The sequence below is a fragment of the Oncorhynchus masou genome, chromosome 33 (genome assembly GCF_036934945.1).
Source record: "Oncorhynchus masou masou isolate Uvic2021 chromosome 33, UVic_Omas_1.1, whole genome shotgun sequence".
NCBI lineage: Eukaryota > Metazoa > Chordata > Actinopteri > Salmoniformes > Salmonidae > Oncorhynchus > Oncorhynchus masou.
The window spans coordinates 24,901,162-25,189,519 of NC_088244.1; the positions used below are offsets into that span (position 1 = coordinate 24,901,162).

Here is a 288,358-nt window from a genome sequence, read left to right on the forward strand (position 1 = left end):
CGGGGCGAACGCCTTAGGCTTAGATTTAACATAAGCACATGTACTGAATTTACCCCTAGCCCTGAGAACTGGACATTCCTTTTTCCAATGACCTGAACCTTGACAGTAGTAACACTCTTGACCAAAGTCAGCTTTACCACGGGAGTCAGGCTCAACCCTAGTTGAATGAAACTCTGCCCATGAACCAAAGTATCTCGGTGAGCGAGCCCCAAATCTCTCAGAACGCCCCACTCACTCCGAATACGGGGCTCTGCAAAGACACTTTTGTGAGTCAAAATATACTCGTCCACCAAAACCGCAGCTTCAGTGACAGTCTTTACTTTTCGTTCGTAAATGTACGTGGCTATACGATCAGGGATTGTGTCCTTAAATTGCTCTAATCAGATCACACAGCCCTTGGAAAGTCAAAACTGCAGAGGCAGTTTCTCTGGCAAACTCAACATGTGTTTCTCATCCCTTAAGTTCTAAATCGTTGGCGGTAAGCCTCAGGAACCAGTTCTAAATCGTTGGCGTTAAGCCTCAGGAACCAGTTCTAAATCGTTGGCGTTAAGCCTCAGGAACCAGTTCTAAATCGTTGGCGGTAAGCCCCAGGAACCAGTTCTAAATCGTTGGCGGTAAGCCCCAGGAACCAGTTCTAAATCGTTGGCGGTAAGCCCCAGGAACCAGTTCTAAATCGTTGGCGGTAAGCCTCAGGAACCAGTTCTAAATCGTTGGCGGTAAGCCTCAGGAACCAGTTCTAAATCATTGGCGGTAAGCCCCAGGAACCAGTTCTAAATCGTTGGCGGTAAGCCTCAGGAACAAATAACTAACACTGTCGGCTACACTAAGAGCTGAATATGCTTCCTGCGCTTTACCAGTCAGCACACACTGCAACATTAAAGTGTGTTCAGAATCAGGCCAAGTCCTAGCGTCAGCAACACGCTCAAACAACGAAAAGAATGTCTCAGGGTCCTTTTCATTAAATTTAGGCAACAACCGTAAGTTCCCAACAATATCAAATGTGTCCGGGGCACGACCCCTAGGTACATCTGGGTCACCTTCCCAGAGCAAACTCTCCTCTGAGAGCTTTCCTTCCCTAACTAGCTCTAACCGCTCTTGTTGCAGCTCGATTTTAACATGCTCCAAATCCGGTTTGAATTCCAATTCCTTTTCATACTTTAGCCAATCATGCTCTAGCTATAACAGAAGCAGTTCTTTCTGCTGTTCAAAAAGACTACTAGGACTAACCGATGGAGTGGCCACCTTCAACAGCTGTTCTTTAGTACATAATTCTAACAGTTCATCTGATGGAAAGCGAATGAACTCATCTAGGTAAGATGAAAACAAGAAAACAATATATAATCTCTTCCCCTCTGCTGAGCACACCAGACTACAACCAGAGAAATGACAATCACACTGGGCACCACAGAAGAGAGATGAGATATATATGGAGCTTCCCCAAAACCTACAGTAACTCAACCCTAGTCTTTGTGTGGATAATTACTCACTGTAGCTTGCTGGCAAGGAAATAAACCACCAGCACGCTGGCAGATTCCCCCAAGCCACAGATGTGCCCCCGAGACAACTGCTCAGTCCACAGACACCACACAAAAACAACAAAATAACCATGCCCAATGTATTCCAAAGTGAAACATGTCACTAAGCCTAATATGGAACCCAGACCGGCTACACGCGTGCGCCATCGTGCGCTATCGTGCATAAATGTATTTGTCCCCCCACACCCAACACGATCACGACACAGGTTAAAATATCAAAACAAACTCTGAACCAATGACATTAATTTGGGGACAGGTCAAAAAGCATTAAACATGAATGGCAATTTAGCTAGTTAGCTTGCTAGCTAATTTGCCCTATTTAGCTAGCTTGCTGTTGCTAGCTAATTTGTCCTGGAATATAAACATTGAGTTGTTATTTTACCTGAAATGCACAAGGTCTTCTACTCTGAAAATTAATCCACACATAAAATGGCCAACCGAATGGTTTCTAGTCATCTCTCCTCCCAGGCTTTTTCATCTTTGAACTTATATGGTGATTGGCATCTAAACTTTCATAGTATTACCATGACAACCGGCAAAACAGTTTGTCTTCCTATCACCCACGTGGGTATAACCAATGAGGAGATGGCACGTGGGTACCTGCTTCTATAAACCAATGAGGAGATGGGAGAGGCAGGACTTGCAGCGCGATCTGCGTCAGAAATAGAAAGAATTCTATTTTAGCCCTTGGCAACGCAGACGCTCGTTGGCACGCTCGAGCAGTGTGGGTGCAAATAATTGAATAACAGATTTCTACATTTATTTTGCAACGCACGAGACGTGTCCGGTCTGGTCAGCATGTAACAGAGGGAAAAATGCTATAGCTCCGCGTCGCTAGTGTCAATACCCTACCCAAATCTCCCACTAAGGTACACAACCGATTGTACTCACCTCCTCGGACCCATGTCCCAACAGCGAGTAGAGCAAGAGTCTCCAGCCTGGGCAGGGGCCTAGAAACTAACCAATGTACTCTCTCCAATGCAACACACAACCAACTATCCACCGCAGTGGCAAGTATACCAAACAAACAAAGGCAACCAGTACTGGGCACCAAACATTACAACTCAAAAAAGCTGTAACAAAAGATGCAAACAAAGCACCTACCGAGTTTAAAATTAACTCCACGTCCTCCCAAACATAACACACATACTAGTAAGCCAAATGACACTAGTATTAATCCTTTATAATGCAACAAAGTGCTATACACCACAATGTTTAGGAAGCAACCTTATGTTCCCAGATGAACCCCCACTTGTCACGAACCGGCTCGAAGCCCGTAACAAAAAGGAAACGACGTGGAGATAAGGTAAAGTAAACTAAATACAATTAGAAATGGTGTGTGTCATCAGTAGTGTAAGTGAGTGGTTGCGTGGATAAATGTGATAATGAGGGGTGTTGAAAGGTGCCAACGCAAACAAACAAAAACACAAAAAATACCACAACCAAAATCTATCAGTGTCTGCATAGAGAGTGTCTTCCCAATGAATGGGGAAGAGGTGCATTTATCCTGGGACACACCCGAGCCCAGGTGTCCCATTTCGCTGACGACCCTCCCGGCTCCGCCCACCGACATCCTATTAAGGAAAACAAGAGCAAAGAAAAATTATTCGGCAGACAGTTTGGGAGGGTCGTCACAATATTGACGCCACATACACACACTTATGCACTCTCCACATACGCTGATGCTACTCTGTTTATTATCTATCCTGATTACCTAGCCACTTTTACCTCTACCTACATGTACATATTACCTATTACCTCAACTACCTCGTACCCCTGCACATTGACTCCACACAGGTAGTCCTTCTTTTAAGCCTCATTGTTGTAATCTATTGTGTTACTATTTTTATTTGCTAATGTTCTTACTTTTTAACTCATTGTTGGTTAAGGACTTGTAAGTTAGCATTTCACGGGAAAGTCTGCACCTGTTGTATTCGCTGCATGTGACAAATACTATTTGATTTTATTTGACACACTAATGCGTAATAATTTTGCTTGTAGTTTGCACTTTTGGGACTATTTCATTGGTTCCATTGTACTGGGAAAACAAAATTAAGCACAGCTCAAGTATTTGAAGGTATTCGCCATACCCGGTAGCTGTGTTCTGTGCTGCTGTAACAGTGTTGTGGTGTCCAGTTGTGTGAGGCTGCTTGTAACAGTGTTGTTGTGGTGTCCCCAGAGGGAGCTGATTGACATGGAGCCCTGGGAGCATCCTCGGGAGGAGTTTAAACTGCAAAGGAAGCTGGGGGAGGGCCACTTTGGAGAGGTGTGGGAGGCCCTGTGGATCAACCAGAAAAAGAAGGTGGCCATCAAGATGCTCAAACAAGGTAAGCATGCTAGCTCTCGCTGCTATCATATTAATACATGATTCAGCACACAACAAGCAGAATTTTGGCAAGTATTTGATGAGTGACTATTGATGAGGGAATTATTTTCAAAGACATGCAGATGGGCAAGTACAGCAATGGCAAAACGTTATAAAAAGCAGGAACACATGCATGCACAAAACACACAATTACATACTCTCTAACTTTGAGTCAGTCCATTTGGGTCAGGGCTCTCACATTGTTCATAAAGAGATTATAATACTACATAGGGTCAGTCCTAAGCTCCTTATCACCTGGACAGCACTGACCTCAGCTCTCTCCCCCCCCCCCCCCCCTGCAGAGGACACTAAGCAGGATGAGTTTGTGAAGGAGGTGCAGGCACTTAAGAACCTCCACCATCCCAAGCTGATCCAGCTGCTGGCCCTGTGTTCCAGGGGAGAGCCCGTGTACATTGTCACTGAGCTCATGACCAAGGGCAATCTCAAGTCCTACCTGGGCAGTGAGTCAGTCACACCCTCCCCTCTGTACCCCAGTCTTTACATTGCATTCAGTGTGTGTGTTCATAGATGATTATGCTTCACCAATAACATAAGTATTCAAAAACCTCTAGTGGTCATTGGGTGCTTGCCTGAAAAATGATGTATTAGCAGGAATCATATATGGCTTGCATATTAAATAACTCCAACTCAGTTCACCTGACAAAGATCTGTTTGAGATTTAAATGTTTTTAACTAATAAACATATATGTTAAAGCAATTGAGTAACTATGCAGACCTTATCATGCTTGACAGATCCTAACCTGTGCACTCACTATGCTGTTCTCAGCGACGGAGGGTCATGTGCTGTCCTCTGCCCACCTCATCTACATGGGCAGCCAGGTGGGTGAGGGCATGGCCTACCTGGAGGACCGACACATTGTGCATAGGGACCTGGCGGCCAGGAACATCCTGGTGGGAGATGACCTGGTCTGTAAGGTGGCTGACTTTGGACTGGCACGGATCATTAAGGTAAGGATAGAATGGATGTGACATGAATGTGAAATGTATGGAGAAATGAAGAGGGAGAACCTATAGGTTAACTAAAGCTTTAGAAAAATATGCTGTATGATGGACTTACTTATCCTGGTCAAGGCGAAATTGTTCACTCTCAGATAAAGCAAGGATTCTTGCTTAAAAAGCAAAAAAACTAATTGGGACATTTCCATAGGAATAAGAAAATATTCTTAGTAAACACAAATGGTTGGATATGTCCCCTCTCTCGCTCTCTCTCTCTGTGTGTGTGTGTGTGTGTGTGTGTGTGTGTGTGTGTGTGTGTGTGTGTGTGTGTGTGTGTGTGTGTGTGTGTGTGTGTGTGTGTGTGTGTGTGTGTGTGTGTGTGTGTGTGTGTTTGTGTGTGTGTGTGTGTGTGTAGGACAGTGTGTACACAGCCAGCAGAAGCACTAAGATCCCAGTGAGATGGACTGCCCCTGAGGCTGCTCTCTACCAGCGTTTCTCTGTCAAGTCTGACGTCTGGTCCTTCGGTGTGCTGCTCTATGAGATGATGTCACGAGGAAAGATGCCATACGATGGTGTGTGTGTCAAAAGTTTTCAAGACAATATTCTTATTTTTACCATTATACAACATGTATCATGAGAAAAAGTCAACCCTCATTACAGTTAATCTATTAACTCTATCTGTAAAAATTATTTTGAATATTTCTCTCTGACTGATAATATTTATCCCTCTGAATAATATTTATTCTTCTCCCTCTTTCTCTCTCTAAATCTCTCTCTCTTTTGCTCTCGATCTCACACAAACACATACACAGGAAAGAGCAATAAGGAGGTGCTGGAGCTCCTGTCGACAGGCTACAGGTTGTCCTGTCCAAGTAGGTGTCCCCCCAACATCTATCGCGTTATGGTGGAGTGCTGGAACCCAGAGGCCTCCAAGCGGCCCTCCTTCCATGCCCTGCACAGCCATCTAGACACCATGTACTCCCGCATCTACTTCAAGACCATCGAGGTCTAATCTGGAGGAGGAGTAGGAGGCCAAGGGGTGACTGCACTGACATAGACACTCAGACCAATGCAAAGCAGAGGGACTGGACTGCAAGACATTATCTAACATGGTGATCCTTTTTTTAACACCTTTTAGTCTGTTTTTAGCCAGTTGTCTTGGTTTTGTAATTGATGTTTTTATTTAAGGTTATGTGCAATAAATAGTCCTTCCTGGGGAAAGGGAGGAAGGAGATAAGGAAAGGAGGGCAAGAAAAGTGGAGCCACTGTTACAGCCCACCAAGGCCCTATGCTACAGTTTGCCCCACTGCGCACAGGCTAAAGGGCCAGTCATACAGAAAGTGCCTATATGTTTACACACTACAAAGACTTATCTCATAGAGACAGCTCATACAGTCCACAGTGATGAAGGACATGGCCATTGAGACTGGAGTGTGAGCCATAAAGGACATCTTTTGGAATTTCTACCAATGGAAGATTTTCTTTTGAACTGATGCAATTTTGAACAGTCAGTGCATGATATTGAGGAGATATACTAATACCGTTTGGGATATATGAGCCATATCATAAACTTCCTTTATTCTACTTTGATTAAGTCTCTTCCATATCTTGACTATGCCATTGGATATTTAACAACCAAAATGATGATAATAAAATATTTTCTAGATAACAGTCCTGTTACATTGTGTGTGTGTGTGTGTGTGTGTGTATGTTAGGAAGAACATACAATTATAGTGCTTCATTTGTGTACAAAAAACGTAACCACCAAATTTCTTTAAATCCTCCCTAAAATAATGGGAAAGCCACATCAACCTCTGGTGCTTCAATCTTAGTTCATTTATAGCTGGCCGTACCGCGGCGCTGTCCACTGGCTAGGTGCTGAAATCGCAGTTAACTTTCATGACCGCCAAACGCAGTGCAGTCCATTGTGCCGAATTCAATTTCGTCCGCAGTTAGTCTTTCAGCGATATTTGGTGAATCTGGGAAAAAGGGGAACATCTTTTCAATTAAATTCATATTACCACAATTGGATTTGTGTGTTTGAATCAAATAGAAGTAGTGATATGACACGAAAAACGTAGGCCTAGTCTACAGCAGTATGCATTGGCAGCTGGAGTAAAATACATTTTGACTTCTGTTATTGTTTCTTGTTATTATTATGGCCAGTAGGCCTACAGCATTAGCTCGGCAAATCTCCCCAGATGGGTATACAATGCATTCGGAAAGTATTCAAACCCTTTTACTTTTCCCACATTTTGTTACATTACAGCCTTTTTCTAAAATGGATTAAATATTTTTTTCCCCTCATCAATCCATTTAAGAATGATGGAGGCCACTGTGTTATTTGGGACCTTCAATGCTGCATAAATGTTTTGGTACCCTTCCCCAGATGTGTGCCTCGACAAGATCCTGTTTCGGCGCTCTACGGACAATTCCTTCGACCTCATGGCTTGGTTTTTCCTCTGACATGCACTGTCAACTGTGGGACCTTATATAGACACCTGTGTGCCTTTCCAAATCATGTCCAATCAATTAAATTTACCACAGGTGGACTCCAATCAAGTTGTAGAAACATCTCAAGGATGATCAATGGAAGCAGGATGCACCTGAGTTAAATGTCGAGTCTCATAGCAAAGGGTCTGAATACTTATGTAAATAAGGTACTTCTGTTTTTTTATATACATTTGGAAAAATGTTAACCTGTTTCGCTTTGTCATTATGGGGCATTGTGGGTAGATTGATGAGGAACATGTTTTTATTTAAACAATTTTAGAATAAGGCTGTAACGTAACAACATGTGGAAAAGGGGAAGGGGTCTGAATACTTTCCCAATGCGCTGTGCATACATACATACATACATACATACATACATACATTACATTACATTACATTACATTACATTACATAGCAGGATAAATGAGTTGACCAGATAACTTTGATAAACAATCAGAAATAACTATTGATTTTATGGTTCGTTAGGATTTTATGGTTCGTTATCTAAAGTTAGATAAGCTTGGATGGGCATGTTCTAAACATATCTTTCTAAAAAATAAACACACATTTATTTCAGAATATTAAGGCAAGTAAGCTGACGGGCGGGTGGGGCGTAGCATTGTAGGGGGTTTTCATTTGGCTGTAACATAATACCAGTAATAGGGACAGAGCCTTGATTTCAGGCGTATTCGGCAGCTCACTGGGACGACTCTATCAAACGGATGGGCGTCGCAGGAGAAATGAATGAAGGCGAATGACTTTGCAAAAACTAGTTAACATATCAGCAGCAATACAGAGAAGGTGCGCGTTCAGAAGGTGCGCAGGCTACATAGCCTGGGGATAAATAGCGTCCTTAACTGTTTTGCGTGGAGATGCATTCGCCGTCAACAAGAGCATCATGAAGAAGGTGACATACGACGTTAACCTTTATGTCGAGTTTACATTCCTACACTGTCCAAGATGACACAATGACATGGCGTTCACAGCAATGGTTGCGAGATTTGTAGTCGCATAAGCTCATTTCAAAGAATCACATCATCGCCGACCGCATTGTGGAGGGCTGGCCTATTTTTACGGCAGGGCGCGGGTGAAAAATACAGTAGGCCTAGTAGTAGCAGGCTAATTGAAGTTGACCAGTTAAGCCCATCGGAATACCGTGGCGATTTTTTATTTAATGTATTGCCCATTTAACGCAAACGAAATGATGAATTCGATTGCTCTTGCTGAGGGTTCGCAATCTCCGGGTGCCGCTGGGGTTCCCGTTGGAACGCCAGCGTCCGGTACTAGTGCTAGGGTGTCTAGTGCTCTACGGAACGATTTGGGTTCCAATATTCATGCCTTGAAAACACTTAACCTGCGATTTCGATGTTTCCTAGCTAAAGTTCATGAATTGGAGCGTAGAAACACGTTGTTAGAAAATCAACTACAGCAAGCATTAGAGCAATCCAGCTACAGAGCCTACTTTAGCCGTGAACAAACAACCCAAACGGGCTCTTTGGACCTGTCTCTGGCTGGGTACCAGCCACGGGTAAGCCCACCAGGTACGATATGGAACTTTACCCACACGAGGTTTGGGGACCGACTCGAGACTAGGCTCCACAGCCCCGGGGTGTCATGGATGCAGGCGGATGGTGTTGATGTTGGAGTTCAAGTCGATACCGTCACCCCTGAACTGCGAGCCCTGTACAATGTGTTGGCTAAAATCAAGAGAGACAGAGACGAATACAGAAAAAAGTAAGTGATGTCACTTTCAATTAACACTTTACATTTTTAAGTTGTCAAGCAAACTTATGCAAAGATACAATCAATCAAGTCATTCAGAACAAGGCATCTCACAATCTTATCCAAGTGTCTGACAAGTGTTGTTTGTTGAACTCGTTGACCTTGTTGAACTTGGTGAGAAGTTGTTGATAGGTTGTTGACAAGTTCTTGGTTGCATTATATTAACATACAAATTCCAGAAACATTGTTCAGAAGTTGCAGCCCCTTGATCTAATGCTTAAGGTGTTGGGCTGATGGTCGCAGGGACCCAGGTTCAAGTTCTGGTTGAGCTACCCTTTGAATTCGCTACACTGGTGTCAGAAGTGAGATGGCACTGTCAGGAATCCAATGTAAGTGTGTCTCATTGTTATGGGTTCAAGGGATTTGTGAGAGTGAAGTGCAGGATGTTCTTTGCTTTCTGAAATAAGGCCGGTTGTTACCTTACAACACCTAGTGATCTTGTCAAGAGGTTGAAGACCCTTCCAGCCCACTCCAGCTGTAACTTTTGTAACTTGAGTGTTTCTACACTCAGTTTTGAACAGTAATGACTAGTGCCTCTAAGGGTTGAATCTGTCATTTCTTACCCACGCCATTACATCACAATGTACTAGAACAGTGTTTCCCAAACTTTTTATAGTCCCGTACCACTTCAAACATTTAACCTCCAGCTGGTTTACCCCCTCTAGCACCAGGGTCAGTGCACTCTCAAATGTTGTTTTTTGCCATCATTGTAAGCCTGCCACACACACACACTATACGATACATTAATTAAACATAAGAATGAGTGTGAGTTTGTCACAACCTGGCTCGTGGGAAGTGACAAAGAGCTCTTATAGGACCAGAGCACCGAGAAATAGGCACATGGTTGCAAAGGGCATCAGTGTCTTAACAGCACGATTTGCCAAGCGGGATACTCTGAGCGCAGCCCAATCCAGAAATCTGGCAGTAGCTTCTGATTAAATTCACTTTTCACAGAACCGCTTGTTGCAATTTCGATGAGGTTCTCTTGTTCAGATATCGATAAGTGGACGAGGCCGTGCATGAAAGGGATAATGAATCCAGTTGTTTGTGTCATCCGTTTTGGCAAAGTACCTGTGTAATTGCACACCCAACTCACTGAGGTGCTTCGCTATATAACATTTGACATTGTCCGTAAGCTTGAGTTCCTTTGCACACAAAAAATCTTGCAATGATGGAAAGACCTGTGTGTTGTCCTTGTTAATGCAGACATAGAAGAGCTCCAACTTCTTAATCATAGCCTCAATTTTGTCCTGCATATTGAATATAGTTGCGGAGAGTCCCTGTAATCCTAGATTAAGATCATTCAGGCGAGAAAAAACATCACCCTGATAGGCCAGTGGTGTGAGAAACTCGTCATCATGCAAGTGGTCAGACACGTTAAAATGATGGTCAGTAAAAGAACTTTAAGCTCGTCTCTCAATTTAAAAAAATCCTGTCAATTCTTTGCCCCTTGATAACCAGCGCACGTCCGTATGTTGTGAAAGCGTTACATGGTCGCTGCCCATATCATTGCAAAGTACAGAAAATAAACGAGAGTTCAGGGGCCTTCCTTTAACAAAGTTAACCATTTTCACTGTAGTGTCCAAAACATCTTTCAAGCTGTCAGGCATTCCCTTGGCAGCAAGAGCCTCTCGGTGGATGCTGCAGTGTACCCAAGTGGCATCGGGAGCAACTGCTTGCACGCGCGTTACCACTCCACTATGTCTCCCTGTCATGGCTTTTGCGCCATCAGTACAGATACCAACGCATCTTGACCACCAAAGTCCATTTGATGTCACAAAGCTGTCCAGCACTTAAAAAAAATATCCTCTCCTGTTGTCCTGGTTTCCAGTGGTTTGCAGAAGAGAATGTCTTCCTTAATTGACAACCATAAATGTAACGGACATATACCAGGAGCTGTGCCAGGCCCGCCATGTCTGTTGACTCATCCAGCTGTAATGCATAGAATTCACTGGCTTGTATGCAAAGCAGTAATTCTTTCAAAACATCTCCTGCCATGTCACCGATGCGGCTTGAAACAGTGTTGTTTGATGAAGTCATTGTCTGTATAGTTTTGTTTTTGCCTTTTCCCCCAGCATTGTCCCAGTCATATCCGCGGCAGCAGGAAGAATTAAATCCTCCACAATAGTATGGGGCTTGCCTGTCCTAGCCACTTGGTAGATCACCATATAAGACACTTCTGGCCCCTTGTTTCATCCAGTTGTGATAGTACTTTTGCACTGTGGTTGAGGAAAGGCACGACTCCCAATACAAGTGAACCCCAAATCAATGTAGTTGTCATCATATTTGCGCCTCTTCGATGGTCCAACGTCCCTGTCTGTTGTTCAGTGCTTTCCCTTGTATGGGGTAAGTAGCTCTTCGGCTGCATCAGATTTACAACTGTCAGTGTCCATGCTAGCTGGGCTAATAACAAATGTAGAATTACTGATTCTAGCATTGAATGTGCTCGTGGAAGCAGAACAACTTGTGTCGTCGACAGGTGCAGGTGTAGTACTGCTGGTCGTAGTAGTACTACCAGTAGAGCTGGTATGTGTCTCTATGGATGCGGGCCTTACTTTTTAAAAACTATTTATCAATTTTTGAGCAAACGGAATGAGCAGCAGCTACGTTTGGCTACATACGAACTTGGTGGAATTCCTGCGAGAGAGTAACGGTTAATGTAATTGGATGTTAATTATTTGACTGGGCTACCTGTATTTTAAATTATTTCACTGAACACTAGATGGTTTCATTTTATTTTCAAATTGACTCAAATGCTCCGAATACAACAGGTGTAGGTAGACCTTACAGTGAAATGCTTACTTACAGGCTCTAACCAATAGTGCAAAAAATATATTAGGTGAACAATAGGTAGGTAAAGAAATAAAACAACAGTAAATAGACAGGCTATATACAGTAGCGAGGCTATAAAAGTAGCGAGGCTACATACAGATACCGGTTAGTCAGGCTGATTGAGGTAGTATGTACATGTAGATATGGTTACTATGCATATATGTGACGATGCATATATGATGAAAAGAGTAGCAGTAGCGTAAAAGAGGGGTTGGCAGGTGGCAATGCAGATATTTATTTTATTTTACCTTTATTTAACTAGGCAAGTCAGTTAAGAACAAATTCTTATTTTCAATGACTGCCTAGGAACAGTGGGTTAACTGCCTGTTCAGGGGCAGAACGACAGATTTGTACCTTGGGATTTGAACTTGCAACCTTTTGGTTGCTAGTCCACCGCTCTAACCACAAGGCTACCCTGCCGCACGGTTAGCCAATGTACGGGAGCACTGGTTGGTCGGCCCAATTGAGGTAGTATGTACATGAATGTATAGTTAAATTGACTATGCATATAAGATAAACAGAGTGGAGCAGCAGCGTAAAAGAGGGGTTGGGGGGCACACAATGCAAATAGTCCAGGTAGCCATTTGATGACCTGTTCAGGAGTCTTATGGCTTGGGGGTAAAAAACTGTTGAGAAGCCTTTTTGTCCGAGACTTGGCACTCTGGTACCGCTTGCCATGCGGTAGTAGTGAGAACAGTCTATGACTGGGGTGGCTGGGCTCTTTGACAATTTTTAGGGCCTTCCTCTGACATCGCCTGGTGTAGAGGTCCTGGATGGCAGGCAGCTTAGCCCCAGTGATGTACCGGGCCGTACACACTACCCTCTGTAGTGCCTCGTGGTCAGAGGCCGAGCAATTGCCGTAAGTTGGGCGCCCGTAAAACTGCTGTCATTTATTTTGCCGCCATTTTGACAGTGAAACGAGGCTAATGTGCAAGTGTCTGCTCAAACGGTCATAAACAGACTCCATGAGTGTGGTATGAGAGCCCGACGTCCACAAGTGGGGGTTGTGCTTACAGCCCAACACCGTGCAGGACGTTTGGCATTTGCCAGAGAACACCAAGATTGGCAAATTCGCCACTGGCGCCCTGTGCTCTTCACAGATGGAAGCAGGTTCACACTGAGCACATGACAGACGTGACAGAGTCTGGAGACGCCGTGGAGAAAGTTCTGCCATGGAAGTTCTGAGTTATGAAGGACACCTGTATCTTTGTAGTGACTGGGTGTATTAATACACCATCCAAAGTGTAGTTAATAACTTCACCATGATCAAAGGAATATTCAATGTCTGCTTTATTATTTCTACCCATCTACCAATAGGTGCCCTTCTTTGCGAGGCCTTGGAAAGGCCTCCCTGGTCTTTGTGGTTGAATCTGTATTTGAAGTTTACTGCTCGACTGATGGACCTTACAGATAATTGTGTGGGGTACAGAGATGAGAGAGTCATTAAAAAATCATCTTAAACACTATTATTGCACACAGTGTCCGTGCAACTTATTATGTGACTTGTTAAGCACATTTGTACTCCTGAACTTATTTAGGCTTAAATAACAAAGGGATTGAATACATATTGACTGAAGACATTTCAGCTTTTCATTATTTTATTAATTTGTACAAATTTCTAAAAACATAATCCCTCTTTGACATTATGTGGTATTGTGTGTAGGCCTGTGACACCAAATCTCAATCCATTTGAAATATAACACAACTTAATGTGTTAAAAGTCAAGGGGTGTGAATACTTTCTGAAGGAACCGTAAGTCTATGGCACTTTTAAATATTGGTGTAGTACAAAAAGTATAAATGCTCAACAACCAAAAAATGATCATGCAATCTAAGTTGGGGCAGTCCACACATTTGGAAGTTGGTTTTGTGTTAATAGCTTAGCTCGTTTAAGCACTAGAGTGTGCGGAAGGAATCTAATAATAATATTAGTATGTCAGAAATCTAGAGTTGCCTCCCGAGTGGCGCAGCGGTCTAAGGCACTGCAGTGCTTGAGGCGTCACTACAGATCCAGGTTTGATCCTGGGATCAATAAGGCAACGCACAATTGGTCCAGCGTCGTCCGGGTTAGGGGAAGGTTTGTCCGGCTGGTATTGTCCTTGTCTCATCGGGTAATAGAGTTGTGCATTAATTGCATGCACACCTAATTAAGCAAGTATGTATTATGATAAGGTACTTACTGTTGCATGAACACACTTACAAAGTTATTATAATCGGTAAGGAAACAAACAATTGCAATGTTCGCCAGTGGGAAATGTGCTGCTGCACTCAACAAGTTTAGTCAGATTCTGACCGTAGAATATGCAACCCAATGGAGGCCAGAGTAGGACCATTGCAGGAGTATCCCATCTGTCTCTGTTGGGCCCTGTCGTTCTCCAGTGGAATGCATTGTCAGGGTTATTTATCTCTGGGTTGGAATTCCCGTGCCAATGTAATGCACATGTTTATATTTCAAATAATATCTATTTATTAAAGTATTAGAGAGACACAGACACACTGAGGTGGATTAACCACGTTGAATTGAATATAATTTATTTGGGTAAAAACATTGAGACCTACAACAAGATGTACATTGTATTCCCAGAGGACTGCACTTAAAAGTATTAAATGAAAAATTTGTTTGCAAATTGGTCCTCGACAGTAAAAACTTAAGATATTATGACAGAGGGGCCTCTTATTTTCCTTCTGTGCTTCTGACAATTCAAACCTAATTTACCAATGAGTGTTCATGGTCGATTTCTCTCAAAGCGCCCGTCAATAAGAGTAACCAGGATAAAGGTCCAATTCATAAACCTGGATTGTGGAATACTAGCTATTATACAATACATGGGCATTCATCAATCTAATTTCTGACATAACTGTATGGCCTATCAAACCATTGTCATATGATGTGCCAAACTGAACATGATTTCTAAATGGCACATTTATTAATTTATTAACTAGGGCTTCATTCGCATTTGATTGCTTGAAGTTTTGGGGCCACATGTACTTCAGAGTTATGGTGTGTTCCACTCGTTAGGCTTTAACAAAGGCCATTGTTTCAACAACCAGAGAAGGCTGTGTTTTAAAAAGAAAGAACACTGAAATAATGAGCTGACCTGGATTACAAAGTGTTGTTATGACTGCTACAAATATTAGGTTTGTATGGTCAGCAACTTATTATTTGAAAAAGAGGGCATTGGAGTAGAATTGGTAGCCTGTGACCAGTGAATTTCAGGTTCAAAGTTCAACTTTTTTTTTTTACACTTGATGTTGTACCCTTGAATTTAAAAAAATGTATGAAGCTTGTTGATATTCATCAGGATTCAAATGGCCTCAACACTTTTTCAAGCAACTGAATTGGAATGTTTCCCTCTGTGTTTCACCCCATTTCACTCTGTTTAAAAATGTATCCCTAATGAACGAGACCCTGATCAGAGACTACATAGGGACCTCTGACCTGGTTACTATAACACCCCATACAAACTATCTGATGACTGCTTCCTCGGAATTAATCCCATATTTCTCCAAAAAGGTGTAGCCTATATTTTATTGGTTGAAATGATCAATTAGCAGATGGAAATATTACAGATTGTGGCTTTAAGAGTCACCACCACCTTCACCATTCTAACCAACCAATGTCCCATCCTTATCCATGGATGGTGGTATTAGGGATGGGTGTGTTGTTGTTTTGCCACTGTCAGGGGAGTCTAGCCAGCACTGCATCCTGGCACAAGGACCTGCCTCCTAATGGGATTGTTGTCTGCCTGTGTAACCACCCCCCTCTGCTCCCTGCCCCAAGCCGTTCAGCAGAGAGAGAGATGGAGAGTGCACTTCTTAATTCAACCCCTATCCTATTTTGGTGTCTTTGTGAGTCACCAAGTACATTAAAAGGAGAAAAGAATATCTGTCCGTAATATTCTATCAGTCGAATGCTTTATATCACGTTCCATCTACTTTGATAATGAATGTTTCTGATTGTCATATCAGCTTAACTTGTGCTGAAGCTTGTACCTTTTTTGAACTCCAGTGTTGACCAAGCAAGCTGACATACTAAGGAAGAGTGAGTGGATGGGTGGCAGTAAAACAATACGGCTCTTAGTTATAAGGAGCTGCTTTTTCTAGACAATGACATCCCCTTTCATTGCTCCAGTTCGTCAAGCCTTCCTGTCTTTTTTTATACCTTTGAAAATCAGTAGCCTGGAGCAGAACATTGTTTTAACTGACCACTCAAAATCTGCTGGCAGAAGAGGAACTATTAACTTAATTTTGTGTTAATAGTAACACTTTATTTGAAGGTGGTTTATGAAACTGTACCATTGAAGTCAAAAAGCCTTTGCTAAATTAGCATGGTGGAACTGTATAGCTCAGTTGGTAGAGCATAGCGCTTGCAACGCCAGGATTGTGGGTTAAATACCCTCATGGGCCACCCATATAAAAATGTATGAATGTGTGATATTAAGTCGTTTTGGGGAAAAATGTCTGCTAAATGGCATGTATAAGTAAGCAATTCCAGGTTGACAAGTTAGAAACAGCCTTGGTGCTTTTGGATTAGATAGATCCTCTATATTTAGCCCCAAGGTTTTTCAATTTTGGTCAGAAGCCTCGGGAAGCGAAGAGTAAGACGATACAGGGGTGAATCTCAGTCACAGTCTGACTATATACGTATTAACAGAGTAAACAGCTATCTAACTATGGCTCTGCTCTCCAGAAGGACAAGTCATTATTAAACTGATAAAGGTCTGTGTATATTATCTGATATATAATTATTTCTTGGCCGTAGATTAAACCAAACTGATGTGTAAATGAGAAAGAGAGAGAGATAATCTGAAGTCCATTTTAGACTGTAACAACACACTGATGTAATTGAATCAATAGGTGATTCTTGGCTATTCTTGTGTCATTAGCATATGTGGCAGTGGCAACCCCTCTCCTGATGCTTCAAAGTATTGTTCGGCCATTGAGTCAATAGTGTTGTCCGTGAGATTGTGCTCTTTTTTCCTTGTTGTTGCAGGAATTTAATTCCTCTGTTTTAATACCCAATTAAAATTAAACACTCTGTCAATTCATAAGAATTTGTATGACCCTTATTTTCTAGAAATGGACAGAGCCCGGTCTTAAAGTCAAATAGCAGCCTTTATTCATGAGAGTACTGAACACGATACAGTTTACCACAGGTTATAAACTGAAAATGACGTCATTAGTTCCAGTACCAACCCGTCTCTTCTCCCACCCTGGTACAAAGGCAGTATCTCAAGCCTTCCCACATCGTCTCCCTACCAATTTAATATCATTTATGAGCCAAGGTCTTCTTGTGTAGATAAGCATTCTAGCCAGTCTGAAGATATAGTTCATTCATTCCTACCAAGGAACAGACCGTCATTGTTCTAATTCTTGATTATATTTACACACATTATATTCAGTACTGGGATTAAGAAAGAAAATTCATACATATACAGTAACATAATAGTATTCTGATTAGTCAGTCCTGATTGAAATGTATACATAATTAGTCATTATTGATAAAAATTCCCTTAACACTTGTCCACTTTGTCGCATTCGTCGAAAGAGAGCCACTGTTCTCTATTTGTCTGAGTATCCAAGGATGAATGTCTAGCAAGTGACATTTATGAGGGCATTATGTTGAAACATTCAAATAAAATGTTTAAGAACATTGAATCAAACGTTGGCATTGGGTAACTGTGCAAGTACAGTTCAACTAACCACACCTTTTCACTTTTATTCTCCCAATCGCTGTAAGTAATCTGTGCCCACAGGATGGTAAATGGTTATAGCATATAGAACAGTCCAATGATATTTGCTTAGTGACCCTAAAGGCTTTTATATCTCCCTCTCTAAGTCTAATTAAGCTGCTGTTATCACTGTCCATACAGGGCTTAGACTGATATAAAAGCATACACTACCATTCAAAAGTTTGGGGTCACTTAGAAAGAAAAATACCTTTTTTGTCCATTAAAATAACATCAAATTGATCAGAAATACAGTGTAGACATTGTTCATGTTGTAAAAGACTATTGAAGCTGGAAACAGCTAAAAATGTTTTATGGAATATCTACGTAGGCCCATTATCAGCAACCATCACTCCTGTGTTCCAATGGCACGTTGTGTTAGCTAATCCAAGTTTATTGTTTTAAAAGTCTGATCATTAGAAAACCCTTTTTCAATTATGTTAGCAGTTGTGTTAATTAAAGAAGAAATAAAACTGGCCTTTAGACTAGTTGAGTATCTGGAGCATCAGCATTTGTGGGTTCGATTACAGACTTAAAAATGGCCAGAAACAAAGCACTTTCTTCTGAAACTCATCAGTCTATTCTTGTCAATGCCATGCAAGAAATAGCTAAGAAACTGAAGATCTTGTACAACGCTGTGTACTACTCCCTTCACAGAACAGCACAAACTGTCTCTAAACAGAATAGAAAGAGGAGTGGGAGGCCCCGGTGCACAACTGAGCAAGTGTACAAGTACATTATTGTGTCTAGTTTGAGAAACAGACGCCTCACAAGTCTTCAACTGGCAGTTTCATTAAAAAGTACCCGCAAAACGCCAGTCTCAACGTCAACAGTGAAGAGGCGACTCCAGGATGCTGGCCTTCTAGGCAGAGTTCCTCTGTCCAGCATCTGTGTTCTTTTGCCCATTTTTTTTTTTATTGGCCAGTCTGAGATTAGGCTTTTTCTTTGCAACTCTGCCTGTGTGTTTTTAGTTTTACTATCTTTGTGAGGACTTCTGGTATTTTGCTGGTCCCCACAAGGAAAAAAGGCTATTTTAGGGTAGAGTTATTGTTACAATTAGGGTTAAGGTTAGAATTGGGGGTAGGGAAAAATGATTTTGAATGGGAATAAATTGTTTGGTCCCTACAAGGATAGTAAAGAAACATGTGTGCCTGTGTGTGATGTGTTCCAGATGGGAGGAGGAGCTGTCTAAGCGCCAGCAGATGGAGGCCATGGTGGAGACACTTCAGAAGGTGAGAGCTCATCTCTGCCATCTTAAATCATCATACCCAAACCACACTCCCTCTTCTAGCTCACTGCATCCCAGTACTGTGTCTTTTCTCCTGAAGTATCTAGGCGTGGGCTGGACTAAAGGGAGTTTCCAACATATTTCTTATACCAGTCATTTCCTTTCAAATCCGAAGTTCAAAAGGCATTGTCCATAAAGGGACAATCCATGAAAGGAAGTGAAAAAGTGCACTCCGGGAAAAAATACAGATTCTTGGGATGCAGGCTCAGCCTCTGTGTTAAAGGTCTTCACAGGTCCAACTGAAGCCAAATACCCAGGTTCAAAATTCTAACTTTCCCTCAGGCCCGGGTTGGGTCCAGTTTGATTGTCATCGGGTCTTGGATCTATGTAACTATAGACCCGAGTGGACCCGACCACGGCTCTGCATAGAATATAGCATATTTATTTTACGCTAATAAGGGATTTATTTCTTTATAGAAGGCCTAGACAAAATATAAAGACCTTTTCGTTAACCAGAAGAGCAACTTTGATAATATATTTGTTTTAAATGTCACTCAGGTCTAAATTTGGTCTGGTCTAGATAGGTCTATGTCTGATTGTTCTTGGGTCCATTCGTGTCCTGGTCCCTCTTTTTTTTATGATAGGGTCTGTTCAGGTCTGGGTCTGATTGTCCTCCAACTTTTTGGACCCGATGCAGGAACAGCTCTCCTCTGTGTCATGTTTGTGGGTGTTTTGCATAACTGCCAGTAAGTTACCTATTCAGGAATTGTGTTAACTTGTTATCTTCGGATGCCTCTGACATATGTATCCCGTGTGGCTCAGTTGGTAGAGCAGGGTGCTTGCAACGCCAGGTTTGTGGGTTTGATTCCCACGGGGGACTCGTATGGAGGAAATGTATCCACTCACTACTGTAAGTTGCTCTGGATAAGAGTGCCTGCTAAATCACTAAAATGTGTACTGTGTGTCTGAATGTTGTTTTACAAAAACAGAATGGGAAAGTTCATGATAGAAAATAGATATAGGTTGTGTTCAGATGCTTTAGTCCCGCTGTGTACATGTTAGTCAGTGGGAACCAATGCTGGGTGTGTTACTGTGTCTTATAACCCCTAAAGACTGAAACACGTTACTCGTATAACAAATTTAAAAAGCCAATAGCACTGACTCACACTGACTAGCTATGTTTCAACTGTTTCCCGCTAGCAGAATTCCAGATGAATTTTATTGGAGCTCTTGGCCCAAAACCCAATCCACTTTGACATTGTTTCTGTGATGCATCAAAATAGTGGATTGTAGAATAATAAAATGACTTTTCAACATGTTATGCAGACTTTTTCTTGAGAAAGGGACACTGTTGCAATAGGAATTTAATTGTAATGTTTTCAAGATGTTTTAAGACACATTTTCAAAATGAAAACAAGGGATAAACATGGAATGAACTCATTCAGGGGTTTAGAATTAGTGCATGGTTATTCATAAACGTGTAAGAGTTTATTGTGCTTCTACATCTGCATTGCTTGCTGTTTTCGGCTGGGTTTCTGTATAGATCTTTGTGACATCTGCTGATGTAAAAAGGGCCTCATAAATACATTTGATTCGATATTGAGCCGTGGTGTGTCAGTAGATTAGATGTAGAGTGTGATGTGGCTGTGTGTTCCATCTCCAGAGTGCCCAGGAGTCTGAGGTGGTTCAGGGGGAGCTCACTGACAAGGTGGAGAGACTCAAGACAGAGCTAGGGGTCTTCAAGAGCCTCATGACCGATAATGTAAGTAATGATGCTGAGGCTTTATTTTACCGTCCCTTATTCTCCTATATTCACAGAAATGGCATGGTAAAATGGTAAGTACAAAGTAATCACTTAATAGTGTGTGTGCTTCATTTAAACTAGAAACACCCAACCAACTTTAAATTGTGCGGACTGGTTGAACTTGCTGTAAGTTGCTTTAATAAAACTTTTTGACACTGTTTATATATATTTTTTCATTACACTCATTTATTACCACTCAACCAATGTATATTTTATTTCATCCATCCCCCCATCTGATGCATGTGTCCACTCTCAGCTGTATAGCCTGGCAGTCAGAATGCTCACAACACATTTTATCATACATCACATAGACACTCTCCCTTGAACACTGAGGCCAAGAAATTCCTTTGTAAATGGTGGGAGCTAAGTTAGTTGCACAGAAAGGCAGACAGATGGACGGTTGGACCAACGGACAGATGGAGAAACAGACACCGAGCGAGAGAATGACAAACATGCCAACAGACAGGCCGACAGACAGGTTGAGTATCAGTGAGATGAGAAACCCTTATGGCTCACCCAACACAGCCTCCTCATTCTTTGAGGCCCTGTTGTTTTGGCCAGCTTTCTAATGAACGCTCCACACACTCTGTCTGTGGTCTGGAGTAGTTACACTCACAGACTAGCCAAAACCTGCCCAGACTGCTGTTTCACACACAATGACTCTTGGCCCTTCCCAGTGACTTCTTAACCCTTTTAAGTTAATTTATTTATTGTCAAACAATGACACCTTTTAAGTGCCTTTTCAGTTAGTTTATTTCTTTAAAAGTGCAAGTCATGGCCTGTTGCCTTGTAAAACGATACTCTCTGATACTGACAGTATTAAGCAAATGTAAGAATTGACACAGCTCATGGATATTATCTGACTGACAATAAACCAACTCCATCCTTTAGGAAATGTCAGAATTGGACACTGCGATCCAGGAGAAGGCCATGAAGGTGGACATGGACATCTGCAGACGCATTGACATCACGGCCAAACTATGTGATGTGGCCCATCAACGCAACTCCGAAGACATGAGCAAGATGTTCAACATGAGTCCCCACATGAGCCCCTCCAGAGCAACCCCAGAGAGCAAGGTAAATAGATACAGCACCAGTCAAAAGTTTGGACACACCTTCTCATTCAAAGGTTTTTCTTTATTTTTACTATGTTCTGCGTTGTATAATAATAGGGAAGACATCAAAACTATGAAATAACACATACGGAATCATTTTGTAACCACAAAAATGTTTATATATTATATTTGAGATTCTTCAAAATAGCCACACTTTGCCTTGATGAAAGCTTTGTACACTCTTGGCATTTTCTCAACCAGATTCACCTGGAATACTTTTCCAACAGTCTTGAAGGAGTTTTCATATATGCTGAGCACTTGTTGGCTGCTTTTCCTTCACTCTGCGGTCCAACTCATCTCAAACCATCTCAATTGGGTTGAGGTCGGGTGATTGTGGAGGCCAGTTCATCTGACACAGCACTCCATCACTGTCCTTATTGGTCAAATAGCCCTTAAACAGCCTGGAGGTGTGTTGGGTCATTGTCCTGTTGAAAAACAAATGATAGCCCCACTAAGCGCAAACCAGATGGGATGGCGTGTTGCTGCAGAATGCTGTTGTAGACATGCTGGTTAAGTGTGCCTTGAATTCTAAATAAATCACAGACAGTGTCGCCAGCAAAGCACCCCCACACCATCACACCTCCTCCTTTATGCTTTACGGTGGGAACCACACATGCGGAGATCATCCGTTCACCTACTTTGTGTCTCACAAAGACACGGCGGTTGGACATTTTTCCCCATTTTCTATCCAGTTTGCTTGATTTTTATAATCTATTACACTGGATCTTTCTTGAATAAATTCCTCCATTTCTTTTTGTTTTTTCTCTAACGTATTCTGTGCCTCAATGGTACAATTGTTATTTCTATCTGTACTGTTAGTCATTACATTTCGTTTGTTAATATGGACTCTTTTGCTCTAAATTACAGATGAGTACTGAATTGCATGGCCTCTAAAAAGGCACATTTTAAAAGTGTCCCATACAATAAGGGGATCTGCTGTACCTATGTTGGAAAAAGTCAGTTATAAATCCTTCTGTCCTAGTTATAAACAAGTTATCATCCAGTAGGCTTTGATGAAATTTCCAATATAATAATATATATATATATGCCAATTATGTGATGATTTGACTGTATTCTGTCCCCTATCAACACTTTTGGTGCCAGAGAGAATGTTATAAGAAAATAATCAAGGCGACAAGCTTGATTAAGCCTCCGCCATGTATATCTCACTAGGTCAGGATATTTAATCCTCCATATATCCACTAATTCCAATATATCCATGACATTTATGATTTCCTTAAGTACCTGAGGTTGATAGTTTGTAGTGTGATTTCCTTTATGGTCCATAGAGGTATTTAAAACCGTATTAAAATCTCCCACTATAATAATAGAGTCTAGTGTTGCTTGTAGAGTTGATAAATTCTTATATTTTCAAAGAAGCTTGGATCATCATTATTTGGACTGTATAGGTTAATAAGTCATATCTGTTTATTGTCCAATAACATATTTAATATAATCTATCTACCTTGATGATATGTTTGGACAATTTGCACATATGGATCTAAATTATTGTTAATATCATCACCCCGTTTTAATTTTTTGCCCATGAGAGAAATATATTTCACTCCCCCAGTAGTTTTTCCACAAAACTTCATCTAAAATTGTTGAATGAGTTTCCTGTAAACAATAGATATTATATTCCTTCTCTTTAATCAGGTAAATACTGATCGTCTTTTCTTATTATCTGCTAAGCCATTACAATTATAACTGGCTATACTTATTTCACCACTTACCACAATGATTCAATTCTGTTCATCAAAATATATGTTTGTAAACGTACCATTAAAAAGTAACATGATGATTGAGTGTCTATTTAGCTATACCATGGTATTTGCATTGCTACTAAGTAAACCTCCAATTTACACCCGCTAAAAGCCCTCCACCCAGGGAAATCTTTTACCGAACAGGGCAATCATCTGTATTCCACCCCTACTTTGTCACAACACAACTGATTGGCTCAAACACATTAAGGAAAGAAATTCCACAAATGAACTTTTAACAAGCCACAGCTGTTAATGGAAATGCATTCCAGGCGACTACCTCATGAAGCTGGTTGAGAGAATACCAAGAGTGTGCAAAGCTGTCATCAAGGCAAAGGGTGGCTATAAAATATTTTGATTTGTCTAACACTTTTTTCGTTACTACAGGATTCCATGTGTTATTTCATAGTGTTGATGTCTACAATGTAGAAAATAGTAAAAATAAAGAAAAACCCTTGAATGAGTAGGTGCATCCAAACTTTTGACTGGTACTGTATGTTTGCTTATGTATGGTAGTGACAAACACCAGTATATTGGGCCATTCCATATGAAGGAATAAAGATGTCCATGAATTTCTATATTTTACATACACACACACTCTCACTCCCCTTCACACATGTGTAGTAGGTTGACTAGTGTGTGGTGTGTTTCCCACAGGGGGCTGGTGCTGCGTCGTGCAGGAAGAAAGAGCGTAAGGCTGTGTGTGAGGAGAGAAGTCCTGAGATGGAAGCTGAGTCTGGTGGGGGAGAGGAGGATGAAGCGGAGCACGTCGTAGGGTCACTCAACATCACAGACGAGATGAAACGCATGCTCAACCAGTTGTGAGTGGCCCAACCTTTGACCTGTGTTATGTAACTTCATGTTTTGCCTAAATTGCTAATGAGTGCTGGATCTTTGCCGTTGATGTGCTTTGTTACTGTGTCATGTTTTCATCTGTCTGTCAGTCACTGTCTGTCTGTTTGTTTTCTTTCTCTTCCCTGTCCTCATCATTTTGCAACCCTTTTCAAATGTGCATGCCTTTCGGTTTGGTTTCCCCCTTCCCTTTTTGTCTTCTCTCTTTTCTCCCCTCCCTTTCCACCTTCATGTCTCCTCTCTTTTTCTCTGTCCCTCCCTCTCCCCACTTCTCCATCCCTCTCTTGTATGCAGAACTTGCATAGATGATAATTCCTTTGTCACCAGGAGGGAGACGTTTGACTTTGATGACGACTGTGACAGCCTGGCTTGGGAGGAGAATGGGGAGACACTGCTCCTCTGGGAGGACTTCGCCAACTACAACACCCCCTGTGCTGCAGCCAGCTCTACTGCAGGGGCCTGTGCTGCAGCAGAAGGACAAGGGGAAGGCCCTGGGCAGGTTAGTGCTGCCCCCTACTGTTCATCCAAAAGCATTGTCTGGGAACTTCAACAAAATAGAAAGTCAGTTGTCTCTGTTGATGATTTAATCACCTCATGCCCTAGTGCTGTAAGGCCTTTATTCTGACTGGCCTCAGAGAATGTAAAGGAAATATATGTCAATACAACTGTGTAATTATTTATTTTATTGTTTATTGTCTAATTGTGTGCTGTTTAATTGTGTGTTCGACCAATGTTATTTACCTTATCTATCCATCTACATTCTATAACTGTGCAAAAGTTAACTGTACAAAATTGCTTATTGTAGATAGAGCAAGTCTCCAAGCTGCAAAAAAGATGGCGCCGTACTGGATGGCCGCTGTTTTGCAAGCTCCGACCCAACTTTGCTATTTTATTTTTGCATTGTTGTGTTTTGAGTTTGCAAGAAAGGCATTTCACTGTTCTTGTGCACGTGACATTAAAACTTGCAAAGTAAAGTCTACTACTGTATTTTCAATGTTGCTACAGTACACATCGTTTAAATGGGTCTGTTGTGGATTGATAGGCCTCTCAAGATGGCAGTCTGGGCAGCCTGATCGACGAGACTGAGATGCTTTTCCAGAACCGAGAGAAGGAGTACCAGGAGACCATGGGGCAGATAGAGGTGGGAGATCAAGAGAACAGAGGTCATAGTTAATGTTGTGTGACTCACTCTTCTGTGTGTTAGTCATTCATTGTTATTAATATTTGGCTACAGTCCATATTTACCTCCCAACCTGTTTCTCCTTTCGATCCCCTCTGACTCACCCTCTCACATCTCCTCCCACTCTTTTGCTCTGACTCTTACACCATTCACCTCCTTCTCTCTTTCACTCCTCTCCCACCACTCTGATTCTCCCTCTCCCCCCCAGTATGAGTTGGCTACAGCTAAGAGTGATATGAACCGTCACCTACAGGAGTACATGGAGATGTGTTCTATGAAGAGAGGACTGGATGTGCAGATGGAGACCTGCAGAAGACTCATTAAGGGTTCAGGGGGCAACGACAGGTCAGACACGCCTCTTTCTCAACACATGATGAGAAACAATGTCATTTCAATGCAATGGGGCATTTTTCCATTTGATGCCGAAACGTCAACATTAATCAGTCTCCATTTTATTTGTTTTTTTTTTACCATCAGACTTTGTTAGTTGTTTCTCCTCACGTTATTAAGCACTCGTCTAGTCAAGTAATTCTGGACATGCTCTGTCAATACAGTAGGCCTAATTATAGAGGATATGACTGACATCTTCCTTATTTCCTCCCTCTGATATAGGAAGTCTCCATCATTCAGCTCGGTGGCGAGCAGTGACTCAGGGAACAGTGATGAGATCCAGGAGGAGCTGGAGAAGGACGGAGAGGCAGTAGGAGGGGTCAGCTGATAACTGAACCCTGACCCTTGACCCTCCGGCCCCTCCCTCCACCACCTGATCCTGCAGAGATGATGGAGGAAATGCTGTGATCCTCCTCTCCTTCAGCAGGTTTCCAATTGATCTAGGAGGAGTCCTGTGGACTCAATGTAAACTATTGGTGCTTCACCGTTTATTACCCATACAGGGATGAACTTATATTCCTCAACAAGGTGCAGTGTTGGTTCTTCCTCACTGCTTCTCACTATCCTATCACTGACTAAAGTACTCACCCCCACTCAACACATATGCCATATGCCACACACACTCAACTTACTGTACACCTATGGTCATTTAACTGTGTATTCACCCCAGTATTCATCCTAACCATGTTAAGATTCAGACATCCGGACATATTCAGCCATTAGGGGGTCTATCAAAGTGGTCCATATGATATATTTCAGAGTAAGTGTTGGCAGGGAAATTGCATTTGATGTACTAAAGAGGTCAGTCTTCACACACTGAAGTCAGATTTGGATGCACTCTGAGATTGCCTTACTGTAGATGTCATTGCTTATACACATACAAAGAAGGCCCGGAGTGCCTTTGCAGGTACTGTAAAGTCAGTAAATGTGTCCCAGTTCCCCCATATCTGGACACAGCCATCACATGAGGGGTAAAACTGAGTTGAAGTACTGTACTATGCAATAAGCAAGCCTTATTTTTCTGGAATAACCTTCATTACTTTGCTGGCCATTTTATGATTTGTCTATTAATCTGACAGCCTAGAGGACTTGGGGCCAGATATATGAAGCATTTGCATTAATGCAAATTTACACCTATCATTTTCAGAAGGCAATCAAAAGAAATCAGACCTAAATACAAAGCTAAAAGCTAAACCACAACACTGTCTTAATTTACTTTTCTGTTTATTCTCTTGTTCTTTCTCTTAATGTCTCTTTACCTTTTAAAAAGAAAATCTCTCTAAAACGAACAGTTCCAACTGTACATCTTGCCTCAACATGGTGTCACTCAGTATTTTCAGAGGGTAAATATGAACAAACATGGTCATTTAAATGATACCCATGTGCCTACTGATACACGAGCCTGGTCCCCGATCTGTTTGTGCTCTTTAGCCAACTCCAATGGTTGGTTTGGCATGATAACAACCATAGGAGTTGGCAGAACAGCTCAAACAGATCTGGGACCAGGCTACTGATATGTACGCTGGACTCAGAATTAATATGAATTGCCTTATTACGTTTGTTCTATTTTTGTTAAATGCTACTTTAGCATGAACCTTTAATTTATGATAAACACAGCCTGTTATGGATGTTTGTTTAGATTTCATCGTATGTATGCTCTCCAAAAAAATGTAAAAGAGCAATTTTGAATCATAAAAAAGGATCATCCCATTTTAATAGTTGATGATTTTTGACATTCGTAATTGAATATCTGTTAGTTTATTTGGGAACAATCATGGCTGGCAGGGATTTGCTGGCTGCAAGTTTCGTATTTGTATTTTATGTGCAAAATGCAGCTGAATTCTGATGCTTGCAAATGTACTGTATGACTGAACCATATATTGAATACAATTTGATTCAATAAAAAGATTGCTCTTTATTTTAACATGTTCTGTCTTGGGGCAGATAGCAAATTGACAGCCAATTGTGTAAGATTTAAATTTGTGCTAGATTACAAATATAATGAATCTGAATTACTATAATGTTGCAACACATTTCAGACAGTTGTAGCGGTCTTTATATGTACCACAAGAGAATCAAGAAATGAAGAGCGACACCACGGCTGTCTTTTTGGCTTTTATGTTGATCTGCAATAATATAGTGAAAAGACAGGAAAGGAACACATCAGTCTCCAATACACCATCTGACAGGGTGTTCTTTCTCTCACTGTTTTCTCAGACTCACACAATCACATGCATACATAAAGCCATAATGTATGTATAAAATAATAACCAGTCATTAATAAAAAATCATGGATAATCTTAATTCTTAGACAATAGAACCATACCTGCAATAGTATTGTAAAAAGACAGGACAGCAACACATCAGCCTCCAATGCACCATCTGACAAGTTGTTCTATAAAGGAACATGAAGAAAGGTCAAACACAGCCTGTCTAACACCCCCAAAACATTGCTAGGTGCTTTCAGTGTTGACAGTACCAAAATACAACAACTCATGTACAAAAACACCAACACAAACAAGCTACAACGTGAAATCGCCTCTATCCCATTCAGACCTTAGAGGGCCAAAACTCCATCTCCCATAATAAAACGCAAGCACCAGTCGGCTGCTTAGCGGTTCGTCTGCATCACAAAGAACAACACTTTTTAGCACTCTGTAAACTATATTAATAACAAAACTGTCAAAGTTACATATTTCAATAGTCTCACACTCCCTTATAACAATATATACAGCATTAACCTTGATGTTTTATTTCACGTTATGGACTTCTATAAAGGAGTGATCTGAAACACATACCTTTGTGTTTTCTCGGACTGAGGAGAACGGGAGCTACGGGTAGTACTGTGTTAGTAGGTGACGCAAGCACCCAGATGAAATAAAAATACATTTAATGAAACAAAACCCAAATATGTTATCATTCTGCTACTCTCGCTGCATACCGAACATCAACAGGCAGCACCAGTAGCGCAACAATTAAAAATAGACACCAAAGTAAAGTTCCTGGCGATCATAGCAATCTGACTCCCCCTTCTGTCTGAACTTGGAATATTCCTGTTCGCGGGCTTGGGCCAATGACCCCGAACCAGGTTGTTCTGTTCTGCGTTGTGTATTATTCTAATAATTTTAAATTTGATGGAATAACCTTTTTAACTCTCCTACACAGTTACATTCACCACTGTGTGAAATTAGATAAGATATGAGATATAAAATATATATAGTAAAGACCAAAGCTATAATGAAATACTGTAAATGCGATATTTAATGAGTGTATAATTAGACTTCCTCTACAGGGTCTTGCCGAAGGACTTTGAAACAGTTGATTGTTGAAAACATCCTCACCAACAGGGAGTGCTTATGTGGTTTCTCCTGTGGTTGAGAGGTGGAGGGAAGATCCTAGTGGAGACTTGGCAGTTTCTGCTGCCATGTTGGGTGTTAGAGACAGGAGAGATGCTTGACATTAGCATGATTTTGTGTCCATCAAACAGTGTCCATCAAGCATTGGTAGTGGAATTATACAAAAGCCTAATAGGCTTGTGTATTAACATTTTTAACTGTTTACACTATTTATTTCAAATTGATCCAAGAACAGAGGGAACTCCAGAGTGGTGCAGCGGTCTAAGGCACTGCATCTCAGTGCACTACAGTCCCTGGTTCATCTGGCCGTGATTGGGAGTCCCATAGTGCGGCACACAATTGGCCCAGCGTCGTCCGGGCTTGGCCATCATTGTAAATAAGAATTTGTTTTTAACTGAGTGGCCAAATTAAATTATTTAAAAAAATGTATGGACTTAAATATGCAATAGTCATCCTCGTGGGGAATCTTAGCCTGATCCTGTGCTGCCTCTGAGGCCTGGCTGTTCTGGTTGCTCTTCTTGGACCACGAATTGTTACCACAAAAAGTACAATGTTAATTGCTAATATTGTTAGTACATTTCTGAAATATTTCTACACTTCACATTTCTACACTTCTATAGGTTTAGGCTACTACATGATACTCAAATTTGACCTATACCCATCATGAGGTTGCTACAACCTGGCCTGTGAATGAACATTTACAACGTAGGTGCACACAAGTCAAGAGAGAAATTTGAGGTGGCAAACAGTGACACATGGACAGACAGTGACACATTCAATACCGCCTTGCACACTGCCTGCATCTAACTGATCTAGGGTGTAATCATTAGTCCAACAGTTGCAAACGAGAGTTTCTATTGGACAAATACAGGTATGTTTATCCCTGTTTCGTTCTGTTTAAGACCACTGCGTTGCAGTGTATTTGGTTTGCATGAAGGAAATTGCACCAAGTTACTTCTGGTGGCCTGGATCGGAGGGAAGCATTGAGGAGAATGTGAAAATATGTTTCTCATGTCAGAAGGTTCGAAACGTACCTCAACTTCCACCTCTTCATCCATGGGTTGGCCAGAGGAGGCATGGCAGTACATACACGTCAACTTCGCAGGTCCAATCGAAGACAGAATGTTTCTCGTGGTCTTGGATGCTCATAGCAAGTGGCCAGAGTTAGCCATCATGAGGTCTACAACTGCTGAGAAGACCATCGAGAAGCTTGGAGAAGTGTTTAGTTGGTTCAGATCGCCACTCCAACTCGTTAGCAACAACGGACCGCAGCTAGTGCCCCAAGAAATGGTTCATACAGGTGAATGGTGTATCACCCATCTACCAACAGGGTGGCAGAATGGTTGGTATAGACCATGAAACATCTCATAGTCAAGCGACACTGCACCATGCTTGAACAGCTTCCTGCGCTACAGGAACACCCCTCACACAACCACCAAATCTTCGCCTGCATTGCTACTCATGAACACATTTACATTTACATTTAAGTCGTTTAGCAGACGCTCTTATCCAGAGCGACTTACAAATTGGTGAATTCACCTTCTGACATCCAGTGGAACAGCCACTTTACAATAGTGCATCTAAATCATTAAGGGGGGTGGTGAGAAGGATTACTTATCCTATCCTAGGTATTCCTTGAAGAGGTGGGGTTTCAGGTGTCTCCGGAAGGTGGTGATTGACTCCGCTGTCCTGGCGTCGTGAGGGAGTTTGTTCCACCATTGGGGGGCCAGAGCAGCGAACAGTTTTGACTGGGCTGAGCGGGAACTGTACTTCCTCAATGGTAGGGAGGCGAGCAGGCCAGAGGTGGATGAACGCAGTGCCCTTGCTTGGGTGTAGGGCCTGATCAGAGCCTGGAGGTACTGCGGTGCCGTTCCCCTCACAGCTCCGTAGGCAAGCACCATGGTCTTGTAGCGGATGCGAGCTTCAACTGGAAGCCAGTGGAGAGAGCGGAGGAGCGGGGTGACGTGAGAGAACTTGGGAAGGTTGAACACCAGACGGGCTGCGGCGTTCTGGATGAGTTGTAGGGGTTTAATGGCACAGGCAGGGAGCCCAGCCAACAGCGAGTTGCAGTAATCCAGACGGGAGATGACAAGTGCCTGGATTAGGACCTGCGCCGCTTCCTGTGTGAGGCAGGGTCGTACTCTGCGGATGTTGTAGAGCATGAACCTACAGGAACGGGCCACCGCCATGATGTTGGTTGAGAACGACAGGGTGTTGTCCAGGATCACGCCAAGGTTCTTAGCGCTCTGGGAGGAGGACACAATGGAGTTGTCAACCGTGATGGCGAGATCATGGAACGGGCAGTCCTTCCCCGGGAGGAAGAGCAGCTCCGTCTTGCCGAGGTTCAGCTTGAGGTGGTGATCCGTCATCCACACTGATATGTCTGCCAGACATGCAGAGATGCGATTCGCCACCTGGTCATCAGAAGGGGGAAAGGAGAAGATTAATTGTGTGTCGTCTGCATAGCAATGATAGGAGAGACCATGTGAGGTTATGACAGAGCCAAGTGACTTGGTGTATAGCGAGAATAGGAGAGGGCCTAGAACAGAGCCCTGGGGGACACCAGTGGTGAGAGCGCGTGGCGAGGAGACAGATTCTCGCCACGCCACCTGGTAGGAGCGACCTGTCAGGTAGGACGCAATCCAAGCGTGGGCCGCGCCGGAGATGCCCAACTCGGAGAGGGTGGAGAGGAGGATCTGATGGTTCACAGTATCGAAGGCAGCCGATAGGTCTAGAAGGATGAGAGCAGAGGAGAGAGAGTTAGCTTTAGCAGTGCGGAGCGCCTCCGTGATACAGAGAAGAGCAGTCTCAGTTGAATGACTAGTCTTGAAACCTGACTGATTTGGATCAAGAAGGTCATTCTGAGAGAGATAGCGGGAGAGCTGAAGAGAGAACTATGCACAAGCTTCGACCTACTCAAACCTACGAATGCAGAGGAGACAGTGCGACGTCAACAAGAATGTCAAGTCAAATGTCATGAACTGAGCGCAAAGGACAGAAATCTGAATCCGGGAGAAACTGTCTTAGCAAGGAATTACCTCAAAGGACCAAAGTGGGTTCCTGCCACAGTCATTGCTCAGACTGGACCTGTGTCCTACATTGTCCAGACTGCAGAGGATGTCATCTGGAAAAGGCACACAGATTAGTTACTGTTGAGTAAAGCAACACCGACAGAACAAGTCGTGAGTTGTCCAGAATTTTTACTGGGTGACACCCTGACCCAGCAGTCATCACCTAGGGGCTCACAGTCACGTTCTCGGGACACTGACTCATCCGCACAAGTGTGCGATGAGACTGACACAGGCTACTCACATGCCTACACCTGTGTCAACAATACAGTCCAAATATGTTGTTGACCCAGATGACACTGGGCCAATTGTTGCCGCCCTATGGGACTCTCAATCACGGCTAGGTGGTGATACAGTCTGGAATCAAGCCAGGGTCTGTAATGACACCTCTAGCACTGAGGTGCAGTGCCTTAGACCGCTTGCCACTAGGGAGCCCTAATTGCTTATGTTGAATTCTTCACGATGGGCTGATCCTTCTTGATGACCCGGTTGGACATGACTCCAACAGGGTCACCAACAGGGATCAGCCAATGAAGTTGGAACTCCCACCCAGTTGACTACATTAAAATGGTGGAAGCCCTCAATGGCGCTGCCCATGCTAATACAGTCTTTCAGCCACTAGAGCCTCTTTCATTCTCTGTTTAAAGCAGAGCATAATGGGACATGTGTATGGATATTTTGGATAGCTGGTTTCAAATCAGAGGCTTATACCGATGTAGGATCCCAATTTGTTGCTGAATGTTCCTGCACAGCAGGGAATGAAAATGTGTACTGTATTTTATTTTTAAAAGGCTTCTAAAGTTTGTGATTTCCACTTTCAAATTTCAGACTTGATTTGTGCTAACAAAAAATGTACCAACCCCTATTAAAATGGCAATCAATTATAATCCACATAATAATTCACATTTCCTGTTGCTGCAGGATTATTTTGCTGCTGTGAGACACTGGTAAAAATTAAGACCCTACACCTGAAGTTTCTAACAATACAAATAATTGTAAAATAACAAGAAGAAGAAATATATATATGTATACAGTGCCTTGCGAAAGTATTCAGCCCCCTTGAACTTTGCGACCTTTTGCCACATTTCAGGCTTCAAACATAAAGATATAAAACTGTATTTTTTTGTGAAGAATCAACAACAAGTGGGACACAATCATGAAGTGGAACAACATTTATTGGATATTTATAACTTTTTTAACAAATCAAAAACTGAAAAATTGGGCGTGCAAAATTATTCAGCCCCTTTACTTTCAGTGCAGCAAACTCTCTCCAGAAGTTCAGTGAGGATCTCTGAATGATCCAATGTTGACCTAAATGACTAATGATGATAAATACAATCCACCTGTGTGTAATCAAGTCTCCGTATAAATGCACCTGCACTGTGATAGTCTCAGAGGTCCGTTAAAAGCGCAGAGAGCATCATGAAGAACAAGGAACACACCAGGCAGGTCCGAGATACTGTTGTGAAGAAGTTTAAAGCCGGATTTGGATACAAAAAGATTTCCCAAGCTTTAAACATCCCAAGGAGCACTGTGCAAGCGATAATATTGAAATGGAAGGAGTATCAGACCACTGCAAATCTACCAAGACCTGGCCGTCCTTCTAAACTTTCAGCTCATACAAGGAGAAGACTGATCAGAGATGCAGCCAAGAGGCCCATGATCATGGCAAGAAGAAAGCCATTTCTTAAAGATATCCATAAAAAGTGTCATTTAAAGTTTGTCACAAGCCACCTGGAAGACACACCAAACATGTGGAAGAAGGTGCTCTGGTCAGATGAAACCAAAATTGAACTTTTTGGCAACAATGCAAAACGTTATGTTTGGCGTAAAAGCAACACAGCTCATGACCCTGAACACACCATACCCACTGTCAAACATGGTGGTGGCAGCATCATGGTTTGGGCCTGCTTTTCTTCAGCAGGGACAGGGAAGATGGTTAAAATTGATGGGAAGATGGATGGAGCCAAATACAGGACGATTCTGGAAGAAAACCTGATGGAGTCTGCAAAAGACCTGAGACTGGGACGGAGATTTGTCTTCCAACAAGACAATGATCCAAAACATAAAGCAAAATCTACAATGGAATGGTTCAAAAATAAACATATCCAGGTGTTAGAATGGCCAAGTCAAAGTCCAGACCTGAATCCAATCGAGAATCTGTGGAAAGAACTGAAAACTGCTGTTCACAAATGCTCTCCATCCAACCTCACAGAGCTCGAACTGTTTTGCAAGGAGGAATGGGAAAAAATTTCAGTCTCTCGATGTGCAAAACTGATAGAGACATACCCCAAGCGACTTACAGCTGTAATCGCAGCAAAAGGTGGCGCTACAAAGTATTAAATTAAGGGGGCTGAATAATTTTGCACGCCCAATTTTTCAGTTTTTGATTTGTTAAAAAAGTTTGAAATATCCAATAAATGTCGTTCCACTTCATGATTGTGTCCCACTTGGTGTTGATTCTTCACAAAAAATACAGTTTTATATCTTTATGTTTGAAGCCTGAAATGTGACAAAAGGTCACAAAGTTCAAGGGGGCCGAATACTTTCGCAAGGCACTGTATGTTCAATTGAAGTCAAAAGTTTAGATACGCCTTAGCCAAATACATTTAAACTCAGTTTTTCACAATTCCTGACAATTCCTAGTAAACATTTTCAGTCTTAGGTCAGTTAGGATCACCACTTTATTTTAAAATTGTGAAATGTCAGAATAATAGTAGAGAGAATGATTTATTTCAGCTCTTATTTATTTCATTACATTCCCCGTGGGTCAGAAGTTTACATACACTCAATTAGTATTTGGTAGCATTGCCTTTACATTGTTTAACTTGGGTCAAACGTTTTGGGTAGCCTTCCACAAGCTTCCCACAATAAGTTGGGTGAATTTTGGCCCATTCCTCCAGACAGAGCTGGTGTAACTGAGTCAGGTTTGTAGGACTCCTTGCTCACACATGCTTTTTCAGTTCTGCCCACAAATTGACTATAGGATTGAGGTCAGGGCTTTGTGATGGCCACTCCAATACCTTGACTTTGTTGTCCTTAAGCCATTTTGCCTCAACTTTGGAAGTATGCTTGGGGTCATTGTCCATTTGGAAGACCTATTTGCAACCAAGCTTTAACTTCCTGACTGATGTCTTGAGATGTTGCTTCAATATAGCCACATAATTTTCTGTCCTCATGATGCCATCTATTTTGTGAAGTGCACCAGTCCCTCCTGCAGCAAAGCACCGCCACAACATGATGCTGCCACCCCCGTGCTTCAGGGTTGGAATGGTGTTCTTCGGCTTGCAAGCCTCCCCCTTTTTCCTCCAAACATAACGATGGTCATTATGGCCAAACAGTTCTACTTTTTGACCAGAGGACATTTCTCCAAAATGTACGATCTTCGTCCCCATGTGCAGTTGCAAATCATAGTCTGGCTTTTTTATGGCGGTTTTGGAGCAGTGACTTCTTCCTTGCTGAGCGGCCTTTCAAGTTATGACGATATAGGACTCGTTTTACTGTGGATATAGATACTTTTGTACATGTTTCCTCCAGCATCTTCACAAGGTCCTTTGCTGTTGTTCTGGGATTGATTTGTACTTCTCAGCACCAAAGTACGCTCATCTCTAGGAGACCGAACTCCTTCCTGAGCGGTGTGGCGACTGCGTGGTCCTATGGTGTTTATACTTGCGTATTGTTGTTTGTACAGATGAACGTGCTACCTTCAGGCGATTGGAAATTGCTCCCAAGGATGAACCAGACTTGTGGATGTCTATAATTTATTTTCTGAGGTCTTGGCTGATTTCTTTTGATTTTCCCATGATGTCAAGCAAAGAGGCACTGAGTTTGAAGGTAGGCCTTGAAATACATCCACAGGTACACCTGCAATGGACTCAAATGATGTCAATTAGTCTATCAGAAGCTTCTAAAGCCAGGACATCATTTTCTGGAATAATCCAAGCTGTTTAAAGGCACAGTCAACTTAGTGTATGTAAATGTCTGATCCACTGGAATTGTGATACAGTGAATTATAAGTGTTTGTAAACAATTGTTGGAAAAATTACTTGTGTCATGCACAAAGTAGATGTCCTAACCGACTTGCCAAAACTATAGTTTGTTAACAAGAAATTTGTGGAGTGGTTGAAAAACAAGTTTTAATGACTCCAACGTAAGTGTATGTAAACTTCCGACTTCAACCGTGTATATATATATATATATACATATTTCACTTATAATTCACAAATATATATATATATATATATATATATATATATATATATATATATCAAAAGTTTGGGCACAACTACAGTCAAAAGTTTGGGCACACCTACCCATTCAAGGGTTTTTTTCTTTATTTGTACTATTTTCCACATTGTAGAATAGTAGTGAAGACGTCAAAATGATGAAATAACACATATGGAGTCATGCAGTAAACAAAAAAGTGTTAAACAAATGAAAATATATTTTATATTTGAGATTCTTCAAAGTAGGCACCCTTTGCCTTGATGACAGCTTTGCACACTCTTGGCATTCTCTCAACCAGCTTCATGAGGTACTTTGTTTATGTGTAATTTTGTGGGGGTTTTTTTTGTCGCACTGCTTTGCTTTGTCTTGGCCTGGTCGCAGTTGTAAATCAGAACTGGTTCTCAACTTGCCTACCTGGTTAGATAAAGGTGAAATAAAAATGTTTAAAAAATATCACCTGGAATGCATTTCAATTGGTGTGCCTTTAAAATGTTAATTTGTGGATTTTCTTTCCTTCTTAATGTGTTTGACCCAATCAATGTTATGACAGGGTAGGGGTGGTATACAGAAGATAGCCCTATTTGGTCAAATTCCCTATTATGGCAAGAACAGCTCAAATAGGCAAAGAGAAACGACAGACCATCATTACTTTAAGACATGAAGGTCAGTCAATGGTGAAAATTTCAAGAAATTTGAACGTTTCTTCAAGTGCCGTCGCAAAAACCATCAAGTGCTATGATGAAACTGGCTCTCATGAGGACCGCCACAGGAAAGGAACATCCAGTTACCTCTGCTGCAGAGGATAAGTTCATTAGATTTAACTGCACCTCAGATTGAAGCCCAAATAAATGCTTCACAGAGTTCAAGTAACATACACATCTCAACATCAGTTGTTCAGAAGAGACTGTGTGAATCAGGCCTTCATCATCAAATTGCTGCCAAGAAACCACTACTTAAGGACACCAATAAGAAGAAGAGACTTGCTTGGGCCAAGAAATATGAGCAATGGACATTAGACCAGTGAAAATCTGTCCTTTGGTCTGATGAGTCCAAATTTGAGATTTTTGGTTCTAACCGCCGTGTCTTTATGAGACACAGAGTAGGTGAACAGATGATCTCTGCATGTGTGGTTCCCACCGTAAAGCATGGAGGAGGAGGTATGATGGTGTGGGGGTGCTTTGCTGGTGACACTGTCATTGATTTATTTAGAATTCAAGGCACACTTAACCAGCATGGCTACAACAGCATTTTGCAGCAACACGCCATCCCATCTGGTTTGGGACTATTAGTGGGACTATCATTTGTTTATTCAACAGGATAATGACTCAAAACACACCTCCAGGCTGTGTAAGGGCTATTTGACCAAGGAGAGTGATGGAGTGCAGCATCAGAATCACCCAACCTTTACCCAATTGAGATGGTTTGGGATGAGTTGGACCGCAGAGTGAAGGAAAAGCAGCCAACAAGTGCTCAGCATATGCGGGAACTCCTTCAAGACAGTTGGAAAAACATTCCTTATGAAGCTGGTTGAGAGAATGCCAAGAGTGTGCAAAGCAGTTTCTCTAGAGATAAATCACATCCATCCTTAACTTGGAGATGTAGTGTGGTGTTGTAGTTTCCAACAGTCCAATATGCTACATAGTTCAGTGCATAAAAAGTGTTAATTAACTACAATGACCATATGACCATTTCATTGCGCATCTACTTGTCCCCTTGTTTCTTTTATGCCTGCTATTGAAGAAGTAGAAGAATGCGCGATCATGAGGTATAGAGAACAGCTGTTGCTTTGGGAGGTACTGTATCTCTACCTGAAAATACATGAGCTAAGTGATTGATAGTTGGTATTCAGCAGTCATAAATGTATGCCTTCTTTACAAAATAGTGATTTTGTCAGACAGCATATGCAACAGCTCTACAGAGATGAGATGATGACAAATGTAATTTACACAACATCTAACATATTTTATTAAAGTAAAGACATTTGAATAAATTATGGTAAATTAAGTGATGAGCAGTCACTACTATCATGGGACTTGTATTAATTGTTTATTCTGTATTGTTACAGTGTTCAACCCAAATAATGGAAACCGAAATCAAAAACCATGAGGTTTTTTTTTTTATCGAACCCAAACCGAACCAACTTCAAAAAGCAAAGGTGCAACTTTCACTGGGGGCAGGAGTGTTTTTTAGGACCATGCAGACGCCTCTGAACAGTCGGGATGGCTGTGTGGAGTGTTTATCTGACCGGATAAAAATAATAATACAAAAAAATATTATGTCCCCCCATTTCTAAAACCAATGTTGCGCCCCTATAAAATAGCTCTAATTTCTCAGCACTAAAAACCACAGATGCATTCTTTGCCCCTCCCGTGGCTAGAAACCTACATCTAGGCAAATGTCCTCAGTGCAACTATGTTGATGGACATGGAAATACTTTATTTTGCCAAGGTTGTACAATGTTTTTACTTTACATGGCATTTGCATTTGTAATAATGAGGTTAACTAAATGTCTATTATTGCTGTCAAAACAAAGGGAAACTGTGGTCTTCTTTTGAGTTTGCAGATCCTGCAGTATGTGAGTATGAGGCAAATAGGCTGTCAGTGGTTAAAGGTGTGTTTACACATGGGGCACAATCTGGGCCTCAAATGTCACTGTGGTTTTGGTAATGGATAGAGAATGGAAATTCAGCCAACAGTGTAAGCAGCAATAACAACTTCGGGAAGGTTTCTATATCGACTGTCCACCACTCATGGAAAATGGAGCAGAAGATATGTTGGAAAGATTTTAGTACCCTGATGTGCTCTTGTTAGAAAATGTGTTTTCCCCTTAACATATTCTAATCAGTATTCCCCTTCGCCCCTCCCTCAAAAATCAAGACAAAACAGATAAGATAGAAAACAATTAACCAGCTGTGATTTACATTGCTTTGACTGAAAGGTTAGCCACAATCTGACATTTGCACAGATTTTAAGTGTGTGGTGTCTCTCTTAAAGTAAAAAATGAAAATAAAATAATAATAATAAAATAAAAAGTAACACAAGAAAGTTACATAACAATAACAAGGCTATATACAGGTGCTACCGGTACCAAGTCAATGTGCAGGGGTTCAGGTTAGTCGAGGTAGTTTGTAAAGTAACTGTGCATAGATAATAAACAGCAAGTAGCAGGGGGGATCAATGTAAGTAGTCTGGTTGGTCATTTGATTAATTGTTCAGCAGTCTTATGGCTTGGGGGTAAAATCTGTTTGGGAGCCTTTTGGTCCTAGACTCGGCACTCCGGTACCACTTTCCTTGCGGTAGGGAACAGTAGTGACTTGGGTGACTTTTTGGGGCCTTCCTAGTATATAGGTCCGCCTAGTATATACGTCCTGGATGGCAGGAAGCTTGGCCCCAGTGATGTACTGGGCCATATGCACTACCCTCTGTAGCGCCTTACAGTCAGATCCAGACCAGTTGCCATACCAAGCAGTGATGCAATCGGTAAGGATGCTCTCGATGGTGCAGCTGTAGAGCTTTTTGAGGATCTGGGAACCCATGACAAATCTTTCCAATCTCCTGAGGGGGGAAAGGTGTTGTTATGCCCTCTTCACAACTGTCTTGGTGTGTTTGGACCATGATAGTTTGTAGGTGATGTGGACACCAAGGAACTTGAAATTCTCGACCCGCTCCACTTCAGCCCGTCGATGTTAATGGGGGCCTGTACGGCCCTCCTTTTCCTGTAGTACATGATAAGCTCCTTTGTGTTGCTCACATTGAGGGAGAGGTTGTTGTCCTGGCACCACACTGCCAGGTCTCTGACCTCCTCCTTATAGGCTGTCTCATCGTCATGATCAGGCCTACCAGTGATCTCACAAAAGAGTGATCAAAATAAGATTCTACTCCTGTACATTCATGCAGTTCATTTCAATATAAAGCTAACTCTACTGTAGGAAAAACCAATCTCAAAATGCAAATGTTCCTTACTTCATCACTGGGAAATATGCAAAACCATCCACATTCCCCTCCCTCTCTCCCTCCATTCCACCTTCTTTCCACTCCACCCATCCATCCATTCTAATATAAAAATAGGTAGAATGCCCATATTTCCAGTTCAGGGCTGTGGTTTGTTGAGGTTGAGGTATGGATGTGTGTGGTGGTGTGTGTGGTGGTGTGTGTGTCGTCCTGGGCTGGTTGGTACTGATCCTGACTGGCCACCAGCTGACTGAGGGAACCGGTCTACAGCTTCCAGGGGACTACTCCATCTCTGGTCTCTTTCCCCTACACAAGTTGGCCCCCTCCAGCTCCAACCTACCAGACCTGGGAGCCTGTAAAGAGTAAGTACAATAGCAAAGATCTCACAAGAGGACATATTTTGTTAATCTATTTCCCTGGCATTTTAGTTAATTTTAGAGAATCAGGGAGTTATTGGGACTTGAGTCAAACACTTTCTTTATATTATAGATTTATTTTGATTCTGCTTGCAATCAATTCTCTCCTGTTCAGAGGCAAATTTAATAAACATGGCTATCATTTGATACAAGCCATGAGATTCGCTTTGGAGGAGATCAACAACGGTTCCAAAAACCAGCATCTTCTCCCAGGGGTATCACTGGGTTACCAGGCGTATGACACCTGCAGTCAACCAGCCAGTGTGCTGGCCACTCTGGCCATGCTGGCCCAACAGTACCAGAGAACTTTAGGGAACAACACAGGTGGTGACCAGAGGGCAGTGGCAGTGATCGGGCCTGATAGTAGCAGTTACACCTTCACCCCTGCTGCAGTGCTGGGCTCTTATCTAGTGCCACAGGTACAGTGTATGGTCACCAGTAATACTAATGCTAATATCTATTCTCTCTAGACTAAGTATGGAATACAGTTGTGACCATTTGTTTTAGTCTTCTTTTGCTCTTTCTTTTGATCTTACTTGTTTTTTCAAACCTATTTATATATGTAAATATTTATTCTATTCTATTCATATTTATCCTATACTTTATACTTTGTCCTCCTCCTCTTCTTCCTCCTCTTATTTATCCTCCCCCTCCTCCTCCCCATCCTCCTCCTCCCTCTCCTCTTCCTCCTCCTCCTCTTATCTGTGATATTTTTCCTAGATCTCCTATGAAGCCTCTAATGAGATGCTGAGTAACAAGCTCCTCTACCCAGCCTTCTTCCGCACCATCCCCAGTGACAAGAACCAGGTGGACGCCATGGTCCAGCTGCTGGTGCGTTTTAACTGGACCTGGATCGTTCTACTGGGCAGCGATGACTCCTACGGCCTCCAGGGCATAGAGAGTCTCTCCCTTCAGGCTGCTCACTTTGACATCTGCATCGCCTACCAAGGGGTCATCCCCGAACTCACCTCCGCCAACAACCAGACCATGAGGAACATAGTCAATAACATTTTGAAGACCAAGGTCAACACTATTGTTGTGTTCTCCAGTAAGACCAAAGTCAGTCAGTTCTTCCCGTTTGTCATAGAGCAGGGTGTAACTGGTAAGGTGTGGATAGGGACAGAGGACTGGTCAGTCACCACTCTCGTGTCGGGAATACCAGGTATTCACACCATTGGGACTGTACTAGGCATCTCCATCAAATACACAGCAATAACTGGGTTTGAGGAGTTCGAAAGCCATGCTGTTCCAAAGTTACTTAGTGGCACCTCCAATGGCAAGATGGACCTCAGTGTGGAATGTTTGCAAAATACGGACCTCTCCAGCATGGCAGCAGAAAATTTCTCTTTGGGGGTCTATGACATCAAATCCTCTTATAATGTTTACAAGGCTGTATATGCTGTGGCACATGCACTGCATCAAGCACTTGGTTGTGGCTTGGATAAATGCCAAAAGTCTGAAGTGCTACCTTGGCAGGTTAGTGTTTTCAAGATGGTGGTACTGTAGTCAAAAAGCCTGCTCTAAAGAAAGTGAAGTCCACTATACACTTGAACGCCATGTACTCTGGGAAATCAACAGTAAACCATATTTACTATCACAGGTATGTTACAGTCATGTTTAGTACATGTTCTTTGTCTTCTGTCTATCCCTCAGCTTCTGCCACTGTTAAAGCAGGTGAGATTCTCTGTTGGGAACTCCTCTATTTACTTTAATGAGAACGGAGACCCGCCCACAGGATATGACATTGTGAACTGGATTTGGAGGGGAACAGAGTGGTCTCTCCGCGAGGTGGGCTCTTATACTGCAGACCCCACTGACCTCACAGTGGACCCTGCTCAAATTGAATGGGGTAGTGACGACGGATACACAGGAAAAGTAAAGGCTCAGAAATACAGCATTTGCGCAGTAGTATTATAATCATATCCATTGTCAGATGAAATTGCAGAATAGTTTTTGGGTACTATAGAAATAGAAAGAGAAAACCCTGGTTATAGGTGGACGAGGAACATCGGTGTGTGTTTCTGGGTGTGTCTAGGAGGTGCCTCCGTCGATATGCTCCCCAGAATGCCCCAAAGGACACAGGAAGCTGCAGACGGGACAACATAAGTGCTGCTTCGACTGCCTGGCCTGTGCTGCTCACAACTTCCTCAACAAGACTGGTGAGATTACAGATTACACCAACCAGTTGTCTTGTATGCTCATCCATTGTCCAAGCCCTGTCTGTTGAATAGCATTCCATTTGTACTGTTTGAAAGTATCCAGCAGGTGGCATATGTTGCCCTTCCATAAACTGCCTCCTATAGCAGGTGGTAGCACTAGTTTACAAGTTTCAAGTTTTAATGTCACATGCACACAAGTACAGTAAAATGCCTTACTTGCTAGCTCTAACCCCAACAATGCAGTAATCAATAACAATGTAATACAAAAAATAACAAGGTACAACTAAAACACACAAATATAAAAATAAGAAACAAGAAGAACACAATAAAGTAAGTGAGCATACTATATACAGGGTAACTTCCAATACCATATTTACAATGTGCAGGGATACTGGATTGATTGAGGTAGATACAGTATGTATCAGGGTAAGGTGACTAGGCATCAGGATATATGATAAACAGAGTAGCAGCTGCATATATGATGATTGTATGTGAGTGTGTGTAGAGTCAGTATGTATGTGTGTTTTATGTGTGTGTGAGCAAATTATGGAGTGAGTGTTTATATGTGTGTTGGAGTATCAGTGTGTGTAGTGTGTAGGGCACTTTGTGTGTGCATAGAGAATCAAATACAAAAGTCAACTCAGATAGTTTGTGTAGCATTTCGTTAGCTATTTAGCAGTCTACTCGAATAACACATGATGGGAATACGATCTCTGATGGTGTTGTAATCACTGCTATCCATTCAATTATGGGGATGCTTTTAATCTCAATTAATTAATGTAGCTAAACCCCTTAATCTTTGGAAACGTGGTACTATAAATATTGAACTGACCCCAGCATTGATGTTATGGTATGTCACTCTTTAGGATCCACCCGGTGCCAGAAGTGTGAGCTTTACCAGTGGTCCCCAGCGGAGAGTGAGGTGTGTCTGGATCGGACAGTCCTAGTGCTGGCCTGGGGCGGTCCCCTGTCTATCGCCCTGCTACTCCTCCTAGCTCTGACCTTGCTCATAACCCTGGGGACAGGGGTCATCTTCCTCCTCAACCTGGGCACCCCTGTGGTCAAGTCGGCCGGCGGGCACACCTGCCTGGTGATGCTTCTAGCCCTAACCGCCGCGGCTGCCAGTGCCCTGTGTCACTTTGGCCTCCCGTCTCAGACTGACTGCCTTCTCAAGCAGCCTCTCTTCGTCTTCAGCTTCACCGTGTGTCTGGCTTGTGTCACTGTGCGTTCCTTCCAGGTAGTGTGCATCTTTAAGCTGTCCTCCAAGCTTCCTCGGGCCTATGATACCTGGGCTAAGAACCATGGGCCTGAAGTCACTGTCCTCGTTGTTTCCATGACAGTTTTGTTGATCTCTGTGCTCCGTGTTACTTTAAACCCCCCGTACCCCTCCCAGGACGTGGACTTCTACTCCGACAGCATTGTCACGGAGTGTAGTAACACCCTCTCCTCTTGGGCCATGATAGAGCTAGCCTATGTCTCTCTGCTCAGCACGCTCTGCTTCTCCTTCAGTTACATGGGAAAAGACCTGCCAGCCAACTACAACGAGGCCAAGTGTATCACCTTTAGTCTCATGATATACATGATATCCTGGATCAGCTTCTTCACCATATATTTTGTCAGCAGGGGGGAATTTGCCATGGCCATGCATGTGCTGGCCATAGTGTCCAGTGTGCTCGGTATACTTGGTGGCTACTTCATGCCCAAGGTCTACATCATGGTGCTGAGGCCCCAAATGAACACAACGGCCCATTTCCAAAACTGTATTCAGATTTATACCATGAACAAAGACTGAAAGATGTGTTTTCATCATAGATTTTGCGTTTTGCATTTCTGGATACTTATTCCCAATCCACTGTATGGCTTTAAAAATGACATAGTAAATGTTGCTCTGCTCTTAGCTGGTAGAAAATACATGTTGCCCTTGCACATTTAAGTGTATGTATAACTTTCTCTAACATGGTTGTCATGTAGCTTTGATAGCTTTTTAAAGCACTTCTTTTTAAGTGTGTGTTTTTACTGGGGGGAATTGAGAAACTAACCTTCTTTAGCTGCAGCTGGTGTTGTGGTCTTTCTTCAGTGTCTGTGTGTGACATGTCTGGTCTCCAAAATGTGGAAAAAGTTAAGGGGTCTGAATACTTTCCGAAGGCACTGGAGAGGTGCCTTGCCTTCTGTTGGTGTGAGTGCCCGTCTGTCTGTGTGCCCTCTCACTTGGTCACTGCGGTGACAGCATTCAGGAGCTGGTACAGAGCATTTAAACCCATACAGATGCCTACAGATGTAGGATCTTCATGTGAGCCAGTTTGCTACAGCAGGAAAATAATCCTGCAGCCAAAGGAAATGCGAATTATTATGTGGATTATAATTAATGGACATTTTTGTATGGGTTGATACATTTCTCCTTAGGGCAAAATCAAGTCTGAAATGTAAAAATGTAAATGACAAACTTTAGAAGCCTTTAAAAAAAGAAATACAGTACACATTTTCATTCCCTGCTGTGCAGGAACATTCAGCAACAAATTGGGATCCTACATCGGTATAAGCCTCTGATTTGAAACCAGCTATCCAAAATATCCATACACATGTCCCATTGTGCTCTGCTTTAAACAGAGAATGAAAGAGGCTCTAGTGGCTGAAAGACTGTATTAGCATGGGCAGCGCCATTGAGGGCTTCCACCATTTTAATGTAGTCAACTGGGTGGGACTTCCAACTTCACTGGCTGATCCCTGTTGGTGACCCTGTTGGAGTCATGTCCAACCGGGTCATCAAGAAGGATCAGCCAATCGTGAAGAAGAAAATTGACTAAGCCTCAATGGTGCTGCCACAGACGCTATAATTGTGAATATACAAAGATCTATCTATCTTTATGGTTTTAAATCCAAATGTGTGAGTCACTATGTACATTACATAAAGAGTAAATCAGAAGCACAGAAGCTAGGACACAATAGTCTGGTGTCCCATTGTGACATAGCTAGACCCCCATCCACAGGGACGCACAGACCGAACGCACAACTAACCACAATTCCCAACCAATGCATCTCTTGGTACGCATCCTCTAATCATTTGAATCTGTTGACAGTTGGAGAAATTGCTTTTGCTGCACTGAGAATTCGAAAAGTATAAAACCCAATGATCCAATATTCTAGAACACTGCTGTGGTTACATGTACAAGTTTGGTACTCTGACACTTGTTGCTTTAATCAATTAATATACTTTTCTTTGTATAGCGCTTTTTACTATTTGAAATAACGAAATAAAGAAATAAAATAACTATTTGAAATAAAGAAATAACCTTGTTTTCCTTCTTTGTATTTCCTTAAAGGGCAATTCCACCACTTTTCAACGTCATGCTCGTTATCTCCAGCACCATATCAGTGTAAACATATAGTACCAGTCAAAAGTTTGGACACACCTACTCATTCAAGGGTTTTTCTTTTTCTACAATAATTTTTTTGATTTTGAAAAGTGGTAGATTTGCCCTATAATGTGTTAACGTGTCTTTTCCATAACGCAAAACATCCATAATTAACCCAAGCCTCTTAGGGGGAAACTATTGCTACAGTTATATGTGAATTTTCCAGAATTTGTTCATCAAAATTGACAAGACATTTAGTTGAAGGGGATAATATGAACTCGTTAGAATAGAATTGATGGACAGCAAGATCCACTACAATTTGCTAAAAAAATAACAATCCTGGTCAAAAGACTCAAATGATTATGTATTTAAAAATAATTGTTGTTTTAAAACCAAAGTTAACCCTCTTAAGATGCAGCTGGTTTGGTGGTCTTTCTTTAGTGTCTGTGTGGCATATGGCCTCTATTGAGAACAATAGAAAGTGGTAATACGGTGCCTTCGGAAAGTATTCAGACCCATTGACTTTTTCCACATTTTGTTACATTACAGCCTTATTCTAAAATGTAATAAATCAATTTTTTCCTAATCAATCTACACTATCTATCCCATAATGACAAAGCAAAAACAGTTTTTTTTATAAATAAAAAACTGAAATATCACATTCCCGCTATATTCAGACCGTTTACTCAGTACTTTGTTGAAGCACCTTTGGCAGCGATTACAGCCTTGAGTATTCTTGGGTATGAGACTACTTGGCACACCTGTATTTCAGGAGTTTCTCCCATTCTTCTCTACAGATCCTCTCAATATTTGTCAGGTTGGATGAGGATCGCTGCTGCACAGCTATTTTCAGGGCACTCCAGGGATGTTTTTATTTTATTTTTTACCTTTATTTAACCAAGCAAGTCAGTTAAGAACAAATTCTTATTTTCAATGACGGCCTGGGAACAGTGGGTTCAGGGGCAGAACGACAGATTTGTACCTTGTCAGCTTGGGGGTTTGAACTCACAACCTTCCGGTTACTAGTCCAACACTCTAACCACTAGGCTACCTTGCCACTCGATTGGGTTCAAGTCCGGGCTCTGATTGGGCCACTCAAGGATTTTCAGAGACTTGTCCCGAAGCCACTCTTGTATTGTCTTGGCTGTGTACTTGGGGTCGTTTTCCTGTTGGAAGTTGAACCTTCGCCCCAGTCTGAGCTCCTGAGCACTCTGGAGCAGGTTTACATTAAAGATCTCTCTGTACTTTGCTAAGTTCATCTTTGCCTCTATCTTGACTAGTCTCCCAGTGCCTGCTACTGAAACACATCCCCACAGCATGTTGCCACCACCAAGCTTCACCGTAGGGATGGTGCCAGGTTTCCCCCAGATGTGACACACGTCTGGTTTCCCCCAGATGTGACTCTAGAGTTCCCCCATCTCCACAGGGGAACTCTAGAGCTCTGTCAGAGTGACCATTGGGTTCTTGGACACCTCCCTGTCCAAGACCCTTCTCCCCGGATTCCTCAGTTTGGGTGGGCGGCCAGCTCTAGGAAGAGTCTTGGTGGTTCCAAACTTCTTCCATTTAAGAATGATGGAGGCCACTGTGTTCTTGGGGACCTTCAATGTTGCAGACATTTTTTGTCACCCTTCCCAAGATCTGTGCCTCGACACAATCCTGTCTCGGAGCTCTACGGACAATTTCTTCGACCTCATGGCTTGGTTTTTGCTCTGACATGCACTGTCAACTGTGGAACCTTATATAGACAGGTGTGTGTCTTTCCAAATCATGTCCAATCAATTGAATTTACCACAGGTGTACTCCAATCAACTTGAAGAAACATTTCAAGGATGATCAATGGAAACAGGATGCACCTGAGCTCAATTTCGAGTCTCACAGCAAAGGCTCTGAATACTTATGTAAATAAGGTATTTCTCTTTTTTATCTGTTATACATTTGCAAACATTTCTAAAACCCTGTTTTTGCTTTGTCATTATGGGGTATTGTGTGTAAATTGCAGAGATTTTTTATTTATGTAATACATTTTAGAATAAGGCTGTAACATAACAAAATGTGGAAAAAGGCAAGGGGTCTGAATACTTTCTGAAGGCACTGTATGGGCAGGCCATAGAGAGGTGCCTTGCCTTCTGTTGGTGTGAGTGCCCGTCTGTCTGTGTGCCCTCTCACTAGGTATCTGTGGTGGCAGGATTCAGGAGCTCAATGGGACAGCTGATTTAAACCCATACATATGCCTATAAAGGGAAACTATTGCAAAAGTTAGATGTGGATTTTCCTGAATTTGTTAATCAAATGTGAGAAGACATTTCATGGAGGAGGATCATATGAACTGGTTAGAACAGAATTGGTGGACTGCAAGATCCACTACAATTTGGTCAAAAAGAACAATCCTGGACAAAAGACAGGTTGTTATTATAGTTTCATTGTCATACACGTCATACATAGTTTTAAGAGCTTCTTTAATGCAATATAAACTATCAGAACAATAGCAACAGTGCTATTACAAAGTATACCAACACACTAGTCCCTTTATAAAAGATACATCCATCCAAACATAACATATTAATAATAAAAGAGAAATATCCTCAAATAATTGCTGGAGAAAATACAGTAGCATATTGTAGTTACTGGTTAAGTCTAGCATAACACATGAACTCCACTGGAGTAAGCAATCATTTCACCATCAATTCAAATTTCACAATAAAATATCATAACTCAATAATTACCTAAATTCTTCAATACAAAAAAAAACCTCATGTGACAAAACAAGTAGGAGAAATAACAATCTTCACAAAAAAGGGACAACCCTCACTTCAAATATGCCAGAAATCAAATGTGCCACACATATATGGCCATCAATGTGATGAGACAATAAGAGCTCAGTAAACCCACAACGGTGGAGGAGGTTGGAAATGCATATTTCCTACATCGTGAGGGACATACAGTCCAGTGTTTCCCTCAGGTTTTACACTGATTCCAGTAACTCTCTCTACCAGGGCCTCCAGACTGGACCTTTAACTCCTTTGTCCTGGAGCTTAGCGGTGGGACGGAAGATGGAGGAGACTGGGGAAGTGGAGCGGCCCATCGGGCTGCTGCAGGATATCTGGGCCTGGGAGGAGAGCTGCTGTTGGAGCCCCTGAAGAGGTCCAGCGGAGGTGGTGGTGGTGTCTCTCTTGGGGCTTCCAGAGAGGAACTGCAGAGACTCCCTCCAGCACTGTGAGTAACCCTCGCTGTAGTCCCTCTGAGATGGAGCCGGCTGCAGCTGCTGCTTCTGCCTCAGGAATCTCACGGTCATCTCCAGGATGTCGGCTTTCTCCAGCTTGGTATTGGGGTCCTCTTTGTGGAACTCCTTCCCCAGGATGAGCTTGAGCTGCTCTATGCAGCCGTTAATGCGATCTCGACGCATCTTCTCCACGATGGGTTTCCTTATCTGAGGAGGCAGAGAGGAACATTTGATTAGTCAACAGTTCTAATATATGACAACAAGAAACTGTATATACACACATACATTGATTGAACCTAACACATACCTTAATGTCTTTTTCTGTGAACTTCAGATGGTGGAAAGAGGAAGTTAAGCAGGGAGCCATGTCTGCGTGAGAGAGTGACAGGTCTGTTGGCTCCTTTTCCTGGGCTGCAGAGTGTGGTCTGGGACCTCTGAGGGATCTCTCCCCCTTTATATAGCAAGGGATTAGCATGACAAAGCCATGTGGCCCAGGCCCAGCTGGGGTTCCCACACTACTGAGACCACAGGGCTGCCCATCGCAACAATAGGAGAAACATCAATAACTTGATGGGTAACGGGGTAGTAGAGGCAATACAGGGATGTTTCCCAAGATAAGCAGCAACTATTGATTAATAATACATGAATACATTATACATGCAATTAACATTCAACATAATGACAGGTAAAAGCAAGTGAACCGAAGACACACTTTTGAAGGGAAGAGCCCTCTTCAAAGAGACTAATTTAGACCATAAAGAAAATATCTAAATTAGACAATAAAGAAAATTTCTAATTTAGACCATAAAGAATATATCTATGTAGTTTCAGTTCATTAAATGTTCTAGTTGACGTCCTGAGAACCCTTTCATCTAACACAATCAAGCCAGTATAGAATTCACAAAAAAAATAATCTTTTGAGTTTTCTTTCTCCAAGCAATATTCATTATAATTAACTAAAAATGAGTTGAATTGTTGCATAGTTTCGACAAAAGACATAACATCTGGATACAATTCATTTTATTTAAGCAGCCAATTGTGTAATAGAGTGTTTGCAACACTTTTTAAAGTTAGTGGTATAATAACCAGTAGGCTAGTATTGTTATGAAATTATACTAATGCTAAATTATGCTAATGCTAAATTATGCTAATGTCTGATACAGAAGACAATCACATAGACACAGGCTGTCGCTGTGTTGGAATGTGGGGATCACACACACTTATGTATACTTCAGACTTTTCTCACACATCCAGCGGTATGCGGAGGGAGGAGGTTGTGTGCCCACACACACACCACACTGTCCTCACACTCACCCCTCGCACACACTCCGTCCAGACAAGCAGTCTCCCCACTGACAGACAGTTGAGTCATTGAACCATTGTGTTATCTGTTATCTGTTTTATCTGTTATATCTGTTCTCATTGGCTGTTGAGTGTGGGAAAGCTCAAGACAACTCATGCCCACGCATGGATTTATTGCACCCAGGAAAGGTTCATTCAAGAACATATTATCTCACAGCAACAGTTTATTTTTCCAGTTGAATGTAGCCCTATAACTGAAGAGTTATTATATCTCCTGGAGGTAAATATTATGGCATTGAATACAAAGAAGAGGCACTACAGTGTAACACTGTAACTAATAAGATAAATGGATACTTTCCCAAGAAAAATCCCAGAACTTCTATCTATGATCGTTGATGGACTATGTGCTGCTGGGCCAGGATGGGGAGACTGGGGACAATGCCACAGTCACTGGCACTATGCCATGGTTGTGGTTCAGACAGCGCAAAGGTCACAGATGTGTGGCCTGGCCTGTGGGTGCTGGGAGGAGAACTCTCTCCTCCTAGTTTCCCACCAGTCACCAGCACTGGGGTAGATGAGCTACAAAAGCCAGGCCGCTCCCCCAATGCCCCATTGGGAATGTTAATTGATCCTTTGTCACATGACAAACAGAAACCCTATGTCACAGACCATCTGGAAAAAATCTAGTTAATGGTGCCTTGCACATCGACAAAGAGCTACACGATCACCCTGTCTTTTTCTTCCACTTTGGCCTGGATGAACATTGAACATTTTCCATGAAGACAGTTAGAGCTACTCATAAAGGGGAATTTGTCAACTTCATCTATACAAAAATGATTTACCTGTTAGCTAGACATTCCCTTTCGGGCTAGCTGTGAATTGACCACATTGACAGTGTGGTGACGAGACAGTTTTGGCTAGCCTTTGTCCGTGGCTCTTTAAGTGTGTGTGAACAGTGACCCACCCACAGACTCAATTCCTGCCATACACTCTGGACTGCCAGGCCTGTGGAGGAGTAAGGCAGGTTCCCATCAGCCCTCTGCCTTTGGGAGTGTGCTAGCCCCTGTTTCCCACACTCTCTGTCCATTCACTGGCCTCAATAAGGGGACAATAGAAGTGTGTCTTGTTACACATCACATTAGCCACGGTGTTTGATCTCTGGTTGAAGGGAGAGAGGGGGCCATAGTCACCGCCATACCATCTGCAGGACTAACCCTGAGAAACTTCAGCGATGCCACTGGGGGGGGGGCATGTGTAATACATGTGACTCAGCTAGTCATGGCCTAGACTGACGATCATGATTAGTTGATTATTTGTATCTGGTTTGTTAGCAAAGAGGTTGGAACAAAAACTTGACAAAAATAGTTGAAATATTAAAGTTTAAGGTCATCGAAGTTTACTCTTCTTAAGAACTATATAGATGTTCAAGTTGGTGACTCACTTTTTTGCCACTACTCTGCACTGTTGTTCCATTATTACAATCATCCTAAATTTACTGCTAAATATCTGTAACGGTTTTCTTCATGTGAAGGAGAGTCGGACCAAAATGCGGCGTGGCTATTTAGATTCATGTTTAATAAAACATAGGAAACACAAATACTACAAAACAAGAAACGTACCACAAAAACCGAAACAGCCTATACTGGTGCAAAGTAACACAGCGACAGAAACAAGGACAATCACCCACGACACACTCAAAGAATATGGCTGCCTAAATATGGTTCCCAATCAGAGACAATGATAAACACCTGCCTCTGATTGAGAACCACTTCAGACAGCCATAGACTAAGCTAGAAAACCCCACTAAGCTACAATCCCAATACCTGTGAAAAACCCCAAGACAAAAACACACCACATACCAAAACCCATGTCACACCCTGGCCTGACCAAATAAAGAAAGAAAACACAAAATACTATGACCAAGGCATGACAAGATCAGGACATACTATATAAATCATGCGATATTAATCACATCCCTTAATCCATAGTGTGATTAATTGGTGTGATAGAACCAGTTAAAAATAATAGGTTATGTTCTATATGAGTGAAGTATAGGCATATATAGTAGATAGGATATACATTTAGACAGGTGTCCTCAGTAATGTGGTGTTCTTGATGGGAGCCCTTCATAGTTATGGTCATGCATTCCTCTGACAAAAAGTCATTATTTTAGGCACAGATTTTGTCCAACCACAAATAAACAATAGGTTTCAAGGTTTGGGTTTGTCAACCAGGAACCAATATCGATCTGACATCTCTGGGCAGTGGGATAGGTGCTCCTCACAATCTAGATTTAGGTTTGTGAATATAGTCAATCAATATACTTACTAGATAGTATGTTGTCGTCTTTATACATTTGTGGATGAAAAAGTTAGCCATACTACTGATATCATCACAATGGATGTGGGTGGTGAACTTTGTGCAGATATGAGTTGATACGACAGAGAAAATAGAACCAGAAATGTAAATGTTGAGAAACTTCAATTGAAGTTCATTTATTTTCAAAAGCTTGATGACATGTCACTTCAAATAATGTAATTTAAATCAATAAAGGCAAACAAACAAACTTACACAAACTCGTGTTGAATACACAACATCCCTTTATGAATGGGGTCTCTTCGAAGTTAGAATGAACATTTGAGCATTTCCTTGAACATTGAATATTTGTATTGTTAATAACATAATTTTTACATAATCATGACATGATGTACATTTAAAGTAGATTCATTGGATCCATTTGTAGCATAATATTCATACATCACCAAATTGATACATTGTACAATTGTGACAATTTATTGTAAATAGTTTTTTTTTTAATGCAAAAAAAAAACAGGTGGTGTCACAGACACCAAATAAACAGTAGCAACCCATTATGGGTTAGACATACAATAAAAGTATGTTATTAGCATAATTTAACTCTGTTTGTACTTTCAGAGTTATTGTTCTCAGACAAGAACATGCATAATAGTAACACTGTTAATTCAGTGTACATTTTCATATACAGAGTATGTATCCAAACCAATCTGAATCATTTCATAGAATCCTTCCTTTCAAAGGAATACTGGCAAAATATGCCCTTGCTTCATCTGGATGAAGACTATCGACGTAGCATCTCTTGCCAAATGCAAAAGAATTAGACCTTCGTCACTCCGAACACCACTGTCCATGCCTGTCATAATATAGACTGGCCTGTCCAATTCCGTTTGTCTGACATGAAAAAGTTTGAAGCATTGCTCTACCAGGGCCTCCAGAGTGGATGGGAGACGGGGCTCATTACACCCTTGGTGGTGGCCTGGTGGACTGGGGAGCCCGGTGGGGAGAAGGACCAGGGAGCCTGACTGTGTTGGCTGGATGTCTGTAGGCTCTGGAAGTGGCTCAGCAGCGAGCTGTAGGACTGTGTCTTCACCTCACACTGAGACAGGAAGCTGACAGCGTCCTGCACACAGCGAGAGTAGCCCTCATTGGCTGCTGCAGTGGAGGAACTTCCTGCCTGCTGCTGGCGGCTCAGGAAATAGACCGTCATCTCCAAGATGTCGGCCTTCTCTTGCTTGGAGTCGGGCTGCTGGCGGAGGAACTCGGGACCCAGGAGGGACTTGAGCTGCTCGATGCAGGTGTTGATGCGATCCCTACGCATCTTCTCCACCACTGGCTTCCTTATCTGCACAAAGAGAAAACAAGGAACAATTTAGTCAACTTGATCTGCCCTGTACTAGTATCAACAGCAATAGAATAAGAAAGAAATGTATTTATGTATTCAAAGACTTAAAAGCATTTGTTTACCTTAGTAAGTGAGAGGTGCTGCTTAGGGTTAGTCATCTGTCTAATCATAGTTGGTGCCAATGGATATAGCAGTAGTAGTTCTGTTGAGCTGAAGTCTCAGTAAAGAGCCAATTGGATATGTGCTGTCTTCCCTCTGGTTCTCCCTCCTATTTATACTCCTAAATCTCCATATGAATGTGTGGGTCTTGGGCTTGTTGGAGTTTCTCACAGTCCGGAGCCAATGAGAGGGCTGGGAATGGCATTGATAGATGCTGGGCTGCCACATGCTCAATGAAGTGTTTATTGCTGAGGGGACAAAGAGTGTGCCTCCAGGGAGCAGGTGGAGGGATGGGGAGGGAGAGGGATGGGTGGGAGGGAGAGGGAGTGGAGGGAGGGGGGCGGACATGGCGCCGCGTTGTGGATCTGGGAAAGTGGTGACCCCAGAGGAAGGAGTGTGCTCGTCTCTTGCCAGGATCACAGAATAAAGGGTGAGCACAAAGTGCTTTGGCACAGGGCACACGTGGGTGTGAGACTGAGATAGGACTGGGAGTCAAATAGCTCATGGGGCTACTGTGTGTCCACTAGCTTAATCAAACAGGTTGCTTTCAGATCCATGAAGATCTGTTCATTCCCTTGGATCTTTGGTGCCATGTCATGTAAAGATGTATTAATGGGGTGGTGATTGGGCAACATTAAGTTTTAAGTTCAACTTTGGTGTGATCTGTATATTTGTCAGGTAGTAGATGTATGTGTTATAAACATTGCACAGTTGTAACTGCCATGAATCGTCTGCATTGTAACCCAGTATATATTCAGAATTGAGTTTTGGAAACCAACACATGTAGATATAGATTGCCAGCGTTGCTACAGCACACACCTGCTCGCTCTGCCTGTGTCCCAGTCACACGCTCCCCCTTCCTGCCCCAGTGGAACGTGAGAGCCGCCGTGCTCCTGTGCTTCCCACACTTCAGTGTTAATGACACTGGGGCGAACACACAAAGGAAGTGTGCCCCGTCAAACAAAGCTCGAGTGACCAGGGCCCCCCTCCTCCCTACTGCCCATGCACAGTGCAGTCAACAAGGCTCTCATAGGGATCTCACTGGAACACCATCTGGACAGATAGGACACTTATCACCCAATGGACCATGTGAGACCTGCTTTGTGAGAAACAGGGAGATGAAATAGAATGAGTGAGAAAGTATAAGAAGGAAATAAAATAAAAAGTCAAACTTCAAAGTCTTTTAGATATTATGATGACTATTTGACTAATACATGAAAATGTACGATTTTATATTATAAACTGGATGTTTTCGAGCCCTGAATGCCGATAGGCTGACAGCCATGGTATATCTGACCGTATACCAGGGGTATGACAAAACATTTATTTTTACTGATCCAATGATGTTGGTAACCAGTTTATAATAGCCAAAAGGCACATCGGGGGTTTGTGATATATGGCCAATATACCACGGCTAAGGGCTGTATCCAGGAACTCCGCGTAGCGTTGTGCTTAAGAACAGCCCTTAGCTTTGGTATATTGGCCATATACCAAACTCCCTTGGGCCTTATTGCTTAATTATACTATTACCACCAAATCAAATAGTCAATGTGAATTACTAATATCAATTTAGCAATACCATTTTAAAGGGCACCTCCAACCTGTTCATTTGGATCAGGGCCATTGTATTTCTCTCTCTCGGAGGACCTGAGCCCTAGGACCATGCCCCAGGACTACCTGACATGATGACTCCTTGCTGTCCCCAGTCCACCTGGCCGTGCTGCTGCTCCAGTTTCAACTGTTCTGCCTTATTGTTATTCGACCATGCTGGTCATTTATGAACATTTGAACATCTTGGCCATGTTCTGTTATAATCTCTACCCGGCACAGCCAGAAGAGGACTGGCCACCCCACATAGCCTGGGTCCTCTCTAGGTTTCTTCCTAGGTTTTGGCCTTTCTAGGGAGTTTTTCCTAACCACCGTGCTTCTACACCTGCATTGCTTGCTGTTTGGGGTTTTAGGCTGGGTTTCTGTACAGCACTTTGAGATATCAGCTGATGTATGAAGGGCTATATAAATAAATTTGATTTGATTTGATATTTAATTAATTCATGCACTTCTTATTGCCACATGAAATACACAGAGTCATCCTCATTTCAAAGCAGGCAAAACACAAAGATCTTACAGCACATTCAACATGACAGAGCTCTATGCTGATCTTTTTTACAAGATGCACGCGTCCGCCTAAGATGAAAACTATAGGCGAACACAAAGAAATGCAGGAGCACAATGAAGAATATTTGAGGTAATAAAGCTAGAATCGTACATTTAAATTCCAGGTCACACATCAAAATATTTAAGCTCATATGTGAGTAAAATGGTCGCACTGTAGAGCCCTGCATGAAGGACCAACAGACCCACTTTCTCTCTTTACCACTGTGGGAACAAAGAAAGGAAACATATGTTAAATAACCTTAGAGTATATACCTCCCATAAGATTAATTGATTAACATCTTCATCAGTTTAATATCCAGGTCCATTTGATGTGGTCCACATCAAATGGACCTGGATATTAAACTGATGAAGATGTTAATCAATTAATCTTATGGGAGGTATATACTCTAAGGTTATTTAACATATGTTTCCTTTCTTTGTTCCCACAGTGGTAAAGAGAGAAAGTGCACTGACAGGGTGGCGAAACTTTACACGGAGCTCAAGAGCCAATGCCACAATGGGGTCTCCAGCACAGACGTGTGGGACAAGACTGTCTCCTTCTCAGTCAAGAATCCCCTGCTCTTCCACAATGGCTACTCAAAGTACTCCAGAGATACTCTACGACTGTCTCCATTACCCGTTGAAGATGTTGCCCCACTGTTTATCCAGTTAGGATCTCCATAGAAACACCAAAAACAGCAGTGGGACTGAGCATAGTAACATTGAGCAGTTTTTGTAGCCTATGCAAAGTTACTCTCACACCAAATCCATCTTTATCTCTGGAAGAACTAAAGATGTGGACTATGTCAATTGTTGTGGACTATTTTGAAACTGAAATGATTGGGATATATTTTTTTTAACGATAAAATGATGTATATATTTTTCCAGAGACTATTTTTGATAAAGTGATTGACTTTTAATCTATGGTCTTTTGTAAAAAATAGAGTTTAGTCTCCATACTGTATGTATATGCTGTCCAGACTGTGATATTCTTTGGTCAATAAAATAACCATAAAATGTGCATTGTAGGCCTTAAGAAAAGCATGAATTGCTTTAGTATTCCTTGCAGAGATGTTCATTGAAGACTACTCTCTGAAAAAAAGAGTTGAAACGGAAAGCCATATTCCTTCATACAAAAGGAACAATATTGTTTTTTATGCCTATGCTTATGTTGAAATAAGTATACTATAGGCCAAGGGCGCAACTTTGGTTTTAGAAGTGCGGGGGACATCTTTTTAATTTTTTGTATCAAGTCGGATAAACACTCCAAACAGCCTACCCGACCGCTTGGAGTTGTCCACGCGGTCCTAAAGCACGCCGTTTGCCTTGTTTGGTATCACATTCCATTGATAAACCCATGGGGGTCAAAAATGCAATTTCAGAATGTGTGGGGGGGGGACATGTCCCCCTTCCCCAGTGAAAGTTGCGCCCCTGGTATAGGCTACAGTAGAGCCTCATGGTAGGCTAGATCACAAGTGAAATTATATGTTTGATATGCAATGTAAAACATTTATTGTTTAAAAAAATTGTCTGATTTTTTTGTTCATTCTCAGTCATTTCTTCTCTATTGCTAAATCACTTGACAACTATGGATCATGATAAAGAGTACATCACATTTATTTAATAAGTATTTCCCAAATAACATAATAGTCCTAAATGTGCCGCTCTACTAGCCAGTCTTTTCGTATGTTCATGTAACCTATACATACAAGCAGGCACACATTCAACTTTACCGAACCCAACACACAGTTTGCATATGGCTATTTTGCTGGTAGCCAACAAACAACTGAGAGAAGTGCTGCTTTTCTGTCTACTATTTTATGTAAACGATACTCAGTCTTATCTTGGTAATAAATGCATATTTTCTTCTTACAGTTAATTTTGTAGAAGGCCGACCGGGGTACTGCATGCTGCCATTAGCAACTAAATGATCCTGTGTGCGATTTTAACATAATCGGTTCAAGGCCATACATCTGGTGTATTAGACGCAATTATTGGTATCATGATTGTCTTCCACAAATGGTACCAAGAATATGCATAATCCTTGCTTCAGGGCCCGAGCTACAGGCAGTTAGATTTGGGTATGTCATTTGGGCGAATATTGAAAAAAGGGGGCTATCCCTAAGTTAAATTATGATTTTAATGAATGGAGCGAATTTGGTGCGAGAGCTTTTTTTTTCTTGTGAGCGTGGCAGTTTTTAGCTGAGCGGTAGGAAAGGCCGGAGCGGATTTCCAACCGCTCAACTCAACTCACATGCTCTGATCCCATGTGCACAGAGACTGGCGGTACTACAGTTTAAAACTGATGCCAAGCCCAGGAAGACAATTCCCACCGACGCTCCCATAGAGAAGTACATTTACAACATTCCTAAAACGAAACTTTTGTTATCACCTTTGCGCAAAAAATATCAATATTTTTTTGCATGAATTGTCTTTGAGGGTTATTATTTTTTAATCACTCACAGCCGAAGTAATTAACGTTTTATATTCATGCTGATACATGGACGAGATTGGCTCACATGCACACGCAGGAGGAATGGAACAGTTGAATCACTCATATGCACTCTCGTCCAGTACCTGCTCTAAGTGATCTAATATCACACAGTCTCAGGTGAGCGTAATTTGTTTTCGTGGCTAAATTATCATAACTGTTTGTGGCTAGACAAGCTAGCTAGTTGAGTGTCTTGATAATGACAATCTAGCCAGTTGATGTTAATTTATGTGCACAGCCGCTAGGTTAATTTCAATAGAATTTCAAGCTAGCTAGCGGTTTCCACTAGATAGCACAGCCACAAAGTCAAAATGGTCTGTCGTAAAAATTGCATTAAAACAAAAATGAGCTTTTTGGTCTTAATTTAATGTAAGGGTTAGACATACGGTTAACGTTAGGTTTAAAATACGATTTTGATATGATAAATTGTAGAATATAGGCAGGGTTTATAACTTTGTGGTAACTAGTGATGACCCTACTAGATAACTAGCTAGCAAACGCTACTGTAACGTTACTGTACTTGCTATTGTGTGACTCTGAAAAATATTGTGTATAAATGGCTAGCTGGCTATTTACTTATAGGCTACTGGCTAGTCATGTAATGATGTTTGCTTGATGGTGGGGAGGGTGTCTGAGAATTGGACTTTCTAAGTCTGTGCTTACTGTTTCTGTTTCTCATTCCAAACAGCCTACCAATTTATGAATCTGGAGACACTGGATGTGTTTGGGGTGGAGAGGACAGTGGACTCAGTGGAGGACATCCCAGCCACTTGACAGTAAGGGCATGCCGGGCGTGAGCCAACAGCCCAGCTCTGACCGACGGCGAAGTCAGCTCAAAATTCTTTGATTGCTTTTGATGAAAAAGCAATTGATCTGCCTTCCCAATGAAAAATAGTTTGAAATGTCAAACATATATTTACAGAAAATAGATGTATGTTTCTGAATGATGCACCATGCTGCTTTGTTGACAACATGACTGAGCTGCGCAAGATTACTGTTCCATTTGAGAAGGGCGCTCCTCCCTCAGCGCGTTTTACCTTTCACGTCACTGACCATAGCTGGGTGCACCACAGCTCAGGTTAATAGAACTCCCTCAGTGTTGGCACTGCTACTTCCTACCTGATGGGTAAGAGGACATCACACACAGAATTAGGAGTCTTCCTCTATTTACATGTTTGGTTGTATGTGTGTCAGAGGTGAGGGATGATAAGCCAGTGTTTGAGTAGAAGCGTCTGGTGTGTTAGGACTGGTGTGAACAGAAAGGTGACATTAAGTATTTCTCTACACCCTAACCATTAACCCCTACTCTCACCCTGGCCTAGCCCCTTACTTTCAAACCAGTAAGTAAACCCATAAGTTTCCAATATGACCTGGTGTGTGTTACACAGGGTGTTACAGGAGGAGTTGAAGGGGGAGCATGCCTCGTACCTGCTGCAGCACCCGGATTTCCGCGCCATGATGGCCGACTTCTTGCAGTTCCTGTTACTACGAAAACCAAGCGACGTCATCATGTTCGCCTGTGAAGACTTCTCCCCTGGGGGGCCTCTTCAACACCTCTTCACCTTGAGGACATACTGTGGCTTCCTCTCAAAGGCCCTTTAGTGAGGACAATACTATTCTGGTTAGCAGTTGTCACTAGTATGTACAGTGGCCCTCGAGATCTAGAGTATTGTTTTTACATTTTGTAATACTGTTTTTACTGTCTACTGTTTTTGGTGGAATGAGCTGCATTGAAACATTCCAATCAACTCATGCTCATCTGACTCAAAAAGTAAGCTTTTGTATAACTTTGCTGCCCAGATTGCCTAGGAATGTAACAGCCTTTGAATAATACAAATATATGTGTATTAATAGTCCAGACAATCTTGCAAGGCAGACTAAAGGTCTGCTTAATAGCTGAAACAGTTCAGCAGAGTTTGTAAATATATTATGACTGCATTTCGTGATGTTTTGGACTTTAGTGAGTGTGTTTTTCAGGCTGTTTGGATACAACAACAAAAAATCTTAGAAGCAAGCCAAAGCTCAGAGCCGAAGTCCATGTCCCTTCGTCGGTGATTGGTTAACAGTAGGGGTTCTTCAATACATTCTTTGTTGTCATTCAACAAGAGACGACTCGTTTTCATGCACAGTTTTTCATTGAAAAATACTGTACCAAACATCTTAGTTAGATGTAGAATTGCAGGCCTGAGATCTCTTCGGCAAAAACGTCAGAATTAATGACAGATTTCCTGAGTTATCTTATATTAGTTCGGACTATTGTGAGACTGGCTATGGCATCTCAAAATTGACAAACGGTACCATTGTCGCTTTTAAGGGAGTAAGAGGACACTCATTCGACTAGCCGAGTTTGGATAGGCGCCAACCAAACTGAAACATACTGAAGCCTTATGACAGCATTGACTTTCCATACCAAACTCTCCCACTTCTATAAAATAGACTAAATGGTATTTGAGAGCTTTTATTGGAAGGTAGAGGAAACATCTCAAATCAGTTGAGTGCAAATTAAAAGCAACATTTCATCCATGTACATGTATCAACTGATGCATTGGCACTTCAGTGCACTTAAGAGGCAGGATTAACTCAGTGGGGACAGGTCAGGATGTTGAGCGCACACCAGATACATTACGATTCTGCACTATACATTTTCTACATGCTTTAGTTTCACAATAAGGGAATGTATTATCTAAAAAACAAACATGAGGCACTGGGAAGGGGACTCGAGTCAGAATCTACTGTAGCCTACACCAAAGTCTAATAAACTTGTCTTTTTGATTCAGTTTTCAACAAAAAAATAAACAAAATCAAAAACACCTTTGATTTGCTGAATTAAGAGGACTACAGTTCCCAGAGTACACTTGATGTTTCCAAGCAAGAGTAGATTCAAGTCGCGGTTGTGTGATTGCGTTGTGTTAAACAGAAAAGATCATACAACTGTCTCCTGAGGTGCAAATATATACTGAACAAAAATATAAACACAACATGCAAAAATTTCAAAGATTTTACTGAGCTAAAGTTCATATAAGGAAATCAGTCAACTGAAATACACTGCTCAAAAAAATAAAGGGAACACTTAAACAACACAATGTAACTCCAAGTCAATCACACTTCTGTGAAATCAAACTGTCCACTTAGGAAGCAACACTGATTGACAATAAATTTCACATGCTGTTGTGCAAATGGAATGGACAACAGGTGGAAATTATAGGCAATTAGCAAGACACCCCCAATAAAGGAGTGGTTCTGCAGGTGGTGACCACAGACCCCTTCTCAGTTCCTGTGCTTCCTGGCTGATGTTTTGGTCACTTTTGAATGCTGGCGGTGCTTTCACTCTAGTGGTAGCATGAGACGGAGTCTACAACCCACACAAGTGGCTCAGGTAGTGCAGCTCATCCAGGATGGCACATCAATGCGAGCTGTGGCAAGAAGGTTTGCTGTGTCTGTCAGCGTAGTGTCCAGAGCATGGAGGCGCTACCAGGAGACAGGCCAGTACATCAGGAGACGTGGAGGAGGGCAACAACCCAGCAGCAGGACCACTACCTCTGCCTTTGTGCAAGGAGGAGCACTGCCAGAGCCCTGCAAAATGACCTCCAGCAGGCTACAAATGTGCATGTGTCTGCTCAAACGGTCAGAAACAAACTCCATGAGTGTGGTAACAGGGTCCGACGTCCACAGGTGGGGGTTGTGCTTACAGCCCAACACCGTGCAGGATATTTGGCATTTGCCAGAGAACACCAAGATTGGCAAATTCGCCACTGGCGCCCTGTGCTCTTCACAGATGAAAGCAGGTTCACACTGAGCACATGACAGACGTGACAGAGTCTGGAGACGCCGTGGAGAAAGTTCTGCTGCCTGCAACATCCTCCAGCATGACCGGTTTGGTGGTGGGTCAGTCATGGTGTGGGGTGGCATTTCTTTGGGGGGCCGCACAGCCCCCCATGTGCTCGCCAGAGGTAGGCTGACTGCCATTAGGTACCGAGATGAGATCCTCAGACCCCTTGTGAGACCATATGCTGGTGCAGTTGGCCCTGGGTTCCTCCTAATGCAAGACAATGCTAGACCTCATGTGGCTGGAGTGTGTCAGCAGTTCCTGCAAGAGGAAGGCATTGATGCTATGGACTGGCCCGCCCGTTCCCCAGACCTGAATCCAATTGAGCACATCTGGGACATCATGTCTCGCTCCATCCACCAATGCCACGTTGCACCACAGACTGTCCAGGAGTTGGCGGATGCTTTAGTCCAGGTCTGGGAGGAGATCCCTCAGGAGACCGTCCACCACCTCATCAGGAGCATGCCCAGGCATTGTAGTGAGGTCATACAGGCACGTGGAGGCCACACACACTACTGAGTCTCATTTTGACTTGTTTTAAGGACATTACATTAAAGTTGGATCAGCCTGTAGTCTGGTTTTCTACTTTAATTTTGAGTGTGACTCCAAATCCAGACCTCCATGGGTTGATAAATTTGATTTCCATTGATAATTTTTGTGTGATTTTGTTGTCAACACATTCAACTATGTGAAGATAAAAGTATTTAATAAGAATATTTCATTCAGATCTAGGATATGTTTTTTTAGTGTTCCCTTTATTTTTTTGAGCAGTGTACATTCATTAGGCCCTAATCTATGGATTTGTAATGACTGGGAAGACAGATATGCATCTGTTGATCACAGATACCTTTTTTTTAAAGTAGGGGCGCAGATCAGAAAACCAGTTAGTATCTGGTCTGACCACCATTTGCCTCATACAACGCGAGACATCTTCGCATAGAGTTGATCAGGCAGTTGATTGTGGAATATTGCCCCACTCTTTTTTAATGGCTGTGCGAAGTTGCTGAATTTTGCCAGAAACTGGAACACGGTGTAGTATACTATGATCCAGAGCATCCTAAACATGTTCAATGGGTGACATGTCTGGTAAGTATGTAGGCCATGGAAGAACTTCCTGGAATTGTGTACAGATCCTTGCGACATGGGGTGATGGCGGCGGATGAATGGCACGACAATGAGCCTCAGGATCTCATCACAGAATCTCTGTACATTCAAATTGCCATCAATAAAATGCAATTGTGTTCATTGTTTTTTAGATTATGCCTGAGGCCGGTTGGACGTACTGACAAATTCTCTAAAATGACAGAGGCGCCTTATGGTAGAGAAATTAATATTCAATTCTGTGGCAACAGCTGTGGTGGATATTCCTGCAGTAAGCATGCCAATTGCATGCTCCCTCAAGACTTGAGACATCTGTGGCGTTGTGTGACAAAACTGAACATTTTAGAGTGGGCTTTTTTTGATGTCCCCAGCGCAAAGTGTACCTGTGCAATGATCATGCCGTTTAATCAGCTTCTTACTATGCACCAGCTGTCAGGTGGATGGATTATCTAGGCAAAGCAGAAATTTTCACTAACAGAGATGTAAACAAATTTGTGCACAACATTTGAGAGAAGTAAGCTGTTTGCGTGTATGAAACATTTCTGTGATCTTTTGTTTCAGCTCAAAAACATGGGACCAACACTTTATGTTGCGTTTACATGTTTGTTCAGTGTAGAACAAGCTAGAGCACATTTTTCTTAGTCCTGAATAATTTACTTGCAGACAGCATTCTATTAATGTTACCAGTGGTTGTGTGGTGGTGCTTCATGCCTGCAGATTTCCCCTCCCCACTAACGAATATTCACAACCCTGAAACCAGAACAAGCAAGATGTTAATTCCCATGAATTGGCATGTGAGACCGTGAGTACAGTGCATCCAGAAAGTATACAGACCCCTTGACTTTTTCCACATTTTGTTACGTTACCGCATTATAAAAGGGATTAAATAAAAAATATTCCTCATCAATCTACACACAATACCCATAATGACAAAATAAAAACAGGCTTTTAGACATTTTTGCTTGATGTAAAAAAATAAAAGTGAAATGTGACAATTTCATAAGTATTTGGACCCTTTGCTATGCAACTCAATTGAGCTCAGGTGCATCCTGTTTCCATTGATCATCCTTGAGATGTTTTTACAACTTGATGGGAGTCCACCTATGGTGAATTCAATTGATTGGACATGATTTGGAAAGGATCACACCTGTATATATATGGTTCCACAGTTGACAGTGCATGTTAGAGCAAAAACCAAGCCATGAGGTCAAAGGAATTGTCCGTAAGAGCTCAGAGACAGGATTGTGTTGAGGCACAGATTTGGGGAAGGGTTCCAAAATATTTTTGCAGCAGTGAAGTTTCCCAAGAACACATTGATCATTCTTAAATGGAAGAAGTTTGCAACCACCAAGACTCTTCCTAGAGCTGGCTGCCGATCAAACTGAGCAATTTGGGGAGAAGGGCCTTGGTCGGAGAGGTGACCAAGAACCCGATGGTCACTCTGACAGAGCTCCACAGTTCCTCTGTGGAGATGGGAGAACCTTCCAGAAGGACAACCATCTCTGCAGCACTCCACCAATCTGGCCTTTATGGTAGAGTGGCCAGATGGAAGCCACTCCTCAGTAAAAGGCACATGACAGCCCGCTAGGAGTTTGCCAAAAGGCACCTAAAGGACTCTCGGACCATGAGAAACAAGATTTTCTGGTCTGATGAAACCAAGATTGAACTCTTGAATGCCAAGCGTCACGTCTGGAGGAAAGCTGGCACCATCCCTACGGTGAAGCATGGTGGTGGCAGCATCATGCTGTGGGGATATTTTTCAGCAACAGGAACTGGGAGACTTGTCAGGATCAAGGGAAAGATGAAAGGAGCAAAGTACAGAGAGATCCTTGATGAAAACCTGCTCCAGAGCGCTCAGGAGCTCAGACTGGGGCAACGGTTCACCTTCAAGCAAGATGACCCTAAGCACACAGCTAAGACAACGCAGTAGTGGCTTTAGGACAAGTCTCTGAATGTCCTTGAATGGCCCAGCCAGAGCCCGGGCTTGAACCTGATCAAACATCTCTGCAGAGACCTGAAAATAGCAGTGCAGTGACACTCCCCATCCAACCTGACAGAGCTTGAGAGGTTCTGCAGAGAAGAATGGGAGAAACTCCCCAAATACAGGCGTGCCAAGCTTGTAGCATCATACCCAAGAAGACTCGAGACTGTAATCGCTGCAAAAGGTCCTTCAACAAAATACTGAGTTCAGGGTCTGAATACTTATGTGCATTTGATATTTCAGTTTTGTATTTGTAAAATATTTGCAAAATTTCTAAAACATTATTTTTGCATTGTCATTATGGGGTATTATTTTATACACCTTTGAATAAAGCTGTAACCTAACAAAATGTGGAAAAAGTCAAGGGGTCTGAATACTTTCGTAATGCACTGTAGATTACTTCAACGGTCAGCCATCTTGGAGGCTGTCTCTCCAGTTCTTACAATAGCTCAATGGCTTCAGTGCACTATCAAAGACAGTACAGTATGAAGATAGTTAGAAACTGCTTCTCCAATTGTGAAAACTATTGGTAGCCAAATCCGGAGAAATGACGGACCATGTAAAAAACTGTTGGTCACTAAATCCGTCTAGAATGACTACGTAAAAACAGTTAGCTGGTATGCCCTCAGCCGTCTGAGTGGTCAGCTGTGAATGCTCTCTCCACTACATACTTATAAGTGATTGGTTTGGTTCTGACCTCTATAGTGCTGTCTGGTTAGAACATGATGTTGAGGCCCATCACTGTAGTCTTGATTGTCTCCACCACACAGACACAACTGTTTCGATTTGAGTATGTTCATATGATTTTGGTAATCTGAATGACTTGGAATCTTATTGTTGTGGTTATTTCAATGCATGCACAACCTTCAGACATTTGTGTTACTGTCGACAATAAAAGGTCCTCAGAAACATGCGTCTTCTCCCTTCAGACGATGATAAAACTCTGACCTGAGTGGGCGGGTGCGGTGTCAAGATCAGCATTCCAGGAACTCTGATTGGTTGGGAATGGCAGGGCTATAATGGGTGAGGGATAATTTAGGTAGGCTAAACAGCCAAACTAACAGGATTTAGGGGAAATTGAAGGGATTGTAAGGGGAAGTTAGTTAGAGAGGAGAGGAGCAGGACTTTTTTTTTTTTTACACCAATAGAAAATCCAGATCACGCTTGTAGGCGATGTCATGGTGACGTTGGGTAGCTAAACATCCGGTGCAGAAACATGTCATCCGGTCTAACCATTGATGTGTCTACATGCTGACCAGACTGGACACGTCGTGCGCGAGCGTTGCAAAATAAATGTAGAAATCCATGTTATTCAATTATTGCACCCACACTGCTCGCTCTCAAAAGAGCATCTGCGTTGCCAAGGGCTAAAATAGAAGTCATTCCTATTTCTGACACAGATCACTGCAGATGGAATTTTACAGTATTTAAATTAAATGTTAAGGAAAAAATGACATGGATTTAAGAAATGTTTTTAATGAGGACAATAACAGTACTCTATACTTTAAGATTGTATTTGTATAATTTATATTTTTCATGTTTAACTAACATAATAAAAGTAAAAGTAAGCATTAAGGTGTCTGTAATAGAATGAACATGTCAAAACATTAATAAATACATTTCTATAGCTTCCAAAAATGTTTTTCAATGGAGGAGTACCAAGATGGCTGCACAGTGGATTCATCACTAGCACCTTAGAGGCTGCTGCCCTCTATACATAGTCTTGAAATCACTGGCCACTTTAATAATGGAACACTAGTCACTTTAACAATGTTTACATATTTTGCATTACTCATCTCATATGTATATACTGTATTCTATTCTACTGTATTTTAGTCTACATTGCTCATCTGGGCTCCCGTGTGGCGCAGCGGTCTAAGGCACTGCATCTCAGTGCAAGAGGCGTGATTGGGAGTCCCATAGGGCAGCACACATTTGTCCCAGCATCGCCGGGGTAGGCCGTCATTATGAAAAACAATTTGTTCTTAAATGATTTGCCTAGTAAAATAAAGGTTAACAAACATATATATTCCTTACTTTACGTGTGTATTGTTGTGAAATTGTTAGATATCACTTGTTAGATATTACTGTACTGTTGGAACTAGAAACACAAGCATTTCGCTTCACCTGCAATAAAATCTGCTGAACATGTGTATGTGACCAATACATTTTTATTTAATTTGAATACAGCGCCCCTATTAGTCATCATTGGGGTTAACGGTTTTCCACTAGTTACCACAGCCACAAAGTCAAAATTAGCAATATCGTAAAAATGTTTTTTTTTTTTTTTAAGTGCTTTTTGGTCTTCATTTTAGGTTATGTAGATATCTCGCGCCGAACTGCAGATGCGCGTGCTGTCAAATCAAAGGCACTCCTCTTTTTTTATAAAAAAATAAATGTGGCAGTTTGTCACTTTCACGAGGTTGGAGTATTAACATGTTAAACTACTTAAGACATTGGCTTTAACGTAGGTTGTACTTTTAGAAAACTAACAAATAATGAGTAATTTTTCACTTCTCTCATAGGGTCATTTACTTCTCAAACCCCGGGTCTGGTTTGCTTGGTCTGCTTCGCAAGCGTTCCCGAAAGTCTCCCGATGTTGTGCCTCTGTATTTTAGAAACTCTGTGGTGCTATTGATTCTTCACTTTTGAACGAATGGTGTCACGTGATCAAGAGCTTTGTCCTTTCATATATGCAGTCATTGCTCTGTACTATGTCCTCTGCTAGACAGTTGCAAAAGTGATGTCTGGTCAAACATTTCTTGCTGGCCTTCAAGAAGTGACCTTTGATTATATGGTTTTAAAGCGCCATCTACAGCCAATAAATAGTAAAAGGTCCTCTGGCACGTCACGTATATAGGCGTTCCAGGTAGGTAGTCTTTATTAGAGTCGCGCTGCGAAGTTGATCACATTTCACAACGCCTGGAGAAGTGTTTAACGTGTCACGAACAACATAAATAGAATAAAGAAATCTTCCCAGGCGTTCTCAGAAGATTGCTGCCATATTGATGTGGTTCCTGCTGAGTGTGTGTGATGATGAAGTGATCATATGCATCTACGCAGCGTGACCACCTGGAACGCAGCCAAGATTAGTGAGTAAATTTTGCCATTGTGGAAAACTCGCGAGAGCCCATAGGGAGTAACGGTACTTCATCATGGCAGGCAAGTTGGTGTTAGAGGGGAAAATAAGTGTTATAAGCTTTCTTTTAGGACTGGGTGTTGTTATAATTCCACTTATTAGAACATTCGCTGGACATCTTGACTGGGTATTCGACTATCTCACTGGAGTGAGGGGGAAAATAGCTATTGCTGTGTACATCGCTGTTATCAATGGCTTCTTGCTTATCATATACAAGGGACCTCTATATAAGGTAAGCAAGCTAACTAACGTCTGAAAGAAGATGGATAGCTATAACGTTAGCTAAGCTCCTTAGATAGCTAGCCATCTTGATTTCTATTTTATTTGCCCATTAGCCAAAACGGCAGCCAGATGGCTAGGCTTTAGCTATCTAAATTATTGGTACACTTTCATTGCCCCTCTTCTTCCTAACAATATGTTGTGCTAGCTAGCTAATCCTATTATCTGAATTGGATTGAGACAGCAGTCAGCTTGATTGGCTAAAGATAGAGCCCTAAACCGTAAATTAGATAACACTATTGAAGTTAGACAGATATTCTATGCCTAAGAGCAGGTTATTGTGTTAGCTATTGATTTGGAGCCAGCTTTCTACTTGTATAGTTAGATAACTAGCTAGTTAAACAAATTGAAGGTAGAAATGTTTCCTAAGCATACTCTTCTTTCTCCCAGGTTGCTGTGCGAGCCTGCTTCCTTGGCTTTACTTTTGGGTGTGGCTTGATCATAAGCTTTTCCCAAACCACATGGACACACTTTGGCTGGTAAGCAAAAACTTCTTGCAAAAAGTTTCTTAAACAGAACGAAATGGGGAAGTACCTACCTTTGTTTGTCCAATAAAAATTCCAGTTTTGCTCTGTTTGGCTCTTAAACGGTTTCCGTAATGAATAAACCTTTGTACATGCTCTCTCCTCTCACACACACTCTCCGGGGTTGTTCAATATTACAGATATACAAAGAACCTTGTATCATAAATAACAACTTATTATTATTTGTAGTCAGTCAATGATACATTAGGGTTTTGATCCTCTCGGACGCTGCCTCTTTTTATCTCTCGTATGTGTGTGAGTGTGTGTGTGTGTGTGTGTGTGTGTGTGTGTGTGTGTATGTATGTGTACATTATACATTATTCATCTCATATGCATACGTATATACTGTACTCTATATCATCGACTGCATCCTTATGTAATACATGTATCACTAGCCACTTTAACTATGCCACTTTGTTTACATACTCATCTCATATGTATATACTGTACTCGATACCATCTACTGTATCTTGCCTATGCTGCTCTGTACCATCACTCATTCATATATCCTTATGTACATATTCTTTATCCCCTTACACTGTGTATAAGACAGTAGTTTAGGAATTGTTAGTTAGATTACTTGTTGGTTATTACTGCATTGTCGGAACTAGAAGCACAAGCATTTCGCTACACTCGCATTAACATCTGCTAACCATGTGTATGTGACAAATAAATTTGATTTGTATGTGTGTGTGTGTGTGTGTGTGTGTGTGTGTGTGTATATATATGTATGTATATGTGTGTGTGTGTATGTATATGTGTGTGTATATATGTATGTGTGTATATGTATGTGTGTATATATGTATGTGCGTATATATGTACTACACACAATACTACCGTTGTTAGTTCGATACGTGTTATGCATAGTTCTCAGTCAATGCATGTCTTTGCAGGTACATGTGCTCCTTGTCTTTCTTCCACTACTCCGAGTACCTGGTGACAGCCATCATTAACCCCCGCAGCCTGTCTCTGGACTCATTCCTTCTCAACCACAGTGTGGAGTACACCGTGGCTGCTGTGTCCTCATGGGTGGAGTTCACCATAGAGAAGCTCACTGTCCCAGGTCTGTCCTCCATACCACACTTGGGGTCAATGGCTGTGTTCCAGCCCGACAACATTGCTTGTGTTGCATTGCATCAACCAATGATTGTGTGCCACGTCATCAATTGCAGTCGTGCAGGCTTCTGCGTTGTCGTCAGCCTGGAACGTAGCCAATAACTTTTCAATGCCTCAGTTGAAATGGGCATGACATGTTGTCACAGTAGGAGTTAAATGTCTTAATAGGCTGTGCATTTTATGTCTCAGAGCTGAAGCAGCTGAGCTGGCTCAGCCTGGTGGGCCTGGTGATGGTGCTGTGTGGGGACTTCCTGCGTAAGTCTGCCATGCTGACAGCCGGCTCCAACTTCAACCACATCGTCCAGAACGAGAAGGCCCAGAGCCACGTGCTGGTCACGGATGGGGTCTATGCCTTCTTCAGACACCCCTCCTACGTGGGATGGTTCTACTGGAGCATTGGCACACAGGTACCAGCCTATTCTGTCAATAGCTAAGGAAACTCTTGAATGGCAAGGCACGGTTTGCAAAATTCTGGAAATGTTCCCAAAATGTCCAGATTTTTCAGAAATCTCGGTAGAAATATTCCTGGAAACAGAAAATCCGGAATCCTCCAACTGCGATTTCTGGAAATCCTTGCAGTCTTGGGTTACCAGACTATTGCAACCCTTGTCACAGCAATATTAGCATGCAGGCTAATACACAAGCTAAACTCTGTTCCCTTTTAAGAATCCAGACATGTTTGTTTCTTAAACATGTTCTAGTCAAGCCCACTACGCTGATTTCACTTTTCTATGTCCAATGTTCCAGGTGATGCTGTGCAACCCTGTCTGCATCGCGGGCTATACCATGGCAAGCTGGCGCTTCTTCCGTGAACGGATTGAGGAGGAGGAGCTTTCTCTCATCCATTTCTTTGCAGAGGACTACCTGGAGTACAAAAAGAAGGTTGGCACCGGCCTGCCGTTTATTTCGGGCATCCGCATCAACAGCTCCTAGGTGTGAGAGATGGAGTCCTGGATGTATGAAAATGGCAGGCAGACAGACAGGCACTGTGAGGGGCAGCCCTGGTCAGCGTACTCTGGATTAGCTCCTGTGGTTGCCCGCCCTGGGGTGCTTAGAGCTCACAGAGACTGACACCTATGAGTGTTGTGAAGGGCTCCCATCCCCATACCACCCCCAAGGCCTGGGTAGACGCTCAAAAAGAACCCCCCCCCCATATATTCAACCACCTCTGTTTTCTCTTTTGTTTGGTTAAATTAACTACTAGAGACTTGAGTTTGTATTTTTCTTTCATCTCCAATGTTCTGATGAAGGCTCCCTTTTCTGTTTTTTCCTTAGAGAGGAGTTGAGTATCTTAAGGCCAGGCACCACACCCTAATAGGATATATCCCCCCCCCCCCCCCCACACACACACTTAATCATATTACAATCAACTTTTACCAGTTGAGTGTGGACACTATAATATTTTTGTCTTTTTTTCTGAAAAATTGTATACAAATATGCAAATTAGGTTATACCATTAAATATTTGCATATAACACAAACCAATTTTTCTGGACACTGGATGAAGTAAAAATCAACCTAAATATTTTGGTTTTATTTTGTTAAGACATTCTAGGACCGAATTTACATACACATCTGATTGTGTCATAAACATATCAACAATTCCCAATGTATATGTCTGGAGAATACATCTAAAGATAACCACAGAAAATAAGTTGGCGTTTGGGAAGAGTGTGATTTTTCAGGAAATGGCAGTAAGACAAGGACTGAATTAAGACTACCTTACACCCAATCACCATATCTTCAAAGTAACATTCTCTAAGAAATGGACTTTTAAGCGTTGTGTGATTTCAATGTAGTGAGCGTTCAAATTATGAATGTATGTCCATTTAAAAGTGGTTACAGTTCATGACACTTTGATGATGTTAGTATGATAAACTAACACAAATATTTTTATAAAACTTTTGGATATTTTTTACTTTTTAAAAATACTAATATTAATTGACAAATACCCCCCCTCCCCCAAAACTCTAAATTGCTAGGTTTGTGCAACATTTTAGCCTGTGGTGCCTGGCCTTAAGTGGATGCTGAATTGATTTTAGCTTTGGTTACTGAGTCAGAAGTGCTGTAATGAGCCTGGTTGAGTTTCTTCTATTCCTTGTTTGTCTGTCATATCACAGAGTCATCATTATTAGGCCTCAGTGTTGGCATCAGAATGGTTTTACACAATATTAGGGATGCACACAGGGCTCTAAAGTGTGACCCAATTTGGTTGCATATGCAACAAAATATTTTGCTGTGCGAACTGCAGTTTTAATTTGGGAGTACCGGTACGGGAAGAAAGTAAATTTTTATAACAATTAGTTGTAATGGTAAGGCTTCGCTGTATAGTTGTTTCCTGGGTGCAGATTCGTTAGTGTCATGCTTGCACAGCAAAGATCGCTTGTTTCTAATACAAACAGTTTAAAAAATCTGACCCATATCAGAGATACTTTTGAGATGGGGAAACCCCATTGGAATTGTATTGTCGCCCATGCGGCTTCAATGGGTCCGCACGGTGCATGCTGGGTCATTCTGGGACAAGGACATTTCTAACATTTCAGGTTGTGCACTTAATGTTTTAAAGTTTGGAGCACCAGTTTTACCCATTATTTATTTTTTATATAGAGCCCTGGATGCTAAATTTATCAGCCCTCATACATACATTACATGAACAAAGGTATGTGGACACCTGCTTGTCGAACATCTCATTCAAAATCATGAGCATTAATATGGACTTGGTCTCCCCTTTGCTGCTATAACAGCCTCAACTCTTCTGGAAAAGCTTTCCACTAGATGTTGGATCATTGCTGTGGGGACTTGCTTCCATTCAGCCACAAAAGCATTAGTGAGGTCGGGCTATTAAGCCTGGATTGCAGTCGGCGTTCCAATTCATCCCAAACGTGTTCAATGGGGTTGAGGTCAGGGCTCTGCAGGCCAGTCAAGTTCTTGCATACTGATCCCCACAAACCACTTCTATATGGACCTTGCTTTGTGCATTGGGGCGTAGTCATTCTGAAACAGTAAAGGGCCTTCCCCAAACTGTTGCCACAAAGTACAGAATTGTCTAGAATGTCATTGTACTGTTTGCTGTAGCGTTAAGATCTCCCTTCAGGGGAAAGGGGCCTTGCCCGAACCATTATTCCTCCTCCGCCAAACTTTACAGTTGGCACTATGCATTGAGGCAGGTAGCGTTCTCCTGGCATCCGCCAAACCCAGATTTGGATTTCGGACTGCCAGATGGTGAAGCATGATTCATCACTCCAGAGAATGCATTTCCACTGCTCCAGAGTCCAATGGCGGCGAGCTTTACACCACTCCAGCTGACACTTGGCATTGCGCATGGTGGTCTTAGGCTTGTCTGCGGCTACTCAGCCATCAAAACCCATTTCATGATTCTCCCGACGAACAGTTATTGTGCTGACGTTGCTTCCAGAGGCAGTTTGGAACTCTGTAGTGAGTGTTGCAACCCGAGAAACAGGCCATTTAAAAAAAATAATAATAATAATAAATTATGTGTAATGCGATTCAGTACTCAGCGGTCCCTTTCTTTGAGCTTGTGTGGCCTACCACTTCGCGGTTGAGCCATTGTTGCTCCTAGACATTTCCACTATACAATAACAGCACTTATTGTTGACCGGGGTACCTCTAGCGGGGCAGAAATTTTATGAACCGACTTGTTGTAAAGGTGGCATCCTATGATGGTGCCACATTGAAAGTCACTGAGCTCTTCAGTAAGGTCATTCTACTGCCAATATTTGTCTATGGAGATTGCATGGCTGTGTGCTCGATTTAAAAAAAAAACACACAAAAAAACTGTCCGCAACGGGTGTGGCTGAATCCACTAATTTGAACAGGTGTCCACACACACACACACACACACATACGTGTGTGTGTGTGTGTGTGTTCTGTCCCAGTAAGAAACATTTATTTCTGAGTGACTTTGTTATACATTTCCAAAAATGCCCGAAAGTTACGGAAATGGGGTCCCTTGCAACATGGTCTTTTCCCCTTTAAGTTATTTCGCTCTTTCATAAATTATAAGAAAAAGGCCTTTTGATGAATGTCAAAGTTATTAAAATAATGTATGCTATGAAAATGTATTGGTTTTAGGTATCAGCCCAGACTTTCAATATTGATTTATCCTTACACAAAATAATGATTTATTTTAAATTCACATCCCATGTCCACTCAGGATCAAAAAGCTGCACAATCACTAATATTTTGCTAATTTGACAACCTGGGCAAGTTGCAGCCTGGTTCTCTGATTCTTCCAATTGGTACTGCGTAGAAATGTCTACTTTGTGAAAACATAATGAACACTGACAATCCATTCACTGTTCTATTCCAGTCTGCTGTAAGTTTTAACATTGTTCCTTGGTATATAAACTATGAATCAGGGGTGTTGTTTCTTCCATAAGGTTTTAACTATAGGAGCACCCACATGGTACAGTCATCTTTAAAATGCACTCAAGACTATCTCTCTTTCAACCACCACTTGATCATCACTCCACCTGTTATTAATTTGTATTGAAACCAACCAATAGATGCATTCCTATGGCTAAGGGGTTCAGAGGAAAGGTCGTCTCCTTTGCGATAAGCTCAACCCAGCATTGCTTCCTCCTGAACTACCACTTGTCTCAGGTGAAAGGTTGCCTCTGCCCTCTACTCTGTATGCCCAGACTGTATAGAGTGTGTGTGTGTGTGTGTGATTGAAAGAGAATTCCTGAAATTAGAACAGTCAAGCACTGTAACTGTATGTTGCACAAGACAAGTGTGTGTGTGTGTGTGTGTGTGTGTGTTTAAAGTTTCTGAAATGAGGACAGTCGAGCACTGTAAAAGTAATGTGTATTAGATGAATAAAGATGAGAAGATTATCTGTAGATTCAATAATATAAGAGCACATTGTTGGCTGCAGACGTACAACTGTTTACTGCTCCAAGCATGATCCAGCTGAGCTGAACATGGAAATAGCCAGTTGATGCACTACAGTATAACAATACTACAGTTTATTACAGGTAATGTAAATGTATCATGCAGAGAGAATATTTATCTCTCTTGGCTGATTACTTTTATTCACTTGACTGAAATGTTCTGAATTGATTGAACAACTTTGTCCTGTGAAATAAAATAAAATTTATCCTAAGAAAATTGTCTTCCTTTCATTGTTTTCTTTAATGGGTTTGCTACTGTAGTCCTAATATGGGTAATGTTAGAAACATGTACATGTTATATTCAATATAATTTACATAAGTTATGGGTGAGCACATTGAAGTCTCATGACCCCATCCAGTTGCTTAGGGAGACATCTTCCAAATCTCTGTTTTTCTGCTTCCCTGGCCAGTAGATTCTTGTTCTTGAGGGCAGCCTCGTCAGAGAGGTTGCTGAGAGTGTGGTTATCATCTGGTACAGGTCAGGTCATTTCTGAGCATAAAGTTGAGGTTTAACATAGAAGTTAGTTCTCACTCAAATCAATGATCAATTCTTCCAACAAGTTATTAAGTAATCTCGCTAGCTTACTTCTGTGTTGTTAAAATTGTTTATTTAGTATCTTTAGTATCTGTAGCCATAGTGGTGTCCTCAGGTCTTCAGCATGTCCTCTGTCAGTCTGTGGGAACATTGAATAGAGAATACTTCACGGAACACCACGTCTTACATGGTCACCATGATAGAAACAAACATTTCAAATTGTACATTTGCCAGAGTAACTTGTTAGTCAAAATAATGTTATAGTTTGTGATTATGTACAGTAGTTACAGTGGCTTGGTTCCAGTACCTGGGTTCAAGGCATTCCTTCACCTTGGCGATGGATCGGATGTAGGGGCCGATTTGCCTGGCGATGGTGGTCAGGTATCTGTTCTCTTCCGTTAGCTGCGTCAGCTCATGAAGCTGGGGAGAAAACAGAATGGACACATACAGTATATAAAACACCAACTTCACCATATCTAACAGAAAAACAAAACCTCTTTTACCTTCATAGATTTTCTGTTCATTTGCAACCCTCTGAAAGATATCCTCCCAGACTTAGGGGAAAGATAAGATGGAGATGAGCCTTAAAAGGAGAGCTGGGTTACATTTATAAACCGTGTTGTCTGAATACTTTTTTCAGAATCCTCATTGCTTTGGTGATTCCCACCTCCTCAAACATAGCCCTCATGAGTTCCACTGCAGAGTACTTGGAGGAGATATGGCTGTACGGAGGTATCCAGGATGACTTCCACGGTTTCTGTCTTGATGAGGGAGGGGTGCTTGGTCAGATCCCTGTAGGTCTGCTGGTCCTTCAGCTGCTGAATGGATGACTGCAGCGTCTAGACACAGTAAGGAAAACACAGGATTTGTTTGTGTGTGTGTGGGGGGGGGGCTACAGGACCGTAGAGGATTCAGTGTAGCGCCTTCATAGAATTCAATGAACCAGGCACCCCTGAACGTCAGATCTTTTCATGACACATTTCAAATACACATACAAAAACACTGTGATTGGCTGTGAAATCCCTCAGTAATGTTGTAACAATGGGTATCAGAGTTGTACAGTAACTTTAAAATGTTGTAGAAGCTCACTCACCCTGTAGCTGTTCTCAGAGTTGCGACAGTGCTCAGTAAATGGGGTCTCCCAAACCTTTACCAGGAGGACCTTGGTGATGATATAGCAGTGGGCTTCGGCACCATGGATGAACCCAGGGACATGTCACTGATGGGAGGGAAGTGGCAGGGCACGGATAGGGATGACTGCAGGCTGAGGAGACAGAAGGACATTTACACAATAAATAAATATCTTTACATAATATCTTTTACACAACAGGTAGGGGTGTCCTCATATTACGCTGGCTATTTCAGAACATGACGAGCATATTTGGAAAGTATAAGCATACTGTCTTGAATGTTGAGGTTTCACTCATTGGGAACATCAATAACATGCTAATTACATTTTCCCCTTGAGCGTGTAGGTCTGCACAATTTCCATATGGTAGGGGTGAAATATGACTCACAGTCTGCTGGCATTGCCCAAACTCCATCCCCAAATAACAACATTGACGAATACGCTGATTCGGTGTGCGAGTTCATTAGAACGTGCGTTGAAGATGTCGTTCCCATAGCAACAATTAAAACATTCCCTAACCAGAAACCTTGGATTGATGGCAGCATTCGTGTGAAACTGAAAGCGCGAACCACTGCTTTCAATCAGGGCAAGGTGTCTGGTAACATGACTGAATACATACAATGCAGCTATTCCCTCCGTAAGGCTATCAAACAAGCTAAGCGTCAGTACAGAGACAAAGTAGAATCCCAATTCAACGGCTCAGACACAAGAGGCATGTGGCAGGGTCTACAGTCAATCACGGACTACAGGAAGAAATCCAGCCCAGTCACGGACCAGGATGTCTTGCTCCCAGGCAGACTAAATAACTTTTTTGCCCGCTTTGAGGACAGTACAGTGCCACTGACACTGCCTGCAACGGAAAAATGCGGTCTCTCCTTCACTGCAGCCGAGGTGAGTAAAACATTTAAACGTGTTAACCCTCGCAAGGCTGCAGGCCCAGACGGCATCCCCAGCCGCGCCCTCAGAGCATGCGCAGACCAGCTGGCTGGTGTGTTTACGGACATATTCAATCAATCCCTATACCAGTCTGCTGTTCCCACATGCTTCAAGAGGGCCACCATCGTTCCTGTTCCCAAGAAAGCTAAGGTAACTGAGCTAAACGACTACCGCCCCGTAGCACTCACTTCCGTCATCATGAAGTGCTTTGAGATACTAGTCAAGGACCATATCACCTCCACCCTACCTGACTCCCTAGACCCACTCCAATTTGCTTACCGCTCAAATAGGTCCACAGACGATGCAATCTCAACCACACTGCACACTGCCCTAAACCATCTGGACAAGAGGAATACCTATGTGAGAATGCTGTTCATCGACTACAGCTCGGCATTCAACACCATAGTACCCTCCAAGCTCGTCATCAAGCTCGAGACCCTGGGTCTCGACCCCGCCCTGTGCAACTGGGTACTGGACTTCCTGACGGGCCGCCCCCAGGTGGTGAGGGTAGGTAACCACATCTCCTCCCCGCTGATCCTCAACACTGGGGCCCCACAAGGGTGCGTTCTGAGCCCTCTCCTGTACTCCCTGTTCACCCACGACTGCGTGGCCACGCACGCCTCCAACTCAATCATCAAGTTTGCGGACGACACAACAGTGGTAGGCTTGATTACCAACAACGACGAGACGGCCTACAGGGAGGAGGTGAGGGCCCTCGGAGTGTGGTGTCAGGAAAATAACCTCACACTCAACGTCAACAAAACTAAGGAGATGATTGTGGACTTCAGGAAACAGCAGAGGGAACACCCCCTATCCACATCGATGGAACAGTAGTGGAGAGAGTAGCAAGTTTTAAGTTCCTCGGCATACACATCACAGACAAACTGAATTGGTCCACTCACACAGACAGCATCGTGAAGAAGGCGCAGCAGCGCCTCTTCAACCTCAGGAGGCTGAAGAAATTCGGCTTGTCACCAAAAGCACTCACAAACTTCTACAGAGGCACAATCGAGAGCATCCTGGCGGGCTGTATCACCGCCTGGTACGGCAACTGCTCCGCCCTCAACCGTAAGGCTCTCCAGAGGGTAGTGAGGTCTGCACAACGCATCATCGGGGCAAACTACCTGCCCTCCAGGACACCTACACCACCTGATGTTACAGGAAGGCCATAAAGATCATCAAGGACATCTACCACCCGAGCCACTGCCTGTTCACCCCGCTATCATCCAGAAGGCGAGGTCAGTACAGGTGCATCAAAGCTGGGACCGAGAGACTGAAAAACAGCTTCTATCTCAAGGCCATCAGACTGTTAAACAGCCACCACTAACATTGAGTGGCTGCTGCCTACACACTGACACTGACTCAACTCCAGCCACTTTAATAATGGGAATTGATGGGAAATGTTGTAAATATATCACTAGCCACTTTAAACAATGCTACCTTATATAATGTTACTTACCCTACATTATTCATCTCATATGCATACCTATATACTGTACTCTATATCATCGACTGCATCCTTATGTAATACATGTATCACTAGCCACTTTAACTATGCCACTTTGTTTACATACTCATCTCACATGTATATACTGTACTCGATACCATCTACTGTATCTTGCCTATGCTGCTCTGTACCATCACTCACTCATATATCCTTATGTACATATTCTTTATCCCCTTACACTGTGTATAAGACAGTAGATTAGGAATTGTTAGTTAGATTACTTGTTGGTTATTACTGCATTGTCGGAACTAGAAGCACAAGCATTTCGCTACACTCGCATTAACATCTGCTAACCATGTGTATGTGACAAATACAATTTGATTTGATTTGATTTGTCACTCCCGGCAATGGACACGGAGCGTCTTTAGCCCAGCAGTAACAGAGACTCAAGGCAATAAGCAAACTCGGTCCGATATTCTGTGTTGATCTAAACCAGAAACATAGAAGAAAACATATGGGGTGTATATTTGGGATGTGACATGACCAAACATCAGTTGAGGAGTCAAGATGACAAGAGAGAGGGACTTAATACTGCTATTCTGAGCTGGTCTCAGTCTGTGTGGCAGTTTGTCGATCTTCTTTAGTCGCTGGATAACAGATATCAAAGTCAAACAAATTTGCTTAAAGACTGTATTCATAATTGCTAATATTCCATTTAAGGTTTTGGTTTGTGCCCTTCTGGATTCATAGAACCCGATTAGGCATTATGCATCATACTACACTAGCAAGGTGGAGGGGAACATTGGCTTGAGTTGATTATATTACTATATTACTGCTCAAGATGGAACATCAATTAGGATTACAAATACAGTTGGGCACTGTGAATAAGATATTGTAAAAATAGGCAACATGTATCACTACTCCAGGATAAACAGGCATACCATAGACAGGATATTACCTGGAGAGTGGGTAAGAGTGCATCCAGATGAGACAGCTGTTCTCATTTGCTACTGGGTTGGAAGTGGTGCCAGGCAAGCCTGATGTAGCTAGTCCTGACACATTATTATTCATTTGGCTTTAATCTATATTTGTCTGCTGCCAGGGACACCTTAATCTCCCAGTAGGATCTATATATACATGTGGAACAGGATACATATTAGGCAGGCATTAGACAAGCCATTAGGCTGTTCAATATCTCTTGGTATTGTACAGTCTAATGAATTCTCAAAGCAGGAAGTCTTGTGCACCCGAATGTCACACTATTTCCTATATAGTGCGCTACTTCTGGTCAAAAGTAGTGCACTATAAAAAGGGAATGTGGTGGCATTTGGGACGCATATTGTCTGTCTGTGGTAAGACTTCCTTCTTCGAGAGTTAATTGAGTTTACAGCGATTTTTAATGGCTAGAGGCAACCATTGAGGCTGAATCTGTGTGCGCTCTGTTCGGAAGGTCCATTCAAACAATAACAGGTTAACAGTTTCTCTGAGCATAGGCTATACATTAGGGCTACATGATAAACATGATTTTCAGGCAAGGTAGCATGAAGCAAAATGTATTCTCACCTTTGCGCTGCTCTTAGGATAATTTGTTTTTGATCTGACAGTTTTTCATTCAAAAGAGGACAATATTATCTGGGTCATTTAATTGCATTGCAAATCTCTCAAGATTAAATTTACTGTACTCTAATGAATACTTTCCCAAACAAAACTAATTTACATAAATTTCCTCTCGGTTTGTAAATGAAAAGCACTACTTGAGCATTACAACTGTATCCAGTATAAGTCAATAAAATGTTGCTCTAATGTAATGTTGTGCAAGGTATTGAATCTTCAGCTACTTTAAGAGATAGGACATGAAGAGTGACACCTTGTAGTAGAATTTAATACAATTTGCGGAACTGCATAAAAAAACAACGACAACATTGATTAATTGAGGAAATCGAGGGAAATTGTATAACAGACTTCCACATTTAGCCCAACCCCTTTGAATCAGAGAGATGCCTTGCTCAAAGGCAGAATGGCAGATTTTTCCCACCTTGCTGGCTCGGGGATTCAAACCAGAGACCTTTCGGTTACTGGCTCTTAACTTCTAAGTTAACTGCCACCCCCTGAGTTGAGTTTAATGTTTTCAAAATGGCCGATGACTATGTCAGCTCACCTGCACTTTGTTGAAAATAGTGCTGATTGCGCACTCCTCCTCATCAACATTCTCTCTGACCTCCTCGATCATGGACTTCAGCAGGATGATGGCCTCTGGCCGACGTCTGGAGCTCCTTCACCGCCTAGGAGTCAGGGGTCACACCATGAGAAGGCACTAGACAACACCACACGCACGCACACACACACACACACACACACACACACACACACACACACACACACACACACACACACACACACACACACACACACACACACACACACACACACACACACACACACACACACACACACACACACACACACACAACAAACTACACTCCACCAAGTTCCTCCACACGTATTGCTGTCTATAGGTATATACAGTGCATTCTGAAAGTATTCAGATCCCTTGACTTTTTCTATATTTGGTTACGTTACAGCCTTATTCTAAAATGGTTTAAATAAATAAATGTCCTCATCAATCTACACACAATACCCCATAATGACAAAACGAAAACAGGTTTTTAGATATGTTAGCAAATGTATCAAATACATAAAACAGAAATACCTTATTTACACAAGTATTCAGACCCTTTGTTATGAGACTTGAAAATGAGCTCAGGTGCATCCTGTTTCCATTGATCATCCATGAGATGTTTCTACAACTTGATTGGAGCCACCTGTGTTAATTCAATTGATTGGACATTATTTGGAAAGGCACACACCTGTCTATATAATGTCCCACAATTGACGGTGCAAATCAGAATAGAAACCAAGCCATAAGGTTGAAGGATGTGTCCGTAGAGCCCCGAGCCAGGATTGTGTTGAGGCACACATCTGGGGAATGGTACCAGCAAATATCTGCAGCATTGGTCTCCAAGAACACAGTGGCCTCCATCATTATCCAATGGAAGAAGTTTGGAACCACCAAGACTCTTCCTAGAGTTGGCCGCCTGGCAACAATGAGCAATCAGGGGAGAAGGATATTGGGCGCTGAGGTGGTGATGGTGACTCTGACAGAGCTCCACAGTTCCTCTGTGGAGATGGAAGAACCTTCCAGAAGGACAACCATCTCTGCAGCACTCCACCAATCTGGCCTTTATGGTAGAGTGGCCAGACGGAAGCCACTCCTCTGTAAAACACACATGATAGCCTGCTTGGAGTTTGCCAAACGGCATCTTAAGGACTCAAACCATGAGATCAAAATTCCCTGGTCTGATGAAACCAAGATTAAACTCTTTGGCCTGAATTCCAAGTGTCACGTCTGGAGGAAACCTGGCGCCATCCCTATGGTGAAGCATGGTGGTGGCAGCATCATGCTGTGGGGATGTTTTTCAGCGGCAGGGACTGGGAGGCTAGTCAGGATCGAGGGAAAGATGAACGGAGCAAAGTACAGAGAGAGCTCCTTGATGAAAACCTATTCCAGAGCGCTCAGGACCTCCGACTGGGGCGAAGGTTTACCTTCCACCAAGACAATGACCCTAACCACACAGCCAAGACAACGCAGTAGGTGTTGGGACAAGTCTCAATGTCCTTGAGTGGCCCAGCCAGAGCCCGATCTAACGGCTCTGAAGAGCCCTGAAAATAGTTGTGCAGCTATGCTACCCATCCAACCTGACAGAGCTTGAGAGGTTCTGCAGAGAAGAATTGGAGAAACTCCCCAAATACAGGTGTGCCAAGCTTGTCTTGTAGCGTTATACCCAAGAAGACTCGAAGCTGTAATAGCTGCCAAAGGTGCTTCAACAAAGTACTGAGTAAAGGGTCGGAATACTTATGTAAATGTGATATTTCTGTTTTTTAAATTTGTATTATTTGCAAAAAAAATAAAAAAAACAGTTTTTGCTTTGTCATTATGTGTAGATTGATGAGGAGGGGAAAAACGATTTAATCCATTTTAGAATAAGGCTGTAACGTAACAAAATATGGAAAAAGTCAAGGGGTCTGAATACTTTCCGAATTAACTGTATAGTGTATATGTGATTGTATACAAATGTATCAAGGTTCAAAATTATTATGTTTCAGTCAAATTTTGTATTTTTTGGCGCTTCTTGCGGTCAATTTGCAGTCTACAAATTATTTGTTATTATGTTTTCGGCTCATCTGCCCAAGCTAAAATTGTCCCACGGCTGTAGGTAATAGAGTTATAATTAGGAGAATGCACTCACTATGATGGCTTGGTCCAGCCTTTCACAGCTTTGCATATGTGCTGTCTCAATATTGCTTAATAGTTGACTACTTAATTATTTAAGTGATAAAATATTAGGGATAGGAGCTGACTGTAACTCACACTTGCATGTCTCTGAATCAGTTGATCGACAGCATGGACTTCTCTGTGGAGAACATGATGTACAGCTAGCTCATCGTGGAGGGCTTGTGGATAGACAGACAAACAGTCACGATCTGACATACATGCAGACATTACAATGGAATCTCAGAGAAGAAAGAATTTGAGTTTGAGAGCCTTGGATTTCACCAACATTTTCACCAACATTTTCAGTGCACCTGCTAGTTTATCCATAAAATATTTCTAGCTGTTTTTAAAGGGGTACGTAACACTTTAAGATTGAAGAAGATTGTAGTTTTAACACACCACATGTTTTGTGGGCCCCATCGTGTGATTGGCAAAGGAGACAATGTCGTGGCGGGAGAGTATCTTGTTCTTGTGGGTTGTTTCCCCAAAAGCTCCACATAACGGCTGGCTACAAGAGTGTGCAAAGCTGTCATCAAGGCAAAGTGTGGCTACTTTGAAGAATCTCAAATATAAAATATATTTTGATTTGTTTAACACTTTTTAGGTTACTACACTACTGGTACTGTAGTATCACACTGAATTCTGACAAACAACACTGCATATTACTTTACACCAGTGTGATTTCCCATGTCATTAACTGAATTAATCTCATACACGAACATGTTACTTAGAGCATATTTTCAGTCTTTTAAGGGGAGCTAGAGGATTGACTAGACTTGTCCCACACTTAGCAAGGTCCACTGTAGCCTCTCACCCTCTCATGCAAGAGCATTGCAAATAGAATGCTCACAGTTTACAACCCTTCAACTAGAGCATAAACACTAGGCAACCCATAGAAAACAGAGCACATAGCCTATATGACAGAGCATTTAATATCCATGTCAGTAAGTTAGTTATGTCATGTTAAGCTTCATGTGATTCATGCTAAATAAACTCATATGCATCCTGGAAATACCACCACAATCTCATCTAAACTAGTTTGCACTGACATTAACATATCCATATCCACAGTACTGCAAAATGACAACGTTATATAATCCGGTCCTGGAGGTCACAGCAATGAACTTCACCGGAGCCCAGAGGGATCAATTATTCAAATGCCTAGGTGCCCAAATTCTCTTTATCTTGTCACTGAAAGTTGCCAGGTTTCTAGGACCACACTGTGCTCAATGCCAGGCAGGATGAAACAAAGGCAGGATTTACACTGCAGCTGTTCATTTCCCCCAGATAATCCCCTGGAACTTTCATCCTACAATTGCTAACTGGAGAGGTTGTGTTGCTCTAGATACCTTTCAATGTACAAGACTCGACCCCCAACGTTCCAATCTCCGACTGTACACTCATACAACAAATCAAATCAAATCAAATGTATTTATATAGCCCTTCTTACATCAGCTGATATATCAAAGTGCTGTACAGAAACCCAGCCTAAAACCCCAAACAGCAATCAATGCAGGTGTAGAAGCACGGTGGCTAGGAAAAACTCCCTAGAAAGGCCAAAACCTAGGAAGAAATGTAGAGAGGAACCAGGCTATGAGGGGTGTCCAGTACTCTTCTGGCTGTGCCGGGTGGAGATTATAACAGAACATGGCCAAGATGTTCAAACGTTCATAGATGACCCGCATGGTCAAATAATAATAATCACAGTAGTTGTCGAGGGTGCAACAAGTCAGCACCTCAGGAGTAAATGTCATTTTTTTTTTTTTTTTTTTTTTTTTTACCTTTATTTAACCAGGCAAGTCAGTTAAGAACAAATTCTTATTTTCAGAACGACAGATTTGTACCTTGTCAGCTCGGGGGTTTGAACTCGCAATCTTCCAGTTACTAGTCCAACGCTCTAACCACTAGGCTACCCTGCCGGCTTTCATAGCCTATCATTGAGAGTATCTCTACCTCTCCTGCTGTCTCTAGAGAGTTGAAAACAGCAGGTCTGGGACAGGTAGCACGTCCGGTGAACAGGTCAGGGTTCCATAGCCGCAGGCAGAACAGTTGAAACTGGAGCAGCAGCACGGCCAGGTGGACTGGGGACAGCAAAGAGTCATCATGCCAGGTCGTCCTGAGGCATGGTCCTAGGGCTCAGGTCCTCTGAGAGAGAGAGAATTAGAGAGAGCATACTTAAATTCACACCGGACACCGAATAAGACATGTTAAATACTCCAGATATAACAGACTGACCCTAACCCCCCGACACATAAACTATTGCAGCATAAATACTGAAGGCTGAGACAGGAGGGGTCAGGAGACACTGTGGCCCCATCCGATGATACTCCCGGACAGGGTCAAACAGGCAGGATATAACCCCACCCACTTTGCCAAAGCACAGCCCCCACACCACTGGAGGGATATCTTCAACCACCAACTTACCATCCTGAGACAAGGCCGAGTATAGCCCACAAAGATCTCCGTCATGGCACAACCCAAGGGGGGGGCGCCAACAAGGCCCCTGAGTTGATAATTGATTTGATAAAGCAAAGGTCATTTGTTCCATAAGAAATTAAAATACTTATATCATGCCATCCACTACATCAATGGAATGACCCATTTTATGTTTCCAAGCTGCTGTAATACAGTCACAAGAAACCAAACTTTCTTACCCACAGTGGCGGCAGGAGAGTTGGCCTTTGTGGTAAAGGTTCAGCAGACAGGGGTGTTTGTACTGCTCATGGCATACCAAGGGGTGACAGTTCACCTGTCTGTCTGGATCATATAGCTTCTCCAAAAGGCAGAATATTCTTCCACACCACAGAAGGTTGGTGGTATCTTAATTGGGGAGGACGGGCTCGTGGTAATGGCTGAAGCAGAATTGGTGGAATAGTATCAAATACACCAAACACATGGTTTCTATGTGTTTGATGCCATTCCATTTGCCATTATTATGAGCCGTCCTCCCCTCAGCAGCCTCCACTGCTCTACACATCTGAAAATACAACACAGGAAAGCCCATCAGAGTGATGCTGATCTATGTCGGTGACGTTTCAGAGAATGATTGAAAATGCACCTGTAAGCCTATACTTAATGAATATGTTAAGAAGCAGATACTTAATAAATACAATAAGAATATGGGCTGAACAATTACCTTGCTGCTTGCTGCCTTATCTGCTGTCCCAAGCAGGAATGACAGATATGAGGAGGGTCTTTGAGTGTGACTGGAGGGGATGGAGTGCTGGCCTAGTAGAGCCTCATAGGGGACACTGCAGGCTCCACTGACTCCTGTCAAATGTCATGCATTGCTTCCTAATGCAGAGCGGAACAATAAAGGGAACACATAGTATATCTTTCATGTTTTACCTTGATGTCTGCCTCTCTGCTCACTAATGCCAGAGTTTATTATGTCACTATTGGCAAGGAGCTATAGCCCAAGAACTGTATTTGTCATTATGAAAGGACCAATCAGATAGGGTTATGATGATGCCATTCTGAAGGGATCAATCAGATAGGAGAGTTATGGCAATGTCATAATAAACAACCTACCAGAGCAGGGTTATGGTGATGTCATAATCAAGTGATCAATCATAGAGCAGCATTATGATGACTTAGTCATGGAGGGATCACCAATCAGGGAGCAGGGTTAGGATGACGTAGTAATGAAGGGAGCAATCAGAGAGCAGCGTAACAAAGAACTAATGAGCGAGCAGGGTTATGACGATGACATTATGAAGGACCATTCAAAGAGCAGGGTTTTGACAACGTCATTATGATGGACCTCTGATTCAGAGGGTTTGAGTTAAATGTGGAAGACACATTTCGGTTGAATACATTCAGTTGTGCAACTGACTAAGTATCCCCTTTCCCAAACAGGTAAATATGGACCAAAAAAACAACAACACCCTAAGTGTTTTTCTGTTTATTTTTTGTGTTGTTCTTTTGTTACAATTTGTAGAAGGATGTATTGTTTCTAACACGTTTGTACTTGTTATCCTTAAAAATATATAGAATTTCAATAAGATGTATAAACAATAATGTTAAGCCTTTTAATCGAACTCTGATGCCGTGATTGTATCGACTAGATCTGCGATTGATTCATCAGGCCAAAATGTAACGCACGCGCAAACCCAGCTCTTCCTTTCTGCTAAATTCTTCGCAATGGCTCCTGTGGTGGGTACAATCGCGTGTGGAAAATTGTTCAAATATATACATTTTTCACACTTAAAATGGCTGTACATTATTTGTATAAATCGGCGCATATTTGAGAGGGCTTGTGTAATCGTTAATCATGCTAAACAAGGCACTGAATTGGGTTTTGTTTTTCACGAGGCCCGCTAAATTAGAAAGTTTTTTTTTTTAGTTTAGCTAACGTTAGCTTGCCAGATCCACCACGTTGTAGCTACACAATTAGCTTAACATTTTTCTGTTCGTTTTATGGTCAGCAGTAGTTTGATTAGTTAAATAAAAAAATGTTGGTATTTACTTATAAGGAGCCACCAGACTAAAACTTCATCTTAATTGGGGATTAGCCTAGACCTAGTTGATGTCTGCGGTTGTATGGTGGTGAACTAATATTGGGTAACGTTAACTGTTAGATTATAGGCAGCTAACTAAACGGAACAGCTGCAATGGTAGTGACTGTCATAGTTTTAATTGGCTGTCAATCTTGTCTGCAGAAGAAGCAGAGCACCAAGGGGTCCAAGGGTGGCAAGAAGAAGAAGCAGGTCCTGAAGTTCACTCTGGACTGCACCCACCCTGTTGAAGATGGCATCATGGATGCTGCCAACTTTGTAAGTAGTTTTGCAGTTACACTGACAGGTTTTTATACCTGTGCCTGGTTGCAAGGACAATTCTAATATTTTAGTTGCACAAACGCCCTTATTCGAAACCCCCATTAGCCACAATCCTGAATGATTTCTGCCCTTCCACAATGGTCACTTGGTTTAGTATAAACTGAAGGATGGAAGGAGCTTATGAAATGACAGTTCATGGGATCGACATGTTGAACAGAATCGTCCAATGCAGCTGTTTTTTTTTCTCATTATCAATGAATTTATGGGTAACAATTATGTACTGTACTGTAATTGTTTCTTTATCATTTTAAGAGAAAACATAGCTTCTTAGCCATGAGCAATTTCTCAAGCAAGAATTTTGGTAGGGCTATGGGAGTGGTCATAAGTGGGGAGGAGGACACTGAAAATGTGCTGTTATTGGTAGGTTTGGAACTCTGATTGGTCTATTAACTATTTTACTGTCTAGTGATGTCACCAGGAAGGACAAGCCACCATCCCACCAAAACAGGCTTACATTTCAGGCTGTCGTTTCAAACAACTCATACACGAAAAGGGTTTTTATCATCTTCACAATTTCACAGCATTATTCCAACCTCATAGTGTGGAAATGTATATAAAACTGGGCCTTTAAATCTCAAGTGGGATTTACACTAGCTAGCGACCTGCACAACAACACACAACTTAAAAACCAACTGTGTTTGCTGACAGAGCAAGAGACTAGTTGATCACTCCATGAACGACAGTTGGCTTATAGAGCCAAGTGAAGGTGTGATGTCACTGATGTGCTCCAGCCAACAGGCTAGTTTCACATCCACTACACTGTTGTTGTCGCACTGCTTTGATTTATCTTGGCCAGGTTGCAGTTGTAAATGAGAACTTGTTCTCAACTAGTCTCTGGTTAAATAAAGGTGAAATAAAAAATACATTTTAAAAAATATAAAAAGTAACATTGGGCAACTGTCAATCTTTTGTTGTTGGAAATTAGAAGTATGTGCTGACACAGTATGTTTTAATGGTTAAAGGAGCAGTTCCTCCAGGAGCGCATCAAGGTGAATGGGAAAGCTGGAAACCTGGGTGGTGGTGTGGTGTCTATTGAGAGGAGTAAGAGCAAGATCACAGTTTCCTCCGAGGTCCCCTTCTCCAAAAGGTATGGTAACTGCACTGGCAACTCAGGACTAGTAATCAAATTGCAATGCAGACATTTGGACATTCTTGGAAAAAAGAAAATATTTATTAAATGTCTTTCACCCAATACATTGTTTACATGTTCAAGCTATTAAAACGTTGGTAAATACTTATGTCCTCATATGAATAATTGACTTACACTTTTGCACTGCTTATGATGGATAAGAGGCCCTGTGTTTGTATAGCCTTTATCGGTAATATTTTTGTTTAGGTTGCTGGTGTTGATATTGATGATGCCAATATTGACTTTTGGCTATGTAGAATTCAACTTAATAATTCCCACTTAACCAACTCCCAAATGCTTTATGACTTTTCTCCTGCATCTGTCATGCACCCACCAGTAACATTATGTGCATCAAAATACACTGGCTGTGAACTGAATTCTCCCTCAGACTTCCTTGTTGAGTTTATCCACCCCTGCCCATGAATACGCTAACCGCACGTGACTGCGCTACAGTATCATTCTTCAACCTTTGTGCTGTGTATTTGTGATTCATTAAGTTGGGGTGTACAGCAACAACAAAAAACATTAGCTTTACTAGGTTGTTTTGTATGTGTATATTGCTTTGGGGAAAACATTGAAAGCCAAAGTGCAACCTCACACATCTGAATGCCATCTGTCTGTAGATATCTGAAATATCTGACCAAGAAGTACTTGAAGAAAAACAATCTTCGCGACTGGCTGCGTGTTGTGGCCAACACCAAGGAGAGCTACGAGCTGCGTTACTTCCAGATCAACCAGGATGAGGAGGAGGAGGAAGATGAGGATTAAACCTCCTGTCTGCTGGATTTTGTACATTTAATAAATTCTTAGTACTTCTTTTGTACTTTTTCTCTATGGTGACAAGACAACAGGTATGTTCACTAGGAACCAACAAAAGCAAATGGTCCAAAAATGGGAGGGATCTAGCTGAATTTGTCCAGCAAAAAACTCATTTTGTATCTGGGTGACAATGTAGTACACGATCAGGGATGGGCAACTGGCAGCCCTTTGAAGGCCATTGGATCAATTTAAAATAAAATTGTCAGGGTCTCGTATTATTTCAATTTGGTTGTGCATCAGTTCTGCTTGTCACCCCGTTTTTTTTTAAATTATTGGTAAATTAGTCTAGCCATCTAAATGTAATCATGGTTGAATTACCGGCCTGGGGGGGGGGCATTGATTGTTAGTCTCAGATTGACACTGGCAAAATTTTTCACCCTATGGTAAAATTGCAGCTCATTTTCCCCCCATGGACGATGGCAACATGAGTAGAATTGCATCGTTTTCTCTACACCCCATAGCAAATGTGTGGAATTGCATAATTTCCTCTGCTGTCGAGGGGAGCTGCTAAAATATTTAGTTTGCATTATGAGCACAGACCAGGCAAATGCAGCCCCCACCCCCATCAGTTGCCCAACCTTGCACTACATTAAGCTAGCCATTAAAAAAATCAAGACAATAGTCAACCTACTATGTTAATCCAGCATAACCAAATAAATGCCAAGTGTTGGGCCATCGTAATAGCTTCAAAGCACCTTGGCATAGATTCTACAAGTGTCTGGAACTAGATTGGCGGGATGCAACACCATTCTTCCGAGACATTCCATCATTTGGTGGAGGTGAAAAACACTTAAGGCACTTCCATCTGACGGATACAGCCATGGCATGATTTAAATCAATTTCATGCTCATCAAACCAGTGTGACTGCTTGTGGATGGGAGCATAGCCATCGTAGCCAAAATAAATTATACATGACCAAGCAAGATGGGATGTTAATTGCTTAATTAACACAGGAACCACAGCTGTGTGGCAGCACCTGCTTTTAGTGTACTTTATTTCCCTCATTTACTTAAGTTTGCATTATTTTGGTAGTTATCTGTACATCATGATTCTTAATATTTGGCAACTCGGAAGGTGTGATATGTTCATTAGTAAATGGGGAAATGTGCTTATGGCAGACAAAGCCTGGTAAGATGAATTAGATTAGTGACACCAAATGAAGTAGTGGACATAGCCATTAGTATTGCAAACAACTGGCCTAGCAACTGCAAAATACAGTGGCTGATTGGTTATCAAATTTACTGAGGCTAGCAGTAGCTAGCATTCCCTCCCCACTTGAAGTGGTGTGGCACGAGGCAAAAAAAAAAAGACTAAAGAAAAATCAACCAATTTACATAAACCTTTATTACCATTTCCATGAAAAAGTTTCAAAATGTTGAACAAGATGTGGGTCTTCTGACCCAGACAAAAACTATTTGTTGCAATACAGGTAGACTAACAAATGAAAAGAAAATAACCCATCTTGATTTAAAACCAGAATGTCCACTCATTGCATACATACTTAGTCAACCATTTGCACGAAAACAAGCGTAAGACTCAAGTACTCACAACCCACATTTCTGCTGGTTTTCATTGCCAAGAGTGCACAGTGACCACACCTGGTTTCCCAGGCTAAAAAGAGTCACTGAAAAAAGGCAAGAATGACAACAAGCAGACACTGGCATTTGAGGGACAGTTACGCATCCTCAACACCAATATTTAATCATACAAATGAAGAGACATAAAACCAAGGAATGTAACAGAAGTCAATGGCTGGAGAGCATCGACTTGGTGGCACATCTCAGATCCTGATTATGCTCTGACAGTGCACACCGATCAATCAGACACAAACAGTAACACTGCCATGGACTTCAAGAACAAAGTTTAAACTAAATTTTGCAATTGGTCTTTGGGAACAAATAACAAATGCATTCACTCCATACCCCGAAAGACTGTTTCAAAAGGCACAGATATGGAGTGTTGGTCTTGAATTGATCCCTCGCTTGGAAATTAAAATCAGCCCGAAGAGGACTTTGATGTAGCACCCATTATTGTGAGGGAGACGAGGGCATTGATCAGTTCACAACTGAAGAATAAAAAGAGACAACGTGAAAATAGAGAACGCTTCAGTGGACTTGCCGGGGGAATGAAAGGGGAGTATGAGTAGTAGAGATCCTCTCTCCAGCTGTAGATGTCTGACTTGTGAGGTCAGGGCAAATTCTGTCGAGTGGATTTGTTTCAGTTTTTGCACCGCATTTTCTCTGAATTAATCTCAGAATATATGTAGGCCCGACTTGTTTTTCAAGGCGTATGCATACATACATACATACTCGTGAGAGCCCACCCTCCCCAGCCATCCATCATGACTTACAGTTGACCTAGAGGGCCTCTGAAGTGAAAGCAAAAAAAAAAAAAAAAAAGTGGTGGCTGGAGAATACCATATTAGAGTGTGCGTGGGTTGTACTCTGGCAGCTTCTTGAGCTTCTCTTGTTCCTGTGGAGTGTCCTGTCTGGCAATGACCAGGGAGTGTGCATATCCCATCACCACCTGCAACCACACCACAGTGAGAATGGGCCCAAACTAGTGAACACACAAATGCAGTTCCCATCTACAGAATGCATCATTGTGTTTATTCAGTCTCTGTTGCCGCTCCATACCTGTTCAGCGTAAACTCCATCCAGACTCTTAACCTCCTGGGCAGTAGTGGAGGACTTGGCCTTGTTGTCACCGTAACCCTGTAACAAACACACGTCATAATAGGTGGAAAACCTGGAACACATGTGCCAATTCAGCAGTCTTTTATGAGCACACCAGCACCTCGGTATGTTTCTAAAATGGTGTGCGAAATGTGTTTTATACATACAATTAAATATTACGTCTTACCAGCTCGCCAAAAGTAGGGGAGGGTCCCCAACTGATGGTGCTGTCGTCTGCAGCGATAACGATACTGCTTTTCCCGCAGGCCAGACTGCGGACCTTCCATCCACACAGGTCCTGTACAGCCTTGGGGTACATGGTAGATTCCCGCGAGGTATTTGTGACCCCCCAGAAAAACAGCCCCCCTGCACACGGAAGGTAATTAGCATAGCTTCCTTATTAAAAACACCAGCATCCTGGTCAAGTTTCCAAATCGCGTAATGGCTAAGGCATTAGACTGACAGATGCTAGGTTCAAATCCTGGTTAGTGTACCCTTTGAAATCACCACAATATACAGTGCCTTGCGAAAGTATTCGGCCCCCTTGAACTTTGCGACCTTTTGCCACATTTCAGGCTTCAAACAAAGATATAAAACTGTATTTTTTTGTGAAGAATCAACAACAAGTGGGACACAATCATGAAGTGGAACGACATTTATTGGATATTTCAAACGTTTTTAACAAATCAAAAACTGAAAAATTGGGCGTGCAAAATTATTCAGCCCCCTTAAGTTAATACTTTGTAGCGCCACCTTTTGCTGCGATTACAGCTGTAAGTTGCTTGGGGTATGTCTATCAGTTTTGCACATCGAGAGAGACATTTTTTCCCATTCCTCCTTGCAAAACAGCTCGAGCTCAGTGAGGTTGGATGGAGAGCATTTGTGAACAGCAGTTTTCAGTTCTTTCCACAGATTCTCGATTGGATTCAGGTCTGGACTTTGACTTGGCCATTCTAACACCTGGATATGTTTATTTTTGAACCATTCCATTGTAGATTTTGCTTTATGTTTTGGATCATTGTCTTGTTGGAAGACAAATCTCCGTCCCAGTCTCAGGTCTTTTGCAGACTCCATCAGGTTCTCTTCCAGAATGGTCCTGTATTTGGCTCCATCCATCTTCCCATCAATTTTAACCATCTTCCCTGTCCCTGCTGAAGAAAAGCAGGCCCAAACCATGATGCTGCCACCACCATGTTTGACAGTGGGTATGGTGTGTTCTGTGTTGCTTTTACGCCAAACATAACGTTTTGCATTGTTGCCAAAAAGTTCAATTTTGGTTTCATCTGACCAGAGCACCTTCTTCCACATGTTTGGTGTGTCTTCCAGGTGGCTTGTGGCAAACTTTAAATGACACTTTTTATGGATATCTTTAAGAAATGGCTTTCTTCTTGCCACTCTTCCATAAAGGCCAGATTTGTGCAATATACGACTGATTGTTGTCCTATGGACAGAGTCTCCCACTTCAGCTGTAGATCTCTGCAGTTCATCCAGAGTGATCATGGGCCTCTTGGCTGCATCTCTGATCAGTCTTCTCCTTGTATGAGCTGAAAGTTTAGAGGGACGGCCAGGTCTTGGTAGATTTGCAATGGTCTGATCCTCCTTCCATTTCAATATTATCGCTTGCACAGTGCTCCTTGGGATGTTTAAAGCTTGGGAAATCTTTTTGTATCCAAATCCGGCTTTAAACTTCTTCACAACAGTATCTCGGACCTGCCTGGTGTGTTCCTTGTTCTTCATGATGCTCTCTGCGCTTTTAACGGACCTCTGAGACTATCACAGTGCAGGTGCATTTATACGGAGACTTGATTACACACAGGTGGATTGTATTTATCATCATTAGTCATTTAGGTCAACATTGGATCATTCAGAGATCCTCACTGAACTTCTGGAGAGAGTTTGCTGCACTGAAAGTAAAGGGGCTGAATAATTTTGCGCGCCCAATTTTTCAGTTTTTGATTTGTTAAAAAAGTTATAAATATCCAATAAATGTTGTTCCACTTCATGATTGTGTCCCACTTGTTGATTCTTCACAAAAAAATTCAGTTTTATATCTTTATGTTTGAAGCCTGAAATGTGGCAAAGTTCGAGGGGGCCGAATACTTTCGCAAGGCACTGTACATCAGGTACTTAGGGAAGTAACAGTATTATGGGTATAGTGGTATTATATTGAGAATAGGGGTTAAAAAACATTTACATTTTTATCTATTCATTACTCAACATTCAAAGGAGTTACGCATTGTGTCCCATACCCATTTCATTGACAGCGAAGGAGCACTGGTAGCCAGTGTAGATTTGGGATGCCCCACGCCCGGGGAAGTCAAAGAGCTTCACCAGTCTGGGCACCATCTCGTCCTTCTGCTCTGTGTGACCCAGCCGCCCATAGCCACCAAAGCCCCAGGAAAACACCCGCTTCTGGGAATCCAATATCAGCTGGACACACACACAAAGTTTACACACTGACCCGAGTTAGCCTCGTGCAAACAAAACATGGTAGAGAAAAAAAGAGAAGGTATTTGTGAATTAACCAGAGCCATTGACAGGTAAAACACATTGAGTAGAGTATTGCTTTCAATGCAGGCTGGTACCAAATGTTCAGACCAGCTTCGCTCCTTTTTGGACCCAGATTTAAGGATCAGAATGCAAAGGTCTCCATCTGCAGGTTCATTAACTACGAAGGGAATACTCGACATTCAGAATTTATGCAAAAGCAGAGAGTAGGCTCAGTTGGTAGAGCATGGCACTTGCAACATCAGGGTTGTGGGTTCCATGGGGGACCAGTAAGAAAATGTATTACTATTATGTCGATCTGGATAAGAACATATGCTAACTGGGAGGGGGGGGGGGGGCAACTAATGTAAATCAACATTTTGGCTAAACGCACATTTCTAAAATTCACATTTCTGTCTGATGGGGGTAATTGTGACAGTAGGGATCAAAGCCTGTATTCATAAAGTGTTTCAAAGCAGCAACTCCCCCCTACGGACTAGGGAGATGCGAAGGTCGAGAGCCATGAGTCCTCCAAACCACGACCGTGCCGAGCCACTCTGCTTCTTGACACACTGCTCGCTTAACCAGGAAGCCAGCCACACCAATGTGTCGGAGGAAACACAGTCTAGATGGCGACCAAAGTCAGCTAGCAGGCGCCCGCAACAATGAGTTGCTATAGCACGATGGGAGAAGGAAATCCCGGCTGGCTAGACCCCCCCCCACCCCAACGACGCTGGGCCAAACGTGTCTCCCGGTCACAGCTGGCTGTGACACAGCCTGTGATTGAACCCGGATCTGTAGTGACGCTTCAACACTGCGATGCAGTGCCTTAGACTGCTGCACCACTCAGGAGGCCCTCAGCATTCCTTCTCTAAGACAATGAATACAGGACCTGGTCTTTTCTCTCCTCACCGTGTGATTGCCTCCGCAGGCGACATCTCGGACCACCACGTTGGGTACGGGCGTCACCTGGCCATCCTTACTCTTCTCGATGAAGATGGTCACGCGACGTGCAATGGTCTCACAGTCGAACTCAATGCGCTGGGCGCGGGCAATGAACTTTCCATCAGAGTTGTGGCCTGTGACCCAAACACGGTAAAAATAAGTGCTACGTCAGTGTTTGATTTGGAATGACTTTTGACTGGGTCACTGTGCTGCCATTTAACTCTTCAAAGAACACACACACACACACATATATATACACATATATATATACACATATATATATACACATATATATATATATATATATATATATACATACATATATTTTTTTAATCGGTCCAGTACTATTAGCTAAAACCATACCTAGCTGGCCATACTCTGGGCATCCGAACGAGTAAAGGTTCCCTTTGCAGTCCACCACCATGCTGAACTCTGCCCCACACGCCACCTTGACCAAGGGCTGCCCGTTGTACTGGATCTGAGAGGGGCAAGGAGAAGATTCAATAAATACAGGCTCATTAAGTGGCCATATTAGACCTATAATAAAGCAGCAACAATAATGAGGCATATTAATAGGGAAGTTTATGTTGCTTACCGGGGCTGGACTGAGGACTGCATCAGTTTGGTTCCCTTGGCCCAGCTGACCCAGTTTGTTCTCACCAAACGAGTAGGCGGTGCCACCCTCAGTCAATGCCAGGGTGTGGTTGCGTCCACAGGCTGCAGCCACCACCACCTCGTCTGCGAGGGCCTCAATCAGCTTTGGGGCCTCCAGACGCTTAGTGTCCCCGTGACCCAGCTGACCCTTTTCATTTCGACCTAAGAGGCAGGAGGTCGTCAACATGGACCTTTCCTCCTGGACTCAAACCAGCTAGAATGATTGCATCTGAGATATACAGTGCACTCAGGCCCCTTGCCTTCAGGACTAGAAATGTTTTCAAATTTATTAAAAATAAATTTTACATAAGTATTCAGACCCTTTGCTTTGAGAGTTGAAATTGATCTCAGGTGCATCCTGTTTCCATTGATCATCCTTGAGATGTTTCTACAACGTGATTGGAGTCCACCTGTGGTAAATTCAATTGATTGGACAGGATTTGAAAAGACACACCTCTATATAAAGGTCCCACAGTTGACCGTGCACACCAGAACAAAAACCAAGCCATTAGGTTGAAGGAATTGTCTGTAGAGCTGCGAGACAGGATTGTGTCGAGGTACAGATCTGAGGAAGGGTACCAAAACATTTCTGCAGCATTGAAGGTCCCCAAGAACACAGGGGCCTCCATCATTCTTAATTAAAAATAAGTTTGGAACCACCTAGACTCTTCCTAGAGCTGGCCGCCCAGCCAAACTGAGCAATCAAGGGGAAAGGGTCTTGGTCAGGGAGATGACCAAGAACCTGATGGTCACTGACAGAGCTCCAGAGTTCCTCTGTGGAGATGGGGGAACCATCCAGAAGGACAACCATCTCTGCATCAGTCAACCAATCTGGCCTTTAAGGTAGAGTGGCCAGACGGAAGCCACTACTCAGTAAAAAGGCACATGACAGCCAGCTTGGAGTTTGCCAAAAGGCACCTTTAGACTCAGACCATGAAACCAAGACAATGCAGGAGTGGCTCAGCCAGAGCCCAGACTTGAACCCGATCGAACATCTCTGGAGAGACCTGAAAATTAGCCGTGCAGCGACACTCCCCATCCAACCTGACAGCTTGAGAGGATCTGCTGATAAGAATGGGAGAAACTCCCCAAATACAGGTGTGCCAAGCTTATAGCCTGTAATTGCTGTCAAAGGTGCTTCAACAAAGTACAGAGTGAAGGGTCTGAATACTTATGCAAATGTGATCTTTATTTGTAATAAATTTGCTAACTAATTCTAAACATTTTTGCTTCGCCATTATGGTGTGTGTAGGAGTTGAAAAACAATTAACCATTTTATAAAAGGCTGTAACAATGTGAAAAGTCAAGGGGTCTGAATACAGTGCATTTGGAAAGTATATAAACTACAATCTATTACAGTACAACATTCCTACCCCAGCTCCAGAGCTTGCCCTCTGTGGTGATGAGGAGGCTGTGGGCGGCACAGGGCCCAGACACCACACTGCTGACCTGCACATCATTCAGGCAGCCGTAACGGTGAGGACCCCACAGGTTCTGGCCTAGGTTCCTGAAGGCCGCTGCGAGACCACACACACACACACACACACAACAAGTGACTTCAATACTGCAGTCAATTAGGATGATTGCTTGAATAAACTTCCATAGCAGGTAGCACCAGTGCTATTGAGGGATAGCTTTGAGTCTGGAGCCTTGCATTACGCAATGTTTTCATTACAGGACTTGGCAGGGTTATACCTTGTGCTTTCGGAACCTCTTTCCTTCCAATGAGATCCCAGTTGGTGGCCCCGAAAATGAGCAGTTGACCTTTGACTTTAGGTAAGTCAAGTTTCTACGAAAATGACAGATCAGTGTTTAAGATCAGTGGGTCTTTTTTACTCTGCATAAGCACTCCTTATTCACTTGACTAATAACATATCTAGTCATGTTAACCACAATTCTATAGTCAAACCCCTCTTGGTGAGCTGGACATTTTGATTTTACCTCCTGCAGGTCAGGAAACTTACTATTTTTTCTTTAATGTCGTCAGGCACAGTGACTGGTTGAAGGCCTGACTTTGCAGCAGGCTTGCCAGGTTTCTTTGTGTTCTCCTGCTCTTCATAATCATCAAATTCATCATCACTGCTGAACTCCCTTTCCTTCTTTTTGCCTCCTGCCCTCTTCCTCTTGATCCCACCATTTCCAGAGACTTCAGTTACCTTCTTGCGTGGCATGTTTGAAGGTATCTGGGGGGGTAAACAAAAACAGACATGCATTGTGATATCAATGGAGCGGCAGGTAGCCTAGTGGTTGAAGCGTTGGACTAGTAACTGTAAAGTTGTTAGATTGAATCCCCGAGCTGACAAGGTAAAAATCTGTCGTTCTGCCCCTGAACAAGGCAATTAACCCACTGTTCCTCGGCAGTCTTTGAAAATGTGTTAACTGACTTTCTTAGTTAAATATTTTAATCAATACCGAAATCAAACTCTTGCTACGCTGAACTGATGACACAGCAATTTGCAATGCGTTTGAACTTGAAGACATGTAAACAAAGTCAAAGAAAACTAAGCATATACGTAAACTTAACATTAAGACTAAGTTCAAGTATACAAGCCAAAGCCACCAATGCTAGCCAAGATTAGCCATAGCGGCTCGCAGGTTAGCTAGCATTCCTGTCCGCATTTCTTTGTTGTCTACGTGCTAGCATAATCAGTGGCTACTAGATAGTTGCTCAAAAAAGGGCCTGTTAGCAAACATACCACGAGCTAACGTCAGTTAGCTACGGGAAATGACAAATAGCCACACAATGACGGTTTACTGGACTTTGTTAAATGAGTTAGCAAGCCAACTGTGCTAGCTAAGTAGTTAGCTAGCGTAATCTAGCAATCGATTTATAAACTATGACAAACATTGGGTAACGTTAGCTAACGAGTTGCAATACACCCGATTAAAATACTTTCTCCCCCAACTGTAAAAGTTGAAGGTGAGAAGAACATTTAGCTAAACCTTTTGGCTTCAGATAATCTTCCTTCTAACGTTAATTCGGTGACTAACGTTACTGTAATTAACAAGCTTGCAAGAGAGATTTCCTAATTCTGCGGCTGTCGTGCATCTGTCCGTCTTCCACGTCTTTGATTGATTTTAAACAATAGATTCTTGCAGTCTCCGGCTCTATGAAACCACGTGGGTACTGCCTTACATTGGTTAAATTCTAGTTAGTCGGATAATACAAAAAGCCATAACTTGTGAAATACTTACAACTTTCCCTTTTGTATATTAGCTGCTGCATGTGATTAAAGTTGTAAAATATAGCAAGCTATATGTTTCAATGCTTACCTGGGATTCGTTGTGGATGTCTGGCCTATAGGTCTTTTGATTGATGGTCTTTTATCGTTATGAGTCCTCCCTCCTTTTCGTCTGTCTTCTTTGTTAAAATGTAAATATGTGCAGAGACGTGACATACCGGTCGGTACTACAAAACACATGGGACTTAGAAAATGTAAAGAAAACTACAACCCAGTAAGCTACCAAAGTATTATGTCGCCCTCTTGTGTCGGGGGTGTGAATACAATCCATGAGTGTAACATGTTTTACAAATGCAAATTGTATATTATTATTGTTTGTATTTTATTTTAAATGTAATCTTTATTTAACTAGGCAAGTCAGTTAACAACACATTCTTATTTGCAATGACGACCTATCCCGGCCAAACACGGACGACGCTCCCACTCGGGAGCCCTCTATATAAGATAGAGCCACAGATAAAAGGGGACTTAGTTAAAACAATTATTTGCCAGAGCTAATTGCTCAATGTCAGTGAATTACATACTATTTAACTGTTCATTTCAACAGCCTGACCCTGCCACTTTGTTTGGTAAATTTAGGGATGGGGTTTGGGAAATGTCACCACTGAAATTCAGAAGGACTGAAAGTCCATGAGCTGGCATGATCTTTTGAAACACATTTGGAGCTATACATTGTAAACAATGTATTAAAAAAAATAGGGCAATATAACCTTAGATTTTTATAATAGAGTAAGTTTAGTGACAACAGTATAATGAGTTAATACATTGTGTAACTTAGTAAAGGCCTATAGGTGTCAGTCTTGCCTCTGACATCTGACAATGGTCGAGTTTGATTTCAAGTCGAATCCAAATTGTATTTGTCACATACCCGAATACAACAGGTGTAGTAGACCTGGCCGTTAAATGCTTATTTTACTAGCCCATAATTAACAAACCATGCAGTTCAAGAAAGAGTTAAGACATTTTTTAATAAATAAACTAAAGTAAAAAATAAAAAATAAAAACGAACACAAAATAACAATAAAGAGGCTATATACCTGTAAGTGGTACCTGTACTGAGTCAATGTGCTGGGGTACAGGTTAGTCGAGGTAATTTGTACATGTATATGCCCCGGGTAGGCGGGGTTTGCTTATTTTAGACAATACCACTGGTCCTTAGGAAAAATCTCCACTCACGTGGGGCACCGGGCCATGCAAAACGAACTCAACCATTGCTCTCCAGGGAGGGTTGTAGATGTCCTCTGTACAGTCTACTCTCACACAGCAGGGTTAGCCCTGAGTTTCTGGCTGTAACCAAACAAAGGCTGTCACTAGTTGCTGCCCCTACACTAGGATTAGGAAACTCTCCTCTCTCTATGCTTTAGCGCTCAACCGCCCTCCCCTTTCCTCCCTCTTCTCCCGCAGTGCGTTAACCGGCACATCCCTACACGAGAGGCATAAATGCGCTCAACACCCAACCAGCCAATCAAGAGCCGGTTAACGCACTGCGGGGAGAGAGGGAGCGAGAGCACTAAGCATAGAGAGAGGAGTTTCCTGATCCTAGTGTGGGAGCAGCAACTAGTGACAGCCTTTGTTTGGCAAAAGCCAGAAGCTCAGAGCTAACCCTGTTGTATGAGAGTGGACCGTACAGAGGACATCTACAACCCTCCCTTGATTTAGCTTCAAGGGAAGGGGCTTGGTCATCAAGTCAAGTGAGGGTATTAGGGATGGTGGAGACTCGACAAACCGGCTTCGTTGCTAACACTTGGGGGTGTGCAGAGGAGAGTCCTTGGGATTAAGGGCTGGAGGAAGGCTTTCGGCAGGCTGGTGGTAATCTTTACAGAGAACAAGGAGGTGAGATCTCATTGTTTTTTGGCTGTCCATTACACTCCGTTTCTCTGCATCATCACATTGCAACAAAGCCTGGACCCCACTATGGAGGATGGGGAGGTGTGTGTGTGTTGGGGAGTGACCTCCAGATTTCAGGAGAGTGACCTGGTGCAATTGAAAAGCTTACAGAGCAACCCATTTTGAGGAGAAGTGCATTCTGAAAAGATTGTAGATAACAAATTCTGCAATCCTGCACAGGGTCTTTAAATGCCTGAGGTTGACTCCTTTTGACTGCTCGAGAGAGAGAGGTGTAAGTATCTTCTAAAATATCCAGTGGTTTTACCTAGGGAGATAAGTCTAGGTGTAATGACATAAAGTACAACAGTTTCATATATTATTTTTGTCTTTAGAGGGGATGACATGGTAAACTTTAGTTTGCAGCACCTGCTATAAGAACAGCTATTACCTTTATTGATGCATGTGGTCTGTCACATGCTCTCGTAAAGTCTGGGAAATGTCATGTGTTGGCATATTTTGTTGCAATGTTATGTGGTGCATTTTGAAATGTAATACTCACTTGCTGGTCATAAAATGATGCAGGTTAATTTTCATTCCCACAGTATTGTCTGACTCTTAAGTTTGATCAAGCAGAACTGACAATTGCATAGTAATCCAATCTCTTGTCCCTGACTAAATACATTAACCACCCTTTTTACTTAAAAACCAACACAACTAATCTGCTAGTTGATTATAGATATCAATATTAAAAGTGACACATATATGAACTATTAACTTCAGTGTTGCCGCTGTAACACATGTTGTCAGTAGATTTTACATGCTTTCTTGCTACAGTGGGGCAGTGATGTTTGCGACATACATCCCAGAAACCGGGATAGAGGTTTCGATTGAGTAATGTCCTTGGTGTGGGAGTATGGAGTCAGTCACTGACTGGGGTTCCCTTCAGCCAAACAATCCATGTGCTGTTCTCTGTTCTCAGACTGACTGTAGATCAGAGGTTTCTCTCCGTTGGGGTCTATTCATAAGACCGCTCCATCTATGGGCGTCCTTCTCCCCATAGCCTTGTGAATTATTCATCAAAGTTGTATCCCAAATGGCACCCTATTATCTATATAGTGCACTACATTTGACCATAGCCCTGTGGGCCTATGGTCTCTGGTCAAAAGTAGTGCACTATATAGGGAATGATATTCCATTTGGGACACACTCCAGGAATGACCCTCCCTGGAGTGTGAGAGCTAGAAGTTCAATACGCCCCCTCGAACAGCACGCTGCTACCACCTTCATTTATCAGAGTGTTTGCATTCAGCTACAGCTGGTAGTTGTTTTGATAAGCGTTCTTTGAATGAAGACCTTTGACCACAGTGTGGGTGTGTCTTTAGAATTAAAAGGTCCACCGAGTTGGGAGCCATTTTGATTTGTTAATCATTAATGAGGAGCATTTATGATCTTTCATGCCTGAGATGATAGTCATCCTGTGTTATGTGTTTATAGTTTCTGCCTGCCTTGCCCAGATCAGTTGAGTGAAGTCAGTCTGTACTGCATGTCTGGATCTGCCACACACACACATCTGAAGAATGTAACACACGCAGGTAGCCTATGGCAGAACAGTCAACTGTGAGCATGCAAGGAACTGTCGCAAGGTGTACGTATGTGTGTGTTTGTACTGTACATATAAACTCACCGGACAGTTTATTAGGTACATCCGCACGTTCACAAAAATGGATCACTCCTACAGACGTGGCTTGTTATATAAAACAGGCATCAAGGCATTCAATTACTGTTCGATTGAATGTTAGAATGGTATGATTGCCGGACCCAGTATCTCAGAAATGGAAGCCCTCCTGGGCTTTTCACGCACAAGTGTCTAGGGTTTACTGGGAATGGTGCTACAAACAAAAACATCCAGTCAGCACCAGTCCTGTGGGTGAAAACAGCTTGTTGATGAGAGAGGTCGAAGGAGAATGGCAAAAATCGTGCAAGCTAACAGGCGGGCCACAAACAGACAAATAACAGCGCAGTACAACAGTGGTGTGCAGAACGGCATCTCGGAACGCACAACTCGTCGGTTCTTGTCACGGTTGGGCTATTGTAGCAGACGACAACACTGGGTTCCACTCCTATCAGTTAAAACCTAGAGGTTACTGGCTCAAGTGGGCACGCGATCACCAAAACTGGACAACTGAAGAGTGGAAAAACATTGCCTGGAACATGACAGCAAGTTCAGTTTACTTGAGTGGCCTGCGCAGTCCCCAGACCTCAACCCAATAGAGCATCTTCGCAGCTGTCATCTGAAGCATCTGCGTGATGCCATCGCGTCAGCATGGACCACCATCCCTGTGGAATTTTTCCAATACCCTGTAGCATGCCCCAAATAATTCAGGCTGTGTTCTGGAGGCAAAGGGCGCTCCGACCGGTACTAGATGGGTGTACCTAATAAACTGTCTGGTCAGTCTAGTCTTCACAGGCTGTCTTCCTAAGTGTAGGTTTGAGGTTGAGAGAGGTGAAGTGTCAACTATTACAGACCATTTGAGTGAGTTTCGTCACCATGAAATGCAGCAATACGTTTTCATGGAGTTATTTACTGGATAGTTAGCCCTGGAAAACTATGTTACCATAAGTCACTGATGTAACATTTATGGATATTTATAAGAAAAACAAACTTTTATGCTAATACTTTCAAAAAGGTCATTATGAAACGGACCCAAAAATCCAATAGACCCAAAAGTCCAATGGCCTAAAAAAATCTATATTGGAGCAAATCTGATATTGACATTTTGTCACATCGTATCAGGTTAAAGAATGTTCTCAGTGATTCATTGGGTTGGTTTGTTTTTACAGAGGCTGATGTGACCACAGAGTACACCAATGGCTTCTCCACCCCCCCCACCCCCTCCAACCTCAGGTGAGTTTCTACTTTCGTCAGTATCGTTATGTGCTGTAGATTTCTGCCTTACAAAGAGGAGCTTTAGGTCAAATCTTATTAAAACAGTCATAAATAAACAAGAGTTAAGGGGACTATTCTGTAACAACTCCCCATTTATATACAATTACAAAGCGATTAGTACTATGTAACAGGTGGGTGGTAGGTGGTTCAGGTTGTAGTAATGTACATACTGTATGTTCATGTGTGATAAAGGATTTGTGAATCTATTTGGGCTTCCTCAAGCAGAAGTTCCATCTGAGAAGCATTCCTTACAAACCCTATTTGGTAACAATGTGGAGACAAACATTGACTTGTGAGTTTTACCATTAAATTAGGTCAGCAGCCACACAGTGACATAGCAGTGGCAGCAGCAGTACTAGTGTTACGTGCTACCTGAGGAATCTGTACACTCAAACATAAACAAGGAACCTGTCCCAGACAAACAGAGTGCAGTGCTGATAACATCCTGGCAGCTAACAAGGCTCCAGTCTGGAGCTACTTAATCCCTTCATGGCTAGGGGATGGCTAGGGGAGGGCTAGGGGATGGCTAGGGGAAAAGGTGAGAGCTCCCGGCATGGGGTCTTAGCCTACTGACCATATGCTGTGTCAGAAGGACTCCTGCTGCCACCCAGGCCATATGTCTCACCCTCCACACGAATCCACCTGCAGAGAATAAGAGTACGGGCAGTTAACATGCACTAGCCAGAGCAATGTTAGGCCCCTGACATGACATGCTTCTCTTTTAGGTATGTTCATTGCTCCTATATTTTTTTTGTGGCATGAAAGAGGATGGCTGTAAACTTAGCATCAATGTACCTGTTGAAGTTGAATAATTTTTTCGACAGGGTAAGGTTTAATGGAGCAGAATAACAGTGTGTGGCGAGTCAGTTAGCCACTGTCATCTACAGGGCCGAGAGTCCTGGGATTTATATGTCTCAGTTGATTGATCCCAGGCAAGTCAGCAAGGTGACGTTATTCCTGCTTGATTCTGACTGTCAGGCAGATCCAGGCATAGGCTACACTCATTAAAATGAAATGCTACCATATGTTAAGGTTTAGTCCTGCCCAGTGACTGTTTTCCTTATTAGACTTGGCACCACAATGACCTATAATCCGCTAGACCTATAGCGGCTAGACAAGTGGTACTCGAATACAATTTGAAACACAAACCGCCAAGCCACACTGCTTCTTGACACAATGCTCGCTTAACCCGGAAGCCAGCCGCACCAATGTGTGGGAGGAAACACCGTACACCTGGCTACCGTGTCAGCATGCATTGCGCCAGGCCCGCCACGAGTCGATAGAGCACGATAGGACAAGGACAACCTCAAAATAACACTCTGAATTTGAGGTAGGATGGAACTTTTGGCTCACATCATGACATTCTAATGTGATCTGATTATAATAGACCAATTACTTTTTCATCTGTGTAAGGGGGTGGGCTCTAAGCCATCATTTCAGCCAGTCAGGGCTGTGTAAATATCTTCATTTGTTTAGTTACACCCACACGATCAGACTGAGCATTTCAAGGGCCAAACAAGGCACAGGGAAATTATGAAAATATATTTGAGTTACTTTCATTAAACACATGATTTAAAAAACAAAATGACAGACTGCCGGGAGGCTTAAGAAGTAAAATGTTTTTGGTGTTTATTTTGGTCGGGATCCGCGGTCCATTTTGACCCTGTTCTGGGTCTGGATGCAAACTGCAGTGGCGCAGTCTGCCTATTGAGTATGGCTGGACTAGACCATTGTGTTTAATGTGATAGTCACTTACCCTGTTCCTGGAGAGCTACTGTACCAGGTGTACAGGCTTTTGTTCCAACCCAGCATTAAAATATAACACAGTATATAAATCACCAACAGTGCATTCTGAAAGTATTCAGACCGTTTCTCCTTTTCCACATTTTGTTACGTTACAGCCTTATTCTTAAATGGATTAAATATTTGTTTTGTCATCAATCTACAGACAATACTTCATAATGACAAAGTAAAAACAGGTTTTAGAATTTTTTGCAAATTTATTACAAGTAAGCTGTAATACCTTATTTACATAAGAATTCAGACCCTTTGCTGTGAGTCTCAAAATTGAACTCGGGTGCATCCTGTTTCCAATGATCATCCTTGAGATGTTTCTACAACTTGATTGGAGTCCACCTGTGGTAAATTAAACTGATTGGACATGATTTGGAAAGGCACACACCTGTCTACACAGACCATGAGATACAGAGATCCTTGATGACAACCTGTTCCAGAGCGCTAAGGAACTCGGATTGGGGCGAAGGTTCACCTTCCAACAGGATTGCTTAGTTTCCCGGGTGGCCAGCTGTATGAAGAGTCGCTCCAAACTTCTTTCATTTAATAATGATGGAGGCCACTGTGTTCTTAGGGACCTTTAATGTTGTGGACATTTTTTTGGTACCCTCCCCAGATCTGTGCCTCGACACAATCCTGTCTCGGAGCTCTATGGACAATTCCTTTGACCTCTCGGCTTGGTTTTGTCTCTGACATGCACTGTCAACTGTTGGACCTTATATAGACAGATCTTTGCCTTTCCAAATCATGTCCAATCAATTGAATTTACCATAGGTGGACTCCAATTAAGTTGTAAAAACATCTCAAGGATGATCAATGGAAACAGGATGCACCTGAGCTCAATTTCGAGTCTCAAAGCAAAGAGTCTGAATACTTATGTAAGTAAGGTGTTTCCGTTTTTTATTTGTAATACATTTGCAAAAATGTCTAAATACCTGTTTTCACTTTGTCGTTATGGGGTAGATTGAGGTATTTTATTTATTTAATCAATCTTGGTGTAAGGCTGTAACTTAACAAAATGTGGAAAAGGGGAAACTGTCTGAATACTTTCCGAATGCACTCTATGCTGTTGCAGACCTCACTCTTCCCAATACTTTGCCTTAGTGTGAGAATACCTCATTTAGACCTACAGTATTTGTTGAGAGAAAAGGCTGATCAGTAACAAATGCGCTGGTAGTCAATAGTACACTGACAACATATGAGATCACTGCAGTGTTTTGGAAATAATGTGTTGTCTCCGGAATGATTGGAGATGCATTGTGTAATTGTAATTTGTAACAGCACGTCTCATTTTGTTTAACTTTCTCCCCTCACGTTTCCAGTGCCTATGTCCAACATGGCCTCTAAGAATGAGGAGGAAGAGGAAGGTATGAAGTTTGACTTTGACAACAGTGACGAAGAGTGCAGTACGACACCAGCGAACTCTGTCTCTATCATGGCCAAGGGCTTTGAAGCCACTGTGATGGCGGGGCTTGCATCAAAAAGGAACACAATGGGCCCTAGTTCTGCCCAAGACCCAACAGTAAAGCCAAGGCTCAATGGATGGCCGTCTGCTGGAAAGGAGGACCAGAGCATGCACTCACTCCCTCATTCCAATAGCTCAGGTGAGTCTGTCTCAGCATGGTCATGCTCCCATTGGATCTCATTCATAATTGCTTGGGTGAGCTCTGCCATGCTATCATAGATAAGCTTGTAGAATGAGACTGCTATTGACTACATTGTTTTTATCTATGTAATAACTTAGTCTAAATGTGAGTGTTTTGTTTTCCACAGAGATGGCTGGAAGAAGGTCTCCTGAGGGGTAGGATATTTACCTGTTTATATCTATAATGACTTGTGATTAAACTGTATAGACGAAACCCTTTCATATATTTATTCAAACACCTTATCTGTAATATCAACACAATTTCTTCCCAAACTTTGTTTCAATTGGGTGAGAGCAGAAGTTAAACAGTAGCAGATGTTCTCATAAGTTACTAGAGATCATTAACTCTGAGGAGAATCTAGTCACTTTTACTGCTCAGTGTCACAAACACTATTGATCAACTTAACTATACAATGTTATACAGTACACCACAATGTCCACTGTAATGTTATGTTATATACCACAATGTCCACTGTATTGGGGCTCCCGAGTGGCGCAGCGGTTTAAGGCACTGCATCTCAGTGCTACAGGCGTCACTACAGACCCTGGTTAGATTCCAGGCTGTCACAACCGGCCTTGATTTGGAGTCCCATAGTGCGGCACACAATTGGCCCAGCATCGTCTGTGTCAGGGTTTGGCCGGGGTAGGCCGTCATTGTAAATAAGAATTTGTTCTTAACCGACTTGCCTAGTAAAATAAATGAATACATTAATTGTCATATGCGACATCAATTACTGCTCAAATGACATCTCCCCTTAATTAACCACCCATGGCAGCAGTGTCACTCCAATATTTTTTGATGCCCATATTTGTTGTCAATGTTTCAGCCGCTCTGAGCTGGGACTGTCAGGAGACACAGAGGGCTCCGGGAGAAGAAATAGCATTTATGAAGGTAAGGGACACTCTTGAACGATTTGTTCAAATTGTAGGCCCAAGGCCCACTGTACATGTTACTTCTGAGTGTAATCATATTATACAGTACATCTGACATTTCCTTGTTGTTTTATAGTCTATTGAGACAACTTTCCCTGGTAATTTGACTTTGTGATACAATGCCATAAGCCAGTATACATTGTAATGTTCGCCCCATATCTAGCCTTATCTTTGTCAATGCCATCTCCAGCAGGATCTATGAATGAGTGCTACTACACCCCTATCTTAAAGGCTGACCACATAGACACTCAGACAGGTCTGTGACCCTGTTTCAGCAGGGCTGTGGTGTCACACATTGTGCACTTCCCTACTTTTACAATCATACTGAGTCACAAGTAGCATGATCACTGTACTTGTACACAGCCAATCTGTAAATAGCACACCCAACTACCTCATCCCCATATTATTACTTACCCTCTTGCTCTTTTGCACCCCAGTATCTCTACTTGCACATCATCATCTGTACATATATCACTCCAGTATTAATGCTAAATTGTAATTATTTAATCTCTATGGCCTATTTATTGCCTACCTCCCTACTCTTCTACATTTGCACACACTGTACATATATTTTTCTATTGTGTTATTTACTGTATGTTTGTTTGTAACTCTGTTGTTTATCGCAATGCTTTGCTTTATCTTGGCCAGGTCACAGTTGTCAATGAGAACTTGTTCTCAACTGGCCTACCTGGTTAAATAAAGGTGAAACTAAAAATGTGACATCAGCACTGCATGGGGCACCAGCCCAGAATCACACTTAACCAATCAGATCCTTATCTATCCAATGGAAATGGATGGCTTATCAATCAATTGCAGACAAATCTAGGCTGTATTAATCAAATACAGAGTAATCATTGCTCTAAAACAGAGACATCTATTTGAGTATAATAGTACATGATAGGATACAAATCCCTGTATAGGCAGTCTCTCTCTCTCTCATAGGCAGTCTCTCTCTCTCTCATAGGCAGTCTCTCTCTCTCTCATAGGCAGTCTCTCTCTCTCATAGGCAGTCTCTCTCTCCGCTTTGTGTGTGCGTACGCATGTTTATGAGAGATCTCAGTTGCTTTGTGTGTGTGTGTGTGTGTGTGTGTGTGTGTGTGTGTGTGTGTGTGTGTGTGTGATATCCAGGTTCCACGTATGTGTGATCTCAGTGGTGTGTGTGCATTATTTGTTCAGTTCAGGCACCGTATGGAGCCACCTCAGCCAAGGAGTGGTTCAGTGTGGTCTCAGAGCTCACTCTGCGACTGCATAAAGGTATATTAAACACCAGACTAGTCTAGTTTAGCCACCCTGTACGTGACCCACAGTCTAAGCTCCTCTAGTATAAGGCACCTGTCACTATTAGGGTTGCAAAATTCCGTGAACTTTCAATAAATAACCCGAATCATCCAACCATGATTTCTGGAAAAGCAGGGAATTTATTGAAAGTTCCTGGAATTTTGCAACCCTAGTCAGTATCACCTCAACCTCAATCCTACCCAGCGTAGCAAAATCCTACCCAATGAAGCCCTAGTAAAATTAATTTTGAAATATTGGAAATTGGGAATTTGTCTTTCTTGGTCATGCTTTTTATTTCTTTAGATATCCCTAGTTATACAGGTAAGTGTGGGTTCAAGTTAGAAAATAGACATTGCACTGTGCAAACCTCATTATTGGATATTAAACATATTACACCCCTTGGCAAACTGAATACTCCCTAATATAAATACAAAACATGTGCTGTAGAGCTAGATATACAACTGGACTTCTTACAGGGGCCAGAGATCTGTCACTTTACAATTCAGCCACCTTCACCTCTAATGGGAGTGTATTTATTGACCAGGACATGAATCCTATTCTTCATCGATAGGGCATACTTTTCCACGCTGAGAGGGCCATAGCTAATTCGCCCCACACTAGTCAGGCTCGTAGGGATGGTTGAGATTTTCAGAGACTCCTGTCTCTAATGCTCTTGTTGCCGGGCAGAAATGCCTGTGAGATACAGCTGCCTTCGGTCACCCTGCAGATTCCTGCCAGCATAAACACTTTCCCTCAGACGCCTCGCTTTGGTACGTGACGTCCTCGACGATGATGATGATGTGCCATGATTGCATACTTTTCAGAAAGTGGCCCACGAGGGGCGGCAGGGTAGCCTAGTGGTTAGAGCATTTGACTAGTAACTGAAAGGTTGCAAGTTCAAATCCCCAAGTTGACAAGGTACAAATCTGTCGTTCTGCCCCTGAACAGGCAGTTAACCCACTGTTCCTAGGCCGTCATTGAAAATAAGAAGTTGTTCTTAACTGACTTGCCTAGTAAAATAAAGGTAAAATTAAATTAAAAATACCAATTGCAGAGGAAAATCCAGTGGGATTGTACACCAGATTGACTTGCCTCTGCTCTCTCTTCTAGTGACCTTGCTTTGGTAATCTTGTAGTAACCTTGAGCGTAGTCTATTGGCCGACTACCCACCATTTTAGTCTGGTTACTTTGCTATTTACTATGTTTACGGCAAAATAAACCTGGGACTGGTATTAGTGCCCAATTGAGTCTTTTAGCCAATTACCTAAGGTTGGAAGGGTGCACTTCTCTCTTCCAGGGAAACCTCCCCCTATTCCTGATGTAGGAGGTCCAGGTGATGCAGCAAGTCCTGAAAATGTGTCTAGTCCAGAGGGCCTGCAAAGTCCAGATGGTCTGGCCTGCACAGACAGCCCACCCAGCCCCACCAGTCCCGATAACGTCATGACCGATCCAACCCTCCGCCATGACATGACCAACTCGACCAGCCCTGAAGACATCATCATGACTAGTCCAGAGGCCATCTTTAGGACCAGTCGTCCAGAGGTCATCTATGATGACGTGCCCTGTGAGAGCCTCCTCTCTCCTCTGGAAGGTGGGGACTCTGATACAGTGGTGTGTGTGTGTTTGTGCATGGATGCATGTTTGTTTGTGTGTGTGATTAATGTCTCCCCTGTTGTGTCAGATGACATCTACGAGGACGTCCAGAGGCCAGAAAGCCATCATGGTACCAACAATGGATGGAGCGACAGTGAGTTTGAGAGCTATGATGAGCAGTCAGACAGCGAGACCAAAATACCCACTGTTGCCCGAAGCAGTAGTAAGGTAAGCCTCCTGTCTTGTATACTTGTATATGTGTTGTATTTGTTGCTCAGACCTTTTTGCTCAATACTTGCTACAATTATTTAATGACACCCAAGGATGTCTGTTGAATCAATGTTGGCATTGTGTCTGATGCTATGTCTTTTCCACAAGATGTCAGTACTCTATCGGCTCGCATACTGAGCTCCAAAAGTGTTGGGACGGTGACACACTTTTTTTCTGTTTTGGCTCTCCACTCCAGTGCTTTGGATTTGAAATGATACAATGACTATGAGGTTAAAGTACAGACTGTCAGCTTTAATTTGAAGGTATTTCCATCCATACCAGGTGAATCGTTTAGAAACTACAGCACTTATTGTACACAGTCCACCGATTTTTGTTTTATATGGTACCAAAAATATTGGGACAAATTCACTTATATTTGTATTAAGGTTGTCAAAAGTTTAGTATTTGGTCCCAGATTCCTAGCATGCAATGATTACATCAAGCTTGTGACTCTACGAACTGTTGGATGCGTTTGCTGTTTGTTTTGGTTGTGTTTAAGATTATTTTGTGCCAAATAGACAATAATGGTAAATAATGTATTATGTCATTTTGGAGTCACATTTATGTTAAATGAGAATAGAATATGCCCACATATCATACCCCCAAGACATGCTAACCTCTCACCATTACAATAACAGGGGAGGTTAGCATTTCATATCATACCCCCAAGACATGCTAACCTCTCACCATTACAATAACAGGGGAGGTTAGCATTTCATATCATACCCCCAAGACATGCTAACCTCTCACCATTACAATAACAGGGGAGGTTAGCATTGTATATCATACCCCCAACACATGCTAACCTCTCACTCATCATTATTCACAAATCATTCAGGACAATTAGTAATCATGGTATTAGTAATCATGGTATGGTAATCATGGTATTAGTAATTAGTAATCATGGTAGCATCCACATTAATGTAGAAGTGTTTAGAAACATTATATTCTTATTCTCTATTCCTATTCAATGCATTATTTACCATTTCATTTATATTGGGCACAAACTAAAATGAAACGCAACCGAAACAAACTGCATATCCATCCAACAAGTGACTATACAAAGGTACACTATATGGGGCGGCAGGTAGCCTAGTGGTTAGAGCGTTGGACTAGTAACAGAAAGGTTGCAAGATCGAATCCCGTGCTGACAATGTAAAATCTGTCGTTATGCCCCTGAACTACTATTCCTAGGCCATCATTGAAAATAAGAATGTGGTCTTAACTGACTTGCCTAGTTAAATAAAGGTTAAAAAAAATATATAAAAAAAAAATATATACACACTTCCAGACACTTCCAGACATCCCTTCAAATTAGTGGGTTCGGCTATTTGCTGACAGGTGTATAAAATCAAGCACAAGTCAAATTTCTGCTAGAGTGGTCAACTGTAAGTGCTCTTATTGTGAAGTGGAAATGTCTAGGAGCCACAACGGCTCAGCTGCGAAGTGGTAGGTCACACAAGCTCACAGAACGGGACCGCTGAAGCGCGCAGCGTGTAAAAGTTGTCTTTCTTCGGTTGCAACACTCACTACCGATTTCCAAACTGCCTCTGGGAGCAACGTCAGCACAAGGGGCTTTATGAAATGGGTTTCCATGGCCGAGCAGCCGCACACAAGCCTAAGATCACCATGCTCAATGCCAAGTGTCGGCTGGAGTGGTGTAAACCTCTCTGCAAACTGTAACTGTATTGGACTGGAGCAGTTCTCTGTACCCGAACCCATCTGGCAATCTGGGTTTGGCGGATGCCAGGAGAATGCTACCTGCCCAAATGCATAGTGTAAACTGTAAAGTTTGGTGGAGGAGGAATAATGGTTTGGGGCTGTTTTTCATGGTTCGGGCTAGGCCCCTTAGGGAAATCTTAACGCTATGACATTGACATTCTAGACAATTCCAACTTTGTGGCAAAAGTTTGGGGAAGGCTCTTTCCTGTTTCAGTATGACAATGCCCTGTGCACAAAGCAAGGTCCATACAAAAATGGTTTGTCTAGATCGGTGTGGAAGAACTTGACTGGCCTTCAGAGACCAGACCTCAACCCCATCAAACACTTTTGCGATGAATTGGAACGCCGACTGCGAGCCAGTCCTAATCCCTCAACATCAGTGCCTGACCTCAGTAGTGCTCTTATGGCTGAATGGTTAGCAAGTCCCCGCAGCAATGTTCCAACATCTAATGGAAAGCCTTCCCATAAGAGTGGAGGCTGTTATAGCAGCAAAGGGGGACCAACTCCATATTAATGCCCATAATTTTGGATTGAGATGTTCGACAAGCAGGTGTCCACATACCTTTGGTCATGTAGTGTATCTCTCTATTACGCATGGGAATACTTTGGAACAGATTTCCCAGATTATATTCACTTGGAGCTGATTTGCTTGTGTTTTTATAGTCTTATGTGCAACAATTGACATTTTTGCTGGGGGGGGGGGCAAAATAAAATCACCCACGGGCCGCCAGCTGGGGGACCCTAGAGTATACTTACAGTGTATACCTATAGACAACAATACATGTAGGAACAACATGGTGTAGTTTAGTTAGTTTGTTGAGTGTGTGTGCGTGGTGTTGTCTAGTGCCCTCTCATGGTGTGACCCCAGCATACTTTTGTTAATGTAGTGAATTAATGTTTATATACTGAGGATGGAACTGTACACAGCTGGTTTAAATGCACTGCCTTGCTCTCTGGATGAGGAAGTGATACACGTGGGTTCAGTAGTTAGTGGCTTTGTCAGCAGTCTCTCTTGGTTCCTCTTCTTCCTCTCTGGATATTCCCTGTCCATCCACTTACTGCTGCTCCTCCCACTGCTGCTGCTTAGGTTTCTTTCTTCCCTGAATCTGTGTTGATTTAAGATATGTTTTTCTGAAGAGGCAGGAGTATGGTTCTTATGATATGAGGTATTGTTCATATGCTTGTATGTTTAAAAAAAGAAGGTTTTTCAACATTTCAAAAAAGGTTTAATTGGAGATTTGAAATGATATTTTGTGTGGGTTAGGAGCAAGGGGAAATGGTCTCTTTTTTTTAAGGGAAGGCAACAAAAGTGTCTTGTCTTTGCTTGCTGAATGAAAGACTATTCAGAAGACAATTCAACAAATAGAACCAATGTATTTTTATAATAACTATCTAAGGAGAATGACAATATTTGAGATTCTCTGTACTTTCTGAAACCAATCATTGTTCTACCTTCAATTGACATAATTGTCAACCCTTTTCACATCTTGTGATTTCACTGGTTGCCTCTCTCTTGCTTTCGCCTTGACTATCCTTCTCTTTCCTCTCTCCTTCCTCTCTCTTTCCCTCAACCCTTCTGTCCGCTCTCCTGATCTGGTGTCCTGTCCTTCATCCTTGCTTGTGGGGTCGGGGACATTGTCATGGCGATGAACTTAGCTTTCTCAGGACATGTGGCGACTGAAAGAGCGCTGTGCCAAGACCAAGCAGGATCTGGCCATGCGCAGCTGTGACTTCAAGGTACTGAATCATTGTTGTAGAATACAGTAAGAATACTGTATGACAGCGACTGTGTCCCATTTCTATTAACGGGCTCCTTTACCTTATCTTACCTGCCTTGACTGCTGGTAAGTGAAAAGTCTAGTCTATAATTGTTATCTGGATTGTTTGGGTATCAAGTGGTCAAAAGGGATAGGAGGCAGTGTAAAACGTTTTGGACACAGCCTCCGACTAGCCTAGCTCTGGTCAAAGGATGGTTGATGTGGTCTCTGTAAAGGGGAAGCATAGCTCTGCGGTGTCTCCTCTCTTTTCTCACATATTTACAGAGCATTATTCTCTCTCTCTCTCTCTTTCCCCTTCACTTCTCTTTCAGGTCCAGATGCTGATGAAAGCAGCGCGAAATGGCACCAAGGACGGACTGGAAAAGACAAAGTTAGCTATGATGCGTAAAGTCTCTTTCCTGCAGAAAAAAGAAACCGCGGGTAAGCATTATTATTATTACCAGCTTATTCTTTTTAAACACAGTATGTATTGGTTAATGTCAGTTGTCATAGCTCATATATTGTCATGGTTTTTAGCATCGTTGTTGTTGTTGTCAATATCACTAGTCAATGCTGGTTTAAACATGTAAAAGTGAAATGTCCCAGTTATCAAAGAAGTTTATCAGAGATTTAACACGTCACTCATTCAGTTCTTGAGGTGGCTGTGGTAGGCACTGGGCTGTCAATTCCATCATCAAGGTGTCAGACAACCACAGACAAGGACACAAGGCGAGGGCTGGGTCGTATTCATTGGGCACCAAATGGTAGAAAATGGATTGAAACATACGGGGACAACCTTGACATGTTCAATAAGAAACACATATTGTATGTTTTCTATTGAGGCCATGTGAGAATAGAGCAGTATTGGTAGACAGGCAAATGAGTTTAAAGGTATGTCACTGTCACCATACAGAGGAGAGTGATGATGACGCTGGTTATCTGGACGTGATGGTGTCTGAAGTGAAGCACCCACCGCCCCAGCTGAGCCCTATGCCAGAGGGGCTTACCACCCAACAGATTATCAGACGCCACATCGTTGGTTCCATTGTACAAAGTGAGAGGAGTTATGTGGACTCTCTCAAGAGAATCTTAGTGGTGAGTGACCTCCACTGTTCTTTTTTTCAACACTTCATTTGAACCATACCCAGACAGTCTGAAGTCATTTTGATTCACTGACATTAACTTCAGAGGTCTTCCTCCGGGTGGCTGGTTGCAGCACCTAACACCCCCCCCCCCCCCAGCACTTGTGTAGATCTGAACTGACTGGATAGGTGTTAACACTGATGAAGAGTCCAGCTAACCAGATATCAGTGAGCATCACTCTGATTGGTTCTCCTCCTTGCTGCTCTCAGGAGTACCAGAAGCCCTTGCTTGAGCCAGAGGCCCGGATCCTGAGCGATAAGAAGGTGCGGCCCATATTTTACCGGCTGCGGGAGATCCTGCAGTGCCACTCAATGTTCCAAATCGCCCTGGCATCCCGTGTGGCCGAGTGGGACCTCAGTGAGAAGATCGGAGACCTCTTTGTGGCCTCGGTCAGTATGGAGGATGGATCTATCCAAGTGCAGGGACCAGGCTCCAATTCATTAGGGCACACAACGCAAATGAACACGGCCCTGTTGGAATACTTAGAAAATCTATCCTTTCCTTCTATGTATCCTTCCACTAATATTATATGACTGGATGTTGCATCCATTTTTCTCTCCACAGTTTTCCAAGTCAATGGTACTAGACGTGTACAGCGACTACGTCAACAACTTCACTAACGCTATGGCGCTCATCAAGAAAGCCTGCATTTCCAAGCCAGCTTTCCTGGAGTTTCTCAAGGTGGCCTACTCTCTCCTCTTTGATCATTCAGTTTACAATGAATTAGACTTCTTTCCTCTCCCAAGGCTGTAGAATTGTTTGCTGCTACAGTATATCTATTCGTTTGCAATAAGTTCAAAGTTCGGCATCGATTTGCATTCAATGTTTTCTTGTAGCATTTGGTGAAATGGTCAGTCAGATTCGCCTCCAAACGGTTAATTCTGAATTTGAAAGTGAGAATGTGTTTGACATCTCAGGGCTACTATATACTGTATATCATCCTCTTAGATACGATGTAATGAACTCCCTGTTGACTTGGCCTCTATGTTTGTGCCCCCACAGAAGAAGCAAGTGTCAAGTCCTGACAGAATCACTCTTTATGGCCTTATGGTTAAACCAATCCAGCGCTTCCCTCAGTTCATCCTGCTGCTACAGGTTAGTACCAAGACACAGCAAAAACAAGCATCTTATCTTTTTGAAGATACATGTATAATACTTGTTGTTCATGATCTATATAAATATATGCTATACACTAACATTTACTCATCTTTACTTTGATTTTAGTTTGTGTTGATTATGTTGAAGTATTCTTTATTAAGCTCCATGGAACAAAGCATGTGTCGAGAAGAGGAACAAAGAAAAAACAAAACTATTTAAAACCTTCTCATAAACATGTATTTGGAAAAAGGCCTTATTATAGTGTGCTCTGTCAAGCATGTCAGGTAGAAACCCAGACAGCTTTCTTAGGGGAATCCTATGAGTTCATTAATACTGAGGAAGTGAGAGGGCGAGTGTTTGTAGTGAAATGTGGCTCCCTTCAGTGCATTTGGAAAGTATTCAGACCCCTTCCCTTTTCCACATTTTGTTACATTACAGCCTTATTCTAAAATGGATTAAATAAATTTTTTCACTCATCAATCTACACGTAATACCCCATAATGACAAAGCGAAAACAGTTTTTTAAAATATTTTTGCAAATTTATTACAAATCAAAAACAGAACTTATTTACATAAGTATTCAGACTCATTACATTTACATTTACATTTAAGTCATTTAGCAGACGCTCTTATCCAGAGCGACTTACAAATTGGTGAATTCACCTTCTGACATCCAGTGGAACAGCCACTTTACAATAGTGCATCTAAATCATTTAGGGGGGGGGGGGGGACTCGAAATTGATCTCCGGTGCATCCTGTTTCCGTTGATCATCCTTGAGATGTTTCTACAACTTGATTGGAGTCCACCTGTGGTAAATTTAATTAATTGGACATGATTTGGAAAGGCACACACCTGTCTATATAAGGTCCCACAGTTGACAGTGCATGACAGAGCAAAAACCAAGCTATGAGGTCGAAGGAATTGTGGGGAAAAAGTCAAGGGGTCTGAATACTTTCTGAATACTCTGTTACTAAAGACTGTTTTCTATCTCTCTCATTCTCTCTCTCTCCTTCTCCCCCCACTTGCTCTCTCCCTCCCTCCTTCAGGACATGCTGAAGAACACTCCCCGGGCCCACCCTGACCGCCTGCCCCTGCAGTTGGCCCTCACTGAACTGGAGACGTTGGCCGAGAGGCTGAACGAGCAGAAACGAGTCGCTGACCAGGTCGCTGAAATCCAGCAGCTGGCACGCAGCATTGGTGACCGTCAACTGAGCAAGGTGACGTGTATATACATATGCTAAAGACACCACCAATGATTTCCAATGTCTGTCTGTCTTTCTCGAAACAACATCTTTTCTTTTTAAAGTAAATTTGAAAAACAAATGTTTTAGTCAATTCCATTGTGTGTAAGAGTAAGTGATGGAAGTGTGTTGTGTGTGATGTGTGATATTTGTGTCCCCTCTATAGCTCTTGAACTCAGACCAGAGGCAGCTGATACTGTGTGAGGTACTGATTGAGACAGTGTACGGGGAGAAAGGACAGGTCCTTAAGTCCAAGGAGCGCAAAGTTTTCCTGCTGAACGACACCCTCATCTGTGCGAACATCAACGTCAAGTGAGTCAGCACTACCAGGATGAGACCATAGTATGTCTCGTACATAGATGATCTATTTCTGTCTCATGCGGAGGAAGCTGGTGGGAGGAGCTATAGGAGGACGGGCTGCAATGGAATAAATGTAACGGTATCAAACACATCAAACATATGGAAACCACATGTTTGACTCTGTTCTATTTATTCCATTTGATCCATTACAAGGAGCCTGTCCTCCTATAGCTCCTCCTACCAGCCTCCACTGGTCAAATGTCATGTTGTGGAATGACAACCACACTGTGTATTCATGTCGACCAACTCTCTTTTTCTCCATCTTGTCCAACACAACTATTGTAGATATGAGAATCACGGCACTGATAATATCATAAATGAACAAAGGTAAAGTTTTCCCCAAAATGTATTGCAACTTGCCTGATAAATTATTTGTTGCACCCTACTTGATTCGGCTCATGCCTCATGCCAACTTTGCCCCCAACTTTCACATTTCCGGAGGAACAGATCACAATTCTTCTCATGCACAATTATGGGGATTGATGATTAGTAACGTGCCCTGAAAATCATTAGTGGGTGCTGGTGTTTGGAGAAGGATTCAACTTATCAGAAGGACTGTAATTGCATTAGGTATTCCTTGACCTCCTTTCATGCTGTTGATTCAAAGAGCCCTGACACTTTTAACAGGATTTCTCAATTGCTGTTAGGATTGCATTCTCTTTTTATGTTTTTTTAATAATTATTTATTACATAAAAACACAAGGAAGGGGTAACATTAAAGTATTAGAACATGAAGGACAAACAATACAGCATCAAGACACTATCAAACATGTATCAGTCTTTCTGCAGCAGAGCCATCCTTATGTGTGAGAGTGTGTGTGCATGATAGTGATATAAAATATGTCATAGTTTCCTTTTTGACGATCACAATCTTGTGAAGCCCGAACCCTCCAAGATCCCCCCCCCCCCACAGTTCCCCAATAGCTGTCCCTCAACCATTCAAGGCCCCCCCCCCCCCACGGAAGAAAAACAATTCCATTCCCCACTACCAAGAACCCCCCCCCCCCCAATGCACCAACAGCTAAGAGAATGAACTGCATTTGCATTATCTCTTACATTCAAAGTTTTTTCACAAAAATGATGCACGCATCGACGAGGCAGAAGCCAGTGTGACAGTGTTAAGATTCTGAACGGTCAGATAACTAGCAACAATGACAAAAAGCTGCCATGTGGAGAATTGCAGGTAGCTCGTTGTCTTGTTATTGATACCATGTCTTGTTTTGAATCATGTCAAGTCTATGCTAATATGGCAAAAATGTGATAGCTAACTAACCAACATCTGTAACAATGTATTTGTGAAACAACCACTGCTCAAGAGTTGTATTTGTATTCAAAAACAATTTTGAGGCTAAATAAAGTTGACATGTTGTCAACAATCTAAGCCAACCCTTTGTTTTGCCCCATAGTTGCACCCATATCGTTTTTGTTGCTATACAACCAACCTGTTTATAGTTCAGGCCCATAGAGATGGAAAAAGAGAGGACAATATCTTTGGAGTGACGGCTTCTTGGACAGCATGGGAGGCGCCATTGAGAACAAGTTTTGGGAACATCTCTATGCTCAGGCCAGTGAAATGTGTTCCTGTTTCCTCCACTAGGGGTCCCCCTGATGTCAGCAGTCTAGTTCCCATTGGTCCTAAATACACAGTGAAGTGGAGTGCCCCCTTGCTGCAGACGCAGGTAGTGGAGGTGGGACAGGAGAGCTTCCAGAGCAAAGATACTGGGAAACGGCCAAATGTTGCTAATGTTCCAGGTAAGAACACACATTCAGTTCAATAAAAAAAAGTATGCATTGTACACTTTCACATTCAAGACAAAATACTATTGTAATGAAAAGCAACTTTTCCCACTCTATTACCGGGTACCTGCTTGGGAGGAACTGACTCGTTTTGAAATCTCTAAAGGCTTCAGTTCCATAATTGAGTGATAAAAGAGGCTACAATGTAACCCTCTGGGAGTAGTTCAGATGTTGTTCCTCCGGTCTCATTTCTGAGATAAACATCCCTGTATTAGTTTGCGGTTCAGTCTCATTTGGAGTTGACTTACTGTGGAAGTCTTTTGGTGGAGAAACCCAGCAGGACATTTTGTAACTGTTGAAATGCCAGAGAATGATGGTGACAGAGACAGGATATCCTACCACAAAGGGCAGGTATAGGTGTCGTCTTTTTCTGCAGCCACCTGATTCAGCTGATCAGTCCACACCTCAAGAAAGAGAATTAGTTGAATCAGATGTACGACTGAGAAAGACTTCAACCACAACGGACCTTTGTAAATAAGACTGGACATGCCTGCTTTAAGAGGAGTAAGAATAGGATGAGATGGAGGATGGTGATGATGACGCAGACAGTAAAGATGTGACTGTATGTGCCAGGTAAAGTGTTCCTGGGACCTCCCAGACTGTACCAGGAGCTGGAGGAGCTACAACACGACCTGTATGTGGTTGAAAACATCACCCTGCTGGTGGGGACTTTACAAGGCACCTACCAGGTTAGAGAAACACACTCACACACCTACGTTTTCTTTTCAACTCTTGTTTATTGGACAGACAGTATCACATTGGCAGTTTATCATGTGATACCACCCTCTTTTTGTTTTTCTCCAGAACCTGAACACAACAGTAGGGCAGGACTGGTGCCTTGCACTGCAGAGGCTCATCCACATCAAAGATGAACAGATCCAGTGTGCCAACAAGTGCCGCCTGCGGCTGGCTGTGCCAGGCAAGCCTGACAAGTGAGTGCCCAGGAGGTTAACTGGGGCCCTGTGTATGTGTGGGGGGTGTGTATGTGTGGGTAGGTTGTAAGAAGATGGCAGGGCAGCTTGGAGTGGGTGGCAAGGCCTGGCACATTCTTAATCCTCTACTGCCAATCTGTGGATGCAACTCTCTCAGCTCTAGTCTATTCCTGTGTGGTTTGATATTGGAATCTTTACAACTCTCCATTTAAATGCCAAAATGGTCAGAGCTTACACATTTCTTCATGTTTCTGATTGAAACTCAATCTCTACTGAAGCAATTCAAGGTCCAGCATTAACAAAGATATCCACTAGCCCATAGCCCTAGAAAGTAGGGACAGGGCTAGATCAGGGAGAGCTGAGGGGTAGTCTGGATGTTCATGAAGTCCCTCTCACACCCTCTCTCCCATCCACACCATCCTTCATTGTGATTGTCTGTGTTCATGCACGTGTGTTACATGTTAATGCATGTATTTTGTTGCTCCTCAGATCTGGACGACCGGTCAGTTTCATGGTGGTTTTCAACACTCCCAGTCCCCTCAGCAAGATCTCCTGGGTCAACCGCCTACACCTCGCCAAGATAGCCAAGAGTAAGTCGAGCTCTCCAACAATGCCATTTAACATTATAGCAAACCTAGCTTAGCTTTGGACTCATAACACAGAAATAATAAATGTTGGCGCTTTTTGGCATATTGGTCATAATTTGTCCACTGGGATAGGATGTTGCAAAGGTGTACAACTAAATGTATCACTGTTGATACAGGGGAAGAGAACACGCCAGGCTGGGTGTTTGCAGAGGATGATGGGAAGACTAGACATCCATTTTGGTGTCCCCTGCTAGCCTGCCGACTTCCCATCTTCTCCTCCAAAACACAAGACCAAAAGGTAAGCAGCTACAGCTGTGAGGAAGCTCAGTGAAGGTGTCTGATACAGTGCAGGATTCGCTGTCGAACGGAGAGCAGAGGCAAGAGGTAGCAGGCGTTGGCTTGATCCAACGGGAATCGGAACACCATCAAATAATTGCCACTCAAGGAAGTGTGACTGGGGTTTCTTTGTGTGTCACAGACTATGATTAGCAGTTTATGCTATAGTCCCATCTCATTCATTGCCAGTCTCTTCTACGGCTCCTGGGGGCTGAGCTGGATAAGACTGACTGATGAGATCATGGAAGCTGTTTGATAAAGGAAATGGAATCCTTCACTCACATGAGGAGAACAGCAGTCCTTGCTTATCTAAGGGACCACTACATTACCATTGCAACGACCGACACTTGATTGTATTTCAAGACTGCTGAGTTGACTTCATCTATATTATGATTGGTATGATGATATGAAGTCTTGGTCTCATCTACGGTATGCATTTCCCCCGGCACATTTCCGTTACTCAGAGAAAAAAATCTGCACCGTAACTTAAAGCAGTATTTTGAGCTGTCACAAAAGAAGCCATTATTGAGAAAAAAGCAAATATGTTGAGATGAAAGGTGTAATGATATGCCATGCTAACACACCCCCTTAGTTTGCCTGGCAGGGTTCAAGAAACAAGGATTGAAGAGGATATGAAATATGCATTGTTGGCACCTTGAATGTGCCAAACTTACTCATTATATTAGAATAATGCAGTTGTAGTTGAAAGTAAACTTTTTGTAAAAGCCTGTGGGAGTGTGTGCTTGTGCGTGTGTACATGTCCTGTTAAGGAGATGAGATACTATTATTCTTCTGTTTCATTTTTTTAGCAAAGAGATCACCCACAGCCTCCACTAAAAGATGCACAAAAATGAATGACATAGTTTGTTTCAATCTGGAGTCATGTCATCAGTCCGATCTAGGGATAATCTAAGTTCCCCCCTTTCAGAAGAGGTCTGGCCACCCCTCGGAGCCTGGTTCTTCTCTAGGTTTCTTCATAGGTTCCTGCCTTTCTAGAGTTTTTCCTAGCCACTGTGCTTGTACATCTGCATGGCTTGCTCTTTTGGATTTTATACCGGCTATCTGTATAGCACTTTGTGACTGCTGATGTAAAAAGGGCTTTATAAATACATTTGATTGAGGATTGAACACACACTGCCAAAAACGTATCAACATACTCTACCTTTAAAATAAGTGAATCTGATTCAGTTTCCGCTTTCATAGTATCTGTGTCTAGGGATAAAGGAGAGATCAAAGGGTAAGCACCTTATTTCTGGGGACTCGGCTGAGGCCATTGACTCCTGAAGATAATCCACGAAGCGAGGAAAATGCTGGATGGCATTCCAAGTAGTCTTTTCAAGTTGAAATTGAAAGACTAACGGCTGGTTTCTCTAAACTAACCCCCCCCTGGACTCTCCGGAAAGACTCTCCCACAATTATTCCTGCATAAATTACAAGTAAACAGTAAATCACAGACCAGCATACATCCAAAATGGCACCCTATTCCCCCTGTGTGGGCTCTGGTGAAAAGTAGTGCACTGTATAGGGAATAGGGTGCCATTTTGTATGCAACCCAGTGTTCTTTTCTGGAAGGGTATCCACACTCCCTCCACTCCTCCAAGCTCTTACATACTGTTCACCACCATTCCCTTCATCTTAACTATTTGAAATTCAGATGCCTCTGTCTCTGAAAAGAGAGCTTGTGTGTGTTGGATGGCGTTTTTAAAATTTCCTCCTGGTGAAAATATACATGTACACAATTTGTATGGAAATGCAGTGGCAGATGCCAGTTATCATGGGACTTCACACCACTGCAGGGTATACGGAGATGATGGACTAGACTCTGTTTGAGGACACACACAATGTTCCAATTTGCATCCATATGTTGCATTATTGTGGGTCAACAAACTTGTTATATGGCGTGTGTGTGTGTGTGTGTGTGTGTGTGTGTGTGTGTGTGTGTGTGTGTAAAAAGAAAATGCTGATTTGTTTTGATCCCTGTTCCTCTAATACCGTCTGCCTCGTCCAATCAAACCCCATTGGAAATCTAATTAGTCTTCAGCTGCAAATTTAAATACATGTTTGGATTCAATTATTCAACAAAACAATTTATTACACAGAGTGTAATCTTAGCACCCAGAACCACATCTCAGCTTCATTTGAATAAGGCTGTCATGAGTCTTCAGTATCAGAAAAAATGCTTGATATTATTTTGGATTTAATAGTGCATTAGATCCATACTCGAAATACTGCCAATTACTTTCCTCTGATTCTGAACATCAAGTCTAGCAGGATGTTCCAGAAATGTTCTTATAATGTCATTCAAGTAAAGCTATTGAGGTAAAGGAATGGTCAGCTAAAACATTCAATGGGCTGCTGTTATATCCCGTTTTATAGAGAGAATTTAGCTATAATATAGAATATATTGTCTATAATCCCGAATACATATACATTGAGATTACAAAACATTAAATCCACTTCAATCAGTGTAGATGAAGGGGAGAAGACAGGTTAAAGAAGGATTTGTAAGCCTTGAGAGAATTGAAACATGTATGTGTGCCATTCAGAGGGTGAATGGGCAACACAAAAGATTTAAGTGCCTTAGAACGGGGTATGGTAGCAAGTGCCAAAAGCACCGGTTTGAGTGTCAAGAACTGCAACGCTGCTGGGTTTCCCATGTGTATCAAAAATGGACACACTGGAGTCAACAAGGGCCAGCTTCCCTATGGAACGCTTTCGACACCTTGTAGAGTCATGCCCTATGAATTCAGGCTGTTCTGAGGGTAAAAGGCGGTGCAACTCAATATTAAGAAGGTATTCCTAATGTTTCGTACACTCCGTGTATCTCTATAACTGAGTACACTAGGCCTGTGGGTAAAAGTGAGCTTTTGTTGTGTCTGTAGCTGGAGACTGCGCTTCACAACCCGGTCCAATGTGCCCTGCTGGCATTCTCTGCAGCCAGCACCTCTCTGCCACAGGGCTACCTTTGGGTGAGTACTGCAAACCGTGGTTGAGTTGTGGTGAAGTGTAGCGAAGGTGGTCCAATTAACTACAATGGTTCATGTGATGAGTAACCTAAGCCTAGGCTTTAGCTCTTTTTTTGCTCAGCGGGCTCATGTGATCTAGAGTCACGCAGTAGACCTGTGTTCGATAGCTGGTCAGCCCCATTAACATCCTGTATCTGTCATGACCAGGTGGCCAGTGGAGGTGACCGCAACCATGGTCAAGTGGAAATCTTCTCTCTGAACCGCTCCATGCCGCGCATGGTCAAGTCCATCCAGATGGGGGCGCCAGTCCTGTGTCTGGATCACGTGATGGAGCCTTGTCCCACAGAGGAGGAAGGGGAGGGGGAGGCTGCTGTCAAGAGCACAGCCAGGACTGGCAACACCATCTGTGTAGGCCTGCAGGATGGCAAGTGAGTCATTGTGTGTACTGTAGTACAAGCAAACACTGCAGAATGAGTTTACACTATGCTGACACCCATGTGTTTAGTGAACATGGCTGAATTTTTCATGCTGCACCTTTTGCATTTGGTTATCCACTATTCTTCAAGGAACCAACAAATCAGAAAAAAGTGCCAGTCTTAACATTTACCATTCAGTTCATTGTGACTTTTGTATTGTCCATATCAATGTTAGTAGAAACCGGAACGTATCAGCCCAAGTGGCCACACACAACTCTATCAGTAGAATTCAAGTTGCCTCATGTCATTGTCATATAATTAGTAAAAGGTCACCCTATTTCTCATGAACTCCATTTCCCAGCATTCATGTGTACGGTACCGTGGACACTTCGACCCAGTGCCTGCTGACCTTCTCCAACCCAGACAGTTGTCCAGTTCTGTGCCTGAAACACTCTGCCTCCTTCCTGTTCGCTGGGCTGGGGAATGGAAAAGTGTCTGTTTATGCTCGGAAGAGTGGAGGTGAGACCCCAAACCAACTGTATAATATTGTATCCTGCCATGTCCTTGTATAATCAAGGTATTCCATTACAAGTTAGAAGACAACATCAAGATGAACATACTATAGGTCTGCCTCTCAGTCTGCTGTTGTACCACAACACTCTCCTGAACAGTGCTCTCATAGACTTAAATTGAATATTATAATTTCTCTGTTGTTCTCAATAATCTACCTGGTTAAGTCAATGTGATGGATAAATAAGTAACCATCATTAACATTGACCATTTTCTCTTTTTTCCAGAGGGGCTGTGGGACCCTGAATCGTGCAGGCTGGTGACTGTGGGTAGTGGCCCCATCCGCACCCTCCTAACCCTAGAGAATGCTGTGTGGGCCAGCTGTGCCAACCACGTCACCGTCATCCAGGGCTCCAGCCTCCACACACAGGTTGGCAAAACACACCCTTCTATACACCCTCATTTACAGAGGGCTGAAGGAATGAGGAAGAGAAGAGGGACAGAGCAACTATATGACCCGAAAAGGATTGGATAGGTGTAATATGATACTGTAGCTAGTAAGGAAAGGACACGTGAATTGACAACCTCTCTCCTATCTCGCTTGATCATAACACCTCTTTCTCATTCATTCACTAATTCTCTCTCCCCCTCTGAAAGAGTTTTGACGCGCACCCTGAGCCACTGGTCAGTGTGAGTCACATGGTGCGGGCGGGGGGAGGGGTGTGGATGGCCTTTTCCGAGGGCTCGTCCATCCGCCTGTTCCACACGGAGACACTGGAGCACCTGCAGGAGATCAACATCTCCACACGCTCCACCTTCCTCAGCCCAGGCAAGTACAGTGTAGAAGGTCACAGGTTATCGACCACTTGTTTCACTTACATGATTCAAAACCAGTCCTTAAACACTTGTGTAGGTCTAAAAGGATTGGATACAGGTATTAGCAAACTGGTATTAGCTCCACATTGCCCTATGTAAGGCGAGGTGTAATTTAACCCCTGGTGATAATCTATTACATTATTTCAGATATACACAAGAGGCTGGCATAGAGGCTAGGGATGGATCATAAATGTTGACGAGGGCAACTGTAACGTTGACATGAACAGGAGGAAGTGACAGAATGGTGGTTGTGTCTCTCTTCCAGGGCAGCAGGGCAGCGTCCGGGTCACCAGCCTACTCATTTGCCAGGGGCTGCTGTGGGTGGGCACTGCCCAAGGCATCATCGTCACCCTGCCCGTGCCCAAACTGGAGGGTATCCCCAAAATAACAGGTCAGGCTTAGCACAGACACAACTGACGTTTTCACATGAACACTGGCATCAGGTGGCATCCGGTTACTCCCATTGCATTGGTGTGACTGGCTGTATTATGTATTATAATTGTGTAATAAAATCAATCAATCAACCAACCCACCAACCCACCAATCAAGTTGTGTGTTTTCTAACCGAGGCCTTGTGTGCTATTTGTCCCATAGGTAAAGGGATGACGTCTCTAAACGCTCACTGTGGCCCTGTGGATTTCCTTGTGGTCACCTCCAGCACCCTGTCCCCAGACATGCTCAAACGGGATTCTGTCTGCGAGACTGCCGACCAGGCCAATGGGGGAGCGGGAGGAGGAGAGGGTGGGGAGCGGAGGAATGAATTGTCCCAGGAGTCACTCTCGCAACCTGACTGCTCCTCCCCTCAGGGAGAGCCCTCCAAGGCCAAGGGAATGCTGCTTCAGTATCGCCTCCGCTCAACCACCCAGCTGCCCGGAAAGCTGCTGACAGCCGAACCCGACCAGAGCCCATGTGACGCCCCACCGGAGACCCCGGAGCACAGCCCTGAGGATGGCTCTATCTACGAGCTGAGCGAGGACCCTGAGGTATGGGTACGGGGGCAGCCCCCGGCCAGGGAGGGGCGTGGGAAGGACAAGGTGACCTCGGCTGCAGTCTTCTCCGGAGGCAGGGGGTTCCGTCGACTTGGGGAGGAGACTATAGCAGCCAATGGGGACCCAGATGAAAGTACGCTCATGGTTTGGCAACTCCCACTAACAGTGAGTCCATGAGGATACAAGACTGATTGGACGAGACGAGAGCTGGCTCCGCAGGCTCCTCCCACTCGCCTGATGTATTGCGTGCTCTATGAAGAAGAGACTATTAAACAATATATATTCAGGATGACTAGACTGTCAGGAAGGGCTATACAGGATGGTACATTCCTCTACCACCTTGGTGGTTGGATTTCTGGATGGAGTCTGAGGGAGTAGTGGTGTGCTGCAAACTGTGTTTGACATGTTTTCGGACCTCACACACACTCCTCCCAGCAGATGCTTCTTCAGTCTGGCAGATCTAGACCAGGGGGTCTCGTCAAATGGAATTTGAGGAGGTTCACTCAACATGATTTTGCATTTTGCACGTTCTTGAAAAAAGTATAATTGACAAGTGATTGAAAAGTGACAGTTACGAATGTTAGATTTCGATTTTCTTGTTGTCACTCTAATTGACTCCTATTGCCAGTGTATCACGTGTGTTGCTAACACAGAACATGACAGCTAATGTTAATGTTCGGGTGTATGGGAGCATGTTTATAAAGTACTTCTAAACTCTTTACACCCCCCCCCAAAGGGTACGTTCATGTAAAGTGTTACCAGTTAACTTAATGTAAAGTAGAGATACAGTACACTGACAGGTATCCCGCTTTTGGGGGAAAAAGAGAAATCTACATATAACATTTCTCTAAAAATCAACTTGATGATCAACATACTGTGTAATAACATCTTGTCCTGTCTTTCTGTGAGAATTTTGTCTAATGTCCTGTTTTCCATTTCAATAATCCAGAAGATGTGAAGAAGAAGAAAAAGCACCAAGGGAAAGAATGTCTCAGCTACTTTATGCTTGACAGGTACTTATTTTGGACAGTGTGTTTACAGTGTGTTACTTTTGTTATTTGAATAAAGAGATCATGTTCTGGTACAAGCTATTTTGCTGATTTTTGCCAACTCAGTGAATGCCTTTGGGGAGGCAGTTGAGATACAAGCTAACAGACTACTATTATTATCTTTGACACCGAGGGGGACGTGTGTGTGTGTCAAAAAATACATGTGAAAAGTTTTTTTTTTTACAAACAAATGTATGTCAAGTATTAAAATACATTTAAAAATGCATACAAAATAAATTTGGCCAATGTTTTTATATTTCACATGTATCCTAAAATGCATTAAATAAATACACAGAGGACAAACCATTAAGGACACTTGCTCTTTCCACGGAATAGATTGACCAGGTGAAAGCTATGATCCCTTATAGTTATTGAAGTGGATTTAACAAGTGGCATCAATCCGTGTAGATGAAGGAGATGAGATTTTGAAGACCTGAGACATGGATTATGTATGTGTGCCATTCAGAGGGTGAATGGACAACCCAATATATTTAAGTGCCTTTGAACAGAGTATGGTAGTAGGTGCCAGGCGCACCGGTTTGTGTCAAGAACTGCAACACTACTGGGTTTTTCATGCTCAACAGTTTCTTGTGTTTATCAAGAATGGTCCACCACCAAAATGACATCCAGCCAACATGACACAACTGTTGGAAGCATTGGAGTCAAAATGGGCCAGCTAACCTGTGGAACGCTTTCAACACCTTGTAGAGTCCTGAGAAATTGGGGAGGGGTATGGGTGGGGGGGTGCAACTCAATATTAAGAAGGCGTCCTTAATGTTTTGTACACTCAGTGTATATATGCAGTACCAGTCAAAAGTTTGGACACACCTACTCATTCAAGGGTTTTTCTTTATTTTTACTATTTTCTACATTGTAGCATATTAGTGAAGACTTCTAAACTATGAAATACCACATATGGAATTATGTAGGAACCAAAAGAGTGTTAAACAAATCAAAATATATTTCAGATTCTTCAAAGTAGCCACCCTTTGCCTTGATAACAACTTTGCACACTCTTGGCATTCGCTCAACCAGCTTGGAATGCTTTTCCAACAGTCTTGAAGGAGTTCCCACATATGCTGAGCACTTATTGGCTGTTTTTCCTTCACTATGCGGTCCAACTCATCCCAAACTATCTCTATTGGGTTGAAGTCGGGTGATTGTGGAGGCCAGGTCATCTGATGCAGCACTCCATCACTCTCCTTCTTGGTCAAATAGCCCTTACACAGCCTGGAGGTGTGTTGGGACATTGTTGAAAAACAAATGATAGCCCCACTAAGCGCAAACCAGATGGGACGGTGTATCACTACAGAATGCTGTGGTAGCCATGCTGGTGTGCCTTGAATTATAAATAAATCACTGACAGTGTCACCAGCACCCCCACACCATCACACCTCCTCCTTGCTTCACTGTAGGAACCACACATGCCGAAATCATCCTTTCATCTGCTCTGCATCTCACAAAGACATGCGTTTGGAACCAAAAATCTCACATTTGGACAGATTTACACCGGTCTGATGTCCATTGCTCATGTTTCTTGGCCCAAGCAAGTATCTTCTTAAAGGTGTCCTTTAGTAGTGGTTTCTTTGCAGCAATTGTACCATGAAGGCCTGATTCACACAGTTTCTTAACAGTTGATGTTGAGATGTGCCTGTTAATTGAACACTCTGAAGCATTTATTTGGGCTGCAATTTCTGAGACTGGTAACTCTAATGAACTCTGCAGCTGAGGTAACCCTGGGTCTTCCTTTCATGTGGCGGTCCTCATGAGAGCCAGTTTCATCATAGCAATGGTTTTTGATGGTTTTTGCGACTGCACTTGAAGAAACGTTCAAAGTTCTAGAACTTTTCCAGATTGACTGACCTTCATGTCTAATGATGGTCTGTTGTTTCTCTTTGCTTATTTGAGCTGTTCTTGCCATAATAGGGACTTTTACCAAATAGGGCTATCTTCTGTATACCATCCCTACCTTGTCACAACACAACTGATAGGCTCAAACACATTAAGAAGGAAAGAAATTCCACAAAGTAACTTTTAACAAGGCACACCTGTTTGAAATTATATATATATATATATCCCATTTAGCAGACGCTTTTGTCCAAAGCGACTTACAAGTCGGCTGGGGCCACTACTTTTACATATGGGTGGCCCCAGCGGGAATCGAACCCACGACGCTTGGCGTTGCAAGCGCCATGCTCTATTAAAATGCATTCCAGATGACTACCTCATGAAGCTGGTTGAGAGAATGCCGAGAGTGTGCAAAGCTATCATCAAGGCAAGGGGTGGCTACTTTGAAGAATCTCAAATAAACAAATCCAAATATATTTTATAACACATGATTACTACATGATTCCATATGTGTTATTTCATAGTTTTGATGTCTTCACTATTATTCTACAATGGAATGAGTAGGTGTGTCAACTTTTGAATGGTACTGTGTGTGTATGTATATATATATATATATATATATATATATATATATATATATATATATATATATATATGTAATGTGAGAGCGAGAGAGAAGAGGGGAAGCTTCAAGGTGTGTGCGCACGCACGCGTAAGCGTGTGTTGAGAGAGCGCGAAAGAGCTGATGAGACTTTATTCACATCAAATCTGTTGTAGTTTTTAATCCTCACACAATTCTGGAAGCAATATCGGGATGAGGATTTATTTTCTCACTGGTAGCTTGACAGAAACAGAAAAGTAGCTCTGCGTTTCGGTGCAGAATGAAGCGTTCCGAATGGGGACCAGACCCGTGCCGCTGACATTGTGGATGGCACTTTATCAACGATTTATCGCCTGAAAAACAGATGGAGTGTCAATTTGACCACACGAACGGGGAAGATGACTTGTGCGTTTTCTCTGTGTATCCTCGTGTATGTTTTGGATTTAGCTGTTGGTATGTTTCCGTTTTTTGTCCTACATGGAGCATTTTGTTGTTATTAGCTAAAAAGTTGTGATTTAATTTCTAAAGCTCCACGCTGTAGACCATTTTTACTAACCTATATATTTCACATTTAACATACTTCTGTGTTAGGCTGTAGCTCTAAAGCCTGCAGATTGAAATGACATTGCAATGATTATAGGCTGCAAACGTTATTTTCTTACCTGTCTTACATATTTGAAATTCATTACACTAGCCTAGATTGACCGTAAACAGTTTCAAGGTATTGACAGCCATCCAAAATGATTAGTTTGTCCATGACGAGATGCACTGTTTCATACAGCAATTTCTGTAGACTGTACATTGAGTACACTCGTTGAATGCATGTTTGACTTAAATAGGCTAAAAGTTGTCTCATGCTTGTGAGGCTATGATGTCACCATCCCAGTTACCCAATCCAGTTTTTGATTGATTATCTGAGGGATAAAGGCTATTTGGCTGACCCATTTGACAGGTAATCTGTACTCTAAAATGATTAAATGCCACAGTCCCAAGGCTCTAGGAACTGACAGAATGCAAGCCAACAAAACATTGCGGATATGCATTATTTCAAGCATCTAATATTAGTAACATGATTTGCAATCAGGATCTGTGATATCATGTAAGTATAGCATTTCAATCCCATCATATGGCAATAATATATGCTATAGAAATTGAGGGGAGGGAGAGCATAATTGTGATTTCAGTGAATGCAGTTCCTATTGAAGTTGCTCTGTCACATGTGTGTATGTGTGTGTGTGCACGTGTGTCTGCCTGGATCTGTGTGTCTCTGGATCTGAGTCTGGCTCTGTAGTCTCGCTTGCCAGACGAATGGCACTCCACCCCCAGGAGCTCGTGAGATCAAGTTGGTCTGTGAGTGGGAGAGAGAGAGAGAGAAAGTAATCTCCTTGCTAGCTTTCTGTCAGTGCTTCATTCACCACCTCCTCCTTCGCAGAGTCAATGCTAACAGGCTTCAAGCATACGCTTAGGCCTTGAGTGTGCCTATTTTCAGAAGAATCAAGTCTCACAACAGTGCCAGTGTTTATTTCTCTGATCACCGTATAATTCAAAATAATTGGACTGGGTGTACTATATTGAAGGCCTACAATGTCCTCTGTTAGATACAGTAGATGGCAGCTGTCTGTCATGGTGTCTGCTCAGAAGACGGAGCGAGCCTGAGAAGCTTGTTGTTCATTGTTGAGCACTAACATGAGATGAAGTGCACCCTGGATATTTGCAGTGGGTCTTCTACTGTTTAATTTAGTTACATTTATTTGCACCAAAGAAAACACGTGGTATACAGATTACAATAAATTTAAAAATGATGTGCAGGTGAGGTTTGAAGCCCAAGGGCTTACATGAAAACCACATCACAAAAAAAACTATATACAATACATACAGTTGAAGTCGGAAGTTTACATACACTTAGGTTGGAGTCATTAAAACTCGTTTTTCAACCACTCCTTAAATTTCTTGTAAACAAACTATAGTATTGGCAAGTCGGTTAGGACATCTACTTTGTGCATGACAACAAGTAATTTTTCCAATAATTGTTTACACACAGATTATTTCACTTATAATTCACTGTATCACAATTCCAGTGGGTCAGAAGTTTACATACACTAAGTTGTCTGTGCCTTTAAACAGCTTGTAAAATTCCAGAAAATTATGTAATGGATTTAGAAGCTAATTGCCATAATTTGAGTCAATTGGAGGTGTAACTGTGGATGTATTTCAAGGCCTACCTTCAAACTCAGTGCCTCTCTGCTTGACATCATGGGAAAATCCAAAGAAATCAGCCAAGACCTCAGAAAATAAATTGTAGACGTCCACAAGTCTGGTTCATCCTTGGGAGCAATTTCCAAATGTCTGAAGGTACCACGTTCATCTGTACAAACAATAGTACGTAAGTATAAACACCATGGGACCACATAGCCATCATACCTCTCAGGAAGGAGACGCGTTATGTCACCTAGAGATTAACGTACTTTTGTGTGAAAAGTGCAAATCAATCCCAGAACAACAGCAAAGGACATGGTGAAGATGCTGGAGGAAACGGGTACAAAAGTATCTATAGCTATAGTAAAACGAGTCCTATAACGACATAACCTGAAAGGCCACTCAGCAAGGAAGAAGCCACCACTCAAAAACCGCCATAAAAAAAAGCCAGACTACGGTTTGCAACTGCACATGGGGACAAATATCGTACTTTTTGGAAAAATTTTCTCTGGTCTGATGAAACAAAAATAGAACTGTTTGGCCATAATGACCATCGTTATGTTTGGAGTAAAAAGGGGGAGGCTTGCAAGCCAAAGAACACCATCCCAACCGTGAAGCACTGGGGTGGCAGCATCATGTTGTGGGGGTGCTTTGCTGCAGGAGGGACTGGCGCACTTCACAAAATACATGGAATCATGAGGTAGGAAAATTATGTGAATATATTGAAGCAACATCTCAGGACATCAGTCGGGAAGTTAAAGCTTGGTTGCAAATGGGACTTCCAAATGGAAAATGACCTCAAGCATACTTCCAATGTTGTGGCAAAAGTTGAGACAAAAGTTGCCTACTTCCAAAGTTGTGGCTTAAGGACAAGAAAGTCAAGGTATTAGAGCAGCCATCACAAAGCCCTGACCTCCATCCGATAGAACATTTGTGGGCAGAATTGAAAAAGTGTGTGCAAGCAAGGAGGCCTACAAACCTGACTCAGTTACACAAGTTCTGTCAGGAAGAATGCACCAAAAATCACCCAACTTATTGTGGGAAGCTTGTGGAAGGCTACCCGAAACGTTTGACCCAAGTTTAACAATTTAAAGGCAATGCTACCAAATACTAATTGAGTGTATGTAATCTTCTGACCCACTGGGAATGTGATGAAAGAAATTAAAGCTGAAATAAATAATTATCTCTACTATTATTCTGACATTTCACATTCTTAAAATAAAGTGGTGATCCTAACTGACCTAAAACAGGGAATTTTTACTAGGATTACATGTCAGGAATTGTGAAAAACTGAGTTTAAATGTATTTGGCTAAGGTGTATGTAAACTTCAGACTTCAACTGTAAGTACAAAAACTACTGTACTTAAACCATTCATCATTAACTCACATTCATTTATATTTCCTGGTGGTAATATAGTGAGTCTGGGCTCTAGTTGGGTGAGTAGGGACTTTCGCTGCCTTTTGTTAACTGCGTAAGACAATGGTGATGCATTCAGGGGCTAATTCTGACATAAGAATTTACGCCATTCCTACGCACACCTTTCCTACGCACACCTTTCAAAATGGTATGCAGCATCATCTGGTTATGTGTGCAACAAAAGTTAAACATTCACCTTCAGCTACCATTTCATTCAAGCTGTCTACACATACAATTTGATGCACACCTTTGATAAATCCACCGTATGCACCACATAGAACGCACTGCAACTGTCTCTGCTGGAAACGCAGTATTCCATTGGAAGTTAAAGTACTTCTGATGTACCAAAACACAATGACACTATCAGTGAGATCGAGGCGTTACCTAATTCAGTCGTGTCGCTGGAGACAAATAAATTAGTAATCTACAGGTGTGGCTGGCTACCTGAAAGCCCTCCCACTTGCTGGCTAACAGATTTTCTTGGTGAGTTCTCATTCAATAGGGTTTTCAGTACATTTATCGTAAGCCATCCCTTTAAATCGATACTGCTAGAGGGTAATATTTAACAATAGAAACCAGAAATAGAAAACAGAAACACTGCAAGTTAAATGGCCGTACAATTTAAATTCTGCATAATGGCACAGCATTTCATAAACTTTACTGTGGGAAAGTTGATATGTTGATATGCTTCAGTTTGCTGCCATATGTGTTACGGTTTTCTTCTGGTGAGAGAGAGGACCAAAATGCAGCGTGGTTATTCATAAACATCTTTAATGAAAGATGAAAATACGAACAGTTTACAAAAACAATAAACGTGAAAAATGGATACTGCCCTATCTGGTGCAACAAACACAGAGACAGGAACAATCACCCACGAAATACTCAGAATATTGCTGCCTAAATATGGTTCCCAATCAGAGACAACGATAAACACCTGCCTCTGATTGAGAACCACTCCAGGCAACCATAGACTACTATACTAAACACAACCCCATCAATCTACAAAACCCCTAGACAAGACAAACACATAATTCACTCATGTCACACCCTGGCCTGACCGAAATAATAAAGAAAACACAACATACTAAGGCCAGGGCGTGACAGTACCCCCCTCCCCCAAAGGTGCGGACTCTCGGCACACCTAAACCCATAGGGGAGGGTCTGGGTGGGTGGGTGTCTGTCCACGGTGGCGGCTCTGGCGCGGGACGTGGACCACACTCCAACATAGTCCGCTTACTCCGCGTCCTTAGATTGGCGACCCTCGCCGCCGACCTTGGCCTAGTTACCCTAACAAAGGGCCCCACTGGACTGAGGGACAGCTCGGGACTGAGGGGTAGCTCGGGCAGGTTGATGGCTCTGGCCAATCCTGGCTGACTGGCGGTTCTGGCAGATCCTGGCTGACTGGGGGCTCCGGCGGATCCTGGCAGACTGGCGGATCCTGGCAGACTGGCGGCGCCGGCGGATCCTGACAGATTGGCGGCACCGGAGAGGAGGGAGGCTCCAGCGGCACTGGAGAGGAGGGAGGCTCCGGCGGCACTGGAGAGGAGGGAGGCTCCGGCGGCACTGGAGAGGAGGGAGGCTCCGGCGGCACTGGAGAGGAGGGAGGCTCCGGCGGCACTGGAGAGGAGGGAGGCTCCGGCGGCACTGGAGAGGAGGGAGACTCCGGCGGCACTGGACAGGCAAAGCGCACTGTAGGCCTGGTGCGTGGTGCTGGCACTGGTGGTACTGGGCCGAGGACACACAGGAAGTCTGGTGCGGGGAGCTGACACCGGAGGCCTGGTGCGTGGTGGTGGTACTGGATAGACTGGACCGTGCAGGCACACTGGAGCTCTTGAGCACCGAGCCTGCCCAACCTTACCTGGTTGAATGCTCCCGGTCGCCCTGCCAGTGCGGCGAGGTGGAATAGCCCGCACTGGGCTATGCAGGCGAACCGGGGACACCGTGCGCAAGACTGGTGCCATGTAATCTGGCCCAAGGAGACGCACTGGAGACCAGATGCGTAGAGCCGGCTTCATGACACTTGGCTCGATGCCCACTCTAGCCCGGCCGATACGAGGAGCTGGTATGTACCGCACCGGGCTATGCACCCGCACTGGAGACACCGTGTACTCCACAGCATAACACGGTGCCTGCCCGGTCTCTCTAGCCCCCCGGTAAGCACAGGAAGTTGGCGCAGGTCTCCCACCTGGCTTCGCCATACTTCCTGTGTGCCTCCCCCAAGAAATTTTTGGGGCTGACTCTGGGGCTTCCATCCACGTCGCCGTGCTGCCTCCTCATACCAGCGCCTCTCCGTTTTTTCCACCTCCAGCTCTTCTTTGGGGCGGTGATATTCTCCTGGCTGTGCCCAGGGTCCTTTTCCGTCCAAGATTTTCTCCCATGTCCATTCCTCTTTGAGCTGCTCCTGCTGCCGCTGCCGCTGCCTGTCACCACACCACTTGGTCCTGTTGTGGTGGGTGATTCTGTAACGGTTTACTTCTGGTGAAGGAGAGGAGGACCAAAATGCAGCGTGGTTATCTTTATACATCTTTAATGAAAGATGAAAAATATACAAAAACAAGAACCGTGAAAAACCGAAACAGCCCTATTTTGTGCAACAAACACAGAGACAGGAACAATCACCCACGAAATACTCAAAGAATATGGCTGCCGTAATATGGTTGGTTGACTGGTTTCACATTTGTCTCCAGCGATTATAAGGTAAAATATATCTAAAACATATGCAATTTATATTTACAATTTCCTTAACCAAACGGATTACTAATTTACCCAGCTCTTATCAATAGCTCTTTTCAAGTTGTAAATTATAGTGCATGGAGAATGGTATAATTTCTATCTGAAAAAAATAAGTAGGCCTAGATGCTTTTCCCACTTATCTCGCTAGACATTATTCATGGTTTCCTCACACATAAAGGTGGTGGAATTATTCGGAAATTAAGTCAAGGTCAGAATACATTGTATCTCTAGACATCCTCTGTCACACCTTCATTTATTTGATCTCCACCCCAAGGAATAGCGGTTGAATTGCATGCTATTCTCATGCTTAAGTTCAAGGTCAGAATAGGCATAAAAACGTAATTACTTTCCATTTGCGCAAGCTTAATTCTGGCCAGATTCGGGCCCTCAAGACCTAACCTCACCAACAGCAACTGATGAGGAGGATGTAGCTGACAGCCTCAATTGTTAGGTTATGTTCGATAGTCACCAAACAGTTGAAAACGGACCTAAATAGGGACGGACTACCTTGTTCTATAAGAAACCCTTATAAATACAACTCTGATTGCGATTGTATATTCTTAGTGGAAAGGCCCCTTTAAGAAATGTCAACTGACATCATAAAAACACCTGAGTCAAGTATTTTTGCCTCCACCTACAGGGCTCACGCTTACATGGTTAAATGGCAGCTCTCTTTGCTCCAAAATGCTGCCATTTCTTTATTACTTTTTCAAATGTTTGTGAGTATAAAGCTCCCTCCAGTTCTCTCCTGGGTCTGTCGATGAAAAAATGGGGGATTAGCGGAAAAACATGAGGAAAAATAATCCACCTTGACGTCAGGGTGTAGAGGCCAAGGTGGGAGGAGGGGTGGGGATTCTATACTGGAGTAGCAGTATGAAACAGGAGATTACACTCTTTACCAGCTGCCCTGCACTGTGCTACGCTTATGTCTCTTTAAGTGCTCTGGGATCAGTCCTGGGCCATCACACCATCACACTCAACATGCCAAAAAGTCAAGGGTCATCGTGGATACCTGATCCTACAGATTTAATCTGTACTATGTAATCCCTGGTGTTATTATATAGGTTATTATATATTATTATATAGATTGTTTATAAGTCCTTTTGGGTTTATTTAACTTATTTTAACATTCTGTCCTGATGAGCACTTTTATTTTATTTTTTATTTTATACATTTTACCCCTTTTTCTCCCCAATTTCGTGGTATCCAATTGTTTTAATAGCTACTATCTTGTCTCATCGCTACAACTCCCGTACGGGCTCAGGAGAGACGAAGGTTGAAAGTCATGCGTCCTCCGATACACAACCCAACCAAGCCGCACTGGGCGCGAACCCAGAGTCTCTGATGGCACAGCTGGCGCTGCAGTACAGCGCCCTTAAGCCACCCGAGAGGCCCTCTGATGAGCACATGTTTAACTTAATAAAAAACATGTTTTACTATATAAAGAGGTTAAATTACAAAAAGGACTATAGGAAATGCCTAATTAAGTGCCAAATAAAGTAACAGAGTTGACTGTAACAGGGTTGACAATTTAACCTTAAATAAGCCATAAATCCCCTTGTGACAGGAGGAATGGAGGCTTATCGTGTACAACCAGGAGGGACAATTTAATGCAAGCTGTTATAATTGTTCAAATATTTCTATCCTGTCTACCTATGGGTAACAGGGTTGACGTGTTATGCTCGACCCACTCAGTTTCCACCACAAAACACCAGAAAATTGTCAAAAAGAGTAGAACCTGATTTGACTATTAGAGGTTCAATGTCTCTTTAGGAAATTGTATTTAAGGCCTCCCGAGTGGTGCAGCGGTCTAAAGCACTGCATCACAGTGTTGCGGTGTCACTACAGCCTGCGATCGGCTGGCGCTAGAAGTCCCATAGGGCGGCGCACAATTGGCCAGACGCTATCCGGGTTAGGGGAAGGTTTGGCCTTGGGCGCATTACTTGGCTCATTGCGCTCTAGCGACTCCTTGTGGCGGGCCTGGACGCCTGCAGGCTGACCTCAGTCGTCAGTTGAACAGTGTTTCCTCTAACACATTGGTGCAGCTGGCTTCCGGGTTAAGTGGGCGGGTGTTAAGAACCGTGGCTGGTCATGTTTCGGAGGACACATGACTTGACCTTCCCCTCTCCCGAGCCCGTTGTAGACTTGCAGTAATGAGACAAGATCGTAATCACGCAATTTAGGAGAAAAAGGGGGTAAAAGAAATGTGAATAATAAAAATGTATTTAAAAAGGAATAGTTGTACCATTATAAAATGAGAGTTCAGTTCACGTAACAGGGTGGACCTTAAAATAAGGGACATGTATTTTTAGCTTAAAATGAATCACTAATCACAATAAATAAATAATAATCTTCAGAAATGATGTTGTCAAATGACGGTGAAAACTTGGAGAAATGTTGGGGTTAAGTGGGTTAAAATCTTCAAAGAAGTCACAGAGAGTCCACAGAGGGACATGTCAAAATGCTGATTTATTGAATTTTCCATATGGTCTATATGATATGGCACTTTATTTAATATAACAGGCTTTTAAAATCCAATATTGGTGCAGAAGGGACTCATTATGTGGAATGACCCATACAACACTATAACACTGACAATATTTACTTACTGTAAAGCTCGGTGAGATTCTTTCTGCCACAGAATGTGCTGATGAAAGTGCAGCAGATAACCTAGCAGTTAGAGCGTTAGGCCAGGAAACCAGAAAGTGGCTCGTTCCAATCACCAAGCTGAAAAATCTATTAATGTGCCCAAGAGCAAGGAATGTAACCCGAATTGCTCCAGGGTCACCGTTGATAATGGCAGACCCTGGCCATGACCCCACTCTCTAAGGGTGTCTCAGGGGGAGTTTCCAACCCACCCATGCACATAATACACACTTGTACATGGGAAATAGGACAAATATAAGCAACCACCTAGTTATTATAAATGAAAACACATCATGACAGTGCATTAATTCTCAGAGAGAATGAGGTCGCTACTAGGTTATCTCTGCCTCTCTAGGTTAGAGATAGAGATCTGAGCTTCTCAGCACTATATCATGTCTTTGGCTTGTTTAGGAAACAGGTTGGTTTTTAATTGACCATACTTTACTTTTTACCCAGAGCCACAGCACTTAGCACACACCAAGACCTCGATAATGGGAGAAATAGCGAGACATAAACATGCACTTGTGCTGCCATTGCCACCCTACCTTTACATAGATATGGACACCTACTATTACAACACCACAGTTAATGAATGAACAAGTCCATAATGATCATGCAAGTAAAAGGGGGAAATGTGTGCACACAATATTCCTATCCAAAGCTGTAATAGCCTGTGAAAAAAAACTTTTGGTCATTTAGCCTTGATTGTGCACTATTAACAATCCATGTAATTACAGATAGCCTATAAGGTTTGATTTCAAATGCTCCAGAGACAGGGTGGTATGGTCATTTGAGAACTATAGTAACACAAACACAAGATGGTCTTTAAGAATCATAAAATAAAATAGAACAACTTTATGTCTAATGAATGCCTTTAGCAAGTTTTGTGCTGGACTATGTTATGGGTTTCATAGAAGGGACTGTATGTTGTAGAGATAAACATGTGTGTAACATATTTTACTTCTTTCTTTGACCCACAGGCTATTTAACTGTCACTCTTGAGCCTCTCCCTCCCGTTGTCATTGGAGACACGGTAACGCTCAAGTGCAATTTCATGACAGATGGCAACCTGCGAGAGATTGTGTGGTTTCGGGTGAGTAGGGTGGCCTTGATGTCCCTGTACGAAGCGTATGGTTGTATCTTGTGTTTACCTCTAGGAGAAGCTTTTGATTAGGTCAGCTTATTTCTTTGACATTTTCCATTGACACTTCAATTAAAAAGCTGACACGTATCAAAGCTTTTGATGCAAAGAGAAAGTGCATTATATAACCTACATAACTGTACTATATCTAATGGCTTCTGAAGAGCTACTAGGTTTGATAAGCTCCTTAAACTATGAATGTATGTAGCGGTATGTAATGTAGTCCACACGGACACTTTGTTTCACCCTGAGCTCCCAGCTCCTCCAAAATAAAATGAATACCTAGTAACAACTAACTAAACTGATTAAAGTGGCAAAAGAAGAGGCTTCAAAGCTCTCTAGCCTTCATGAATTGGAAAAGAAGAGGCTTCAAAGCTCTCTATCCTTCATGAATTTGAAAAGAATAGCTGTGTGCATCGATTTAAAAAAACGGATTAATCTCACGGCACAACGCCTCTCCACTATTTGACCTTGATATTTTGTGTGTATGCATTGATATATACTCTATGCGTGCTGTTTTTAAATGTATGTAGTTCTGTCCTTGAGCTGTTCTTGTTTATTGATGTTCTCTATTTTGTCACGTTTTATGTTCTGTGTGGACCCCAGGAAGAGTAGCTGTTGCTTTCGCAACAGCTAATGGGGATCCTAATAAAATACCAAATACCAAGGTCGTGTTTTGTGTAGAAACTTGTGTTACAAGTAGGTGGATACATGTCCAGGCTGTGTAATATGAGGCATTCCTTAACTTTCTAGGTGACAGAGGGTGGCAGTGCCAAGCAGAAGATCTTCACCTATGATGCCATGACCAACACCAACTTCTCCCATATGGAGGACTTCTGCAGACGAGAAGACTTGGTCTACCAATCAACTGTCCGGTAAGCTTGAACTGTAGGCGGCAGCCTCAAGTAAAAGAACATTGGTCAGTGTTTGTTACACTCGCAAGTGTAGGCTTATTTTATTTGAGCTTAAATTATTTGATCGTATCTTATTGTATTTTATCTGATCTTATTCAATGCTTTGAGTACCTGGAAAACCCCTAACCAATATGGCTATTATCTTCGTGGGGTTTGTTGTTGTACTGCCAGGCTCCCTGAGGTCCAGATGAATGATGATGGGCCTTATGAGTGCCATGTGGGGATCTACGACAAGGCCTCTAGAGACAGGGTGGTCTTAGCCTCTGGCAGCATCGTGCTCACTGTCATGGGTAAGATTCAAGAGAATTAACGCTATAATGATATGATCATGTGGTATTTTAATCACCTCTGCCTCCCCCTACTGTTGAGATGTGGTAAATGCACAGGAGACCACTTTCTGATAGTGTTTTATATAAATCCGTGTTGCCTCCCACAATGTTCCCGTTTAACACGTCTGTACGTAATAGAACGTCAGTTTGGCATACAGGGACCACGCCACTGCCTGATTGCATGAATACAACACAAAATAGTAGCTAGCAAGATGGAGATCACGGAGGTTATTTTGAATGAGTGCATTTCGCAAGTGGCTAGTTTGCATCAACTAACTTAACTTAAACCACTGCAAATATTTTGCCTTATAACGTTGGTTTGGAATTGCGACGTTCTGGCATGTCTACCTTGTGATTTGTTGGAGAGTTGTCTGTCTGACACCCTGGAATTCCTCCCCCCGATCAAGGTTACCAAGAGTGTCCATCTTGTATACCAGACTAACATCTTGTATACCAAGTCCACGAGACTAACGTTATGCCCTCAAGTACAGTACAGACATGTTTGTTTCATGTTTCAGTTAGTTTTATATGTAGCCCTTCTGAAAATACTAGATGCAAAATGTGCCTATATGTAGATGGTTCTCTCGTTTTGAGTCACAGGTTCTATGCTATTTTTCCTCCATAGTTCCTCCTAAGTCCATTTCTGTAGTGGCAGCAGACTGCCCGGCCCCCTTCAGTCGCTATGACACCCAGAACTTCACTCTAGTCTGCATCGTCATGGGAGGAAAGCCAGCCCCTATGGTGAGTTTGCCCACATGCAAACAGTAGTCATACTGAAATATGTTTTGAAGTAAAAACACTTTTGAAATGATGGGTGTGATTGGTTCTTACGGGCTCATACTATGTCTTTATCCTTTCAGGTGTACTTCAAGCGTGACGGCGAGCTGATCGAGGTGAACCCCTCTATTATGGAGGGTGGCGGGGGTAAATCCCAGGGCAGGGGCCAGGCAGGGCTACGGATCTCTAGGCCCCCGATCAGTAGAGACCTGGATGACACCAAGCTGAAGAAGTCCCTGCTTGACCAGGGGAAACCACCCCGTCTGGACTATGACACCCCTGGGAAAGGAGGGATGGGGAAGATGGTAGGGGCCGGGAGGGAGCCAGGAAGCATGGAGGGGTCTGATCCCAGCCCCACCACCCCCGAGGTGATCCCAGAGACAGTGGTAAGCCGGGAGTTCCCTCGCTGGATGCAGAGCACTGACCCGCTCTACTACGTCCAGCACCGGCGCCAGGTGTCCAGCGACGGCACCATGGAGGTCAGAGCCATGCTCACCTGGAGCCTCAACCCCCAGCTGGACAACGACGCCCTGTACAGCTGCGAGGTCAAGCACCCAGCTCTGTCCATGCCCATGCAGGCTGAGGTCACTCTGTGTGAGTACCAAATTAGACCATGACAATCAGCTGGATACCAAATATCTCCTCCATGAGGACATTAACCCACTTTTTAATGCCACCCAAATACTGGCTACCCAAGGAGTCCATGTCTGTATTAACCTATCAGAGCTACATTCTAAAATAATAGTTTGTAATAATAATAGTAATAATAATAATAATAATAATAATAATAATAGTTTGTTAAAATAATAGTTCAAATTCTCTTTATGTATTTTTCCTGAATTAACGGAAAATGAGCATGTTGTCTGAAAGCTCCTAATTTGGGGAATATATACTGAGTATACATATACATATATATATATATATACAATATACACTGAGTATACATATACATATATATATACATATATATATATACAATATACACTATACACTGAGTATACATATATATATACAATATACACTATACACTGAGTATACAAAACATTATGCCGTGTTGATGAAGGGGTGGAGACGGGTTAAAGAAGGATTGTTAAGCTTAACAAATTTGAGACATGGATTGTGTATGTGTGCCATTCAGAGGGTGAATGGGCAAGACTACTATTTATGTGCCTTTGAACAGGGTATGGTAGTAAGTGCCAGGTGCACCGGTTTGTGTCAACCACTGCAACGCTACTGCTTTTTTCACGCTCAACAGTTTCCTGTGTGTATCAAGAATTGGTCCACCACCCAAAGGACATCTTGCCAACTTGACACAACTGTGGGAAGCATTTGAGTCAACAGGGCCAGCAACCCTGTTGAACGCTTTCGACACCTTGTAGAGTCCATGCCCTAACAAATTGAGGCTGTTCTTTCTGATGGCAAAAAGGTGGAGTGCAACTCAATATTAGGAAGGTGTACCTAATGTTTGGTGTGCTCAGTGTATGTACAACGCTACTTAGAGCTAATGCATTCAGTAATGGCAGAAAACAGGCACTTCCCAGCCTTAAGCATCAGCCAACTACAGGAATATACAGTACAGAGAACCTGATCACTGCTTTAGCTCAGGATCCAGCAGCAGCCAGCAACTGTTTATAGACAGTGACTCACTTAATGAGGATGCTCCTTAATGGAGTATTTTGTTCAGAGGATCCATTAGTTCTGCTTAGAAATGCTCGAGAAATCTCACAGTAGATTAGCCATTTTCTGCACAGTTCCGTATGTAATTCCATAAGCACACACACCTACACAAACATGGTCTGTATGCAGCATAGCCACCGGCATCAGTTTATGATGAATACACGTCGAACCTTACATCAGTTGGTTTGAGTGGATTACTAGATATAGTGGAGACTTCATCATCATCAAAAACAGTTATTCCCAGTCAGCCATGGTTTAGCAGGCATGCTCAAATAAAAATGGATTCTAAGGCTGAGAGCTTTTTGCGAAGTATACAGAGAATATAGATGCTTAATTTATTCCTTTAGAAATAATTTGAGACATAAGGAAAAATAGTGTTTTGTTAAAATGCTAAAAGATTGAAAATATGTAACATTCATTTTTTAATATATTTTTTTATTTGTTTCCCTTTAGCTGCTCCCAGGGGCCCCAAACTGTCCATGACGCCTGGTAAGGCTAAAGTAGGAGACACTGTCCGCATTACAGTTCAGGGCCTCCAGATCTCATCCACTGGGGTGAGTACAAAATAAATGCTTTATTTTTAAATTATTAATACCAGTAAGTACATTCAACTGTAGGAAAGACAACCACATATCACCATCATTGAAAGAAAACCTTCTTAAAAAATACAACATTTCTCCAGCAGGTGTCGCGCTACAACTATAAAATACAACTGGGAGATACATCTGAATGAAAGTTGTATGTACATTTGAATGAAAGACATTCTGCATGTTTGAGGGAATTTGTAAGAGTAATGCGAGCAGGCAAGGCGCACAATTGATAATCTTGATCACATACTATTTATTTGGGAGTCAAGGTGTCTTGCATATCAGTGATCTTGTACAGTCTGACTGCAATGTCAATCTCATTACACACATTATTTACAAAGGATGCTTTTCCATATGCACTTCCCAGAACATGGTGTTCCCCGAGCCATTGTTCACCTGGACCAGAGTGGGAGGTCCTCTGCTGGACGGGAGAGAGGATCATATTGGGAGGGAGCTGGTGCTGGAGCGAGTACCGGCCAAGCTCAACGGCTCCATGTTTCGATGCACTGCCCAGAACCCTCTGGGCTCCACAGACACATACACACGGCTTATCGTGTTTGGTGAGTGTGTGAGGGTTCTCTGTGTCAGGTTACCCTTTCTCCTCATGCACATGACTTACTTTGTTTTCTCTGTTTTAACAGAGAACCCCAGACTTAAGAAGGGGAGACACAATTTTGTTGGTAAGCATAGAGAGAATGGAAAAAAGAGAACTCAATTCTTTACATGGTCAAAGTAAGACATATCATCCTACTGAAGATGAGGTAACTAACACTTATTTCCTTCTATTAGTAGATGCAGCCTATTGCAATGAGGGACTGGGGCTGACCACCATAGTGCTAATGTTAGCCCTGACATGGGAGATGACGTGAGCAGCAAAATGGACCCATGACCTTCTTCAGTCACTCTAATCTCTCCAGTCTCTTCCTCGTCACTCACTTCCCCATCTTCTGGAGTTCCAGCCACTGGACCTGAAAAAGCACTGTTCACTTTTCATAAAAGCAACGTATGAAAATAAAAACAATGTCAGAAATATGAGAGATAAAAACTACATGCATTCTAACTCTCTTAGTGTTGTCACTCTGCCTGTCTAACTGCATGTTCCCTTTTCGACTTGTCAACATCCTACGATCAACTATCACAGTGGCTATGTTTTATGGTTGACCCCAATGTGTGTTAGAGGTCATTTTAACCAAGTTGGTGTGGGCTGGCCCACATTAGATGCTTTTCCCCATATTCCTGTTATGTGAAGGCCAGAACACATACAATGTGACATGTTTTTGAAATATCTTGGTCAGCCAGACCTTGATTGAAATAAATGTTTGGTCGGAAAAATAATAATTGAAATAGGTAAAGAGCTGTATATTTTAGGCCATTGGCTAAAATGCTTGCAATTCTTTAAGGAAAATGTTTGGTCTGTGGTAGGCCTACTGGCCCTACTTTAATTCACAGCCCAGTTTCTTTTACCAATGAGAAATCTTAGTCACGGAGCCAATGTGACATTAATTTAATGGTTGGAAAGATGGGGAGAGGTCTGTCTGTGATAAAGAGATGCTTTGCTTTTTTGACACCACAAAGCAAGGCCTGCAGGCTTTATTTTTATATTATGTTGATTATTGCCCCGTCATGTGGTCAGGTGCTGCAAAGAAGGACCTAGGAAAAACTGCTGCTGGCCCAGATCAGAGCGGCATGGCTTACTCTTCACTGTAATCAGAGGGCTAATATCAATACTATATATACTATGCATGACACTGACTGCATCACTTATTTTTTATAAGAAACAATGTGTTGGAAATTCCAAAATGTTTGCACAGTAAACTTACACACACTTACCCCACCATAAATGCCCCCAGGGCACTTTTCACAGTCCCCAAACAAATTCAAGAAAACGTACAGTATTAAATAGAGCCATGATTGCATGGAACTCCTATCTCAGATGGATCAAATGAACAGCAAACCTGGTTTAAAAAAACAGATAAAGCATCACTTCATGGCACAATGCCTCTGCTATTTGACCTAGATATGTTGTGTGTATGTACTGATATGTAAGCTATGTGTGATGTTTTTCATTTGTGTAGTTCTGTCTTTGAGCTGTTATTGTCTATAAATGTTCTGTATTATCAAGTTTTGTGTGGACCACAGGAAGAGTAGCTGCTACTTTAGCAACAGTTATTTGGGATCCTAATAAAATACCAATATTCCGCCTATCGTTTGGATATGTGCTGTGCGGGGCATAGAGATCTGTGATGAAACTTAAGCCTACGATGACATGATATGTCATGTTGAATATTGTCACCTAAAAACTACATGAATATGTAATTGGATCTTTATGGCATTAGTGATTGCGTAGAACACCCAGGTAATGAATATCACCCGAGACAATTTCAATTACAGGCTACAGACTATATGGTTACTGGAGTCTATTGGCAATTCATACCATGAAAACAGTGGTGGTTGTAAACTTGGATCATGTCACTCATTCCACGGACGGCGGAGTCACCGAGGGTTTTCGCTCCACCCTCTGACAAATGAAGGTTACTGCTTAGTAACTCACTTCACCCGGTTGTCTAGGTCCGCAGACACTCGTCCCTGCGTGGACTGAGGTTGACAACACTGACGTAACCCCGGCAAATCATTGATTGTTTTTCTGCGACTTTCTCGAGCAGCTTTCTTGGAAGAAGGAAAAGCGCTACAGCCGCTCACTCACTGTCAAGTCAGAGGGGCTATTGGCTAATCTCCAACATTCAAACTGTCAATCAAGATGAAAGGGCTATATAAAGCCAGAGTCCCCGTAGTTAGACAGTGTTGGGATATGGGATAGAACAGTCTGAGCATATAGGCAGTTGTAGACACGAGATCCAGTCGTTCTGTTGGTTGACGCACGCACTGTTTTGGCATTGGCGCTCCATGTCAGCTATTATCACTGCATTTTCGTACTGTTCCTATTATGACGAAGACGTATGTGTCTCGTACTTCTGATATTAAAACTGGATTGATAAGAATTTTGTCGTAGAGGGGTAGTGGTATGGAGAACACTTAGACATCCATCTGGCATGAGCCACGCACTTTGGGAAGGTGTGGATTGTCTATGTGGCTACTCTAATTCTATTCTCAGCAAAAGGCATCTTTATACCTAACAAAGTCGTAATGGATTTAAAAAATGTCGGAAACGCGGTGCTTTTCACGTTCCACATCATCTTCTGCATATTGAAAGCATGCTTTGGGTTGTTGCTCCCGAGCAGACGGAAAGACCTTCGCGGAGAGGTGGTATTGATCACCGGCGGTGGACGGGGCATCGGTCGGCATTTGGGGAAAGAGTTTGCAAAACATGGAGCAAAAAAGGTAAACTAATTACTGCGCTTTGTATTACCAATTTGTGTGTTATACTTGATAAACGCCCATTAATAATAAAAAAGCAAAGCATTAACAGACAGACACCTCACATCGCTTCACACAGCACCTTTGTTAACCTGGTTTTCATAAATAGAATATGAACAGGAATTCCAAAAACAGTTGAATAATCTGAAAGTTGGGGGGAAAGAAAGGGGACAGTTTGGAAGTGTTTTATAATCTTATTCTATTCTTGCATAACTTCAGAATCGAGTATTTTTGTATTACTTCAGTTCGATTAAAAACACCGAAGGTGAATATCAAGTTATGTTTTTTTTTCCATGTGAAAAGTATTGGGAAAGCCCCAGTACTTACTACACTAGTGGAAAGGAGCCTGAACTCTCTTAGCCCCTAGCTGACCTGGGTGATGTGTAGTGTTCTCTTCCCCTTTCCTTTTATTGTAAAGGCACACAAACACAGGTGTTTCCTCAGTCCCTGTGCTTTACAATGGGGGCGATGACAGGTTGGGTGGATGGCTCCGTGGAACTACAATGATGTTGCCTTTTTAACCTCAACTCTAGCTCCTCTGGGTCCCCAGTGACTGTTCAATAAAGTTCACTGACAGGGTAGTGGAACGCACAGTTCAGAGTAAGGTGAAAATATTCCTTTTATTATCAAAGCATTTGTCATTGTTGTAAAATCTGGTGTGTGTCTGGCCAGTAGCCATCCCTACCTGGGTTATCAGTGCACAGGGACCCCTCTGGAGAAGATATTAGATCTTAAAGTTTCTTCAATTAGATCCACTTTAGCCGACAACCACACAGCAGTTGTTTTCGCGGTGTCGGAGGTAGAACTGCATTAGAGCTGTCAAATCCCCAAGCGGCTCCTGGCTTTATACCTAAAGCGGACCTTGTCCTTGGCTGCACGGCGTCGCATTAAGAGAAATTCCATGCAGCCTTGTTTACAAGTTCAAACACTGGAATGTGAGACAATTTACACCTTGATCAGGCTGATAGAAATCATTATTTTTATTTAATGATTTTCAATTTGAGCATTATTTCTATATAGCCTACATTTTCTCATTCTGAATTTCTAACGCGAGTGGGACAAGTGTGGCTTCATGACAATGATCAAGAGCAGCTGCTCACTGATTTGATGGCACCAACCATGTTACAGCTCCGACACATCAGCTATGCGCATGTTGGCTATCGCCGGTCAACATTTGATTAATTAGGGCTCTACTCAGTCTATAAAGCTGAAGCGTTAGACTCATGTTACTTTTAGATTGAGATGACATGCAGCATTTACCGTAAATACAGTCTCCGCTAAAGTTGGAACGTGGCCTTCAAATTTCAAACACTAAAGTTCAGAGCCCTAAGTCATTGGCTTTCCTTCAACTGCACATCAAATTACTTGTGGTTGCGCAATCTCTAGCTAATGCCTCCTCAATTAGCAATTAATCATATAGAACTCTGCAACGCACAGCAATCTCAAGCAGATGGGAAAGATGTTAACGTAAGAGTATAGTTTGAATCTACTGTAAGCTACCTGAGCACTGGTTTAAGAATGCATGTAACATTTTACCAATGCAATTTGAAACATAAAATGATACATTTTGGTTTGACAATGATTTTTTTTATAATATTCATCTACAACCCATATATATATCCATTAAATTAAAAACAACCTTCCTTTTTACCACCCAGAAAGTCTGTTTATTTGTGATTCCTACAAGATAACACAAATCCAAATATGCATTCTCATGTCACTGGACTGCCCTTTTTGACTGCTCTGCCTGTTGTCAGTTGATCCTGTGGGGCCGCACTGAGAGGTGTCTGATGGAGACCTGCGAGGAGATCTCTCTCACCACCGGAGCCGAGTGCCATTACTTCCTGTGTGACGTGGCCAATCGGGAGGAGGTGTACAAGCAGGCCAAGGTGGTCCGAGAGAAGGTACAGTAGAGCTGCACCCAAATTAATGACCTAGTTCCAAAGTCATTTACAGTAGATAACAAACACCTGACAGTAATAAATTGTCTTACACATCCAACCAGTCTTTCAAAGGTTGCCTTTGGAATCTTCCAGTGTTTCACAGGGATATACAGTATGATGTATTAACTAACCAGTGGTGTAGTGGTGCCTGGAGAAGTGAGTATGTTCTAATTCAGCCCAAAATGTTCCAAACGGCCTGCCCAGGGAAGGAAAGGTGCCCTGTATTAGAAATTATATGAGAAACAGTTACATGCACTCTCTGAAAGACCTAAAAATATAACTCCCATATTGGTATTTCAGTCAGGCCAACCCAAGGTTACTGTGCAAGTAGGCTTACTATTGAACAAATAAATTGGGCTGTCAACTGAGTCAGAAATGTACAGGTTTTTGATGTTCTCACTCAAAGTTGCTGTTTAAATAGTAAAACAATAAAATAGGATGTTCTTAAACCATATCAGGAGACCAGTTAGACATTGTTATTGTGTAGTTCCCTTTAATTCAGTTGTTCTGTAGCACATGAGTTGGATTTTGCAAAACAAATGGCCACTGGATTGAGGCATTTCATGATATCATTCTGCAGGTAGGCATAGGCTACTTTGTAGGTAGTTAACATTTAATTGAGAAGGTTTTTGGGAAGGCCTTTCCATCAACCAGAAGATGCTTGGGCCCATCATTAGCAGCTCTATTTTTCCTGTTCCTTCATTTAAAAAAAAAACATGGACGTTTTCCTTCATGTTATGAGGCATGTCTTACCTTGCTTTAAAGTAGACTACAGCCAAAATTCCATCATAGAAACGTGAAGGCAATTATTTTATAACTTCCTCATGTGTTTACAAAGACTTCATTATTGGTTTCCATCTAGCAGCCAAAGGCATTATCCTAGTCATATTAGCAACACATGATAGTTGTTGCATCTTCAAGTCTCCCCTCTTTCTAAATGTCTAAAAGATATTTCTATCTGTCATGTTTGGTATGCATTTTAGGGAAAGGGGGATACCTAGTCAGTTGTACAACTGAATGCGTTCAAATGAAATGTCTTCCACATTTAACCCAACCCCTCTGAATCAGAGGGGGGCTGCCTTAATTGACATCATCTGCGCCTGGGGAACAGTGGGTTAACTGCCTTGCTCAGGGGCAGAACAATAGATTAAAAAAATAATAACTTGTCAGCTCGGGGATTCGATCCAGCAACCTTTCGGTTACTGGCCTAACGCGCCTTCCTACCTGCTGACCGGTGTTTTCCCTCAAATTGCATTTTGGAACATTCGTGCATTGGCCTACCGCTGTGTTCACATTGCTGCAACTAAAATGTGAAGAAATAATAGTTGATCACCATTTTTCGGTGAACATTCTGATAGGTTCCATCAGTCATGAATTGATACAGCATATACCTCCAATACACAAGGCTACTTTGATGCACATCGTAGGGATTAAGTGAGTATGCGCAATAAACACTGAAATACGTGGGTCTATACCTGTGTATACCCTCCTACACCACTGAGTTGAACTCAAGTCTTATAATAAGACAAGGATTAACATGACATCATTATCGCTCACTTATCAGCCTTTCAATTATACCAAGGGAAACAAAGTGGTAAATATTATTTGTGAAATGCTTCGTAAACAGCCGTTGTAGACGAATAGTGAAATGCTTACTTCTGGCATAAAACGAGATCTGGGTTTTTACAACTAAATATGTTTATTTTTGTGTCTTAGGTGGGCGACGTCACCATTCTAGTGAATAACGCTGCAGTGGTTCATGGGAAGAGTCTGATGGCCAGTGACGATGATGCTCTGATGAAGACTCAACACATCAACACGCTGGGCCAGTTCTGGGTGAGTGTTAAAGTATGCACTTTAGATGAGTATGCAGCAAAGTGCTCCTTCAATATGGCAGTGTGTTTTGAAGCTTGTATGAATTTAGATTTGTTTCAGTTCCAAGGCTCAGTATTGGAAATATTCGGGTCATCTTTCAATATTTATTGATCCCACATGTGAAGGGGAGAAACTATACTTTACTCTAAGTACTGAATCATTGGATCTAAGGTAAAATGCTGGCAACAGAGTGCTGGTTGACACTCTTAATAAAAGGATCTTACATGATATTGGTGTTTGTCCTCTGATCTACACAGATGGGATGTGGAACAGGTTTGGTTCCCCTTCTCTCTGAGTGCTGCAACCCTTCTGTTAAGGTTGCCAATTCCAGGAAGTAGGGAGGGAACCTAGTAAGAGAGAAGAGTGAAGGAACAGCTAGGGAATAGTAGTGAGTGGAGCAGAACAATGTGCAGACTGTCACGTTTCTCTCACTCTCTCCAATTCAATGGGCGTTATTGCCATGGGAATCATATGTTTACATTGTCAATTTCACTTGCTTTGGCAATAAGAAATGAACAGTAAACATTACTCACAAAAGTTTAAAAAGAATATAGACATTTGTACAGTTGTAACAATGTGCAAATAGTTGAAGTATGAAAGGGAAAATAAACAGATAAATATGGGATGTATTTACAATGGTGTTTGTGCTCCACTGGTCTTTTTTTGTGGCAACAGGTCACATCTTGCTGCTTTGGTGGCACTGTGGTATTTCACCTAAAATATATGGGATTTTATCAAGATTGGATTTGCTTTCAAATTCTTTGGGTTTTTTGTAATCTGAGGGAAATATGTGTCTCTACTATAGTCATACATTTGGCAGGACGTAAAAAAGTGCAGCTCAATTTCCGCCTAATTTTTGTGGGCACATAGGCAGACCTGGCTCTCGAAGACAGTCCATGGTGGCCTTTCTCTGATAGCAAGACCATGCTCAGTCTGTACATAGTCAAAGCTTTTCATTTTGGTTCAGTCAGTGGTCAGGTATTCTGCTACTGTATATTCTCGTTTTAGGGCCAAATAACATTTGTTTGCTTGTTTTTTGTTTTGTTCTTTCCTGTGTGTCAAGTAAGTATTTTCTCATTGGTTGGGTCTAGCTGTGTTGCTCTGTGGGGTCTGTGTTTGAACAGAGTACCAGGACAAGCTGACAGAGTGCACTCTTCTCCAGGTTAATCTCTCTGTAGGTGAGGGCTTTGTTATGGAAGGTTTGAGAATCACTTCCATCTAGGTGGTTGTAAAATTCTATTGCTTTTTCTGAATTTTGATAAGTGGCGTGAATTGACCTAACTGTGCTCAGCATTTATTATCATTATTATTGGTGTTTTACTGTATGTTGTACACTGCATGAAGAATTCAACAAAAACATCAGTCTCAATTTGGTTTGTCCTATTTTGTGAATTATTGGTTGGTGAGTTGACCTCACATCCATAGAGGGCAATGGGTTCTATAACTGATTCAAGCATTTTTAGCCAGATTCTAATTGGGATGCTGAATTTTATGTTCCTTTTGATGGAATAGAAGGCCCTTCTTGCCTTGTCTCTCAGATTGTTCACAGCTTTGTGGAAGTTACCTGTGGTGTTTAGGCCAAGGTATGTATTGTCATATGCTTTAGGGCAACAGTGTCTCGGTAGAATTTGTGGTCCTGGCAATTGTTTGGAACGCCATTATTTGTCGTACTGAGATTAACTGTCAGGGCCAAGGTCTGGCAGACTCTGTGAATATCTAGTTGCTGCCATCTTTGGTTGGGGACAGAAGCACCAACCCAACAGTAAACATTTGACTTCAGAATCAAGTAGGGTGAGGCCGGGTGCTTCAGACTGTTCTATATCCCTCACCAATATGTTTCTATAAACTTTGAAGATGGTGGGGCTCAAGCTGCATCCCTGTCTTACCACGTGGGAGTACTTCCCCCCTCCCCCCTTCCCAAGGTTTCTGTTGAATCATATCCCATTAGTTATTGGGGTTGAATTTGTCTCCACTTTTGTGGATATGGGGTGATCAGTCCTTGGTTCCAAGTAATGGGCAAGATGCCTGAGCGAAGGATGTTGTTGAAGAGTTTAAGCAGTCAATTGGAATTTGTGGTCTGTATATTTGATAATTTCATTTAGGATACCATCAACACCACAGGCCTTTTTGGGTTGAAGGGTTTAGTAGTTCATTCAATGTATTTGGAGAATCCAGTGGGTTCTGGTTGTCTTTAAAAGCTGACTCTAAGATTGTTTAATTGATCATGTATATGTTTTTAATGTTATTATAGGGCCAAGAAGTTTGGAGAAGTGGTTTATCTGTACATCTCCATTTTGGGTAGATAGCGCTTCATGTTTGTATAGTGTGTTCCAATTTTCCCAGAAGTGGTTAGATTATATTGATTCTTCAATTACATTGAGCGGATGTCCTGTGTGGCTCAGTCGGTAGAGCATGGCGCTTGCAACGCCAAGCGTCGTGGGTTCGATTCCCGCTGGGGCCACCCATATGTAAAAGTAGTGGCCCCAGCCGACTTGTAAGTCGCTTTGGACAAAAGCGTCTGCTAAATGGGATATATTATGCGGTTCTTTCTTTTTTCTTAGTGTATTTCTGTATTGTTTCACCATAGTGACATGTTTTGTCCAGGATGTTGTCGTAAAGGGATTGAATTGTTTTTTGGCTAATTGTTTTTTGTTAGGTTTCTGCACTACCCTCCCATCTATAGTATGCAATTTGTTTGCTTTGATGCCTCAATCATTGAGTATTGCTCTGTTCATGTAGACTGTGATTCTGCTGTGATCTGATAGGGATGTCAGTGGGCTGACTGAGAGACTCTGGGTTGAGGTTTGTGATAAAGTAGTCTACTGTACTGCTTCCAATAAATTAGCTATAGGTGTACCTACCGTAGGAGTCCCCTCAAAGCCTACTATTGACTATACCTACCCAGCATGTGACCGAGCTGAAGGAGTTCTGACCCGTTTTTGTTGGTGGTTTTGTCGTAGAGGTGGCATATTGGGGCAGGAATGCTGTCATCTTCAGGTAGGTGTCCCCCCACCCCTCCCCCTTGTGTCTTGATGTCAGGTTCTTGTCCAGTTCTGGCACTTTGGGTCACCACAGACTAGTACATGTCCCTTGATCTGGAAATGATTGATCTCCCCTTCTAGGATAGAGAAGCTGTCTTCATTAAAGTATGGGGATTCTAGCGGGGGGATATAGGTAGCACACAGGAGAGATCATTTTTTTTGCTGAGATTATTTCCTTATTTAATTGTAGTCTCTCTTTCTCTAGACCACCAAAGCCTTCCTACCCCGCATGCTAGAGCTTTGCCATGGCCATGTGGTGTGTATCAACTCCATCCTGTCCCTGTCCTCCATCCCGGGGGCCATAGATTATTGCACCTCCAAGGCCTCGTCCCTGGCATTCATGGAGAGCCTCACCCTGGGCCTGCTGGACTGCCCTGGGGTGGGCTGCACCACCGTGCTCCCCTTCCACACCAACACTGACATGTTCCAGGGCATGAGAGTCAGGTAAGTCTGACCACCATGGGCCTCCCATACATTGGGCCTCCCATACATTGGGCCTCCCATACATTGGGCCTACTATACATGGCACTCTAGTTTTGCTATGGGTCAACCAGTGTATAGTGAGTCAGCACACAGAAATGACACATGGGCTCAGATAGAGGTTCTTTAAGAAAACCATAGATGGAATAACCAATCCCATTCACACACCAATGGCTGGAGGAATAAGTTCAGTTTTGTTGATTCATCCATTTTGTGATAAATTCATGACACATTTCACATGTCTTGCATGGCTAAATGTATATATTTTTAATTGAACCTTTATTTAACGAGACAAGTCAGTTAATAAGAACAAATTCTTATTTTCAGTGATGGCCTACCGGGGAACGGTGGGTTAACTGCCTTGTTCAGGGGCCCAACCTTTCGGTTACTGGCCCAACTCTCTAACCACTAGGCTACCTGCTGCTGAAAAAAGAGTGAAGGTGAAGTGTTGTGTTCATCCCCAGGTTCCCTCAGCTCTTCCCCCCGCTAAATCCTGAGCTGGTGGCCCAGCGGACGGTGGCCGCAGTCCGGACCAACACTCCGTTCATCTACTTACCTTGGACCATGCATGCTCTCGTTATTCTCAAGAGGTAGGGGGACCCAATCTGTCATGACGGCAAAGTAGTGTACTGGGTTATATTAATGAAGCTGTGACCACAGGTTTTCTGTGCGCCGGAAACTGTTAGTCCTCTGAGCTAAAGCCGTAGGGATTAGTCTAGGGTGCTAACGCAAGTCTTCAGGTCTCAGACAATGTTAATTATTTAAGTTCACTTCAGTATCTCTGTTACACTAACATGTTCCATTCCCATCTCCAACAGCTTCCTGCCCCAGGCAGCTCTGGAGGAGATCCAGCGTTTCTCAGGGTGCTACACCTGCATGGACACCTTCAAGGGACGTACATAAAGAACGGAGAGGCTACACACGAGTAGTGAGCATCAGAAGCATGAACATTGTGGCTTGGCACTAAGAACCGCACAACAGCTTCCTATCAAATGAGTGGAAGTATCTCCAAGACAACAGAGGCCTTAGGAACTATGGGTACTTGGGGTCACAGTGCCCTGATGGTGCAAGAAGAGACTTGCTGTGGTGTTTGGGTTGGCAGATTGGGTGGCCCCAAACTGATTTCTATGCTGCTTGGAGTTGGTTGGTGTTTCCTCCAAAGCCTTTCAGTTTGGGATCATGGACTAAGCACCAGATGGACTGGTATTCAGAACTGATCAAGCCTTACCACTGTGGTAAACTTCGCATCTGTCTTACTAATGATACCATTACTAATTTGAAAATGCACAGAGATTAGGTTGAATGGATTGTACTCAGTATGTTAATAAATGAGTAACTTCTGGTAGTTGCATTTCATTTGCGACTTCTTGGAGTTTTTGTGTTTAAATCGGTATTCAATAGTCATATTTTGGGGGATTTACCACTTGACAGTATTGTGAATATGCTGTCTTGTGTGTGTTTGCGCAGATCCAGTCTTGAGTTTTTTTTTTAATTGTCTGCTAAAGACTCCAGCTTTCTCATGGTCAACATTCCTGTGCTGCAGCCCTGCCAATTGTGAGCTCATTGTTCGTTTTGTAAGGGTTGTCATAACACTCTGCTCCATAGGAAATTATACCGGAGAAGTTCCTTCCATTTGAAGACTCATACAAATGGTTTCAGGGGGACACAGGCAATACAATCAACATTCTCAGATTCATCATTCATTTGACACATGGGATAACATTTATTTGATCCTATACTGTGTCTACTGAACACATTTGTTGGTACCCTCTTTATCTGTCCCTCTCGGCGCTGTCTTTTAATCTTCTTTAGTATGGTTATCAATCTGGAGCACAGACAGCTGGAGAATCATACCTGGCCGGGTGGGCTCTATTGTCTAATATCAGTTTTCCCACATTATGTTGAACTTCGGGTTATCTAGGGTTACGGTGGTTATGGTTAGCATCTTAAGTAGGCGTAGATATTGAACATTCAAACTTGATGTATCTTTATCAAAGAATTCCTGAATGGGAGAAAGGTTTGATAAAACAAACTCGCACATTGGACACATTTAGTGCACAAAAGCAAGGGCGGCACAATCATACTACTCTGGTCAATAAAATATAACAGTGATTACTTGTTTTAGACCAGAAATGTTTCAGAATGGAATCCTGAATGTAATGGTCCAACCACAGATGTGTATATACACCCTGGATAGCAGATGAAATGGGAGGCTTTGAAGCCACCAGTTGGCCATATTGGCACTCCCCAGTCGGAGCAGCCCTCCATAGGAATGAATGGAATTCCACAGTATTTCAATTAAATGTTTCAAGGAAAGAATTACCTGTGTTTTGTTGTTGTAGTGGGGTCAGTAACAGAACATTCTAATTATTTGACTTTAAGAAATGTTTAAAAAATATATTTTAAATGTTTGTTTTAGCTTACAAAATATAAACGTATGCATTAAGGTGTCTGTAATAGAATGAACATGGCAAAACAAATGTAGACATTAATAAATCAATTTCTATAGCTTCCAAAATACAATGGTGGGCGAGTGTCAAGATGGCGGGGTGGTGGATTGAAAAAAGCAGCCTGTCAGTCATCTAGAGTGTGCGTGTGTATATATGAGATTTAAAAAATATATTTATATATAGGGCTCGTTTCAATCAGATCCGCTTTAGCCAACATCTGCATCGCGGGGGTGGAACTGTGTTAGAGCTGCAAACGAGTGGCTACTGTAATCTAACGCCTCTGTCCTGAAGAAAGCGCCAGCTAGCCTTGAGCTGGCCTCGAGCTCGGCCCATATACCAGCTAATTCTAGGGCTACAATACCTCCTTTGCCAATTGGCCTGGACCCCTTTATTGTCGACACGGAGCCCCGCCGATCCATCACGACTGGACTGTCGACGTGATCACCCGATGTGGTCTCAACAGGGTATTCTGTTACAATATCACCACAGAACCATCTACTTGCCCCGGCCCGCTAGCTTTTTCTGAAAACTGTGTCCCCTGCTTGCCCAGCGTAGTAGTGACTACTGAACTGCACCCTGACTCACCTATTGCTACTCTTTTGACCCTATGATCACTCGATCACACAGCTGATGCCCCCTGGACTGTTTCAATAACACGGTACCTCATTTTGTTTACCTGTCGGCCCCAGCCTCGAACTCAGGTCCTGTATGGACCTAACTAACCCGCTCTGCCCATTCCTTGCCATTTACCCGTTGTCTTAGCTCTCCTAATCAACACCTGTGATTGCTTTATGCCTCTCTCTGTCAATATGCCTTGTCTAGAGCCCTCAGTCCTGCTCAAAATACCTTATAGCTCTTTCGCCCTGTCTCTTACTGTTGCCACTTGTTACAGACCCCCCCCCCTCAGTCCCCAGCTGTGCCCTGGACACCATATGTAAATTAATTGCCCCCCATTTATCTTCAGAGGTTGTACTGTTATGTGACCTAAACTGGGACATGCTTATCACCCCGGCCATCCTACAATCTAAGCTAGATGCCCTCAATCTCACACAAATTATCATGGAACCTACCAGGTACAACCCCAAATCCGTAAACACAGGCACCGTCATAGATATCATCCTGACCAACCTACCCTCTAAATACACCTATGCTGCCTTCAACCAGGATCTCAGCGATCATTGCCTGCGTCCGTAATGGGTCCACGGTCAAAAGACCAACCCTCATCACTGTCAAATGCTCCCTAAAACACTTCAGCGAGCAGGCCTTTCTAATCGACCTGGCCCGGATATCCTGGAAGGATGTTGATCTCATTCTGTCAGTAGAGGATGCCTGGTTGTTCTTTAAAAGTGCTTTCCTCACCATCTTAAATAAGCATGCCCCATTCAAAAATTGTAGAACCAGGAACAGATATAGCTCTTAGTTCGCTCCAGACCTGACCTCCCTTGACCAGCACAAAAACATCCTGTGGCGTACTGCATTAGCATCGAATAGCCCCTGTGATATGCACATTTTCAATGAAGTTAGGAACCAATATACACAGGCAGTTAGGAAAGCAAAGGCTAGCTTTTTCAAACAGAAATGTGCATTCCGTAACACAAACTCCAAAAGGTTCTGGGACACTAAAGTCCATGGAGAATAAGAGCATCTCATCCCAGCTGCCCACTGCACTGAGGCTAGGAAACACTGTCACCACCGATAAATCCACGATAATCGAGAATTTCAATAAGCATTTTTCTACGGCTGGCCATGCTTTCCACCTGGCTACTCCTACCCCGATCAACAGCTCTGCACCACCCACAGTAACTTGCCCAAACCTCCCCATTTCTCCTTCACCCAAATCCAGATAGCTGATGTTCTGAAAGAGCTGCAAAATCTGGATTCCTACAAATCAGCTAGGCTAGACAATCTGGACCCTCTCTTTCTAAAATTATCCGCCACAATTGTTACAACCCCCATTACTAGCCTACGAGCCTACTAACCTCTCTTTAGTATCGTCTGAGATCCCCAAAGATTGGAAAGCTGCCGTGGTCATCCCCCTCTTCAAAGGGGGAGACACTCTGACCCAAACTGTTACAGACCTATATCTATCCTACCCTGCCTTTCTAAGGTATTTGAAAGCAAAGTTAACAAACAGATCACCGACCATTTCGAATCCCACCGTACCTTCTCCACTTTGCCGTATTCATCGACCTGGCCAAGGCTTTCGATTCTGTCAATAACCGCATTCTTATCGGCAGACTCAACGGCCTTGGTTTCTCAAATGACTGCCTCGCCTGGTTCACCAACTACTTCTCAGAGGTCAGTGTGTCAAATTGGAGGGCCTGTTGTCCGGACCTCGGGCAGGCTCGATGGGGGTGCCACAGGGTTCAATTCTTGGGGCTACTCTTTTCTCTGAATACATCAATGATGTCTCTCTTGCTGCTGGTTATTCTCGGATCCACCTCTACGCAGACGACACCATTCTGTATACTTCTGGCCCTTCTTTGGACACTGTGTTAACTAACCTCCAGACGAGCTTCAATACCATAAAACTCTCCTTCCGTGGCCTCCAACTGCTCTTAAATGCAGGTAAAAATTACAAATCCTACAATGTAATTTTATGGATTTTTCCCCTCATTTTGTCTGTCATAGTTGAAGTGTACCTATGATAAAAATTACAGGCCTCTCTCATCTTTTTAAGTTGGAGAACTTGCACAATTGGTGGCTGACTGACTACTTTTTTGCCCCACTGTATGTTATTGCCTGTGCATTTGTTTATCCCATATGTAACTCTGTGTTGTTTGTATCGCACTGCTTTGCTTTGTCTTGGCCAGGTCGCAGTTGTAAATGAGAACTTGTTCTCAACTGGCCTACCTGGTTAAATAAAGGTGAATTTTTTTCTTTTTGAAACAATTGCAAGAGCAGTTGCTTACCGATTTGACAGCTCCAAAGCACCTCTGACACCACCAAAACATCCACTATGCAGGTGTCTGCTATCGCCGGTTAATGCTTGATCTGATTGAATCTAGACCCTAAAACAGTCTCTGTGAGTATGTGTCGGAGAAGACAGCTCAGATCTCAGGGGGCAAGGTCAGAGCAAGGTTAGCCAAACAGCAGACAGATTTGAGGCGGTGGTTGGACTAACAGATGACTCCCCCGGTGCTGAACTCTTCACCCTGATGCCTGGACAGGTAGGCAGCTCTGCCGCTGCATGAGGCAAATGGTGGTCAGATACGGACTGGTTTTCTGATCCACGCCCCTATCTTTTCTTTAAGGTATCTGTGACCAAGGTATCTGTATTCCCAGGCATGTGAAATCCATCGATTTAGAGCCTAATGAATTGACTTCAATTAACTGTACTGTTACAGTTCATAAAAGGAAATCAATCTTAGAAATGGTTGCATGTTGCGTTATTTTTGTTCAGTGTATTTTGTATGGGTACATGATCTGTCTACCACATGGGCCATAGTGTATGATGTTTTGGTCCATCCCTCGCAGCACCCCCTTTTTGCTCTAGTTTCACAAGTCAGACAAGAATGTGAAAGACTGGTAATTGAGTGGAGACTCAGGTGGATGAGTGGTCCATCAATTACCAGCCTTTCACATTCACAAAACTCTTGTCTGACTTGTGAAACTAGAGAAGTGGGATGCTGCGAGAGACGGACTAAAACAGCTTACACCATGACTGGGAATAGAGATATGCATCTGTTGGTCACAGATACCTTTAAAGAAAGGTAGTGGTGTGGATCAGAAAACCAGTCAGTTATCTGGTGTGATGACCATTTGCCTCATGCAGAGCGCGACACATCTTCTTCGCATAGAGTTGATCAGTCTGTTGATTGTGGCCTGTGGAATGTTGTCCCATACACAGTCGGCCATCAGCATGGTACAGTTGAAACCAGGATTCATCCGTGAAGAGCACACTTCTCCAACGGCCATCGAAGGTGAGCATTTACCCACTGAAGTTGGTCATAACGTCGACCTGCAGCCATGTCAAGACCCTGGTGTGGACGACGAGCACACAGATGAGATTCCCTGAGACGGTTTCTGACAGTTTGTGCAGAAATTCTTCGGTTGTGCAAACCCACAGTTTCATCAGCTGTCCAGGTGGCTGGTCTCAGATGATCCCGCAGGTTAAGAAGATGGATGTGGAGGTCCTGGGCTGGCGTGGTTATGCATGGTCTGCTGTTGTGAGGTCAGTTTGACATACAGCCACATTCTCTAAAATGACATTGTGGTTGAGAAATTAACATTGAATTATCTGGCAACAGTTCTGGACATTCCTCATTTCTGCAGTTAGCATGTCAATTGCACTCTCCCTCAAAACATCTGTAGCATTGTGTTGTGTGACAAAACTGCACATTTTAGAGTGGCCTTTTATTGTTCACAGCGCAAGGTGCAATGATCATGCTGTTTAATCAGCTTCTTGATATGCCACATATTATTAGCAATGGAGAAATGCTCACTAACAGGGTTATAAACTAATTTGTGCACAAAATGAGAGAAAAAGCTTTTTGTGGGTATGGAACATTTCTGGGATATTTTATTTCAGCTCATGAAACATGAGACCAACACTTAACATGTTGCATTTATATTTTTGTTCAGTGTAGTAATGCTCTTAGTTTGGCTTTAGATACATTGACTATGCTCTCCTCTGTGAAGGGAGATTTTCCTTGCCACAACCTTTCTCTTTTGATGCAAATTAAGTATGTAACCTCTCCATGACTACCAATGACCTCGGTATGCAAAGACTTCTCCTCACAGTCTTTGTGGGTGAGGGAGAAACTGAACTACAACTACGCAGAACCTCAGGGCCTGTCTCGCTCCGTAATGTAGGCTCTCTTACAACATTCACCTGATATGAACCTGGAATGAAAACTAATCTGTGTAATTGTCCAAGCTTTGTACATATTTTTGATAATCACATGAATTCTTGAATCAGACACACTTCAGATTGACTTCAGAGCCAGCTTCCAATCAATGATCAAACACAAAAACCCTGGCCATGGATTTGATTGAGCTTCTTCTGAGAGCTTTAAAAGACTTCAGCGACCCCAGTGAAGGAGGCAGGGAAATCCAAACGAGCCAGGATCTTTAGATTGCTCATCTCTCACTGTTAAGATCACTGCAGCTTCTTGGGGGCTCAATGGGGGTTTGCGGTCCGATGCCTTGCAAAGCCACTTATTCTAAATCCCCTTAAGGGAATTTCATCCATGTGGGACTGAATATAGTGTGAGAATTCTTAGACCAGGGGCTAACTAGGTGATTAAACATATTTAAGTGCTCACATTCAGTGCTTGGTGGTCATGTGTGGCTCAGTTGGTCAAGCATGGCGCTTGCAACGTTAGGGTCATGGGTTTGAATTCCGCTGGGGCCATTCATACACCTTGTTCTGTGACGACAATATAAACAATGTACAATAACACCATTGTAGAAAGCTTCAGAGCCCTTCACCTTGTTGGCACGGCGACTGCTCCATCACCAGGCAGAGCATGTCCTCTGGACGGGAGTCAGGGAGACAAAGGAATAATGGACTAGCCCCATAGCAAGGGGCCTCCGCTGACCTGTCAATCAAGAAGAGGGATGGTGGAGCATAGGCCAAGGACTTCAGGAGACAGGTTACAACTATAGTTATCATTTTAAATAAGGTACAATTCTCTTTTGCATTAGGATTGTATTGAGATTGAATAATGAAGGGGTCCTTTCTGAGAGAAGTTGGTGGGCTGAAACCCCCCCAAACATACCACTGCTACTGCAAAACTGGGGGAGGTGATGTTAAAAGCCCAAATTGTTTCTTTAAAGATGCAGTCTAGCTTTTCCTGTTAAACGATATTCCAAGTATAAATACAGTACAGTACACAGACTTAAGGGTGAAAACAAAATAGTGCGCACTAAATGAGCAATACAGAACAAAAGAGGAAAGCCCACCCTTCCCCCCCACTTGTGTGCCATGTCATGAGGATTCCTGGACCACCTACACCACCCTCCAGAATTATTGGGACAGCGAAGCATTTTTCTTCCTTTGGCTCTATATTTGATATTTGTGCTTCTGTAACTTTCTCACTCAACATAATTCACGATTAATTCAGGATTATCTGTAATCATGGTAGCAACAACATTAATGTAGAAGTGTTTAGATACATTCTATTCTTATTTACAATTTCTATTGGGCACAAAATAATCTGAAACACAATCAAAACAAAGAAGAAACGTATCCGACAGATTTTTAGTCACCAGCGTGATGTAGTCATTGCATGCTAGGAATATGAGACCAAATACTTCCTTTTTTACTACTTTACACAAGTCAATTTGTCCCAATCATTTTGCTCCCCTAAAATGGGGGGGGGGGACTACTGTATGTACAAAGTGCTCTCTATTATAAACGCTTCACCCGATATGGATGAAAACACCCTCAAATAAAAGCTGACAGTCTTCACTTTAACCTCATAGTCATTGTTTGATTTCAAATCCAAACTTTTTGGAGTATAGAGCCAAAAGAAGAAGAAATGATTCACTGTCACAATAATTACTGAAGGCACTGCATAAAGATGTGCCTTTAAATGAGGTGCTAGCAGTGGGTCCTTAATTCATGTGCAGAGAGTTACAGATTGTGCCTTTCATTTGGGTGAATAAACAGTAAGGATGCACCGGATGATATGGAAATCACGACATTTGGTTCAGTAACAGGCACAGAGGGTCCATAGTATTGAGTACTGCAGTTGTGGTGCTTTATTATAAGCAATGTCATCAATTCACTCTCTTCCCTCCTCCTGCACAGGTTAAAGCTCATGTCCTCCACCTTTCACAAGCGTTGGGTGTAACTAAGGCCCCTGGTCTGATCACAGTAGATAGAAACTCAATGTTCAAGGAACACATTCCAAAACCTAGAGCTCTCAGAAGAAATCGGTTAAAAAGGACACTGGTAAAAAAAGTCAGTAAATAAAACGGTGACCGAAACCAGACAGAGGGCCATGATTGTAAAAGGCTAGGGACTTGAGTGGCAGCTCCCCTGACTGCCTTCCCTGTGTGGTGGGTGTGGCCCAGGTGGAGGGCAAGAGTAGCCAGTGTGTCCAAACTAAGTGTCAGTGCAATGAATTCAACCCCAAAATACTTTTATACACAAAATAAAGACATTTTAAAGGCAGTTTTGTACAGCATTTCACTTCATATCAACCCAAATAATTATTATATTGTCCAACTTGGTTATGTACATAGCTATAGTGTTATATTGGTATGTAGCTATATATGTACATAGGTGTCTATACACAAACATAATATAACACTACTCGCATGTGTGTACATCTACTGACATATACCGGTCCCATCTTATAAACATTTTTGTAAAATAAAACATCTGTGTCATCGTATTGTGTTCTAAATATACAGAAGTCGATAAAACAGCTGTTGGCATATTTTCTTTCATTGTTTATACCGTGTACATCTTGGGATGTTGGACCTTCTAAGTCTAAACTATGTTGCGCTACTAAACTAAGTGCAGTGGGGGCCGATCCTGACCCGAAATGGGCTTCACTTCACGCAACTCTGCAGCCAGACCCTAAGCCCTTATACCCATACAGATGGTCAGTCCAACAAGCCTGTTCACTTTACACTGGCCTAGTTTTCTTAATCAGGGCGGTGGAAAATTAGCAGGCTGCTGCCATCCAGGACCAGGATAAGGCATTCCGTCCTTAGAGAGACATAGGAGAAATTATCTAGTGATTGTGGATCATATCTTCTGACACTATCACAACATGTTAAAGACGACTACTTTCAGTGGGAAGAACCAGGAAGAACATGTGTATGTGCCACCCTTTCCAGGGGTCAGTTATGAGTCCAATAGTATGCAGTCTTCAGTCTCATTGGGCGGCAGCATGAGCTGCTGCTCGTAGTAAAGGCTCTTGGCATAGTTGATTTCTTGAGAGATTTTTACAGCAAGATTCTCACTCTTCACATGAACCTATTAGGACATGAGGGAAAATGAACCCAATTTAACATTGTGGAACCTTTGAAAACCATTACCAATATAAAAATGTTTCTACTTGACAAGTAAATTTTTTTCTTTTCTTCCAATTTTAAAATGTGCAACATTTTGAATAAATAAATGAATAAATAATAATAATGCAATTACTAAGAAGTTAATTCATTAACACTACAGAATAGTTCTTATAGGGTTGTGGAAGTGTTACCATAGGCTTCTGGTGGGAAGGGCCTGGCATGGCTACGCCACTGCTGGTGCTCTCTGCCTTCTTGGTGAGCTGCACATACACCTTCCCATGGTCCTTTGAGACCAGGCAGTGGTACAGGTCATCATACTTGACCTCCAGGAAAATGGCCTCGCGGTCCACAAATTCACCAGGCTTGAGGAAGTAGACCACTTTGGAAGATATGAGTACGCAGTAGGTGTCTATGGGCTCCACAGCAATGAAACTAAGTGAGGAGGGAGAGAGAGAGAGAGAAAAACATTTAGAAATCATGACTTGTTTGGCAAAAATGTGTGAGCTGGAAAGATCGGAGATGACTCCCTGCTGAAAATAAAAGCTGGAGGCACTTATTTTCAAGTAACCACTATGCATGTAATTTCCTAAAACTCTCACATGAGCTTTGCACAACACATGCTAACGTTAACAAACAATGGTGTGACCTAGGCAGCCCAGAGGCTGAGCTGAGTAATTGTCTGGTTAACATCTCTAGGGTCAGAGGTCAATGGCTAGAGACAGGGTTCTGCTGCCTCTCTGGATTTATTAGCCTGTGAGAAGACAAATGCTCTCAGGGCCAGCAGAAAGACTGGATAAACGCTAGTTACCCGTCTTTCTCACTCTGGAGATACTACATCTTTATTAATAAACTTAAACGTAATGCAATATTAAATCAGATCAATCAGAGATGTGAGTTTCTCCAAACCTTTTAAATAAGTCAACATATTCAGCAGTCTTTTGTTCCAAATCATCACCAACTCATCATGGTGTAAATGAAAGACGAGTTGAATCAGGTGTGTTAGAGCAGGGCTGGAGCAAGTCTGCACACACTGTGGCCACTGTTCTTACACTGGTGCCCAACCAAAACAAGGGTGACTGGCCAGACAGTGGCTTAACTCTGGAAGCTCAGAACAGGAGTGTGACTCACAACTCAGAGTGGATGCTGTCAGTGAGGTGGAAGAGCTGCTCCTGTCCGTCGGCCTGGGAGGAGGAGAAGCGGGGCAGCAGGCCCTGGGGTCCCTTACAGCATCGTGGCTTCCTCACCCGCAGCACACTCAACCTGCAACACAGGATGGAAAAACAAAGAGCAGCGGCAGCAGTCAGTATCGCTTGCCAAATACACAGCATCAATATAACAGCTTAACCAGCAGCTTTATGAAACACACAGCATCAATATAACAGCTTCGCCAGCAGCTTTATGAAATACACAGCATCAATATAACAGCTTAGCCAGCAGCTTCATGAAATACACAGCATCGATATAACAGCTTCGCCAGCAGCTTTATGAAATACACAGCATCAATATAAACAGCTTAGCCAGCAGCTTCATGAAATACACAGCATCAATATAACAGCTTAACCAGCAGCTTCATGAAATACACAGCATCAATATGCCAGCAGCTTTACATATGAGCCAAAACAGTGTCAACATGGCAGGTCAACACATTGCGTAAGGTGGTTTATAGAACGCTGGTTGACACTGATACAGATTGGAAAGGACCTGTGAGGCTGTTGAGAGGTGAAGAGGTCACACATTGCCCTGGTGCCAGCCTGGTCTGAGCTAAGGTTTCACTTCCCCTTCAGACAACCCCTCCACCTCCCCTCTCATTCCGGCTGCCAGTCAGCCCGGCCCCGGCTGGAATTCCCACATCTGGCTTGAATCTGCCGGAGCTGCGGTCTTTTGATTAGGGCCCGATGGGCTCTGGTGGATTCACAAAGGCGACACTGTGCTGCTCTGCTCTACCCGGCTGGGCTGCGGGGGGTTTGCTTTTCTTGGGGAGAGACAGGTTCCAGGCTGTCTGCAGCTGGAGCCACTGCTGTGGTGGAATGGGAGCTTGTGGGCAGTCTGGGCGCCGGGAGCTGTATATGATGGGGCCTCCTCGGGTTGGCTGGCCGGCTAGGTAAGTAAGTAAGTAGGTGGTTGTGTGGACACAGAGATGAAGAGAGGCCTGGCCGTTGTCAGCCACAGGTGAGAAATGGGGGGGGGGGGGGAATGGCAGCGTAGCTGTGACATGCGAGAAGCGTTCCAGCCTTGTGGGAAGCTCTGGAGATGAGAGGGCAGATCTGGCCCTCTAGCCTGGCAAGTGGGGTTCATCTGTGGGTCAGGCTCTGGAGGAGGAACAGAATGCTGTCAGCACCGCCCTGCTCCGGCCGTTCTCCTCCAGGAGACAGCACCGCCCTGCTCCGGCCGTTCTCCTCCAGGAGACAGCACCGCCCTGCTCCGGCCGTTCTCCTCCAGGAGACAGCACCGCCCTGCTCCGGCCGTTCTCCTCCAGGAGACAGCACCGCCCTGCTCCGGCCGTTCTCCTCCAGGAGACAGCACCGCCCTGCTCCGGCCGTTCTCCTCCAGGAGACAGCACCGCCCTGCTCCGGCCGTTCTCCTCCAGGAGACAGCACCGCCCTGCTCCGGCCGTTCTCCTCCAGGAGACAGCACCGCCCTGCTCCGGCCGTTCTCCTCCAGGAGACAGCACCGCCCTGCTCCGGCCGTTCTCCTCCAGGAGACAGCACCGCCCTGCTCCGGCCGTTCTCCTCCAGGAGACAGCACCGCCCAATCTCCTACATTGCCCCTGGCCCTAGGCACTTCATGCAGATCAGAGCAGATTGGATGGGTAGTTACTAGCATATTGCTTATGCAGTAACTCCACTATGCCATCTGGAAGGCTGAATTTGCAAATCCAAATTGATATATGAGAAGGTCACTTAGGACCTTTCCTATTGGACAAGCTCAGTTGGTAGTACCTCCATTTGAAAATCTTATGGAGCTTATAAAATGTGACCATACAGCCGTGAGTGAACACCTAACAGCATTTGGCTCAAGTGTTCATAGCATGCACTGCAGAGAGGTATACCTTGTTGGAAGATAGATTATATGAAATGTCTCAACTGTACAGAAGTGAATATCTTGGAATGGCGGTGGAATAACCCCCATCCTCCTAGAGATGTGGAATGGCGGTGGAATAACCCCCATCCTCCTAGAGATGTGGAATGCCGGTGGAATAACCCCCATCCTCCTAGAGATGTGGAATGCCGGTGGAATAACCCCCATCTTCCTAGAGATGTGGAATGCCGGTGGAATAACCCCCATCCTCCTAGAGATGTGGAATGCCAGTGGAATAACCCCCATCCTCCTAGAGATGTGGAATGGCGGTGGAATAACCCCCATCCTCCTAGAGATGTGGAATGCCAGTGGAATAACCCCCATCCTCCTAGAGATGTGGAATGGCGGTGGAATAACCCCCATCCTCCTAGAGATGTGGAATGCCAGTGGAATAACCCCCATCCTCCTAGAGATGTGGAATGCCAGTGGAATAACCCCCATCCTCCTAGAGATGTGGAATGGCGGTGGAATAACCCCCATCCTCCTAGAGATGTGGAATGCCAGTGGAATAACCCCCATCCTCCTAGAGATGTGGAATGCCAGTGGAATAACCCCCATCCTCCTAGAGATGTGGAATGCCAGTGGAATAACCCCCATCCTCCTAGAGATGTGGAATGCCGGTGGAATAACCCCCATCCTCCTAGAGATGTGGAATGCCAGTGGAATAACCCCCATCCTCTCCTAGAGATGTGGAATGCCAGTGGAATAACCCCCATCCTCCTAGAGATGTGGAATGCCAGTGGAATAACCCCCATCCTCCTAGAGATGTGGAATGGCGGTGGAATAACCCCCATCCTCCTAGAGATGTGGAATGCCAGTGGAATAACCCCCATCCTCCTAGAGATGTGGAATGGCGGTGGAATAACCCCCATCCTCCTAGAGATGTGGAATGCCGGTGGAATAACCCCCATCCTCCTAGAGATGTGGAATGGCGGTTATGCTAAAACACATTCCGTACCAGTGTGAAGATGGCTTGTGGCGAGACACATCATTAGCATGTCTGTCTGGCATTTCTTACGCAGGGTTGACAAAATAAAAACATTCCTCTCCTCTCACTTTCCAGCCCTGTGGTTTCACTGTGAAGTCGCTGCTGTTGTCATGCTCGTTTTCTATGTTGGGCCAGAAAGAGTGTGGGGACTTGCTTTGTGCATAGTGTAGATTTCTCATTGGTTCATTCATTTAAACCAACAGATTGAATACGCGTCTAAATCTGATGACAATCCATGACAAATATATCAACAACACTGCTGCCTAGGTCAATTACGCACTGTAATGTGCTGTATATCTTTCCCATAAGTAGGTTTTGAAAACATGGGTCTAATGTTCTGTTTCTCCTCAGTGTAGTGCACTGTAGTGAAAGAATGCCTAGGACTGAGTTGACAGTGTGCTGAGGGGATGTGAGGAGTGCGTCTCTCCCGCTTTGTTTGGGAATTGAAATTGAGCTGGCTCTAGAGGGTTGCCAGGACCAAGGGAAGGGGAGTGTGTGTGTGTGTGTGTGTGTGTGTGTGTGTGTGTGTGTGTGTGTGTGTGTGTGTGTGTGTGTGTGTGTGTGTGTGTAAGTGAGTGAGTGAGTGAGAGAGAGACGGGTGGGTGAGATTGTGTGTGTGTGTGTGTGTGTGTGTGCGGCGGGAGGGTTGTGTGAAAGACAGGAGAGAGAGTTCACGAGCAGGGCAGGAGAGCAAGGGGAGTGCGAACCATCACACAACGTCTGCTTCTCATTGACTTGTTTATTTCCTAGTGTGTGCTTTTCTGGAGATGTGATCTGAGCCAGTCATACAGAGGGTAAAGAGAAAGGGCTTCATATGCACAGTGAAGAAGGTCATGTGATGAGCAACTCAATCCACAGTAGGAATGAACTGTATATAACCTCACCATTGTTCCCTTAAATAATTTTACAGCTTTACTTCTGTATGCGATGGTATCACATCAATATCACTGCTTGATTAATAGGCATGACAGTGTTGAGGAGCATGTGTGTTGGTATGTGAGAGTGTAAGTGTGTATGTGAGTGAAAGCATTAGTGTGTGTGTTTAGTCTACCTGTGTGAGTGTGTTATTAAGTGGGTGTGATAGCGTGGTCAGTGTCTGCTGTGAACCATGATTCCGGCACATTCTCTGGGTTGAACTCTGGCTGAACTTGTAGACACACTGTGGCAGGCACGCTTCGGATGCTCCTCCCCCCTCCTCTCCCTTTGCTCCCTTCTCCTCTGCTCCCCTCCCTCATACAGCAGAAACAGTTCATCTGCAGGTCCCTTATTGTTCCCTGTACACGCACACACCTCTAAACCAACCCCTTAAATGCAAACACGGGCTTTCTTGATGTCCATAATATTCTCCTCGGGTATGCAATCTGGTTTCCGCTCACGTTATTGATGTGTCATCGCAACCTTAAAAGGTCCTAAATGATGTCACCATTACCCTTAATTCTATGCAACGTTGTGCTGCTATTTTTATTGACTTGGCCAAAGCTTTTGATACGCTAGACCATTCCATTCTTGTGGGTTGGCTAAAGAGTATTGGTGTCTGAGGGGTCTTTGGCCTGGTTTGCTAACTACCTCTCTCAAGGAATGCAGTGTATAAAGTCAGAACATGTGCTGTCTCAGCCACTGCCTGTCACTAAGGGAGTACCCCAAGGCTCGATCCTAGGCCCCACGCTCTTCTTAATTTACATCAACATAGTTCAAGCAGTAGAAAGCGCTCTCATCCATTTATATGCAGATGATAGTTTTATATTCAGCTTATTCTGCCCGTACCTTGTTCTGAACACCTCCAAAACAAAGGCCATGTGGTTTGGTAAGAAGAATGCCCCTATCCCCACTGGTGTGATTACTACCTCAGATAGCTTGAGGTAGTCACCTCATACAAGTACTAGGGAGTTTGGCTAGATGGTACACTGTCCTTGTCTCAGCACATATCAAAGCTGCAGACTAAGGTTAAATCTAGACTTGGTTTCCTCTATCGTAATCACTCCTCTTTCACCCCAGCTGCCAAACTAACCCTGATTCAGATGACCATTCTACTCATGCTAGATTACGACAACATCATTTACAGATCGACAGGTAAGGGTCTCGAGCGGCTAGATGTTCTTTACCTTTCGGTCATCAGATTTGCGACCAATGCTCCTTATGGGACACATCACTGCACTCTATACTCCTCTGTAAATGGGTCTTCTCTGTATACACGTTGCAACACACAATGGTTGATGCTTATTTATAAAACCCTCTTAAGCCTCACTATCTGAGATACCTAAGCCATCATCCTCCACATACAACACCCATGCTGCCAGTCACATTCTGTTAAAGGTCCCGAAAGCACACACATCACTGGGTCACTCCTCTTTTCAGTTCGCTGCAGCTAGCGACTGGAACGAGCTGCAACAAACACTCAAACTGGACAGTTATATCTCAATCTCTTCATTCAAATACTCAATCATGGACACACTTACTGACAGTTGTAGGCTGCTTAACGTTATGTATTGTTGTCTCTACCCTACTGACCTTTGTGCTGGGGTCTGTGCCCAATAATGTTTGTATCATGTTTTTTGCTGCTACCATGTTGTGCTGCTACCATGGTGTTGTCACCCTGCTGTATTTTCATGTGTTGCTGCCATGCTGTTGATATTGTCTGAGGTCTCTCTCTATTTAGTGTTGTCTCGTTGCGATGTGTGTTTTGTCCTAAATTTGAATTTCATTTTTTATCCCAGTCCCCGTCCCCACAGGAGGCCTTCATTGTAAATAAGAACTTGTTCTTAACGGACTTGCCTAGTTAAAAAAATAAAAATCACACACACACACACACACACACACACACACACACACACACACACACACACACACACACACACACACACACACACACACTCCTCCCAAACAGACAACATTTCCTAGTCAACCCCCCCACATACACACCACCCAGTGACATGCATTAGTGCAATCTGTTATATTTACCATTCCAAGTACACAAATGCCATTGTGCGCTTGGTCTGCCTAACGTATACACACACTGTATAAATGGCTTGAACTCCCAGACAGCCTGTGTAATACAACCTGCCTGTGGCTTTAAAAAAGTGAGAGCTGGAGAGGACAGACAGGCTCCAAAAAACAGTGCTGAGCCTAGTCAGTAGGTGTCACACCTTGTGTCTGTGTGAGTTAAAGAGAGTGGCTGTGAGGACCGTTACCTGCCATGCTGCGCTGCTATAGACTCTAATTGGGGGAGAGGCTTGACCCAGCATCAAGCCAGGCGACCCCATTAAAAATGGCAGGTGGCATTTACAAGCACATCTGGTGGGTTTAGTTGGTATGCACAAATAGGAGTATGTGAGTGTCACACAACATTCTGAAGAAATACATGAGAACCTGCAACATATTAAAGTAACTGTCCAGTGTTTTCAGATTTCTATGAAATATGACCTATAATTAATTACATTGAGTGAAATAGTTAGGCATTTTACATTTTATTAAAGGCCCAGTGCAGTCAAACTAGAATGTATTGTGTTTTTTTTATATATTTCCACACTATGGAGGTTGGAACAATATTGTGAAATTGTGAAAATGATAATGCCCTTTTAGTGTAAGAGCTGTTTTAAAGACCACTGGATATTTGCCCGTTAGGTGGGATGGAGATTTACATTAGTCAAAAAAAAAAAAGTTTTATTTAACCCTCATTTTTCTAGCCAAGTCAGGTAAGAACAAATTCTTATTTACAATGATGGCCAACACCAGCTATACCTGGACGACGCTGGGCCAATAGTGTGCCGCCCTATGGGACTCCCAATCACGGCCGGATGTGATACAGCCTGGATTCGAACCAGGGACTGTAGTGACGTTTCTTGCAGTGCCTTAGACCACTGCGCCACTCGGAAGTTAATAGACCAATAAGAAAGAGAGTTCCAAATCCCTCTACCAATAACAGCTAGTTTTCCCCTTCCCACTCTCAGACCACACCCACACTGTCCTAACAAAATTATTGCTTGATAAATGTAGTTTATGTGTCAGGGCTAGGGTCAGTCTGTTATATCTGGAGTCTCTCCCTGCATTGGACCTTTAAGTATGCTAAAAAAAAGCAGCTTTTCTGTGTTGGAATGGTGTGGGCATACCCCAACAACAGAATGGCGTGGGCATACCCCAACAACAGAATGGCGTGGGCATACCCCAACAACAGAATGGCGTGGGCATACCCCAACAACAGAATGGCGTGGGCATACCCCAACAACAGAATGGCGTGGGCATACCCCAACAACAGAATGGCGTGGGCATACCCCAACAACAGAATGGCGTGGGCATACCCCAACAACAGAATGGTGTGGGCATACCCCAACAACAGAATGGTGTGGGCATACCCCAACAACAGAATGGTGTGGGCATACCCCAACAACAGAATGGTGTGGGCGCATACCGGTCATTAAAAATATGAATGCGAGTAGACCCCTGACTGGCCAGCTCCTCCTCCTCAGGAGGATGACATCATCCTCTGAGGAAATAGCAAGCATTTTTTAAGCGATTGGTTCCCATTGAGAGTGGCAGGGATCTAATGGTTTTTCTTTGAAAGTTGCCATTTAGGAGTAATTCTCATGGTAAAATTGGTGTTATGACATTTCTCTCCGGGTTTAGGCACTTACCTGTGGTTACTGAGGCTGGCCATGTCTCGGACCGTCTGTGCTGTCTCAGAGGCAAAGTCCAGTGCACCGGCCACCGGCTTGGTCACCGTACCAACCAGACCTTTCCCCAGGCCAGAGAAGAAGCCGCTGACTCCTCCCTCAGTCTTCACCCCCTCCACTGTGGAAGTGATGACGCTGGTCAACCCTCCGATGATACCTGTGAGACACCAGATAAGAACCAGGTGTGACTCCTCACGAACAGCTAAATGGATTCTGATGTATTACAGATTAAAAGGGCCTGATAGAACCCAGCGGATCTATCTAATGTTTGAGTAATAAAATGCAAGTGCCATATTGAAAGTGAAAGAGACTAAAGTCAGTGGTATTACTACAGTATTATTAGTAGCACTACAGTATTACTGTAATAGTACATACCATGAGCCAATCCATGAATCCCAGCCACCAGATGCTCTCCGCTGGTGGCGCCATGGTAACGGATGTACTCTCTTTCGTTCTGATGTCGATTGTCCATGGTCTTGCCCAACCCGTCCGACAAAGTCCCTGCAAACTAAGACAGAGAAGGAGAGTCTCTTTGGTCAGTCTTTTTCACACCATATCAGCAAAACCCTTCATTTCAAGCATGCTTTATACACAGTATTTGGAAATAGTCTTGAATAATGCAGAATCACTATTTATCACTTCTTAGAAAAGGTGTACCTCAAGGCTCAGTTTTGGCCACCCTTCTATATTCATAAATTATTTAAAAAGGTATTAAAAAGATTCAGTTCGACCACATAGTGCTCACACACGCTATGTAGGGGCCATTAGACCAGTACAGCCCTCACACTAGGCCTTGCAGTGGAATGATGGATTGGCTCTTATTTGTCCTAGTCAAATACCTTTCAATTCACATAAGCATGTCTTTCTCTCTTTCAAACTTATCAAGGATACTAACTCAAGTCTAAGCCATCCAACAAAACCACCTAACTCATACTGTACATGTTGTCAATTTCTTTCTAGTGATGGGGGAAGAAATCGATACAGTATCACAATATTATATAGATAATGACTCCAAGTATTGATAATTTCTTGTTGTTAGTTAATGTTAGCTAGAGCTAGTTCCTGTGCAAAAACTCTGGTATCTCTTTCTATGGCATGTTCTCCAACTTCTTGAGGAAAAACTTTCTCATTTATTCTCTTGTCCTTCTGCCACAGATGTAGTGAGCAATATATTTGAGAAAAAAAACCTAAATCACAATAAAATTGCAGTATTGCATTGCAATTCATATAGAATCACAATACATATCATATCGGCACCTAAGTATCATGATAATATCATATTGTGAGGTCCCTGGCAATTCCAAGCCCAATTTCTTTCCTTTTACAGTTTACCAGTGATTCCTGAGATGAGCTGCTGTTGAGTGACCATATTAAAAGACAAATTCGTGTCACATATCCAGAGTTCACAACCTCACTGAGTGAAAAAGTTCTACAGTAGCCCAATGCTGGTCGGCTGGTTCTCATCTCCCACAACTGAACTAGAGAGACAGGGGGGACTGATAGAGAAGAAAACAGATTTTACACAGCGCCTGCCTTATCCATCTGGCCAATATAATCAGCAAGTAATTTGTCTGCTGGAATGGAGTGCCTTCACACCCCCATCTTTCCCCAGCGCTGACCTCTCTCCCCCTCCTCCTATCCCCTCTCCTCCCTTCCACCCAGCAGGTGCCTGCTGGAAGTGGGTTTGTGTTACGGGGGAAGCTCCCCAGAGGAGGCTGGGTTCTGTGTAAACACACCCGGGCCCTCCACCACTCTGCAGCCAGCGCCAAGACTGAACTTGGGATGACCTTGCCAAGCAAAGTCCCTGGAGAGTTCATTGGAAGGCCAGCATGAACTCTCTCCTTCTCGATTTTTTTTATTTTATTCCCCCTCTTTGTGAAACTAAACCAATGTACGTACCAGACCTGTATCCCCAAGGGGGTGAGGAGTGAGGGGGAGATAAAGATGCTTTCAAGTTTACACCCCCTCCTCCCCTTCTATGCTGAAGGACACACACAATGTAAAACTGGGGTCTGTCTGGTGTGTTAACGTTGGGTGATCAAGGAAGGGATCTCAGAGATTACATGGAGTGTCAGTCATTAAAGGGGTGAAGGTGCATCAGATGAAACTGGAACAAGGAAACTATTCAGTGGTGTTTTACATGTGGTGTGTAGGTGACCAGCTGCAACATAACACTCGCACAAACATAAGCACGTGCAATCCAATATTTTTTGGCCACGTTCCATTTCCTATGAATACTTTTGAAGTCTCTCAATTAAACCTGCAATAATGTCCTCAATGTAGGCTAGCTATGTATATGAATGGGCCAAATAGGTCTTTACAGCAAGAGTTTTTAGTAGAAGGTCTGCTACCCGAATGAGTTGAGCAGACCAACCCATAAAAAGGAGAAAAATAACATCCATAAAGAAAGCATAACAACCATCAAGTGGAAATGCAGAAGCAGTTAGGCCAAAGGTTCACGGCTGTAGAGGCCTACATAAACTAAACTCAGCTAAACTCAACAAAAAGAAACGTCCCTTTTTCAGGACCCTGTCTTCAAAGATAATTAGTAAAAATCGAAATAACTTCACAGATCTTCATTGTAAAGGGTTTAAACACTGTTTCCCATGCTTGTTCAATGAACCATAAACAATTAATGAACATTCACCTGTGGAAAGGTCGTTAAGACAGCTTACAGAAGGTAGGCAATTAAGGTCCCAGTTATGAAAACTTAGGACACCAAAGAGGCCTTTCTACGGACACTGAAAAACACCAAAAGAAAGATGCCCAGGGTCCCGGCTCATCTGCGTGAATGTGCCTGAGGCATGCTGCAAGGAGGAATGAGGACTACAGATGTGGTCAAGGCAATAAATTGCAGTGTCCGTACTGTGAGACACCTAAGACAGGGAGACAGGTCGGACAGCTGATCGTCGTGTAACAACACCTGCACAGGATTGGGTACATTTGAACATCACACCTGCGGGACAGGTACAGGATGGCAACAACAACTGCTCGAGTTACACCAGGAATGCACAATCCCTCCATCAATGCTCAGACTGTCCTCAATAGGCTGAGAGAGGCTGGACTGAGGGCTTGTAGGCTTGTTGTAAGGCAGGTCAAAACCAGACATCACCGGAAACGTCACCTTTGGGCACACACCCACCTTCACTGGACCAGACAGGACTGGCTCTTCACTGACGAATCTCGGTTTTGTCTCACCAGGTGTGTCTGGTCGGACTCGCATTTATCGTTGAAGGAATGAGCGTTACACTGAGGCCTGTACTCTGGAGCGGGATCGTTTTGGAGGTGGATGGTCCGTCATGGTCTGGGGCCGTGTGTCACAGCATCATCGGACTGAGATTGTTGTCATTGCAGGCAATCTCAATGCTGTGCATTACAGGGAAGACATCCTCCTCCCTCATGTGGTACCCTTCTTGCAGGCTCATCCCGACATGACCCTCCAGCACGACAATGCCACCAGCCATACTGCTCGTTCTGTGCGTTCCATTCCCCGCAGAAATGTCCAGGAACTTGCAGGTGCCTTGGTGGAAGAGTGGGGTAACATATCACAGCAAGAACTGTCAAATCTGGTGCAGTCCATGAGGAGATGTACTGCAGTACTTAATGCAGCTGGTGGCCACACCAGTTACTGACTGTTACTTTTGATTTTGACCCCCCCCCTTTGTTCAGGTACACATTATTCCATTTCTGTGAGTCACATGTCTGTGGAACTTGTTCAGTTTCTGTCTCAGTTGTTGAATCTTGTTATGTTCATACAAATATTTACATAGGTTAAGTTTGCTGAAAATAAACCCAAGTGACAGTGAGAGGACGTTTCAAGTGAGAAATGATGAACAATTAGATGACTGGTTTAACATAGTTAAGTGACAAAACTAGTGTTTTGCTTCTTTTTGACACAATACTTCTTGAGCTGATTTAATTGAGTTATTAACAAGGTCATTCATTTCATCAAGACACTTAAATACCATTGGGAGATTAACTTTTTCTCCATTGAATACTGTGGCATCAAATTTTTATAAGGCACACATCTTGGCAAGCCATTTTTATTAGAAGTTGGACACCCTGTGTGTGTGTGTGTATGTGTGTGTGTGGGCATGCCCGTGTGCATAGGGGCTCCTCCTATTTTATTATTGTTCAGCAAACAAAGCGATTGTTCACAATTTGATTAGAAGAAAGAAAAACATAAAAGTAAACTAATGATGACATTTGTTTTTCTTCAGAGAGGGAGGAGTATGTCAAGTCAGTGGAGAAGAAGTCATCCTTCATTTTCAGGAGAGCAAACATTACAGGACACTGCCTTGACAGAGTGTTTAGAATCGCAGATACAAAGATTTCAACCAGTCAACAGGAGCCGAGCTGCCTTAAACTAGGATTATGGATTAGCCTCAATGGGAAAAGTTGGTGTGCCAGGATCTCACAACCTCATTGTGTGTGTTCCCGAGCGTAGACAGACACAGGGATTCCATTTGCAATAAGCAACAGCAAGTTACAGTTGCAAAGCAGAGCTGAAATCTGGGGCAGGACGTGAGTGGTGTGTGTGGGCTTGGGGCCATGGGCTGGTCAAGAGCTAGGACAAGGGCTGTGTGACCGGGCCTACTGGCTGTCTGATATTCATGACATCAATGCCGCAGCACAAATACGAGTAAATTGCCGTGCAGGGAGAGGGGACAAAGAGAGACAGAGAGAGGGGGAGGGAATGAGAGAGCGCTAGAGCACAGAAAGAGAGAGAGGGGGGAGACAGAAAGAGAGCGAGCTGGCTGACATTAAGCTGGCTGACACAATTTGGCAGGGGGAGTGTGTGGGGCTGCCTGTATCTTCCAGAGGCCTGCTGAGAGCTGGCTGAGGATAGGAGAGAGAGGAGGACTTGGGGCTAAATGGCTGGGTTCTGGACTGACAACGTTCCAAAACCAGAATGGGTTAGCGTGGAACAGTGCCCCCCAGGACACATCTCATTGTAAAGAAGAGGAACGGATTACTGTTCAGGGACAGAATGGCCAAAGGGTTGGGGCATTACACTGGTCCTTGGAAGGTTACTGATCAAGAAAATAGAACATATACAGACCTGCTGTAAAAGTGTCATATCCTCTATGTATTCACTAAGAGTATCCATTAAATATAACAATATTTTAGATGTTTGCTAAGAGTTGGTCAGCCCTAGGGTCAGGTAGTAATACAACTGTAATGCTCTCTTTCTGTGCTGTTCCATCTCCTTTCCTGGAAGTCACATAATTTAGTGACAGAGCTGATATACGCACTGATCCATCAAAGTAAGCAGAGGCCAATTTTCATGGAAAGTGATAGAAAAGCCTCAGCGCACAGAACAACCTGTGTGTGTGTGTGTGTGTGTGTGTGTGTGTGTCACATCAAGGAGGAGACCTTCGCCTCGCCCCATTTCCACATTGCCTCATTTAAGCTTAGTAGTCTTGAAACTGGGACACCTACTGTAATTTCATAATGCAAAGTTAAACACAATCAACATCAACACAGAGCACAAGTAAACAGGAAGGTAAACCCCAACAACGTTACCTTGGCGGCGGAGTTGGACACTCCGTGTGTGACGTTGCGGATGAGCCCGCCCACATTGCCGTACTTGATAAGCTCAGAGACGCCCTCGGTGACATCATTGAGCAGTCCCATGGGGTTCCCCAGGAAGTCCACCGAACCGAGTATCTGAGCGGCCTGGCTAATCAGCTCCTGAAGAGGAACACATCAATGGGATTGGCTGTGAAGTGCAACAGCAACAAAACCTGATTGGCTGTGAGATGCAGCAGCACCTGATTGGTTACTTCACTGTGGCCAAGGCTTGAATGGAAGTTTGAAGTGAAGCATTGACCCATTGCCCAGACACTAGAAAAAGTTTGATTTAAAACAATCAGTGTGGATAATACTTGCAAAGAGCCTCCTCCTCCACAGTCCTGCCAGGATTGTTTTGGGGGGATACATTTTTAAAAATGTTGTCCCACCAAAGCAGTCTCTGTTTAACAGAGAGCTCTACATTTGAGCTGTCATTAAGTAGTAGAACAGATGGTAAACATGGGATTGTTTTTGATATTACAACAGGGCGCACAAGGCAGATCATATTCCAGAAGTATTTGACCCTTTAGCATTTCCACATCATATGGAAGAAGGTGCCCTGAGTGTCATTAGAGTGGAGTACAATTATGTGATGTTTTGGCTTTGATTTGATATCATTTCCAGGGAGTAAAATAAGTTCTGTGAATTTCTGGAAGATAAAGCTAAACTGAGCCATATTGTTTGCCAATTGAGAACATTGTTAAATGATTGTAGATCTTTATTCCACAATCTGTCAATTTAAGAGGCTTGGACGAGGCCTTTACTAGAAGGGAATACATTTCAGAGATGAGACCTCTTTTTCTAAGCAATACCTTGTGAAAGGTATAAAGGTTGGTCTTTGTTTCCCAAGGTATCACCAAACGTAATTGTAAGTAGAAAAATAACAAGGTGCCAGGCAGATCATCTCAAGCTCTGTCAGGTTGGATGGGAAGCGTTGCTGCACAGCTATTTTCAGGTCTTTCCAGAGATGTTTGATCGGGTTCAAGTCCGGGCTCTGGCTGGGCCAATCAAGGACATTCAGAGACTTGTCCCGAAGCCACGCCTGCGTTGTCTTGGCTGTGTGCTTAGGGTCAATGTCCTGTTGGAAGGTGAACCTTTGCCCCAGACTGAGGTCCTGAACGCTCTGGAACAAGTTTTCATCAAGGATCTCTCTGTACTTGGCTACATTCATCTTTCCCTCAACCCTGACTAGTCTCAGTCCCTGCTGCTGTAAAACATCCCCCACAGTGTGAAACTGCCACAACGTTCTTTACCCCAAGGACGGTGCCAGGTTTCCTCCAGACGTGACGCTTGGCATTCAGGCCAAAGAGTTCAATCTTGGTTTAATCAAACCAGAGAATCTTGTTTCTCATGGGCGGAGAGTCTTTAGGTGCCTTTTGGCAAACTCCAAGTGGGATGTCACGTGCATTTTAATGAGGAGTGGCTTCTGTCTGGCGACTCTACCATAAAGGCCTGATTGGTGGAGTGCTGCAGAAATTGTTGTATATCTGGAAGGTTCTCCCATCTCCACAGAGGAACTCTGGAGCTCTGTCAGAGACCATCTGATTCTTAGTGACCTTCCTGACCAAGGCCCTTCTCCCCCGATTGCTTAGTTTGACCGGGCTTCTATCTCTAGGAAGAGTCTGGGTGGTTCCAAACTACTTCCATTTAAGAATGATGGAGGCCAATGTGTTCTTGAGGGATTTCAATGCTATAGACATTTTTTGGTACCTTTCCCCAGATCTGTGCCTTGACACAATCCGGTCTTGGAGCTTTACAGACAATTCCTTCAACCTCATGGCGTGGTTTTTGCTCTGACATGCACTGTCAACTGTAGGAACTTATCTAGACAGGTGTGTGCCTTTCCAAATCATGTCCAATTGAATTTACCACAGTTGTAGAAACATCAAGGACGATCAATGGATAAAGGATGCACCTGAGCTCAATTTTAAGTCTCATAGCAAAGGTTCTGAATACTTTTGTAAATGAGGTATGATTTTTTGTTGTAATAAATTAGCTAAAATGTCTTAAAACCTGTTTTTGCTTTGTCATTATGGGGTATTGTGTGTACATTGATGAGGAAAAACATGTATTTAATACATTTTAGAACAAGGCTGTAAAACTTGACAAAATGTGGAAAAGGGAATACTTTCTGAATGCGCTGTACATTTATTCATATTATTTGTGGCTCTGACAGTGTTATGGGCATCTAATGAGTGACAGGCATCCAAGGAAAGGTGTGGGAGATGGTAAGGTTTTAGAAAGTGATTGTAGGTCACACCTGAGTAGTACAAATTGGAATAAAATGTCTGATTCATTTCAGTTGGATCTGTAGTAGTGTTCCCATTAGGTAATTTAATTGAAGCTATGTTAGCAAACTGCTCGTTGGCCTTTGGTTTCAAAGTGAGTAAATGAGTAGGTCATGCACCATTTACATAATCATTTTGTCTTGTTCTATGTAGAACATCTGCTTGATGTCGGAGTCTGAGTAACTGCCGGGTTAATACGCATCACCAAAATTGAAAGTTACAACAGATTGCCACCTTTAGCTGCTTATTAACATAAATGAATGCTAAAGCCATATGCATCATTTTGGAATATGCCATTACATGTCACCTCCAGTGAAAGTCTGTCTGTTCATTTTCCCCTCACCTCTCTGAAGTGCTTGAGGATGTCGTTGATGATGATCTCCTGCGTCTCGTAAGGGTGGACCCGGGTGAAGGGGTACATGTTGATCACTGCATCCTCAAACCGTATCAGCGGGATACCCAGGGTTCCCTTGAGGGCCTGAAGAGAGCACAGAGCACTTTTAGAATAAGCACAAGAAAATTGTCTGGGTGGATCAACAACATTCTAGGTAAGTGGAGAATCATGTACATTTGTTTGTCTTATAATGCCGACCAATTAAGTCAAAGAGAAAACCAACAGGCAAAGGCAGACATATGAATGCAGAAAGCACGCTATGCTTCCCTGTAAGAATATCCTGGTACAGCTCCGTATCATTTCTTTGTACTGAATTTAGTAACCTTTACCTTGAGGTCAGGCGGGAGCTTGTGAGAGGTGAACACACTCAGCTTGACCTGAGGGAGGCTGATCTTCAGGTTCTCAAAGTAGTAGCGCTTGGGAGCTCCCTGGTCATCACTGGCCTTCTCATATAGACTCTCATCCAACCTCTCCAGTTCTGGAACCACAAGACAGACAATGAACGCTGACCATCCCAAATACAAGATACACACACAGCAGACAGACAACACCACCTGTTCTGTATAATGGTACTAACTAACAAATTGTCTGATTATAAATCATATAACAGTGTTGATCATCATGGTCAACAGGCCTTATACATGTATAATACAATGATGTCTAGAGTCATTTATACACGGTCCGCTTATAAATGAGTATATATAGAATGCCAGTCCAAAAACCTGTCATGATGTCCGTTCAGGAAACAGGGGTCTACCCACCTGCCTCTGTGTGGCCGTAACCAAAGAAGCTGAGCAGCTTCAGCAGGAGTTTCTCCTCGATGATGACAGTGAAGCGCCTCGCTGTCACCATGAGATGCTGCGCAGAAAACACTGTGTCATGACCTCAGTATTACAACATCTCCTCAGCCTTAACAGTCATTCAGTTTATAAACACTCATGAACTTGCCTCCTTTGTAGACTGTTAGCTAATGCTTACTGTATGGCAAACAAACTAACTAGTTTGAATTTGCTAGCAAGTGTAAGTGATTGTTCACATGGGTTGTATTCATTTGGGCACACATTAGAAAAACATAAAAATCGAGCATTTCTTATTGGACAAGACATGGTAGTCGGTCCCTGTTTCAATTTGTTTCCTTCAATTTCCTGCCTAACGAATAAGACCCTGATGGAGTCAGGCCATGCCTGAGGTGCTGTGAAGTGAACTTGGCAGTCAGGCCTTACCTTGAAGAGGTCGGTGAGAACGAGGTTGCTGGGGACCTTAACAGAGTTGATCTGCAGGGCGGCGCCAGTGTCCACGATGCTGCTCTCACTACTGGAGCCTGGGGAAACACACAGCATCACTGGCTGAGTGGTGCCCAGGAGCTGATTATCTACCTGGTGGAGGAGAGGGAGAAAGAGAGAGGGAGAAAGAGAGCAAAAGATGCAATCAATACACAACTACAATTCAAACTCCTCAGTTGACAGTTAAAGGGTGCACTAAAGGGGTTAAGAAGGTGAATGGTTTAGGAGGGGTTACCTGGATGTTCTGGATGCTCAGCTCCAGCACCTCGTTGGCAGCGGTGCGAGTGAAGTGAATGTCTATACCCGACAATGTAGTGAATACCAGCTCCTCTGGCAGCTTGTTAACCAGGGAGAGACCCACGCCTTCCTCCAAGTTCACCAACACCTGACCATCAGACAAGACGGACAGGCGGAGAGACAGACAGAATGGTGGTCATGGTAGGTTAGCCTTATGTGACAATCCCTCAAGGATTTAACAAAATTTCCCACATTTTATGCAAAGGCTTACAAATTTGACCAATCACTGCACTATTCCTGCATAAAAAATAATAATAATCGCAATATTACCACATAAAATGGTTGAACAAAGCAACAAGTCAACAAACCTTTCCCTCATCAGTACATTTGACAAATTTGTCAAAATTATTACAAATTGCAATGCGAAATATTATTGCTACAGCAAAATCAAGCATTTTGTACCGCAATGATCCCAAAAAACTCAGCGAAATCCTTGAGGGACTTAAAGGTATGCTATGGGTAGGAAGAGGAAATATATCTTCATACACTTTTAATGGTTAGTAAGTGTACCTCCAGTTCCTGTTCTGGCTTCTTCTTCTGAATGTTGTCTTTGTTCTGGTCCTCCTCTGTGCTCGGGGACGTCCGGTTCATTCGCCGCTGGTTGAAGTCACTGATCTACAGTAGCAACAGCATTACATAAAGCCAGTCAGGATATTCTAATTACCGGCAGACATGGAATCAACATGAAAGTATTGAAGCGATACAGTCAACTGATTTGTTGAGCACTTTTTTAGATACTAAGTGATTCCATATGTGTTATTTCATAGTTTTGATGTCTTCACTATTATTCTATGTAGACAATAGTAAAAATAAAGAAAACCCCTTAAATGAATAGGTGTCCCCAAACCTCTGTCTGGCACTATATATCCAAATACACCCAAAGCTAACCTGCAGCACTCGTGTGGGTCCATCCGGCAGGACTTGGACAGACAGCACCCCAGAGCCAGGCCTCATCTTCTGGTTGATGAACTGCTGCTCTGGGCCCAGCTCCAGCAGGCCTGCAGCCGGCCCCAGCACCACCTCTGCCCCGTCAAACAGCCCCTCCACACCACCGTTCGCCTGAGGGGGATCAGAGGTCAACACAGAGGGGCACATTAAATAAAAATGGAGCTATATTCGGATTGGAAACAATGTTTGGTGAGACTTTGTTTTAGATTGTTTTAGTGTTACTTAATCTCTGAAAAATACTATTAAGTGTTTAACAATCCAAGATTTGATACCAAAACTTAATTAATTCTGCAATTATAATCAAATAAGAATTTGACATGGACAGCTAAAATACTTCTAAAATAAAGAGTAACAGCAAAAGTATGTTTGATCAGCAGATAGTAAAGAGGCATTCTGTGGGAACTACCCACCTGTACCACCAGCCGGGGCAGGCCACAGGTCAGCATGCCTGATGAGAAGTGCCAAGTCTGGGTGGTGCTGCGCCGCGGGTCTGGCCTCCTCAGCATCAAGGGCTCATAACTAGTGGAAAGGGAGAGGACAATGATGTCAGATACAGGTAAATATGTACAGAAAAAAAAAAATGTAACAGGCAACAATTTCTAAGATTTTACTGAGTTACAGTGTATATATAAGGAAATCAGTCAAGTGAAATAAATATATTAGGCCCTAATCTATGGATTTTACATGACTGGGAATACAGATATGCATCTGTTGGTAACAGAAAAAAAAGGTAGGGGCGTGGATAGGGCTGTGGGGGTCACGAAATTGTCAGCCGGTGATTGACAAGCAAATAACAGTCGTCTTACGGTAATTGACTGTTGATTAACATAAACACGCATAGCGTACAAGCCACTGATGCAGACCTCTGGAACATCTACATTTTAAAAAGTCTAATAAATCCATGTAATATAGCCTACACCATCACAATAAATCCATTATTTATTTTAGACAGGTCTAAAGCAGCATGATATGAAGAAAATGTAGTCTATTACAGAACAGCATACTCAGAGTTGTCCTTATGTCAGGTCCTGATCTGGCTATGCCAAATAGCCGTGAGCTACAATAGTTAATTTAGCAGACAAGTTTTGCTTTGAATTCCGTGGCATTATTTTATAGCATGAAGAATACAATTGAGTGCCCTAAAAAAATCCATTCCTTTTGTGGCCAGTGGCCGTTGTGCCCTTCTCCCAGAGTGCTGCATGCTCGGAAGCGTCTCACTCCCATGTCTATCCATCACGTGATCGGGCCTTTCTCACAGGCTACAGGTGAAGACAGACACATCGGGGATGCAACCGCATGCGTCCTTATCCAATTCCAAGGTGCATATTGAATATACTGGAAGAACTGTCCACATGACCTTTCGTCAGCAAACAAGATGAGTAGGCCTAACAAAAAGCACTATCCTATGTCAATCTACTATCCCCAATAATAAAAAAGTCCACCTATTCTTTGCAAGAAATAAATATTCCAAACATAGTCTGGGACAGATATGGGATCCAATAGATCCCAAATTAATACAGCCACTAGCATCTAAAACACTTTTTACGCAATGTGGCTGACACAACAGATTAGAACGTTTAGATTAAAATGTTGATAAACTATTAGGCTATTTCTTCACATTATAAGCGCAGCAATGCACACATGGCAGTAGGCTATAAGTGCAAAATGTTTCATTAGCGGGAAAACACCATTATCAAAACACGTCATCTACAGTATGCACTTAAATAGCAAATGAATGACGCTTCCCCGTGGTTCATTTTCATGCCAGCCAGGTAGGCTATACTTCTGTTGTAAAGATAAGCAATGTGCTTGAAATGAGGAAATAAATAAATATAGTAGGCCTAGCCTATAGAAAGCTGATGGGATCCTCCTTTATATGCATAGCCTATAGAAATGTTGTGCAACATGAGCTCATGGGCTCTCATGAAGTGTTTGATTAGATTTCCAATTACATTTGCATTGATGTCAGAGCGATAAGAGGGACAATATAGAGTGCTGAGTACCAGGCAGTAATCAAGTTTGGTAGACTATTAATGACCAGCAGGAGCATCAGCACTTGGAGAAGCCTAATTACTGTGACTAAACAGTCATGTGGAATTTGACTGCCTTCATGACTTGTGACCGCCAGTGTGGCGGTAATACGGTTCCCCAACAGGCCTCGGCGTGTATCAGAAAACTAGTCATTATCTGGTGTAACCACCATTTGCCTCATGCAGCGCAACACATCTCCTTCACATAGAGTTGATCAGGCTGTTGATTATGGCCTGTGTTGTCCCACTCTTCAATGGCTGTGCGAAGTTGCTGTATATTGGGGGGAACTGGAACACAGTGTCGTACACATTGATCCGGGGGAATCCCAAACATGCTCAATGGGTGACATGTCTGGTGAGTATGCAGGCCATGGAAGAACTGGGACATTTTCAGCTTCCAGGAATTGTGTGCAGATGCATGCGACATGGGGCAGTGCATTATCATGCTGAAACACAAGGTGATGACGACAGATGAATGGCACGACAATGGGATGCTTCAGGATGTCTTCACAGTATCTCTGTGCATTCAAACTGCCAAAAAGAAAATAAAATTGTGTTCGTTGTCCGTAACTTATGCCTGCCCATACCATAACCCAATCGCCACCATGTGGCACTCTGTTCACAACATTAACATCAGCAAACCGCTCGCCCACACAACGCCATGCACGTGGTCTGCAGTTGTGAGGCCATTTGGACATACTGCCAAATTCTTTAAAACAACGTTGGCGGCGGCTTATGGTAGAGAAATTAACATTAAATTCTCTGGCAACAGCTCCAGTGGACATTCCTGCAGTCAGCATGCCAATTGCACGTTCCCTCAAAACTTGAGATATCTGTGGCATTGTGTTGTGTGACAAAGCTGCACATTTTAGAGTGGCACACCTGTGGAATGGTCATGCTGTTTAATCAGCTTCTTGATATGCCACACCTGTCAGGTGGATGGATTGTCTTGGAAAAGGAGAAATGCTCAGGGATGTAAACTAGGGATGCACGATATATCGGTAAGCATGTCGGAATCGGACGATGTTAGCTAAAAATGCCAACGTCGGCATTGGCCCAATGTCTAGTTTAACGCTGATGTGCAAAACCGATGTCAAAGCTGACGTGCATACCTATATAAACGTAGGTAGATGACGTCCATACCTATATAAACGCAGGTAGATGACGTCCATACCTATATAAACGCAGGTAGATGACGTGCATACCTATATAAACGCAGGTAGATGACGTGCATACCTATATAAACGTAGGTAGACGACGTGCATACCTATATAAACGTAGGTAGACGACGTGCAAACCTATATAAACGTAGGTAGATGATGTGCAAACCTATATAAACGTAGGTAGATGACGTCCATACCTATATAAACGTAGGTAGATGACGTGCATACCTATATAAACGCAGGTAGATGACGTCCATACCTATATAAACGCAGGTAGATGACGTGCATACCTATATAAACGCAGGTAGATGACGTGCATACCTATATAAACGTAGGTAGATGACGTGCATACCTATATAAACGCAGGTAGATGACGTCCATACCTATATAAACGTAGGTAGATGACGTGCATACCTATATAAACGTAGGTAGATGACGTGCATACCTATATAAACGTAGGTAGATGACGTCCATACCTATATAAACCGTAGGTAGATGACGTAATGACGCCACGAAAAATACAGCGCTACACAGAACAAAAGCAGAAAAATACTAAGTGCACACTTCCAACAACTAAACAAGTTTAAGTCAGGCAGTCATTTGAATAAGTTAGAACATTTCAGCGAGACAACTCAAAGGCGAAATCCATTAACGCCAAGATAATGGCATTCATTGCCCTTGACAATCAACCGTTCTCTGTCGTGGATGATGTTGGCTTTCGCTGACTGGTCGAGCACCTTGAGCGCAGATGTTGCCCTACCGGAATTACACAGTATTGTTGAAATGCACATCCATGAGCGACTTGCTATGGGCGTCCCTGCTATTAGCTTCACAACTGCAATTTGGACCAGCGATGTCGTCCCCATGAGCATGCTGAGTCAAGGAAAATATCGGTATCGGGCAAAAATGTAATATCGGTGCATCCCTAATGTAAACATGTGTGCACAAAATTTGAGAGACATAAGCCTTTTGTGTGTATGGAACATGTCTGGGATCTTTCATTTCAGCTCACACCTTACATGCTGTTGCATTTATACTGTATATTTTGTATTTGTATTTTTATTATTATTATTTTTTGAATTTTACCCCTTTTTCTCCCCAATTTCGTGGTATCCAATTGTTAGTAGCTACTATCCCGTACGGGCTCGGGAGAGACGAAGGTTTAAGGTCATGCGTCCTCCGATACATAACCCAACCAAGCAACACTGCTTCTTAACACAGCACGCATCCAACCCAGAAGCCAGCCGCACCAATGTGTCAGAGGAAACACCGTGCACCTGGCAACCTTGGTTAGCGTGCACTGTGCCTGGCCCGCCACAGGAGTCGCTGGTGCGCGATGAAACAAGGATATCCCTACCGGCCAAACCCTCCCTAACCCGGACGACGCTAGGCCAATTGTGTGTCGCCTCACAGACCTCCCGGTCACGGCCGGTTACGACAGAGCCTGGGCACGAACCCAGAGTCTCTGGTGGCACAGCTGGCGCTGCAGTACAGCGCCCTTAACCACTGCGTCACCAGGGAGGCCCTGTATTTGTATTTTTGTTCAGTGTAGATACAGGCATATACTATAAAGATGAAACCACACATAATAATATTTTTGAGTCAGGGAAGCAGTGACTGACTGATTGTCGGTGACTGCTGCCAACCCCGCGATGTCCAGCACCAGGGAGGAGTCCAGGGGGCGTGGCTGAGCAGGCTTGCTCTGTGGAGGGGAGGAGCCTTCGTGACATAGCATTCCTGTTCCCGTCATCCGCCACAGCTGGGAACGCTTCCCCGGCTCCTGAGGTAACAGGAACAAGTTTGGAATATTGTTATTTTGGAGTTGGAAAATTAGTCTGTAAACTGTCTTAAAGCCTTTTTATTCATGGGTTTCAAGTGATCACTTCACTACTGAAAGTTCTATGAAACCCAATGGAGAGTTCTGTCCCAGTCATACAAAATGGGTGAAGTAGCTGACAATTGAAGCATAAACACACCTACGTTTTAAGGTGTATTTGCTATAATGGTTGCACCTTTTTCTTGAGGACGACTCTCTGGGTCTTGGTCTCCACATCCAGCACCAGTTCAGCACCTGCCACCACCCGTTTTTTCCCCACCGGCCTCTTCCCTGCATCTCTGTAGAAACACAACAACATGAGTCAGCGTTTATGTCTGGGTTCATTAGAGCATACCGTAGCAGAACACTGTACAACCAAAAAAATGTGATTTTTAATGGACAAGTCCAAGAAGTCCCTTCCTGTTTTGTCTGTTTTTGTCCGTTTGGTACCATATGAACCTGACCCTGGTTCTGAACTATGCCTGTCCAACCTCCGTCTCTCTCATACTCACTGAGAAAAAGTGTATGTGGCAGCGATGTAGATGAAGTTCTCGTAGTAGAGTTTGTTGTATTCCCGGAAGAAGTTCATATCAGCGGTGACCTCGGACGAGCCGGCACCCTTCACGATGAGGGTGAGGTAGGGGGGCAGGGTGGGCTCGTCACAAGCAAAGTCCAGCACTGATCCCGCCTTCACCTCCGTGTGAAGCCGGATGTCTGCCACCCCGTGCTGCCAGAACTGGATGGGCACCTGCAGTAAACAAACTCCGTTTGAGACTTAGAATCTCAATAAGATTATGGGTTCCATTTTGGCACACAAAATTCACCAATAACAGCATGTCAGTTACAATGCAAACTCCAATGTTTTATTTGATTGTTTGGCTGCAACATGATTAGTTTCCCAATATCTGTATGTACATCTATGGCGCTGAGAGAATCTGTGATATGAGAGTTCACCCCTGCAGACATCTCCAATACTGTACCTCTGAGATGTTGTCGATGCGGAACGGAGGTGGTAGTTGGTCGGTGTCGCTGAAGCAGATCTGATAGGTGGCTCCCTTCAGTGTGATCTCAGCTCGGAGGAAGAAACAGTTGCCCAGTGTGTCTCTGTCATGGAAACAACACAATACAGCACAACTACAGTAGAGGCATTTTCTGTAATACTTAACCATTATAATGAGTTGGGTATGGCATTATAAAAAGTTGGCTCTCTCTGTGGTCTTACACCTGAGTGTCAGGAGTAAGTGTTTAATCATTTATGAATATTAAAAGTGCACTGTGCAGAAAAATTGCTGCGCCATTTCCTGTTTGCTAAAATTCTAATCGCTTGCCTAATTTCAGTTTCTGTGACAAAACAAGCAAGTATAGTGTAAAGAGTCATTATACAATTAAACTAGGGATGCACGATACGAAATCGGTAAGCATATCTGAATCGGACGGTATTAGCTAAAAATGCCAACATCGACCCGTTGTCTAGTTTAACACCGTTGTGCAAAACCGATGTCGAAGCTGACGTACATACCTACATAACGTAGGTAGATGAAAACAATACAGCGCTACACAGAACAAAAGCATTAAAAAGTACCGCGCCACACAGAACAAGAGCATAAGAATATACAGCGCCACACAGAACAAGAGCATAAGAATATACAGCGCCACACAGAACAAGAGCATAAGAATATACAGCGCCACACAGAACAAGAGCATAAGAATATACAGCGCCACACAGAACAAGAGCATAAGAATATACAGCGCCACACAGAACAAGAGCATAAGAATATACAGCGCCACACAGAACAAGAGCATAAGAATATATGGAGCTGCACAGCATTCCTAACTAGCCCACAATGTCTGCTGTGTGGACAAGCCAAGGAGTCATTTGATAGAGTAAGAATATTTCAGTGAGACAACTCAAAAGGCGAAATCCATTAACTACAAGATAATGGAATTCATTGCCCTTGACAACCGTTCTCTGTCGTGGATGTTGGCTTTCGCCGACTGGTCGAGCACCGGTACACACTACCAAGAAGACGCTATTTTTCAGATGTTGCCCTACCGGAGTTACACATTATTGTTGAAACTCACATTAATGAGCTACTTGCTATGGGCATCACTGCTATTAGCTTCACGACTGACATTTGGGCCATGAGCATTATGAGTCTGACAGCACAGTGGGTCCACAATGATTTTGTACCGAGGAAAGCCGTATTGCATGGTTCTCATACCGCTGCTGCCATTTCAATGGCATTTGAGAACATGTTTGTAAACATGAACATTCCCAGCTCCATTTAAACAACTGACTGGAGAAATAAGCTCATCAACTGTGTCTGCAGCAGACGTGATATCCTCTGTCATGGCATTGAAACGCCTGCTCAACAAAACTGCTGACTCATACCGTCGGGTCAACTCGGAAAAGTACTCTGTGAACAAGCGATTCGGTGGCATTCACTCTGAGCCTCTTTACGGTGTCGCCACCATGCTCGATGCTAGGTACAAGGACCGCTACTTCAATGCAGACAAGAAACAGGGTTTACGTGAAATGTTACAGACACAGCTGGACAAGATGGAAACGGACACAGTGACAGTGCGCACTGAGGTAGTGGCCACGGACAGACAGAGCTGAAACTTCACTGCTTGACATGTATGATGAAATCCTGGTTGAGACTGAACAAATGAACAACGAAACAGCACATCAAGAAAGTGAAAGAAATAGGTTTTGATTGTTTTACTGGTAATGGGGACATACGTAAATGCCAACAACATAACTTTTTGGTCAGTGTGTGTTTCAACTATTTAACTGTACTAGAATGCTTAAAATGCCGCTAACATTTTTAATATTAGTTATTGGAATCAGGTATTTTGGCAAGGAAAATATCAGATATCAGTATCAAAAATGTCATATCGCTGCATCCCTAATCTAAACCACTGAAATATATTTTCCAAAAATATTGTAATATTAAGTTACATATTGCATTTTTAAAGCCTTTGGAGCAGCTATGGTGCCAGGGATTTGTTCTTACTGTATTTTCACAATGAGCACTATTTTGTATGCATGACAGTATAGCTGTTTTCTCAGATAGTCCTATAGTCTTTTACCTCATGTTGACATGGAAGGACTTGGGCTTGTTGACCTCGAAGCCTCCGGACCAGGTGCAGTTTTGGGTGTCCATGAGGCGCACACACAGAAGCTGGTCGTAGTCATTCCTGGGCCAGTGGAAGACCACACTGGAACCCGGCAGGGTGGAGATGTAGCCCTCTGGGTTCACCGTTCCCTGGAGTCATACAACAACAAGGGTTGTTGACATGGTCCTTATCATGAAGCATTGCTGCTGTATGACTAGCTCCAATAAAGATCATGTTTGAGTCCTAAAACAGTGGACATCTGCTTTCTTTTCATTGCTTTGTTTTGTCCCTTTGGATGTGTCTAATTCCTGTCTTTGCACTGTCAGTCACTCACCTTGCCCCTGGCAAACTCCCTCTGGGAGAAGGCCAGTTTGTGGGTGGAGCGGTTGTCCAGCAGGTACCGAGGGGCAAAGGTCACGATGTGGGTGTCTCTGTAGCGGCCCTTGCCTTTACGAACGTTGATGCCTGCGTGAAAACACAAAACAGCATATTTCAGGGCTGCGACAGGCTATATAATAGACAAGGGCAACAAATGGGCACCGATGCCCAAGGCTAACCATTAGTGAGGTGTTGTTGTTAGTCTTCTTGCGGTTGTTGTTTGGCTACTTGCGGTTGTTGTTTGGCTACTTGCGGTTGTTGTTTGGCTACTTGCGGTTGTTGTTAGGCTACTTGCGGTTGTTGTTAGGCTACTTGCGGTTGTTGTTTGGCTACTTGCGGTTGTTGTTTGGCTACTTGCGGTTGTTGTTTGGCTACTTGCGGTTGTTGTTAGGCTACTTGCGGTTGTTGTTAGGCTACTTGCGGTTGTTGTTAGGCTACTTGCGGTTGTTGTTAGGCTACTTGCGGTTGTTGTTAGGCTACTTGCGGTTGTTGTTAGGCTACTTGCGGTTGTTGTTAGGCTACTTGCGGTTGTTGTTAGGCTACTTGCGGTTGTTGTTAGGCTACTTGCGGTTGTTGTTAGGCTACGTGCGGTTGTTGTTAGGCTACGTGCGGTTGTTGTTAGGCTACGTGCGGTTGTTGTTAGGCTACGTGCGGTTGTTGTTAGGCTACGTGCGGTTGTTGTTAGGCTACGTGCGGTTGTTGTTAGGCTACGTGCGGTTGTTGTTAGGCTACGTGCGGTTGTTGTTAGGCTACGTGCGGTTGTTGTTAGGCTACTTGCGGTTGTTGTTAGGCTACTTGCGGTTGTTGTTAGGCTACTTGCGGTTGTTGTTAGGCTACTTGCGGTTGTTGTTAGGCTACTTGCGGTTGTTGTTAGGCTACTTGCGGTTGTTGTTAGGCTACTTGCGGTTGTTGTTAGGCTACGTGCGGTTGTTGTTAGGCTACGTGCGGTTGTTGTTAGGCTACGTGCGGTTGTTGTTAGGCTACGTGCGGTTGTTGTTAGGCTACGTGCGGTTGTTGTTAGGCTACGTGCGGTTGTTGTTAGGCTACGTGCGGTTGTTGTTAGGCTACGTGCGGTTGTTGTTAGGCTACGTGCGGTTGTTGTTAGGCTACTTGCGGTTGTTGTTAGGCTACTTGCGGTTGTTGTTAGGCTACTTGCGGTTGTTGTTAGGCTACTTGCGGTTGTTGTTAGGCTACTTGCGGTTGTTGTTAGGCTACTTGCGGTTGTTGTTAGGCTACTTGCGGTTGTTGTTAGGCTACTTGCCTATGTTGTAGATGAGTCCAGGTCTATTCCCATGCTGGATGACCTTCACCGCCCTCACTCCACTCCCACCATCCAGGGAAAAGCCCTGGCACCAACCGGGAACCCCGTCCGGATGGATTCCTTTCCCTATCCGCATAGTGCACCTGAGAAAAATGGAGACATAAGAGAACCGGAATTGTGGAAGCCCAACTTAGTTGTTTTTTTAGGATGTGAATTAATACATAGCTAAAAGTTAACTAATTAGCAAATTAACTAACTAGGTTATAGTTTGATTTCTAGCTGCTAATGTGTTGTCTATCAATATATAGCCTACCACCCTTCTGCAATGTCTCTCGACAGACAGACGATAGAAACGTTTACACAGAAATGCACATTATGGACAGAACTCGCAGTGCAGCCACTGGAGAGGATCTCCCTTGAGAGAACTAGATCTACTTCATATATATATTTTCCGCTACACTGTGCAGTAACCTGTTTTCCTCACCGTAAAGGCAAAGTGCTTTTAGACTTTTGATATCACCGCTACTGAAATAATTGTATATTGAACATTTGTTCAAATGATGGTTTTACGGAAGTATTACTAACTGTGCAACACTGCTCCTTTTATACATGTGAACAATAAAAGGGATGGTGTCTAGAATCAGAAGTGGAACCAGGCCCTACAGCACACTCACATGGCTGGCTGCTCCTTGTCAGTGTAACAGAAGAGCAAGGGGCTGAGACTCCTGGCTAACTCGTGTTCCTCAAACTGACCGCCTGCATCCGTCTTCCCATTGTCCTGACGGAAGATCAACGGCAGACCTGAGGGGATGAAAACAGTCAGAACCGTCAAAAGGTCAATACTTATTTTAATTCTATTCACTGTGTGTGTGTATGTGTGTGTTCTGTATACGAGGGATAGAGTAAGCACCGGTCTTGTTGATGAGCCAGTAGGGTGCTGAGATGAGGATCTTGAGCGCCCCCTGTGCCCGCAGGATGATGCGTATGGTGAGACAGAGCAGGCGCTTGTTGGCATCATAAAGCCGCATGCGCACCACATAGTTCTGGGTACCAGGGGGAATCAGCAGCTCCTTACACACAGAGAAGTTCTCAAGCAGCACCCCTAGTGGGAGGAGGAGGGGGGCACAGACATGGTCAGGGTGAAAAGGTGTGGACTAGGCTGTATCGTTCAATGAAAAAGTCTAATGTGTGATTTCAGGCTGTAAGCAATCAAATATAAAAAGTCAACAAGGGGGTGAATGCTTTTCAAGGCACTACACATAATAGATACAGTGCCTTTGGAAAGTATTCAGACCCCTTGACTTTTTCCACATTTTGTTACAGCCTTATTCTAAAATGGATTAAACAAATCCTCATCAAGACTCTTCCTAGAGCTGGCCGCCCAGCCAAACTGAGCAATCAGGGGAGACCAAGGTGGTGACCAAGAACCCGATGGTCACTGATAGAGCTCCAGAGTTGCTCTGTGGAGATGGGAGAACCTTCCAGAAGGCCAACCATCTCTGCTGCACTCCACCAATCAGGCTTTTATGGTAGAGTGGCCAGATGGAAGCCAAAAGGCACCTATAGACTCTCAAGACCATGAGAAATAAGATTCTCTGGTCTAATGAAACCAAGATTGAACTCTTTGGCCTGAATGCCATGCGTCACATCTGGAGAAAACCTGGCACCACCCCTATGGTGAAGCATGGTGGTGGCAGCACCATGCTGTGGCGATGTTTTACAGCGGCAGGGACTGGGAGACTAGTCAGGATTGAGGGAAAGATGAACGGAGCAAAGTATAGAGAGATCCTTGATGAAAACCTGCTCCAGAGCGCTCAGGACCACAGACTGGGGCGACGGTTCACCTTCCAACAGGACATTGACCCTAAGCACACAGCCAAAACAACGTAGAAGTGGCTTCGGGACAAATCTCAATGTCCTTGAGTCGCCCAGACTTGAACTCGATCAAATATCTCTGGAGAGACCTGAAAATTGCTGTGCAGTGACACTCCCATCCAAGCTGACAGAGTTTGAGAGGATCTGCAGAGAAGAATGGGAGAAACTCCCCAAATACAGGAGTGCCAAGCTTGTCGTGTCATACCCAAGAAGACTCGAGGCTGTAATCGCTGCCAAAAGGTGCTTCAACAAAGTACTGAGTAAAGGGTCTGAATACTTAAGTAAATGCACTATTTCCATTCTAAATTTGCAAAAAATTTAAAACGTGTTTTTTGCTTTGTCATTATGCGGTATTGTGCATTGATTGATGAGGGGAAAAAATGATTTAATCCATTTTAGAATGAGGCTGTAACGTAACAAAATATGTAAAAGGTCAGGGGTCTGAAAACGTTCAGAATGCACTGTATATTATCATCACATAAATTGTGCATTTCCACTATGGGGTTTTTACACCCGTGTTTCCGCTTCTGAGGCTTGGCCCACAAAAAGTCCAGGACCATGGCCCTCGTATACCTAGATTACATGGCTATGATATACACTGCTCAAAAAAAATACTTAAACAACACATATACACTTAAACAACACAATGTAACTCCAAGTCAATCACACTTCTGTGGAATCACTGTCCACCTAGGAAGCAACACTGATTGACAATACATTTCACATGCTGTTGTGCAAATGGAATAGAGAACAGGTGGAAATTATGGGCAATTAGCAAGACACCCCCAATAAAGGAGTAGTTCTGCAGGTGGTGACCACAGACCACTTCTCAGTTCCTATGCTTCCTGGCTGATGTTTTGGTCACTTTTGAATGCTTGCGGTGCTTTCACTCTAGTGGTAGCATGAGACGGAGTCTACAACCCACACAAGTGGCTCAGGTAGTGCAGCTCATCCAGGATGGCACATCAATGTGAGCTGTGGCAAGAAGGTTTGCTGTGTCTGTCAGCGTAGTGTCCAGAGCATGGAGGCGCTACCAGGAGACAGGCCAGTACATCAGGAGATGTGGAGGAGGCCGTAGGAGGGCAACAACCCAGCAGCAGGACCACTACCTCCGCCTTTGTGCAAAGAGGAGCAGGAGGAGCACTGCCAGAGCCCTGCAAAATGACCTCCAGCAGGCCACAAATGTGCATGTGTCTGCTCAAACGGTCAGAAACAGACTCCATGAGGGTGGTATGAGGGCCCGACGTCCACAGGTGGGGGTTGTGCTTACAGCCCAACACCGTGCAGGATGTTTGGCATTTGCCAGAGAACACCAAGATTGGCAAATTCGCCACTGGCGCCCTGTGCTCTTCACAGATGAAAGCAGGTTCACACGGAGCACGTGACGGACGTATTTTGACTTGTTTTAAGGACACTACATCATAGTTGGATCAGCCTGAGGGGGGTTTTCAACTTTAATTTTGAGTGTTACTCCAAATCTAGACCTCCATGGGTTGATAAATTTGATTTCCATTGATCATTTTTGTGTGATTTTGTTGTCAGCACATTCAACTCTGTAAAGAAAAAAGTATTTCTTAAGAATATTTCATTCATTCAGATCTAGGATGTGTTATTTTAGTGTTCCCTTTATTTTTTTGAGCAGTGTAGTATTATTTCCAGGTCATGAACATTGAGATTCTTAATAGGTGGAGAGGTGATTAGATGAGAATGGCAGCGGTGGGACTCTGACCTAGCTCCATGTTCTGGGAGGTGTCTGCAGCATGCAGCACAGCCTCCTTGCCCGGCTTCAGGGAGCCCTTGATGGACGTGCCCTTGATGTAGTAGTTGAGGTCGCAGGGCAGCAGGTTGGCCAGCACCAGCGTGGGCAGCAGGTAGATGGTGTGGCCTGGCTGCCAGTAGATCTGCTTGGAGCTGCCGGAACCCGATACGGTCTTGGCAGGCTGCTGGTCCGGGTAGTTCTCTTTCTTAATCACCACGCAGAACCTAACAGAGGGCAGGAGAGAAGAGGCAAGATGGGAGAGGAAGAGAGTAATTGAGAAGGTATCCCATGTAAGAAAATAAAGAATGTTCTACATTTAGCCTGAGGGCTGATATGCCAATAGCATGCGCGTGTGGCTTAAACAAGTAGTGTAAACTTGGGAGACAAATTCTATCAACACCAGGGTGGGGTTAGACTAGAAATTAATACATGATTTGGTATGATTGGTTGGATTTATTTCTGGACTGAGCCGACTCAGACTGTGTGTGTACTGAACTGGAATTTTACCTGAAGCTCCGTTTGAGGTGGTCCTCAAAGTCGGCCGACTGGCACTCCCTCTTGCTGCTCTTGACCTCGCCGGGTCTCTCCACGCTGGTCCAATGGATGGGCACCTTGCAGAAGAACAGGCCCAGGCCTTTAGGCCGCGCCTGCAACCGCCACGACGTCAGGTGGAGGGGCACCGCCAGGGCCTCGCTGGGCAGGATGGGCGGTAGCACCACAGGCTCTGAACAAACAGTTTGAGATACTTATATTCCTTCTTTAACCAATAAATAGTCTAATCTTCATGTCAATTCTTTTCACTGTTCCGTGTTGTTTTTGCATGGGAACTGGCGCCCCCTGTTGAGTATTTCCCAGTGTGAGGGTGAACCATGATGTATCATTGGGGTGACTCACTGTCTGGTGCTGAGGGGCTGTCCAGCCGCACCTCCATGGGGACTTCCAGGCGGTTCTTGACCATGAGGGCTGAACGGACTGTGATCACCTTCCGGGCACTACCCTCCATGGTGATAGAGAAGACCACGCGCACCGGTGGCAGAGCTGAGAACTACAACCACAGACATATCAGAGCCTAGACCCACAGACATATCAGAGCCTAGAACCACAGACATAGAGCCTCGACCCACAGACATATCAGAGCCTCGACCCACAGACATATCAGAGCCTAGAACCACAGACATAGAGCCTCGACCCACAGACATATCAGAGCCTCGACCCACAGACATATCAGAGCCTAGAACCACAGACATATCAGAGCCTCGACCCACAGACATATCAGAGCCTCGACCCACAGACATATCAGAGCCTCGACCCACAGACATATCAGAGCCTCGACCCCCAGACATATCAGAGCCTAGAACCCCAGACATATCAGGGCCTAGAACCCCAGACATATCAGAGCCTAGAACCCCAGACATATCAGAGCCTAGAACCCCAGACATATCAGAGCCTAGAACCACAGACATATCCTAACAGGGAATAAAAGGGGGAAAGTACTGGCTTATAGAAGTGTGATTGAAAGCACACCTACATAGACATGAGGGTGTATGATGTTGGTCCTGCTGACAGGGCTGCCCACCTAGAAAATGTAAAGAAATATCACAAACAGTAAGCAGCATAATGCTAGTGACATATAGGAAACATGTGAGAGCAGTGTTGGAGTAAACTATACAGCTGTAGTTTATTTAATAGCCAAGTAAGACCACCTCTCTTGACCTTTGATCTGAAGACTCACCGTGTTAGAGGGATTGTTGCGGTCGGGGGCGGCGTAGCGGAAGAACACACCCACTTTGTCCACGGACACGGGTTTGACCTGCTCCCAGCCCCCCACACGCACCAACAGCTGATGTAGCTTCAGCTCATGAGTGTGTCTGCAGAGAAACACAATAACCAACAGTTCAGAATACACAGATCTCAGTTTGTATTGATTTTGACATTTTAATAATATAGCAGACGCTCTTATCCGGAGGGATTATAGTCAGTGCAAGGTAGTTAGTTCCCCAGATTGGCTGAATCGGTGTGTGATCACCAGTTTAAATTCTTATTCACTCGTCCTTGAACTTTTTTGTTCTTCCTTTTAGGTCTTAATCCCTATACGGAAATAACGGTGACGCACCAGAAACCATACCTATGCCTGAGTTTCTCTCGAGCTTCAAATTCAAAGGGAATCTCCTCTCCGGGCAGCACCTCTCGCCACTGGCTGACATTGTGGGTGTCATCTGTGCCTGGGCCGTGCACGTGGGATATGGAGTCCGCACTGCCACTGTGAGACAGCGCCACCCTGTGGGCAAATGGAGCACTCTGGTTACCAACATGCAATGATTCAGGAAGGCGCAACAATACAATGCAGAATGCCTAGGCTGCACATTTTTGAAGGTAGACTCAGCAACATGACATTATCAATGGGAAGACTCTACTCAACTGACCTTGTAGGGGTGGTGGTGAGGGTGGCGAACCACATGGTACATCCCGTGTGATTGCGCAGGGCATAGGGTACAAACGGCTGCCTCCGCTTGGACAGCTTCACGTCGGCTATAAAGCAGGCAAGGACAGACCAAGACATGAGAGGTATTCTTTACTAAGGAACGGGCCCTATAACTAAACTTCAAACTGTCAACCACTTTCCTCAGTTACTTAAAAAATATATTCAATATACTAAAGAATATATTGGGCTCTCTGGAATATAAAACATAAATATTTTTCATGGAATATTTTTGAATTTCCTTCTATTGCATTTAAAATGATATAAAACAAATGACAAAAACAATGGCTTTTAAAAAATTAAATGCAGATATCCACATCAAAATGCCATTCATTGGATTGCTTCCAAAGTTAATGCACAACATCATTAATCCATTCCAAATGTCAGCATGGATTTCCGAATGTCAGTTTTCAATCATGTGTTATACAGATGGTTCCACGGTGGAGGCTAACAACATGACCATACCTACCACAACGATGCTCATTCAAATAAAGATGGGAGGAGGATGCACAGATGAGATATAGCAACGGTTCACATTGACAGAGCATGCTCTTTTAAGCTTGGTTACTCAAGAGGTAAATAATAATAGTAAACAATAATCACAATGGATTGGATTTCTATAGATTGATATTGAATGGGGGAGGTGAGACAACATGAGACAGAGAATACACAAAGGAAAGTGTGACACTGAGAATATGCTACTAATCTAACATGACTCTGGGACGAGACACAATGGCTCTGTCCTAACATGGGTGGGGGCGTCACCTTCATCGGTAAATCCTACTTAAAAGTGCATCGTTAGCATCCAAGTTGCTAATCACTGTTGGATTATGGATCAATTCAATTCTATCCCTGAAGACGCTGATTATACTGACATTAGTTTAACTTTGGACAAATTTGCCAATATTGTTACAAGATAGTGAAACATTCGTGTTACTCAAAACACTCTACATTTCCATTTGAGTAATTTAGCAGATGCTTTTATCCAGAGCGACGTACAGTAGAGTAGGTGTATGCATTTTCATAGTTTTATTTTGTGCTGGTCCCCCCGTGGGACTCAAACCCATAACCCTGGCATTGCAAGCGCCATGCTCTACCAACCGAGTCCCTTTGCATTAACGTTGCACTTAAGTAAGGATAGCGATGATGACCCCATGGTTTGGAGACCATAGAAATAGAATTACAAATACCGCTTCTGACCACCGATCCACTCATTCTACTTTAGGATCCCCATTCTAGTAATTCTATTTCCTTGGTGGAGGCCAACTGCTGCCTATCTGATCTATGGTCTTTGGACTGTACCTCTGGAGAGAATCTGCTGCTCAAGGCAAGTCAAGCTGGCTGTGCTCCTAGTTCTAAGGTGGGCAAGAGGGACACCTGACAGCAGAGAGAGACAGTTACCACAGAGAGGAGAGAGACATGCAAGGGGTCAGGAGAGAGGACAAAGGTCAGGATGGGAGGATTTGTTTTTTTTAACCCACCATGACCAAGTGTGTTTTATTTTATATTATGGGGTCATACCACCAATCAATAGACCTGGATCAGAGCTCAATAAACAGAAATCTAACTTTGACTTGAAACCTTCCCACCCTAAGTTGGTACAACACTGTCATAATAAGGCGATAAAACATGTCGTAAACAGTCTTTACAACTAGTTAGCATAAAATAGACACGATAGACTTATCTAGGCCCAGGGCGGAGGGTTCAAGTAAAGAGTTCAAATGTTTTGATAGAAACATGGAGTGAGTCTTATCTCTTAATACACCATTTGACAAGGCAAAGGAAATGTGTTCATGTTTTCTTCAAACTCTACAATTGTGCAATAAGCGAAGGCAGCGATTATTCAGGCAGGTTTCCAAAGCATCCGTGTAAAGTTTTTTTGCGTTGTCAAAAAGTCCCTCTCAATCAGTGTAATCTTAATCTGCACATAATGACATGTGATACAGTAGCAAATATATTCTGGTACTACCTAAACATTATTACAGAATAAAGTGTGAAACATACAATCAAATACTCCCAACACATATTTACAGCATATTCGATAAGACTGTCGTCAGTACTCACTAGCGTTTGATATGTGCTGGAGCAATTGAGGGCCCAACTTTTTTCTACTGTGGCTATTTCTAGCCCATAACTAGTGATACGCGCATGTGTGCATACCAGTATGTGGTTTCATATGTAACTGTACAGATGTTATAGAGTATGTCAGCTGTGTGAATGGTGTGTGTGTATGAGAGAAAGTAAACTTGGGGGAAACGGTACTCACTCTGTCCGAAACAGGGGGGGTCCACTGAGGAACCCATCCAGGATAGGGCTGCCGATGCCTGGGGAGGCTGCTGCTCCTCTTCCTTGCAGTAGTCAGCCAGCCAGGAGCTCTTGGTGAGGCTGTACTGCTCTGTGTGGCCAGGAGAGGGTGGTAGCAAGGTGAGGAGGACACTCAAATCCATACAAGGCCACCATTACAGACCACTCGGTGTCTGGCTTAAATACACTGAACAAAAATATAAACGCAACATACAACAATTTAAAAGATTATACTGAGTTACGCTTCATATTGGAATACAGATACGCATGTAGTTCACAGATAACTATTTTTTTTTTAAAGTAGGGGTGTGAATCAGAAAACCATTCAGTATCTGGTGTGACCACCATTTGCCTCATGCAGCATGACACATCTCCTTCGCAGAGTTCATCAGGCTGTTGATTGTGGAATGTTGTCCCATACGCACTGTCTGCCATCTGCCTGGTAAAGTTGAAACCAGGATTCATCTGAGAAGAGCACACTTCTCCAGCGTGCCAGTGTCCATCGAAGGTGAAGTCAGATACGACGCCGAACTGCAGTCAGGTCAAGACCCTGGTCAGGACACTGAGCACACAGATGAGATTCCCTGAGAGTTTGTGCAGAAAGTCTTGGCTGTGCATCAGCTGTCCGGGTGTCTGGTCTCAGATGATCCCCGCAGGTGAAGAAGCCAGATGTGGAGGTTCTGGGCTGGCATGGTCACACGTGGTCTGTAGTTGTGAGGCTAGTTGGAATTACTGTGAAATTCTCCAAAATGACATTGAAGGCAGCTTATGATAGAGAAATTAACATCCAATTCTCTGGCAACAGCTCTGGCAAACAAATCCTGCAATCAGCATCCCAATTGCACGCTCCCTCAAAACTTGAGACATCTGTGGCATTGTGTTGTGTGACAAAATTGCACATTTTAGTGGCCTTTTATTGTCCCCAGCAAAAGCTGCACGTGTTTAATGAATGGTCATGCAGTTTAATCAGCTTCTTGATATGCCACACCTGTCAGGTGGATGGATTGTCTTGGCAAAGGAAAATGCTCACTAACAGAGACAAAAACAAATGTGTGCACAAAATTTGAGAGAAATAAGCTTTTTGTTTTTTTGATCTTTTAAACATGGGAACAAAACTTTACATGTTGCGTTTATATTTTTGTTCAGTATATATCCGGGGCTAAAACCCTTTAGTTAAACATGGTGTGAAGAAGTCAAAGACACATCCAAAAAGGCACCCTTCACTACACTTCACTGCATTACTTTATACCAGAGACCCGTGGGACCCTGTCAAAAGTAGTGCACGACGTAGGGAATAGGGTGCCATGTCAAATGCATCCGGTGTCCAAATAGTGGGCAACGCAGTTCATACCCAGGAGGACAGAGGTGATGTTGACATCCAGTCTCTGCTTGGCACGGATGCCCATCTTGAGGCGTGGTGGGTGGAGGCGCCCTGCAGCCTGCTGCTGCCAAGTCAGGAAACAGGGCCAGGGCTCGATGAAGGGTTCCCAACCTGACACACAGGTGAACATGAACACAGGCATAAACACAGAGATATGGATAGGAACAGAGAGAAACATACAATGGAACAACGGTTCAGATCATTACAGGATCGTTTGGCTCTGGGTTACAGCTAAATGTTGTGACTGACTGGCCCCCAGACGGTCATCTCCAGCAGCTCACCTGACAGTTCTCTGTTGTAGTAGTCCCCTGACAAAGTGAAGCTGCCGTTGCCCTCCTGGGTCGAGCCGATCCGCTGCAGCACATACAGCCCTGCCATGGGAGTTAAAAGGAGAATGATCTCTCAGATGACATTACATTGTTGTTACCTTATAGTATTAACACTGACTATAGTACGTACCACCTACATTATATTACACACACTATCAGTATGCATGTTATCTGTATATTAAGTAGCTATAGAACAAGTTTTCAGAAAGGTGAATGTTCCAGCTTCTGTCTGTTGCTTTCATCCAAACTCCCAAAACACACAGTGGAAATTACATGAAAAGGGGATTTCCTTCCACATTTATGAAGGGCAAGGCGCTCAAACTGACGTGAGAAAGTGAACTCGGCCAGCGGGACATCACAGTCGAGACAGTCGTCGATGAAGCAGATACACACGCTCTCCGCCTTGATCTCCACCCCGGACAAAGGGTGCGACGAGTGGCTGGCCGAGTCCGGGTCTGCTCTGCCCCGAGCCTGACCCACCATGGTCTCTGCATTCTCCAGCAGCCATGTGGCAGCCTGGTCCAGTTGGCCTGAGAGGGGACAGACAAGGTGGTCAAGTCCATACCGTGTATGAAAAGCGTGGCCACATTCCATTCCTAGTGGGAGGAGATGTGACATTGTTAGAAAATTGTAGCTAGAGCCTCCTCACCTTTGCTCTGGATCAGGGCTCGTTTGCAGTCGTCCTTCCTGAAGCCTAGATCCTGTAGCCGAGTCAGCTGGCCCTCTGAAGACAAAACATATCACATCATACCAGGGTTATGGTAACAAGCTGTGCTACGCATCTTTTAGTATTATACCCGAGTTATTACAGCTTGTGAGGTCAACACTCATGGGTCAGGAACAATCACAGAGCCAGTGGTAAAGAAAAATAAATGTTAACATGACTTTTCTAATATAATAGCTACGTAAACGCTATTCACCATATAACTAAACTACACCCCTGTAGGCCTCCGATGTGACATACCTAGTAGGGCCTCGGTCTTGTGCCTGAAGTTGTCTTTCTGGGAGCTGGAGGGGTCCTGGTTGGCTGTGGATGGTACTACAAGGGCCTGGGTGCCTTCGGCAGTGTCGCTGGGCCCGGGAGAGCCGGCGGTGGGGATGGATTTGGCGATAGCCAAGAAGAGCTGAACGTCGTTGTAAGAAAGCCGGATGTCCAAAGCAGGGAACTGGATCTGTGAGGACAAGAGAGACCCATTGACATTTTGCATGATCACAAAAAGTGTTCTAAGTTGGGTTTTTTCTCTCCAATAAACCTGGGTTACGTTCAGTAACTAGGCACGAAACAGTACAAAATGTATCGAAACAGAGAATAAAAACAGGTGCTTTCAATGGACTTTCAGCAAATGTGTTCTCCCATTTAGTACCTACTGAACATAACACACCCCCATCCCCACCCCTGACTGAACCCTGACCTCCAGTAAAGGCGGAAAGTCTGCCATGTTGAAGGCGTCTAGCAGGCCAGAGCTGCTCTGGTAGGTGGGACTGCCACACAGCTCCACCTGCACGTTGACAGGGTCGATGATGGACAGGGCTGTCTCCTGCTCACTGCCAAGCCGACAGGAGAACACCTGGACATGGACAGGAAGACATCAACGTGACAAAACAGCCTTGTGTAGAGAGTAAGAGTGGGAAAGAGGGCGCACCCCCCATCTTTGACATGATCACTTCTGTGACAGCTTCTGTACCCTCTAACTCTATGGAACATAGATTGTTTCAATTTGAATATGGGTCTAACTCAAACTGACATAGGGCTCTGTATTGAGTTAGTCGTCCAGTGGTTTCAGGACATAGGTGTGAAAGTAGTGGTCAGTCACCTCAATGCCGGCCAGGCTGCCAGAGAATGGTCTGTCCAGCAGACGGGGTTTGTAGGTGAGTACAGTAGTGCCCTTCAGAATGACGGCATTGGTGTCCAGACAAGACGAGTCCTCAACCACCACAAACTCAGTACCTTGGACAAAACATGTATTTTATGTATTATCATTAAGTCTATTATTGAGATTACAGTCATTAACTGGTGGTGACAATGCAGCATAAGAAACATCACGACTATGAGAGACAATTCAAATGATATCTGTGCTTGCCAATATCTGAATCTCTATTGTACAACAGAGACTTACGGCAGGGGAGTCTGCCTGCTGTAGCTCCTCACCTGTCACGTTGATCTTGACTTCCAGGTACCGATCCTGCATGACGGGCACAGTGGACCTCTTGGTGACCACGCCGCTCTTGACTGTCTTGGGCATGACGGCACCTGTGGTCTCTGTGTCACTGCTGCCGCTGGGCCAGCGCTGGCGAGGCGCACCATCTGCCCCCTTCTCAGTGGGCATGCGCAGGAAGTCCCGAACCAGCTGGAGCCAATCAAAGATGAGGAAAACACGCAGGTTGTTGAGGACAATGGTGAAACAGGACGAGTCTCTTGTGGACCTGACAGGAGAGAAAGGAGAAGATAATGATTAGTAAATGTGGGTCCGTGTGTCTGTCTACGTCAGGCCTAAGAGCCAATTCATGCTTGAACCGAAAATGTGGTTGGAGGCGCCGCATGGATGGTGTGACGCAATCGCAGCGCCTTCAGAGGCACGCTGAGGTCAAATTGAGCTCCGTACCACATTGACGCCCCCTCTCAAATTTTGGAACAATGCCGAGGGCTCCGTATAGCTCCAAATTGACATGGTCGGGTGACGGTAGGTGAGGGTGGGAGGTCCAATATAAACACAAGTTCATTTCCTTGACAACTTCCATCACAAGCGCTGCTCCGTAAGGCGCAAGAAGTATGAATGTCCTGACTTCTGCTGAGGCCGTATCATTGTAAATGCTGTACGGCCAATGCAGACGTCGGATTGACCAAGCAGAGCTTTTAAAGGGCCATGACCGTGTCCAAAATGGCACCGTATTACCTATGTAGTACCCTACGTATGTATCCATTTTAGATTTGCCAATATAGGCACAGACTTTGTATTTGGCATTTCACAAGGCTCTGAGCTTGGACCCCTGCTATTTTCTGCATACATGTTACAACTTCGAAATGTTATCCGCACCTGTAATGCAGCTCCAGCTGGAGTGTGGCCCGGTTGGTGCCCGTCTTGGAGGGCTGCAGGATGCAGTCGAAAACATTGTGCTTGCCCCTGCCACTGCTGCCTACGTCCATGCCAGGCCTGGTGTAACGGGTGTCATATGCCAAGAGGGAGTGAGACACCAGATTCACCGACTTGGAGCCGTTGGAAAAACTCTCAAACAACAGCTTAGACTTCATGAAATCAAACCTGCAGATAAGGAGAGGAGCGCAACAGTGAGGAACACCGGATTTGGATTGTCCGTTTACTTCCTGAATTGAAATTGACCCAAACCAATTGGCAAAAATAAATACAGAGAAAACATTTGATATCTTCTCATGCTCAAAAAGAAGCGTTAATACCAACCTGGCTAGTGAGCATGGTTTCTGTCCCGTGGCGTTGGGGCTGTCCAGCAACTCCAGGCTGACGTTCATCATGTCCACCAGGACGGACAGGCTCGTGTACACATCACCACTCAACACCGTCTGGGGAAACACATCACTCAGAAGAATCACTCTCAGAAGAACATTGTTAGTCAATTAAAAGTCTAGAATTGGCAGTCAGCCACATTGCAGAGAGTATGTGTATGCGTGTGTACGTGTGTGCGTACTCACATAGTTGCTGGGGTCCTGCAGGTTGTACGGGCGGAGGAACTCCTCAACAGGCTCTCCTAGGTTGTTGTCCAGCAGGCCTCGGATCAGCTGGTAGCGCTCCAGGTCCAGGGAGCAGTGTACCGAGGACAGGCTGCCGTGGATGGACATGTCTGGTACCGTATGGCTCAGCGCACTAGTCAATCAATCAAAAATTCATTCAAATCAACCAATCAATACTATCTTTTTTTGTTCCACTTGGAAAAGTCATCAGCACACAGGAACAACTATTATTAATCAATAGTTACCAGCAACATAAAAACACATACAACAAAGACAGTCAGTTTAACTCATTGAGAGACCCATTACCCCGCAGACAAAAATGGTTGAAATGAAACAAGTCTTGCCCAGTGGGTAACAATTATGTAAGCAAGAGAACAATAGTGTTGTTGCTGAAGCAAGCCCAACAATGTCTATTAGTGCCCATCTTTCATATTAGGCTCACCTGTCCAGGTTGCGCTCCACTTTGAGTTTGAGGTGGCAGCGCTCCTTGAGCAGAGATGCGGCGGTGCGGCGGACCGAGTAGGAGGGGAAGACCAGGTCTGAGTCAGGCTGCTTCCCTGCGGCGCTGTCCCAAGGCTGGCAGGGTAGACGCTCCGCAGCAAAGATGTCCATCTCTTGAAGGTCCAAGGCTATGCAGTCCAGCAGACACACATGATCCTCTGGGAACACACACACATCAAGAAGCTTATTCTGACTATTCATTTCAAGTATTTATTTATTGACTTGAAGTACAGCGATTCATACACATTTGCAGAGAATATATGAGTTTAGTGGTCACTGGGCTCACCCAGGATGAAGGGTGGGTCATCCTCGCCAGGGATCCTCCCAGCAGCGGGCTGGGCCTGGGGCCTTCCCAGGGTGAAACCAAAGGATGCGGGGGTGGAGGTGCTGCTAGAGGAGGTTTTGGGCTTCTCAGGTGACCCCTCCTCCTCCTCCTCACTAATCGTTGCTGGTCCAGTCTGTGACTGACTGTCCCTCACGCGATCCTTAGGAAGAACGATGAACTGCTTAATGAACGTACACTGTAACATCTGAAAGAACCATTGACATTAACCTTCTCTTATTATTTCACATCTGACAAAACCTAATTCGCACGACAACTTAGATAATGTTCCTCTATCATAGTGTCAGAAGGAACTGCTGCAATTGCTCTTCCCAGCCTAAACAGTGAATTTGAAAAATCACTTTAAAGCGGCAATCAGCAGTTGAAACAATAACAAAGCATCCTCCCTGGCCCTGTTTCTATAAAAAGCTGAGTGATGTTGCTAGATAAATGCAACCACTATCAAATTCATAGACAGAGGTATGGATGCAAGGACTGACCATCCATGATATCACAATTATAGTTTTAGCCATGTTGAGGCTATATAGTTAATTCACTTTATTTGAAAACAAGCTTATATTTTGGGTTCTAATGGGGTACGACAGTTGAACTAAGCTAATGATGCATTCATAAGTTATATTTTTCATAGAATTAAATTTATACTTTAAGTCCAAAAATGTATGTAGCATCTGCTGATTGCCCATTTAAGTAAATGACCAGGAAAACACTGAATAAATACACAAATATATTTAAAAAAACACCCAGGCAATTGATCCAAGTGGTTCAGGATAGAAAACACACAAAGACTTAATTGATCCAAGTGGTTCAGGATAGAAAACACACAAAGACTTAATTGATCCAAGTGGTTCAGGATAGAAAACACACAAAGACTTAATTGATCCAAGTGGTTCAGGATAGAAAACACACAAAGACTTAATTGATCCAAGTGGTTCAGGATAGAAAACACACAAAGACTTAATTGATCCAAGTGGTTCAGGATAGAAAACACACAAAGACTTAACCCTGAAAGTTCACAGAACAACCATCTGAGATAAGAGGGCAGACGGTTCACACCTCAAACCAAGCAGCACACCAAAAACATGCCCTTGTACCTTATAGTGGGAAGGGTCCTTGTACGAATTAGCATGCAATATCAAATTCTTCACAAAACAAAATGCAAAATGGTGATGAAACACTATGCTACCACATCAAACTCCACCTGAAGCAGTCATTACTTTGAGAGTTAAGAAAACAACTAAAGTTAGTACGAGTTAAGTATACCATTTCCTCATACAGTGCTCGTATCTAGTGGCCACGTTCTCAAGCTCAATTAAAAACTCAGAGAGGCCTGTATTCATAAAGCATTTTCCATTTGAATGTCACTTGTAAAGAGACATCAGGCTGGAGTGCACAACAACAATGCAAGTAAGTATTGTACCACAAACGCTGAATATACAACGTAGGTGCCCACGAACATCACACCTCATTCAAAGTCTGATGGGGGATAAAGACAAGTGGCATCAAAAAAGCAACCCTTGCTAATGAGCATTGTTACTGGAGAATGTTTGTGGTCGATGATTCTGCAGCCAAACAATGAAGATAAAGTATGGATTTAGGGTTTTGCCATTTCAAACAGGAATCATATAGGCCTATAAAATGTTATAAATCACTGCATCACATTTGTCACATGAAAACATGTAGTAATGTCAAATGCTTCATAAATACGACCATATTAGTTCAGTAGCAGGGATGTAGACAACCGGTAGACACGCTATCAGGACTCACCAGAGAGGGGAAAAAGGTATGGGCCATGGTAAGTTTCTCTACCTTGTCTCTGAGTGAGAAGGTACCATGGGTGCCAGCCGGCAGGAAAGAGTTATGGACGCGCAGCTGGCCCAGGTTGGCAACAATGAGGCGCGGCGAGCGCGAGCTCTCGGGGATGAGCAGCACGGGGGCGCCCGCCTCGATGTCCAGCAGCACACGGGACGCCCGCTGAGGTCGCTCACGAACCTGTGGGGAAGGAGGCAGGGATAAGTGAGGGGGTGGTTGTCTTTTTTTAGCTTCTGCTAATGACATTAAGGTAGACTGGTATTTTCCTAGGATCAAATGGTTAGGGGATTGAATACTACAGACTCGTCTCTGCTGACCAGGTGTAAAAGTGTGTAAGGTGTAAAAGGACAATCCAAATATTCATTACATTAATTACAATTGAATCTTTTAAGAAAAAAAATATATAAATTGTTTCTTCAGATACTTTGAATCTAAAATACATGTTGAGGCACATAAATGACAACTTGAGAGATTGGATGCCTCCTGGTGTTCTGGTCCAAAGCAGTGCCCTGTACCATATGTCAGTTGGGATTTAACAAGCAGGCCAGACATGGTGCCCAGTGTCCAGTCTGATCGCAACAGAGACGGCCATACTATCTTGAGGTGACCTACGGTCAACCTGACGGTGACGGTCAGTGACAACTCCCTGGGCTACCTGCAGCCATCTTAGTTGGCAGGGAGTACGACGGAATGCCATAACGCCAGGGTAGACACTACAGTTCAATTAGCTATGTTTCATCGAAATGTACAGCTGTGTATGGTCTAAGTAGCAGTGAAAGTTGACAATGTTTTCAAATCACCAGGAGGTAGCATATATAATGACAACAGTAGTGGATCACGGACACAGCCTTGAGGAACACTATAGCTTGAAACTGAAAAGCAGAGTGGACCTGAAGGCCGTACTCACAGCCTGGCCCTCCATTGCGGCTCTCTGCCTGCCCAGGACATCCTGCAGCTGGGTAAAGTGCTGAATGAAGGCCACAACCTCGGCCTGGAAGCGCTGCGTGTGGACATACTGCACCGAGGCCATCTGCAGAGACACCTTCATGTCACACTCCCGCTCAAGCCAGGGGTCAGGATCCCCGTATCTGTAGAGACACCACTAGTCAGTGAGATGCAGTGTTGAAACAATGAGAAAATTAAGGTCTATTTCTTTGTCAAAAACCACCTACAAGTTGTTTTATGCACCAGAGCTAGCTGTCAAGCTAATGTAGCTGTAGGGAAGTGATTCCTGTATAAACCTACTTGTGTATGTTGAAGACAAGGGCCTCTCCGCCTCGAGTGGTGAAGCGCTCCCTGTAGAGGTCACCATGTGGGGTCAGGTCACTCAGAGACAGGCTTCCAAGACTACCCTGCAATGCTAGGTCGCCATCTGAAATACAGGATGACATCACACTGCATGAGATGCAAACTCATTGTTCTTCAACAGTGTGATACAACAAACCACAATTTAAATACTTCATATGAATGTACCATGATATTGTATTATATTCATACAACCATTTTTTCAATTGCTATGATTTAACTATTGACATCTAAGTGCAACTTTAAGTTGATTACCTACCAATCATTTCCCAGTGGGCAGACAGTTTGGAGACGCTAGCTTTAGCAAGCTCATTGGTTTTCTTGTTTAGCACAAGAGCAAGCGCATGGACCTGAGGAGGAAAACATGGTGTTAAATACATTGAGGAAATGTATTCATGCTCACCATTGTACCTATATTTATTTAGATTTCTTGTAACTCTCACTACATCACCGAAAAGCCATGTCGATGCGTCTTCATTGCTGCTGCTGTGAGTACTGTACCTTGAGATCCAGTTTAGTGTTGACCACCTCAGCTACTTCCTCCTGGCTGAGGTCTGGGTACATGTCCCCCAGCTTGTGTGGGTTCCCAGGCTGGAACAGAGGATGTCCCGGCATAGGCTGTTGGGGGAAGGGCACCTTGACTGCGTGGTTGTTGGCCGTGGAGCCGATCCCGAAGAAATCCAGGATGACCACCCATGTTTGCAGCGTGATCAGCACATCCAGACAGTTGAAGTCCACGTCGATGCTCCGCCCCACGCCACCGTATCGGCTCTGGAACTCTGGGTGGCGCGGGTCCACCAGCAGCAAGTTGATGTGAACAAGAGACTCGTCAAAGTCGGAGGGCGGAGGGTGGGGCGAAGGGGTATTGCGGGTGGGGGAGGGCGGTGGGGTGCTGGGGCAGGCAGGGTCCTTCTTGGGCCCGCTCTTACGGCTGGCGGCCGACGGGGTGCTGGGGTGTCTCTGGTACAGCTGGAAGACGTTCTGGGCCTCCTCCATGTGGGCAGGCAGCGAGCGGGGCATCTCAGGGTAGAGGGCGTTGGAGGCCGATGGGCACGACAGGGACAGGTATTCTTTGGGGCTGAATGTGGAGGGCTTGGGAGCACCCCTGGAAACCATTAGGTGCTTGTACTTGGACTCGGGGTTCTGCTCCAGGAGGTCCTCCATGAGGAGGGAGCGCAACGTGAGCTGGACAGACAGGCAGTTGGGGTGGTCTTTGGTAAAGTCTCCCTCCAGGTCCTGGAAGCGCAGGCTGACCAGCCCCTGGGAACCCTGGCTGAGGTCAGCACTCAGCTGCACCTGGAGCTCTGCCACCCTGAAGGTGGCCCTCACCTGGGTGAAGGAGAGCGTCTGCATCGGGGGACTGTGGGAATGCAGGGGCTTGGGGGACGACAGCGAGTTGGACAGGGAGGCGTAGGAGAGGCCGATGAGCGGGGGTCTCGGGCAAAGAGCCCACCCTGGGGATCTGGGAAGCGGTGGGGTTTGGTGGAGGAGGGGGTGGGGGGCGGCGGGGTGGGAGGCTGGCTGGGCGTCAATCTCTGGGGCTCAGTGAGGGGAAGGTTATCCAGTGTCTGTAGAACCTGCTCATACACAGGCTTGGCCAGGAACACCTGAGAGCACAAAGTCAAAACATCATCTAAAAACAAAATAGACAATATAAAACACAACAGAAAATATTTAATATCTATATTTTAAAATATTTCAAACATTTAATTCTACTCGGGTCATTTGATTCAGTCAAAGACGCAAAGAAAATACATTTGAGATGAGCAGTAAGTCACAAATGTGAGAAAAGTATACCTGTACTGCATTGACAAACTTGCCCTCCACCCGAAGTAACCCTGTGCTGTTATAGGGCTCGTCTGTGGTTAGGAAGGTGAACTGGGTATCCTCATCAATGGGAGGAACTTTCTCCAGGGTGAACTGAATGGTGGTGTCTTTCAGAATATGGAAGGCTGAGAGAGAGAGAAAAATGGGAGTTATCATAACAACCAAACAGTAATACAACAATACAGTAACTCTAAATATATCAAAACAATGGAAAGGAAATGGTGGGGAAACTTCACTTCCCATTCTAATAATTTCTCCTCACCTTTTCCCCGACTCAGATATTCAAAGAAGTCATGGCGAGTAAACTGTGGCTCGTCCTGATTGATATTTCCGTTGTGAGAAGGAGATTGGTTAGAGGAACTGCTGTCAGTTCTAGCTACCTTCCTCAACACAAGGTGACTGGTATTGAGTGAGTAGAGCCGGATATCCTTCACTAGCACCTGTAGTCTCTCCCCTTCCGAGTCCTGCCCGGCAACAAAGTTCTGGATGGTGATACTCCCCAGGTGACCCACCAGGAGCTCGGGGTGACCAGGTTTACGGGGAATGGACACGACTGGTGACTCGATGCTGACATTGAGGATCAGCTTGACCATAAACGAGTCTATGGTGGGTTCTTCCTCCTGCACGCTCAAATCCTCTTCATCCTCAAACGGATAGTTGCTCCAGTTGCTCTGGCTCTGGGTTCTGGAGCGCCGCGACGGCGTCTCGAACAGGGAGACCATGCCGCTGTACTCGGCTGTCTTGGTTGCCAGCACCGTGGACACCTTGGTGGCGGCTGTCTTGAGCATGGAGCGGAAGTTGTCCTCCAGCTCGTTGGCCGAGAGGCTCAGCTCCTTCAGGAACTTGGCGGAGTGGTTGTAGTGCAGCGAGGCCATCTGCAGTGTTAATGAGCACTCCCCCTGGGAGCGCTCCAGAAGTCGGAAGTTCAACGCCTCTGAGGGGGCTCCTTCAGAGCCACAGAAGAAGGCTACGCCTCCTGCTGCCGAGGGGTCGTCTTCTACGTTGCCAATGCTGACCACAAACTGGCTCCGGCCGCCCTCCTGGGTCAAGTCTACTAGCTGGATAGAGCCCAGCGAGCCATTGACATCCAGCCGGCTGCCCATGGACACGTTGACCTTAGTGCCATTGACACTGGCCGTGGCAATCTTCAAGCCTTTCTTCTCTCCTCCCAGTACGCTGCCAGTGGCCACAGTCCTCAGCAGCAGCAGGTTCAACCTGTGGATCTCCACAGTCAGCTCCTTGTTCTGGTCGTAGGTGGACTGGTAGGTCTCCTCCTGACCCTCCTGGCCCTGGCCTGCCGGAAGGGGCGATGGCTGCTGGGCCAAGGGGCTCTCCTCCTTGGGGAAAGACTTCTGGAGGAACTTGAGCAGCTCCACCATGGTCTCTGGGTTGAGGATGATGTCCAGGTTGTTGACCTGCATAGTGGTCACCTGGAGGGAGCTGTCCAGGTTCATGGAGGGGCAGTCGGAGCTGACAAACTGGTACTCCAGTTTGATGAGGGCCTCCTGGTCTCTGAGGAAGGAGCTGAACGGGGAGGATCTGTCGAAGAGTAACCCAGAGGAGGAGTCTCGGTGGAGGGCAGGGTGCTCGGGCGACATCCCTTCGGGCCCGGCAGGGGAGGAGGGCTGGCTCTCTCGGAGGCTTCCAGTAGGCACATCGAAGCTCAGGTGCTTGTGGGAGGCCACCAGGAGGTCAAAGTCGGAGCCATAGGTCTGTAGCGTGTCCACCAGCAGCAGGCCATGGACGGTGAGGGACACCTCTGCATCGTAAGGCCGCTTCACAAAATGGGCATTGGTGCCGAAGACCTTAAGGACAGAGATGTATCGTCCGTTGCTCTCCACACCTAGCTGCATGTAGTTGATGTTGAACTCAGCCAGGAGGAGGCGTGACTCCACCAGGACCTCCCTTGTATGCTGCTCCAGTGTCATCACGCTCTGGGTAAGGTTCTTGGCCGAGCCCTGGAGCTTCCACTGGCTGTCCTCCCTCTGGAAGATCTTCTCATGGCGCAGGTTGGAGGGGTCAGGCGTCTTGACGCTCTCTGCTTTCTCCTGGCCCTCGTCCTCCTCAGCGGGGCTGCCCAGTCGGGCCAGGCAGCTCCTGAGGGCGGTCATCTTCTCCAGGTTGATGTGGACCTTAAGATCTGGCAGGGTCCCGGAAAGCACAGCCCCAGGGAGCTGGGGGTCTGAGGTGTAGCGTAGCCTCTGCTCCAGCTCCAGCAGCACGTTAAACTTCTCAACCACGTGGGTGGGCCCCACCTCACTCTCCTGCAGGTGCTTCCAGTTGTCTTTGTAGCGTCCCACCATGATCTGCAGGTCCTTGAAGGACAGAGAGTACTTCTCGTAGAGGTTTCTGCTGAAGGCCTGGACCCCCTCAGGGGATTTAAGGCTTGCGAGCTGGGGGTACTTGTTCTGGTCTTTGAACTCAGTCTCCATTTCAGGGGGTGGAGAATTTGGGGGTGTGGCCAGCGGAGTCTGGTACTCTTCATCACTGTTATACTCCTCCCCCTCCGGCTGAGTGGTCTTCGACTTTGTTTTAGTGTCATCTTTAAAGAGAAAATAAAACATACATTTTAAACAGAATATCTTTAATACTATATAGACAAAGACAAATTACTATTCCTGCTTATTGCTTATCAACAACAACCATTTTACAGGACTGCAGACTGTGCTTAGTCTACCTGTGAAAGAATCATCTTAGTCAAATGTGTTGTGCGAAGATGTGAGCTAATTTTACCTTGCGAGTTAGTGAGGAGAATCCGTCCCAGGTCAACCACCACTAACATGGGGTCCTGTGACTGGAAGTCATCTGGGAAGATCACCTGGGGGGCACAGATATCCAACTTCATAGTCCAGCGCTTACTGTTCTCCTGTAATGTCAAATAGAGCAAAAGTACAAAGTCACACACAACATTAGTATAAACCAATTACAGACACTTAAAATGGGGGAATTATTTTTCCAATATACAATAACCATTAATTATGTGATCAATGATCATATCATCAACTTCACAGTTCAACTACAACATTAGAATGAGAGGAAAGAAGTCAAAAGTTATTACAATGAACTCTCCCACTAGTAGCTGGTCAAGGGTTTGTCTGATCTCCGCCTTGGTCTGCATCTTGAGCTTGTTGTATTGCCTCCTGGCAGCTTCCGCCACTCTCACCTCCAGCTCCGACTGGTACCCAAAACCTGACAAAATAATATATTTTAAAACCTTTTATTTTCCTCAGAATGGAAATGTTGTTTCCTGAGCACATGGGAAATATAGACTACAGTGCTAGATACAGCCCTTACATCCCACCCTTCTGGCTCATCAACAAAAGGGCAAACAACACTGCCGTGTGGTGGATAAATACAGCGCCTTCGGAAAGTATTCAGACCCTTCCCCTTTTCCACATTTTGTTACATTACAGCCTTGTAAAATAGATTAAATGTTTTCCTAATCAATCTACACACAATATCCCAATAAAGACAAAGCGAAAACAGGTTTTTAGAAATGTTCGGAGCAAAGTACAGCGAGATCCTTGATGAAAAGCTGCTCCAGAGCGATCAGGACCGCATCCACTGGGGCAAAGGTTCACCTTCCAACAGGACAATGACCCTAAGCACACAGCCAAGACAACGCAGGAGTTTCTGAATGTCTCTGAATGTTCTTGAGTGGCCCAGCTAGAGCCCAGACTTAAACACGATCAAACATCTCTGGAGAGACCTGAAAATAGCTGTGCAGCGACGCTCCCCATCCAACCTGACAGAGCTTGGGAGGATCTGCAGAGAAGAATGTGAGAAACTCCCCAAATACAGGTGTACCAAGCTTGTAACGCCAAACCCAAGAAGAATTGAGGCTGTAATCATTGCCAAAGGTACTTCAACAAAGTACTGAGTAAAGGGTCTGAATACTTGTGATATCAGTTTTTTATTTTTAATACATTTGCAAAAATGTCCAAACCTGTTTTTGATATATATATATATATATATATATATATATATATATATATATACACACACACACACACACACAAATTCATACACAAGGTGTGTGTATATATTTTTAAGAAATTTGCAAAAATGTCATATACACACAGATTATTTCACTTATAATTCACTGTATCACAATTCAAGTGGGTCAGAAGTTTACATACACTAATTTGACTGTGTCTTTAAACAGCTTGGAAATTCCAGAAAAGTATGGCATGGCTTTAGAAGCTTCTGATAGGCTAATTGACAATTGTAGACCTCCACAAGTCTGGTTCATCCTTGGGAGCAATTTCCAAACGCCTGAAGGTACAACGTTCATCTGTACAAACAATAGTACGCAAGTATAAACACCATGGGTCCACGCAGCCGTCAAATCGATCAGGAAGGAGACACGTTCTGTCTCCTAGAGATGAACATACTTTGATACGAAAAGTGCAAATCAATCCCAGAACCACAGCAAATGACCTTTTGAAGATGCTGGAGGAAACGGGTACAAAAGTATCTATATCCATAGTAAAAACGAGTCCTATATCGACATAACCTGAAAAGCCACTCATCAAGTAAGAAGCCACTGCTCCAAAACCTCAATAAAAAAGCCAGTCTACGGTTTGCAACTGCACATGGCGACAAAGATAGTACTTTTTGGAGAAATGTCCTCTGTTCTGATGAAACAAAAATAGAACCGTTTGGCCATAATGACCATTGTTATGTTTGGAGGAAAAAGGGGGAGGCTTGCAAGCCAAAGAACACCATCCCAACCGTGAAGCACGGGGGTGGCAGCATCATGTTTTGGGGGTGCCTTGCTGCAGGAGGGACTGGTGCACTTCACAAAATAGATGGCTTCATGTGGAAGGAAGTTTATGTGGATATATTGAAGCAACATCTCAAGACATCAGTTAAAGCTTGGGTCTTCCAAATGGACAATGACCCCAAGAATACTTCCCAAGTTGTGGCCAAATGGCTTGAGGACAACAAAGTCAAGGTATTGGAGTGGCTATCACAAAGCCCTGACCTCAATCCCATAGAAAATTTGTGGGCAGAACTGAAAAAGCGTGTGCGAGCAAGGAGGCCTACAAACCTGACTCAGTTACTCCAGCACTGTCAGGAGGAATTGGCCAAAATTAACCCAACTTAATGTGGGAAGCTTGTGGAAGGCTACCCAAAATTTTGACCCAAGTTAAACAATTTAAAGGCAATGCTACCAAATACTAATTGAGTGTATTTAAACTTCCGACCCACTGGGAATGTGATGAAAGAAATAAAAGCTTAAATAAATCATTCTCTACTATTATTCTGACATTTCACATTCTTAAAATAAAGTGGTGATCCTAACTGACATAAAACAGGGAATGTTTTACTAGGATTAAATGTCAGGAATTGTGAAAACTGAGTTTAAATGTATTTGACTAAGGTGTATGTAAACTTCCGACTTCAACTGTATGCATGCACATACGCACACACACAAACAAAGAGAGAGAGATAGATATCTATATATATCCATCTATATCTTACCTGAGGTGTGGACTCTTCCTTTGTAGAAGAACTCAGTGACTTTCTTAATGGCCTGAGGGTTGTAGATGATGTTCAGAGGGCTAGTGTTCACCTCCAGTCTCCGCTCAAATTTACACCTAACCGGGTTGCGCTCGTATATCATCTCAAACACAGGGGACGCCGATGACTCTGAGCTAGGGACTGGCCAAAAAAGATCTACTTTTATTGTATTTATATTCCATTTCATGAAATAACATTAATTAATTTAACAAGTGATTAATGCATTTTGCAATCTTCTTGTAAACTTAAACACTCACCTGAGCTGCTTGTTTCCGCACCGCTAGGCTGGCCAAAAGGCTGGTTTATGGCAACCACAACCTGGTCCTTTTAGGAAGATAACAATGACAGATTAATATTCTGTACATATAGCACAGGTTCAATCTATTCACATGTTCAACTCAAACGGGCCTGCTGCTCCCTCACCGGTTTGGGGGAAACAAGGAAGGGGAAGATGGTGCCCTGGGTGGTGAGGTCTCTGAGGAATAAGCCCCCCAGCTTGACAGACAGAAGAGAGGACTCCGAGCGGGGCAGAGACTCCACTCCCACCTTCACCTCTGAGATAAGGAGACATCGTTACAGCATTGCTCAGGGCAAACCATCAATCATTATCACACCGCACCCACTACCCATATGAGCATGCATTCTCAATCAACTTATGTTCTCAAACAAATATCAGTATTTGGGAGGGGAGTCTACTATGAAGTAAATCTGCATCCGGAATGGCATTCTATTCCCCTATGGCTCTGGCCAAAAGTAGTGTGCTATATATAAGAAATAGGGTGCCACTTTGGACACCATGCTGTACCTGAGAACTTCAACTCGATGACGCCGCTCTCAGTTCCCCTCTTGTCTTGGTGGAAAAGGGTGACGGCTCCCTTCTCCAGTTGGAACTCTAGCCGGGCAAAAAGGTGGTCTCTCCTGGTGAAGGTGTTGAGGGTCTGAGAGTCCTCCAGAGGGTCAAACAGATCCTCCTCTGTACAGGGGACAGAGGGACACCATCTGGTTGATTAGGTTGGAACCGACTGAGACATATGGCACTGTGACTTTTTGTCCCTTACAGTGGGATACAAATGTATAGGGAATAGGCAAGGGGGGAAAAGCAACCATTTTCAACTGAGAGAGTGTGAGGTCCTTAAAAGACACAGACTGCATCTGTACTACACTCCAACATAGTATTTGCTGTCTCTTCAGTATTAAAGGGCTATCCCATTATTTTGACTACACTCACTCAATGGCAACATATATAAAGAAATTGTTCCACGATCTGGGAGAAAAGCTGTTCAGTCTCCCATTGACATCAATGCATGACTAAGTGAAAGTTAGAATTTGCCCCTTAGTGCTTACCCAGCATATCCCAGGTGCCAGGGCCCGGTAGGAGCTCATCAGGGCCCGTCTCAGGGTACGCTCCGTACCAGCCGCCCCAGCCAGGGAACCAAGACTGCAGGTACTGGATCATGCCAGAGCTGCCACTCTTGGGGATGGAGCTCTCTGTGGGAGAACAGGGTGGTGGGCTCTCAGCGATAGGTTCTCTCACACTCTCTGCGATTTCCTCCTGTTTGCGGAAGCAGTCGTGGACAACTCCCCTAAGGCTCTGCAACTCCTCCAGATTCTGCTCATCCTCCACTCTCTGCAATTCACACTCCTCCGGGGGGGTGAGGGGGGCTCCTTTAAGCCTCTGGAAGTAGAGGTTGGTGTAAAGCTGGGCGTCCCGTGCCCTCTGCAGGGCAAACTCCCAGTTCCCCCTCCGCCTCTGCTCTCGAATCTCACTCAGGTTGGCCTGGATGGCAAACATCCACCAATGCCGGCAGTTTCCGATGACGGGGACTTTGGGTCTCCACTGCCGGAACATCATCTCCCTTTCCCTGCGGTCCAGCTCTTTGAGGAAGGCCATGATCTGCTGGTACTGCACCTGTGACAGTCGTAGGGATAGAGGCTTCAGCTGAACCTGGCCCTCGATGCGGGGCACGTTGCGAGACCTCAGAGGCTCCTTGGAGGCATTCCTCCTCAACAGCACCGAGGCACACACTGGCTCAAAGATATACTGGTGCTCTCGGCTCTGCATGCACTTGGTCATGGCCTCCTGAATCTCATTGGCGGGGAGATCGCCCAACATGCTCGACACTGTGTCCCAATAGACGCTGAATTCTTTAATCTCCAGTTGCTTTTGCCGCATGAGCCTTTGTGCCTGTAAAGAAGGAGGAACACACTCACTATTAGATAGAGCAGCCAATACCCACTGATATGGCAAGCGATGTCTGACTGGCACATGTTTCTTACCGGTTCTATTGAAGAGTTCTGTGCAGATACGTTGTTGATGCAGACACCAAAGCAAAATGGCTTTCCTGGGTTGGTCAAGTCATCCTCAAATCGCAAGTGGACATCTTGTATCTTTAGCTGAAGAGGAACCCCAAAGGGAAAAGTCAGTTCTGATTCTAAAACACAAGTCAAGTGGATTGCAATGACATGTCCCAAAGGAATGTGATATTTTACCTCGATGTTCTCCACGATCCTGGTGACTACAGAGGCAGTGACAGAGTACCAGTAGGACTCTCCTTTCTGTTCACACTCGCTCTGAGGGAAAGGTACATCAATCAAAACATCGACTAGTTGTCTAATGAGCAACATGTCCCTATCATTACAATGCTGAAGATACTGTACATATCACAATCATATGTAAACTGTGGCTTGGTGGACCTCTTGGATACATATAATTTCACAGCAAAAGTAGGAAGCAATCCTCTCTTCACTGCAATAGCAGAATACAATGATTCCAAAAGTAAGGCCATATTGATTACATGCAATCAATAAATCACATTTATAAGATACAACACAGGTCACTATGCATTAGTCTTTAAGTACAGTAATGCAACTGTCTACATACAAACACTGAGTTTTCAAAACATTATTAACACCTTCCTAATATTGCGCTGCGCACCCCCCCACCATTTCCCTCAGAACAGCCTAAATTCGTCAGGGCATGGAATCTTCAAGTTGTCAAAAGCATTCCACAGGGATGCTGGCCCATGCTGGTGGACTGTTCTAGATACGCACGGGACACTGTTGAGCATGAAAAACCCAGCAGCATTGCAGTTCTTGACAAAAACCAGTGCGCCTGGCTCATACCCCGTTAAAAAGCACTTAAATGTTCTGTCTTGCACATTCCACCTCTGAATGGCACACATACACAATCCATGTTTTAATTGTCTCAAGACTTAAAAAATATTCTTTAACCCGTTTCCTCTCCTTCATCTACAGTGAATGAAGTGGATTTAACAAGTGACATCAATAAGGGATCATAGCTTTCACCTGGATTCACATGGGCAGTCTATGTCAGGGAAAATGCAGGTGTTCATAATGTTTTGTATACTGCATACATACAGAGTCTACAGATATGAATACAGCAGACCCTGATTCTTGCCACCATTCCCACACACCTTCCACTTGTCCTCTAGTGCCTTGAGCAGTTGTTTCTTGCGTTCGCGCTCGGCCTCCCTCTCCGTCTCCTTGTCATACTCCTGGGGTCTGACCGGGCCGATGATGAGGTTGAGCTGAGACATGGAGATGACCCAGGGGTCACTGTGGGGTCGGTAGAACGGGATCTGGAGTGTGATCTTCCCAATGAAGCCTGGAGAGCGAGAGCATGGTGTAGCATGAAGTACTACAGTACTCATAATAATTGTGTCTTGATTTATCTTAGTAAAGAAGTTACTGAAGATAACAATGGTGCCCCTTCTTCTTATCAATACACTAACTTCAAATCAAATAATGTAGATAAACGACATAAAAGCTGAGATAACATTCATTTGAAGTAACTAAATGAACATTGCTCAACCTCAAATAGGACTTTAGTGAACTTGTATACTTTCTTAGTATAGCTGCCATGTACTGTGTGAAATGCATTGTGTTGCTGTTGTGTATTTATTATTGTATGTCTAAGAACTGTAGACTGTTGTCATACTAATCACTGTGCTACACTGACTACACAGCCACTTACCATCCAGCTAGTCTTAACAATTAAACCAATCACTGGTTTGGTTGAAAGAAAGGCATGTTGAACCATTTATCTTTATCTTGGCCAGGTCGCAGTTGCAAATGAGAACTTGATCTCAACTAGCCTACCTGGTTAAATAAAGGTGAAAAAAATATATTTATTTATTTATTTCCTTTGCCATTATGGGTGCATGCTTGTTACCAGACTAAATAACACTGATTGTTGACCTCCTTTTAGTGAACAAAAGGTCAAACAAGCAGTATTGATCAGCAAGGACTGGAGATAAGTGTGGTGAGTGCCCAGGAATTAAGGCCAATCTTTTGCTCAACTCATAATAACTCATATTGGGCATATTGAGTTTAATTCTATATTTTTTTATATAGTTCTTGTGAATGTTTTCAATTATAACCTTTTATCAGTCAGGCTTTTTGATGGATCACTCACCTGCTTTGACCTCAAAGGGCAGATCAAAGTCTCGGAGGGCATCTTTCCTTAAGGGAAGGTTCTCCAGCTCCACCGCCCCTAGGAAGACAAGGGTTTCAGATACAGTGCTACAGTAAATGCATGATACATGATGATATTTATTGTGCTATATTGTATACTGCAGGGATTCTGGTAGCATAGCACGTTGAAGAGCTGTCAAATTCAATAAGGGTAAGAGCGAGGATGATGTCATCATAGAAATTGATGGTGGACACCCTGAGGCAGCCAAACGGACAGACAGACAGACAGGGTACCTTTGAGGAGGGCGATGGAGAGCTGGTCTGTATTTAGGTTGCTGACATATTTGCCTAGGTATGTGTTGAGTACCCAGGCAACAAGTCCCTCCAACATTATGAGGGGTCAGGGAGAGGGAGTGGGGCTTTGTGGGGATGGTGTGGGGGGAAATCTTGGATGAAAAGGTCTGGAATCTTGGAGTGGCGGCCTCTCCAGAATAACATGAAATCTGGTTAAAAAAAAAGGTAAAGACAACCAAACATTAAAGCAGCATGGCTCGAGTCCTCATTCTATAGTGAACTGGTATGAGGCAACACATTATTTAGAACAAAGTTATGTTGCAATGCAATCTTAACACCTGATGGTGCTCTTCACAACGGTCATACGATGGCAGTTTCCCTGACAGCTAGCCTAGATACTAAATCTGACAGTAGCCAACTAGCATGCTACCAACCTTCCAAAACATTGACTCAAGTTTGGCATTAATTTTAGAGCTAACTCTACACAAATGCCAAGCTAATGGGCCATTATTCAATGTCATTTCAGCAAGCCAGGACACCCACCATCTCAGATTGTTCTGAAATCGTTTCTGATTTTATCTGAGAAATTAAGCTAATGGATTGCACCCATATTGGACATTTGTATAGGATTCATATAATATTTTATAATTATAGAACAAAACATCTAATTTGGACCAAACTTTTTCTAACAGTGAGTAAGACATGAGGAATCAAAATCCACCCATGGACCCCACACACCCCAGCCAATCCCAACTACGAGTATACAGTATTAGTTATCTATGTCTGACAAGTAGTATGGAGCTGTGGCTCAGAGTATTGTTTCTTCATCAGAGAAATTAGTCATTGAAGTTGTTAGGTTTATGTCATATCCTGCTAATACCCAGTTCTAAAAACTAGATGGTGCTGTTCCTGCTATTAGGTGATTTTTTAATATATATTTTTTTTTTTACATATTAGTTTAAGCAGTCTATGGACAAGGTATGACAGCAACCCATGCTTTGGTTTTGTTTACCTGGCCAATGTTTTAAACGCTTAAATGTTTTATAATTTGTAACAAATCCAATGCATGTCAATGGTACCTATATTTCCATTTTCAAAATTCATATCCAAATCTATAAGTAGCATTATTGCCTTAATTAATTTTCAGATACTTTAGGATGATTTGAACATTAAGTGTGAAAATACTAACATAGGTACCATTGAATTGCATTGGATTTGTGCCACAAATGCTAAAAGGTTTGCATTTGGAACAGTGGCGAACAAAACTAAAGCATGAGTTGCTGTCATACAATGTCAATAGACTGCTCACAGGCTTAGGAAACCAATGTCATTTTGTAGTACCCTGTTAGCATTGAGAGGGGGGGTTCTTTCAAACTTTTCACCTAATAGCATGAACAGCACCATCTATTGATCAGAACCTGGTAATATCAGGATGTATGATGGGACATAAACCTAACAACTTCCATGACCATTTTTTCTTAACAGGGGAAAACATCATCAAATTAACTGGGAATTCATTCATTACATGATGAATGAAACAATACTCAGAGCCGCACCTCCATACTACTTGTCAGACACAGAACTGTTACTATATATTGGTTGTTGGGGTGGGATTAATGTGGGGTGGCCATGGGTGACGTTTGACCATTCATTTGGATTCCTCATGCCTAACCCATTGTTAGAAAACAGTTTGGTTCAAATCGGATGTTGGGTATTATATTTACTTAATATTAATATATGAATCCTATAAATAAAATGCAATCAATTCTAACATAAACGATTTCAGAACAATCAGATGGTGCGTGTCGAAATGCTCTTGTGTTTTTTTGAAGTGGATAACCCTAACGCCAGACTAGATTATAGGCAGATATCACAGGTCGTTTCTGTTTTGACAACGATGGCTACTGTGTCACTACTTGGATAAATCAGATAACGTAGTTAGTTATGGCTAAAGTTGCCAGCCCAGCTGCCAATGATTTTAGAAGACAACTTACCTTAAGCTAGCTAGTTAGCTAGCTAGTTGTTAATGTGTTTGTGCCCATGATACAGCTAGTCCGATGCGATGTGTCAAAAACTCAAGAGAAAAGAAAGACAGTCGAAAAGCGCCGTTAGCTAACCACCTAGCTAGCTAGTTATCTTACGTAGCTCTCTATTCAAAAGCCTAGCATGAAAAGTGACTGGGTGAACAATGTCCTTGCTAGCTACCTAGGACAGTCACCCACCGTTAGGGCGAAAGACAAAATAAGTGAAAAGTCCTGTCAAAAACAACACAGGAATGCAGACAGCACACACTCGTCGACAAGGAGAATGCTAGCAAGCCAGCTAAACTGGCCAGGCAAGCTTCGTTGGATCTTATAGCATTAGCAGAAAGACAAGAACGAGTGGACAGTCCTTGCTGAATGTACCGAAAGTTAGCCACAGGACGTGAAGCTAGCTAACTGTGATCATAAACGTCTTCAAATTTGGTTTCGGACTTCACCCCCACTAGCTGTCAGCAAAGTCGCGGGCATTAGCTAGCTGCAGGTTTGCTTCCTTGTTTGGCAAACGTTCCAACGGGGACTTTCCTGTCACGTGATAAAAACAAATACGTTTTGAGACATCATGCACCGCTAGCCACTGAGGACCCCTAGTGCCTGGAAGTGAAATTGATCTGAGATTATTTTGATTGTCTCATATTTACTATGGGCCTGAGCGACACTAAATTCCTCAAGAATTAAACATTTGAGCCCATTTGAATTTCCTCAGAAATAGCAATTGTGTCATTTGTGGCTCAACAGTTGACCAAAATGTATTACTATAGCTTTCCCATACAGATGCATTTAATTATGTGATCCTGCTATCTAGCTATCATCACAAGGGGGTGCAATTTGTCCGTCAGTTATTGGTGCTGCTGTCTGATCTACAAATCACCTGGCATACCAAACTTTCCAACATTCAAAATGTCAGAAACTAAGGAGCTTTTATTTCCAGGCATTAGGCTGATATATTGTAGCCTAGTTGTGGCATATTCCATGGGGAAAATAAATTACGATAGACCATAAACTGTTTAAATTGATGACATTTGACTAATTCAACCAAATTGCCACAGTGAAACACAGTCATGTTGATGAATTAAGTTGAAATAACGAGGAAACTATGTTGACAAAACTCATCTTTGACCGAAGTAGATGTCCAAAGTAGAATTTGGAGTGGGTGTGTTTGGAGTGGGTGTGTTTGGAATGGGTGTGTTTGCCAGGAGCTGTATCTTAATGAGTCAAGAGGAAAGAGGAAAAGATAGCTCAGTGCCGTCCATTGAGGTTTCAAGACACCCTTGAAGAATATAGCCTATAACTGGTATAATTTCATTCTTTTAGGTTTTCATTTAGTCTTTTAACATATTTTATGATTGAAATGTAAAACATTTAATGATATTTTTGTAACCTTTGTTTTTTATTTTACTGTAAATTGTTTCAAAAAGTCAAAATGTACATGTAAAAAAGTTTGATTGGATTCTCCTACCACATGCTGAAATAAGTTGTCACTGGAAAAACGTTGTCACTGGAAAAAGTGTTCAGTTTGTGCTGTTCTATAGTAGGTTTACAGAAATGCAATCTTGTGAGACCAAGTGCCAATTCTAATCCCAGGGCAACATTTACATCTGGACTAACACCATATCCATTAGATTCCCATGAATCCCCCATCATACATCCATCTCTACTGTCATCATCGACAATGACTCCTGTTCTAGGCCCCACTGTGTTTCAAACCCCTTGTGTAATTACTTGGCTGGCCTGATCCCAAGAGTTCAACAGATAATATATACACACACCGACAGACAGACAGACACGCACACACATGCATGCACACACACAAAACCTAAATCTGAAGGATTTCCTACTTATTTTGGCTGTAGTCGATTCACCAGGAAAGTATATAGTTCCCTTACTAAGATACTTAATGATGTTAGGTTGAAAATGAATTGGTGTATTGTTTCAAATAATGTGGTTAAATTAGTTATACAAGGGCCGAGAAATACAGATAAGAGTAAACAGTGTAATAATCCCATAATTAAATACAACACATTAATTATAGCATCTCTATGGTAATAACCGCACTAGGTCTCCCCAATAGTATATTCTGCAAGCATAACCCCCCATGTTTCCCCATCTCCCATCACCGTCCAGCAGCATTTAGTCCTGGCAGATGTGAATCTTCCCACAACACTACCCCCATAAACCCCACCCCCACTCACTCCACAGGCTGGTCCTGTGCCACCACATAATCCAAGGCAAACCCACAGGGTCAAAGTAGGCCATCTGTTCCAGCTCACAGATCTGTAACCCTCCACATCTACGAGGCGAGGAAAGGGGAAGATGGGAGGCCCACTCACCCTCACCCAAACTGGCCCTAATGGGAGAGGATTGATATTGTTCTCATTTCTATCTCTCTCTCTCACACACACACACACACACACACACACACACACACACACACACACACACACACACACACACACACACACACACACACACACACACACACACACACACACACACACACACACACACCAGTCCTGTCACAACAACTCTCTGATTTCTTAATGTGTTATTTGAGATGATTTTAATCAAATCAAATTGTATTTGTCACATGCAGCAGATGTAGACTTTACTATGAAATTCTTGCTTACGAGCCCTTACCAACGATGCATTAAACAAATTCTAATAGAAATAAAAATAGCACCACAACAGGAATAAAATACACAAGAATTGAGCTATATACAGGCAGTACCAGTACCAGATCAATGTGGAGCTATATACAGGCAGTACCAGTACCAGATCAATGTGGAGCTATATACAGGCAGTACCAGTACCAGATCAATGTGGAGCTATATACAGGCAGTACCAGTACCAGATCAATGTGGAGCTATATACAGGCAGTACCAGTGCCAGATCAATGTGGAGCTATATACAGGGAGTACCAGTACCAGATCAATGTGGAGCTATATACAGGCAGTACCAGTACCAGATTAATGTGGAGCTATATACAGGCAGTACCAGTACCAGATCAATGTGGAGCTATATACAGGCAGTACCAGTACCAGATCAATGTGGAGCTATATACAGGGAGTACCAGTACCAGATTAATGTGGAGCTATATACAGGCAGTACCAGTACCAGATTAATGTGGAGCTATATACAGGCAGTACCAGTACCAGATCAATGTGGAGCTATATACAGGGAGTACCAGTACCAGATTAATGTGGAGCTATATACAGGCAGTACCAGTACCAGATCAATGTGGAGCTATATACAGGCAGTACCAGTACCAGATCAATGTGGAGCTATATACAGGGAGTACCAGTACCAGATTAATGTGGAGCTATATACAGGCAGTACCAGTACCAGATCAATGTGGAGCTATATACAGGCAGTACCAGTACCAGATCAATGTGGAGCTATATACAGGGAGTACCAGTACCAGATCAATGTGGAGCTATATACAGGGAGTACCAGTACCAGATCAATGTGGAGCTATATACAGGCAGTACCAGTACCAGATTAATGTGGAGCTATATACAGGCAGTACCAGTACCAGATCAATGTGGAGCTATATACAGGCAGTACCAGTACCAGATCAATGTGGAGCTATATACACGCAGTACCAGTACCAGATCAATGTGGAGCTATATACAGGCAGTACCAGTACCAGATCAATGTGGAGCTATATACAGGCAGTACCAGTACCAGATCAATGTGGAGCTATATACAGGCAGTACCAGTACCAGATCAATGTGGAGCTATATACAGGAAGTACCAGTACCAGATCAATGTGGAGCTATATACAGGCAGTACCAGTACCAGATCAATGTGGAGCTATATACAGGCAGTACCAGTACCAGGTCAATGTGGAGCTATATACAGGGAGTACCAGTACCAGATCAATGTGGAGCTATATACAGGCAGTACCAGTACCAGATCAATGTGGAGCTATATACAGGGAGTACCAGTACCAGATCAATGTGGAGCTATATACAGGCAGTACCAGTACCAGATCAATGTGGAGCTATATACAGGCAGTACCAGTACCAGATCAATGTGGAGCTATATACAGGCAGTACCAGTACCAGATCAATGTGGAGCTATATACAGGCAGTACCAGTACCAGATCAATGTGGAGCCATATAGAGGGAGTACCTGTACCAGATCAATGTGGAGCTATATACAGGGAGTACCAGTACCAGATCAATGTGGAGCTATATACAGGCAGTACCAGTACCAGATCAATGTGGAGCTATATACAGGCAGTACCAGTACCAGATCAATGTGGAGCTATATACAGGCAGTACCAGTACCAGATCAATGTGGAGCTATATACAGGCAGTACCAGTACCAGATCAATGTGGAGCTATATAGAGGGAGTACCTGTACCAGATCAATGTGGAGCTATATACAGGGAGTACCAGTACCAGATCAATGTGGAGCTATATACAGGCAGTACCAGTACCAGATCAATGTGGAGCTATATACAGGCAGTACCAGTACCAGATCAATGTGAGCTATATACAGGCAGTACCAGTACCCGATCAATGTGCAGAGGTACGAGGTATTCGAGGTAGAAGATACTGTATGTACATAAAGGCAGGGTAAAATGACTACCGGCAGGCATCAGGATTCATAACAATACAAGTCAAATAAAGAACAGAGTGGCAGCAGCATATGTTTGTGTTGTGTTGGTATGCGTGTGTATATGTGTTCGTGTTGTGTCGGTACGCGCGCGTGTGTTTGTGTTGTGTCAGTATGCATGTGTGTTGTGCGTGTGTGCGTATGTACAGTATTGTATGTGAATGTGTGTGGGTTTTGTATGAGAGTGTAGTGTGTGTGAGTAAGTGTATGTTATAGTGTCTATATTTAGACTTGTGAGTCAGTGTAAGGTAGGGTCAGTGCAAGTAGTCCGGGTAACCATTTAATGAACTATTTAGCAGTCTTGTGGCTTGGGGGTAGAAGCTGTCTCAGAGCCTGTTGGCCCAAGAGCCGATGCTCCGGTACCGTACTGTAGCAGAGTGAACAGTCTATTGCTTGGGTAGCTTTAGTCTTTGGAAGTTATTGGGGCCTTCCTCTGACAATGCTTGACATAGAGGCCCTGAGCTCGGCCTCAGTAATGTACATGACTATATACAGGAAATACCATTACCGAGTCAATCTGCAGGGGTAAAAGGTAATTGAGGTGGCTATGTACATATAGGTAGGGGTTAAGTGACTAGGCAGCAGGATAGATAATAGACAGTAGCAGCAGCAGCGCATGTGGTGAGTGTGAATGTGTGTGTGAGGCATCAGTATGCATGTGTGCATGTTATGTGTGTTGGCTTATGCAGTATGTTTGGCCGGGTATGGTTCTCAATCAGGGACAGCTGTCTATCGTTGTCTCTGATTGGGAATCATACTTAAGAAGCCTTTTTTCCTTTGTATTTTGTGGGTAGTTGACTTTGTTAGTGGCACTATAGCCCTAGTAAAGCTTCACGGTCGTTTCTTTGTTTCTTGTTTTGTTGGCGACATTGATATAAATAAAGGAAAATGTACGCTCACCACGCTGTACCTTTGTCCGGTCATTTCCACGAAGCTCCGGACTGTGAACCGTCGCTGGAAGCTCCGGACTGTGAACCGTCGCTGGACGCTCTGGACTGTGAACTGTCGCTGGAAGCTCCGGACTGTGAACCATCGCTGGAAGCTCCGGACTGTGAACCGTCGCTGGAAGCTCCGGACTGTGAACTGTCGCTGGAAGCTTCGGACTGTGAACTGTCGCTGGAGGTTCCGGGCTGTAGACCGTCCCTGGAAGCTCCGGACCGTTGACCGTTGCTGAAGGCTCCGGACCGTTGACTGTTGCTGAAGGCTCCGGACCGTTGACCGTCGCTGGAAGCTCCGGACCGTTGACCGTCACTGGAAGCTCCGGACCGTTGACCGTTGCTGAAGGCTCTGGACCGTTGACCGTTGCTGAAGGCTCCGGACCGTTGACCGTCGCTGGAAGCTCCGGACTGTGAACCTACGCTGGAAGCTCCGGACTGTGAACCGTCGCTGGAAACTCCGGACTGTGAACCGTCGCTGGACGCTCCGGACTGTGAACTGTCGCTGGAGGCTCCGGACTGTGAACCATCGCTGGAAGCTCCGGACTGTGAACCATCGCTGGAAGCTCCGGACTGTGAACTGTCGCTGGAAGCTCCGGACTGTGAACTGTCGCTGGAAGCTCCGGACTGTGAACTGTCGCTGGAGGTTCCGGGCTGTAGACCGTCACTGGAAGCTCCGGACCGTTGACCGTTGCTGAAGACTCCGGACCGTTGACCGTCGCTGGAAGCTCCGGACCGTTGACCATCGCTGGAAGCTCTGGACTGTGAACTGTCGCTGGAAGCTCCGGACTGTTGACCGTCTCTGGAAGCTCCGGACCGTTGACCATCGCTGGAAGCTCCGGACTGTGAACTGTCGCTGGAGGCTCCGGACTGTGAACTGTCGCTGGAGGCTCCGGACTGTGAACCGTCGCTGGAAGCTCCGGACTGTGAACCGTCGCTGGAAGCTCCGGACTGTGAACCGTCGCTGGAAGCTCCGGACTGTGAACCGTCGCTGGAAGCTCCGGACTGTGAACTGTCGCTGGAAGCTCCGGACTGTGAACCGTCGCTGGAAGCTCCGGACTGTGGACTGTTGCTGGAAGCTCCGGACTGTGAACTGTCGCTGGAGGTTCCGGGCTGTAGACCGTCGCTGGAGACTCCGGACTGTTCTCCCCGCACTAGTGGACAAGCGCGGGGAGCCGGCACAGGATGTACTGGGCTGGGGAGACGCACTGGAGGCCTGGTGCGTGGAGCCGACACAGGTGGCACCGGACTGATGACACACTCTTCAGGGCGAGTGCGGGGAGCCGGCACAGGATGTACCGGGCTGGGGAGGCGCAATGGAGGCCTGGTGCGTGGAGCCAGCTCTCAATGGTGCAGCTGTAGAACATATTGAGAATCTGAAGGCCCATGCCAAAACTTTTCAGCCTTCTGATGCGGAAAAGGCGCTGTCGTGCCCTTTTTGTGGGTGTGTGTAGACCATGTCCTTAGTGATGAGGACACCGAGGAACTTGAAGCACTCGACCTACTCCACTACAGCCCCATCGATGTGGATTGGGGTGTGCTCGCCCCTCTGTTTCCTGTAGTCAACGATTAGCTCCTTTGTCTTGCTGACGTTGAGGGAGAGGTTGTTGTCCTAGCTCCACGCTGCCTCTGACTTCCTCCCTATAGGCTGCCTCATTGTCATCGGTGATCAGTCCTACAACGTCGTGTCGTCAGCAAACTTGACGATGGTGTTCGAGTCGTACGCGGCCATGCAGTCGTGGGTGAACAGAGAGTACAGGAGGGGACTAAGCACACACCCCTGACGGGTCTCAGTGTTGATAGTTAGCGTGGCAGATGTGTTGTTGCCTACCGTCATCACTTGGGGGCGACCCGCAAGGGAATCCAGAAAGTCCAGGATCCAGTTGCAGAGGGTGATGGTCAGTCCCAGGGTCCAGAGCTAGGTGATGAGCTTGCAAAGGACTATGCTGTTGAATGCTGATCTGCGGTCAATGAACAGCATTCTAGAAAACCTTATTTTAAACCACAATCCACCTGCATTGAAGCCGCTCAACTATCCAAGACCCCCCACAGTCCGCCCCAAAAAACCTCCACCTCCACCCCCCCTCCCCAAAGCTCCCCATCTCCAGGGTGTCTGGGGTGTCTGGGATGATGATGTGAGCCATAATCAGCCTTTCAAAGCATTTCATGGCTATAGGCGTGAGTGCTATGGGCTGATAGTCATTTAGGCAGGTTACCTTGCTGTTTTTGGGCACGGTGACTATAGTGGTCTGCTTGAACAAAGTTGGTAACACAGCTGGTCAGGGATAGGATAAAAATGTCTGCAAAGACACTTGCCAGCTGGTTCGCACATGCTTTGAAAATGCGCCCTGGTATTGCGTCTGGCCCGGAGACCTTGCAAATGTTAACCTGTTTATAAACGCTTTACTCACATCAGCCAGGGAGAGCAAGATCACACAGTCATCTGGAACAACACGGGCTTTCATGCAAGACTCAGTATAAAAGGCATTTAGTTCGTTTGGGAGTTCTGCATCACAGGGCATCTCACGGCTGGGATTTCCTTTGTAATCCGTTATAGTCTGCAAGCCCTGTCACATATAACAAGCGTCGGAGCTGGTGTAATAACCTTCCTCCTATATTGTCCTTATATGGTTGCATTATGTTATCAATTGTTTATCTTGTACATGCTTCGCACTGTATCTTGGTGATGTGACCCACAGTAATGTGCAACAAAAGCCTAAAGCTTACAGCAGGCAGCAGCTCCCTTTCAGCACATAACAGGCTTGAATGTATGCAACCTGTTGTTCCATTAATCACACTTTAACATGGGATTGAGTATACACCGAGGCGTATCAGAAATATTGACAATGTATAGCATAGGAAAGAAGATCATGCAGGTTGTGTGGGCTCTGGCATCTTGCTTCCTTCTTGTTCTAACCGCTGATTTCAATCATTAACACCGTACTGGATCGCTATCATTATCACCGGATTTTAAACTTAAACTGGTTCTAAGTAGTTTGTCACTTGTTGGTGCTATGGCAGTCTTGTCATGACTTTTGTTACAGTGTCGTGAACCTCAAGTCACTTCAATCCGTTTTATGGAGCTTAGAGAAATGATTTGTACTGTTCAACCCACTAAAGATGAAGCATTACTTCTAACTGTCTCTGCAGTTAACGCTGCGGTGTAAGCTACAGGGGGGGGGGGGGGCAGTGACGTAGCAATTTTGAAAGCTCTTCCTCAGTGGTTGTTTCGTTTTCCGAACTGGCCTCCAGCCATGTAACCATGGTGACAACAGAAATTCAGAGGATGCGGGAAAATCCAAATTTTCTGCTGTTCTCCCCCCCCCCTCTCTCATCCTACTTCTATCCATTCTGTATGGTGACTCAGCTAGCTGCATGGCACCGGCAGGAAGGTTCACACTCCCTCCACTCTCATCTTCATCAGTGGCGTGTTGGTCGGAGGTCTGTTCTGACATCACACCCCACTGTTGATCCATTTGTTTTGTTTGTGTCCATGCCCACAGGGCACAACTGTACTCCGTCCAGTTGTTTTACAGCACACAAGACAGTGTTGTTCATCTCCCTTCGCAAAGAGTCTCTAACAGCACGCTGACTCCCAGTGCATGATGCACTATTTCCGTGTGTATAATACTGTAACATCAAGCTGGAGCATAAGACTTGATTAATATATGTTATTTTTATGATGTTATGAGTTAGATACCACGAAATGAGACATTTACTAGCATTATCTTCAGAACAATATACACGATTGTGTTATTGAGTTTAACAAAACCTAAAAAATGATAGGCATATAGTTAATGTCTGTATTTATGTTAAGTGATGATCACTAAATCTCTTTTATGTACAGTTAATCTAGAATTATTACTGTACTGTTATGACATGGGAATAAGACCTGACCCGGAATGGAAATGAAAACATCCTTGGCAGCTCTTCAAAATGAAATTGAACAGCTCATGTTCAAAAACACCACAAACTTCTGTCTCTCTGTTCTATGGCATGTGATGTGGATGCCAGCTTTAGCATTATGGCACCTGTGATTATTGGACCGAAGAAACAGATTTCATTGAGCGTAAAGGGCATCCATATGGGTCCTTTGGTTGGACAGTGACAGCAGCTCCTCACATTGAGATGTTTGTGTAAATCCAGGAGCCTGAACTAAAGCAATAATGGAAAATTGTGGGCCACTATTTCAAGCAATAAAAGTGTCAACAATTTTCATACATTGATTGTTTTTACTTGTTTTGTTTAACAGAGAAAAATAGAAATTGTATTATACACTGAACAGAAATATAAATGCAACATGCAACAATTTCAAAGATTCTACTGAGTTGCTGGATATTGGCAGGAACTGGAACGTGCTGTTGTACAGTACATGATCCAGAGCATCACAAACAGCCCAAATATGCTCAATGAGTGACATATCTGGTGAGTATGCAGGAAGAAGAACTGAGACACTTTTCAGAAGCTGTGCATTATCATGCTGATACATGAGGTTATGGCAGATGAATAGCATAACAATGGGTGTTAGGATCTCGTCACAGTATCTCTGTGCAATCCAATAGCCATTGATAAAATGCCTGCCCATAACATACCCCCACCGCCACCATGGGGCACTCTGTTCACAACGTTTACATCAGCAAACCCCTCGCCCACACAAGGTCATACACGCTGTCTACCCGGTACAGTTGAAACCGAGATTCATCCACAAAAAGCACACTTCTCCAGCATCCCAGTGGCCATCTAAGGTAAGCATTTGCTCACTGAAGTCAGTTACGACACCAAACTGCAGTCAGGTCAAGACCCTGGTGAGGACGATGAGCGCGCAGATGAGCTTCCCTGAGAGGGTTTCTGTCAGTTTGTGTAGAAATTATTTGGTTGTGCAAACCCACAGTTTCATCAGGTGTCCAGGTGGCTGGTCTCAGACGATCCCGCAGGTGAAGTATGTGGAGGTCCTGGGTTGGCGTCGTTACAAGTGGTCTGCGGTTGTGAGGCCAGTTGGACGTACTGTCAAATTCTCTAAAACGGAAATTCCTGCAGGCAGGATGCCAATTGCATGCTCCTCAAAACTGGAGACATCTGTGGCATTGTGTTGTGTGACAAAATTGCACATTTTAGAGTGGCCTTTTATTGTCCCCAGCACAAGTTCCACCTGATGCATCATGCTGTTTAATCAGCTTTTTGATATGCCACACCTGTCAGGTGGATGGGTTATCAATGCTCACTAACAGGGATGTAAACACATTTGTTCACAACATTTGAGAGAAATACGCTTTTTGTGTGTGTAGATAGTTTCTGGGATTTTTTATTTCAGTTCATGAAACATGGGACCAATACTTTACATGTTGCATTTATATTTTGTTTAGTATACAATGTTGGTTCCAAAGTGTACTTATTAGCTGGGTTGTTATTGCAAATGAGAATTGGTTCTCTATTTACACACCTTGTTATATAAGGGTTAAATCAATAAAATACAAATATTCTACATACACTGAGTGTACAAAACATTAGGAACACCTTCCTACTATTGAGCTGCACCCCCCTTTTGACCGCAGAACAGCCTCCATTTGTCGGGGGATGGACTCTACAAGGTGTCAAAAGCATTCCACAGTTGTGTCGAGTTGGCTGGATGTCCTTTTGGTTTTGGACCATTTTTGATACACACGGGGAAACTGTTGAGCGTGAAAAACCAAGCAGTGTTGCAATTCTTTACACACTCAAACCGGTGCGCCTGGCACCTACTACCATACCCCGTTCAAAGGCACTTAAATGTTTTGTTTTTCCCATTCACCTTCTGAATGGCACACATACACAAACCATGTCTCAATTGTCTTAAGGCTTAAAAAGTATATATTTAACCCGTCTCCTCCCCTTCATCTACACTGATTGAAGTGGATTAAGGTGAAATTCATAAAGGATCATAGCTTTTACCTGGATTCACCTGGTCAGTCTATGTCATGGAAAGAGTAGATGTTCGTAATGATTTGAACACTCAGTCGACAGTGTACTTACTGTACATCCTCATTCAAAGAAACAGAAAGGTTATGTGAAATAAAAGTTGTAAAAGCAAAGTTCCAGAGCATAATGTGTTTATTTTACTGCTTCATTTTCTCTCTTACATTTTGTAACATTGCACTTTGCAACCCCGTGTTAATATTTTTAATGTGTTTGTTATGGTGCATCAGAAAAAAAGCCCTTTACTCTGTTTTTGGGATCTCAAATCTCATTGGTACGTTTCAAGTGCCAGAGACAGATATAGTTTGACAGACAACCTCTCAAAACTCAGGTCTTGAAGCATCTATGAGTATGCTGGTTTTCATTTATGATCTCCCAGTCGTTTCAGGAAGCCAAAAAAATACACATGCCATCATTGACCAAAAGCATTCATTCATCAATTTCACCTGGCTGCTACTAGCTGCTGGTCTATTGAGGATGGCTCCAGTACCCAGTCGTAATAAAGGCCGACATAGGAAAGGACTGGAAGGCCCAAACATCAAGGATGATCAAGATATTGAAATAAATTAACAGATTTGAACCTTAGCCCTGTTAGCTTGGAATTAAAGACTTCGCTCACATCGGATGTAAAATCTCCATACAAAAAAGATACTTCATTTGTAAAAAAAAAAAAATCTGTATTAATATGAAAAATAAGTGTCAAATGTAAAATAAGTTACATTATGCCTGAAACAAGGAAATACATTGGTCCATTTACAAGTATAATATAATGATTTCCATAATTACATTTATGGGTGATAATTGGCAGGATATTTTAGCATATTGTTCTATATAGTATACTGTACCTAACGTGTGACTGTTTTTTAGCCAAGAACACATTTATGCTAGCCTGAGTGCCAGTCTGTTTCTGCTCTCTTGCCTACTCCTTTGGGTGTTGTAACACCAAACATGGTCAGGCTACATTTATGCTCCAAAAACAGATATTGTAACAATGCCCTCCATATTTACTCGTGTTTTGCATTTTTTGAGTTTGTGTCAAAGTTTAGTGTAACATCCATGTTGATTGCTCATGCTATCCCATTTCTGTGTTCTATATTGTAACAATAGAATCTTCTCATTCGCACTGTTCTTTGGTAAACAAAAGTTACGTAGGTTGCTACTCAAATCAATGCAATGGACATAAGTGTGCACTAGACTGCTGTGTGCCGGTCCCTTGTCCTCCTCTCTGTCCCTTTACTTCCCAGCTCAAGCCAGATCTTAAAGAACCCCCTGGCAGCAGAGGAATAGTACTCTTTGAAAGGGTGGTGTTTGTAGGCCAAATATAGCACAACTACGATTTCAAGAGAATGCTGAATGATCTCTCCAAAGTAAGGTACAGATTTATGATCTTAATTTGATCACTCAAATGCAGATCAAATGCAGATGAGCTTTGATATATACGTAAATTCACTGAAAACCCACAGTAACACACAGTTATATTAACTGTATTGCACTTTTCATGTAGCCTACTTTTGGCCAGCAAATATCCTAACCACCGATCAAGCAACATTATGGACTAAATGTTCAAATCCTGTAGCTGCAGGATAATTTTGCTGTGACAATATAGTGTAGGTCAAATGAAAATCCTACATCTGTAGTAAGGCTGTGTTCAATCAATGAAACATACACTCTTAGAAACCTGAAAGGGTTCTTCAGCTGTCCTCATAGAAGAACCCTTTGAAGAATCCTTTTTGGTTCCCAGTAGAACTCTTTTGGGTTCCATGTAAAAACCCTTTCCACAGAGGATTTACATGGAACCCAAAAGGGTTCTACCTGGAACCAAAAAGGGTTATCCTATGGGGACAGCTGAAAAACCCTTTTCCAACCCTTTTTCTAAGAGTGTAGCACATTTCGTACTTCAGTGATAAGAAAACGTATATCATTCAAGGTTATTTAACACAATCTTTCCTAACATGGTTTAACCCCTCCTGGTGTGCTGCTAACTGCCACCAATGCAGCGCACAGGAACTCACATGGTAAGAGCTTTCTTGCACAATTCCTTGGCCATATACTCCCTCCTCGTTGTCCATGCCTTGCTCTCCCATTGTCCTGCCCTTCTTCCTGGCACTCTTACGAGGCACCTAGTCGGGTCTGCTCTCTGCAGTGATACTGAATCTGGTCCAAGATCATGCTTTTTCTTCACCTCAGTCGTTGCCCTCCTCCTCGTCCGCCTGACCAGCTTTGCCCAGTCGCTGAAAGCAGTGGACCATGGAGGCCAGGAAGAAGCTGGCTATAATGGCCACCACAGAGACTGAGATGCCCGAGAAGATGACAATGAGGATGTCCGTAAGAGAGAGGTAGCCCCGGCACTCCCGGAAACTGGCCTCAGAGAGCAGGCTCAGGGACATAAGACTCCCATCCATGGGGAGGGAACACTGCAACCCCTCCATACCTGAGAAAGAGAGAGAGAGAACAGGATATGATGTCATCAGTCTTGAACACAGTCACTCTATGGACCAATCTCAAATCAACCCCGGCCTACACACAGTGTATATCTAATATGATTAGAAATGTATAAGTATGGTAACAGCTTAACAGGCAGCAGTGAAGGTAACAGCTTCATTATTCTATCCAGTCCTTTCAGATCTAATGCATGGTGGAGCTGACCTCTCCTCAGATGACTGAATAAATACACAGGGGATCAGCTGTCCTGCCTGCTCACAGTACTGTGTCACTCAATGTCACTTTCAACTGCTGAAAAGCATGTTGACCATACAGTTTGGAATGGCACTGTGGTTGGAATCCACTAAGAATGTCTCGTCTGTGATATCATCTTACTGTAACAATTTACAGTAAGTGAGGACACTGAGGGAACAGTTGGGTGCCATTGTTTTGCCTCAGAGTTGTTTGATATATTAGCTATAGCCCAGTACGCCTACAGTAGTAGCTACTGTGCCTGTTCATGTGTCTCACCATTTCCCACACATTGAGTCACATCAAGTCTAAAAAACCCACCCATTTGATCATTTGTGTTTAGTTTTCCCACTTAAAAAATATAACGATTATGAAAAGCTTGTCTCTTGGCAGTATCAAGTGACTGCATTACCATATATCAACACTTACATCAGGGTTCCCCAAACTTGGTCCTGTTGACTCCAAAGGGTACACTTTTTGTTTTTTGCCCGAGCACTACACAGCTGACTCAAAAAATCAAATAATCGTCAAGCTTTGGTAATTTGAATAAGCTGTATAGTGTTGGTGCAAAAACCAAAACATGCACCCCCTGGGGTCCCGAGGACCGAGTTGGGAAACTCTGACCTACATGTACAGTAACACACACAGAGCTGAATGGCCTAATGCATCTAGAGAAGTGTGTGGTCTTATAGCTAGGCGATTTGGAGATAACACAATGCTTTTAACAGTCATGTAAATACATGTGTTTAGTGCCAAGCTATATTCCTGGTGTCGTAGATTGGTCTGATCTACGAGGCTTCGCTGAACACTTGTCACAGACACACACATCACCCCTATTACATCATTTCTTGATATGATTTGACCATGGATCCCTCCAACTTTGCATTTTTCACCCCTCCGAGGCAAACATTCATTTGTGAAATTTCTACTTTGCGATTAGACCTATCTGCTTTGGTTTTCACAGAAGAAGGAGAGTAATCTCTGCTCCAACCAGTGTGTTACTAGCAGACACCAGATGACAGATTTAAAGGGGAACAACCCCTGGGTATTAATACAACAGAGACAGATGCATTAGTGCTTTAGAAGAACACTACTGAGATTAAATGCTTTGTCCACTGTGATCTTGTCTGTTTTGGAGAAAAAACATCACAACACTTGAAGAGTTTAATTACAAATTGCTATATATCCATTTTCAGAAATGTTGGTAAATTAGCTTTTATTGTTTAAATAAATTCTGAAAGACATTGGTGTGTTTACTTCACTATTGTCACGTTCTGACCATCGTTCTTGTGTGTTTTCCTTGTTTTAGTGTTGGTCAGGACGTGAGCTGGGTGGGCATTCTATGTTGTGCGTCTGGTTTGTCTATTTTTATGTTTGGCCTGATATGGTTCTCAATCAGAGGCAGGTGTTAGTCATTGTCTCTGATTGAGAACCATATTTAGGTAGCCTGTTTTGTGTTGGGTTTTGTGGGTGGTTGTCTCCTGTGTCAGTGTTTGTACCACACGGGACTGTTTCGGGTTTTCTTGTTTTGTAGTCTATTTCATGTATAGTTTTGTTATTAAAAGAACCATGAATTATAACTACGCTGCGTCTTGGTCCGATCCCTGCTACACATCTTCTTCAGAGGAAGAGGAAGAAGAGAACCGTTACGACTATCTAATTATGTAATGGGGTTGTTCAATGACAGACATGTATTTGTTTAAAATGTATCACTTGATGGTTTCATTTCAGAGAGACAAATAATAATATATTTATTTTGCTAAATGCTATAAGTAGTCCTGCTTTGTTTTACACAGCCAAATGTAAGAAATAACTACATTTTAATAAAGAACTGTGCAAATGATACATCTTTGACATCAACATTTAAAACATGTTAAAACAGATCTGTATGTAAAATATTTACATTTGATATTTTAGTCATTTAGCAGATACTGTTATCAGAGCTTCTTTCAGTAAGTGCATTCATCTTAAAATAGCTAGGTGAGAATACCATATATCATAGTCAAATATACAGGATGCAGCTAAACAATGGATATATAGCTAGCGTTTTGCAAAACACACAAAAAAAAACAATTTTCATTCACCTAAAATCTATGAATAATGACATCTGAGAACAAGAATATTTTAAACACAGATGTAGGTACCCATAAGCAATCATTTCTGACGAAAACACACAAATGTGAAAGATTGGTGGATATGGCGTTTTGGAAATAAACTCTTCACTTATAAGTTAGGGTTCAAAAGGTTTTGTTATTGTTTTGTGTTCAGTTGCTATATGACGTGTAAGAATGCATAAGCAGAGCATAAAGTATGAGTATTATAGTAGCCTACCCTAATTTGAGAGGATAAAAATATACAGTCACGTGATTTCTTTCTGCATGAGAATAACAGAAGTGTGCAGAACAAGGACGAGACTGATATTTGCGCTCTGGTGATTTGATAATATCGTAATAAGATACAGTAATACACGATAACAGACAATAATGTAACAGCACCAAATTATATATAGATAGATTATACTGTGAATTATTTGATTTATAATGACAAGGGGCATCAATGAGGCTCTGGTTTTCTTGTAAACTAATCCAATCTATTCCACTAATACGAAGTGTTAAATATTTGTTATATTTTCAATAAGTATTCACTGTTTTTGAAAGAAGTATTTGAATAAAACATTACGTAATCTAAAAGCACATATGGTGTACCTCAGTCATGTTCTAATAAAAATCCGTTTGGGGCGCTTCCATTTTATCCTGCCTGTGTCTGTAGCTGCAGTGGCCAGCAGTCAGTAGACATCATTATCAAGTGTGTGGGTGTGTGTGCATGTGTATGTATGTGTGTGTAAGTGTATATGTGTGGTGAGTCACAGTTAGACCAGAAGGGGTTTTCCACATGCGGAGGGACTCAGTGACCTCATCGCTCTGTGAAATTCCAGTCACGTGGTTCTCCTCTCCTCCTCACCGCGCAGCACAACAAGCAAAACTCAGCCCAGACACTGGCTCTTCTGTTCTCAATTCAATTCAATTTAAGGGCTTTATTGGCATGGGAAACATATGTTTACGTTGCCAAAAGCAAGTGAAATAGATAATAAACAAAGGTGAAATAAACAACAAATTAACAGTAAACATTACACTTACAAAAGTTCCAAAACAATAAAGGCATTTCAAATGACATATTATGCATATATACAGTAGTCTCTGTCTCTGGATCTATTCCTGGCTCTGCACGCCACAGCCATAGTGTCTCGTGTGGAGAGGACCAGAATACTACCGCATGGTTTCGGTGTTGGTGGTGATGGTGATGGATGTGGGGGTGGGGAAGGGTTGAGTATGCCTACATTGTCTGATGCTGCCTATAGACTTAACATCGTCAACAAAATCACTGCATCATATTTGACATGAGTATGCATAGTGTCCTATATTGATGTGTTATATACAGTGCCTTCGGAAAGTATTCAGACCCCTTGACTTTTCCCACATTTTGTTACGTTACAACCTTATTCTAAAATGTATTAAATCGTTTTTTCCCTCATCAATCTACACACAATACTTCATAATGACAAAGCAAAAACACATGTTTTTTTTGTTCAATTATTAAAAATCTAATTTATTAAAATGATAAAAAAATCGAATTTGCATAAGTATTCAGACAGTTTACTCAGTACTTTGTTGAAGCACGTTGGCAGCGATTAAAGCATTGAGTCTTCTTGAGTATGACGCTACAAACTTGGCACATCTGTATTTGGGGAGTTTCTCCCATTCTTCTCTGCAGATCCTCTCAAGATCTGTCAGCTTGGATGGGGAGCGTCACAGCTATTTTCAGGTCTTTCCAGAGCATTCAGAAACTTGTCCTTATGCCACTCCTGCATTGTTTTGGCTGTGTGCTTAGGGACGTTGTCCTGTTGGAAGGTGAACCTTCGCCCCTGTCTGAGGCGCTCTGGAGCAGGTTTTCATCAAGGATCTCTCTACACTTGGCAGTGTTCATCTTTGCCTCAATCCTGACTAGTCTCCCAGTCCCTGCAGCTGAAAAACATTTAAGAATGATAGAGGCCACTGTGTACTTGGAGACCTTCAATGCTGCAGACATTTTATGGTACCCTTCTCCACATCTGTGCCTCAACACAATCCTGTCTCGGAGCTCTACGAACAAATCCTTTTGACCTCATGGCTTGGATTTTGCTCTGACATGAGCTGTCAACTGTGGTACCTTATATAGACAGGTGTGTGCCTTTTCAAATCATGTCCAATCAATTGAATTTACCACAGGTGGACTCCAATCAACTTGTAGACACATCTCAAGGATGATCAATGGAAACAGGATGCACCTGAACTAAATTTTGAGTCTCATAAAAAGGGTCTGAATACTTATATAAATAAGGTATTTCTGTTTTTGATTTTTAGTACATTTGTAAAAATGTCTTAAAACCTGTTTTCATTTTGTCATTATGGGGTATTGTGTGTAGATTGCTGAAGATTTTTAAAATTTTATAATACTGCTATAACCTAACAAAATGTGTAAAAAGTCAATGGGTCTAAGCACTTTCTGAAGGTACTGTATATATATCAGCTGCCATGCTGCTATATAGTTGTAATTATATTTTACTTTGTGCCTGTGCGTGCTAGTGCTTACTGTAATGAATCTCTTCGTCGTCTGATGAGGAGTAGGAAGGATCGGACCAATGTGCAGCGTGGTAAGTGTCCATGTTAATTATTTATTCGACTGAACACACAAAATAAAATAACAAAGTGAAAGGAAGAAACAACACAGTTCTGTCAGGTGAATACACAAAACAGAAAACAACTAGCCACAAATAATAGTGGGAACACAGGCTACCTAAGTATGGTTCTCAATCAGAGACAACGATTGATAGCTGCCTCTAATTGGGAACCATACCAGGCCAAAAGCAGAAATACAAAACCTAGAACAAAAACCTTGAATGCCCACCCCAACTCACGCCCTGACCAAACTAAAACAGAGACATAAAAAAGGAACTAAGGTCAGGACGTGACAGTACCCCCCCCTCCAAAGGTTCGGACTCCGGCCGCAAAACCTAACCCCATAGGGGAGGGTCTGGGTGGGCATCTGTCCGCGGCCCCACTCTACCATAGTCTTGGCCCACTTAAGTGGCGTCTTCGGCCTGGGGACCCTTTTGGCTGGCCCCGAATAGACGGGAGATTCCGGCAGCGCCGGAGAGGCAGCCGGCGTGAAGGGCGGTTCTGGCAGCTCCTGACTGACTGGCGGCTCTGGCAGCTCCTGACTGACGGGCGGCTCTGGCAGCTCCTGACTGACGGGCGGCTCTGGCAGCTCCTGACTGACGGGCGGCTCTGGCAGCTCAGGACAGACGGGCGGCTCTGGCAGCTCCTGACTGACGGGCGGCTCTGGCAGCTCCTGACTGACGGGCGGTTCTGGCAGCTCCTGACTGACGGGCGGTTCTGGCTGCTCCTGACTGACGGGCGGCTCTGGCAGCTCTGGACAGGAGGGAGGCTCTGGAAGAGCTGGACAGGAGGGAGACTCTGGAAGCGCTGGACAGGAGGGAGACTCTGGAAGCGCTGGACAGGCAGGAGCACCTGGAGGGAGGAGACGGAGAGACAGCCTGGTGCATGGGGCTGCCACAGGAGGCCTGGTGCGTGGAGGTGGCACCGGATCGACCGGACCGTGGAGGCGCACTGGAGGTCTCGAGCACCGAGCCTGCACAACCTGTCCTGGCTGGATACTCCCCATAGCCCGGCAAGTGCGGCGGGATGGAACAGACCGCACTGGGCTGTGCTGGCGAACTGGGGACACCGTGCGTAGGGCTGGTGCCATATAGCCCGGGCCGAGGAGACAAACTGGAGACCAGATGCACTGAGCCGGCGTCATTGCTCCTGGCTCGATGCCCACTCTAGCCCGGCCGACACGAGGAGCTGCGATGTAGCGCACCGGGCTATGCCTGCGCACTGGGGACACGTGCGCCTCACGGCATAACACGGTGCCTGCCCGGTCCACCTCTCGCCACGGTAAGCACGGGGAGTTGGCTCAGGTCTCCTACCTGACTTAGCCACACTCCCCGTGTGCCTTCCCCCAAGACAGGGACTGCCTCTCGTCCCTGTTGCGCTGCCGTGCTAACTCCTCATAATGCCGCCGCTCGGCTTTAGCTGCCTCCAGCTCCTCCCTGGGGCAGCGATATTCCCCAGCCTGTGCCCAGGGTCCCTTACCGTCCAAAATCTCCTCCCATGTCCAGGAGTCCAGAACCCTCTGCTCCTGGTTACCACGCTGCTTGGTCCGGTTGTGGTGGGTAGTTCTGTAACGAACCTCTTCATCATCTGAGGAGGAGTAAGAAGGATCGGACCAATATGCAGCGTTGTAAGTGTCCATGTTAATTATTTATTCGACTGAACACACGAGACAAAATAACAAAGTGAAAGGAAGAAACGAAACAGTTCTGTCTGGTGAATACACAAAACAGGCTACCTAAGTATGGTTCTCAATCAGAGACAACGATTGACAGCTGCCTCTGATTGGGAACCATACCAGGCCAAAAGCAGAAATACAAAACCTAGAACAAAAACCTTGAATGCCCACCCCAACTCACTCCCTGACCAAACTAAAACAGAGACATAAAAAAGGAACTAAGGTCAGGACGTGACACTTACCTGCATATGGACATGCGTGCCTGTCTGCATCCATGGGTGCATGTACTTTTGTGTGTGTTTGTTTATGTATACGTTTGTGTGTGTGTCAGTATCTTTTACTGTGAGGGAACATTAGTCTAGACCAGGGATGTGTAACTTCGATGGGGCTGGGGTCCACAAAGAAATCAGAACTAACTATGATGGGCCACAGTGACTCATGGGTCTGCATACCCTCATCCATACCCACACATGCAGTCTGAGCTGGCCGTAGACTTTTGGGGACCTAAGTGAAATTTGGTTGGGAAGCCCCCCCACCTTGCAACCAAACATTTTAACGGCCCTCCTCTTGACAGCGGAAAAAAAAAAATATGTATTAGAGTTAATTTCCTGCAATTTTAGACATTTTGCCATGGGCGTGGAGAAAATGTTGCAATTCCACACATTTTACCATAGGACAGAGAGAAGATTTTTCAATTGTATAACTCATTTCATGCAATTCTACTCATTTTGCCATTGAGCAGAGAGAAGAATTTGCAGTTTTACAGCTAATTCGACTCATTTTGCTATAGGGTGGAGAGAAATGTTAGCAATTTAGAATATGATATCTGATTGAGGGTGACTAACAAAATCAATGGGGGCCACCCAGTCGGTAATTTGACCATGATAAATACAAGTTTAGATAGCTGGCTAGACTAACTCAACAATCAAAACCTTTTAGCTGACATGGGCTAATTGAGTGACTGTCAGTGACTCACATAACAAGAGAAAAACTGCTGATGCACAACCAAATTTCTAAATTGCACCTTGTGTATTCTACTATTCTAACTCTCAACAGTAAGTTGAGTCCCAGGTTGTTGTTAATATAATTTTTATTTGGGGGGGGGGGGGGAGTGATCCGCGGGCCTACAGTTTCCCATCCCTGGTCTAGACAATATCAGTGTCAATGGTAAGCTGTCGTCAGTATCAAATGAAGTGTAGTAAAACATGTATGCTGATTGTTCATCCTTGACTCAACAGCACTAGAGAACAGCACTCTATGGTATGATTATACAGGTTACCGCTTTGAATCATTCACACACACTCACCGAAAGGCACCATTGTGAAATATCCTCAGCTACTGTGTTTTAAAGGGGCAATCTGCAGTTCAAACAATAACAAAGTGGTTATATTCTTCAAGAATCAATGAGTATATATATATATTTTTAAAGCTGTCCCAATCGCAGATTGACCCTATTACTGAGCTTTGTTGCATCTTGATGATACAGTACCTGAGAGCAGGCTACAATGTGTATGTGAAACCAGCACTCACAAACTCAATGAGTAAAGTTCAATAGTTTGTAAATGTCCATTTATGTTCTCAGATGCTATACAGATCAATATAATCTCAATCATGAACTGACAGAGCTATGTCCCTGATGCTAGATAGCAAAGTGGGTAAAAGAAAGATGTTACTGTTTGGGTCAGTGAAATTACAGTGTCCAAGAGCAAATTTACTTTTTGACTTATTCCACAAAGTGACTGCGCTAGATTGAATGGTTCTGTGGAAGCGTCCATCCTGCGCCCTCCAGCCCCCAGTTTGTTCACAGTTCTAGTTCACACTCAGTAATTAAGAAGTATTGATTGTGATTAAGCCTCAGAGGGTCAGGAATTTAGTAATAAGCGAATACAGGACTTGTTTAATACATCAAATCTTAATGTCTTATTAATGAATATACACTCCGATCCATGTTTCTAGTCTCCTGCCTTGTCTGAATGATGACAAGATTATCATGGCATGCAACTAGTTTGTCCCCAATGCAATGGGAAAGATTAAGTTTGACTATATGTAAAAATATACTGTACATCCACATGTCCTTTAGAGTAACATACAGTAGAGGTTTTCTAGGGTGAGCCCTACTTAGCAAGGAGCCTAAAGTTGCTAAGGCCTATAGCCTCCTGAGACCTGAAAAAAATGTGTTTGGGATTTCAATATTTTTTCTATAACATAAGTGTTTGGGGTGAAAAATACATGTAACCCCAAAAATGTGGAAACAAATATTGTTATTTTTATTGTAAGTGCAAAATTGTCCTCTGTGGTGGTCATTAGGATGTAAATATACACAAATTAATATGACAGTCAATGGGTACAGTACTGTAGGTGAAAAACATAGTTGTGGCATCTGGGTGTCCACTACAGAGGACATTTCTTGATAAGCTCTTATTTAGCTCTTATTTAATGTGAAAAAAATATGACAAAGTCCTGACCAACTCACTTAACTATTGCTGAAATACTCACTTACTAGAAAACATTTGAATATCAAACTCACAAAAACTATAATTAATAATTACACACACTTTTCACATGTCCATAAAATGTGCTAATTTTAACGCCAGCCATCTTTTAAAGAACCAGGAAGATAAAGTTGTCAAGGTCACACCCCTACACGTGATATCATTGAAAAGTCCAGAATGTCCTCTCAAAGGGACAACAGGATTTAATACAGTGGCTTGTATGGCCTCAGAGACACAGACCAAGAACTGATGTCCACTAGAGAGGACAAAAATACCTTTCTGGTTTCAGGAGGACAGAAGAGCATTTAGAAAGCACCATAGTGTCGGTGTGTGTACTGTATGTGTCTGGGCTCACCGAAGGCTGGGCGCTAATGTGCCACACAGAATGTTGTTATTATAACATTGTGTTCTGCCACGAGTCCAGGTCACAGCTATTGAAAATAAATCCACTGTGAAGATTGTTGATGTGCCAATTTGATGATTATTATGATCCATAGAACATCCTGTTGCATTGATTAGCGTACTGTAATAACATAGGTTGCCTCCGACATGGCACCCTACTCCCTATATACTGCACTACTTTTGACAAGAGCCTTATGGGCCCTGGTCAAAAGTAGTGAACTATAAAGGGAATGGGGTGCCATTTGGGACACACATATGGCCCTATTTCCAGCGGAAATAATATTGATGTGTGTCATTTGGACACACCTTAATAAACTTGTAAGAACATGTATTTAGTAGCACTAGCCAAGCTCTCTTGGGAAGGAGTTAAAGGGATACTTTGGGAATTTGTCCATTTTCCCCAGAGTCAGATGAACTACCATTTTGATGTGTATGTATCCAGTATGAAGGAAGTTAGAGGTAGTTTCGCGAGCCAATGCTAACTAGCATTGGGTATCTGCTAGCATGCAGTTGGACTTCCACGCATAGAATGTCTGCTCAGGTCAGATCTCAGCACTGTGCACCTGCATACAATGTGACGTGTTACAGTAGCTCTGGAGAATGACAGTGAGCATTATACAATGTGACGTGTTACAGTAGCTCTGGAGAATGACAGTGAGCATTATACAATGTGACGTGTTACAGTAGCTCTGGAGAATGACAGTGAGCGTTATACAATGTGACGTGTTACAGTAGCTCTGGAGAATGACAGTGAGCGTTATACAATGTGACGTGTTACAGTAGCTCTGGAGAATGACAGTGAGCATTATACAATGTGACGTGTTACAGTAGCTCTGGAGAATGACAGTGAGCATTATACAATGTGACGTGTTACAGTAGCTCTGGAGAATGACAGTGAGCGTTATACAATGTGACGTGTTACAGTAGCTCTGGAGAATGACAGTGAGCGTTATACAATGTGACGTGTTACAGTAGCTCTGGAGAATGACAGTGAGCATTATACAATGTGACGTGTTACAGTAGCTCTGGAGAATGACAGTGAGCGTTATACAATGTGACGTGTTACAGTAGCTCTGGAGAATGACAGTGAGCATTATACAATGCGTGCAATGACCTGTCAACACTGCAAACAAGGAAGAATTCTGTCAACATTAATAGACATTAATAGCCTCACTGTCCATACTGTAACAGTACATCGAGTGGATCAGAAATGCTTATTGTCCGTAATTAAATAAACAATGCAGGTATATTATGATCTATCAAGTGATTCAGATCCTATTGAATGTGATACCCTGGCCTCATATCTTTTTGATCTTGAAGATCTTACTCGTGATCTACTCCCTGTATATTTTGTCAGACAGTGTTTGAGGATGTACACAATAAACAGTCTTCTTGTTGTGATTTTAGAACGTGTGGGCACAAACACACCCCCACACGTAAACACACACACACAAACACACACATGCAAACACACACACAATCTGAGAACAGACTCTAATGAGGCATATGGTTAATTAATTATTCAGACACAATCTGGTATCTTGAATCTGGGACTCCCCACTAGTCTACCACAATTATCTTTCTGCTTTTCTCATGCTTACCAAGATGTCTCAGAGTGATCTTATTCATAACAACATTGACTTGTCCATATCTATACAGAATTATCAGTAGTATCAGCAACAAGCTGCACTTGAAATAAAGAAAGATGAGGTTGAAAGCCAATAGCTGTTTAAATGACAGACAATTGAAAACAAAGAGGAGGAACAATAAAGGAGATGATTGTGGACTACGGGAAAAAGAGGACTGAGCATGCCTCCATTCTCATCGACGGGGCTGTAGTGGAGCAGGTTGAGAGCTTCAAGTTCCTTGGTGTCCACATCACCAACATACTAACATGGTACAAACACACCAAGACAGTCATGAAGAGGCACGACAAAGCCTATTTCCCTCAGGAGACTGAAAAGATTTGTCATGGGTCCTCAGATCCTCAAAAGGTTCTACAGCTGCACAATCAAGAGCATCCGGACTGGTTGCATCACTGCCTGGTATGGCAACTGCTCAGCCTCTAACCGCTTGGCACTACAGAGGGTAGTGCGAACAGCCCAGTACATCACTGGGGCCAAGCCTCCTGCCATTCAGGACCTCTATACCAGGCGGTGTCAGAGGAAGGCCCTAACAATTGTCAAAGACTCCAGCCACCCTGGTCATAGTGTGGCTGTTGTCTCTGGTACCAGAGCACCAAGTCTAAGTCCAAGAGGCTTCTAAACAGCTTCTACCCCAAGCCATAAGACTCCTGAACATCTAATCAAATGGCTACCCAGGCTATTTGCATTGCCCCCCCCCCCCTTTACACCGCTGCTACTCTCTGTTGTTATCATCTATGCAGTCACTTAAAATAACTCTACCAACATATTAACTCAACTAACCGGTGCCCCTGCACATTGACTCTGTATCGGTACCCCCTGTATATAGTCTCGCTATTGTTACTTTACTGCTGCTCTTTAATTACTTGTTACTTTTATTTCTTATTCTTATCCGTATTCTTTAAAACTGCATTGTTGGTTGGGGCTCGTAAGCATTTCACTGTAAGGTCTACCTACACCTGTTGTATTCGGCGCATGTGACTAATACATTTTGGATTTGGTTTGATTTGATTTTGATATGTTTATAGATATTGGGCCAAGTAGAGACATTTAATGTAATACTAACCACTGTTACATGCATTACACTACCTGTCTTTCAGTGTACTGTGCAGTCTTACATTATTATTCTATAACTGATTGGCTTAAGGTTTGATAGCTTATAAATTGCTTGAATCAGAAACGAGTGGGCTGCTGGATTATGACAAAAGATTGGTTTTCTATGTCCTAGCACAGGCAAAGATGGTAAAACAAATACGTGCTGTTAAGCAGCTTACATACCCATTGGAAGCTTGTGGCAGTTCTCCGTGAGCCACACAAAAAGTTTGGCAAAGTGACAGTTGCACACCCAGGGGTTGCCCTCCAGGCGCACCACCCGGAGTGAGGTTAGGGGCTCCAGCACCCCCACATCCAGCCCTTGCAGGCCGTTCCTCTCCAGCTCCAGCTCCCGCAGTGAGGTCAGCCCCAGGAAAGCATCCTCTTCTACCAGGCTAAGGTAGGGGTTGTTCCCCAGACGCAGCTTGATCAGGCTACGGGACTCCACAAAGGTCCCTGACTGGATCTCTGTCAGGTTGTTGCTGCCCAGGTCCAGGAAGACTAGGCGAGATGAGGTGCTGAGGGTGCCGGGTTCCAGCACCGACAGGGAGTTATTCCTCAGGTCCAGGTAGACCAGGTCGCTGTACAGAACCAGGAAGTCCGAGGGGATCCAGGGAATCCAGTTGTCGGAGAGAAGGAGGCGCCGGACGTCCAGGGGGATGGGACTAGGGAGGCTGGTGAGACCTTGGCCCTGGCAGTCCACGGTGTGGTGGTCCGGACACAGGCAGCTGGACGGACAGTTGTGGCCCCGAGTCAGCAAGGTGGAGGAAAGCAAGGCAAGGAAAGGCTGAAGCCAGTTAATGCATGGTAACATTGTCAAGGGGGTGCGAGGTGAGAGGGAGAGCAGGGGTTTAGGTAGGGGAGGAGGAGATTGGGAGGAAGGAGGTACAGGACAGGACAGGAGAGGGCACAGGGGAGGGGATAGAGATCAAGGGGTGGGAGATTAAGGAAGGGGAGGGGGAAGCAGAAGAAAGAAAGGAGTCAATGTCCTGGCGCTGGCATCTCTCTTCCTCTTGTTGAGTAGTCTACAAAGGCTAAGCCATCGAGCGGCGAGAGAGATGCGCAACGGTGTTTTCAAGGAGATCATGTAGCAAGCGGTCTGGATCGAAAAGCAGCCTGCTGGCTTTGAGGGAATAAGGGGAGGAGTGAGAGAGAGGGAGTGAGCGAGAGAGAGAGAGCGAGAGAGTAAGGGAGGGGGTTAAATAGAAACTAGCAAACCAGAGACGTGCGCTGTGGAGGGTGTGTGTTGGGAGTGGGGAGAGCGGGGGATGGGGGGTGGAGGGCGATAGGGTAAGCCAGAAGGTGGTGTGAGTTTGCAGGAGGGTCGACCCTCAGAGTCTCATTACTCCTTCTTCAGAACAATTAACGAGGGACACCGTCTGTGAGTCAGAAGAAGAATATAATGTGAGGATCTAAGCATTGGAAGGCTAGACTCACTGAAAGCATGGTTATTTACATCCAACCGTATGGGCTGGGGAGCTACCGACAGTGACTCGTGTCCAAATGACATCAGATAATTCACATGTTGTGATGATGTCACATGGCTCCCAGCAGAATCCCAGGAGGAATATAATCCTGATGACCGTGATCCTTGGGAATCATCATCACATACATCTCCTCCTCAACTGTCCTCTGTCTCACTGTGCTGCACGATCTGGCCATCCCAGCTCTGTTGCCATGACAACATGCTCTAAACATACACCGTGGTGTGAAGCTGCCTGTGCAGCATAGGCGAATATCCCAAAAGGCTCCTATTGAGGAACGCCATCACATGATAGCTTGTCACAGCGAGGTGATGCGTTTGTCTCGTGCCTTTCCTGAGCAACAAGCTGAATGGCTATCTCATACAATCCACTCATATAGCTTTAATGCATGTCCTATACATTCACAGTTAGAAAAACATACAGTACATACACTACAGTTTTAACACATCCACTGCAAAAGCCAAGTGGTCTTCAGAAATACTGTACCTTAAACTAAGCAATGTGTTCCCAATGGCAGTTACCTTACCAACGGCAGCTAATTTGCCAGCTGTTGTTGTTTACATGCTATGTACCTCTATGCTACAGTACAGTAGTCAGACATCATGTCCACAGACCGCAGGTACAGGAACAGAATGTATGCTATGTCCACCTGATACATCAAACATGCTTGTTGGGAATAGCATGTCACAGATATAACCGTGGAAAGCAGGTGTGCTGAGGGTGCTGCAGCACCCCCTGAAAAATATCAATAAAATAAAATAATATTAATTTAAAAAAAGAGTTTTTTCTTTTGAAGAAGGGCCATTTTCTACAGGGCCATCGGGCCTTGGTATAACAAATACCTGTATACAGTCACTAGTAAAAGTCTACACACCCCTTGCACAATCTGGACATTTTACAGCCTTAAAATTAAATAGAAAATGTATTAAATTAGATTTTCTTCCTACCAATGTACTCCACATTTCCAAAGTGGAAGAAAAAGACTATTTAAAAAAATACAATAAAATGTAATTTAAAAAAAGATGTCTTGATTTCATATTTGTTTTGATCCTGACAAACTCCCCAGTCATTGCAGGTGAAAATAAGTTTGAACGTTAGGGAGGGGGTGCGCCTGGAGTTGGAGGTTCCTATAAGAAGGGTAAATTCCAATGAATCCCAGTCATTGAGATTATGTAAATCAGCTAACTGTTAGCTATGCTGTTGTTACAATGTAACTAGTCTTTACCTGTGATTGAAGTTTGTTCTGCTGCTAACATCTGAGTTGTAGTTTCTGCTTGTGCAGCAGTAGGAGGATGTGTGCAGTGCAGCTGAGTGAGCACCCCTGTGTGGGCAGAGGAGCGGGGACGGGGACATTTTCCAAGATTCAATAATGAGAAATTAGCGAATTTGATGGGCAATTCTTTATAGAACAGGACAGAAATTAGACTAAAAGTTGAATAAAAATGGAAAGGGCACTTCACATATAGGAGGGCAACAGGGCAGGTGCACAGGCACCCCTAGAGCCCTATCTGTGCACGTGCCTGCATCAACATTAATCACTAATTTCATTGGCACCAACACATAAATTATTATTGTTAATGACTAGTTGATAAGTTTTATTCTTTAGTGTAATTGTAAGGAGCTTCCCTGCAGAGGCTGTTTGGGCCCTATGAAGTGAAAATAGGCTAATGTGTTTCCCCCCATGCAGTTCAGGTTTAGCATGTAAATAAATGTCAGTGTAACCTGATGTGTGGCACCCTGGGTCGGAAACAGCTGCACATACAGGGCTGGGAGGGAGGGAGGTGCCAATGGAAAAGCATGGCGCCACTCTTTCCAACGGTCATTTTCAAAGTGACCCAAGCATCCAAGACAGGGGGGCCCAGCTGTCACTTCTTTCGTTGCACGTTGGCAGGTGTGACTGTGCCCGCTGGCTGTGTACCCTGGGTGCCAGTCAAGGACAGAGAGCTAGGGCTCTGAGGGGGAGTGCCACTGTGGAAAGTTAGACAGACATCTTGTTCTTCTTCAAAAAGAAACCTGAGACCACCTTTCAGTCGTTCTGGGAGTTTGTGCGTGCGTGTGTCCAAACACCACACCTGCCAACTATGAGACTTGAACAAGGTTGGCAGCTATGTGAGTCATCTTTTGTGATATCTGACTGAAGTGTTGCTACATTCTGTACTATCAAGGATCAGGATCAAGCTGCAGGAATTTGACAGACAAACAGGCAGGCAGACAGACAGACAAACAGGCAGGCAGGCAGGCAGACAAACAGGCAGGCAGGCAGGCAGACAGACAAAAAGGCAGGCAGACAGACAGACAAACAGGCAGGCAGGCAGGCAGACAAACAGGCAGGCAGGCAGGCAGGCAGACAGACAAACAGGCAGGCAGGCAGACAGACAAACAGGCAGGCAGGCAGGCAGGCAGACAGACAGACAAACAGGCAGGCAGGCAGACAGACAAACAGGCAGGCAGGCAGACAGACAGACAAACAGGCAGGCAGGCAGGCAGACAGACAGACAAACAGGCAGGCAGGCAGACAGACAAACAGGCAGGCAGGCAGGCAGACAGACAGACAAACAGGCAGGCAGGCAGGCAGACAGACAAACAGGCAGGCAGGCAGGCAGACAAACAGGCAGGCAGGCAGACAATGGGCAGTTGGGCTTTCGAGGGTGTAGTACAATGTGCCTTCTGGGAAATAAGATACACTTACCCAGATTATGTTTCTGAAATAAAGGAATCCAGAAGTACTTGATCACAATTGTCTTCAGCTGAGGAAATCTCTTATCTAGCAGAGAAAGTTGCACCCACGTCCGTTACATTGACAGATGTATGTATATATCCGGATTTGCTCCGAGTTTGTTTACATTTGATGGTAAAGAATGACAGCACTCTCTCAGAAAGCACACATGACCACACAATGACCCAGTGAGTGAAAGAAAACTGTTGATGTACAACTTGGAATCGAGCCTTCTAATTATTGTATTTGGAAATGTAATTACAATTCGATAAAAGACTAAACAGATGAGACTTCGGGCAAATGCTCACCAATGCAAAAACAAGCAGACAAGGAACTTGACTGTTGACATTGTTGGACAAATATCCCAGAGTGGTCTCTACTTCCCTCTTGTGTTCAATGTGTCCTTTACAGTCTCAGGGCCAGTCATTTTACAGTGAAAATAAAAACACATTAAGTAGAAGACGTGGTCAAATATAGAAAATAGTAAGGGGTAAGATCTTTATTTGGTAAAATATAAATGTAATGCAAGATAAAGGGGAAAGGTTCTTGAAGAAAATAAAAGTACTTTGAGACGGAATGTAACCAATATTTTATTATTATTATTGAAACAGTTGTACCGGCTTTCAGTTTGTTGTTGTAGATGTTGTTTTCTTTTGTTTTGTCTTTTTTTTTAAATAAAATAGACAAATAACAGTATTACAAATAATTAAAATTGTTACATCCTTCACAGGGTTACAGTCAATGTACATTTATACAGAAAACAAAACGTCCCAATGCAATCACAGTGGTTCGGACTGGACGGGGAGGGGGGGCTGGTAGACCAAGGATGGAGGACAAAAGTGAAAGAATGTGGAAAAGGTACTATAATGGTATAGAGGTATAGTAATAGTACAGTTTTAACATGGGACCAGCATAGGGAATGAGAGTTCTTTTTACACACAGAGAATGACAAAAACTTAAATGTGGTCATATAGAGAGGGCACAACAATATTGACTTGAGGTTACAGTAGAAGCGTCCATTTTGGTTTCTTTTGTTAGCAAATGGCACACACAGAGATGGCAGGTTCTTTCTGAGTGTATTTGTTGACAGAAGCAAAAAAACATAAACAAATAAAGATTGGTTTGATTTGACAGTCTTCCTTCATTCACAAATTCAGGTCTTGTATAGTACATTGCTTCCCCACTTGTAATGCTAGGCCTATTAAAACAAAGTCAATTAGTGTATGGGGTTATCCTATATGATCAAATAGCAAAGTGTCCAACACATTAATGCACAAGCTGTACCTTGATGAGAAGCTATGCTAAACAACAGATAATACATAATAAGATGAGGACAATGTATCTGTAAAGAACTGCAGATGATAGTCTTTGGAAGAACGTATCCCTATTTATTGAAGTGGGGAGTGTCTCTTTCCCAAGAAAAGCAGAGTTTGTTGGTTGGGTAGCAGTAGTATAACATTTTAATAACACTGTTGTCTCATTGAGGTGTCTCCTAATTAGTACCTTATTTATAACTATTAAATGCTATGTGAGATGCCCTATGGAATGGCTGATTGGGATTTATCCATGAAGTGCTGAGACAATGGAAGCATGCAGACACTGTAGCACTCAAAGAGCAGAGGTTGCAATATCCTGGTTTTACTTGTCTAGTATCTTTTGGCTGCTTAGAACAACACTTTTCAAAAACATTTTAAATGTTTTCCTGCTGATCCCTGAACCTCAAGTTCAGTATGTTATGGATGGAGTATCAACGTGTAAACTTGTTGTGATTTGTGCTGGCACAATAGGAGGAAGACGTATACCCTACCTCTCAGTACAACAAAAACTGAAGCCCGTCCGTTTTTGTAAATGACCTGTCATCCATTTCTTTAAAAAGTCCCCACTTTTCTCTGAGACGATTCATAAACACGTGTTCTAGCTTTTTAAATAGTAACGGCAACAGTATATACATGTCAATATGCCGGCAGTGTATGACCCCAGATTACGTGACAATTCACAGCTCCATACTGTCAAAGGTGATCATATGTAGCAGTATAAAAACAAAAAACAAAAACTATTTAAAAACCAACCAAATGAGCACAGTGTTCTGTGAAGTCTTTTAAATACCAACAGGCTCCTTTTCTGATCATTTCCCACCTGTGGAGCTTCAAAGGCTGCCATTTTGTGCAAGTACAGTTTAGAACACCTGGCTGCATAACCTAAGGCAGCCATTTTGTATGTACCATAAAGGGGAGGGCAAGTGCTTTTTCATGACAGGACCAAAGTACATTGGTATTCACATGAGATCCTTTAAACATAGCGGAGGGCAAAAGGAAAGCGTAATCTAAACTTTGCACACAACAATTTTGTGATGGGAGAATTCATGGTAGAGCCCATCCTACTTCATCATTAAGGTGCACATAGAACATTTAAAAAACTACTCACTGAAGCAAAGATTGCACGGAGCAGAACTCCAAAACAATGAAAATGGCCGACATGGTTCAGTGGCTATGGCAACCTGTGATTCCCAGAAGAGAGAGAAACAACAGAGAGCCCTTAGGCTTTTGGGGACCCTAAACAAGATTTGGTTAGCTGACATGGGCTAATTGAGTGACTGCCACTGACTGACAATATAGTGACCTCCAAAATATAGTGACAGTGACAATTGTTGTTGTTGTTTTGACTCTGTACTCCAACCTCTTGGATATGAAATTATACAATGACTATGAGGTTAAAGTGCAGACTGTCAGCTTACATTTGAGGGTATGTTTCATATGTTTCTAAACACTTCTACATTAATGTGGATGATACAATGATTATTGATATTCCTGAATGAATCGTGAGTGATAATGAGTGAGAAAGTTAGATGCACAAATATCATACCCTCAAGACATGCTACCCTCTTATCATTTCATATAACATGGGAGGTTAGCCTTTTTTGAAGAGAGATATATTTATGCTTCTGTAACTTTCTCACTCATCATTATTTGTGTTTAGAAACATATTATTTTCTTATTTACAATAAAAGGGACTCCAAAATAACACAATACATTATTTACCATAGATTTCTATTGGGCACAAAATAATCTGAAACACAACCAAAACAAATAGCAAATGCTTTAATAAACATATAGGTGAATTTCTCCCAATACTTTTGGTCCACTAAAATGTGGGGACAATGTACAAAAAGTGCTGTAATTTCTAAACGGTTCACCTGATATTGATGAAAATACCCTCAAAATAAAGTTGACAGTCTACACTTTAACCTCATAGTTTTTGTGTCATTTCAAATCCAAAGTGATGGAGTAGAGAGCTAAAACAACCACAAAAATTGTAAAATGTCCCAATAATTTTGGAACTGCTGATGCACAACCAATTTCCGAAATTGCACCTTGTGTAATCTACTTTTCTAACTCTCCACAGTAAATTGAGACCCCGACTGAGAACCCTAGCAACCGTGGGGCGCTACGTGCAGCGCATAGTCTGCAGACAGAGAGTCAAGTGCATCTGATATGTACCAGACAATGACATGCACAGTACATTACATTTATATTATGGTTCTGTTGGGCTGTTGGAAGTAGTGTGTTCAAAGGTTTTTAAAAAACGTTCAAAACGTATTTTCAAGAGATTAGAAGTGTAGGTACTGTAGATAGCAAACAGAAATATAATCTCCACAATTTTCAAATTGTCAAAAGAGAGCATTATTCACAAGAACGCTGAGTTTGATGCTTCCAGAAGATGAGTAATTTCATTTTACATCCATAAAGTCTATGGAACTGTATTGTAGTCTACAATTTTTCCATCCATTCCGTTCAGAGTACTGGTCATATTGTTGGAGTCGCTGATACCCTCAGAACCTCACTGTGAAAGATGAGAGTAAAGTCCTATGAAGTCTGGTCCCAGCCTTCTCTTAATAGCCCTTTTAAAGGGCAGTCTTGTTGTTGAGTTTCAGTCTGGGGACTAGTAGAAATCATATCCAACTAATAGACTGTAAACAATATCCTACTACAAACAAAGGGAGGGGCTGCAGCTGTGCACTCAACACAGGCAGGCTGCAGTTGGAGACTGGACACAGTCTGGACACCGTCGTAGGCTCAGCACTAGAGACAGACTTAACATACGAGGGGGTGGTGGTTGTGGACTGAGCACGGCTGCAAACTGACCAGACTGACCGTACAGTACGGGCTGCAGACTGTTGACTGAACTCAGGGGAGGATGGTCTAGAGAAAGGGGTCTGATGGGGGTGGAGGGTCACAGTCTGACAGGGAGACCAGGCTGGGGGTCCGGTATAGTCTGGTGTCCTACTCGTCTAGAGGTTAGAGGTCAGACCTCCACAGAGGTGATCTGGTTCATCTGGGCCCGCATGGACTGGACACTGTTCAGGATCTTCTTTTGGTGGCCTGCTAGCGTCACCCCTACTCGGAGGATGTCCCTGTGGAGAGAGAGAAAGCAATCAGCAACACAGCATTCTATGACACATTTAGCAAGTCAGCGGCACAGCAGTCCATGACACATTTAGCACAGTCTACGAGGCCAGATTTAGCACAGATAGCACAGTCTACGAGGCCAGATTTAGCACAGATAGCACAGTCTAGAACACTTTTAACACAGTCTAGGTCTACTACACATTTAGAACAGTCTATGACACATTAACATGAATCTAAAACACATTCAACACAGTCTAGGACACATTTAGCAGGGGGAGGGTGTCTGGGGAGGTTAACTTACTCTGTGGTCATTTGGGAGACCACATCGAAGCTGGTGAACTCCTCATTGGCAAAGTTCTCCTTGTACTGGCCCATCCTGATGGCATCCAGCCACTCATCCACGGTGCTGAAGCTGGAGAAGTCAGGCGTGCTGCGGTCTAGCAGAGGTAGGTGCACACTAGAAACAGGAGAGGAATCCAGTGAGAACCCAAACAAACCCAATAACAACCCATTGAGAACCCAGTGTGAACCCAAACAAATCCATTGAGAACCCATTGAGAACCCAAACAAATCCATTGAGAACCCAGTGAGAACCCAAACAAATCCATTGAGAACCCAGTGAGAACCCAAACAAAGGAGTAAAAGAGAAAGAAACAGTGAATCAAAGAGCCTCAGATGAAACAGTGCATGAGTCTGTCCTTTACATCTTCCTTTCCTTAAGTCCTTTCCTTGGACTGGAGAGTCCACTAAACACGTGTGGACTCTCCATGTGGGGTCGGCATTGTGGAAAGGAGATGAGGAAAGGATGGAAGCTATTTAAGATGACTGGGACACAGCCCGTTAGTGCCTTACCTTGATGATAGCGGCGTCATGGCCTTCAGACTGTTGGGGTTGCGGATCATCTTGTCCAGGTTGTTGACAATCTGGCTGAACTTGGGCCGGTTGTTGCGGTCCTTCTGCCAGCAGTCCAGCATGAGCTGGTGCAGGGCACTAGGACAGTCCATGGGCGGGGGCAACCGGTAGTCCTGCTCTATGGCATTGATCACCTACAGGGCATTGGCACAGATTGATAAGAAAATGAATAGAGGGCTTGGCCTAAATTGTTGGTCTTCCCATGTAGTAAATACAGCCTGAATCAAATGTATAGTAAGACTGTCTCAGTCTCTCTCTCTCTGAATGTGTATCTTTGTCTCAATTGCTGCCTCCCCCCTTTTCTCTCTGTTTTCTCCAAGTGACTGCAACAATCTGCTTTAGGACTAAATATTGTAGGTGAAACGATGATGATAATGACTCCTCCTGGATACTCACATCTTGATTACTCATGTCCCAGTAGGGCCTCTCTCCGTATGACATCACCTCCCACATGACGATGCCATAGCTCCACCCATCACTGGAGGAGGTGAACTTCCTGTACTGAATGGCTTCCGGGGCGGTCCATCGGATAGGGATCTTCCCTCCCTGTAAAGACAGACATGTGTTTCGTACCAATTCTCTACCCTTCAGCCAGGACCGTGCACTTGGTCACTCCCCTCATGCATTTAGAAGTGTTGGATTGGTGCAAATATGCCTGAAGGGAGTTACATTTTGGTCATTAAGGAGATCATCTTCTCCAGAGTGACTTATTTTCCACCATATTTCTTAAACCAGACCATTTCTTTAAATCTATAAGGAGTACTTCAGTGCACACTTCAGGAGAAGGGTAGAAAACCAGACTGCAGCCCGCAAATAAAGCATAGGTTGTGGGTGGATCTCAGTAGTCTCAAGAAGTGGTGATGTTTCCTTGTCTTCTTCTGCACTGATCTGATAGCACTGGACAGGTAAAAGCAAATCCTTTGTTAATAAGACACTGATATTGCTTTCCTGTGTCCTATGCTTGCAAATCAGTGGTGATGAAAGGAATGAGCCGAGAAATGGAAGCCACATTAGACTACTAGGATGCATCCTGCATGTATAATCTCAAACCTGATACATTTCCATACTAGCATACCATTTAGAATGCATGCCCAATACATTGCTTCATAATAAGTGGTATTCTAGTGTGGAAATTGGAACCATAGAAATATAATCTATTCCTATGATTGGAACAGAGCCATACTCACCAGGACACTGGTGTTTGTGGGGTCTAACTTGCCCAAAATACATTGCTTCATACTATATAGTATGGAAGTATGGATTTTGGGACAGAGCCACACTCACCAGGGCGCTGGTGTAGGTGGGATCTGATGTGTCTTCCTCCAGAAACCGCGAGAGCCCGAAGTCAGACACCTTACACACCAGGTTGCTATTGACCAGGATGTTGCGGGCAGCAAGGTCCCGGTGCACGTAGTTCATGTCATTTAGGTATTTCATGCCCGCCGCAATGCCACGTAGCATGCCCACCAGCTGGATCACCGTGAACTGCCCGTCATTTTGCTTTAAAAAAAACACTGAAATGTTATATTGCTATGCTATGTTACGTTATACTATGATATGCCATATTGATGTGTTAAGCTATATTAAGCAGTGTTATGCTATGTTATGATGTACGCTATATTCTCTGATATGTGTTACACATTCCGAAAAATGTGGCTGGTTCTCAAATTAGTTCCCCTAGCATTGTAGCCACACAAAATTGAGCGTCTGGTTGATCCTCTCACCTGGATCTGTGAGCTCACCGGATCTAACTAAGCCCACTCTACACACCTCACACCTGGGCCAGCCCGGGAGGGACCCACCAGAGCTAATCAAAAACCAAAAAGCTATTAAGTGTAGATGTGAAGGAGAGACAGCCACTGTGTTCTGGAATCCATTGGGTTCTTGATGTTGAAAACAGTTGAAAAATCTGTATGGTTACTGTGATATTTCATATGACCTACAATGCTTCACATCTAAATATAGTTTGGATTCTATTATCTCTGAAATTCACTCATGAGATAAGGCAGAGATCGAGCCTTTAGGTACTCCTCAACTAATTTCCTAATCTAGTCGACTTTCCATTTGTTTGCACGGATCCAAAAGACAAGACAGGTGAAAGCCACCTGATGTATTTTAACCAGATACATGTTTGGAAGAAGGAAGGAAAGTAGAAAAGGACAGGAGATCTCTCCAGAGTATTGAGATGCCCAACTTTGAGGCCCACTGACCTACATATCTAGGACCTTCATTTGGGCCAGTTTGCTACATTTTTCATAAGGGGAAATTCCCACTGGGCACAGACGTCAGCTCAATGTCTAGTTTTGATTTACATTTGGTTGAGTTGTCAACAAACGTGAATTCAACGTGAAATCAACCAAATACCTTACACAGAGGGTTGCTATTGACCAGGATGTTGCGGGCAGCAAGGTCACGGTGCATGTAGTTCATGTCATTTAGGTACTTCATGCTCACATGTTTTATTTGTCACATGCACTGAATACAACAGGTGAATGAGTTAAGAAAATATTTACTAAATTAACGTGAAGAACTAAACATTTCACCATATCATTGGATTAATTCTCAATGCTCTTACATTGATGACTTTTTGCAAATCCAATTACTTTTCCATGTTGATTCAACATCATCATATCGATTTGTGGGGTTTAAATAAAGTGCAAACAAGGTTGTGGAAATTACAAACTTCAGAAGCCTTTTTAAACCTCAAAATACACTAGGAAACTTCTCCTGTAACAAGGTAATCAAATTAAGATCCTACATCTGTACTGACCCTGAGGAAGGAGTCCAGCGATCCGTTCTCCATGAACTCAGTGATGATCATGACGGGGGCGCTCTTGGTAACCACGCCCTCCAGGTGGATGATGTTGGGGTGGTCAAACTGACCCATGATGGATGCCTCAGACAGGAAGTCCCGCCTCTGGCGCTCTGTGTAGCCCACCTTCAGTGTCTTAATGGCCACCAGGATCTCTCTCTTCCCAGGGAGACGCAGGTTCCCGCTGCACACTTCCCCAAACTCTCCTGAACAATAACAGGTTCAGGTTTCAGATATACTGTCCATCAGCAAAGGACTCTGATACACCACTATAAGATGTATCCAAGTGCTATGACATGGGACTGTCACTTGGATATCTTAAATGTACTGTAAGAAAATTTTACAAGATGTATTATTAGGTTTAATCTACACTGTATATCAATATAACATTTTATAGGCCAGTTTCCCAGACAAGATTAAGTCTAGTCAAGGACTCAAAAGTGCTTTCAACTGAGAATCTTCATTAAGAATGCTTTTTAGTCCAGGACTAAGCTCAATCTGTGTTATTGTGTATATGTTATAATGTACAGTATATAGGGTTTTCACCTTCACCGGTAGATTTTTTACCTGCGCCAATGACTTGCTCGATCTTGACACAGGAGGTGTCAATCTCTTTGGCAAACTCCCTCACTGCCTCGTTGGGGTCCTCATAAGTAAAGGGGTCAATATAGATCTTCATTCCTGGAGACACTTGGAAGGAGAAACAGAGAACAAACAGAGGATATGCATAATATACAGCCTGGCAGTATGTATTGGCTACAGAAAACAGTAGCTGGAACCTTGCCTGGGCTTAGACCTGATACAGGTGGTTAGATACAGTAGTAGTAACCTTTGACTTCCAGTACTCTACATCTAATGGAAATGTCACCACTGTCCCCAGGATGGTAGTGTTATTCCTTAACAAATGGTTCACTCCACTTTTCAACCCATTTCCCATGTATAGAAGGTTGTCTGTAAACCATGTTACTCACTGTGGCCACTGGTGTAGTGCTGGACCTTGTCTGTGTATTCAGATTCTGTTCTCTCAGAGCTTCTTCGATTGCAGACGATGACCAATACGACGACAGCGATGATTAAGACCACACCTGCAGCAGCTGAGCCAATGATGAGGGGGAGCTTCTCCTGAAAGCTGGACTTGTACTCCTCTGCACATACACAACAAAACAAACCCATTCCTCATATTAACGTCTACAGGGTTGGCCTACTCTGTAATGTTGAACTTTTGGGACTATACCATATACTCGGCAATGTAACTCAAAAGTGTTTGAAAAACACTGGTTCGAATGGCGTACCTTCGGTCATGGTCTGAAAGTACATCTTTCCACTGAAGCGTCCGAATCCGGCCACTGTTCGAGCCCGAACCTGGAAGACGTATATAGCTCCGGGCTTCAGGCCACGGATGACTGCTGTGTTGGTCTGACTGCGCACCACCGATGAGTTCCACTCCGCCATGCTCTGGAACACACAGACACACACACACAGAGGGTGTAAGACTGGATCGGCTCACTGTTTGAATTACAGCAGTAAAACCTGTCAACTGACTTCACCTTATCATAGTACTGCAGCTCATAGTCCAGTATGAGGCCGTTGGGCTGGTCCGGTTGGGACCAGGAGAGAGTGATGCTGTCAGGTGTCCGGCTCACCTGGTGCATAATCGACACGGCCGATGGTGCTGTGAGTGAGTGAGTGAGTGAGTGAGTTATTGAGTGAGTGAGTGAGTGAGTGAGTGGTGGTGAGTGAGTGAGTGAGTGAGTGAGTGGTGAGTGAGTGGTGGTGGTGGTGGTGAGTGGTGGTGAGTGAGTGAGTGAGTGAGTGAGTGAGTGAGTGAGAGAGAGAGAGAGAGAGAGAGAGAGAGAGAGAGAGAGAGAGAGGGGGAGGGGTTAAGGTTAGTGACATTACTACAACACTAGGAAGAAGCTTTCAAACCCTCTGGTAATCAAGAACAAGACTGATGATGCAGCAAGGAACAAAAGAGCCAGGAGCATCGGAGATGGTTTATTGAGTATTATTACAGTCACCCATTCACTGAAAATACTAATAGTAATAATGTATTTGTTTTCACTCTGGTGTGTGAAATATTCACTTTGTAGGCAAAGACACACACACACACAAGGTCTTTCCTAATGAGGGCTTAATGAGGGCATGTTTATGTAACATTAGGGCTTTCGGTTATACCCTGTAAAAACACTGGGGCTCATGGGAACCTGAGTTTGCTCTTCTCACAGTCCCATCCCAGACAGTAATTAGGACTGACATCTAGTGCAGTAGAGAAAAGACTACAGTGTTAAGTGCAAAGAGTAGAAAATGTATAGCCTGGCCCTAATACCAACACTACCTAACACCCAGTCCATTTGAAATTTGAACCTCAACAAATAACGCTGTAAATCATGTCTGAATACTGCATTTCAAGTGCCCTATATGCAATTGAAATCACTCAATACGAATAAGAGTCACACATCTGTCACTAAATTGTTCAGGCAGACATCATAAACATTGCTTAGGCATCCTTACACAGACATTGTTCATTGGTACTACATGACATACAGGTTTACTTATACAGATCTTGCCCTTGCAAAATACCATCAAAATATCTAAACCCATATTAGGTGTAATATTTCCTGTGCCTCTCCTTATCAGACTGAACAAACTCCTGATAATGTCTCTTCACTGAACGTCACACTGGAACGCAGTACTTTGAGAGAAGAGTGAATGAATGGCTGTCTCCCTTACCGGCCTGGTTGGTGGTGATGTTGACTGAGGAGTAGTGTGGTGAGTAGGGGCTCTGGTCGGAGACCCCGTTGACCGCCTGGATCTCAAAGGTGTACTGCGTGTGGGCCAGCAGGTCACTGATGTGGACGCTGGTCTCCGTCAGGCCCAGTTGACGAGGGATGAACTGGACGTTGTCCCCGCAGCGTGTACAGCCTCCCCGGCCCCCTCCACAGCTCTTACAGATGATGTTGTAGACCACGTCCTTGCGGCCCCCGCCATCGCGTGGCGTGCTCCACTCCAACCTCAGGGACGTCTCGTTCACGATCGAGATTACACTCTGGGGCGCGGAGGGGATGGCTGTCAGAGGAGAGGGCGGAGATAAAGAAGAGTTCAGGGAGGATCAGTGATGATGAGGTTTATACTCCAGACAGTGGTCATAAGGAGACACAGGGGATTCAGGGTCTGATTCCAACCCAACCCACACCCTGTACTATAACTCTCCAGCATCAGGGTTGTTGACCGCTGGTTAACTCTGTAATAAGTTAACTCTGTAATAAGTTAACTCTGTAATAAGTTAACTCTGTGTGGTTAAAGTAGTATACAGTAGGTCACAAAACTAGTCTCCACATTTCAATATTCGGACACCATTTTTTGTTGTTGTGTTTGTTCTTTTATAAACAATACAAAACATACACATGCAAACATCTACTACATCACTCCTGCACAGACCCACACAGACCCCCCCATCTCTAGTGCATGTATCACTTCCCAACCACATGGCCCGAAACTGCATTTTGCTTCTCTCTGCAGCCCACACACTTTTAATATTTAAATAATACATCATTTGATTTTTCCTTTGTGATAATGATGGCCCATTGATAGATTTCCAAGTTTTTAGCATATGTTGTTTCAAGATGAGTGATGAGAAGAGAATGGTCCAACCCATCCTGTATGTCATTAGACCCCAATATGACATGTCTTACAATATGCAGACAGACGGAATAGAAGGTTACATTGTTAATACTTCTGACAGCCAACTTTCTAGCTCCGCCCACAACTTCCGGACTTTCTAGCATTCCCAGAAAGCATGGGTTATTGAGTCATCATTAGTTTTACACTTAAGACTTGACTCTGTCATTGTGCTGCAGAATTTGTGAATTTTGTCTCTTGTATAATAAATTCAATACATTAGTTTATACTGGATTAAGCATACATTTTCGTTAACTTTCCCTCCATCTTGTGCCAACATCAGTTGTTTTTTAGTCTTGGTTCCAAATTTTTGTATTTTATTTCTAAGAGATATGCTCTCTGCAAGGTTGTATATATCATATCATATGAATATATTTTTCTGACTCAAATAAGATTACCTCAAGGTTGCTCTGATGTCCAAAAGATTTCAAATAGAAATGTTGTGATATGTAACTTTTATTCAGACACTAAATTCATTTGCATGAGCTCCATTCAAGGCCATCAGGCTTCAGATCATTTTTTCTATAGAAGGAAGAGAGAGCGATGAAAAGAGCAGTGTGGTAGTTAACTAGCGTCCTGGTGGAATCTGAGAATCTGCAGGCTCATTTCTGCCTCTTCAATTAGAGAGAGACCGCTGAGGGCCATATCTCCATTGTGGCCCTGGCTACATCCCAAATGACACCCTATTGCCTTTTTTTGCGCACTACTTTTCACCAGGGCCCATAGGGTGTCCATAGGGCTCTGGTCAAAAGTAGGCCACTATAAAAGCAAAAGGGTGCCATTTGTGACCGAGACCCCATTTTCACATTCAAAACAGCTGCCCCCTTCATAATGGACAGGCTTATGCAAATCTCTCAGGATATTTTCTCTGAGGTCCTTGTCGGACTGGTGCACAAATGGAAGAGAATGGAAGGCACATTCCAACAGTTCAGTGCTGTTGGAATGAAACATAACCCTTGTTTCGCCCTTGGGCACCTAGAAGAATGTATGACTTTGGTATTTTTTATGTGAAAATGTATGAGTGGAGCTGCAGTCTTGGTACAAAAGTGAAAGTTGAAAAGATTTGGTTTAAGGTTAGCACTTTTGTTTGTGCTCATTGCATTATGCACAACATACAGTATATCAGAATCATTTTGTTTTCGCTAGACAGGTGCTTTTCTAGAGTGAATGCCACATAAGGCCTGCATTTACATTATTAGGGTTGAGCTGATGGATTCTGTTAGTAAATTCATAGACAAAATGAAAACTCAATTCAACAATTGATAATGGCCCATAATGTCCTGGGAGCATTTGTCAATTAATTATTTAAAATGTGAATGTTGATACAATACTTATATACACAAAAGCCTACTAAATAGACTGCTGTATGATAATCTCTTTCCTTAACACTGTGTAGTACCACCCATGGAGAGTGTGTGGAACTGTAAGGACTAGAAACCTACTGGTGCAGGGTATCTGCGGGGGATCCGAGTCGCTGCGGTAGTACCCGTTGCGGCACACACAGTTGGTGGCCCCCTCGTTGGTGGTGCGACTGTTGATGGGACACTGGAGACACAGGTGGTCCCCCTGGGAAGACTTAAAGAACCCCGAGCCACACGCTGCAGATGAGAGAGATTGAGGGAGAGGGAAAGACAGAGGGAGTTAGAGAGAGAGAGAGAGTTTATGAATGAACTTATTATACTAAAGTGACATAAAATGGCATACTCCAGACATTTTACAACATGACAGCTTGAGAGGAAAGAGGGTACAGAGTCGATAGAAAGACACATTTCCAGACATATAATAAAATATTGGTCTTGAAATGGACAGACATAATAAGCTTTGGCATGTCCTTCTTCATATGGTTAATAAAATATACTTTCCAGGAGTCTGAGGCTTGTTGCTATTCAGGTTTTTGTCTCATGGCATTTGAAACTCTGGAAGAACAGAGTGAGGCGTAGTCAAAGAGACTTTGAAATCTGGAGGTCTGGAATTGAATGGTCATACATATTCTACAACTGTGTTTAAGTAGGGTTTAAAGAGAGAGAATGGGATCAGTAGCAAATCTTGTTGGGATCGGTAGCAAAATATTACCACCATAGGAGGCTACTACTCTGAGGCTACTACTCTCCATCAATATTCTCCTCCATGATTTCCCACAATGTCTCACTGTACACTTGTAGTTTGTGTAGAACCCTTTGTTCCAAACAGCACATACTGCTAACCAATATCCTACAAAAACCATGGAGTGTGTCATCTGAAACAGGGGTAAGTGATGTGAAATACCATCTTTTATTTTTTACTTTATTTAACCTTTATTTAACTAGGCAAGTCAGTTGTCCATCCCCAGCTTCCAATTGGCTCATTCATCCCCCCTCCATTCCCCTGTAACTACTTCCCAGATTGTTTCTGTAAATCAGAATGTGTTCTCAGTCTTCTTACCTGGTAAAATAAGGGTAAAATAAATGTGTAAAGGTTACTACAGCCTCCAGCTTTGCAAGCTAATCCAATCAAGATGGTGTGAAAGTAATTAGATGCCTGGCTGGCACTTCCTCAACTTTCTGTATGTGTCCCAAATTGCACCTTATTCCCCATATAGTACACTACTTTTGACCAGAGCCCATAGGGCTCTAGTCAAGAGTAGTGCACTATAAAGGAATAGGGTGCCACTTGGGACACATCCTCTGACTGTCTGACACTGGCAGAGACGTGGTAGTCTATCCCAGACCTCTCTGGGGTGCATTTATCCAGTCTGTGTCATGCCAGTGGGAACAAATATATACAGTAGTATATTTATTATACCCACTATTACCACATTATTCTCTTGTATTGAAAGAGTGTTTGCCTCTTTTAAAACATGTTTCATCTTATTGAATTAATTTAGGTTTTGTCTTATTTCTCAAGATGTCCAAACACTCCCTAACAAACCCACTGGGCACAGACGTCAGTTCAACTTTGAGTTTCGATTTACATTTTACATTTACATCTAACGTTAATTAAATATGAAAGAAAAGAAAATCGCCGTGTCATTGTATTTAGGTTTAAAGTTCCTTAAGTTGATGACTTTTTCCAATCAGTTTTCCAAGTTGATTCAACGTCCTCACATTGAATTTTGTTGTTGAAATTACATGGAAACATGGTTGATTCAACCAGTTTCTGCCCAGTGGGAGGAATCTCACATCATCTCTCTTTGAATAACTGTCCTGTCTTCCACTTCCACAATGAGAAGCTCTAGGAATCCTAGGCGGTCAAAGGACAGCCAGTGTGACGAGACAAAAGGAAGAGTCTGTTGGCAGAGGGTCCAGGGAACCCCCATGGCTAGACCCAGATAGAGAGGAGGACTGAAGGGGGAGAAAAAGGAGAGGGGATTGACAGTTCTATGACAGAGAGTCATTCAATAAAGGAAGAAAGTTGCACACTCAAATATAGTATGGACCAATGTCATCCCAGCCCCTGGATCTTGGGTCCTGGATCCTACCACCATAGAAATATAATTACTAGAATGGGTTTCCCCTTTGAAGTCACTGAGGGTGCATTCAAATTACAGTGGTCTCAGGTGTTTTTCCCATTCTACTCATTCTATTTCTATGAAATTCTATTTCTACCACAACACCACCCTCCAGAGATAAATGTGTTATGAATCCTACAGTACAGTAATGAATAGCAAACTAAAGGCTAAATAACAGCCATCATTAAATCTTGTGGAGAGCTATTGACATATCTGAAATGGGTCATCAGAGACTTGTGGTGGAACATTGATTTTGCCTGTTAGAAATGGATGAGCGTACTGTATCACCAAGCATTCATAGCTCTCTATCAAATTCATTTCAGATACTGTAAAATATGGATAGAAGTGGAGGGGGCTCAACCAACAACTCTGAGGTGCAACCAAATGTTGTATCATCCACTTCTCATATCCCTCCCTGCTGCTCCCCCTATGGACATTCCCTCTCTGACATTCTAAGAATTTCACTGTACCCTGCAATTACAAATACCCTGTGCATGTGACTACTAAACAAATAAACTCATCTAATATAATAAAATACAAATAAAAGAAAGGGTACAATGCTTGCTCACCATAAAAAAACATAGCATTTTATTTAAATCTGTAATCCTTAATGGTGAAACAGCCACGCCTGTTTGCGATATTGCAAAGACAGAAGTTTGGGCAAACACCAGTTTTTCCCCATCTGACATTATCGCACGCGCAATAGAAGAGCACAATATGTACAGCTTTTTTTTTTACCATGCTGCGAGATGCTCCTCGACAAAAACAATAACAACGGTTGTGGGGCGGCCACTTCATCAGAACCATCATCAGGACAAAATGTCAAGCTATTAATAGTTGCTTAAATAATATCATGTGTTTTTAATGGTGAAGTACTATGAAATACAATGGTATTGTAAAATAATAATTCAATCATGTGTCTGAATGGCTCGATCAGAACTAGGGCTGTGGCGGTCATGACATTTTGTCAGCCAATGATTGTCAAGCAAATAACTGCCGGTCTCACTGTAATTGACCGTTAATTAACATAAACACATTTAGCATCTCCTGGCTTCCACGCATAGCCTACAAGCCACCGATGCAGACCTTTGGAACATATACATTTTAAAAAGTCTAATAAATCCATGTAATACAGCCTACACCATCACAATAAATCCATTATTTAAACAGGTCTAAAGAAACATGTTATGAAGAAAATGTAGTCTATTTCAGAAGAACAGAATAGCATACTCTATGTTGTCCTTATATTAGGTCCTGATCTGGCTCTGCCAAATGGATGTGGGCTACACTACTTCATTTAGCAGTTCTATGGCATTATATGATATTCTTTTATCCAATTCCGAGGTGCATATTGAAGATATTGGAAAAACTATTCACATTTACTTTTCGTTAACCAACAAGATGAGTAGGTCTAACGAACAGCAAAAGCACTAGCCTATGTCAATCTACTATCCCCAATTGTACAAAAGTTGATCTATTGTATTTTGGGAGATAAATACATATTCCACCGTCCATAGTCAGATGCAATAGATCCCAAATGAATACAACCACTAGCATAAAAAAAACTGCTTAAAGCAATGTACCTGGTGAAACAGATGAGAACGTTTAGCTTAAAATGTTGATAAACTATTAGGCTATTTCTTCACATTATAAGTGCAGCAACGCACACGCGGCAGTAGGCTATATGCTCGTATGTTCCAGTAGCAGGAAAACACTCTCAAAAGTGACCACAAATGTGATTATGCACATAGTGCTTTTATTATAAAGGTGCATTTTATGGTGAAATTATCTTCCCCAAACTTGAAACTCACTTGCTGTGTATGTATGCCAGTTAGGCTCTACAGCCGTTGTAAAGCAGATTAATGTGCTTAATTTTAAGAAGTTACTTGGCCACTTTAATTCTGATACATATTTTATCTAAATATTTTGGCTGCAGCATACTACTCTGCATCCCACTGCTGGCTTGCTTCTGAAGCGAAGAAGGGTTGGTCCCTGGATGGGAGACCAGATGCTGCTCGAAGTAGTGTTGAAGGGCCAGAAGGAGGCACCCTTTCCTCTGGTCTAAAAACAATATCCCAATTCCACAGGGCAGTGATTGGGGACATTGCCCTGTGTAGGGTGCTGTCTTTCGGATGGGACGTTAAACAGGTGTCCTGACTCTCTGTGGTCACTAAAGATCCCATGGCACTTATCGTAAGAGTAGGGGTGTTAACCCTGGTGTCCTGGATAAATTCCCAAGCTGTCCCTCATACCATCACGGTCACCTAATCATCCCCAGCTCCCCTGTAGGTTGTTGCTGTAAATGAGAATGTTCTCAGTCAACATACCTGGTAAAGAAAGGGATACATTTGAGTATATTTTTTAAAGGCTACATGAGGTGTGTGACTGTGATTTGCAAAAAAAGCGTGCTGTTTTCCATTAAGCTGGGTATCATTCACAAGTGATAGGCTAATATTATCACACTATTCTAAATGTAATCTTGTTTTTACATATACTAAATAATATGTGTGAAATTTGTTTTGATTTAGATTGGACCATTATCATGCACCTGCCTCGAAACAGGGGCAGCGGAAAAAATGACATGTCTATACACTTAAATAGCAAATGGAGGATGCTTTTCCTCCAGGTAGGCTATACTCGTGTTGTAAAGAGAAGCAATGTGCTTAATATTAGGAAAGTTGAGAAATAAATATAGTAGGCCTAGCCTATAGAAAGCTGAAGGGATCCTCTTTTTAATAAAGGCCAGGCCATCACTCTGTATTCTCACACAATTGCATCGCCTATAGAAATGTTGAGCAATGGGCTATCAAGTGTTTGATTAGATTTTTGATTACAGGGACAATAGAGAGCGGGGTACCAGGGAAGTTGGTATGTCCGGTAGGCTACTAATGACCATCAGCAGCATCAGAGCTTGGAGAAGACTAATTACCGTGACTAAGCGGTCATGTGGAATTTGACTGCCGTCATGACACGTGACCACCGGTGGGGCGGTAATACGGTCACCGTAACAGCCCTAATCAGAACCTTACTGCTTATCGGCGGCATACACGCACACACACACACGCACGCACACACACACACACAAAGCAGTTTCATATATGGCTGTGAATAGAGCAGTCTTTAACATCAAGCTGATTGTACTTTTATGGCTCAGCAGTTTCATGCCCTGAGTAAAGAAATAAGTAGTGTTAACTGTCCATTCAGGGAACACCTCCTCCAGTTTTCATATATCTATTCATCTGTGTTTGCCTTTATTATTTCAATATTCTCCCGGTCGTCTGAAATACCGGTCTCAAGAGGTGATTTTCCTGCTTCCTTTGTCACCTGTAATAAGAACCCATTTCTTTTTGCTGTTATTTGCTGTTATTGTTTTTTTTAGATCTCTTGGTCTTACTAGTGTACTGTGTTGTGAGTGAGTCTGTCTGTGTGTGTCTGCACACGCCTGTAAGTGTGTATGTGTATTGATGCATGTGTACATTGTGTACAGAGTGTGTGTGTGTGTCCAGGTGTGTACACTAGCGGGTGATTGATCCGTAAATGTGTGACCACGAGAACAGTGTCAAATCATATTAGACATAGAAACAGAGGCTTTTGGCATTCACACTGACGTAAGGTGTGGCGAGTAGGTGTTAAAACATGGTTCCCTTCAAAACATGAGAAAATACAGCATCAATTCAGAGTAATGAAAGCTATTTACATGGGCTAAATAGTCAAACAGACAAATCACATACACTACAGTGCATAAAGTAAACCAAAGTATTGTATTATACTGTATAGTGTGAATAAAATATGACATGATCATTATGGAGGCAATACAACATCCATCCATAAAGAACCAGAGGAACCAGAGGAAGGTTCAATGAGTATGTTAGTGACTGACTCACAGTGGTGGAAAAAGTACTCAATTGTCATACTTGAATAAAAGTAAAGACACTTTAATAAAAAATGACTCAAGTAAAAGTCACCCAGTAAAATACTACTTGAGTAAAAGTCTAAAGGTATTTGGTTTTAAATATACTTAATATACTCAAAAGTAAATGGAATTGCTAAAATTATTTTTATTTATTTATTGTTATTGACAGATGGCCACCATGGGCACACTCAGACAGGTTTCTGGGCACGATAGAATCGATTCAAGATGTATAAATTCAACATGAGCAATTCAACATGGGCATTGTTGAGAGCTAGTAACATGTGCATTGTTAAGAGATTTTCAAACAAATAATTTGTGTTTCGTGAGTCTGCCAGATCAGAGGGAGTAGGGATGACCAGGGATGTTCTCTTGATAAATGTGTGAATTGGACCATTTTACTGTCAAAATGAAACAAATATTTTGGGTGTCAGGGAAAATGTATGGAGTAAAAAGTACATTATTTTCTTTAGGAATGTAGTTAAGTAAAAGTAAAAATAGGCAAAAATATAAATAGTAAAGTACAGATACCTCAAAAAACAACTTAAGTTGTACTTTAAAATATTTTTTACTCAACTGCTTTACACCACTGCTGACTCATTGGAGTCCACAGCTGCCACAAAAACGCTGGTTACTGTGGTGAAACCTACAAAATACTCTCACTCTCTTTACTGGGAAACTATGCAAAAATCTGTTTCTATTTGCGAGTCCCTTTGAAAGCGTGTTTATTTGATTTTATCTAACTTAATGGATTGTGATCAACCCTCCCATGTAACTATCAATATTCTGTTAAGTTTGAGCATAATTTATGATAATCACTCTATAAGTATTATCATTATTATGATGTTTTTGATGTTGTTACGACAGTCATTATCACTTCAATGGCTTTATGTGCTGTGGGTGTGAGTGCCCCTCCGCTCCCATCAATGTTGTTTTGGCAGCAGCTATCTGAGCAGGTGTTAGTTGATGTGCGAGAGCACTGAGCACACTGTCATTTACTGACAATGTTACACAAGGACATCCCACTTCTCTGTGTGGCTATTCCCAGCCACGCTACATTAATTAGCCTATATGGTCAACGACGTCCATAAACTTTTGACTTTTGGAAGGTGAGGGTGTGTAATTATCGGGTGTACATCACTTCATAATGAATAGGTCAACCGCAAATAATGAATGCTTTACAAATATTGAGTCCGGGGCATGTTACAGGGCAGATAAGAGAGAAAAAAAATGTTTTTTCTCTCTCTCCTTTGTCTCGTTCTGGTGCCCAACTTCTCTCATCGTGGCCCGGCAGAGAGAAAGGAGAGCCGGGAGGAAGTGATATCGCCACTGACAGGAAGTGTCTGTTCGAGGCAGATCCTTGGATAGGCAGTTGGAGCCGGAGGGACGACAGCTCCGCTCCTCGAGAAACCTTTGATCAATGAGTCTGTCGGCAATGACAACGGCACACCTGCACTCCATCAAAAGGGGTTGCCCCCAGTAACAACTGTGTGGACAGCCACCAATCAGCAGAGATTAGGTCTGGCTCTCTGTCCTATCAGGCTGTTCAGGAAATGTAGACACTGACAGGATATCTAGGCTGGAGATTCTACTGTATGTGAACTGGAAGTTAGAAAGATGAAATCGAACTAGGTTTTGAAATAGAATTGATATGGAGATATACGTGCAGATAACCTACAAATACTCTATAAGATTTTAAGTGCTTAATTAGGTATATGCCTTATGCAAATAGATGTCAGTTTACAAAATATCTATAGATTGAAAAAAATGTAAGCGTTGGATTACATTATGTGATGCTACAGTAAAAAATGAAACTGAAAACACCTAAATAATCATGTTCTTTAGACACTTTCTCTTTACAAAATGAAATAATGAATGAGTCAACCTGATGTGGCATACTATTCTGGAGCAGTCAACATTTTACTTTGCCCTTATCAAGAGTTTAACAAAACAGGACATGTAGCAAAGGTCAATGTTTAAACAGTGCCTGACTTTGGTCCAGTAGCAGGTAGAGAAAAGCCAGTGCCATGCAATGTCGCTAACATTCGGAGGGGACATTCTCGTAATAGTGCGAGAGGCTGTTTGTGTTTCCCCACCGTATAGACTAGAAATAGGCCCACTTGCAAGCATCCACAACACACAGTCTGCACTAATAGGCTCTGTCAGAGACGGAGAAGAGGCACTTGTATCAGAGAAGCTGATTTCAGGAGTGGCAGGGGTACTGAAAGCAACACCCCGATAGGTCACCTCCACCATTATCACTCTGTCTCCTCTACATAGCCTGCCCTGTGAATCTGTGAACACGGTGGGTAAGTCAGAACATACCGATCAGTCAAATATATTGGCAACCAAGAAATGTACAGTGCAGTGCAATGGAGCAGAATGTTCTGATTTGTCTTTTCAAAACTAGTTGAATGGCTAGTTTAATCCTGTAGACTCCTGCAATTTATCACAGATAAATTACCATTAAATGAGAATCCCTTGCCTCCAACCACAATCATTTAAAGTTTGAATAATTTAGTCCAGGCCATTTTGGTGAATGAAAAAACTAAAGTTCAGTTAAGATTTTCTTGTTGCTGTATAGTTGAAAAATCAAACAAAATATGCATGAGCACCAAAAAAGAAATAGAAGAAATTGTGAATTTTGAAGAAATAGTGAATTGTGCAAGGGTGCCAATATATTGGTCACATCTGTATCAACTGTGTGTGTGAGAGAGGGGGAGGACAGAAAGACAGAGAGAGAAAAAGAGGGATGTGTGTAACTCAGTTTCTGAGGGAGTCTAATGCACCATGTTTGTAGGATTGGTGGTGGATTGAGAGGACAGTCTTTGCCCCTCATGCATTTACAGATCTCCTGACCCGTTAGTAAACACTTGGGCTTGGGAGTCTGCCCTAACATAGTCTGACATTTTATTTTCAGAGAGACTTCCTTTTCAATGGCTTGCCTCAAATGACTATTTTACACCCAATAATCTGAGTGTGACAGAGCATACCATAGGAGCATCTGTCTGTTGGATGGAGAAAGAGAGGGGTAAACACTACAGGGTGTTTCCATGTTGCATGTACAGAAGCAGTCATGCACATCTCTCACATAAAGCGTAGTGTACTCTTTGCAAATAACCCTACAAATGTTTTAAAAAATGTATACGTAATTTTATTGTAATTTACAATGTAAAATTTGTAAATCTGATGTTGAATGAGAGGAACCTAATTGAGCATTTGATTTACACTGGGGGCAGCAGGTGACTTCTCGGTCTGTCATTATGTTCAATGACCATTGAATTCTCTGTAGAAGCCAAAACTCATAGGACAAGATCCACTGTTGCAGGAGATAACCCTGGTTTCCCCACCGGACAGTGTAAATGCCTACGGTGTATGTAGGGCTGGGCGAAATGGCCCAAATATCATATCACAGTATTTTTCAAATGTTTGACTGTATTTTACGGTATTTGCTGTGCTATTGCCTTTAGGATGTGGGACTGAGGAGCTGGGGTAATGCAATCTCTATTCATGTATTTCCTCCAAACATATGGCAGTGATCTCCAAAAGTATTGGGACATTAACCATTTTTTTGTTATTTTGTCTCTGTACTCCATCCAGCACTTTGGATGAAATGATACAACAACTATGAGTTTAAAGTGCAGACTAGCAGCTTTAATTTGACAGTATTTTCATCCATATCGGGTGAATCGTTTAGAAATCACAGCACTTTTGTACACGGACCCCCAATTTTAGGGGACCAAACATATTGGGACAAATTCACTTATATGTGTATTAAAATAGTAGAAAGTTTAGTATTTGTTCCTATATCCTAGCATGCATTTTGGATGCATTTGCTGTTTGTTTTGGTTGTGTTTCAGATTATTTTGTGCCCAATAGAAATGAATGAAAATCACCCTCAAATTGAAGATGACAGTCTGCAGTTTAACCTCATAGTCATTGTATCATATCAAATCCAAAGTGCTGGCGTACAAAGCCAAAACAAAAACACAATGTTTCACTATAGGTTATTAATACTTTTGGAGTTCACTGTAGGTTATTAATATATGAGTCGGCTATGGACTATATATAAAAGCTAAGTATTAGGTACAAAAGTAAGTATGATGGTGCCTGGTGATATGAAGTCTCTGTTTTCATTCAATTGTCATACGAGGCCTGCCATGTCAAATTACAATCACAAATAATGACTTCCTAAAGGACTAAATGAAATGTCGATGGGTATCACTGGGTGTAACAATATGACTAAAGTGCAGTGATACCACTGGCTACCCCTGGCTATTTAAGTGCTCCTCCCCCCAAAGATACAAACCATCACACCATGAAACATAGCAGAATGGGTCGTCGAGGGCTTCATTAGCAGTGCTTGATATTTCTAATCAAATGACCAGGGACACATGAAAATGAGCCCTCCCATGCTCATAATTAGTCAATTATGGCCGCCATTAAAGCAGGGAATTATAGGGGATTATTGTGGGGGGAAATGAGTGAGACATACTGCTGCCGCATGGCAGCTGAGGATGTTAGCCATCTCCATCCATCAGCTCTCCCCATTTAGATTCTGTCAATGGCAGCAGGGAGGGTGCTGCCAAATGTCTCTCTTCATTCTTACCCCCCACTCGTTCAGTGGAATCATATCTGCCGGTACAGAGGTAAAAAAAGAAGAGTAACAAATGTCTGTTGTCTAGATGTGTCTAACGGTGTGTGTGTGTGTGACAGTGGTGCAGTGGAGAATAAACACATGAACACCGCTTACGCACCTTTTTATTTTGCGTGAGTGTTAACCCACTTTTATTGAACGTATAGGGAGTGTTACTTTACTCACCATGAACGGCGATCAGCGTTTACACACCTATTTTTTTTTAACACTGCATCACTGGTGTGTGTGTGTGTGTGTGAGTAGGACATTTTCCTTGTCTCTCCCTACACTAGGGGTAAGTGAAGAGACAGAGATAGTGCTTTCTTGGCATATAGTGAGATCTCTCTGAAAGTAAGGATGCAACCTGGACTCAGGTGTAGACGTAACATAGTAAATGTCACACAATCTGAGTCACTCCAATAATAATAATGTCATAATTTACCGACCCATCCACCCTAACCGACTTTCGTTTTTTTGCCTTAAGTAACCTTATGTAACCAATTATATTATACTGAACAAAAATATAAACACAACATGTAAAGTGTTGGTCACATGTTTCATGAGCTGAACTGAAAGATCCTATACATTTTTCATAAGCACAAAAAGCTGATTTCTCTTAAATTTTGTGCACAAATTTGTTTACATTCCTGTTAGTGAGCATATCTACTTTGCCAAGATAATCCATCCACCTGACAGGTGTGGCATATGAAGAAGCTGATTAAACAGCACGATCATTCCACAGGTGCACCTTGTGCTGGGGGCAATCAAAGGCCACTCTAAAATGTGCAGTTTTGTCACACAACACAATGCCAGAGATGTCTCAAATGTTGAGGGAGTGTGCAATTTGCATGCAGGAATGTTCACCAGAGCTTTTGCCAGAGAATTGAATGTTCATGTTCTACCATAAGCTACCTCCAACATCGTTTTAGAGAATTTGGCAGTACGTCCAACCGGTCTCACAACCGCAGACCAAATATAACCACTCCAGCCCTCCACATCCGGCTTCTTCACCTGCGGCATCGTCTGAGACCAGCCACCCAGACAGCTGATGAAAATGAGGAGTATTTCTGTCTGTAATAAAGCCCTTTTGTGGGGAAAAACTCATTCTGATTGGCTGGCCCTGGGTCCCACTGTGGGAGTGGCCTATGCCCTCCCAGGCTCACCCATGGCTGCGCCCCTGCCCAGTCATGTGAAATCCATAGATTCAGCCTAATGAATTTATTTCAAAGGACTGATTTCCTTATATGAACTGTAACTCAGTAACATTTTTGAAATTATTGCATGTTGCATTTATATTTTTGTTCAGTATAATTTGAGTATGCAGGATTTACATTTACTATGTCACGTCCAGTCTATGAGACCAGGCTGGCTGGAACACAGGTCTACGGTTTAAAGACACCTCTAATTACCATCAACACTCTACCCTTTACAGTACGTTCTTGATCCATCTTTCCGGACATTAATTTCATTCCCCTAGTGATACTTCTGTAGTTAGTAAACCAAAGTCCTTATGTCCATGAAACTTTATGTCTCTATCCTCTGGTTTATCACTAGTCTCACAAGTAAACATAATGATTATTTCTATATGGGAGGAACTTGGAAAACATAAAAGTGAGACCACAACAATACCTCTCTCCTTCTCATTCTGCAACATGTGTAGACCCTAAGGCCAAACGCCCACATTAGCAGTAAACACATTATGTCAGCAGCTCTCACCTCGACACATGGTGCCATTCTCCACCGCCTCGTGCCCAGCCTTGCACATGCAGCGCCCGATGGGCACCATCCACTCCCCGTCCCCGTTACAGTAGAGCTTGATGGGCACGTCCACCTCCTCCCCGTTGGGCACACACACACCCCGTGCTGCCACCAGGGAGGTGCTCTCCGCACCTGACAGGGTCTCGGGGAACACGGCGCCGTTCAGGACCACGCGGGGGCACTTCCTGTAGAAGATGCGCACGGCGATGAGCGACATGCAGCCACCATAGTCCTGGAAGGCCAGATAGAAGCCTTGGCGTGACACAGGGCCGAAGCTTCGTACCTCCGTGTTGATTTTCATCACTCGGACGCCCAGATCCACCTGGGAGAAGCTCTCGTCGGCTGCGATGGTGTCGACCTTGATCCAGGGGTTTTCCATCCAGGCCGGGGACACCTTAGTGGCCATGTCTGAGTCCGTCTCGTAGTAGTAAAGGTTAAAGGTCTCCTTACAGGAGCCGGGGACGCTGGGGATGGAGCTGCAGTCCCGCACCGAGAACTTCATCTCCACGTGGATGCGCTGGGCCCCTCGCCGGCTGATGTACTTGGTGCGTACCCAGTTGTTCTGGTTGTTGTCAAAGACATTGCACACCTGGTAAGTGCGGATGGTGTTCATGTTCTCGTCGTATCCACTCACCTCCTCCCACTGCCAGGGACAGATAGAGCAAGAGGTCAGTTTAACATCCATGACCAGTGAAAACAAGTCATCAGTCAACATATTAATTTAACAGGACATTTGATTACTGGTCATTTGATTACTGGTCATTGTATTACTGGTCATTGTATTACTGTTCAAGGCAATAAAACCCCCAAAACCCATATTATGGTTATTATCACAATAAATGTGGTAACAATATGATATGACCATATGATATGAAATATGATTGAAATACATAAATCATCCAATTTGACACTTTCGGACAAGTTTCTAAGTTACAAAATCCAATTTAATAAACTGTCAGATAACATTTTTATCAGATAAGATTGCTATATTTCTGCATTTTGTTTTAGACCTTTGTCTATGTAACTTTTTCTGCATGTGAAAAATGAATAAATTAGAAGGGCAAATGAGCCTAACTTCACACCTCTTCAAAATTACTAACACTGTCCGTAGCAGTGGAGGCTTCTGAGGGGAGGATGGCTCTTAATAATGGCTCAGTGGAGGCTGCTGTGGGGAGGACGGTTCTTAATAATGGCTCAGTGGAGGCTGCTGTGGGGAGGACGGTTCTTAATAATGGCTCAGTGGAGGCTGCTGAGGGGAGGATGGCTCTTAATTATGGCTCAGTGGAGGCTGCTGAGGGGAGGACGGTTCTTAATTATGGCTCAGTGGAGGCTGCTGAGGGGAGGACGGTTCTTAATTATGGCTCAGTGGAGGCTGCTGTGGGGAGGACGGTTCTTAATTATGGCTCAGTGGAGGCTGCTGTGGGGAGGACGGTTCTTAATTATGGCTCAGTGGAGGCTGCTGTGGGGAGGACGGTTCTTAATTATGGCTCAGTGGAGGCTGCTGTGGGGAG

At 43.4% G+C, this 288,358-nt stretch overlaps 14 protein-coding genes, 1 long non-coding RNA gene and 1 pseudogene across 23 annotated transcripts in view; 9 read left to right on the plus strand and 7 right to left on the minus strand.

Moving 5' to 3' along the window:
• LOC135528088 (tyrosine-protein kinase SRK3-like) overlaps window positions 1-6,528 on the plus strand; it is a 16,657-nt gene extending 10,129 nt beyond the window's left edge. The window contains exons 4-8 of one of the 2 annotated variants that reach the window (XM_064956886.1): window positions 3,715-3,862; window positions 4,203-4,361; window positions 4,688-4,869; window positions 5,273-5,429; window positions 5,670-6,528. In XM_064956886.1, coding sequence (XP_064812958.1) covers window positions 3,715-3,862; window positions 4,203-4,361; window positions 4,688-4,869; window positions 5,273-5,429; window positions 5,670-5,869 — 846 coding nt within the window. In that variant the 3' untranslated portion in view covers window positions 5,870-6,528. The remainder of the gene's footprint in view (window positions 1-3,714; window positions 3,863-4,202; window positions 4,362-4,687; window positions 4,870-5,272; window positions 5,430-5,669) is intronic. The other variant, XM_064956887.1, reaches the window with a different exon arrangement.
• Window positions 6,529-8,056: 1,528 nt separating this feature from the next.
• On the plus strand, window positions 8,057-27,939 carry LOC135528087 (intermediate filament family orphan 2-like). The gene is made up of 9 exons (XM_064956885.1): window positions 8,057-9,084; window positions 18,864-18,924; window positions 20,584-20,682; window positions 21,616-21,801; window positions 24,257-24,420; window positions 24,779-24,950; window positions 25,494-25,592; window positions 25,840-25,976; window positions 26,244-27,939. Exons 1-9 carry the CDS (start codon window positions 8,525-8,527, stop codon window positions 26,347-26,349), a joined length of 1,584 nt encoding a protein of 527 aa, XP_064812957.1. The 5' UTR covers window positions 8,057-8,524; the 3' UTR covers window positions 26,350-27,939.
• A 12,852-nt stretch (window positions 27,940-40,791) lies between these two features.
• On the plus strand, window positions 40,792-44,990 carry LOC135527443 (taste receptor type 1 member 1-like). Its single transcript, XM_064955969.1, has 6 exons — window positions 40,792-40,985; window positions 41,155-41,458; window positions 41,760-42,515; window positions 42,693-42,914; window positions 43,075-43,198; window positions 44,065-44,990. The coding sequence occupies exons 1-6, from the start codon at window positions 40,792-40,794 to the stop codon at window positions 44,988-44,990; spliced, it is 2,526 nt and encodes an 841-aa protein (XP_064812041.1).
• A 3,962-nt stretch (window positions 44,991-48,952) lies between these two features.
• LOC135527547 (transcription factor HES-5-like) lies at window positions 48,953-50,192 on the minus strand. Its single transcript, XM_064956043.1, has 2 exons — window positions 50,079-50,192; window positions 48,953-49,978 (listed from the first exon to the last, which is right to left on the minus strand). The coding sequence occupies exons 1-2, from the start codon at window positions 50,136-50,138 to the stop codon at window positions 49,538-49,540; spliced, it is 501 nt and encodes a 166-aa protein (XP_064812115.1). The 5' UTR covers window positions 50,139-50,192; the 3' UTR covers window positions 48,953-49,537.
• A 3,347-nt stretch (window positions 50,193-53,539) lies between these two features.
• Window positions 53,540-54,957, minus strand: LOC135527548 (transcription factor HES-5-like). Its single transcript, XM_064956044.1, has 2 exons — window positions 54,854-54,957; window positions 53,540-54,731 (listed from the first exon to the last, which is right to left on the minus strand). The coding sequence occupies exons 1-2, from the start codon at window positions 54,899-54,901 to the stop codon at window positions 54,309-54,311; spliced, it is 471 nt and encodes a 156-aa protein (XP_064812116.1). The 5' UTR covers window positions 54,902-54,957; the 3' UTR covers window positions 53,540-54,308.
• Window positions 54,958-59,392: 4,435 nt separating this feature from the next.
• Window positions 59,393-62,536, plus strand: LOC135527549 (uncharacterized). The gene is made up of 3 exons (XR_010453450.1): window positions 59,393-59,655; window positions 60,224-60,661; window positions 60,924-62,536. It is a non-coding gene; the product is annotated as an uncharacterized LOC135527549 (long non-coding RNA).
• Window positions 62,537-69,584: 7,048 nt separating this feature from the next.
• On the plus strand, window positions 69,585-75,880 carry icmt (isoprenylcysteine carboxyl methyltransferase). The gene is made up of 5 exons (XM_064956889.1): window positions 69,585-69,814; window positions 70,252-70,340; window positions 71,279-71,448; window positions 71,691-71,908; window positions 72,249-75,880. The coding sequence occupies exons 1-5, from the start codon at window positions 69,599-69,601 to the stop codon at window positions 72,432-72,434; spliced, it is 879 nt and encodes a 292-aa protein (XP_064812961.1). The 5' UTR covers window positions 69,585-69,598; the 3' UTR covers window positions 72,435-75,880.
• An 876-nt stretch (window positions 75,881-76,756) lies between these two features.
• Window positions 76,757-85,615, minus strand: LOC135527444 (RING finger protein 207-like; annotated as a pseudogene).
• A 3,249-nt stretch (window positions 85,616-88,864) lies between these two features.
• On the plus strand, window positions 88,865-91,575 carry LOC135528093 (large ribosomal subunit protein eL22). The gene is made up of 4 exons (XM_064956892.1): window positions 88,865-88,948; window positions 89,455-89,568; window positions 90,594-90,718; window positions 91,384-91,575. The coding sequence occupies exons 1-4, from the start codon at window positions 88,937-88,939 to the stop codon at window positions 91,526-91,528; spliced, it is 396 nt and encodes a 131-aa protein (XP_064812964.1). The 5' UTR covers window positions 88,865-88,936; the 3' UTR covers window positions 91,529-91,575.
• A 1,330-nt stretch (window positions 91,576-92,905) lies between these two features.
• rcc2 (regulator of chromosome condensation 2) lies at window positions 92,906-101,750 on the minus strand. 2 transcript variants are annotated; one of them, XM_064956890.1, is made up of 11 exons: window positions 101,614-101,750; window positions 100,305-100,523; window positions 100,036-100,129; window positions 99,714-99,857; window positions 98,282-98,502; window positions 98,050-98,164; window positions 97,654-97,820; window positions 96,504-96,684; window positions 94,442-94,620; window positions 94,216-94,293; window positions 92,906-94,105 (listed from the first exon to the last, which is right to left on the minus strand). In XM_064956890.1, the coding sequence occupies exons 2-11, from the start codon at window positions 100,509-100,511 to the stop codon at window positions 94,001-94,003; spliced, it is 1,491 nt and encodes a 496-aa protein (XP_064812962.1). In that variant the 5' UTR covers window positions 100,512-100,523; window positions 101,614-101,750; the 3' UTR covers window positions 92,906-94,000. The 2 variants fall into 2 exon arrangements, with proteins under 2 accessions (XP_064812962.1, XP_064812963.1); XM_064956891.1 differs by lacking the exon at window positions 101,614-101,750 and adding an exon at window positions 101,284-101,405.
• A 1,271-nt stretch (window positions 101,751-103,021) lies between these two features.
• LOC135528094 (rho guanine nucleotide exchange factor 10-like protein) lies at window positions 103,022-131,908 on the plus strand. Of its 7 annotated transcripts, XM_064956894.1 has the most exons (29): window positions 103,022-103,415; window positions 103,650-103,701; window positions 106,251-106,314; window positions 109,473-109,754; window positions 109,924-109,951; window positions 110,623-110,687; window positions 110,919-110,984; window positions 113,304-113,597; window positions 113,688-113,827; window positions 117,681-117,789; window positions 118,262-118,443; window positions 118,701-118,880; window positions 119,056-119,172; window positions 119,494-119,586; window positions 120,637-120,807; window positions 120,998-121,143; window positions 121,477-121,518; window positions 122,789-122,943; window positions 123,562-123,677; window positions 123,793-123,920; window positions 124,410-124,510; window positions 124,684-124,805; window positions 127,726-127,812; window positions 128,017-128,237; window positions 128,587-128,744; window positions 129,023-129,165; window positions 129,393-129,564; window positions 129,877-130,002; window positions 130,206-131,908. In XM_064956894.1, the coding sequence occupies exons 3-29, from the start codon at window positions 106,278-106,280 to the stop codon at window positions 130,775-130,777; spliced, it is 4,053 nt and encodes a 1,350-aa protein (XP_064812966.1). In that variant the 5' UTR covers window positions 103,022-103,415; window positions 103,650-103,701; window positions 106,251-106,277; the 3' UTR covers window positions 130,778-131,908. The 7 variants fall into 7 exon arrangements, with proteins under 7 accessions (XP_064812966.1, XP_064812967.1, XP_064812965.1 ...); XM_064956895.1 differs by lacking the exon at window positions 103,650-103,701 and having other exon boundaries at window positions 110,922-110,984; XM_064956893.1 differs by lacking the exon at window positions 103,650-103,701 and having other exon boundaries at window positions 103,023-103,415.
• A 2,319-nt stretch (window positions 131,909-134,227) lies between these two features.
• On the plus strand, window positions 134,228-150,717 carry LOC135528096 (immunoglobulin superfamily member 21-like). The gene is made up of 10 exons (XM_064956902.1): window positions 134,228-134,551; window positions 144,071-144,183; window positions 144,985-145,106; window positions 145,317-145,435; window positions 146,100-146,215; window positions 146,335-146,845; window positions 148,382-148,482; window positions 148,883-149,075; window positions 149,157-149,195; window positions 149,305-150,717. Exons 1-10 carry the CDS (start codon window positions 134,497-134,499, stop codon window positions 149,382-149,384), a joined length of 1,449 nt encoding a protein of 482 aa, XP_064812974.1. The 5' UTR covers window positions 134,228-134,496; the 3' UTR covers window positions 149,385-150,717.
• A 317-nt stretch (window positions 150,718-151,034) lies between these two features.
• LOC135528097 (short-chain dehydrogenase/reductase 3-like) lies at window positions 151,035-160,616 on the plus strand. Its single transcript, XM_064956903.1, has 6 exons — window positions 151,035-151,854; window positions 153,648-153,794; window positions 155,550-155,669; window positions 158,955-159,193; window positions 159,694-159,819; window positions 160,048-160,616. The coding sequence occupies exons 1-6, from the start codon at window positions 151,660-151,662 to the stop codon at window positions 160,130-160,132; spliced, it is 912 nt and encodes a 303-aa protein (XP_064812975.1). The 5' UTR covers window positions 151,035-151,659; the 3' UTR covers window positions 160,133-160,616.
• A 7,746-nt stretch (window positions 160,617-168,362) lies between these two features.
• On the minus strand, window positions 168,363-231,340 carry vps13d (vacuolar protein sorting 13 homolog D). Its single transcript, XM_064956904.1, is given in 66 exon segments — window positions 168,363-169,615; window positions 169,845-170,085; window positions 170,782-170,913; window positions 178,348-178,543; window positions 178,762-178,894; window positions 183,913-184,080; window positions 186,592-186,726; window positions 186,972-187,120; window positions 187,404-187,500; window positions 187,866-188,018; window positions 188,161-188,310; window positions 188,733-188,837; window positions 189,111-189,281; window positions 189,581-189,689; window positions 193,986-194,143; window positions 194,376-194,478; window positions 194,692-194,927; window positions 195,160-195,283; window positions 197,273-197,448; window positions 197,634-197,764; window positions 198,939-199,081; window positions 199,613-199,739; window positions 199,849-200,040; window positions 202,543-202,796; window positions 203,080-203,296; window positions 203,467-203,617; window positions 204,101-204,148; window positions 204,305-204,440; window positions 204,698-204,850; window positions 204,996-205,101; window positions 206,354-206,428; window positions 207,318-207,446; window positions 208,707-208,847; window positions 209,018-209,107; window positions 209,392-209,595; window positions 209,715-209,789; window positions 210,030-210,237; window positions 210,478-210,633; window positions 210,880-211,013; window positions 211,215-211,489; window positions 212,101-212,325; window positions 212,482-212,600; window positions 212,730-212,901; window positions 213,211-213,427; window positions 213,556-213,754; window positions 215,419-215,601; window positions 216,329-216,509; window positions 216,667-216,793; window positions 216,986-217,076; window positions 217,228-218,162; window positions 218,165-218,333; window positions 218,524-218,678; window positions 218,816-221,095; window positions 221,287-221,419; window positions 221,612-221,742; window positions 224,041-224,220; window positions 224,337-224,403; window positions 224,503-224,633; window positions 224,885-225,052; window positions 225,424-226,264; window positions 226,357-226,473; window positions 226,570-226,650; window positions 227,514-227,704; window positions 228,515-228,592; window positions 228,808-229,016; window positions 230,802-231,340. Coding segments are annotated over 65 exon segments (13,281 nt in total). The 5' UTR covers window positions 228,905-229,016; window positions 230,802-231,340; the 3' UTR covers window positions 168,363-169,483.
• Window positions 231,341-241,694: 10,354 nt separating this feature from the next.
• Window positions 241,695-261,549, minus strand: lrrc38a (leucine rich repeat containing 38a). Its single transcript, XM_064956905.1, has 4 exons — window positions 261,222-261,549; window positions 259,758-259,853; window positions 257,235-258,427; window positions 241,695-244,787 (listed from the first exon to the last, which is right to left on the minus strand). The coding sequence occupies exons 3-4, from the start codon at window positions 257,860-257,862 to the stop codon at window positions 244,540-244,542; spliced, it is 876 nt and encodes a 291-aa protein (XP_064812977.1). The 5' UTR covers window positions 257,863-258,427; window positions 259,758-259,853; window positions 261,222-261,549; the 3' UTR covers window positions 241,695-244,539.
• A 276-nt stretch (window positions 261,550-261,825) lies between these two features.
• The window catches only part of LOC135528100 (ephrin type-B receptor 2-like), a 56,442-nt gene continuing 29,909 nt past the window's right edge, over window positions 261,826-288,358 (minus strand). The window contains exons 3-15 of the mRNA XM_064956906.1: window positions 286,806-287,490; window positions 274,499-274,654; window positions 272,109-272,444; window positions 270,926-271,050; window positions 270,671-270,833; window positions 270,350-270,523; window positions 269,946-270,068; window positions 269,337-269,584; window positions 267,851-268,066; window positions 266,963-267,112; window positions 266,507-266,700; window positions 265,956-266,111; window positions 261,826-265,659 (exon numbers count right to left, since the gene is read on the minus strand). Of these exons, the coding sequence (XP_064812978.1) occupies window positions 265,551-265,659; window positions 265,956-266,111; window positions 266,507-266,700; window positions 266,963-267,112; window positions 267,851-268,066; window positions 269,337-269,584; window positions 269,946-270,068; window positions 270,350-270,523; window positions 270,671-270,833; window positions 270,926-271,050; window positions 272,109-272,444; window positions 274,499-274,654; window positions 286,806-287,490 (2,835 nt within the window). The 3' untranslated portion in view covers window positions 261,826-265,550. The remainder of the gene's footprint in view (window positions 265,660-265,955; window positions 266,112-266,506; window positions 266,701-266,962; window positions 267,113-267,850; window positions 268,067-269,336; window positions 269,585-269,945; window positions 270,069-270,349; window positions 270,524-270,670; window positions 270,834-270,925; window positions 271,051-272,108; window positions 272,445-274,498; window positions 274,655-286,805; window positions 287,491-288,358) is intronic.

Excerpts from the sequence above, each read along its gene's own strand:
- LOC135528087 (XM_064956885.1), top strand. The coding sequence starts at position 8,525 with ATGTATTGCCCATTTAACGCAAACGAAATGATGAATTCGATTGCTCTT. Across the intron at positions 9,085-18,863 it reads AGAGACGAATACAGAAAAAA|ATGGGAGGAGGAGCTGTCTA; the intron begins GTAAGTGATGTC and ends GATGTGTTCCAG. Across the intron at positions 24,421-24,778 it reads AAACGCATGCTCAACCAGTT|GAGGGAGACGTTTGACTTTG; the intron begins GTGAGTGGCCCA and ends CTTTGTCACCAG.
- LOC135527443 (XM_064955969.1), top strand. The coding sequence starts at position 40,792 with ATGGATGTGTGTGGTGGTGTGTGTGGTGGTGTGTGTGTCGTCCTGGGC. Across the intron at positions 40,986-41,154 it reads GACCTGGGAGCCTGTAAAGA|AGGCAAATTTAATAAACATG; the intron begins GTAAGTACAATA and ends TCTCCTGTTCAG. Across the intron at positions 43,199-44,064 it reads CAACTTCCTCAACAAGACTG|GATCCACCCGGTGCCAGAAG; the intron begins GTGAGATTACAG and ends GTCACTCTTTAG.
- LOC135527547 (XM_064956043.1), bottom strand. The coding sequence starts at position 50,138 with ATGGCTCCCTGCTTAACTTCCTCTTTCCACCATCTGAAGTTCACAGAA. Across the intron at positions 49,979-50,078 it reads TCACAGAAAAAGACATTAAG|ATAAGGAAACCCATCGTGGA; the intron begins GTATGTGTTAGG and ends CTGCCTCCTCAG.
- LOC135527548 (XM_064956044.1), bottom strand. The coding sequence starts at position 54,901 with ATGATTAGACAGATGACTAACCCTAAGCAGCACCTCTCACTTACTAAG. Across the intron at positions 54,732-54,853 it reads AGCACCTCTCACTTACTAAG|ATAAGGAAGCCAGTGGTGGA; the intron begins GTAAACAAATGC and ends CTCTTTGTGCAG.
- icmt (XM_064956889.1), top strand. The coding sequence starts at position 69,599 with ATGGCAGGCAAGTTGGTGTTAGAGGGGAAAATAAGTGTTATAAGCTTT. Across the intron at positions 70,341-71,278 it reads ACATGGACACACTTTGGCTG|GTACATGTGCTCCTTGTCTT; the intron begins GTAAGCAAAAAC and ends ATGTCTTTGCAG. Across the intron at positions 71,449-71,690 it reads AGAGAAGCTCACTGTCCCAG|AGCTGAAGCAGCTGAGCTGG; the intron begins GTCTGTCCTCCA and ends TTTATGTCTCAG.
- LOC135528093 (XM_064956892.1), top strand. Across the intron at positions 89,569-90,593 it reads TCATGGATGCTGCCAACTTT|GAGCAGTTCCTCCAGGAGCG; the intron begins GTAAGTAGTTTT and ends TAATGGTTAAAG. Across the intron at positions 90,719-91,383 it reads GAGGTCCCCTTCTCCAAAAG|ATATCTGAAATATCTGACCA; the intron begins GTATGGTAACTG and ends ATCTGTCTGTAG.
- rcc2 (XM_064956890.1), bottom strand. The coding sequence starts at position 100,511 with ATGCCACGCAAGAAGGTAACTGAAGTCTCTGGAAATGGTGGGATCAAG. Across the intron at positions 94,621-96,503 it reads CTTCGCTGTCAATGAAATGG|GGGGGCTGTTTTTCTGGGGG; the intron begins GTATGGGACACA and ends TTCCGTGTGCAG. Across the intron at positions 94,294-94,441 it reads CCCCTACTTTTGGCGAGCTG|GGTTACGGTGACAACAAGGC; the intron begins GTAAGACGTAAT and ends TGTTTGTTACAG.
- LOC135528094 (XM_064956899.1), top strand. The coding sequence starts at position 106,278 with ATGGCTTCTCCACCCCCCCCACCCCCTCCAACCTCAG. Across the intron at positions 110,688-111,904 it reads AAGAAATAGCATTTATGAAG|TTCAGGCACCGTATGGAGCC; the intron begins GTAAGGGACACT and ends TTATTTGTTCAG. Across the intron at positions 118,444-118,700 it reads CTCTCAAGAGAATCTTAGTG|GAGTACCAGAAGCCCTTGCT; the intron begins GTGAGTGACCTC and ends TGCTGCTCTCAG.
- LOC135528096 (XM_064956902.1), top strand. The coding sequence starts at position 134,497 with ATGACTTGTGCGTTTTCTCTGTGTATCCTCGTGTATGTTTTGGATTTA. Across the intron at positions 146,216-146,334 it reads GAGGAAAGCCAGCCCCTATG|GTGTACTTCAAGCGTGACGG; the intron begins GTGAGTTTGCCC and ends TTATCCTTTCAG. Across the intron at positions 148,483-148,882 it reads TCCAGATCTCATCCACTGGG|AACATGGTGTTCCCCGAGCC; the intron begins GTGAGTACAAAA and ends TGCACTTCCCAG.
- LOC135528097 (XM_064956903.1), top strand. The coding sequence starts at position 151,660 with ATGGATTTAAAAAATGTCGGAAACGCGGTGCTTTTCACGTTCCACATC. Across the intron at positions 151,855-153,647 it reads CAAAACATGGAGCAAAAAAG|TTGATCCTGTGGGGCCGCAC; the intron begins GTAAACTAATTA and ends GCCTGTTGTCAG. Across the intron at positions 155,670-158,954 it reads ACACGCTGGGCCAGTTCTGG|ACCACCAAAGCCTTCCTACC; the intron begins GTGAGTGTTAAA and ends CTCTTTCTCTAG.
- lrrc38a (XM_064956905.1), bottom strand. The coding sequence starts at position 257,862 with ATGTTACCATGCATTAACTGGCTTCAGCCTTTCCTTGCCTTGCTTTCC. Across the intron at positions 244,788-257,234 it reads CTGCCACAAGCTTCCAATGG|GTATGGAGGGGTTGCAGTGT; the intron begins GTATGTAAGCTG and ends TCTCTTTCTCAG.